Below are 288,358 nucleotides of genomic sequence, written 5' to 3'. Positions count from 1 at the left end.
ATAGGGAGTTAGGACTTCAACATCTTTTTGGAGGGCACCACTCAGTCCATAACACCTCATTAATTAACAAAGTAAGTAAAACCTCCAACATTTGTTCCTTTTATATTTTGGTTTTTTTGTTTTTGTTTTTTGCTGTACACGGGCCTCTCACTGTTGTGGCCTCTCCCATTGCGGAGCACAGGCTCCAGACGCACAGGGTCAGCGGCCATGGCTCACAGGCCCAGCCACTCCGCGGCATGTGGGATCTTCCCGGACCGGGGCACGAACCCGTGTCCCCTGTATCAGCAGGCGGACTCTCAACCACTGCGCCACCTGGGAAGTCCCAGTTCCTTTTATATTTTGTAAGAGTCATGGTTTCACCTTTAAAAAATTATATTTAAAAAAAATTAACATTTTACCAAAGAAACACACTGCTCCCATTATATATTTTCAACAGCTAAAATCTAAACTGTGGGGCCTTCTGAGGACAGGTTCAATGTCTTTCATTGTTTCATCCTCAGCATATAATATAATGTTAAGTACAACAGTGTATACTTGATAGAGGTTTGTTGGATTTAAATAAAAATACGGGTATTTTAGTTCATCTCTGTTTACTTTGTGACTGTGGGGAGGGGACATTTTCCCTCTTTCCCTTCTTAGTTCTTTTGACTGGCAATTAAAATAACGTAAGACAGATTAACAGGATAAAATAAAATGTATTACCTGTGCATGGGGAATACACATAAGTATAAAGAATTCCAAAGATAGCAAGGCAAGTTGAGGTATTATATTATTCTGGGCTCAGGAAAAGGAGGAAGGGGTCTGAGCCTTCAAAAGGAAGTAAGGTAATTCACAAGAAGATAAAAAGAGTCAATGTTTGGTAAACAAATGTTTCCTGGGCCTGAAACCCAGTCCTCCCAAATCCAAGTTTCCCTGCCAAGTTTATAATTAACCTCTCTATCCACAACTTTATTCCATTTCTTGTCCCACCCCTTTTTCCCTCAGGACTCAGGAGTATGAAAGAAAGAGGGGAACTGAAACCCAGCAGGACCCTGGCAGGGGGGAGGTGTGGCGGGGGCTGGATATAAAAGCCCCTTTGTGTCCCTGCCTCTTGTTTGTAGAAAAAGCTTTAGTCTCCTAGGCCTCCCTGAGTTCCAAAGAACAGACTCAAACAGTTGATCATTTAAGAAGGAGCAGAAATGGGAGCAAAGCAGAGGCAATCAAACCAAGAAGGAGAGAATTACTTAAGCAATAAGTCAAACTGCATTCATATGCAGTCCTTGAGAAAAATGGATAACAATGTCTGATACACAGTCTTAAGTTGTTTTTACAGAAACCAGAACCTCACCAGGTGAAAACTGCTGACCTCAAACACACAGACCTTAGGTTGGAGCCAGAAGATGGATGGTTGAGTTTCCTGAAACACCACCCTCTGCTACCTCACCACCAACCAACCAGAAAATCGTCCATGTGTTGGTCACACATCTTACAACCCTCTCCCCTAAAATAGTCTTTAAAAGCCCCTGCCTGAAAGCCATCAGGGAGTTTGCGTCTTCTGAGCACTAGGTGCCCATTCTCCTTGCTTGGTGCCCTGCAATAAATGCTGTACTTTCCTTCAACACAACCTAGTGTCAGTAGATTGGCTTTGCTGAACAGCAGGAGTGGGGACCTGAGTTCTGTTCATTAACAGGCCATTCAAAATGGGACGAAGAGAGGAATTTGATCAAAGGGGCCTTCCTAGGTTTCTCCCTATCTCTACCACACCTAGTCCATACTTTACCAAGTTATCTCTGGTGATAGCTCCTTCCTGGGACAGGTCTCCTATATTGAATTATTTGAGGCAATAAGGGGGAATTTCAATAGTTCTTGCTGAGAATTTGGGGCCTTGATTTTTCTCAGCTCAAAATAATATGCATGCTAAAGTGTCACAGCTTGGGGCAGTCATATGCTGAACCCCATTGTAAACAATCCATCCTACTCTATGAAGAATCCATTAACAATGTTTCTTTCTTTATAACAATTCAACTTAAGGAGAATGGGTTGTTCAGGCCATAAGGAGGTTGCTTTAGTGCTCCAGCTGTGAAATGGTAGGGCCTGGATCAAAGCAAAATGGAAGAGAAAGAGCAAAACTGGATAAAACATCAGAAGAAGAAAATTCAGAATTTGGTGATAAATGCTAGGAAAAGTGCAAGAAGAATCTAACATGGCACCAAAGTGTAGGAAAATTAAATCAAAAACAAAAACAAAAAACCTTATATCACTTTAATGTTCTGTGAGGTTAATCTTCTAATAATGAAGGAGGTGGGCATTTTGAGAGAGGCTGACTAAAGACTCATAACCTTTCAAAACCAGAGGTTCTTAGAGTCAAGCTTCTTCAATTTATGGAGTGTTAATTGATTTTTGAAAAGTTAGGTAGCCAGGTTATATATCCAGTAAGTGAGAAAACAGGGTATCTTGACTCTCAGTACAACGGTCTTTTTGCCAAACCATGCTTTCTCCCCAGGAACATATCTTTGAGTTTTGTGCTACTAACAGGATCTCCTTCACAGCAACCTCTCCCATCTACACCCAAATAATAAAGAGAACACCAGAAGCAATTAGTCCATACCCAGATAGTCATGCTGTGTGTGTTAAGAGCATATTTTTTCTGACTAGAATGGCTGTATCAGAGGTGGTGTCACTCACTGCCCTCCTTCTGCATTAGTCAAGCTTGCTTTCACCCATCATCTCTCTATTGGCCTGGGTCAATGGAAAGACCTGCGATTCTTAACATCTGAGATTGCAGTGGTCATTCTCTCCTTTTCCTCCCAGATCCATTTGCCACCCTCTTTCTGTTTTGCTGTGTGCCTCAAGCAGTGGACCCTTATAAAGTATATTTCCCAGGTTTCTTGTTTTCTGACTTCTAGCAGGTTTGGCCAAAGGAAGCATGAACAAGAGATCAAAGACTTCGAGGAGAAAGTTTGCAGTATTGGAGTGATTTTTTTTCCTATTTCCGTTTCCTATAACCACACTCCCAAACCCCACTGTCCCATACATATACCAGGTCTATATTTTCTGGCATTGCCCGTATCCCTTCTTGACTGTGGCCCCTAAGAAGTGGCCCTTTATCCATGGCTTTCCTTGCAAAGCTTTATTTCCAGTACAGATTTTACTTTACCAGTACATTACTCCCTCCTTTGTCTCTTCAGGTCTAAGGGTAGTAACCACTTCCTATTGTTGATTATCTTTGGTTGTCTCAATCTTACCTTTTGGTTCCTTGTCCCTGCCCACAACTCTATAAGCAGTTCTTTCATTAAAGCATTCAGCTGAACTATTTGAATGGAATTCTGTTCCACACTGGGGTGCTGACTGGTAGAGTGATTGTTCAACATTAGTCAACCCTGAATTTAGATATAACTTAAATATATATATACACATAATAATAAGCCACTTAAAACCAGCTATCTATGGAATAAAAGGTTAAAAGTCTAAGTCAATGTTTTCCAATGGATTTAATCACAAAATCCTGAGGTGTCCTTCTTAGTCCATTCATATATATATATATATATATATATATATATATATATTCTTTCCATGTTCACCACATTCTTTTTTGCTTTCTAAAATCTTCTTCATCTTTTGTATGACATTTTGATGAATCATAGTTCTGTCATTATTATAGAGAACCTCAGTGTACTAGGTTTAAGAATAGCATATGGGGTAATACAAAATTATATAATAAGCTGTGTCTTTCAGGAGCATACAATCACATACATCAGTTCACGTAAGTAGTCAGAGGGCCACCCAGACTTCCAATTTCTTGAGTAATAGTAGGTTTTTAGCAAACTACCTACATATCTACAATATGCATCTCTGGAAGTAATATTAGGTAAAAGCATCTATAAAATATTTAGACATGAAAAATCACTTTTCACAACTGATCCTTCTGATATATGAGCCCATGAGGTCTTTGGTCAGTTAATTAGAATATTAACAGACTTACTTCTGTTATATTCATTTATTTTTTCTTTTTTTTCCCCCAACGGAACAACATTAGTGTCCCAATTTTCAATGTGAATTTAATGCTAAAGTTAGAAAATAATATGCCTCATGGGGATTTTAACAGGAAGAAATAAATTAAATAACATAAGGGATCCAAAAACATTTTTGTCCAGACTTTTTCCACCCCATTTTTTTATACCTTCTCAGACAAGGGGTGGAGGACATTATCCCCCAACTGGAATAAGAAACCAGAATTTTCACCCTGAGTTTCTCCTTCACTGTACCAATGTACAAGAAATAATTTTCTGAGCTGGTATTTTCTGAGACAGATTAGAAATTCATTAAGATCTCTTTAGGCTTTTGGATTCTGTACTCTGCCTATAAACTGACATTTTTCTTTTTACCATCCCAGGAGGATAGCCTAAGGGATTCGTAGTTTCACAGGAAAGAACTGCCTGGGGACAAATCTGGGAGGGAGTTGACTGATAGGAAGGCTCCTTTAAATTCTTAGTACTCCAAATAACTATCCTCACTCCTTGAACAGTTACACCCTTCATTCAAAGAGCTATGGTGGCCACATGTCAAGATGAGAGAACAAGAAGGATCTATAGCTTTAGTGTCGTTGTGAAGACCTTCCTCAGACTAGTTCTGTTCCCTCTGACTTCTAATCATGATGAGGCAAGTCTCTTTCTGTCCTTTACCTAATGGAACTCTTTGACAAAATGCCCACAAGTGTCTTTAGACTCGTACCTGGACTTCTTTATAATCTCCAAGGGGGATTATGTCCTCATAAAATAAGTAATTCCTTAACCACCCTCTAAATTTTAGTCCCTCTAACATCTGATAAATTTTCTCTCGAAACAGCTACTTTTGTTGGGTTTTCAGCCATTACTTTGACTAAATTTAGTCATCTGGGAGCTTTCATTTTTATAGTGCTTCTGAAACTGAGCAGGACACTGTGGGGCTCTCCCAGATGCAAAAGCCTTTCTGTGTTCCCCATTTCCTGTTTGTAGGAAAAAGGCTTCAGCCTCCTAGACCTTCCCTGAGTTCCCAAGGGCAGATTCAAGCAGTTTCTAATTAAGAAAGTGAAGGAATTCCGAAACAAAGGTAAAGCACTCAAGAAACAGTAGTACACGGCTTCCCTGGTGGCGCAGTGGTTAAGAATCTGCCTGCCAAAGTAGGGGACGCAGGTTCGAGCCCTGGTCCAGGAAGATTCCACATGCCCCGTAGCAACTAAGCCTGTGCACCACAAGTACTGAGCCCACATGCCACAACTACTGAAGCCCATGTGCCTAGAGCCCATGCTCCACAAGAGAAGCCACTGCAATGAGAAGCCCGTGCACTGCAGCAAAGAGTAGCTCCTGCTCACCGCAACTAGAGAAAGCCCACGTGCAGCAAGGAAGACCCAACGCAACCAAAAATAGATAAATTAAAGAAATTAATTAAAAAGAAAAGAAAAGAAACAATAGTACAGTGATGGGGCAGGGTCCTGGTTGCTCCTCAAGAGATATACATAACAATATCTTTGAGTTCTTCTGCAGGACCTGAGGCCCCCCACCCAGGTGGAGGATGGTAACTTCAAGCTGAGCACAAGATTCCTAGAGCACCGCCCTTTTACCTCACCACCAACCAATCGGAAGAAAGTCACACGCCCTGCAGCCCTCACTCCAAATTTTGCCTATAAAAACTCTTCCCCAAAAGCCATTGGGGAGTTCAAAGGTTTTGAACATGAGCCACCCATTCTACTTTGTTGGCCCTGCAATAACCTTTTCCCTGCTCCAAACTCTGATTGTTCAGTTTGTTTGGTCTCACTGTGCATCAGGAACATGAACTTGTCTTGGACAACACTTCTAACTATTCCCTGCTGGCCATCTTTTCCACTGCTTTGGCTGCCATTGTAAGCAGATAGGTTAGGGGGTCCCCAGAGAAAGAGAACCAGGAATGGCTTTCTTGACATAAGAGAAGCCATTTTGGCCTAAGCCGTTTTGTGATCTAAGCCTGGCCACAATGCCTGCCCTTGAACAGGTCTCAGTAATTAATGATCTTAAGGGAAAAAAGGAATGCAAGAACAGAAAAGTGGCAGTCAAACAATAGAGCAGTGACAAAGCAGAATCTTACTTCCACCTTCAGGGTGGTTATAAAAATACATCTTTGATTCTGTAGGAACTAAGTTCCCCACCCAGGTGGAGGATGGAATGATGATGCTGACCCTCCTGATTTCAGTCAACTAAAGCTTGGACTCTGTCAACCTTTGACCCAATTCTATGCTGAATTCTCCTCTGCTCACACCCCTTCATGAATATGCATGTGCCCTTAGCTTAAAATTTCCCCAATTTTGCTGTTTGGAGATACAGTGCTTTGGGAAAGATTTGCATTGTTCTCCTTACTTGTTGCAAGTAATAAATCCTTCTTTCTCCTGTGCCTTGTCTTGGTTGTGTCTTTTGGCTCAGCAACCAGCAAGAGGTGAACTCAGGTTTCAGGTAACATCATCAGTAGTTTGTGTGTCAGGGGCCTCCTTTTTGATCTTGCAAAGATAGTCTTTGCCTTAGGGAATTCAAGAAATTCTAGCTCACAGCCTCTCAGGCCTGTTGGGTTAGGAAATCAGGGATGACTGTCTAGACTAGGGAGCAGGAAGGGGAATGACACACAGCCCTATCTTCACTGAAATCCTTATGAGATGATCAGGGCACAATTTACCATCACTTTTCCTAAGGGCATTCTGCCTCACTAGTTTCCCCATATCAAACACATCCCTAAAATACAATAGGGGTATGAGGAGAATCTGTGGCCTTCACAGAACAGTAGAAAATAGTGATGCCGAACACTCAGCCTCTGTGCACTGGTGTGGAATCAAATCTTGGACACAGAGTTTTGGGTGAAGTAGAAAAGGGGGACACAGCAGGCTCCTGCCCTCAAAGACTGTGTGTCTCAACCCAGGAGGATTTGAGGAGCAGTTTTACAGCAACATTACAGCAATGGTTCAAGGGTGGGGTTGCTGATAAGATCAGGGTGTGCACAGCCCCTCCCCCCCTCCTCCCCCTGCAACACTCCTCTAATCTGGTCTCAGGTAACCTTGATGAGCTTCTCTGGTTCCTTTCATGTCTTTCTCTGGTATGAAGAATGCTGCCATCTTAAAGAGCTTAAAGACATTGTTATGTGTATCCCTTGAGGTGGAACCAGTACCCCAGTACCAGTGCCCCAAAGCTGCACTCTTGTTTCCTGGTTGCCCCTCCCTTGTCTTTTGCATCCCTTCCCTTCCTGGCTTAGCAACTATTCTGAATCTGCCCTTTGGAACTCAGGGAAGGTCATGGATGCTGGAGTCGAGGAACAGGGGACAGAAAACCATCTGTGCCCAGGACCCACAGGGTCCTATTGAGTTTATAAGAAGCATCAGGAATTTTAACATTAACTTAAGTTTTCCTCATGAACCACAGAAAGGTTGGTTGTACACCTTGGCTATAGACTGCTAAAGAGAGCTTCTCTCTCTCTCTCTCTCTCTCTCTCTCTCTTCCTCTCTCCCTTCCTGCCTCCCCCTCACTCAATTTATCTCTTTACTTCCCTTCTTCTTCCTTCCTCCTCTTCTTCCCCTTTCTGCCTACTACTGATTTTCTTTCCCAAGCCCTTTCTTTGGGAAACTTCCAAAGTTTTGTCTTCTTTTTTGTCTTATAAACTCAAGCTCCTGCTCTTTCTTGGATGCTAATGAAGCTCACTTGAAAAAGAGATTTGCTCCTGTTACCATTTAAGCCACTACCCTAGATGGAATGATCTCTTCCTTCCAGCCATCAGGAGAGAGTGGTGAGGGATCCAACTGGGGTCTTCTCACTCCCAGTCTCATACCCACTAACATGCAGGTGTGGAGGTTTTCAACCGATCCTGTGACATACAACCTCCTTTATTACTGTTCTCCTACAACACGCACAAACATAGTGGAGACCAATATTCCACATTTTTCAAAAACAAACATAGGTCCTGCTAAGAGAATTAGAGCACTTCCTTGATGATAATGGCCTTTTCATTAAATTCACATTTAACTCGGTAACTCTTATGACTTTTATGACTTCCTGACTTTTATGATCACTCAAGTAAAAAGATTTTACTAAAGTAAAGCATAAAAGATATTTCACACATCTCAGATTATTACTAATAAGACATTAAAATTCATTTCTATTTACTATCACTTTGGTCACTAGATGATAGCTTTAGATTTTCTCTCACAAAAACCTTCAGCAAGATTTTTTAAGCTTTTTGTTGAAAAAATATATATATATAATTAGAAGTGTTTGTATTTTCCAGGACCTGAGTTTCCATCCAAATATTAACAGCTATTTTATATATGATTTAGAGTTTTGATTTCCTCTAACATCTCCCCATTACCCTGGAAAAGGATAATAACTTACTTGAGATGGAAAATTCACGAGTGTATTTATTTAATACACTCAGCTGTGCTAAAAAGGTAAGTTTTCAACAGCTCTCCTCAACACATGGTTATAGAATCTTAGCTCAGCCAAGAACGACTTTAGACCAAAAGTTTGTTTATAGTCTGTTTTCCACAGAATATCCTAAATTCAATTTTTCTAATAATCTTGGGAGTGCAGATCTGACACTCTGGCTGACCTTTACAGCTCCCAAACTTTATTGCAAGATCCTCTATCCTTATTCTTTTGTCTCTTTTATTTCCCTTTTCTATTTCTAGTTTCTCTCTTTTCCTAATTCTTCCCCAGTAGAAATGAGTCATGATTTGGTGGAACCAAAATTCTCTCAGCCATGGAAAAGTAAATCTTGGAATAAATGTTTCTGCTGAGTAGAGTTATGCAACTGCCATTCCAGTCCCAAGAATTCCTGTGCAGAGACAAGGGGGTAAGGATTTAGCAGAAGGATGAGAGAGGAGTTTTAACATTCGTTTTTATAAAGGGACCCAAGGGAGAAAGAACTAATAGAAAGAAACAAAAGGTTATTGTAGGCCATCTATTTCCTGCCCAATCACTTGGACTAGATTTAAGCTCTTTATGAAAAATTTCAAAGGACCAGAAGAGAGGTTGCTATTTATAGGAGACTCTGGGCAGAAATATTGCTGTTTCTGAAGGGGTGACACAGGGCAATGCAGAGTTAAAGAGAGGGTAGTTCTTCCTTGACTGCACAGAACTCAGCACATCTCCAGCCCTACAAGGATGGGCAGCTTTGGATGCATACCTGGACAGTACGCTTGGTGTGTACATTGATGTCTTTGTAATGTTCTCAATGTGTGCTTTGTCACCACCCACATTGGTGCTACATTTCTCCAGCTTCACAGAGGAGGCAGAACAGGATGGAAAGGATTTAATGAATGCCATCTGGTACTGCAGATGATTGGCAGGGGTGTGACTTCCTACAATGCATCCCTGTGGGTCCACAGAAATACCTGGGGGAGGTATATGGAATTTCTCCATGTGCAGTTGGAAATAAGACTAGAAACTTGGGTTATTAAGATTAATGTGATTTATTTCATGTTCATATATAAGTAAGGATTGGAGATAATTAGGTAATAATTACCTACTAACAAAGAGGGCTCCAAGTTGGCAGTGGTTACTCTATTTAGGATGTTTCAATGAGAAAATTATTTGGAGCTTTTAAAAACTTCTCATAAATGTATTTATCACCAGTTCCAATTTAAGTAGTTTACTGCAAAAAAATTAATTGACAAAACCTCAGGATTTTCGTTTTTGAACAAGCAATTGGAAAAAATTGTCATATTTTGAGTAACCACTGAAAAAGAAGGAAGTAAAGATGGAGACTTACTGTTGAGACAATTCTCTATTTGGAAAGGTCTGCTCAAGGGAAAAGAATTTCAGAAGGAAAGTGGAGCTCCAGAAGAATATGTTCTATTAGAAGAGCACTGCTTCAGATTGCCTATTTTGCAAACTAAAAAGAAAGCTTTAATTACTGACAACTTCATGATCAGAGACCTCCCTGGCAAGACATTTCTCAAAAGAGTTAAATACAGAAAGGAATAATGAATCTGATATTATCATTTGACAATGTTTAAACGCCAGAAAAAAACAAAAGGGAATTTTTTATATCCTGTTAAAAAGGGCATTACAGTGTTTGTAAATCTTTGCTGTTGTTACAGGGTATAATGTTAAAGAGCCCATTTTCGGGAAAGAGACTGCCTGCATTTAAATCTTATCTCCATCAGTTTCTAGTTGGGTATCCTTGGCTTCTTTATCTGTAAACCAGAGGTAGTAATAGCATCAACCCCACAAGTTTATCATGATGTTTAAATTAACTAATACTTGTAGAAATCATGAGATGTAGCCTGCATGAAACATCCAAACAAAAAATCATTTCTTTAAAGAAATTAACAATTAGGATTTTTTTAAGTAGATAAATATATTTTAGATTTTAAAAAGGGGGTTTTCTATTGCCAGCCCTAAAACATCATCTTTACTACAGTCTTTTCATATTATCTGATAAGAAAGGAAGGACCTAACAATCCCATTTTAATCAGACTTAAGCGCTTAACTCAGATACACGGAAAAGCCTGGGACATCCTTAAATGTTTCTGGCCCAATGAATAAAGTTTATAGCCAAGATATCTGCAGTATTTTGAATGATGTCATGTCTTAATGCACTTGCTCATTGGCCATCACTTGGGAACAGTAGCGTATGGCAGGCAAGAACTTGAAACCTTTACATGGCCATGGGTATGAGCCAGGAAAGGGGGAATTAAACAGAATCAGAAAAGCAGATGTTGGACCTAAGTCAGGAGTCAGTACAAGACCTCACAGAAAGATAGAATGACTCATAATTCTGTGCCTCCAAGAACAATGTCCAATGTGACTAACATGTCACTATGTTAAATTCCTGCTCCAGGACAGTCAAAAAGATGGTCTTAGACTTTCTAATGGACATTTCAATAAGTCGGATTGAGGTAAGGCAGAAAGATCCAGGAAGATAGAAAAAGGTCTATAAAGCTTCCTCCTTTAGATTTATATGTCTTTTGACTTTCTCCTGTGCCCTGGAATATAGCTGGTGCCAGGCAAATGAAGGAGAACCCCAGCTCTAAAATACTAGAGAGTTAGCTAGTTGGGTAGCACGCAAGAGTTATATAGAAAGATAGATAGAGGATTGATGGCTAGCTAGCTAGCTAGATATAAAATGATATATATCATTTAATATTCATAGAGGTTATCAATGAAAGCATTAAATTCAATGAAGAGTAACCTTACCTTACTAATTTTCCATATAATGGTCTCACAATATGGGGAAATACTCACCTATGATCTGCCTTCAGTCTTAAAAAAAAATGCTGAAGTTAATTGAGTGATCATGCCAATCACGATGCTTGGAGACATGTATGCGTTGCCCAAAAATTTGTGTGTATGCCACAAACCCACAGTTAAGTACTTTTATTATCACCATTGCATACATGGGGAAAACTGATTCTCAGGAAGAAAAAGTCAGTTCCTCCAAATCACAAAGTTCACACATGTGGGTTTATAACTTCACACCCAGGTCAGCCTGACTCCATCATAAGTGTTTTGGCTTTACCACGACACTGCCCTCAACTCAAGACCTGAATTTTTGCCGTGGTTGCCACCTAGCAGCTTTTGCAAGTCCCAATGCCCAGGCCATTCCTGGCACCAATTCAGAAAGAAGCTCTGGGTTGGGACCCAGGCATTCATACGTTTTTTAAATTCCCCAGGTGAGTCCAATGTGTAGCCAAGGTTAAGAGCAACACTCATGTGTGTATTCCACTCAAACAAAATTGCATAATTTTTAATTTTGTTCGTTCCATAAAATTGCCAAAGAGGATCTCACACAGTCTCCTATTTTCATACATGAAAATACATTTTACTGAAAATTTATGTCTAACCGTTCTCAAGATTCAGAAATGCTCCTAGAAGGACTTCAGCCAAATGTTTCCTACAACCATTGTTTCTTAGTTCATTATTTTTTATTTCATGGGTTAGAATATTTCAATACTAAGTAAATTTATAATTCTCTATAGCATGACGGTTAGGGATTGGGGATTTGGAGCTGGTGTGTATAGGTGTGAATCCTGGCTCCATCATTAATCTTGGGCAAATTACTTAATCTCTTTGTGCTCAGTTTTTATCATGTTTAAAATGGAATCAATAATAGTACTTAGGGCTTCCCTGGTGGCGCGGTGGTTGAGAATCTGCCTGCCGATGCAGGGGACACGGGTTCGTGCCCCGGTCCGGGAAGATCCCACGTGCCGCGGAGCGGCTGGGCCCGTGAGCCATGGCCGTTGAGCCTGCGCGTCCGGAGCCTGTGCTCCGCAACGGGAGAGGCCACAACAGTGAGAGGCCCGTGTACCACAAAAAATAATAATAATAATAATAATAATAGTACTTAACTGTGTCAGAATTAAGTTGTGTGGAAAGAAATCCCAGAATAATGCCTGTCACAGTAAAAAACTCAATACATTTTAGTTATTATCATTGTTATTTTGTATGTAAAAAGAGAATGTGTTTTCCTTGTCATGTACACATTAACTGATGAAATAAGGATCTAATTATCAATATATCTCATATCATATTAAAAAACACTCCCCAAATTTGAAATGTAATTTTCCTTATCAAAACTAGTCATGTCATGACCACTTTTAATTGCTAGAAAACTTGCTGCAAGCTTCTTTTACCTTTGCCATTGAACGTAAGCCTCAAAAACCTGGTATGGAAGAACAAAGAAAACCTACAGAAGAACAAAGGAAACCCAAAGTCAGTAGAAGGAAAGAAATCATAAATATCAGAGCAGAAATAAATGAAATAGAAACAAAGAAAACAATAGCAAAGATCAACAAAACTAAAAGCTGCTTCTTTGAGAAGACAAACAAAATTGATAAACCCTTAGCCAGACTCATGAAGAAAAAAAGGGAGAGGATGCAAATCAATAAAATTAGAAATGATAAAGGAGAAATCACAACTGACACCACAGAAATACAAAGGTTTATAAGAGGCTACTACAAACAGCTATATGCTAATAGAATGGACAACCACGAAGAAAAGGACAAATTCTTGGAAAGGTACAATTTTCCAAGACTGAACCAGGAAGAATAAGAAAATATAAACAGACCTATCATAAGTAATGAAATTGAAACTGTAATTAAAAATCTTCCAACAAACAGAAGTTCAGGACAGATAGCTTCACAGGTGAATTCTATCAAACATTTAGAAAAGAGTTAACACCCATCCTTCTCAAACTCTTCCCCAAAATTGCAGAGGGGGCTTCCCTGGTGGCGCAGTGGTTGAGAATCCGCCTGCCGATGCAGGGGACACGGGTTCGTGCCCCGGTCCGGGAAGATCCCACATGCCGCGGAGCGACTGGGCCCGTGAGCCATGGCCGCTGAGCCTGCGCGTCCGGAGCCTGTGCTCCGCAACGGGAGAGGCCACGACAGTGAGAGGCCCGCGTACCACAAAAAAAAAAAAAAAAAAAAAAATTGCAGAGGGAGGAACACTCCCAAATTCATTCTACGAGGCCACCATCACCCTGGTACCAAAGCCAGAAAAAGATATCACAAAAAAAGAAAATTATAAACCATTAGCACTGATGAACATAGATGCAAAATCCTGAACAAAATACTAGCAAACAGAATCCAACAACATATTAAAAGGATCATACACCACGATCAAGTGAGATTTATCCCAGGAATGCAAAGATTCTTCAATATACCTAAATCAATCAATGTGATACACCTATTAACAAATTAAGAAATTAAAATGGTTCTGATGAACCTCAGGGCAGGACAGCAGTAAAGATGCAGACATAGAGAATGGACTTGAGGACACGGGGAGGGGGAAGGGTAAGCTGGGACGAAGTGAGAGTAGCATCAACATATATACACTACCAAATGTAAAATAGATAGCTAGTGGGAAGCAGCCGCATAGCACAGGGAGATCAGCTCAGTGCTTTGTGACCACCTAGAGGGGTGGGATAGGGAGAGTGGGAGGGAGGCTCAAGAGGGTGGGGATATGGGGATATATGTATATGTATAGCTGATTCACTTTGTTATAAAGCAGAAACTAACACACCACTGTAAAGCAATTATACTCCAATAAAGATCTATTACGGCTTCCCTGGTGGCACAGTGGTTGAGAGTCCACCTGCCGATGCAGGGGATGCGGTTCATGCCCCGGTCCAGGAAGATCCCACATGCTGTGGAGCTGCTGGGCCCGTGAGCCGTGGCCGCTGAGCCTGGGCATCTGGAGCCTGTGCTCTGCAACGGGAGAGGCCACAACAGTGAGAGGCCTGCATACCACAAAAAAAAAAAAAAAAAAAAAAAAAAAAGATCTATTAAAAAAATAGAAAATAAAATAAAATAATATGACTGAAAAAAAAAAAAAAAAACTTGGTCTGTATCAATTCTTCTGACCTGAGATTATGACTGTCCACCTATTTTGTTGTCTTCACACAGCATTTCACACAATTCTGCTCCACTTCTGAGTAGACACTGTAGCAATAATTAAGGCAAGTTCCAGGTCTGGTGTAGCACATGGAGCTTAAGTCTGTTTCTACCTAAGTCATTTTTTCAGCTGCCTCCAACAAGGATCAGAATTCAGAGAGTGAACTTAGCAAGACTCCTTTCAGCTTGCTGATAAGAGGGACTTTGCTGGGAATACAGTGGTGAGGCTCCCAGCTTTCTGTAGTAGACACTCAACAAAACTTTCTTTCTCAGATGACACAGTAACATCTATATCATAATTTACAAGAGTTTTTAGTTTTATTGATTTTTTAAAATTGATCTTTATTGGAGTATAATTGCATCACGGTTCTGTGTTAGTTTCTTTTATTCACCAAAGCGAATCAGCCATATGCATACACATGTCCCCATATCCCCTCCCTCTTGAGCCTCCCTCCCATCCTCCCTATCCCACCCCTCTAGGTCATCACAAAGCACCGAGCTGGTCTCCCTGTGCTATGCTGCTGCTTCCCGCTAGCTAACTATTTTACATTCAGTAGTGTATATATATCAATGCTACTCCCACTTCACCCTAGTGCACTACTAAATAACGAAGAGATCACTGAAGAAATCAAAGAAAAAATTTAAAAATACATGGAAACAAATGACAAATAAAACACAATGACCTAAAACCTATTGGACGCAGCAAAAACAGTTCTAAGAAGGAAGTTTATAGCAATTCAATCTCACCTCAAGAAACAAGAAAAATCTTAAATAAACAATCAAACCCTACACTTAAAAACAACTAGAGAAAGAAGAACAAAGAAAACCCAAAATCAGAAGAAGGAAAGAAATCATAAAAATCAGAGCAGAAATAAATGATATAGAAACGAAAAAAACAATACCAAAGATCAACAAAACTAAAAGCTGCTTCTTTGAGAAGATAAACAAAATTGATATACCCTTAGCCAGACTCATCAAGAAAAAAAGGGAGGGGATGCAAATCAATAAAATTAGAAATGATAAAGGAGAAAACACACTGACACCACAGAAATACAAAGGGTTATAAGAAACTACTACAAACAACTATATGCCAGTAAAATGGACAACAAAAAAGAAATGGACAAATTCTTGGAAAGGTACAATTTTCCAAGACTGAACCAGGAAGAATTAGAAAATATAAGCAGACCTATCACAAGTAATGAAATTGAAACTGTAATTTAAAATCTTTCAACAAACAAAAGTCCAAGACCAGATGGCTTCACAGGCAAAGTCTATCAAACATTTAGAGAGGAGCTAACACTGATCCTTCTCAGAATCTTCCAAAAAATTGCAGAGGGAGAAACACTCCCAAATTTATTCTATGAATTCACCACAAGGGTTTTTAATTTAGTGATGAACACTGTAACATATATTTGGCAAGTAGACTCTCATTATTTTTCTGCTTTTCTTTTTCTCTATAGAGCTCAGCCTAAAATCTATAGAATTTTATTTAATGAATGACTGACTGTTTTCCATACATCTTATCTCTATGCTACAGTATATTTTGCTTAAGGCATTTATTTTCTTCCTTTCTCTATTTCTATCAAGAAATCTTATTCCATTTCACTGCTGAGAGGTATATCTTTTAAAGATGACTAAGAAGTTTAAAAGAGAATGTAGGGACTTCCCTGGTGGTCAAGTGGTTAAGACTTCATGCTTCTAATGCAAGGGCCGTGGGTTTGATCCTTGGTTGGGGAACTAAGATCCGACATGCTGTGCAGTGCAGGCAAAAAAATAAGTAAACAAAAGTAAAAATAAAAAGAGAATATAAATTGATTCTCACATATATAAATGATTGGTTGGCTTCATTTTGAAACTTGAGCTCTGTAATCAAAATTCCCTCAGCAAAAAAAAGGAATATTCACAGATGCTCTGGTCAAGTTCTCGAGGCCAAACATACATTCTTGAACAGAAGTGGGTGGATGCTGTGACGATGTGAGAGAGTGGCAGGGACATATACACACTACCAAAAGTAAATTAGATAGCTAGTGGGAAGCTGCCACATAGCACAGGGAGTTCACCTCTGTGCTTTGTGACCACCTAGAGGGGTGGGATAGGGAGGGTGGGAGGGAGGGTGACGCAAGAGGGAAGAGATATGGGAACATATGTATATGTATAACTGATTCACTTTGTTGTAAAGGAGAAACTAACACACTATTGTAAAACAGTTATCCTCAAATAAAGATGTTTTAAAAATTTAAAAATAAAATTAAAAAAAAAAAAGAAGTGGGTGGATGAACAAAGAAGTCCAGAGTCTATCTAAAAACAAACAAACAAACAATAGAGCATGATATCAATAGAGGCCATTTAATAGTCAAATGTGTTATATTCTCTCAAAGTTCAGATGGACCTAGTAGCTGAGCGTTATCTGATGAGGCAACCTCTTTCCAAAAGTCAAGGCCAAGACCAAGGTGGCCTGCTGAGAGCTATGGCCGAAACACGTTGATACCTTGTCAGTCTGGTCTCAGTTAGAGATCTGTCAAAGCAAGATAGGGAAAAAGCTCCCTATTACTGAGAATTCAGCCTTTTGGCATTGGAAATTTGGCACACGTCATACAACAGTACCAAGGAGTAAGTCGTACACATTTGGAAAACACATCAAGCATTAAATGGTGACTCTAAGTGCATTAACATGTCCTGGTAAGCTTAAACACTTCATGTAAGTTCCAAAATTGCTCACCTCATACATAGTGAGTAGCTTGACTAGCTTCCACATTTAGACAAGAGACTCTTTCCTACGTATATATGAGATGTCACCTCCATTGATGTATGTGCAGTGGCAGTTCTTGTAATTTTACATTCTAGTGCCTATTCTTTGGAAAGACATATTTGTATGATAGAACAATAGAAAAGTCTTAAAATCTTATTTTTCTAGTACTCACAGCCAAAATTCCTAATGGAATATATCAGACACTGATATATACTAAACCATAATCTATCGACAGTTTGTACTGCATGTAATAGGACCCAATACTTTTACATTTCAGGACAAGGATGGATACAGTGGCATTTAATACCAGGACAGAGCTGAGCTTTTACTACTAAGCTTATTATCTTACAATGAAAGAAACTTAGGCTTATGTCAGAGCTGGGGAAAGAAAAATCCCACAAACTCAATGGTCTTCAAACATTGTGAGTGGTGTGACCTGTTTAAAGGAACCACGAGGACCCCAGTTTCCAAATTTCTACATGGAATACTATCAAACCCCTTTCCCTCAGAGAATTGCTGTGAGGTTAAAATAACATATGTAAACATATTTTATAAAGTGTATAGAGATACATAACAGTACATTCTTATTTCTGGTTCTAGTAGTACAAATAGCTATCTGATATTTTCATGAATTTTTTTCTCTAGCTTCATTAAAAAAATTTAAAGCCATAACTATCTAAATATTATAATCATAATATTTTATAAAACTGCTTTTTGTGTAAAGTTTGCCTATTTTATAGATGTCAATTTGCCAGTTGATTTCTTACATGGTGTGCTCAGAATCAGATAGTCATAAGTTTTTCAGTCCTTCAATCCTAAGCATGAGCTAAGATTTCTAAAAAAAATTTCCTACTAAGAAAACATGGTTTCCACATGGAAATTTGATCTTAACAACCAGAACTTTATAACCTTCCTGCATCTTCTTTTGAAGGTACTATCATACCAAATTTAGCTGAGGAAGGAACTTGATAGAGAATGGGGACTAGTACCAAATTTCTCCTGTTTCTAATTCACCTCCTTTCCAAATCTCCTCGGGGCCTCTCAGATCCGTTGCTTCTTTCTTCTTTGGTTTTTAGTGTTTGTCATTCCATTACTTAAGGTTATCAATTAGCCCAGACAAAATTCTTCCTTCACAGCCCAATAAATGATAAATGGATAAGTAGTCTTTAATTATTAACAGAGGCTAATAAAACCATGTCAATTTTTCATCAGTGGTTTAAAATATTGAGAAGTCTCTTTCCAGAGATGCATGAGCCACATTTTCTCAATTCTTAGCATTATGTTGCTCTCGTTGTGCCAAATAGCCAACCAGGAAGTGAGGAATTACTAATGCTCTATGACTAGTGTTCTACCCAACTAAGTGAGCAGAGTGTGACAAGTTCTCTTCTGTGTCACTGACTTTACCTTATGCAAATCCAGGTTACTATCCTCGGTGTCCTCCCATGGATACATCGGGGAGGGATTCCTTCAAAACAACTCTAAAGACATCCCAATTTATAAATCCATTTATCCATTCCAATGGACAAATTTGAGAACTTGCCAAACAAAAATGGTTTCTACTCATAAATTTCACTGATTACTCAAGCTATAGGAAAAAAAAAGCAAACAGGTAAAGGTTTACAGCTTTCACTAATTGATTTTAATCTTATTCATTCATTCATGTATTCATTCATTCAATTTGGACAGCAGCTGCCATAAAGTGATTTGATTTTCACTTCTCACTCCATGGCACTTTATTATTATTGTCCTGTCAATATCTATCTGTGCATGTTTCTGCATTTTCCCTTCATCCTCCTTCCAAATATTATCCCCCATCCTTCATAAGCACCCACACTGACATAATTAAGGTATGGCCTTCAAAGGTGTTTTCTGTAAATTATTTTACCCATATGTATATCTGTGAAACTTAAGTAGTTTGCGGTTTATAATTTACATAAAACGATTGCTGTTTTTTTCTTAACATAGTATTTTTGAGGTCTATTTATATTATAATATACAGATTTATATCATGCCTTCTGACCACTGAACATTATTACAATTATACTGTAGTCATCCCACATTTCATTACCTATTACTCTGACGTGCTTGATGATTTAGGGAGAGTTAAGCTGTGACTACAATACAACAGATATATTGACTATGCTTGGCTTCCCAGGGGGGATTAGGAATTGGACAGCTGTTGATGAAAGCTAAGAGTACATTAACTATTCCTTTTTACCAGGGGAAGAAAGAGGAAGGCAAGCATCATCCATCAAGGCTGCTCCAGCTGAAATGGAGTTAGAGGACACAACATTTTCCCAGATTACCTATAGTTAATCTACTTCTCTGTAATTTATGTGAGCGCTGCCTGGCCTTGCCTAGGCCTTGCCCTACCCTATCTAGTCAGACCGAAAAGTTAACATTTAAGAGGACTAAAACCTTATTGACTTTATTCACTGAATATGTCTTCCTCAACCATCTCTCATTTTCCATTTTCCAACCTGTGTTGTATTCCATGCCCCATGTTTCCGACCTGGTCTTCTATCTACAGCTTCACACATGCGCTTTGAATCTGACACCTGATAAAGCTCTGGCAGGGCTCACATATCCTCCTTTTATCTATGATTTGCATTCACCCTTCAGACCATTGCATTAAGCTGTTCCAAGGAAACAACGCAGATGTCTCAAACTCAAGTTTAAAGGCCATCTCCAGCAATCAATATTTCAGTTGAGTTTGCTTCATTAGAAGGAATAGCAAAGTATGGATCAAATGAACCAAATTGATAGCAATCAGCTGTCAAGGCTTGGGAGATATGAATGGCGAGATGCCGCTCCTCTGGCAAAGAAAATCAATGGGTATCACATTACATTACAGATATCCGATTAGCCTACTCTAATTGGACTCGCAAATCCACAAGAGATTTATTATAATACCCCACATTTCACCTTTAGTGCCCACATTAGACAATTTGATTAATTGTCTTACATTTTCAGTAATCCTTAAAAAATTTCTGAAAATGAATTCATTTCAGTGTGGTTTTTCACCAAGGATTTTTTTTCAGCAATAAGGCTACCCCTGAAAATTGACATAGGATTCACGAATACAAAGAATGTTACATAAAGGGACATTCTCTAACCTTTACATGAGTTGGGGATGACAAACTTCTCTTACATAATGGACAGCAAACATTCTAGTTACCGAGTCACATATATGGTGATAACCCAGTGCAACATGATCAGGCTGTCAACTCAATGTTTTTATTCACTTTTCCTAGAAATTTCAAGCCAAATTTTAAGATTTGTAGACTGTGCAGTTTTTATTATTGGATAGATGCTATGCAATTTATTACTGTTATTAATTATCAAATCACAGTTATTGTGATAAAATACAATTATACACAAAGACATACAGATATTTTAAAGTACACACATGGAATATGCAGAAGAAAGGAAGATAATAAAAATGTATGGAATAAAAAGGGGAATTAGGAAAAGTTTTTACATGGCTATTGATATCCACCCATCTGTCACTGACTAAAACATCAATATTTTGTGGTTCAGAAAAATAACATAAAAATTTAAAGCATATTATATTCTTATCCTCTTGGTTTTTTCCTATTCATTTTAAGTAAGGATAAAGAACTAAATCTGAGTCCTCACTATTTCACTGCCTGGCTAAATCTGTGCTCTGATCTGCATATCTTTTTACCATACCCTCAGATTATAAATCAGGAAAGTGCCTCAGTCCTTAGAGGACAAAGCTAATTCCTTAGCAAACTCATCTAAATTGGGATGCAAGCTTATCTGTTCAGACCCATGTCCTCTCACTCCCCAGCATACGCCCTTCTCTACAAATGCACAGGTTACTTAGATTTCTGTAAGCAAGTCACATGCAGTTTTTTTTTTTTCTTGAACTTTTACTCAATCTTATTACCTCTGTCTACAATGTCCTTTCCCCCTTCTCTGCCTGGCAAAATCTTATCCATCAAAGCTTACTCCAAATGCTATCCCCTCTGTCTGACAGTCTTAGAAATTTCCCCACTTCCCCCTCCTACAAATAGAGTTAATCACCTTCCCTTTGTATGTACTTGTCAGTAGATAGGTAGTTAGGTAGTGTCATCACTATAAGAATTAGTGTCAGTAACTATATAGTCCCTTGTAACTACATCTACCTTCCCCCTATAGCAGAAGACTATGTAATGCACACTATACAATACTGTATAATAAATACAATAAATACTGAGCTTTGAATGGCTGTGATGAAAGAAAAGACTATGACAATCATATATCTTTTTTCCTAATAAGAAACAGGATACAAGTTTCCAAGTGGAGAAATTATGCGCCTTATCAAATTGTTGAGAAAATCTACTCATCACTTTTACCACCGTAGATACAGGAAATATCCAGGGGCTACAACTAACTGGTGCAATTATTAGTAATCCCTGAATCTTGCTCGAAATGTTTATCATAAGGCAATACAGGCCCAGCCAGTGCATATTTCAAAAAGTCCTAACTCCCCTCAATATGGGAGATACTGTTTTGAAAATTCTAGATACTCTACATCCTTTATCAAAACGCACGTGCCAAAATCCATGTCAAATTACAAACAGATTAATAAGTTGGGATTTGGTTATATTTGCTTTCTCAAAAACATTGGACACCTGGTTGGACATATGGGTCACAGTTATAGTAATATATGAAATCCATACTGAGAGAGCCTAAAATAATTCCTAATGCCAGAATTTACCCTATACCTCTGAGAACTGGTGACAGAATGTGTTCACTCCCTTAAATATGAGGGGGCCTCAAGGGCAATAGTGGATGAGCCAGCTGGGGCCTAGGAACTAGCATCCCAGGGAGAGTTTCATTTACCAGGAAGAAAGATGCTGCCCTCCTCTTCATCCTCCTCTGTGTGCTCCTCTCCTCTTCCTCCTTCTTAATAATCATATTCAGCTTATCACCTTTGCTGAAAGATATCAGCATAGCAACTCCTCTGGAAATAGTAATAGTGCTGACTACTACTGAGCTTTCCGAAAACTTCAGCCACTCTCTCATTCTGTGTGTGTGTGTGTGTGTGTGTGTGTGTGTGTGTGTGTACTACATTATATTAAATGCCTTTGATATCTGGGAAGTTGTACCTATGAGGAGAAAGAGAGCCACAGGGACGACTGGAAGCTCTTGGTATCATTTATCAAGAAACTATGGTACTGGGACATCAATCCTCTCGCAGTAGCTATAGAAGTGTAAAGGACTCGGTTTTAACAAGTTAGCGAGTTTGGAGAAAAATTGGTGCACTTTGTTCTCCTTGCCATTGTAGGTGTTCTAGCAGAGGGCAGAGCTGTGATCTGAATGAAGATATTTCTACTTAAAAATTCCAGTGCTGGAGTAAGCTTGACAGACATGAATATCCCTAGGTTCTAACTCAGATCCACACACTAAGACAGAAATATCTCCCAAATATAACATGTTAGTATGACAGCATTAGCTACCACTGCTTAACGAAGCACATGAAACTTGGCTTAAAACAACCACCATCTATTTAGCCACAATTCCCTAGTTCTGCAATTTAGGCTGAGCTTGGCTGGGCAATTCTTCCTGACTTGCCTGGGCCCCCTCTCTCATGCAGCAGCTATCATCTGGGAGCATGGCCTTGATATTGTCTAGGCTCTTCCACTTGTCTTTGCCCTCTGCTGGGAAAACTGGACTAACATTACTCTGGCTGAGGCAGTCTCTCATCTACGGCATGCTTGCCTGCTCTTGTCCACAGAGCAGAGGCAGGGTCCCAGGAAGTAGTAAGTGGAAGCATGAAAAGACTTCGTAAGACTTGGTCTCAGAACTGGCACACAGTTCTACCAAATCTTATAGCCCAATACAAGTCATACTGCCCACCCGCATTCAAGGGGAAGGGAAAAAGACTCCAGCTCTTGCTGAGAGATGCTGCAAAATTATATGCAAAGGGATGGGAATTCAGAAAAGGGTGAAGGATTGTGGACCTGTTTACAAAGTACCACTGTGTGTTGGAGAAGGTTCATTGATTCTTTTTTTTTTTTTTTTAAATTTTATTTTTTGTGGTATGTGGGTCTCTCACCGTGTGGCCTCTCCCGTTGCGGAGCACAGGCTCTGGACGTGCAGGCTCAGCGGCCATGGCTCATGGGCCTAGCCGCTCCGCGGCACGTGGGATCCTCCCGGACCGGGGCACGAACCCGCGTCCCCTGCATCGGCAGGCGGACTCTCAACCACTGCGCCACCAGGGAAACCCAGGTTCATTGATCCTTATCCTTGGGGAATCGCTGATATCCTGAAGATGTTTCATCTGATGTGTTACAGCTCATCCTTACTGAGCTAGTGCTGGTGTGATGAGTTCTTTTTAGTATCATCATGCCACACGTTGATGGAGGGCTGTGAACTCTGATATTGGCTATCAGCTTTTAACAAAGAAGGTTTAAGAAAAAATTTTCACCTGTTGCTTGCTACAGAGAGGACAAGCTTGATGCTACTCATGAGGGGTCAAAGAATGTACATAGATATTTACTGGGTCGTCAAACACAAATACTTGAACTTTGATGATAATGTAGCTTCAGTGGTTCCAGAAAGGAGATGACCTATGATGCTACATAAGCTGATCTGCTGAAACGTAGCAGAGATGTTGCTCGGCATTATAAACACTTCAGAACATAATCAGTGGCCACATACATTTACCTTCTTAACAGACTCTAGCAGAGATACCATCAAGATTCCCAGAATATCGAGGCAGGAGTACACCAAATGATCTGGAAAAGTGTCTGTACTAAAACCCTTGGGACACAGTGGGCTTAGATAGGGGTGCATGACACTGGAGATTTGTTCAAGAGTGTAATGACCGATGATATGGAGCACGCTTCTTAAGGCTTCTGAGGTCCAGGAGTTCCCTGGTGGCTAGTGGTTAGGATTCAGGGCTTTCACTGTCATGGCCTGGGTTCACTCCTTGGTTGGGGAACGGAGATCCCGCAAGCCGTGTGGCAAGGCCAAAAACAGGCACCTGAGCTCAAATGAGAAATTTTACCCAAACATACGCATATGCAAAACATGCAGTTGTGGAAATAACAAGATTAAAAATTAGATCATCGGCTGTGCAAAGCATGACCTGCAATATGAGGGAGATTCCTAAACCCGTGCCTATGGTATGTCCAGGACTATCAGGCTCTGCAGGACTTCTGATCCTGAATGTAATGTTCTTGTTGAGCTACGTGGGGAAGGACTATAAACTGGCCAAGAATGAATAGAAACACAGGCCAGCTTTCTGACTTAAAGAACAGAGGTTCTATTATGGAATGGTCATCTTCCATTTTCTTAGGGGATTTGAACTTGGGGTGCTGTAAAATATATTGATGCCTGGGGTCCCACCCCTAGAGATTCTGACTTAATTCATCTGGAGTGAGATACGGACGTGTAGAGTTTTTAAATTGCTTAGAAAATTCTAATATGGATTCATTCCTCACTTAAGTGGGGAAGAGGAGTTAGGGGAATTCCTGGACGGGTGAAGACAGAGATTTCCTTGAGCAGTACAAATGTTCCAGAGACGCTTGCTTCAATTTATAAGCTGTCGGCCATCCAGGGCGTAACAGGCTATAAAAGGATTGACACTACTTTCTGGCCCTCAAATCTGTCACAGTAGACTACTTCTTGAAGTGCCATTCGTGGTTATAGAGGCGATGTCCCTGTTGGGGCCATACTCTCTTGTCTGTCATGAACAGACACAGAAAGAAATAGCTTCAAGACCTCAGGCTTACATTGCTGAGAATAATCTGATTATAAAAGAATATTGGGGCAGGAATGCTGTCCAGGATTTGAATATTTGATATTTTGACCATAATTCAACAGTGTTTTGTGTGCTTTAATATACACCCAGAAATGTAATAAAGGGAAGGGGTTTCTGTTGATTTTTATGTTGCTGACACTGTATTTGTGGTATTTATGTCATCATGGGTTGCCTATAACAGTCTCTAGTAAGCTGCTTTGAAGTGTATGGCTGAGCATAATTTGATATGAAAAATAAAATAGGGATAGATTTGGAGCTCAGATTCTACATGACAAGAGGTTAAGAGGACCCAACCATGGGGATAGAAGAGGACCCAGAACTTCTTACCACATTCCCACTGTGGTCCCTAAGAGGGGACTTTTTCCAGTAATTCCACATTCTAGGGAAGAAATGTCAGCCTATTACTCACTCCTCTCCAAGGAAGTAACAACTGGCCGCCGTTAGCAGTGAGTTCTACAGAAGCAATGCTGACTGGCCTCAGCCCTTCTCTTGCTCGTGGCCTGCAGACCCCAAGTGTAGTGGAACTTGCTCTCTCAGTCCCCGTGCACGGGGAAGACAGCATGCACTTCCCTCAAGGAGTCAGCTCTGTCTCACCTTCTCTGTCTGGCCCTCCAAGAAGAGCAGGGGCAGCCCAGTTGGTGGGCTTGTTGTCTCAGAAGAGGAGGAGGCCCTGTTTTGGTCTCAGGTCACCCATTACACTCTACAATCCAACTTTTCCAGCAAGAAAACTGATACAGTAATTTGCCTCATTTCACTTCTTGGGTCAATTTTTCAATTTGGTACAACCAAGAAAGATGGGCAAGTGAACAGTCTGCATCAGGACCCACACAACTTTGTTAAAAGTAATTAAATGAAAGTAGCAAATAATATGATTCCAATGTACTCATCACTAAACGTTCAAGTGCCTGCACTACTGTGATCTTCTTTGAAAGATCCATACTTGTGTTTGTGTGTGTGTGGTGTGTGTGTGTGTGTGTGTGTGTGTGTGTGTGTGTGTGTAGAGAGAAACAGACAGAGACAGATGAAGAGAAAGGCAGGGAAGGAGAGCACTCTCAAAGCAGGTAATAAATATATAGCTTTATATATATATATTATATCCACATATATTAAATATTTACATATATACATATACCATATATATGTAAACTATATATGTTTATAATGTATGTAAATGCATATACATGTGTGTATGTATATTAAGCCAGATTATCAGTTAAGCTTATTAATTATTTAAATACAAGCTTCTTCGCTTTGGAAATTTTTTTTTTTTTTTTTTTGCGGTACATGGGCCTCTCACTGTTGTGGCCTCTCCCGTTGCGGAGCACAGGCTCCGGACGCGCAGGCGCAGCGGCCATGGCTCACGGGCCCAGCCGCTCCGCGGCATGTGGGACCTTCCCGGACCGGGGCACGAACCCGTGTCCTCTGCATCGGCAGGCGGACTCTCAACCACTGCGCCACCAGGGAAGCGCTGGAAATATTTTTTATAAACCCTAGGAATCCCTACGATTTATATCATTTTTCAAGAGCAAATGAATTTTAGTGAAAAAAGCAAGGAAAAAAACCCAACTCCACAATTTACTCACCATATAACCTGAATCATGTCACTTGGAATATTTTTTATTTGCCTAATCAATATAAAGAAATATTAACAAATGTCCCATCAAAAATCTATAGCAAAGCTTAAATGAATTAAGAAGAATTAAATCCTTACATAAAAATTCAAAAGACCATGCAATTGTTATTATGTTTACTTTCATTGAAAATAAGGGCTTAGAATAAAGACCAGACTCTTCTCCCCAGCTGTTCATGATTTTATCAACCATTGAGAAATTAGAATGCAACTTAATAAACTATCTAGAAAATTACAGGCTATTAACAAAAGTTATATTCTCACCAAAACTGTAGTAACATCTGCAAACGTTATTAACCCATTACTGGATAAATTACCTTACATGTGCTCACATTAGCACATGGAGACCCCGGGGAGGTTAGCAGTTCAGAACATAGGCTCTGCAGCCGGAGAACCTTCAAAGCCCTTCTTGCTTCTCTGGCTTGATTGATTTCCTTAACCTTCTGCGACTCAGTTTACTCATCTGTAAAATAAAATCTATCTCATAGGGTCATTTGAAGGATTAAATGTGGTGTAACTGCATATTAACTTAACGTAGAACTTAGCACACAGCACTCAGCTCTTATTATTAATAAAACAGTGTTCACTATTTTATTTTTTATTTATGCTCCTTTTTATTTATTCCAAAATGTATAAATATGCTTAAAAATCCTAATGTCTCCATCACTTTGCTGCAGTTTTCCTTGACAATTTCTGTCAAACCTAAGCTCAAGTCATAATCAGGCAATGAAAAACATATAATAGCTCAAAAAATATGACCAAAATGTAAAAAGAAAATATAAAACAACCATCCAACTCACCAAAATTCTCTTGCTCTTTATGTCACCAAGTAGCATAACTGACGTTTTTCACTAAATTGTCATCTTTAAACTTATACAAGTAAGTTCTTTTGGCAACTTAGAGACATAGCTCTTTTGGCAACTTACATAGCTCTTTTGGCATAAAAAATTGGCATAAACTAAGAGTACTTCACCTTAATTATAGGAACACTAAGTGTGGAGCACTCCAGATGGAAAGGTTTTAATCCACGTGCACGGTCCCCCCAAAAATAGTCTTGCACATATATGTAAAAAGTGTTTTTCAATCATATATGTAGATTCTCTTAAAGTTCACAATATTTAATCTCATTTGAATCCATTAGTGAATTACATAGCTCTTCTGGCAACTTAGAAACCATTCCTTAGATATTGCTGTGAATGGCCAAATCACAAGTCTATATATCAGTCCACTTGTATCTTTATTTTAATTATGTACATAGATGTATGATCCTTTTAATGCCAAATAAACATTTCTGAAAGTCCTCGGAGAAGATCCAAGCATCTATCTGCTCTAAAAATAATCACATTAGCACACTGATGAATATTAAAGGACTTCAGCCAACTTAACAGTATTATATGGCAGAGAGACAGACAGACAGATCCTATCAAGCCCCTAAGAAGAATATTGTTTTATCACAATTCATTGTGGATATACCTAATTCACTGTGCAGATTTTTCCAATACAATTCCACCCAACAAGATAATGTATATTATTGCAATAGAGCCAAGATCTACAACACTCTTACATAGTTTCCAAATTTATTCTTAGAAAGCTAGAACTAGCTTCAGGTACTTCATCACCATTTGCAAGGTTCAAAGCTTGGAAATAGGAAATGGTGGATGAGTTTATTAACCTTTTACCTTGCAACTCAGGTTCAGTGATAAATGACTAGAGGGCAGCCATGCTTGAAATCCACTATACCTTTGGGTTCAACTCAAATACTCTAATTGGAGTTACAAAAACAGGTCTAAATTAATAAAAATTTGAAAACCAAGTCAGATAAATGCAGTACTAGAATGCTGATTGTACCTGTAATAGTCTGCTAGGGCTGCCATAACAAAATACCACAGACTGGGTGGCTGAACCAACAGAAATTTATTTTCTCACTGTTCCGGAGGCTGTAAGTTCAACATCAAGGTGTTGGCACGTTTGGTTTCTCCCAGGAAAGAAAGGCCACCTTCTTACTCTGTCCTTACCTGGCCTTTCCTTTGTTCACAGGCATTCCTGGTGTCTCTTCCTCTTCTTATAGGGACACCAGTCCTATTGAATCAGGATCCTACCCTTATGACTTAATTTATCCTTCATTACCTCTTTAAAGCCTAATCTCCAAATATAGTCACACTGGGGTTTAGGGCTTCAACATACGAAATTTGGGGAAATACAATTCAGTCCATACCAGTACCTCTTCTGCAAAGTAAAATGTCAGCAAATTTATTAACAATTAGCTCATTTTATTTGCTCCCAAGTTCCAAGCTTCACAATATCAATGTTGATTTATAGTACTCAAGATGAAAGTCATAAACTCATGATGTGTTAAGAATAGCAACAGAGAGGAGTAAAAATATCAAACCAGAAAAGAAATTTCTAATTAGTCAACCAATATTTTTCTGATTATATAAAAGAACCATAGAGTTAAAACACGACAACAAAAAATACATTTTATCATTAATCCAATGTTCCAAGGTTATTAACATATGAATGTATAATTAGTTTTATGGAAGTAGCTATATCAAGGGAGATAAAAAATTGGCATAAACTAAGAGTACTTCACCTTAATTATAGGAACACTAAGTGTGGAGCACTCCAGATGGAAAGGCTTTAATCCACGTGCACGGTCCCACCCCAAAATAAAGTCTTGCACATATATGTACAAAGTGTTTTTCAATCATATATGTAGATTCTCTTAAAGTTCACAGTATTCAATCTCATTTGAATCCATTAGTGAATTAGTAGCAAGTTTTCACCTTTGTGATTTTTTTCAAACAAGTGATATCCAAAATACAACTAACAACAAGTGGCAGTTTATGAGCCTTATAGATATGCACAATAAAAATAAATAAATAAATGAAATGAAGATTTGGAAACATTGTAAACAATAAAACTATCTGGAGTTCAAAGGCAAGATAAAACATCACGGACTAGGATGCCCAGGGAAAGTATTTTGGAAATTGTGAGACTTGAGTAGGTTGTTGAGGGATGGATGGGAAGATTCATAACAATTTTATAAAAGAAAAGAAGATATTAGACATGAAGGCAGTGGTATAATAAAAGCATTCATCTAATTGATAAGGGGGCTACTTGTAAGACTAGGTAATTGGACCAAAGTTTGAAGAAGTAAAAAGGATCAGAGCCTTGCATACTCAGTTACAGAAGTCAAATTTTATCCTGAAGGAACGATATGTTGAAAGAATTTTAGTGGGAAAATATCCACAAGAAACATTTTCCTGAAGATCATGTATCCATCCCCTCTATTTTAAAGACCAATAGCTGAAGTTTCCCTCAAAAACTGCCCTTTCTGGACTCTTAGTCCACGACAAATGTGAAATTCATTTCATCCTCCAGGCTCTATGCATGGACATTGGTCCCAGGACTGATGTATTACAACCCCTTGGCCAGGGCTGAAGTCTTGAGACAGGCAAGGCCAGTATGACAGTTCAGGGAAATTTGTTGGAATGGTTGAAAAGAGAAAGTCTCATTCTGCTAGGTTTTCTGGGCTGTGAGGATATAAGCTGAGAGATGCTTGGAGTCACAAATAGAACCTTGAGAATGAAGACGACAGAGGAGAGAAGAACCAAGAGGTGGGAAGAAATAGTTTGCAGGTAACAGATTTTTTTGAGTGTCTTGATATATCTGCCTGAATACAATTTTGTCCCCGAGACATTCAATTATATCAGCTAATAAATTCCCTTTTTGGTTTAAGCCAGTTTTCAGAATGTTCCCTGGTTCTTGCAAACAAAAGAGGTCTTATTAACTCACTAATAGAATGAACATGTAGGGTTACGTCAAAAAAACAAGGTCTGTAACTATGGAAAAGGAACACCCTTGGTTACAAAGTGAGTGTTGCTCCAGTGATTTACCACTGAAAAAGGAAAACACGTCCCCAGTATGGCACTTTCCTCAGAGAGAATGATGGGTGGAGTCGGAAGACCATGGAATAGGGAATTAGTGTAACAGACAGAATTGGAAAGCAAAATAACTGACTCCATAAAACTACAGCTAAAGATGGGTCCTGAGCCATGATCCAGGGAAAGTGGTCTGCCATAAATTTATGGTGGAAGCATACAGTTTACTGTTAAGAATACAGCTTTTGAATGAAGCAAATATGAGTAGAGTCTAAATGAGACCAAAGAAACAAACATCTTCGAAAAATCTAAGTGCTTGGGAAGCAATGTAGATTTTGGCACACTTAAAAAAAAAAAGCATGAAATGTATAGTTCAGAGCATGAAAGTGGATGAAATGGCTTCATAGGAACTGATTAAACCTGTAAAACTAGTATTTTAAATCAAACATTTTTGCTATCTATTCTATAAACTAATGATGTAAGATTCACTCTAACTCAATTTTTAAAAGGAAACTTTAAATGATAAATTTAAATTGCAATATTATTTCCAAGAGAACTTTGGGGGGGGATAGTATTACCATCCACTTAAATAGATTTCTTGTAAGAATTTAATATATAACAGTTTAACAAATTATCTTCCATTGTACTGCTGAAAATGTGCTGTTTTGTCTAACACTAATAACGTAGTTAAGAATAACCCAGTTTGGCAAAGGAAAAATCTTAATGAGTTAGAAGGAAAGAGCTTACAAACCAAAAGAAGGACAAAATTGTAAATGCCACTGAGTCTGGAGATAATTTGGTCTAGTGTCAAAACTGGACTAAAAGTATTTATATATCTTAAACCTCTGGCTTAATTTAATTAAGACAAGAAAGAAAGGGAGACAAGGAGGGAGGAAGGGAGGGAAGAAAAGGGGAGACAGAGAGAGATGAACAAAGAGAGCAAGGGAGAGAAAGTAGGAAGGAAGGGAAGGGAAGGAAGGAAGGAAGGAAGGAGGAAGGAGGGAGGGAGGGAAGGAGATGGAGAGGAGGGAAGGAAAGGGAGGAAACTACAATCTTTGATTTAAAAAGCTAAAAAAACAAACATGTTTTTTCACTTGGAACGTCTCTGAATGAGGTGAATGAGCTAGGTTTAAAGGTCATTGCCTCTTTCAGGATGCTACTCTTCCATTAAGCATGGTAGAAAGATAATTGCTAAGTGAAGTTTCTCACTGACTTCCACAGAACCTGATTTCAAAGACCTCATAAAAGTATATAAAGGCATTAACAGAAATGGTCTCTAGAAACTTCTTTAAATAAGTGTAGCTCCCTTTAGAGCTCAACAAAATCCTAGCTTCATCCCTCAGTGATGACATAAATTAGAGGCACATTATCTCACTCATTCCCAAATTCCTATCTTACAAAGAACATTCATTTTTTGACACTCTTCTTTATTTGATGTTATCTAGCCCAACACTCATATTTTTCATGCGGAGAAATTGAGGCTTGAAGAGAGAGTGCATCATCTGACCAGCTCACAGAATCGGTGATTGACCTGGGCCGTGTCCACGTGACTTTTAACTATATACTCTTTCCATAGACAGTCACACTTCACACTCCAAATATCTGGCCAAATATTTAGTTTCCAGAAAGTGGATGGGGATTGCCAATAAAAGTATAAAAGCATAACTTTTATTCTCCTGTGAAGGTAAAGTAAATATACAGAGAAGTTGTCAAGATTCTGCAAACGTTTGAATCTAAATTCGCAGTTTGGCCGCATCTGTCTGATGAACTGGTGGGTTGTAGCCCCACCTTCCCGACTCCAGGTGTCTCTACATGAGTTTACATGCATAGGAATAATGCAGCTTGTCAGGAGTAAGGTTATTGTGGGGGGTTTTTCAGTTTGGTCTTTGTGTTCTGTTGTTTGTTTTTAACATTTGCCTTAGCTCTTGTTTTGCACCAGCCAAATGAGGCAATGAGTCAGGGATGAGAGGAACAAGATGATGAAAAGAGAGCCTTCTCTAGCCCAATCCCATGGATTCAGTTTTGAGCGCTAGGATAGATGACAGTCTTTTAAAAGAAATTGACAAAGCTTGGTCCAATTGAGACTCTATGAGACAGAATGAAAAGCAAGTGGAGCTACTTTGGATGAAGTCAACTGCAGAATTAGGTACAGCATTCCTTCCAGCTTTTGCAAGGGACATAACTTGACTTCAACAAAGTGATTATGTAAAAGAATGCACTTCTATATGTAACCTCAAAGTTTTTGTGCTGCAGAAGCTTCAAAAAACCTGAAACTTCCAAGAGAAGGACCATTCTTAGAGATAAAAGAAGTTCCAGTGACAGGGATGGGTCACATCTTCCACCCAAAATAGTTTCTAGACAGCAGAAAAGGAGGTCAGACTGAACGCATGAAGAGGACCCTATCTCATCACACTCTATGGTAGAAACCCCTCCAAAAAATGGACCAGGCTTTAAATGAAGACCCTACAAGAATGTAGATGGGAACAGCATAGCAGCAAAATGTGGATATTAGTGAGATTGTCCAAAGCTAGTGAGTCCCAGGCAAATTCTAATTAATTTTTATTAGCCTTTGGTTAACTAATTACAATCAAATGTGTAGTCACAGTTTCTATAGGAAGAGAAAATTAGTGATGGAATCAGGCATTTCACACAGAGATTTGAACAACTAAGAAGCAATTAGAATGTACTGGAAAACAAGCATTCCTTTTAGTAATAGGTTATACATTAATATACACAAACAGGTTATTTATCTATTGTCAGTAACTGGAAACCACAGTCCATGTTTGCTTAACATATCTTTGGTAGATAGTCATTTTACTTTCCTGACAGTATTGCATTTAGAAAAATTGTGGTTTGATTCAAAACTGCTGACACTGTCTCAACCATCAGACAATACATCTTCTAAAGATAGTCATATCACAGACCTAAATATAAATGCAGGCAAAAATAAAATGCCAACTCAGACATGTCTTAAGTTTTTTAGGATCTTTCTCATGTCTTTCAATATGTTTATCTTCAAAGTGAATCTCCTTTTCATATTTCAACCTTCATGGTTAAAGTTGAGTTTCCAAAAATATTGGGCTTGTGAAACAATTGATACTAAATGTGAATCATTTCTTGAGAAACTTGGTTTAAACCAGGAAATAACATTCTGGATTAAAATATAAATCTAAGTCCACATAGTTGACTCTCTCCTTCTCCCAAAGGCAATAGTCAGTCCAAGATTTTTCTTGTGTTGTCAAGTCTGGCCAGTAATGCAGATAAAGACATTAGTAATTAGCCTGGGGCCCTTTGAGCTTCAGAATTATTTTGCATGTACTCTAAAACTGACCCATACAAAAAGCTGGATTAGATCACTGGGGAAAAGGACTACAGGATATCCTTATGCCTCTTAACTATTAGAGCACTAGCCTCTAAATTCCCTTTCCTAATTTTAGTCCAGATGTCAAATATATAGTATATCTTATATTTAATTGATATGGTATTTCTATTAAAATTTGAGGTATTTTGGGTTAAAAGCATTAAAATACCTCCTATTAAGTAATAAATAATAGCTGACATTTTATTTTTACTTTCAGCAAAACTGTAAAGAAGGGTAACCAACATGGTCTAAGGACAGATAAATAGGTTATAGAGAAAGAACAAAAATATTCCTTGGAAACCAGGCCAGAGTAAGAGAAGAGGCTGTCATTTTTAATGGACTATGTGCCAGAAACTTATAAAGTACCATATATCTCTCTAAAAATTGTCTTGGAGAATTCGTTCCAACTAAATTGAAAAACCATCAGAAATTGTTCTATTTTCAGAAAACGGGCTAGAAATTTTGAAAAACATGCCTGAGAATAACTAGAAAATATGAAAAAAATATTTAAAAACATGTCTGAGTGTATCAAAGAGCTAGCAAGAGAAAGAGTTAAGATCAAGAGAAAAAGGTAAACTGGCACAATGAATCCAGATTTGGGGCTAATTCTCCCATAACAGCATCTGGCAATTCTAGCAGAGACAGTTGGGAAGCTGAGCAGAACTTTCAGCAGGTCACATGGCTGGGAAAGCAAGAACTGGATGTGAGGGCAGGCTCATGTGGGAGAAAGCCAGGTCAAACTCACAGATTTTGGATTGGGACACCAAAGGTCTACGCCTAGGAATAAGGTGTAAACATAAGACATAAACAGATCCTGGGAAGGACTGAAGACTGCTTTAAATGACTTCATTAATGAGATATGGAAGACCCTAGCTGCCTTTGGGAGAAGGAGACAATTAAATGAATGAGTTTTGTTCACTACTTCTGGGACTTAAATTATACATATGTCAGCCCTGTTCACTTCATTCCTATGTTTCTTTGGTTTCCTTCTGTACTTGCCATTCTTTGATCTCCCAGTATTTCATCTTATATATGTCTCTAACCTGCTGTTAATCCATCCTTAATTTCAGTTATTATATTTTTCAAATCTTGAAACTAATATCTTTAAATAGTTTTCAATCCTCTTTCAAACTTCCCAATCTCGTCATATATTTTTAAACACGTTAACATTGTTATTTGAATATCTTTGACTATCTTTGAATATCCACTATCTGGATATTCTATTCATTTGTTTATAGGGGTATTTTTTTTTGATTTTCAAATATTACAAACAAAAATTATGGAGATAATTTAAGGTATGGGGTAGGCAAAACCATTATCAAGCCAAAGATTTAATAACCACTATGAGCTACAAGCATGACAAGTGCAATGTAGATAGTTTATAGAGCAAGACCACTGAAAGCTAATGACAATAAAAATTTTAAAGTCAGACAGACAAAAAAGAAATGTATAACATTATTAACCTTGTATGAACCTAATAATATAATCCGTTATGAAGCAAAGAGTTTACAGGACTAAAAGAGCAGGAAATTTTAGCACACTTCTCTTATTCCCTCATAAATAAAGCTAATAGACATAAAAATCAGTGAGATGTAGAAGATTTGAATAACATGGTGAAACAGTCAGATCTAATGATCATTATTTTGCACCATAACTCACTGAAGCAGGTCCTATTATTTACACCTTTTTTATATAGATGAAAAAAAAAGAAGTGACCTCAAGAAGCTAATGCATTAGATTGCTCAGCTACCTATGAGTAATTAGTCCATGAATAAGCAGGGGAGCCAATAAGAAGCCTCTCTGAGTTTTGTTTGTCTGTTTGCTGTTGTTGTTTTCTTTTTTGCTGGAGCAATTGCTAAAGGTGCTGTCTTCCTCTGGAGTTAGAGGCTGTAGAGACACTTGAGCTAACGCACCTTGCAGCCATCTTCCCAGCCAGATGAAGAAAGCCTTCTGCACTAGGTAAGAATGAGGCCAATGAAGAAGGAAAAGCAGGGTCCAAAGAAGGCAAGAGAGGGGCCTAAAGTGAAGCTTTAAGTCCCTAAATTCAGCCATTATGTAGAAAGTCCTACCCTGGCTACATTTGTGACACCATCTTGCAAATATATAATAGGCATATTATTTCTCTAGTATACAGACAAAGCTTGATGTGCTTGCAGACTTGTGGCCTCCTTGAAATAAAAGTATTTCCTTCCTGGCATCAGGATTCTGTGGGTTGGAAATCAAACTCCAGGCAATAGAAAGAACTACTGCTATTAGAACAGTAAGCTAGCAGAATTATAGGACAAGGATAGATAAAATGGCTAGCTTTAATTTCTGAGGCCAATGCAAATTTCAGTAAAATAACTATGGTCCTTTTTATATAAATTCAGTATTACTTGACTTCATTTCTTTCCTCTCAATTTTTTTCTAAAAGATATTTATATATTTAACATCTGTTGGCATAGAGTTATAAAAAATATTTAACATTGTTTCCAATTAATTTATCATGTCAAAAAGGACTGAATTAATTAAACTGAATAGACATATTAATACAAATATTTTCAGTATGTTTAAATTGAAGAAGCACCTTCAATATTTTTTTAAAGCTGAAATCTATAGGAATGTAGTTGTAATTCACCCAGGCGCTTGCAACATCATTTGTTTGCAAAGCCATTGTTTCTCCTCCTTAAGTAAGTATAACTCTTTTTAAATTCAAAATTAACACTCTGTGAAATTATTTGTTTTGAGAATCAAAAGGCAGCCTTTGTCAGAGGCTTGGTTTCTGGAGAAATGAGAAGCAAGAGTTTTTTGACATTGACGCCTTTAATTTTCTAAAGTGCAACAGATGATTCTTTGGATATAACAGATGTGTGTTTACATGTAGCCTTCCTTTCTAAATCAAACTTCCAGAAGTATCTGTCTTCATGTGGAAAAAAACAAAACAAAACAAAACTAGATCAGTCTTTCCATAATTCTTCTGTGTAAGCACTATGATGAAACTTGCACGACAGGACATTTGTTTCAATAAAGATTTAGTTTAGGTGGTTGTTACTGTTGATGTTGTTTCTGTTATGGTTACTTGGAGCCTATCGCTCTAAATCATCATTACTATATCAAAGAGGTGATGCTCAGTGTCCTACATGATTTGTAAGAAGCCCTTGAAGGCAATAGGCAAGGTAGCAAAACACACAAGATCAAGTCTCTGAGAGACCTGCTTCTTCAGATATATCTATTTTCTCACCAAGTGCTGTCACGTTTCTTTTTCTTTTTGACGCCATTCACAATGCCCCTTTCATTTCTTCGCTCCCTGTCTGATTTTCCTGCCAACCTTATAGGTTGTCAGACCTCTTACCTTTCACTGTCATCACTGCCACTGCATCCTCCTTACTCTGCCTGCTTCTCTTCTTAACTTGATGCGGTTGTCCTGACTCCTGCAGTTGGATTCATCTTCCCTAAAGACTGTATTAATTGAGTAAACTTTTGCCACCACATGCTATATTCCTAAAAATATTAAATATAGCTCATTTACAAAGCCTGGCACAATGCTTTCAAAATTCTCCCCTTACCTCCTTATTTGAAGACTTCCTTTAAGACATGTCCGTTTGTCACCTCTAAAAGATACTTGTCCTTTTCCAGTGTTTTCTCCTTCCTTATTCTCTCCTCTGCCTCTTATCTGTTGTCCACATTTTACATATCCACTCATCTGTCAGAGTTTATAAAAGTACAAATTTTCTGCAAGGCACTTAATCTCACTTTCCAGTTCTTATTGCCCATAGCTTCCTCGTTACAGACATATTTATATTTTATAAATATTTGTGTAAATATCTCTTACTACATGGTAAGATTTTGAAAAACTTATTATAATTCCCATGGTGCCATCATGTGTTTTATAAATATATTGAATTTTTGAAAGAGGTAAAAATAGATGATCTTTTAATCTATGTATTAAATTGGTGGGGAAAAGTTTCCAAGCTAAATGTCACAATTTGAATCCCAGTTATCTTGAATATTTTGCTCTCAATAATTTCCAGAGTGTACATGTGTAATTTACCTTTTTAACTAAGACAAATATCTGGTGTTTTCTTCATGGAACAACCTACACCACCCATCCCATGGACAGTTTCTTTAACTGTGCACAGAAAAAAAGAGAATCAGAATAAATAGGTTTTGGTGGATATTCCAGACAGAATACTTTTGACAGTCATGGCCACATGTAATGTTTTTGGATATTTTATTACATTTATACATCCCTACTTCAGCTCTATAACTCAATAACTTGAGTTATATATATATAACTCAAGTTATATATAAGTATATATATATATATATATATATATATATATATATATATATATAACAAGTATATATGTATCTTTCACATCTTTTAATTCAGATATAAGTTACCAGATAATTTACAAGGGCCTAATAGTATTATCCAAATATTGTGAAATGGGAAAGGTAAATTTCACATTCAAAATACCACAGTTTAGACCCCAACTCAATTTTAGCTCCATTCACCTCTGTAACTTGGAATTTTAGGTTTCCACTTTTATAAGCTCCTTTAGTCTACCCATCACCGCAGAGCTGGCATCTGGCTGCAATAAACGAACATTGGTAATATTGACAAAAAATGGCTTTCAACATCTAATACTAAGGGCATGACAGAAAAGACCCTTTTTAAGTCATCATAAAGCTGTCTTAATCCTCTCAAACAAGGTAGGATATAAATGAAGTCATCTTTTTTCTTTCCTTAGGGAAGGCATATATGAAGCTCATTTTCTCACAATTTGGAAAGGAAATTTCTTCATTAGTTTTCCATGAAGGGCTTTATCTTTCTTTGCTTACAAAAACAGTTGGCAGTACATCTTTCTCTGTGGCATCCAAAATTTGAAATCCTTCCTGCTTCCTACAAACAGTAAAATATGACTTGATACCACCATAGCACAAAGATAAAAATACAAGCCATTGAGATGTCAGAGAATGTGAAACTCCCAGACAGGTGCTAACAGCCTCCAAGAGCCTCAGACTCAACTGACAAAGCCCTCCTTCCAACACCCACCAGCTTTCCCTCCAAAATTGATTATGATGGCTCCATGCAGTTCCAGCCCCGACAGTACTCAACCCCCCAAAGATGGATCCAGGCTAGAATGTAGACATTACCTCCCCTTTCCTCAATACAATGTAGAGAAAAATCTGTCTTCCCAATCATTTTCTCAAACCAGAAGAGGTGGAGAAAGACATGTGCCTTGGACTGAGGAAAGACTTCTTCTAAAGGACCTGGAGAGCAGCACTATGAAATGAAAACTTAAAAAAAAAAAATTAATATTGAGAAATTTTAATAAGGAAGCAAGTTGATACCTGAAACCCATCACCATCATTTAACCTTAGTTAAAGCATTTAATACCCTAGGATCCAACAGTCTAACAGGAATATATAACCATTTATTCTTTCAATAAATGTTTATTGAATGCATACAGTGCTTCAGGCAATATTCTGTGAATAAAGCAGAAGATAGTTCCCGCCAACGCAGAGCTCAGTACTTAGCAGGGAAGGGGCATATTAATACACCAGCCCCTCCATTTTCTGAACCTCCTCCCCTTATCTCAGATGTTGACATTTCTCCCTGCCAGACACCTGGGACCCATTACATACTTTTCCCTTTCTCTCATTCTGACTCCTCTCAGTTATCAACTTTTGCAAATCCTAGCTCTTAAAACTGCTGTCTGTGCAAACAAATGACACTTGGGGAATATGCTTCCATCCAGGTGAGACTGGTGCTGCCTGGAACTAAGTTTAAAGACTGAATACATAATCTATTTCTTTAATTACACATGCACAGTTTTAACTCGTGCTCTTGCCGAGGCAGGGTCACTTATAATGAGTTTCTTTTAACTTTCAGTATACCCCAGCCAATAGTTTTGCATTTTTCTTATTTCCTCCTTCTCAGTTTTAATTAAGGTCTCATTTGTTTTCTATGAACGCCTCCACATTCTTTCCATTTTCTTCTGATTATAGAAGTCTTCATTTCTCTGCCTTAGCAACCAAACCAGGTAAGACAAACAAAGGAATGATTTCCACATGGATCATGTTTGGGTCATGTTTGTTGCTTGTTGCCCAATCACACAGCTTTGGTAACTAAATCTAATGTCTCTTTCAGTTTTCCTGAACATTTAAAGCTAAAGAAAACAGACCCAACTCTAAAATGAGCTTGAGCTTGAAAGCCTATCACCTGCCAATTATCATTCTCATATTTCAAGAAGAATTCTACAGAAACACTTTACCGTTACGCAATCTAGTAAACTTTGAGCCAAAAGTCAACCAAATAGCCTTTTGGTCATTTATTATACCAGAATGAAGGAAAAAAGAGTGGGAACACTTCTCATTTTCCATTCCAAGGAGAATGGAAAATGTTATCAGAAGAACAATCATTATTTTCCTCAGTTGAGACCTATTTTAATGCATGCATTAACTGATTACAAAGTATGAAGAATATAGTCAATAGCCAAAAATATAATTCATTAAGGTAAAAAACAAGAAGGCCCCAAAATATTCAGAGGTATTAGAGATATAACTTTTACAAATTTAGAAGAAGTGTAATTCCGGAGAGCAGAATGTTGCTCATGAATTCTAAGCTTTAACTTCTTACATGTTTATATGCAAGAAAACGTCAAGAAGAGAAAGTGAAGATTTATGTACATTTCATTTTAGATATCACAAATTTTATCCATTTTTATGAGGTAGGCTTCATAAAGTTTATATTTTCATAACATTTAAAGCTCTCAATATAACTTTTCCTTGACTCATACAGAGATAATAAAATTATACTTAAAAATATCTCCTCCTCACCTCACTCCAGAAAACCATGGTGGTAAAAGAAAGGAAAGGATTTTACAAAATTTCCAGGATTGCGTCTAAAGTCAAAATGGAAGGGAAACAAAGCTACGTGTCAGTCAGCATTCTTCTAAAAAATCCTAATTATTAAAGTTTCTTATGCAAAGTCATTGATAAATGTGACTAACTTCCCAAACGAATGATTCCTAGGTCTTCTGTCATACTCAGATGTTAGAAGAAACTATACATGTTATGTGAGCCATGTCCAATGGTAATAATGACACATAGTTCCAAATTGGGACAAATTTAAAGAAATTTTTCTACAACTGTTATGTATGTATGGTTAATCTGTTCAATGTCTTACCAGCCCTCCCCTGACACTAGAAGCTCAGAATCTAGTCCTAAAAAATAGGACACACTTGGCTGCAAATAACAGAAAACTCAACTAATTCGTTCAAGCAATAAAATCATGAAATCATGACACATCAAAAGACTGAAGGTATACAGTCCTTTATGTAGTTCAGCAACTTAATGCTCTCCCCAAGAAGTCAGGCTTTGCTATCCTTCTGCTCCACCATCCTCATGCCATTGGCTTTTGGACCTGGTGGTACTTTTTTTAAAAAAATTATTTATTTTTGGCTGTGTTGGGTCTTCGTTGCTTCATGGGCTTTCTCTAGTTGCGGCGAGCAGGGGCTGCTCTTCATTGTGGTGTGCAAGCTTCTCCTTGCTGTGGCTTCTCTTGTTGCAGAGCACGGGCTCTAGGCGCATGGGCTTCAGTAGTTGTGGCTCGCGGGCTCTAGAGTCAGTAGTTGTGGCACATGGGCTTTAGTTGCTCTGCAGCATGTAGGCTCTTCCCAGACCAGGGGTCAAACCCGTGTCCCTGCATTGGCAGGCGGATTCTTAACCACTGCACCACCAAGGAAGTCCCCTGGTGGTACTTCTTACTGTTGAGTCACACTCAATTCTGCAGACAGATGGGAGACCCCGTGGAGTTGGCACCCATGCCGGTATATCCAACCCTGAGGGTGGGGAGGTGTCTGCCATTGCTGCCAGAGCCAGATCTGCCCACCCCATAGCCAGGACTTGGCCACCTTGTCAACAGAACAACCAGCCCTGTAGCTGCTGCTCCCTCCTCCAGCGGGGGATGGGTTTACCTAGCCATCCCCCCAATGGTTTACTTCTCCCTCATAGGAAGTCTGCTTAGGTCCAAGAAACTGTCCAGGGTCTCAGTCCTCTGAACAGATACTCACCATTAGAAGCTGTTTCAAGCTTATGGCACGTCTTATAAGCTCATGCTTCCAAGATCATGGTGACAGGGAAAGATGACATTGGAGAAATAAATACCAGCGTTTAAACACTTCTTCCTAGAAGTGTTCTAACATTTAATTCATCAAAGCAAATCCCATGGCTTTACCAAATTTCAAGGGAATATGTGCCTAAAAGAAATGGAGAACAGAAAAACCTCATGAACTCTAGCATTATCTAAGACATTTGATGGAAAATATTTTTAAATCACATTCTTGAAATATCTATGACTTCTTTTCCATCTGATGTTTTTAAGTTGAACCCATTGCATGCCATATTTGGATGTAAAACTGTGTGCTAATTTAATTCAGCACACACTTATAGAGTACTCTCTAAGGTCCAGACAGTGAAAAACCAAATGTAGATTTAGACCTTTATGAAGTCTTCTTTTCTCATTTTCCTAAATTCCACTCATCCTTCATTTCCCACGTACTTGAAGTATGTCATAGTACAATAATAAAGAGTACAGATTCTGAGATCGGAAAAGCCTAGTTATAAATCCTAGCACTACTTATTAAGTTACCAACGGAATCACCTTTCGAACATTTACATTCGCTGGGCCTTAAAGTCCTCCTCTATGCAGTGAGTATAATTACTAGCTCCCAGGACTGTTCTCAGGATCGAACAATAGAAAACAAAACTTCACTGATTAGAGTTACTAAATGTGTATTTTCTTCCAGATATTATATAAGGGTAATACTATAAGTATTAATGCCTGACAATTGTTAGCTGCGCTTTTCAATAAGATTATTTTGAATCATTTCCACTTTCTCAGCAGGCCTGCTGCTCTTGACTATGAACCACAACTGCTCTCTCCTTTTCTGTCAGCGTGTCATAAATCTGAAATCTGGGGAAAAACGAAAGGACTTCAAGAGATTTTGTTCCCACAAATTTTGTCATTCATAAATGAAGACATTGCTTTGGGTTTAAACTGAAGGTTGTAATAAATGTTTGTGTGTAAATGTACGGTGGGACTTCATCCACTCCACAATAGTATCAATATTCCTTTAGACACCTATTCATCAACCATCTTGTGCTGTTTCCAAATTTTCTCCAGTTTTATAACATCACATTTAAAGTCTAGATAAAGTTACTAACAGATGAGAACAATGTGTTGTTTATTAGGTCTTTCATCATCATAGAGTAGTACACAGATATTTGACAAAGGCTTTAGTCCATGTTCAAGTCAACGGTGGCCTTTTCAGGACTACTCTCTCAGAATGGCCTGCCTACAATTAAGCTGTGCTGGCTATGCAGAATCATTAAAATCGATATTTCATGAAGTTTAATAAAATAAGTGATATAGATTCCAGCTAATGTCTGGGCTCAACAGAAGAGAGTTCTGTGCCCCCAGAAATGGGAATAATGGATGTTATCTCCACACATACACCCCCAAGCTCAAGGACATGGCTGAACTGAACAGGACTGAAAATTTTTACAGTATTAAAAATATTCTACTCCATTTAGTGGAATATAATAACTTATACCTAATAGAAATCAGAATGTTTTATTGGTTAAGTTCACCAGGTAGTAATTAATTTGATTTAGGAAATCAGTACTCTTCTAGTATTTATATACAGGTTACCTAAAGCAGAAGGAATATATTTCTTAACCATATTCAAAGTAATCTCTTTATCAGTTAGGGATCTTTGGACACAAGCAGCAGAATACAATTCTGGTTCATTAGGCAAAGAGAAATGTATTGGATGCCTATTGAGTTTTGAGATAATCAAGGAGAATCTGAAGAACCAAGGTGAAGGGCAATGCAGTTTTGGGGACTGGAAAGCAGGAAGAAACTTCTCCAAGAAGAGTAAAATCACATCTCTTGGAAGAAATGGATCTCCAACTACTTCAGGCTCTTTGCTTCTTAGAGAGGAAGCAAAAGAATGACCTGACACTGGTCACCTGCACGTGCTGTGGTAAGGGAAAGGGAAACCATAGGTGTGTCCCAATAAACAGTGGTCATGAAGAGGTCAACTCTCAAGGGGAAAGGACCAAATGAACGTGAAGCAGCCAAAACCAGGTGATGTCTACCTCTTTGTTTTGATTTTTGTATAGCTATCAAAATAAAAGCATGAAGAAGAATTGCCATTCTAACACTATTGTTTGTACTACTTTTCAAATAATTTTGCTTTGAACTCTCTGGAGCTTCCACTATAGGTAAAATAATTGTATTTATTCTAATGTCTCTAGCTCACCTGTACTAAGTCTGTAAACCAAGCTGCTTCCAGATATTTTTCAGACGCTAAATGCACAGTGAATTATAATCCTATGTAATTTATCTGAATTTGAAATAAACTGTTTTCAGTCAAACTTCTCCTAAAAGCAGGACTAACTCCGTAATTCCAGAAACATTTAAACAATATAGTGAGGAGGATAAGAATTTAAAGATGTGAAGGAAAATGTGCAGGTTCATTTAAATAATTCAGGAATATTCTCAAGCATGCTTTAAACTAAATAGATTTCCTATCCAAACTCAACAAAAACCATTTATGAGTATTGGGCTGAACTCTAACAATATCATTGCTTCCACAAACAAATCCAATCCAACTTAGCAAAGGGGTAGGGGAAGGCTTCCCAGAAAAATTTTAAATAGGTCACCTTTTTTGTAATGATTGGAAAAATACTAAAAGAAATAATCTGCCATTTTCCATTAAACACTAGAGTTAGACCTAACCAAAATGTCTTTTATGAAGGACAAAACATTCAGATTCATGTGTCTCCTTATACTTCTCCAAGAAATTGGCAAATCTTCAGTTTAAACAGAAACAGCAGAAAACATCCAAAAGATGCAATATATGATTTTAACCATCTCCACTAACCACAGATATTTAACTATTCACACTCAAAGCAGTGTAACCAAAGGCATTATCCCATATTTATTTTACACCAAAGATGAACTGTTAGAGTGTGTCTGTTCGTAAATATTTTTATTAAACACACATACACACTTAATATTTGAGGAAGGTTAGCTTGTCTAGTAACTAAATGTAGTAAACCTAGCAGTGAAAATAACTTATATTATCTATTGGGTAGTTTGTTATATATTTACCTATCTTTGCAATCCAAGTATATCAAAAATTGTTTCATACTTCCTTGAAGATATAGGTTATGAATTATGAACAATTGTTATATTGGACTGTCACCCAATATAAAAATTGTGTTAACATGGTGCAATCTAGTGCATCACTTGCAATGACTTTTAATTCATTTCTCTCCAAATATCTGCATAGAGTTTATATAGCTACCTTACAATTCGTATAAATCACATTTCAGCCTTCATGTAAAATTAGTTATTGAATCTGTGACTATGTTTCAAAGTTTTCTTCTCTCTCTGGTACCTGAGATTATTACTCACCCCTCTCTTCCTTCGGGTTTCTCTCCCAGCTCTCTCTTAATCACTGGGACCCTCTTTGTTCCATCCTTTGTTCTCTTCTCACTTTGTGCAGATTCTATGATAGTTCTGTTTCCCTCAGAATGATGACTCTTAATCATTCCGATCGCCACACATAAAGAACAAACTGCCCATTAGATGTTTCCATTTAGGTGTCCCCCAAATAATCCAGTCAGAAACTCAATTCATCTTCTATACCTTCCCTTATTTTATTCCCACATTCAATTTGTCATGAAGTCCGTTCAATACTACCTTCCCAATGTCTTTTTATTTCCTCTCCCCTCACCTTCTTCACATGACCCCTCTTTTACCTAGGCATCATCATTTTTCACCTTGGATATTGCCTTTCCCTCATTAAAACCCCTCAGCAACTCCTCGAAGCCTTCAAAAATCATTTGTGTTACTACGGTTGACTCACAACCTTTCCATAAACTAGACACTGCTTGCATGTCTACCTTCAACTCTAGGCAGTCCACCCCACCTAACCCATCACACTTGCTGGTTCCCTAAAACGTAAGCTCTGTCTTGCCTCTGTGCCTTTGCTCATGCTGTCATCTCTTCAACTGGCTCACTCATCAAAAAAGCAGGTTTGCGTTAGGTATCATCCAATTATACGTCTGTCTTTTCTGACTAGAATTTTATGTCTTTGCTTTTATTTCTTTATCTACAGCACTTATCACAGCAACTGGTATGTGGTAAATATATATTTTTAATACTAAAAACTTCTACCTAAATGGGCAAACGATTTACTCTCTCCTTGGACAAATTGGGCAAATTATTTAATCTTGGCATCAGTTTCCTCACTGGTAAAATAAAGACATATAATGTCTACTTTATAGTGCGTATGGAAGGATGAATTTGAGTTAATATATATAAAGCATTTATAACTGTACTTGGTATTGTAATAAGTTCTAAATAATTATTAGATATTATCATCAGTACTAGTTATTATTATCATTCCTTTTCTAGTCCCTTTCAGCCACCTCTTCTGTAATTGTTCATGGAACATTTTAAGCATTGTTTTCCTGAAGCACCTCTGACATACTCATCTATGTGGCTTTCCTCTTTATAGCAACACTAAACACGCTTAGCTTTCAGCAGTTTTCGGAACATCTCCCTTTCCAGAATCAGTTACCATTCAACTTCCTTTCACTGTCAACACACCATTCATGTGAATAAACACTCTGGCACTATAGCATAGGTATTAGGAAAGCAGCTTCTACAACCAGACCGACAGCTTGGATTTAAATCCTGGCTCCTTCATTTGCAACTGGCTGCTGCAGGGAAAAGTATTTAGTTTCTCTCTGCCTCGATTTCCTTATCCATCAAATAAGGCTGAGAATAGTACTCACCTTGTAAGATGATTGTAAAATTAAGCCAATTAGTAGTTTTAGCATACTTAGAATATTAGATGGGAATAGTATGCACTTAATAAATGTCAGTAGGAAGACATCCATTCAGGTGGCACAGTCCACTCTATTAGGAAACATCAGTGCCTAAAGTACGTTTAGAATATGGTCACTTATACCGAACTAGGCTTTCAAAACCACAAGCAAAAATAGAATATATATTTTTTGTCAGAACTCAAGACCTGGAAAGGACCTTAAAAATAGTTCTTCCAGGGCATTCCTCGTGGCGCAGCGGTTGAGAGTCCGCCTGCCGATGCAGGGGACACGGGTTCGTGCCCCGGTCCGGGAAGATCCCACATGCCGCGGAGCGGCTGGGCCCGTGAGCCATGGCCGCTGAGCCTGCGCATCCGGAGCCTGTGCCCCGCAACGGGAGAGGCCACGATGGTGAGAGGCCCGCGTACCACAAAAAAAAAAAAAAGTACTTCCAAAGCCCTTGCTTGATAAATGAGGAAATATAGACCCTTATACATTGGGTGGTTTGTCTTCTTCAACTGGGCTAGTTCATAAGTTTCTGCGTCAACCTCCAATATCCAATATTTGGTTAGTGCTGTCCACAGAACACAGAACACAGTCGTGCACAAGGAGAGAGCAAGGACCATCATGATACACGGGAAAATGACCCAACTGTTATAACGCACAGGTAAATGCTGCCCTTCCACTGCACTGAACCAAAACAGCACAGAGAGAGAAAGGCAGAGTAGAAGGCAGTAGTGAAATGCATAGAGGCTGAAGCCCACTACCTGGGTTCAAATCCATGGTCTGCCACTTAGAAGCCATCTGACCATGGGCAACTAAGTACTTTGTGCCCCCATTTCTTCATATATAGAATAGGGGATATTAGAAGTGCTAAACCAATAGTTCATTCAAAGTTAAAATGAATTCATGTATACATACACAAAACTTAGAACAGCATTCTGTGGGTAGTAGCAACATATAAGTTTTATGGGTTACTGTTGCAAATACACAGCTACAAGAACATTGTTAACATTTATTTGTTGTTACTTCAAAGTCACCACTGTGTATCTTGTGCTAAAATTCAACATACTTCCTATCATTCTCCCAAATACCGTAGGCTACTGGGAACGAATGACTTTTTTCTTGTTGTTGTTTTACATAAATCTTATATTCGTGGTTTATTAAAATAAAGCTTAGTTTTTACCTAAGTAGTTCACTTGGCTGAAGATTCTGTAAGGCAGTAAGTCACTTTCCCAGGTGGTGGTACCAGAAGTAGAATTACCTCAAAGCCAGTGAAGCTTCCGTTTCAGAGCCCCTCAGTTTCACAGGCTCCTCCAAGACTGTAGGAGGGTCTAAGAATGTGTTCACCAAGTAAATACTTTAATGTTCAAAAGTTGTATATGTTTACATATTTTTTAAAAGAAGAGACCCCAAATTGCATAAGCATCACATTGCCCCAAACCTGGATTCACCCTTGGCTAGTACTGACATCACTGGCACATCTGTATGTAAGTGGGACCGAAATACTATCGCATGGCAGTAGGCCCTTCTACCCTGGACACCTGGGAAGATGTCCATGCTTTCATTTGAAGCCACAGCATTATTTGCAGGAAATGCCTGTCTCAAGACCTCAGACCAAGCCCCATGTTCCCTGACATAGTCACAAGCTTTGGGTTTTGTGCATTGTTTTCCTGCAACCCACAGATTTGGTGTATCATTTGGATACGTGCTATATGTCAAATGTATTGCAATTCTTTTATCCACCCTGCCACCAATAGCCTACAATAGCTGCTGTCTGATTACCTTATTTTCACAGTGACTTTGGAACCCTCAGGTATGTTCCTGTCCCTGGTAGGATTTTCACAAAGCAGTACTGACAACTAAAACCAAGAATTATGTTATACACAGCATGTACAGGCATACGCTCACAGATGCACAGAATTCACTGCATTTTCTATCACCTTCCTTTGAATTCTTTGTACTCTATAGAAAAACATTCATCTACACAAGATATTTCTATTGCTGCTTCTGACACTGACACCACAGTCTCTGAGCTGTAGAATGAAAGACACCTGCCACAAAACATTCTATGTATTTGCAAAGGAAAATAAGAATTCTTAGTCCACAAGCTGTTATGTATTAAATTGGAGCTACACCTGTTTTTCTCTTGCTTATACCAGGCTTTGGGGGAACTGAGAACCATATGGAAGCTGCCATTGCATTGTGAAGTATTATTCTCTTCAGGTTATTATTACTCAGATACTGTATATCACACACTGTTGAAACAATCTTGCATCTGCAAAATGTGCTCCAGGGAAACATCGGCAATTCCATTACTGTGAAAGGTATTAGAAGATTGTTTGTGGTGAGCTGCTGGCTCCTGTTCAGCTGGTTATGTACTCATTCTACAGGCCTCACAGAGAGTTTTTACTGCTGAATAAAAAACAAAGAATCTTGTCATAACATAGGAAACAGAAGACACGTAAGTTCCTTGAATGACAATTCCAATTCTGCCATCTCTTTAATGCTAGCCTATTGGCAATATTATGATATAGAAACGAGCCCTAAAACTTCACCTTGTCCTTATAGAGCAGTTCTTGATTGTGGACTTGAATGTTCCTTACGGTTTCTCCAAATAGCCACAAGCTAGACAATATATTATCCTCAACGTACCAAGAACTGTCTGTAAACCAATCATTCCCATGGGTCTGCTTAATCAAAAGAGCCAGTTAAAAAGTATTTTAAGGACTTAAGTTTTCCCTTATATTAATACACATATTTCAATAATTATCAGACTTTACTAATTCTTTGTAACAAAGGAAACCTTTAGATTTACAATGAGACTAATGAGATAGACTGGCATAACTGATTTTTTTTAACCTCTCTAAGCATCAGTTTACTTATCTGTAAAAGGGAAGTGATATGATTACTTTGTACATTTGATGTGAGTACATGTTATAATGCCCAGGTGACTAAAAATGCTGCCTTCCCCAAAATAGCTTACATTCATTGAGAATACACTACAATTACTACCACTATTCTATTACTTTGTATTATTTTTTATTACCTGTCCTAATCTGCCCCCTAGATTATGAACTCCTCGAACATTAGACTTTGTTTTCTCCTTGCAGAACTTCTTTTTGTTGTTATTGGGGGGGGGGGGTTTGTTTTGTTCTTTTGGTTTGTTTTTATTGAAGTATGGTTGATTTACAGTATCATGTATACCTGAGAATAACACAACACTGTAAATCAACTACACTTCAATTTTAAAAAAGGCATAGGGCTTCCCTGGTGGCGCAGTGGTTGAGAGTCCGCCTGCCAATGCAGGGGACACGGGTTCGTGCCCTGGTCCGGGAGGATCCCACATGCCGCGGAGCGGCTGGGCCCGTGAGCCATGGCCACTGAGCCTGCGCGTCCGGAGCCTGTGCTCCGCAACGGGAGAGGCCACAACAGTGAGAGGCCCGCGTACCACAGAAAAAAAATAAAATTAAATTTAAAAAAATTTTTAAAGGCATAACTGATCTTATCTAATCTTTCCTGTGTTGCCTCAGGTTGCCTTTTCCAGGTCCAAATATGGAAGCCTCATTGCTACTATATGTGTGCTCCATCATGGTAACCTCTGGGCATTGCTAGCGCTGAGTCTTTGCAAACTCATAAATATGCCTTTATGGAACTATGAAGATACACACTAAATTGAGGATGCACACTAAACAATTCTAAATTGTTTCTGAATCACAGTGGCTAGGAGGTCGGGGAGTCATTTGCATATTAAAACACATAACATAGTTAACTGTCTTTTAAACATTTACTGAGGTTTTTTTTCCCTCTCATTTGAAGAACGTTTTCAGGATAAAAAACAATGCCCAGGGTTTACCCAAATCAATTAGAGAATGGAGGTGAGGGGTAGGGGAAGGATTGATAATACTACTTTGCAGCCAGGCTGAAACTCTTTTATCAATGTTTGCGGCCAACACGTAACCTGGGAAGGCTACCAGTTTCTTTGCACAGTGTGATTTAATGAGATTTAGTAAGATTATAATACACTTTTATTTTGCCCCCCCCCCCGCAAAAACCCTGCTAGGCTTTTCAAAGAGCCATGCCTTGAATTTTACATGTTTATTATATGGTAACCAAGCATCGGTTCATGGCTGTGTTTATTTTGATAGAAAAATAGGATAAAATTAAAATGTGTATCGATTCTAGCACATGTTAACTATACACGCATTAGTAAATTCTACAGATCAATCAGCAAGGTTGCTTGCCCAAAACTTAATATCTGCTAATGCTCTTAAAGTGGCCCTGCCACAATTCTTCTAAATAATTTGGCCCTGTGGCTTAGACATTTCCCTCAGACCATGTCACTATGACCCCAAACATGGAAAATCTCATATTGATTTCCCCATCAAAAGAAGGAAAAGCTTTACTCTGTAAATGCTTAATTAGAGAAGCTCTAAGCTGGTCGAAGAAGGTCAGTTCTGTACATCAAACAGAGGCCTCCTTCCTCTGTCTGTCCTTTTCATTTAGAAAGTAAAGATGCATTAGGATATGCAAATATAGAGAGATATGCAGGTCATACTTTCTTTTCTTTACCTATGTCATGATGAATTAAAAATTAATTTTTTTAAGTGGTAAGAGTGAGCACTCTTTCACTTACTTTTGGCTTTACTCTGCTAGAAGCTTGACCTTATCACAAGCTATTTAATGATAATATTATTCATTTTTATCTGGGGTTTTTATACTAAAGAGGGGCCTTTGGTGGTTAGCTACTCACACTCACACCAGCCTTTGGAAGAAACCACCAATATGCTCTGTAATAGGTGACCTCACCTTTTTGATAACAACTGATTGGATGAGGGAGGGAAGGCTGACCACAAGCAGTTATTCATAGGCCATTAACTGGCCTATGACAAGGTGTGCCCAAGAGAGATGCATTGTACTAGATAGAAACAAGACACCCAGTCAGAATCTGAGAGGCACTTAGTAAAATCATGTGAACTCTTTCATTGTGTTTCTGACTCGTTAAACCTTCCTCCAATAGGCTGGCCTCCTGTGATTTTCCATACTACAAAGAAATTTGCTTACCCTGATATCCTGATCTACCTCTGTACTCTTGCATTTTTCATTGTGAATTAATAAATTGTCATGCAGCTAGGTAAGCAAGTCTACCTTCTGAGAGGTCAATCAAAGCTTCATGCACTAAAGGAAACTCAAGTTGCAGAGAATACAACACTTAACACCCATGGACCTCTAGAGCAGTTCTTCTTAAACTTTAAGTCTACACAGAAATCACCAGATGCTGCCGCTGTTACTCCTCCATAAACCATGCAAGACTCCAGACACCCTAGCTCTTCAAAGTGTAGTCTTCAGTCCGATAGCATCACATGGGAGCTTGTTAGAAATGCAGAATCTTGGGCCTTGCTTCACAATGACTGATCAGAATCTTTATTTTGACTTCAGTGATCTTATGTGCAGTAATAATTGAGAGGCAATTAATAAGGCCAGTAGTTGTCAAAAGACCAGCAGCTTTGGCATCATCTGGGAATTTATTAGAAATGCAAATTCTCACACTGCAGCCCAGAACTATTGAATCAAAGTCTCTGGGACAGGGACCCAGTAATCTGTGTTTTAACAAAGCTTTTAGATGATTCTGATGCAGGTGAAACTTTATAAATCACTGCTCTAGACCAGTAGCTCCCAAACTTTGCTGCACATCAGAATCGCCAGGAGAACTTTGAAAATTCCTGATATCCATATCACATCTTGCAAATTAAATCAGAATGCCTGGGAATGAGAGACAAATGTCAGTATCTCATAAAGATCACAGATAAGTCCAATGGATAATAAAGTTTCAGAACCAGTGCTTATACTGTAATAAATTCACCAAGAGAAATGGCAACTCTAGCGAGGTTTTCTATTTTAGATCCACATTGCCATCATCTAGTCGATGCCAAGATCCCATTCCCAGAGATGCTGATTCAACTGTCTGGAAATCAAGGATTCTTTTTTCCTTTTAATTTTTCAATTTTAATTTACAAAGAGAAAACCTCACTATTTGTCGTATACTCTTCCATGGGTATTCACAAATGCATACAATCACACTTCCACCACCAGAGTCATTAATACAGAACAGTTTCATCATCCCCAAAACTTCCTCTTACTGTCCTTTTCTGGTCAACCTCTTCCCCCAGTCTTCAGCACCTGCAATGACTGATTTTTTTGGTATGTTTCAGTTAGGGTAATTTCTGTTGGCTTAACCTCACGTTAATTGATTCCTTCTTCATCTGTGTTGAGTCTACTGATGAGCCAGTCAAAGACACTCTCCATCTCCGAGTGTCTCATAACTATCATTGCTGGGTTTTTTATCATCTCTCTGCTGTAAGTTTACGTAGAAACTTGCTTGCTGTTCAACTTTTCCATTAGAGCTTTTAATATGGCACACATTATGATTTTAGATTCTCTGTCAGATAGTTTCAGTATCTATGTCATACTTAACAATAGGTATGTTGATTGTTTTGTTTCTTGGCAATGATTTTTCTTCTTGCCCTTTTTATGCATCACAATTTTTTGTTAAAAATGGCCAGCTGTGAAAGATAATACAGGCTGAGGTAAATAGGTTTCATGCTTGGAAATGAGCTCTCCTTTCCTTACACTGGGTTTGATTTAATCAAGTCAGAGCTTAGTCTGGATTTAATGTTTGCTGTAGCTTTGGTTACCCTCCGTGACCCATGTTGCTTTAAATTTCTCTAGTGATAGGTTGAGGCTGGGAACTGATCTGCCAGAAGGTTTTTCAGTATCTTCTCCACCATCAACTTTGTCTTATTTTTACATTACACCTTAGAGTGGGTCTATCTTCATGTTCTTACAACACTTCCGGCAGTATTCCAGTCTTACTTGTTACTTGACCTTGTTGATCTGGTGGTGGAGGGGGTGTTCTATTTTCTTCTAGTTTATACTCAGCCTCAGGAAGCCACTGCATCCCTGGGTCTATGGGATGTGGACTTCCCAATGCTCCTGCTTCTCTCCCAGCTATTCTTGCCCCTTCTCCCAGTGATAGCATTTTTTTCCCGTTTTCCTCCCCTATCTGCAATGTGTTTTCACCAGTAACTTAAAACAAAGGCTCTTTTTCCATAAGAGATATAGGAGAAAAGAATCCAGGTATAATTTTGCACCATCATACAGTAGCTGTCACCCTCCACCTCCCCCAGACTTGCACCATCAGAAATGCTTTATCAGAATTCTCACCAGTCATTTTGGACCTATTGGGATCTATGGAGAAGAATATGCAAGAAGTGAGACCATCCCTTATATCTGGCTCTACAATGTTTTGCCAGCCTACACTCATCCTCCACCAATTTGTCATACCTTCTAGCTGAGTTCTCCTTCCTTATTCTTCCTTCTTTCTACATCTTCCCCAAGTAAGCAAATGCTCAGGTTCTGTATATCCCTACACAAGTCTCTTTTTATATTTTGGGCAGTAAGCTGGGTTCAAGAAAAGCCACAAATGTTTTCATCTCTTTTTGTTGTGAGTGTGTGTATGATACTCCTCCCAGCTCTCTAGTTTCCAACGCAGAAACCAGAAGTCTGGCAACTGGAATTTTAAAAGCATCCCAAGTCGTACATCCGAGGTTGAGGACTACTGCCTTTTAAGAATAATCTTTGAGGCCAGCTAGATTCTTCCAGTCAGAACATTCTACCTTGCCCTTTGCTGAGCATGCTGTATCACTCAAAATGGTTATAGGAGAATGCTTTTGAAGCCAAAAGCAGGTTAATTAATGGCACTAAGTTAATCTGCTTCCCCATTTTATGATCCAATACTCTCCATAAGGCTATTACCTTGATTTTATAACATCCTAGAGTTGTTGCCAAACTAAGTAGGTAGATTTCTAGCTTTAACAAAAAAGAAAGAAAGAAAAAAAAAACAAAGAAAAGGAAAGAGAAGAAGGAAAAGAAGGGGTAATAACTCCACAAATAAACTTACTTATGAATTTTTCAAACCAAAGCATGATCAGGCATGAAAAATCAGTGAACCTAAAGGGAAAAGAGAGACAGGAAAAGAGACACATACAGGAAATAATCAGCCTGGCACATGCTGCAATTGAAGAAGGAATACGTGACCTTTTCAAGTCAAAATATTTGAGGTAGAACTGGAAATGGCTAACTACATAAAATTATACATTGTAACCACGCTGAAAGACATGTTCAAAGCTAGTCAGCATTGTATTATTTGAGGAAAAAAGTCAGAGACCCAAAAGAATAAATGATCACTTAAAACATTCTTAAGCTGTTCTGCACTGTAACTTTCACAGAGAGAATTTCCAATGCTTGTTTTCCTTCTTTCTTTGAAAATGGAGATCTTTTGTTTTCCATAAAGATACTTTTGGAAAATTACTAAAATCTCCCTTATCTTTCTCCTTTTCAGGATTTATATTACTGTCTTATAGGTACTATGTCCTAGTATACTGATATTCTCCAGTTTCAGGAACTTCCCAGGTTCTCCAAGCTTCACATATCTACCTTGAACTCAGAAGAGACAATGCCTACAGGAGTCACTATCCCATAATGTAGGAGCGTCTAAAGTACTAAAGAAGAATTACAAAATGAAGGTCATTTGGCCCACTCTGACTTTTTAATTCACTTTGCCTCTACTCCTACTCCTCTTAATCCAACACAGAAACACACACACACACACACACACAAACACACAAACACACACACACACTCACAGACACAGCTATACCCACTTAATTACAGGTAGCTGACATATATCCCTGGAAACATTCAAAAGTGAAATATAACTTCTAATTTTACATCTAGCGCACTTGCTGACTCCTGTATACTATTCTATTTCACATTCGAGGTACACACCCAATTATGCATATCTATGCATATTCTGAAATATGTTTTCTTAGTTCCAATTTCAACAACCCCTGCTTTCACCTGGCCATCTAGTCATTTGCATGCTATTCTAAAATGTAAATTCAGTAACAGCTGCAAAATTTAATCTAGACTGGTTTAATACCAGGAGTCACTGATGTTGTAACAGCTCAAAATAGGCTCCCAAATTAAGAAAACATGCTTAAATTACATTTGTTAAAAACAATACTTTTACATTCACGTTTTAACTGATACCAATAATTGCCAGAGAATGTAAGAATCACTGAACCAAAAAAGGAGCATTACCAATTAGTGCTTTTGCAATCTGTAAGCAATTTAGAAACAGGTTTCCAAAATGTAGATAAGAACATGAAAAACACGCAAGAAACTACTAATGAATAAACCCTAAAGTGTGTAGATTACAGCTGGGGATTTACCACCATTATCTGATAACTCTAGGTCACCTAATCCACCGAAGACTGACTTTTCATGGGCAGATACATACATTTTACTTTTGTCGATTAAAATTTCATTAGGTTGTATTAAAGAGGATTTATTAGGCAAGAAAAAATGAAAATACATTTACTCAAAAGATGTGTATATGGACACACATAGTTAGTTCCCTTTCGTCTTGCAATCCAGTCAGTTGTGGCTGGTTGACTACATCCTGGAAATCAGAGTGCATCTAAAGGTTCCCAGGTCTCTGTAGAAGTATAGGTAAAAAGACAGTCCAATTTAATTTCTAGGTGGTAGATTCAGGTCAGTTCTAAGTTTTCTCAAAAACTCATGGGAGAGAGATTGTAATAATATTGGGCTTTAAAAAAAAGATAGTAAGAGTAGACAGAATAGTGTTCTATAACCCACTCACACTGGCTCCAGATAACCAACCGTGTACTTCTTCCCAACTCTGCATTGAAATCGCTGTGACAGGAATATGTAGAACATGAACATTGACGAATGCTACAAATGAAATTTGTTGTTTGTTTTTCCTCCCAGAGAGCTAGTTTACCAGTACTCAAGAATAGAAGTTTGCAGTCAAAATAATATGAATGTCATCAATAAAAATTGTACTATAAGAAGTGCTATGCAATTAGGTTAAATTATGGAAGAGCTTATACTATGAAAGATTTGCTCCTATTTGTGAGAAAGATATTCACTAGGTCTATTTAAGCTGATATCCAGAGACCAAAATTTATATTCTTATTTGCCCAATAAAACACAGTTCTCATGGATGAAAGTGTTATATCAAATAGCCACATTTACTAGTCAGCAGGTATGTAACTACAACGGCCTGAACGTTTGTGTCCCCCTAAAATTCATATGTTAAAATCCTAACCTCCAAAGATGATAGTATTAGGAGGAGGTGGAGCCTTTGGGAGACACTTAGGCCATGAGGATGGAGTCTTCATGAATGGGATTAGTGGTCTTATAAAAGAGACCCCACAGAGTCCCTGGCCCCCTCTACCATGTGAGGACACAGCGAGAAGGCACTGGCTATAAACCAAGAAGAGAGCCTTCACCAGAATGTGATCATTCTGATGCTGTTACCTTGGACTTAACAGCATCCAGAATTGGGAGTAATACATTTCTACTGTTTATAAGCTACCAGGTCTGTGGTATTTTGTTATAGCAGCCTGAATGAACTAATAATTTGGGATGAGAAACACAAAAATACCTAAAATGGTAGTAGAACTCAGTCCATTTTAGTTGTTCTCTTTTTTTCTACATAATGAAGCACACTTTCTCCTTTCAAAATAAATATACTGTTCTTTGGCTGGAAGTACTAAACTATAAACCAGAAGGCCAGAATGTCTGTGGTTCAGATGAGGAAGTCTGGAAAAGCAGCCTCAGTGAGCACTGTGTATTTTCCTTCCATGTGATGATAGAAATTTCATATTTATCCTCAGATTTTCACTTCCTAGGTCAATACAATCTTGCAACCTCTATGTTTCTTGATTCCTATCCCAAGTTGACCTCAAGATGACTAAAGAATTCTTGGTATTGGAAGTTACACATAAGGTTCAGAATGGGGAAATATTCTAGTAGCATTTGTAAGAGTTACCCTGTGTTCAATTTTTCCAATGTACCAGATGTAATACAGAAAATGAATCCAGACATTACAAAAACCTGCTAGAAAAATTCAAACTTAATCTTAGAGAGGTCCACAGGTGCTTTAACCAAGCAGCAGTCAAAATTAAAGTGCACTGCATATAAGAAATACCAGAGTTGCTTTTCAAGCCCTCCAGAAAAGTTGCAAATTCTTAGCATTTTTAATGCTGCAATTAATCAAGATTCAGTTGGATGATCTCAGTTCATTAAGACTGTATGGAAAATAGCAAAATTATTGGTAAAAACAAGGAATGCTTTTGGAAGTTCAAATTTTGCCCTTTAAATATAATTAGCAATGTTATTTATTAAATATCGTGACACAACGTTTCAAACCAAATCATTCAGAATATTATTTTACTTATTCTAAATCTTTGCCACACCTGAACATATTATATGAAAACAACACTCCTTAATAACATTTTTACTTATTAGGCACATGACATGTTTAAATAAATCATAAGATAATAAATTCAGTTTTTGCTTCCCAATGTCGAAATAGATACCTATCTTAGACAAAGTGCTAGAAATGAAGTGAATTTTTAACTTTATAAATGTATGTGAAATTTTGGGATTTCATAATTTTTGAGAAAACCTTACTATTTCAAATAAGTTACCAGACTAGAACATGCTAATATACAAAACTGGAGTAGGGGAAGATAAAGGAGGGCTCCATTTTAGCCTACAAAATTTAATATAGTGCATTTCCTACACTAGAAATTCCTGCTTGTTGATGCCAAAATTTGGAAAGGCGTCCACATAAAGTTCCTTTTAAAATTCAATGGCTATTACTTGTAGGCTAGCCTCCCGATTGGACCATTATGGATGCTGCACGTGCTTGGTCCCAGTAGACACCCCTGAGTCTAGGAATGACACAAGCTACAAGGATCCTACTATAAGTGTGGGTAAACAAGAGACAGCAAAATACATTCTGGGTTGATAGTGGGGAATGGAAGATCTATAGTTTTTTTTAAAAAAAAAAACACTATTAAGGTACTACTTCCTAGGGCTGGTATCTGGATAGCTTTACCCATACAAAGTCCCAGCATCTTCTTTTAGCTTTTTTACATTGATTCCTATGTTAGAAACAGTAAAAATTTATACTTTTGTAAAATATTTTTGGAGAGATGAAATCAGTGAAAATGATGGTGTAAGAACTCAGAATTCTCTCTTCCATTAAAGCAATGAGGAACTGGCAAAAATTTGTCAGAACTCTGGAAATTAACCAAAGGCTTGCAGCAATCTGAGGAGTATTTATTCAAGACATATGATTGAATATCAATAAAAAGAGCAAGCTTTTTGGCATTTTAACTTGCCCTCATCGCACCCTATGCTCCAGCTCTGTAGCAGCCTGAAAAACTCAGCTCACGATCAGAGTGAAAGCTAACAGTTAAGCAGCCAACAGACAGGGCAGAATGGGTTGGAACTCTTTCAAAATCTCATTCTCAGAGAACTGTAACTCCACAGAAGCCTCCATTTGCAAAAGCTATCTTTACTTGACCTGCCTCTGAGCTCACACAGTACAAAAGTATTTTCCCCAAGGGAGTTTACCAAAAACATTTAGAGGCCATTGTTTAACTTTCTGGCTATCTGAGGCAGTAAATAAAATTTGGGGCAAAATATAGCTACCCAAAAAGATTAAAAGAAAAATTTGGAGAATAAGATATTTACGAAGTGACTTGAGCACCCCTGGCCCTGCCACGACCATGCCCTGCCTGACTTCAGATACTCAGACTCCACCTTTACTTTCACCTATGTTGGTGGCCCCAAAAGATGGACATGTCTAAAATATCTTGAGGAGGACCTTCAAGATGGCAGAGGAGTAACACATAGAGATCACCTTCTGCCCCACAAATACATCAAAAATACATCTACATGTGTAAGAACTCCTACAGAACACCTAATGAATGCTGGCAGAAGACCTCAGACTTCCCCAAATCCGTGTGGCTGACAGGGTCTTGGTGTTCCGGCTGGGTGTTAGGCCTGAGCCTCTGAGGTGGGAGAGCCAAGTTCAGGACATTGGACCACCAGAGACCTCCCGGCCCCAAGTAATATCAATCAGCAAGAGCTCGCCCATAGATCTCCATCTCAATGCTAAGACCCAGCTCTACTCAATGAGCAGCAAGCTCCAGTGCTGGACACCCTGTGCCAAACAACTAGCAAGACAGGAACACAACAGCACTCATTAGCAGAGAGGCTGCCTAAAATCATAATAAGGTCACAGAAACCCCAAACACAACACTGGACGCGGTCCTGCCCACCAGAAAGACAAGATCCAGCCTCATCCACCAGAACACAGGCACCAGTCCCCTCCACCAGGAAGCCTACACAACCCACTGAACCAACCTTACCCACTGGGGGCAGACACCAAAAACAAGGAGAACTATGAACCTGCAAAAGGAGACCCCAAACACAGTAAGTTAAGCAAAATGAGAAGACAGAGAAATACGCAGCAGATGAAGAGCAAAGGAAAAATGCACCAGACCAAACAAATGAAGAGGAAATAGGAAGTCTACCTGAAAAAGATTTCAGAGTAATGATGATCCAAAATCTTGGAAAAAATCTTGATCCAAAATCTTTACTATTTTGGATCATAGTAAAGATGATCCAAAATCTTGAAAATAGAATGGAGAAAATACAAGAAATGTTTAACAATGACCTAGAAGAAACAAACAGCAAACAAACACTGATGTACAACACCATAAATGAAATAAAAAATGCTCTAGAAGGAATCAATAGCAGAATAACCGAGGCAGAAGAACGGATAAGTGACCTGGAAGATAAAATACTGGAAATAACTACCACAGAGAAGAATAAAGAAAAAAGAATGAAAAGAATTGAGGATAGTCTCAGAGACCTCTGGGGCAACATTAAACACACCAACATTTGAATTACAGGGGTATCAGAAGAAGAAGAGAAAAAGAAAGAGACTGAAAAAATATTTAAAGAGATTATAGTTGAAAACTTCCCTAATATGGGAAAGGAAATAGTCAATCAAGTCCAGGAAGTGAAGAGAGTCCCATACAGGATAAATCTAAGGAGAAACACGCCAAGACACATATTAATCAAACTATCAAAAATTAAAGCCAAAGAAAAAATATTAAAAGCAGAAAGCGAAAAGCAACAAATAACATAAAAGGGAATCCCCATAAGGTTAAGAGCTGATCTTTCAGCAGGAACTCTTCAAGCCAGAAGAGAGTGGCAGGACATATTTAAAGTGATGAAAGTGAAAAACCTACAACCGAGATTACTCTATGCAGCAAGGAGCTCATTCAGCTTCAATGGGGAAATTAAAACCTTTACAGACAAGCAAAAGCTAAGAGAACTCAGCACCACCAAACCAGCTCTACAACAAATGCTAAAGGAAATTTTCTAGGCAGGAAACAAAAGAGAAGGAAAATATATACAATCAGAAACCCCCCAAAATTAAGAAAATGGTAATAGGAATTTACATATCAATAATTACCTTAAATGTAAATGGATTAAATGCTCCAACCAAAAGACATAGACTGGCTGAATGGATACAAAAACAAGACCCATATAGATGCTGTCTACAAGAGACCCACTTCAGATGTAGGGACATACAGACTGAAAGTGAGGGGATGGAAAAAGATATTCCATGCAAATGGAAATCAGAAGAAAGTTGGAGTAGCAATTCTCACATCAGACAAAATAGACTTTAAAATAAGGACTATTATAAGAGACAAAGAAGGACACTACATAATGATCAAATGACCAATCAAAGAGAAGATATAACAATTGTAACTATTTATGCACCCAAAATAGGAGCACCTGAATACATAAGGCAAATGCTAACAGCCATAAAAGGGGAATTCGACAGTAACACAATCATAGTAGGGGACTTTTAACACTCCACTTTCACCAATGGACAGATCATCCAAAATGAATATAAATAAGGAAATACAAGCTTTAAATGACACATTACACAAGATGGACTTAACTGAAATTTACAGGACCTTCCATCCAAAAAAAAAAAAAAAACAGAATACACTTTCTTCTCAAGTGCTCATGGAATATTCTCCAGGATAGATCATATCTTGGGTCACAAATCAAGCCTTGGTAAATTTAAGAAAATTGAGATCATATCAAGTATCTTTTCTGACCACAATGCTGTGAGACTAGATATCAATTACAGGAAAAAAAAACTGTAAAAAATACAAACACATGGAAGCTAAACAATACTCTACTAAATAACCAAGAGATCATTGAAGAAATCAAAGAGGAAATCAAGAAATATCTAGAAACAAATGACAATGAAAACACAAGGGCCCAAAACCAATGGCAAACAGCACAGCAGTTCTAAGAGGGAAGTATATAGCAATACAATCGTACCTCAAGAAACAAGAAACATCTCAAATAAACAACCTAACCTTACACCAAAATCAATTAGAGAAAGAAGACCAAAAAAACCCCAAAGTTAGCTGAAAGAAAGAAATCAACATAATCAGATGAGAAATAAATGAAAAAGAAATGAAGGAAACAAGAGCAAAGATCAATAAAACTAAAACTTGGTTCTTTGAGAAGATAAACAAAATTGATAAACTGTTAGCCAGACTCATCAAGAAAAAAATGGGAGAAGACTCAAATCAACAGAATTAGAAATGAAAAAGAGAAGTAACAACTGACACTGCAGAAATACAAATGATCATGAGAGATTACTTCAAGAAACTATATGCCAATAAAATGGACAACTTAGAAGAAATGGACAAATTCTTATAAAAGCACAGCCATCCGAGACTGAACCAGGAAGAAATAGAAAATAAAAACAGACCAATCACAAGGACTGAAATTGAGACTGTGATTAAAAATATTCCAACAAACAAAAGCCCAGGACCAGATGGCTTCACAGGCGAATTCTACCAAACATTTAGAGAAGAGCTAACACCTATCCTCCAACTCTTCCAAAATATAGCAGAGGGAAGAACACTCCCAAACTCATTCTACGAGGCCACCATCACGCTGGTACCATAACCAGACAAAGATGTCACAAAAAAAGAAAAGTACAAGCCAATATCACTGATGAATATAGATGCAAAATTCCCAACAAAATACTAACAAACAGAATCCAACCGCACATTAAAATGTGCTGATCATGCTTGGTCATGCACCATGATCAAGCGGAGTTTATCCCAGGAATGTAAGGATTCTTCAATATACGCAAATCAATGTGATACACCATATTAACAAATTGATGAATAAAAACCATATGATCATCTCAATAGATGCAGAAAAAACATTCACAAAATTCAACACCGATTTATGATAAAAACACTCCAGAAAGTAGGCAGAGAGGGAACTTTCCTCAACATGATAAAGGCCATATATGACAAACTCACAGCCAACATCATTTTCAATGCTGAAAACCTCAAACAATTTCCTCTCAGATCAGAAACATGACAGGGTTGCCCACTCTCACCACTATTATTCAACATAGTTTTGGAAGTTTTAGCCACAGCAATCAGAGAAAGAGGAATAAAATGAATCCAAATCGGAAAAGAAGTAAAACTGTCACTGTTTGCAGATGACATGATACTATACGTAGAGAATCCTAAAGATGCTACCAGAAAACTACTAGAGCTAATCAATGAACTTGGTGAAGTAGCAGGATACAAAATTAATGCACAGAAATTGCTTGCATTCCTAAAAACTAATGATGGAAAATCTGAAAGAGAAATTAAGGAAACGCTCCCACTTACCATTGCAACAAAAAGAATAAAACACCTAGGAATAAACCTACCAAAGGAGACAAAAGACCTGTATGCCGAAAACTATAAGACACTGATGAAAGAAATTAAAGATGATACAAACAGATGGAGAGATAAACCATGTTCTTGGATTGGAAGAATCAACATTGTGAAAATGACTCTACTACCCAAAGCAATCTACAGATTCATTGCAATCCCTATCAAATTACCAATGGCATTTTTCACAGAACTAGAACAAAAAATTTCACAATTTGTATGGAAACACAAAAGACCCCGAATAGCCAAAGCAATTTTGAGAACAAAAAATGGACCTGGAGGAATCAGGCTCCCTGACTTCAGACTATACTACAAAGCTATAGTAATCAAGACAGGATGATACTGGCACAAAAACAGAAATATAGATCAATGGAACAGGATAGAAAGCCCAGAGATAAACCCACACACATATGGTCACCTTATCTTTGATAAAGGAGGGAAGGATATACAGGGGAGAAAAGACAACCTCTTCAATAAGTGGTGCTGGGAAAACTGGACAGCTACATGTAAAAGAATGAAATTAGAATATTCCCTCACACCATACATAAAAATAAACTCAGAATGTATTAATGACCTAAATGTAAGGCCAGACACTATAAAACTCTTAGAGGAAAATATAGGCAGAACACTCTATGACGTAAATCACAGCAAGATCCTTTTTGACCCATCTCCTAGAGAAATGGAAATAAAAACAAAAAAAAACAAATGGGACCTAATGAAACTTCAAAGCTTTTGCACAGCAAAGGGAAACATAAACAAGACGAAAAGACAACCCTCAGAATGGAGAAAGTATTTGCAAACGAAGCAACTGACAAAGGACTAATCTCCAAAATATACAAGCAGCTCATGCACTGCAATCAAAAGAACAAACAACCCAATCCAAAAATGGGCAGAAGACCTAAACAGACATTTCTCCAAAGAAGATATACAGATTGCCATCAAACACATGAAAGGATGCTCAACATCACTAATCATTAGAGAAATGCAAATCAAAACTACAATGAGGTATCACCTCACACCGGTCAGAATGGCCAGCATCAAAAAATCTAGAAACAATAAATGCTGGAGAGGGTGTGGAGAAAACGGGACCCTCTTGCACTGTTGGTGGGAATGATACAGCCTCTATGGAGAATAGTATGGAGGTTCCTTAAAAACCAAAAATAGAACTATCAAACGACCCAGCAATCCCACTACTGGGCATATACCCTGAGAAAACCATAATTCAAAAAGAGACATGTACCACAATGTTCATGGCAGCACTTTTTTTTTTTTTGGTACACGGGCCTCTCACTGTTGTGGCCTCTCCCGTTGCAGAGCACAGGCTCCGGATGCACAGGCTCAGCGGCCATGGCTCACGGGCCCAGCCGCTCCGCGGCACGTGGGATCTTCCCGGACCGGGACACGAACCCGTGTCCCCTGCATCGGCAGGCGGACTCTCAACCACTGCGCCACCAGGGAAGCCCATGGCAGCACTATTTACAATAGCCAGGACATGGAAGCAATCTACGTGTCCATTGACAGATGAATGGATAAAGAAGATGTGGCACATATATACAATGGAATATCACTCAGCCATAAAAAGAAACGAAACTGAGTCATTTGTATTGAGGTGGATGGACTTAGAGTCTGTCTAAGAGTGAAATAAGTCAGAAAGAGGAAGACAAATACCGTATGCTAACACATATATATATGGAATCTAAAAAAAAAATGGTTCTGAAGCATCTAGTGCCAGGACAGGAATAAAGGCGCAGATGTAGAGAATGGACTTGAGGACACGGGGAGGGTGAAGGGTAAGCTGGGACGAAGTGAGAGACTGGCACTGACATATATACACTACCAAATGTAAAACAGATAGCTAGTGGGAAGCAGCCGCATAGCACAGGGAGATCAGCTCGGTGCCTTGTGACCACCTAGAGGGGCGGGATAGGGAGGTGGGAGGGAGACGCAAGAGGGAGGAGATATGGGGATATATGTATATGTATAGCTGATTCACTTTGTTATACAGCAGAAACTAATACATCATTGTAAAGCAATTATATTCCAATAAAGATGTTAAAAAAAAAGAACCCCAAACAGTTATGGTTTAGTGACTGTAGGACACTGCCCAGTTTTGAATCTCTTAGCAAATTCATTTCAGCTCCTTTTGAACAACTTACAGTATAAATCTGCATTCCTTGCCTCCTCCTTTGAACCACTCTTGCCATCCTTTTGTTTCCCTCATTAACAAGTTGAGGAAAAATTTTGACACATGTTCATTCTAAAAAAAAAAAAAAATCTAATCTGGCAGATACATGTTCTCATTTCCTCAGAGCAAAATTGAGTCCTTGAGTACATTCCCGTGAACAACTTTCTTCTTTTTTCAGTGTTCTTTCAAGCTGTTTAGCCTGAAGAAAATTATAAGTGAAACCTAATCAATTCTATATGTTTTTGTACATACCTTAGTTTGAGGGTTTTGGTTTTTTTTTTTTTTTTTTTTTTTTGATGTTGCCTCCTGGTGGAAGCCACATTAGATTTGGGGGAGGAATTTGGCAAAAGAGATGCTATCTTTTGTTGTTGTTTTTGGCCACGCTGTGTGGCATGTAGGATCTTAGTTCCCCGACCAGGGATCGAACCCGTGCCCCCTCCGTTGGGAGTGTGGAGTCTTAACCGCTGGACCACCAGCGAAGTCCAAGATGCTTTTTATCATTCTATTAATCTTGTACATGATGTTGAATTTTCTTATTATTGGAGTTGTTAACTTTGATTACTTAATTAAAAGGGATCCTGCCAGGTTTGTTTGTTTGTTTTTTCTCACTATATGGTGGCTCTTTTATCCTTTATCACTAATAAGTATTTTGTGAGGAAATACTTTGAGATGTAAGTATTCTATTCCTCATCAAACTTTCACCCATAGTTTTCACATCCATTGATATTTCCTGGCTGAATTAATTATTACTAGGATTGCTGTTTGTTGCTTTTTCCTACTTCTGTTGTGTTTTTTTTTTTTCTACATTTGATATTATATGAAGGAAAACCTTTCCCTTCTTCTTTATTTATTTAGTATGGAGCCACGGATTCTTATTTTGTTCCATTGATTATAATCCATTATTATAAGTCTTGTCCCCAAATTGTCCTAAACTTGGTCAGCAGTAACCTTTTGAAGCTGACTCCTATGTCATTTTGACATAACCCCATCATTCTCTGAGAATTCCTTACTTCCTGGTACAAAATAATGTTGTTCCAGGTTCATTGTGTGCTTTCCCTTCTCCAGTCCCAGAAACAGCCATTTATTTCCTCAAGGAGTTCCAGTTTCTTTAATGAATAATATTTGATAGAAATCAACATCTGGGTGATAGCTATGCCCATTATTATTGGGGTGTTATTATTCTCAGAGCTGGGGAGCATGCCCTGTTTATACACATGCATTTATAACCATATTCATTTCCACATTGAAAACCATCACATCTACCATTTGAAGCCCAAGCCACAGTTTTATATAATGTTCTCATTTTCTATATTTGCATCTCTTGTCTCTGACGTGGTGTTACCACTGCCCTCCGTCCCCAACGCCTCTCCTCCCTCCCTCAGATTCTGACACCTCACACCGCGTCCCTGCAACCACCACTGCCCTCCTCTGCCGATGCTCTTCTTGCCCCGCTGCTCGACTCCAATATCCTGCACAGGCCGAGGCCACCAGCACCACAGGGCATCCTTCTCCCCCTACTCAGGCTCTACCATCCTGCTCTAATAAGTGGACACCCTCATCCAAAAGCCAAATCTATGCACTTATTATGTTAGTCCTGGTCCCCCAAGAAGCAGACACCAAGATCGGATTAATGTAGAAGGATTTTAGCCAAGGACACGTCTGTGTGAGAGAAAACAGGGAGGTAGCCAGACAGCTGTGGGAGAGCCCTCAGGGTGCAAACAAGTCTGACTCCAAGTGTAAAGAAAAAGTTGAGAAAGGTTGGACGGCAGTGTCTAAGGGCATTTTGGCAAGCTCCTCAAGGGGTCCTCCACCCAAAGCAGATTAGCAGAGGAGTCCTGTGTCTCCCAGGTATCCTTCTGCTTCAGTATCCATTTCTGCCATGCTCCATCATTGAGCACAAAGAGCCTGTCGGGAGTGTGGGATGAGCACAAAGTAAGGTATGGATTTCAGAGCCTAACAGCTGGGAGCCCTCAGCAATCATACGCCCTGTGGTTAGAGAAGCATGATCTACATTCTCTTGTAGAACATTTAGATCATTTTTCCCTTCAGAGCCGCAACAAAACAAACTCTTTCTTATCTATTGAGTTTGTCAATAAGAAGACATTCTTTACCAAACCATTAGGCCTTTATTTTTCCTTCACAACTCAGAAACAAAGACAGCAGCACATAGTCAAACCCTTTCAATATAAAGAAGATTTTTGCAAGTGTGTCCTTTAGGAATTTTCTGAAGAAGAGTTGTTATTGCATAAGTAGTTTTCAGTTACCAAATCACTGGACCTCGTGGCTGGTATTATGAGGCAATGCTGAACATACTGAATGAACATTTTTTTTGGCAAGTATATTCCTTAACGATGGTGCCAGGAGGCTGGCAAAGATGATGGGGAGTGTGGGAAGTCTGGTGGTTGGAGGGGTGGGTGGGGGGAAGTGGGGGCTGGGTGGGGGGACGCTCTGGGGTAGGAAAAATATACCATTTCAGAACTTTGATTTTTTTATTGAGCATGTTGTATTTTTCTTAATGTTGTATCAAACTTTCCCAAATAAACAAATACAAAGAGTAGGCAGAGTGTTTACATTTTGGAAAATGTAAGCTATAAAGGAGGGTGTCATAGCAGTAAAGAACAGTTTTATATTACACAGTTTTATTGAACAGTTATAGACATAACTGAGCCTCAGAACTACAACTTAGCATTTCCTGCACTCCTGAAAATTACTTTTGCATTTAATCCTCACATTTTAACAACAATTTGGGTGGAGGCCATATGTTCAAACTTCATAAGCTCAGATTAAATTTGGCATAATTCTGAAAAGCCCTGTTGTCCCCAAATACATAAAAATGTTATACAGGAAAGGTAGCAAGAAATTGTAGATAAAGATATAAAACTAGGCACCTAGAGCAAATAGATAAAGATATAAAATATTAGACACTTGTAATGATTTTTCTGATGAAAGTTTTAAAATCTAATTTTCACAAACATCCCTGAAATTTAGAATGTGCCTTAGAAAGTAGGAGAAATTCACAGGAGGAAAGAATTTGAGAAGAAAACCCAAGACCAAAGTACGACAAAGAAGAAAACTATTTTTAAAAAAATATTTACATTCAACATTTTATACAGATTTATGGAATGCCTACTGTGCAGTAGATATTGTCTTTACATGCTCAAAATGTTCAAATTGGAATTCTCCAGTCACATATATTTACTGAGCACTTAAAATTAGGCTAGTTCAAACTGAGGACATGTTTTAAGTGCAAAATACACACCAGATCTCTGAGACTTAGGATGAAAAAAATAAAAGTAAAATATCTCATTAGTAATTTTATACTGATTCTTTGTCAAATGATATTATTTGGATATATTTAATTAAATAAAATATTTTATTAACATTAATTTAACCCACTTCTTCATACTTTTCTAATGTGGATACTAGACCATTTTAATTTATGTAAATCCCATTATATTTCTATTGGAAAAAAATGTGATACCTAGTATTGTAGTACATATTCACGATGTTCACTACATAAATCTATCTTTCCATCCTTTGTGGTGCCTGGTAGGATGGTACTACCTCACACCCTTTGAAGTTAAGAGTGGCCAAGAGAGGTTTCCTTTGACTGAAAAATTATGAGGGGAAGAAAGTGTCACTTCCCAGAAGAGGTGTTAAGAGTCAGTATGTATTTCACTTCCCAGCTGCTGTTACTACAGAAACAGATGTTGTAAAGAGCCTTCCGTCTTCCTGGCTGCCCCACTGCAGGCATGTAGTGTGACACAGAAACTGTTAATGCTTTTTTAAGCCATTAAGTTTGGAGTTGTAGCATAACTTGGAGTCTAGTATTTCTCAATCTTCAGCATACATCAGAAACACCAGGAGGTTTTGTTAAAACACAGACCACATGTCTGACAAGTTCCCAGAGGATGCTGATGCTGCTGGTCTGGAGATGACATTTTTGAAAACCGCTGGCCTAGGCAATACTGACTGGTAGGTGTTATGAATAGAAAATTTAAAAAAAGAAGAAAAGAGTGCTATGAATCTTGGGGTTGACTAACAGTTTAAACAACCCCTATAGAATTGTTGATAATGATTCCAATATTATTGCTTATCAAAATATACTAATGAGATGAATGTCAGTACATCTATGTTATGAGAAATTAAGATTATGGATTAAACAGGTTTTTTAAAAAAATTACAATGTGCCTTTACTTACTTTATTCTATCTCAGATATTGTCTACATCATTACCAATGACATTTTCTACTTATCACTTTCCTTTGCCTACCCATTAGAAAATACAGGGGATAAGTTGTATTCCAGTCACACAATTTATAACTTGGCTTCTAAAAAGAAGTCTTGCTAGAACTTGAACAAAAAAATCTTAAAATTTGTATGGAGACACAAAAGACCCCTAATAGCCAAAGAAGTCTTGAGGGAAATAAACAGAGCTGGAGGAATCAGACTCCCTGATTTCGGACTATACTACAAACCTACAGTAATTAAGACAATATGGTACTGGCACAAAAACAGAAATATAGATCAATGGAACAGGATAGAAAGCCCAGAGATAAACCCATGCTCCTATGGTCAACTCATCCATGACAAAGGAGGCAAGGATATACAATGGAGAAAAGACAGTCTCTTCAATAAGTGGTGCTGGGAAAACTGGACAGCTACATGTAAAAGAATGAAATTAGAACACTCCCTAACACCATACACAAAAAATAAACTCAAAATGGATTTGAGACCTAAATGTAAAGCCAGACACTATAAAATTCTTAGAGGAAAACATAGGAAGAACACTCTTTGACATAAATCACAGCAAGATCTTTTTTGATCCACCTCCTAGAGTAATAGAAATAAAAACAAAAATAAACAAATGGGACCTAATGAAACTTCAAAGCTTTTGCACAGCAAAGAAGACCATAAACAAAACGAAAAGACAACTCTCAGAATGGGAGAAAATATTTGCAAACGAATCAACGGACAAAAGATTAATCTCCAAAATATATAAACAGCTCATGCAGCTCAATATTAAAGAAACAAACAACCCAATCCAAAAATGGGCAGAAGACCTAAATAGACATTTCTCCAAAGAAGACATACAGATGGCCAAGAGGTACATGAAAAGCTGCTCAACATTACTAATTATTAAAGAAATGGAAATCAAAACTACAATGAGGTATCACCTCACACCACTTAGAATGGGCATCATCAGAAAATCTATAAGCAACAAATGCTGGAGAGGGTGTGGAGAAAAGGGAACCCTCTTGCACTGTTGGTGGGAATGTAAATTGGTGCAGCCACTATAGAGAACAGTATGGAGGTTCCTTAAAAAACTAAAAATAGAGTTACCATATGACCCAGCAATCCCACTACTGGGCATATACCCAGAGAAAACCATAATTCAAAAAGACACATGCACCCCAATGTTTATTGCAGCACTATTTACAATAGTCAGGTCATGGAAGCAACCTAAATGCCCATCAACAGACAAATGGATAAAGAAGATGTGGCACATATATACAATGGAATATTACTCAGCCATAAAAAGCAATGAAATTGGGTCATTTGTAGAGACGTGGATGGATCTAGAGACTGTCATACAGAGTGAAGTAAGTCAGAAAGAGAAAAACAAATATCGATATTAACACATATATGTGGAACCTAGAAAAATGGTACAGATGAACCGGTTTGCAGGACAGAAATTGAGACACAGATGTAGAGAACAAATATATGGACACCAAGGCGGGAAAGCCGCGGGGGTGGTGGTGGTGGTGGTGGTGTGATGAATTGGGGGATTGGGATTGACATATATACACTGATGTGTATAAAATGGATGACTAATAAGAACCTTCTGTATAAAAAATTTTTTAAAAAGCACACACACAAAAAACTAATAAAATCCACATAAAGTATAGAGTTTAGTTTATAATAATATATCTATATTGGTTCATCTGCAATAGTAATATATTAACAATAGGGAAAACTGTGTGTGGTGTATATGGGAGCTCTTTACACTGTCTTTGAAACTTTTTAATGAATTAGAAACTACTGTAAAATAAACATTTTATTTAGATATAATAAAAATTTACAGCCACTTTTAAAATACCTGTTTTAATTGTCTTTTAATTGTGAGATAGCTGAGCCAAGATTCAGTCTTTCACTTTCTGAATTACCTCCTAGGAATTTTCCATGACGAGCTACATCAGAGGGCAACTGTGTCAAGCAAGGAAGGCTTGCCTTGGTTGATAGGATGTGAGCCTTCACTCTGGTGAAATACTCTGGTGTTCACAATGACACTGGTAGCTGTTTCAATTAGCCTTGAAAAGTCACTGAAATCCTGAGTTATTAGAAATTAGACTAAAATTAGTAAAATTACAACAGATAAAATTATGTTTGTTATTCTCACTCCTTCTGCAGAGCTGATCCCTTGAGCTTTGAATGGTCCTGGATTCAATTAAATCTGAATGAGAAGTTTACTGATTTCCACCTAGAGGAATGAGCTTCAGGCCATGCCTCTGGGAATAAATTAGATGATGGAACTGACTCTACTCAATGTCGTTATTAACTGATTTGTATAAACATATATGCAGCATGGAGGCCAGAAATGGAAATTATGTTATGTGGTTAAGATTATATCCATCCCTCTTAATCCCTAGTTGTTCTCATGTAACCAAATTCAAATTTCAATCTGATAACCTTGAAACGATGTTCCCACCGTCTTTTCTTTATTTTTCCCTCTGTCTTCTTCCTCTCTCTCTCTCTCTCTCTCCATCTCTTGAATTTTGGTCCATTTCCCCATATTCCTCCATGTCCTAGAAAGAAACCTGAGAAGGGGAGGTTTCTAGGGAAGTCTGGGTGCCCGCTGTTGAATGGGATGGGATGGGATGTGAAAATATAACCCTTCAGCCCAATGTGATACAAGACTAGCTCAATGAGAGCATTACCTCCCCTGTATATTCACACAGCTGTGGAGTCACTGAAATGACCTATAGACTCTATTGGGGAACATATTCAATTAGAACTCTTTATTAATGGGCCGAGGATGAACAAGGAAATGGGGAAATTACTGTGCAAATTGCTTAAATCCATCCTGTTCTCCTTCCCTTTGCCTTCATTGATTAGTCTCAGAATTTTTTCTCTCTTTTCTCATCCTCTTCCTGTAAAATCTATATCCTTTCCTTTGTGTTTTAATCTACATTTATTTTTCTTTCCATTCCCACGCATGCATGTGCGCGTGCTCACACACACATGCGCACGCACACACACGCACATGCACACACATCCCAGGCGTGCACCGATGTTTCCCTCCCTTACGGGTTCCTTTGTTATGTGAAACTATTCTCTATGTGTAATTTCTTGAAAAATATTGGTTTATATAGAGTTCTAAATTTCCTAGAATGAATAAATACATACCCTATTTAAGGTGAGCATTCAGTGTTTGACTAGAATTTAACAGGAATTATACAGAATAAATCCCCCAAAGATATTACTCATATCTAAAAGACAGACCAAAGATGTGTGCCAGTGGTTTCTGCATTTGACTTTACACATATCTGCCTTTTAGACCTGAATAATTATTTTGGGGGTCATCAATTATTTACTTTTCCAAAAGTATCATTTCCACATATCCATGCTATTGGGTTAGATGTAATGAAAGACACAGAAAATTATAACATGCAATTTCCACCCTCCAGGAGATTATAATCCATTTGTCATTATTATAATATAAAAAGAACAAAAATCTGCCAATCATAAATGTTAAGACATGTAGGTAGATTGAAAAAGTAAATCTTACAATGATGATCCTCATTGGCACATTTGCCTACCCCCATCCACTCACATATATATATTTTGTTTAATATATTAAAATATATATATTTTGTTTAATAAATATATATTTAATAAATATATAAATTATATAAATAAATATATAAATAAAAATATATAAATATATTTAATAAATATATATAATAAATATATTTTGTTTAATATTTCATATTAAACAAAATATATTGAGGAAATATTTTAAATATTTCCTAATGTCCATATATATTTCCCCTTTACTCTGAAACACCACATGCATCACCACTGTCTTTGACCCACTCTACTTTTAACCTGGAAGTAGCGATAAGGAGCAAGCCTCCTAATGTGTGCCTGGCTCTGTCTCTTGGGAAGCTCTGTGACCTTGAACACCTAATGTACAAACTCTATAGCACACTTTCCTTACCCAGTAAGTAATGTTAATAATAGAACTTATAGGGCTTCCCTGGTGGCGCAGTGGTTGAGAGCCCGCCTGTCGATGCTGGGGACACGGGTTCGTGCCCCGGTCTGGGAGGATCCCATGTGCCGCGGAGCGGCTGGGCCCGTGAGCCATGGCCGCTGAGCCTGCGCGTCCGGAGCCTGTGCTCCGCAGCGGGAGAGGCCACAACAGTGCGAGGCCCGCGTACCGAAAAATAATAATAATAATAATAATAATAATAGAACTTATAGCATTGTTGTGAGGGTTAAATAAATTGATAACAGTATTTGGATAACAGTGTTTGGCATACAGTAAGCATTTACTAAATGTTGGCCTTTCTTATTATTGATCCAGTAGTTTACTGCTTCCTTGGACTCAGGAACTAAACCACAGACAAGATGCACCATGCTCCTGAACCCAAATGAGGACTTAGGTCAGCAACAACCAGACCCGTATCACTATGCCCTGGTAAATGGGACATATAGACATTTGAAGGAGACAGAAATTGCTTTTCTAATCTAGGAGAGTCTGATAAGGCTTCGCAGCAACACAAAATTTGTTACTTTCTCACACAAACACATAGTTATATTTAAATTCTACTTACAATGCTTGCTTCAAAAATTCAAAATAGACTTGCTTTCATTCAGGATGAAATGACAGTGTGCTATATCTTTTTATGAAGATAACTCTGATATATGACCAAATTTCATAGCTTAAAATTTGGCTGAAATTTAATTTTGTCTTGTTCTTCATAACTCACTATAAACATTACATTTGGTTAACTCTTTGCTCTGAGAGCCTTATGGTGGCATTTAAATGGAACCTCAAACTCTGACCCAAGGAAAGGTGTCAAAGCAGATTAGAGATTTGAACTATAAGAATTCTTATCTCTTTAAGCAGAGCCATCATTGGCAGACCATGCATAAAAATATCATTCAATTTCTAAAGAATTTAAGAATTTTCAACATCTAAAATAAAGGAAAGCTGCATAAAGGAGAAAATGACCTTCTCCAAAGGAACAGCAATGGTTTGGCTTTGAGTGACAAGGATAATTTACATCAATTTACAAATTAAATAGCAGTATGATAAACATGAAACCAGTCAGTATTTGACGTGGGGATATTATTAAATAACTGTCATCTTGTAGTATGTTAAATTAATTTGTTTCGATTCATTAATTTTTAAATTAATCCATTCTATATGTTCTTTTGCAAAAAAAACTGCAATGATTTTCCTGCAGCTCAACATTGCCCTCCTATGGACTAAAAGCCATAATATAGTATTCTGGATATTGACAAAAGAAATAGGAAAATTATACTCCTATGGCACAGGTTGTTTTGTGTGTGTGTGTGTGTGTGTGTGTGTGTGTGTGTGTGTGGTACGCGGGCCTCTCACTGTTGCGGCCTCTCCCGTTGCGGAGCACAAGCTCCGGACGCGCAGGCGCAGCGGCCATGGCTCACGGGCCCAGCCGCTCCGCAGCACGTGGGGATCTTCCCGGACCGGGGCACGAACCTGCGTCCCCTGCATCGGCAGGCGGACTCTCAACCACTGCGCCACCAGGGAAGCCCTGGCACAAGTTTTTAAATAAGCAGTGAGCTCTCAGAATTCTGAATAGACGCATACACAAGCCTCCCTAACATGACATTATCATACTGGAACTTCTCCTCCCATGGATCAGTGCTGCCTTGAAGACATTTCCCAGGTTTAGACAACCCTGCAGTCTTGTGGGTGGGCAACAATTATCGAAAAATGAGCAACATCAGGATGAGTCAGTTAGTTATTTCACTGAGCCTGGCCAATACTTTGGAAAGGCTTTTGTAAAAATTTACAAAACCTGGTAGATTTCTGGGAGGTATGGTGAGTTTAAAAATAAGGGAAACTGCATTAATTAAGAGAAGAATTAAAAGTGCTTGTGAGTTTGATAGTCGAAGCTGCCAGACAGAAATAAGCCGGAATTCAGCTGGACCTCTGGACTGAGCTTGTGGAAGCGAAAGTCAAACGGCTGGGCAGGATAGAAATAGCTGTTGAGTCATAGGATGGGATCAAGCTGGACAAGGCAAAAAGAAAATGTGAGGAAGTTGGGAAGATGATTTTTTTTTTTTTTTTAGTAAAAGCCACTGGAGAATTTCACTGTCTTTTTTGAAATGACAATATTAAGAAAATGTTTTGTGTGGGCACAGATGATGGTCAAAAAGAGTAAGTGGCCCAACTGCAGTCACTTTCATACAATGTATATGCAAATAATATTCTTTAATCATTGTAAAATAATTACTAGTAAGTGGGGGGTATGTTGTTTTAACCTCTATGAGCCTCAATTTCCTCATTTGTAAAATAGTATTATTACTCCTATTTTGCAAGTTTGAGAATATAGATGAGAAATAACCTGAGCAAGGTACCGTACTTAGCAAATTTTTTGCTACAGACTGGAAGTTTTGTGAAAGGTAACTGATTAATAAACAGTAACCAGGGCTTTCCTAGTGGTGCAGTGGTTAAGAATCCACCTGCCAATGCAGGAGACACGGGTTCGAGCCCTGGTCCAGGAAGATCCCACATGCTGTGGAACAGTGAAGCCGGTGCACCACAACTACTGAGCCTGTGCTCTAGAGCCCACGAGCCACAACTACTGAGCCCATGTGCCTAGAGCCCGTGCTCCTCAGCAAGAGAAGGTACCGCAATGAGAAGCCCGTGCACCGCAATGAATAGTCCCCACTCACTGCAATTATAGAAAGCCAGCGCTCAGCAACGAAGACCCAATGCAGCCAAAAAAATAAATAGATAAACAGTAACCATAATTATCACCTTAGATTTTAGAATTTGTCATGCCCTTTCACGTGTATTTTTAAATTTCATTTTTTTCAATATAGTACAATTATTAGAGTCACTGCTCAGTGGTATGACTCCCCTAGAGTCTTCATACTAGAGAACAAAAAGACCAGTCTAGCTTAGGAAATTTTAAGAAACTCAATAAGAGCAAGTAACAAATTTATCATCTGAAGACCAACTCATAAGTACATAAAATTTCACTGAGGCTTTATTGTAAAAAACCGCAGCCAAGATTGAACATAATTTCAATTGCCTCACACTTGAGTCCCTCCCTTCTAAACACCATAAAAAAAATCTACATTCCAAACACGTGGTTGGAGCCATTTGTAAGAAAAGCTGGAGAAATGAGTCTAAGACCTTCATCTCTAGGCCAAAGTGTTTGTCCTCGAGAGCCTTTTCTGGAAATGGTATCTTTTTCCTGTGGGTTCTTGGTGTGCCAGGAAATGTAGCTCCAGCCACTCACTCTACATAGCCTTCCTTGGGCTCCTATCACCTTGGCCCCAAAGATACCACGTATGCCACCTGTGTCCTCTTCAACATCCAGCACGTTTGGGTAAGTCAAACACTAGCTGCAAGCAAAGATGGGGAAGGTAAAGATTCCAATTATTTAATTATATTTCAATCACAGAAAGAAGCCAAGCAAGTCTTCTGAGGCAGCAGAAAATGTTACCTACAGCACTCAAGAAATGGAGCTTTATAAAATAACTCTTATCTTGCCATTTTGATGTTATCTACTGTCTTCCCCCTCAAAGAACACCAATTTTGACAGTCACAGATGAGACCACCTTTGTAGAAGCCCAGGAGTCCAGCAGAGAAGTTCCAGCACACTAGTGCTGGAACTAGTGTGGCAAAAAAAGAGATTAGAGGGCTTCCCTGGTGGCGCAATGGTTGAGAGTCCGCCTGCCGATGAAGGGGACGCGGGTTCGAGCCCCGGTCCGGGAAGATCCCACGTGCCGCGGAGCGGCTGGGCCCGTGAGCCGTGGCCACTGAGCCTGCGCGTCCGGAGCCTGTGCTCCGCAACGGGAGAGGCCACAGCAGTGAGAGGCCCAAGTAACGCAAAAAAAAAAAAAAGAGAGAGAGAGATTAGATGCATTGAAGAGGCTAAGAGGAAGAGTTTCACTTTACCCATGAACCCTCCCCTAAGGTAGCACAGCTTAGTGCCAAGAGGGACCTTCTCAGAACATGACGCAACCCATGGAGGAAAGTGACAGTGTGTGAGTGAGTGTCCAGCTTCCCCAGTTGTGTAGGAGGCTACCTAAGAGAACCCCTTCTTTCTCCTCCCATCCAGAACACTGTGGAGTGCTGAACAACTGGGGGTCAGGCTGGGAGAACAGCAGTCAGGGCTCTCTGAGAACATCAAAGCAGATCCTACTACTACTTTGCAGACTCCTTCATAAAGCCCATCCGTGAGCCACTGGGATCGCCTTGAAGGCAGAACCCATCAACTAGCCCATGGGCACCTTCAATGCTCTGTGCACCTCATTCATAACAAGCCTACACCACAGATAAATTCAAAATGTTAGTGGGTCGTATTAACCATTGAAAAGGACACTATCCAATAGAACAGAAGGGGATGTAAGCCAAACCATGAAGTGATTTGAAATAATAAGAGTTCACTTTTATTTAATTCTAAGACACGGTTCTAAGTCCTTTCACAACGAATCAACACACTTAATCATTGCAGCAAACCCATAAACTATGAATGTATTATTTATCTACATTTTACAAGTTTGGAAACTGAGGCCCCCAAAGGATAGCTTTCTTACTCAAGATTACACATGTAGCGAGTGAGTGTACTCATATTAAAACCGAAGATGAAGCCAATATTCAAATCAAATTGTCTAGCTCCAGAGTCTAAGCTCTTACCACTCCATGATATTGCCTTTCTAAATCATTAAAATTATTCATGGATATTTTTTCTCTTAAAATACACCACAAATCAAAGATAACTTTGTACTGGTTGGGAGACCCAGTAAGATTTATTAAACATGTCTCCCTCTACAAGGTAAAGCTATGAGCCAATATAATTAGACTTGTACTTTATCAAGAAATGAGGCAATGAAAAATCATGTATTCTTCTGCTAGTGGAGAGGGGCTGGTGAAAAGTTGATTTTCTTTTGATGGTAGAGTTACTGTGAGAGCAACATGAAAGGCCTGATCCTGAGTTACAGACTGGAGTTGCTTTGCTATGGACGGCATTACATTGTCCCTGATTTAGATGTTGCTCAGAAACCCAAATCTACCCTGCTATCTCTCTGAGACATGAAAAGGTAACACTGTGTCCCTGAGCCATGGTAAGGAAAGGGGAACCCCTATCAGCAGCTATAGACGCCGACACTTGTCCCAAGGGAAAGAAGGCCTGCACCCTAAAACTAACCTATGCTATAATAAATTTATGACAATGAGAAGATCATAGTTAATGGTACTCTCTCCTTTGTTTATAACATCCACTTAAGTAGACCTCTTTTCCTTTAGAAAGTCCTTGATATAAAAGCAATTTATTTCGTTGATACATCTGTTTGGATCAATTTACATAAGCTGCTGGAAAACTGGTCTGGAAGGTATTCTGGAACAGCCCCTTAAAGAGAATCTCCTTAAAGAAATACTAGAGAATTTGAGCAGACTGGGGCATGTCAGGGGTCCGATTAGTTAAGTTTAGGACTGACTTTCCACAAGAAAAAATTCAAGTCAGTTATACCATACAGAAATGAGAGTAAAATGAGAATCAAGTTGGTCCCCCCATGAAATGAGTAAGCATTAGAAAACGGCAAAGTCTTGGAAGATATGACTTCTATGAAGGAACTCCAAACCTATCAGAAAATTAATTTTAATGTAAACTTGTTCCTTAAGACAATTACTGATGTCAGAAAGTTAATGAGGATTTATCAACGATAATCAAGAATTTTACTCAGGAAGAGTGCACATTGGCAGGGATGGAAACAAGGCAGTAAAGTACAAATACGAGCAAAATTCAGGTGCCTTTAGACACATCTATTTCAAAGATCAGCAAAGGACTGAATGTTAACGATGAAGGAGCATTGAAGGTAGCCGGATATCACAGGGTAGGTACTGCAAATTATAAAGAGGAGCACTGGAAGAAGTCACTTATCTCAGAAGAGGAAATGGACAATTTTACAGTGCTTCTAAGTATTACCATTCAGAAACAAGCAAAAAGAAAAAAAAAAAAAGCCAATTAGAAGGTTCGAGCCTCAGACACATTTACTGAACTAGAAATTCCCACTATATTCATAGGGCTAAACGCTTTGCCTCCAGAGACAAACTTGACATCATGGCCATGCAGATTCCTTCCATAGGTGTATTTGAAAATGTTAACAAAAACTTCCCACCTCCAAAAATAGATGGGACATGGGGATAAGAATAAGGAAAAAAACGATTGATCTTTATTATTTCCCTAAAGGAGGTGGAGATCATTTTAAGAGCTATCTGAGCTGGAGTTGGTTAAATTCTCAAGTTATGGCTTTGTGAGCTTTAAAGTTGCCTACTGTGTTATTCAAAACTAAGAATCCATTCTAAAGGAGGACAGGAGGCCATTTTTTTAAAGTACATCATCTGGTTATGAGGATATGATGGTTAAAGGGAAAGTCAGTGTCTTCAAAGGAAGCTGTGGAAAGATACATGGTACAGAGAGCCTGCCACCCACAAGGAAAACCTGGAGAAGAAAAAAAATGTCTGGTTATGTTAATTAAGTCTGGTCTTATACTAAGGTTTTCCAGCTTATTTGCCAGGCTGCTAAAATGGCAATGCGAACAACATGTAATTATTGCTTTGCCCAGTGAGAATTACAGACTTTTTGAAATGAAAGAAAAGCATCACAGAGATCACAAGCCTAAATCCTTTAGGTCACAAACCAAAATCCTTGCTGAGGTCAAGGACATGCGTGGGTGAGGGAGGCCCAGTGGGGACTGTGGCAATCAGGAACACATGCGCCCCTTGTAAAATGGCAGGACCACCACTTAGTTCTAGCTGGTTCTCCCATGTGAGGACCCAGGCTCTGCATTGCCAGGTCTTCTCATTTCTCAAAAGAAACAGGAAACACAGAGTTATATGTAAAATAACCTAGTGTGCTTTGGTTTTATTTTATTTATTTTTAATAGACAATTTTAGAGCAGTTTCAGGTTCATGCCAAAATTGAACAGAAAGCACTGAGACTTCCCATAGACCTCTTGCCCCCACACACGTATAGATTCAAAGGTCTGATCCCTAAGATCATGTTATTTCCAATGTGTCAAATGGCTTCTCAATTCCAAATGCCCATCAACAGTTTTTTTTAACTAATAAACTTCATTTTTTTTAGAGTAATTTTAGATTCACAGCAAAACTGAGCCAAAACTGAGTGGAAAGTACAGAGAGTCTCTGTCTACTCCCCATCCCCACGCACGCATAACCTCTTCCACGTCAACATCGCCCAGAAGAGCGGTACATCTGTTATCATTGATAAACCTGCATTAGCCCATCATTACACCCCAGAGCCCATAGTTTACATTAAGGTTCACTATGGTGTTGTACATTCTATCTGTTTAAACAAATGTATGACATATCATTACAGACACAGCGTATCTTCACTGCCCTGAAAACCCTCTGTGCTCAGCCTATTCATCCTTGCCTCCCCTCGACCCCTGGCAACCACCAATATTTTTACCGCCTCTATACATAGTTTTCCTTTTCCCACAATGTAATATAGTTAGAAGCATACAGTACGTGGCCTTTACAGATTGGCTTCTTTCACTAGTGATGTGCATTTAAGTTTCCTCAGTGTCTTTTCACGGCTTGACAGCTCATTTCTTCTTTAGCACTGAATAACATCCCTTTGTCTGGATGGAGCACAGTTTATTTATCAAGTCACCCACTGAAGGACATCTTGGTTACTTCTAAGTTTTGGCAGTTGTGAGTAAAGCAGCTATAAACGTCCATGTGCAGGTTTTTATGTGGATATACGTCTTCAACTCATTTGGTTAAATACCAAAGAACACAATTGCTGGATCACCTGCGAAGAGTGTGTTTAGTTTTGTAAGAAACCACCAAGCTGTGTTCCAAAGTGGCTGTACCATTTTGCATTCCCACCAGCAATGGGTGAGGGTCCCTATTGTTCTACCTCCTCGCTGGCATTTGGTGTTGTCAGTATTCCAGATTTTGGCCATTCTAATAGGTGTGTAGTGGTATCTGTTGTTATAAGGAGTTTTTAAATGTTCAAGACTCTTTGGCTAAAAGACCAAAAATGTTTATATTGCTTAAACCTCTGGCTTAATTTAATTAAGACAAGGAAGGAAGGAAGGGAGGGAGGGAGGGAAGGAGGGAAGGAGATGGAAGGAGGGAGAAAAGGAAGGAAGGGGAAAAGAAAAGAAGCAAAAAAGGAGGGTGAGGGCTATGTGAATCAAATAAACCACGTCTATGGGCTACCAGAGTTCTAATTCCATTCAACCTGTCAGAGATAAGGAGCTTGGCCAGGAAAAGGGAAGAGCTTGGTGAAGATCACGTACTTAGTTTCGGATACAGCAGTGATCATGTTAGGACGCGGGTTTCCTTTTTCCCACCTCAGTCCTTCCTGGCTTGTGCAGTCAAATATTTTCCCCAAATCACACTGAAATTCTTACCTTGGCAGCAGGCTTGCATGTGTGCTTCACTCTCCTTAGCAGCTTGGTTGAAAAGTCTCCAGATAAACTCCAGCTCCACAGCCAGCATTGCTCTGGTCCATCAAGTAAATCTTCTCTCAATCTGGGAGGCAAGTTGGAAAAGAAGGTTAAACACTGATGTTTTACCGAGGTTGTAAGAAAGAGTTGGAGTCAAAGCAACTGAAATCTTCACTCCATGCTGGGCCTAATGTTTTGGAATCTATGTCTTTTCTTTCTGTTAAACATTTTCAAAGTGTTAGTGCTGAGCTGACTATAAAAGCTTCTCCAGGAATAAGATTTAACAAAGATCTTAGGTTTTTTAAAGTACTCTTGCTTGTGCAGGAAACTTGGAGTCAAAGATTCCCTGCAAGAAGCAAAGTTCTAAGTAGTCAGAAGCATAAAGATGCTGCATAAAATGAAAAATTTAAAAGGTCAAAGGGACAGAAAGGTGAAAAAAATGAGAGGGAAAAATCATATGCCCAGAATAAATAAGAATTTAATGCTCTTAAGGAGTGATACTATTGTACTGAATTATAAATATGGCTCAAAAGGTATTTTTTTAGGAAAGAGATCCCTTAATACACCTTCAGTCATACACAGGAAAAAGAAGTTTTAAGGCAGTATTTGAAAAGTAATTACATAAAAATAAGTGGGAAAATGTCTACAATTTGTGGTTTTTTTCAATGTCATAGTCACCCAGTGCCACGTGGCTGCTTTTTCCTCTAAAACTGGCTCTTTCACAATATTTTGCTTGGTGGATTTCTAGAGATTCTCACACAGTCACAATTATTTTTAAGAATCACGACTACTATGAATCATAAGTGTTTATATTATTATTTTTTTTTATTTTTATTTTTTAAATAGATGTTTACTATCTAAATACATGAGAGAGTTGGGGAGGGCTCTGTTTTATAATACTAGAAAAAATGTGGTGACCCCGGGCAGCCCAGATCACTGTTTTTCTCTTAGGAGCTGATGTGGTTATTGTCATCAGCAGTCTCCTTCGAAACTGGAGAATTTGATAAGAGCAATTCAGAGCTATGCATAAATGAAAAATTCTTTCATGTGCTTTCAACCATCAGAATTTAATTAAACATCGTTCATATGTTTTGTATTTTTTAAATAAACTCTGCAGCATTGTCTGCTGTAATTGACAGCTTTAGTCAACAAGATCAACATTTTGAGCGGGGGAAGACAAATGTGTAGCATTTACTATTAAAACTGAGGAAGAGAGGAAAATAAATGTCAAAGTAATTTGGCTTTGAATTATTCTTCACTTGCAGTATAAGTACAGATACAAGTTTCCAATAATCAAATTCATTTTCAAAAATGTCATTACTATAGAAGAACGAATACATGAATATATTTCAAAATTCAGAATACCTTTTTTTTGTTTGTTTTTTAACCTCTTTATTGGAGTATAATTGCTTGACAATGGTGTGTTCGTTTCTGCTTTACAACAAAGTGAATCAGTTATACATATACATATGTTCCCATATCTCTTCCCTCTTGCGTCTCCCCAGGATACCTTTCATTGCATCTCTCTAGCAGAGTCTTTTCTTTCTTGCTTGCTTTCCTATTGAGGTGGCCCAAGGTCCACCTGTGTGGGAAGGACGGCACTTGCTAAAATAACTACAAACATGGGGCCCTCCCCTCAGCTGGCCCATCGTTGAGAAGCTTGTCCTCCCCAATCCCACAATTCCTTGGCTTCTATCATCAGCTCTAAACACATGGGGACTGTTTTATCCTATGCTCTAACAGTCTTCTTCGTGGTGGGGTGTTATGGGGGGGGGCAGATCTAACCCCCATGATGGTAAATAGCACCTTTATACTGAAGATTCCCACATCCACCTCTTTTGAGGAAAGCCCCTCTCCTGAACTTAGGCTTATACATCTAACTGCCTTAAAGGCACCTCAAATTCAACATCCAAATGAGCTCGTCATCTTTCCCTGAAAATAAACATCCTTTTGTTTTTTGATAGTAGTAGCTAGAACTCAACAATCCACCAAATTGCTCAAGACACAAATCTGGTTTCAACTCTCCTTTTTCTCCTCATATCCAATCAATTATGCATTATGTTTTATTCAACATTCCATGTGCCTATAATTTGCCAAATTTTCTTCATACTCACATTGAACGACACCATGATATGTTTCCTGGATCACTGCTACATCTTCTTACCTGGGATCTGCTACTCCAATTTTTTAAACCAATAATTCATTTCTGTAAGCAGACTGACCTTTAAAAAATGTAATGCTGACCATGCTCATTTGCTAAAACACTTCAATAGTTCCCCATGCTCTTAAGGTAAAGTCCAAAACCTACATGGCTTACATGGCCGATGTGACTGTCCCTACCATATACCTCCTGGATACAAGCCCATGGACAAATGTTTAAAGAAAACAGTGCAGTAGCTTTTTTCACTTACTATCACTGCCTCGGTTACCAATTTATTTCAACAAATAAACCTTGGTGAATTTTGATTGAACTATTACGTTGTTTTAATGAACTTATACTGTGTACATCTTAGCTGTACTCTGACAGGTCCAGAGGTTACTGCAACCGTACACGGCTTCACAGAGGCCCCAGTACAGTTCTTCCTTCAGCAACAGAGGCCCCAAGGAGAAAGTGATAGCACATGCTATTGCTAAACATCAGAAATTCTGCTTCCATTAGTATTTCTAATCTTCACCCCACCTCATGCTACCTCTCCTTCCTTCAGAAGTTGACAGAAGATAATTAGGATCACTCACTGACCCTCTATGTAAAACATACACACACACACACACAAAGTAAATTCCCCTGTGTCTTAGTCCATTTGGCTGCTATAACAAAATACTATTGACTGGGTGGCTTATAAGCAATAAAAAATTTATTTCTCACAGTTGTGAAGGCTGGGAAGTCCAAGATCAGGGTGCCAGCAGATTTGGCTTGCTTTCTGATGCAGGCACTTTCTAAAACAGCTTGTATCTCTTATCACAGACGATTAGCTTTTGAAAAACAGTTTCAAATTAAAACTAAATGAGACTGAAAAACAGATGGAAAGAGGTTTTGTAAAAAAAAAAAAAAATTGCTATATTGACTATCCAAAGAAAATACAATCTCTTCTTGATTCCTTTAATCCTGAGTGTCTAAAACCCCATGTATTTTGTTCTATAATGCATGGAGGTACAATTTTATTGGAATCCAAGGCATCTCCACAATCTTTTAAAATTCCTTTTTTCTAAAACATAGATTTCTTTTTTTTTTTTTAATCCAGGGGCCAGTAGTCTAGGGATGATGTGGTGTTCCAGCCAGGGAAAGTTGAGAAATTGAATATTTCCACTTTCTAGCTTTGATAGTGAAGGAAATGAGAAATTTGAATGGCTTTTAGGCAGCCTAAGTTCACATCTGCCCATAAACTGACATTCTGGATGACTTGATGATGAAACAAATAAGGCACCCAAACTTACTCTCTACAGATGAAATTCTTCTGCACAAATATGGAGTGTATTAGCCTTTTGTACTGCAGCTTTTCACAAGTTTTAACCCCTGCTTAAAAAAAAAAATTAAAAAGATGAACTATGTAAATTGTTTAAATAAAAATAAGCTAGAGTATTTACAGAGTGCTGTAAGTTATCCAGATGTTGGTCAGATGCTAGATATATCCAGACTTGACCCCAAATGTAACTTTGCTCTTTCTGTGGGTAAGCTCGAATTACTGCTCTCTATGCTTTATTTAACTTAGGCTTTAAGCTTGCAAGTAATGGTAGTCTGTGCTCGCAAATTGCATGAATGGGAGACCCCAGGGCTGTCTGCGTGGCACAGACTACAAGCATATGAGGCTGATAAATTTCTCCAGTGAGAAGCAGTGATGCACTAGGGCCATAATTAGAACTGGATTATAATGTGATAAAATGAGTAATGATTATCTTTCAAAAAGTAAATTCTTGATCAAAGTTCAGGACATTTGTGAATGCAAATCCCTCTACTTACGATCTTTTAAAGTTCATGTACAGATAAACAGATTGACAAATCAATGACCTATTCTAGAATTATTTTTCTTAGTAGTGAATTTGAGATTCTAAACTGATTTATAAGTTAGCATCCATACATTACCTTCAAGATGTCAAATTCCTCATTGTCTCAAGTTATATTACCTTCATTTTCTCTTTTAATGAATATAGATTCTGCTTGTACTCTTTGTTTATATAAACTTATTCACACAAAAATGTAAAGTGGAAGAGAAAAATAATTTTGAATTATGTCCAATTTTGACCATTACAGATAGGAAACAATTAGGAGTCCAAAAAGGACAATGAGGTTACATACATAAAACTTCTTACTGTGTTGTGTTCCTAAGTTCTAAAAATTATTTTTAATTTTTAAAAATAATTTAAATAATAATAATGATTTAATAAAAATTAAAAATAATAATTTTAATAATTATTATTTTTAACTGAAAGAAGCAGAAGGTATAAATACATCACAATCAATAACACTTTTCTAAAGAACTGGGTTTTGTCTCCAGTATAAGAAATAGTACAAGTACACAGCCTGGATTTTCATGGTAATACCAGATTCTAAGAGCATCTTCTAACTGCCCTCACACTAATAGACTATGGTTTGAGAACTGAAGCCATAGAACACTTTTACTTGAATGGAACTTCAGAAAGATACCAAATATACATTGTTTTGTTTTGCATCTGTGTGTTTCTTTAAAGCCTCAAATTCCCTCAAAATACCTTTCTTCCTACAGCCACATATCTATCTGTGAGCAAGGCTCTCAGCTTGACAGGTGATTAAGAGGGGGAATAGAGGTTTTGCCTAAGCTTAAAACACTCATTCATTTTAAGGATGCCATAGAGAAGAGTCTTCTAGAATGTGCTTACAATATATAGTTCTGCATTTAACTATATTTAAAAGACCCATAGCAAAGAAAACAGCTCACAGACAAGTACATAAATCTATTCCTTTATCTCTTGAGAGTTTAAAATGTACATTAACTTATCTGAGGCTTCAAGAAGTCCCACAATGGGAAAATCTGTTTGGCTTTGCTTAACATGGGGAGGTCTCACTTTTCCAAACACTGTAATATTTATTAATGGGGCACTGTATATTGAGGAAATTGCCAAGAATAATAAAGTTGAAATGGGAAAAATTATTTTCAAATTATGTAGAAGTATTCAAAGGTCAATATCTTACCATGATCACAATCATAAGGTACTTTACAGTTTACAAAACACTTTCATATATGCCATTTCATTTTATTCCTATAAATATCTTAGGAATTAGAAAGGGCAAGTGTTAATAACACTCCCTTTGAAGATGAAGTAACTGAAGTTTACAAAACTTAGTGAGGGGTCAAGTTCCTGTGAAGATGAAGTAAGCAGCTCCACCCTGTCTCTCCAACCACATACAACCAAAGCCCTTGGCAGAAGGCATGGAGGGGCCACACAGGAACTCTAAGTAAATGGTAGAAGGTGGCTTGGGAAGAAAAGCAGAACTCAAAGTACAAGCAATCAGTGGGAAGTTTCCTTGTTTCATTCTTTTTTGCATACATATCTCCTTGGCTTTGAGTCAGCACAGATCCGAGAATAGTGTACCAGGCATGGACAAAAAGAGTTCCAAGAGAAATTCACCTTCTTTTGTTCTTAGGATTAGGAAGTGCAGCCTCTAGAAGACAGAGAGAGTAGGGGTAAATTCCTAACCTTTTCTTCTTTCTTTCTCAGCTTTGCTGCCAGCAAGCCCCACTCCTGAAGCTGCAACCCTGTGGTGGTGGTGGCAGTGGCAGTTAGGTGAGTATCTGAAAAGAGGATAATCCTGCTCTCCAACCAGAGAAACGATGTGATCCAAAGGGCATAGAGAAACATCTCCATTTTTTCTCTCTATCCTCCTGCCACTTGCATCTAGAAGCAGAAGCAAGCTCAGGACATGCATGCAGGTTTAAAAAGACTAGCAGAGGATCAGCAAGGAGGAACCCGGGGAGCAAGACAGTTTGGGGAGACACTATAGGGAAGAAGAAGCTCAAGAAAAGGATTTCAAAACATTTTATATGAACTCTTTGGCTCACCCCTGAGCTGAGCGGTAGATATGACCCTAAACAGTATACCAATAAGCTCTGAGAACTGACGTATGAGGTAGACTGCACTCAGGCTTCAGACTGGCCTCCATGAAGCACACATGCAGGAGACAGCTGAATAATATCGGGAAGACTTTGAAAAGTATACTGACATTTGGACCACAGTCCACATAAGTCATGTCAGAAATTGCAGCCAGCCCCTGAGTCAATTGCTTACTAAAACAAAACAATCACAACAAGAAAGCCTTCTCCATAGGATCTAATCTAGACCAAGGACACTGTAACTTAATATTCAAAATATCCAGTCCCAAATTCTTCAATATATGAAAGAATCAGAAAGGTCTCACAAATTGCCAAAGGAAAGGAAATCAACAGACATCAACCTAATATGAATCAGATGTTGAATTATCAGACAAAGACTTTAAACACGCTATTAGGAAATGTTTAAAGCAGTAACAAAAAACATTCTTAAAACAAATGGAAAGATAAACATTTCATCAGATAAATAGAGGCTATAAACGAGAACCAAATGGAGATTTTAGAACTGGAAAACACAATCACCAAAATAAAACAAAATTTACTAGATGGGCTCAATAGCAGGATGAAGACAAGAGAAGAGTTAATGAACTTGGAGGTAGATTAGTAGAAATTATCCAATTTGAACATTAGAAGAAAAAAATTAAAAGAAAAAATGAACAGTCTTAAGAACCTGAAGAAAATATCAGAAGGTCTAACATTTGTGTTTTTGAAGTTTCAGAAGGAAAAGAGAAAGATTATTGTACAGAAAAAAATGTACTTGAAGAAATAATGCCTGAAAACTTTCCAACTTTGGGTAAAGACATAAGCTTTCAGATTCAAGTTCAGCAAACCCCTAAAAGGATAAACTCAAAGAATTCCACGCCCATACATATCATGATCAAATTGATGAAAATCAAAGAGAAAAAATCTTGAAAGCCATTAGAAAAAAATAAAGCATTACATGTAGGAGAATAACTATTCAAGTGATGGTAAGTTTGTCATCAGAAAGAAGGCAGTGAAGCAAAAACGATATTGCACTGTAAGAAAAGAACCGTCAACCTATAATTCTCTATCCAGTAAAAATAACTTTCATTCACAAATTAAGATGAAATAAAGACATTCTCAAATGAATAAAAACTAAGATAACTTATCACCAGAAAACCTAATATACAAGAAGTTCAGAAGGAAGTGTTTCAGGTGAAAGGGAAATGATACCAGAGAGAAACATGGGACTTTGGGAATAAAGGAAGAGCAACACAAATGGTAATTAAACATTGCATAAATAAACAGACTATTTTTCACTGAAGTTATTTTAAATGGTTCTTTAAATTTTTTACACGGTTGAAAGTAAAAATTATAACATTGGTGGATTGTTCAATGAACATAGAGTTAATAAATAATCACAACTAAAATATAAAGGACGATATGGTGGTAAGGTTTCTACATTTGACTAGAAATGGTAAAATATTAACTCTAAGTAGACTGTGAAAACTTAAGTATGCATATTGTAATACCACTGGAAAAGATACAAAAAGACATATTAAAAACATAATTGATAAATTTAAAAGTAATACTTAAAATATTCAAATAACCCAAAAGAAGGCAGAAGCAGTGGAATGAAAAATAGAGGGGAGGGGGAGCGAGAAGATGGCGGAAGAGTAAGACGCGGGGATCACCTTCCTCCTCACAGAGACGTCAGAAATACATCTACACGTGGAACTTCTCCTATAGAACACCCACTGAACGCTGGCAGAAGACCTCAGACCTCCCCAAAGGCAAGAAACTCCCCACGTACCTGGGTAGGGCAAAAGAAAAAAGAAACAACAGAGACAAAAGAACAGCGACGGGACCTGCACCGGTGGGAGGGAGCCGTGAAGGAGGAAGGGTTCCCACACACTAGGAGCCGCTTCGCGGGCGGAGACTGCGGGTGGCGGAGGGGGAAGCTTCGGGGCCGCGGAGGAGAGCACAGCAACAGGGTGCGGAGGGCAAAGCGGAGAGATTCCCGCAGAGGATCGGTGCCGACCAGCACTCACCAGCCCGAGAGGCTTGTCTGCTCCCCCGCCGGGGCGGGCGAGGCCGGGAGCTGAGGCTCGGGCTTCAGTTGGATCCCAGGGAAAGGCCTGGAGTTGGCGGCGTGAACACAGCCTGAAGGGGTTAGTGCGCCACAGCTGGCCGGGAGGGAGTTCGGTTGAAGTCTGGAGCTGCCGAAGAGGCAAGAGACCTTTTCTTCCCTCTTTGACTCCTGGTGCGCGAGGAGAGGGGTTTAAGCGCGCCGCTTAAAGGAGCTCCAGAAACGGGCGCGAGCCGCGGCTGTCGGCTCGGACAGTAGAGACGGGTGTGGGACGCTAGGGTTGCTGCTGCCGCCACCAAGAGGCCTGTGTGCGAGCACAGGTCACTCTCCACACCGCCCCTTCCGGAAGCCCGTGCAGCCCGCCACTGCCAGGGCCCCGTGACCCAGGGAGAGCTTCCCCAGGAAAACGCACCGTGCGCCTCGGGCCAGTGGAGCGTCACGCCGGCCTCTGACGTCGCAGGCTCGCCCCGCATCCGTGCCCCTCCCCCCCCCCCCCCCCCCGGCCTGTGCCAGAGCCCCCGAATCAGCTGCTCCATTAACCCTGTCCTGTCTGAGCAAAGGGCAGACGCCCTCGGACGACCTACACGCAGAGGCGGGGCCAAGTCCAAAGCTGAATGAACCCCAGGAGCTGTGCGAACAAAGAGGAGAGGGGGAGGTCTCTCCCAGCAGCCTCAAAAGCAGCGGATTAAAGCTCCACAGTCAACTTGAAGTGCCCTGCATCTGTGGAAAACCTGAATAGATAACGAATCATCCCAAGTTGAGGAGGTGGACTTTGGGAGCAAGATATACTATTATTTTCCCCTTTTTTCTTTTTGTGAGTGTGTGTGAGATTTTGTCTGTATAGCTTTGTTTTCACCATTTGTCCTAGGGTTAGACCAACCCGTTTTTTTTGTTTGTTTTTTCTTTAATAGAAATTTTTCTTCTTAATAATTATTTTTTATTTTAATAACTATATTTTATCCTACTTTATTCTGTCTTCTCCCTTTCTTCCTTTCTTCCCTCCTTTCTTTCCTACTTCCCTCCTTCCTTCCTTCCTTCCTCCCTTCCTTTCTTCCTTCCTTCCTTTCTTCCTTCCTCCCTTCCTTTCTTCCTCCCTCCCTTCTTTTCTTCCTTCCTTCCTTCCTTCCCTCCCTCCTTCCTTCCTTTCTTTCCTTTCTATTTTTTTCTCCCTTTTATTTTGAGCCATGTGGATTAAAGGCTCTTGGCACTCCAGTCAGGTGTCAAGGCTGTGTCTCTGAGGTGGAAGAACCAACCTCAGGACACTGGTCCACAAGAGACCTCCCAGCTCCATGTAATATCAAATGGCGAAAATCTCCCAGAGATCTCCATCTCAACATCAAGACCCAGCTTCACTCAAGGACCAGCAACGAACAGTGCTGGACACCCTATGCCCAACAAAGAGCAAGACCATATGATCATCTCAATAGATGCAGAGAAAGCTTTTGACAAAATTCAATACCCATTTATGATAAAAACCCTGCAGAAAGTAGGCATAGAGGGAACTTTCCTCAACATAATAAAGGCCATATATGACAAACCCACAGCCAGCATTGTTCTCAATGGTGAAAAACTGAAACCATTTCCACTAAGATCAGGAACAAGACAAGGTTGACCACTCTCACCACTCTTATTCAACCTAGTTTTGGAAGTTCTAGCCACAGCAATCAGAGAAAAAAAAAGAAATAAAAGGAATCCAAATAGGAAAAGAAGAAGTAAAGCTGTCACTGTTTGCAGATGACATGATACTATACATAGAGAATCCTAAGGATGCTACCAGAAAACTACTAGAGCTAATCAATGAATTTGGTAAAGTAGCAGGATACAAAATTAATGCACAGAAATCTCTGGCATTGTTATACACTAATGATGAAAAATCTGAGAGTGAAGTTAAGAAAACACTCCCATTTACCATTGCAACAAAAAGAATAAAATATCTAGGAATAAACCTACCTAAGGAGAGAAAAGACTTGTATGCAGAAAACTATAAGACACTGATGAAAGAAATTAAAGATGATACAAATAGGTGGAGAAATATACCATGTTCTTGGATTGGAAGAATCAACATTGTGAAAATGACTCTACTACCCAAAGCAATCTACCGATTCAATGCAATCCCTATCAAATTACCACTGGCATTTTTCACAGAACTAGAACAAAAAATTTCACAATTTGTATGGAAACACAAAAGACCCCGAATAGCCAAAGCAATCTTGAGAACGAAAAATGGAGCTGGAGGAATCAGGCTCCCTGACTTCAGACTATATTACAAGGCCACAGTAATCAAGACATTATGGTACTGGCACAAAAATAGAAATATAGATCAATGGAACAGGATAGAAAGCCCAGAGATAAACCCACACACATATGGTCACCTTATCTTTGATAAAGGAGGGAAGGATATACAGTGGAGAAAAGACAGCCTCTTCAATAAGTGGTGCTGGGAAAACTGGACAGCTACATGTAAAAGTATGAAATTAGAACACTCCCTAACACCACACACAAAAATAAACTCAAAATGGGTTAAAGACCTAAATGTAAGGCCAGACACTATCAAACTCTTAGAGGAAAACATAGGCAGAACACTATGACATAAATCACAGCAAGATCCTTTTTGACCCATCTCCTAGAGAAAAGGAAATAAAAACAAAAATAAACAAATGGGACCTAACGAAACTTACAAGATTTTGCACAGCAAAGGATACCATAAACAAGACCAAAAGACAACCCTCAGAATGGGAGGAAATATTTGCAAATGAAGCAACTGACAAAGGATTAATATCCAAAATTTATAAGCAACTCAGGCAGCTCAATAACAAACAACCCAATCCAAAAATGGTCAGAAGACCTAAATAGACTTTTCTCCAAAGAAGATATACAGATTGCCAACAAACACATGAAAGAATGCTCAACATCATTAATCATTAGAGAAATGCAAATCAAAACTACAATGAGATATCATCTCACACTGGTCAGATTGGCCATCATCAAAAACTCTAGAAACAATAAATGCCGGAGAGGGTGTGGAGAAAAGGGAACCCTCTTGCACTGCTGGTGGGAATGTAAATTGATACAGCCACTATGGAGAACAGTATGTAGGTTCCTTAAAAAACTACAAATAGAACTACCATACGACCCCGCAATCCCACTACTAGGCATATACCCTGAGAAAACCATAATTCAAAAAGAGTCATGTACCAGAATGTTCATTGCAGCTCTATTTACAATAGCCAGGACATGGAAGCAACCTAAGTGTCCATCAACAGATGAATGGATAAAGAAGATGTGGCACATATATACAATGGAATATTACTCAGCCATAAAAAGAAATGAAACTGAGTTATTTGTAATGAGGTGGATAGACCTGGAGTCTGTCATACAGAGTGAAGTAAGTCAGAAGGAGAAAAACAAATACCGTATGCTAACACATATATATGGAAACTAAGAAAAAAAACTGTCATGAAGAGATTAGTGGTAGGACGGGAATAAAACACAGACCTACTAGAGCATGGACTTGAGGATATGGGGAGGGGAAAGGGTAAGCTGTGACGAAGTGAGAGAGTGGCAGGGACATATACACACTACCAAATGTAAATTAGATAGCTAGTGGGAAGCTGCCGCATAGCACAGGGAGTTCACCTCTGTACTTTGTGACCACCTAGAGGGGTGGGATAGGGAGGGTGGGAGGGAGGGTGACGCAAAAGGGAAGAGATATGGGAACATATGTATATGTATAACTGATTCACTTTGTTGTAAAGGAGAAACTAACACACTATTGTAAAACAGTTATACTCAAATAAAGATGTTAAATAAATTTAAAAAAAAAAAATAGAGGGGACAAACCGAAAACAAAAAATAAAATGGCAGACCTAACTCTAAACATATAAATAATTAATTTAAAGATAAATGATTTAAACACGGCAATTAAAAGACACAGTTTTCAGATTAGGAAGAGGGTAACAAATATATATGGTCTATAAGAATTCCACTTTAAATATAAGAATTTGGGTAGATTAAAAAGGAAAACAATGGTAATATATAAACACTAGTCAGAGAAAAACTGGAATATATTATTATCAGACAGAATAAACCTCAGAGCCAAGAAAATTACCAGAAATAAAGAGGGATATTGCATAATGATAAAAGAGTCAATACATTAATAAGATATAACAATGCTAAATATATGTACCTAACAACAGAACTTCAAAATACTTAAAGCAAAAGTGAATAGACATGACAAGAGAAACATACCAATCTATCACTGTACTTGAGGATTTCAACACTCCTTTCACAGGAATCATAAAGATACAGAAGAACTGAACACCACCATCAAACAACTGGACCGATTGACATTTGTGGAACACATCATTCAACAGTAGCAGGATACTCATTCTTTTCATGTGCACGTAGAACATTCACCTTGATAGACTACATCATGAGTTATAGTACAAACCTTAACAAGTTTAAAAGAATAGTAATTACACAATCATGTACTCTGACCATAAACATCATACACTTACCATATGGCACAGCAATCCCACTCTTAACTATTTACTCTAAAGAGACATAAACTTATGGTTATACAAAACATGTACATGAGTGTCTATAAACATTTTATTCACAATCCCTTAAACTAGAAATAACTCAAATGTCCTTTGATAAGTCAATGGATTAAAAAGCTATAATTCTTCCATATCATGGATTACTATTGCAATTACTATTACTATTACTGTACTATTGTACACAATAAAAAGGAACACGCAATAGTATTGATGAATCCCAAAGACATTATGCTGAGTGAAAGAAGCCAGTGGCCAAAGGTAACATGCTGTATGAGTCCAATAATATGACAACCTAAAAAAGGCAAAACTATTTGGAAGAACAGATTAGCTGATGTCAGCAATTAGGAGTAGGGGAAGGTTTTAACTACAAAGGAGCAAAAAAAACCCATTGTTTTGCTGTGATGTTCTGTTCTATATCCTGATCGTGGTGGTTGGTACAAGAATTTACACCCATGTTAAATCTTACAGAGCTGTTCACCAAGAAAAAGAAAAGTTTTTAAAAAAACCCTTAAGTGAGTTGCCGGAGATTATGTGACATTATGATGGATCAGAAGAGAAGGCAGGTTAGACGCTTTTGCCCTGGGCCTTCAAATATTTATTGAAAGAAATGAGTTGATAAATGAAACAGCATCCTACTAGCATATGGCATAATAGTTATTTCATAATACAGTGGACCCTTGAACAACACGGGTGTGAACTGCATGGCTCCACTTACTGCTGAATTTTTTTTCAATATGTACTAGCGTAGTACGTGATCTGTGGTTGGTTGAATCCATGGATGCAGAAGAGGGGATACGGAGGGCTGACTATAAAGTCTTACTCGGATTTTCAGCTGCATGAGGGTTGGTACCCCTAATTCTTGTGTTGTTCAAGGGGTCAACTGTACATTAATTTTTTTAATTGGGATAATCATTTTTAATGTTTTAAATAACACTTCATACCTTTCAACAGTCCTTCCTGCTTCCACATTCTCTTCCATGTTTCTCTTCCTAAGGGTTCCAAGTATATTTCTTTATCCTTCAGCAATATGACTTGCTTTAGCAAAAGAATAATATGGAAGTGGTGATGGGCCAGTTCCTAGAGTCCTTCTATGTTTCCACTTGCCTTTCCCTCTATCATTGCCATGGGGGAAATATGCTGGGGTGAGACCACTGGGCCTGGAAGGGAAATGAGAGATTTACAGCAGAGAAAACCCCGTTAAGCTGAGCCCAGGCAACTCATAGATCCATGAAATTAAATTACTGTAATTGTAAGGCATTGTGCTATGGGAGTGGTTTGTTATGTAATCTTTTGTTTGGCAAAAGCTAACTGGCGTGTTTGTAAAGCACAAACTGACCTCTAGTCCTTGACAGGATCCCAGTCTCAGGGTAACAGCAATGAGAATCAAGATATCCAGGAAGGTGCTCAGACAGAAAGAACAAGACAAATCCAGTTCTAATAGATGAAGAGTATGATTTCTCCACAGGCTCAAAATAAAACTTGGTTAACAAATCTGACAGGAAAAAGTCAAAGCAAAACAGGCATCAGTGTTAACTCGTTACTTGACCTACTTGGGGCCCTTGAGCACATACAGGATTAGAACTGAGGTGAGGGCCAGCAAGACTGAATCTCTAGGTGAAGGTCTAATATATACAGATATAGAAAAAATAAAAAGGTGAGTAACTGGGCAGTGAAAAATGTCTTTGGGCAACATCAAGAGACCTCTGTAGGGCTTCCCTGGTGGCGCAGTGGTTGAGAATCTGCCTGCCGATGCAGGGGACACGGGTTCGTGCCCCGGTCCGGGAAGATCCCACGTGCCGCGGAGCGGCTGGGCCCGTGAGCCATGGCCGCTGAGCCTGCGCATCCGGAGCCTGTGCCCCGCAATGGGAGAGGCCACAACAGTGAGAGGCCCGCATATCACAAAAAAAAAAAAAAAAAGAGACCTCTGTAGAGTAACCTATTGCGTTTCTTCTTTCGTCTCGGCTATACAGAGAGAAATAATAAGTTTTGTGTGCAATTTCAATAAATATCTCACCACTTCCTCTAAGTGTTTTCTGACCTCTTGGATGTTCATTTTGATGGTATTAACATTATTCCTCTGGACTATCCCTAACTCATTTTAAGTGGATGTGAAAAATACTATGAACGTGAATGCATGATGCCTTAGCCTAAGAACTAGTGCTTTCAAAACTGTACATCATGATCATTATCAACAATGTACTCACTATACCAAGAACAATGGGGGATGCAACAGGAGGGCTGCTCCTGGCCTTTTAAATAAAGGGCCAATAACATGGATTTTTAAGAAATTCTAATTCACTCTACTGCAATGCTTGGGCAATCTTGACCCAGAGATGCAAATTTAAATAACTGCAGTTGTTCCTCTTAACTCTCTTACTCAACACTGCCAAACGTTCTAAAACAACATTCCTTTTAACAGCTGAAAGATATCGAAAGTTAAAGGAATAAAAAGTAGTTTATACCAAATGTTAAATAGCTAGTGGGAAGCAGCCGCATAGCACGCATAGCACAGGGAGATCAGCTCGGTGCTTTGTGACCACCTAGAGGGGTGGGATAGGGAGGGTGGGAGGGAGGCAGACGCAAGAGGGAAGAGATATGGGAACATATGCATATGTATAACTGATTCACTTTGTTATAAAGCAGCAACTAACACACCATTGTAAAAAAAAAAAGTAGTTTAATTTGGATATGCCTTGATACCTAGTGTTTTAATAGAAAAGAGCTAACAGGATTAATGCTTGTTTTGTTTGGAAGGACCTGGAATTTGGAAAAACATTCTTGTATCCCACAAATACTGGTCTCTGTCATCTGCTAACAATGATCATCCAAGTTTATTCATAGTATGATGTAGGATGCTCTTACATACAGTACAAATTATGCATAAACCCAACAATATAAGAAATATTAAATTGAAATGAATTCATCCTTATGCTTCTTAAAATTCCTTTCCAAACTTTTCTAAACATCTTATGGACATTTTAGTAGTTTCAGTATTCTAGCTTTGTTGAAGCTTGTTGAAGACTGACCTCACAAAATTGCATTTGGAAATTATGGGACTCCTATTATCAGAGATAATTAAACTGGAACAGAGCAAAAGTCTGATATTTTACATTCAAATAAAAAATTGCATTTACATACAGGTTGAGAGAAGCCTCATTTAAGAGCAAAACTCATTACTGCACATTAAAATCACTGAAGCACTTTTAAAAATAGCTACACTTGGGCCTTACTCCTAGAGATTCTGGTTTCTTTGGTCAGGGCTAGGACGTGAGTATCAGCAGCTTTTAAGTGCTCCCCCAGGTGATTTTAATGTGCAGCCTGGTTTGAAAACCACTATATCTGGTGTTTTCTTTTAAATCATTGTGGTATAACCCCCTATACAAGATGATAAAATCTTAGGCTTTACATCTAGAAATACAGTGACCAGACGAAAGGAGGCAATCAGAATCACTGCAGTAGCCAGGTTTCTAGGTGACACCCTGTCAAGTGTGATGTTGACAATGGAGAGAGAAGCAGAGAGCCACAGAGAACAGGATGATGAGATGGCTGTGGATCCTGAAATGTTTATCTTGGAGAGCAGATTTAGGAAAACCACAATCCACAAACCACATAGAAAGGGCACTCGAGTGACTTAGTCTGTGTTCCTTTAGAAAGCAGAACAAGAGCCAACAGGAAGAAGTTGCAAGGGCAGTTGATATCAGCTCAATATAAGGAAAAGCATTCTGCTAACAAGAGCTTTTCAACCACAGATGAGCAATCTGCAAACCCTCAAGCAGAGGTCTGGTGATCTGTCACGGACACGGGAAGGAAGCTGAACTATGCGACCTTTCTTTCCCACTGTACAAATAACCTGAGAGAACATCTTGCAGCTTCACGAAATTTCTCAAACTGCGCCTGCGCTTTTGGAGCTGAAGAAACAAGACTGAGGGAACTCGGGCTGTTGGCTGGAACCAAGGCTGTCTATAATCATGAGCTCTCTCTTCTTTGTGCGATTGCACCAAATCTTACTTGACCATCTTACCGCTGGTCAAGTCTCAAGGACATACTATACCCTCGGGAGAAATGGGTTATTTCTGTCTTTCAATATAAAGGACTAGGGAAGAGTCTGATATTTTAAGTGTGGAAAAGATAAAAGAATGAGGCATGGGGGTTGGGGGGAGAGAGGAAACAGTTGGGATTACTGCAGTTAAATATTTGAAAGAGGCACCCATGTTAAAAGGCATTAATTTTTTTCATATCATTTTCAAATGTACATGTATAAACTGTAAGTAGAAGTTACAAAAGACAGATTCTAGCACAGTTAAGAAAATGCCCTGCTGAATTGTGTCAGGATTCAATGACTTGATCATCACTGGATTGTAATACAAGGATGATAAATTCTATCTATTAATCTAAATCAAACCTTTAATGTCAGGCACAATGATAGGCATGTAAGAGACGCCTAAATAAACATTCACTAAATCAAGTTTTCAAGTACAGTCTGGATGACCATCAACCAGGGAAACTTGAAAGGGATTTGTTTAGGGTGAGAGCAGGACAGAGACTGGACTACCTAGCTTTTAAGACCACTCCAATCTTGAGATTCTATTGTTAGAGGATACAAATTAAATCACTAAACCCTAAAATAACTCTAGGTTTTCATTATTTTAAAACCATTACAGGGGCTTCCCTGGTGGCGCGGTGGTTGAGAGTCCGCCTGCGGATGCAGGGAACGCGGGTTCGTGCCCCGGTCCGGGAGGATCCCACATGCGGGCCCGCGAGCCATGGCCGCTGGGCCTGCGCGTCCGGAGCCTGTGCTTCGCAACGGGAGAGGCCACAACAGTGAGAGGCCCAAATATCACAAAAAAAAAAAAAAAAAAAAACACCATTACATACCAAAATCTATCTTCCTCAATTAAAATATGTATCTTTTTCTCAAACATGTGATTGGTATATTTGGTAAAAATAATCCATCTTGCAAGCCTGGAAACCTCAGTGGCTTAACATGTAAAACGTATTTCTTTCTCACACATATCTGTTGTGGGTCTGATACCCCTTAACAGAAACTCCCTTCCAAATAGTGACTCAGGATCCAGACATCTCAGTATATATCCTTCAGGGGTCGCTGTAATGGGCTCTTAAATATTTGGCCTTGGGAGCTATCCACATCATTTCTGGTCACAGGCCAGTGGCCAAAAAACAGTCACACGGCCCCACTTAACTATGAGTGGGTAGAAAATCTGGGCAGCACAGGGATGTTCAGGGAAAATTACATGTAACTGTTACAAATGTAAACCATCATTGAGGATTTACATTCTGGGCTACAAGCATCTGAGCTCTCCAATGAATCAGCGGCGTGGACAAGTACGCATTCTGCACAGCTCGTTCCGTCCTCATTTTAGACTTTAAAAAATAAGGAAACGTTGGCATAAATATTTGCAAGAATGTCTGCTGAAGGATGACACTGTTTGAAAAACAGTGAACACAACATGCTTCCCCCCCAAAATAGAATCTGAAATCTTAAAACCAAAACACAAACGCCCCAAATTAGGAGATGAAACCTTTCTAATCATTGGCAATTAGGTGGGGTTTATGTCCATTTGTCACATCCTCACTTTGGGCTATAATTAGATTGATTATAACCCCTCGATCTCATTGTTCTCTCCTATGTCTCTGTCACTTTACACACTTGAATTCACTGTCTGTTACTCTTTTAACATCTCAGATCTGCCAAATCCTTTACCAGTTTTAAACAGTTAAAGATATCTCCTCTCTATTTGTTTAAAAGCACTTTTTCCCTAGTCTGTTTTATTCAAAGTATTACTGACATGCAGTCAAGAAGTTTCCAAATTCTGTTTTTTTCTTTCTGACATCATCCACATTGCAGCTCTCCTAAACAATTCATTTTCTGAACAAATTCATTACAGGTCCATACTTTTGAAATTATAAAGTTTTAATTCCATTATTGATCACATTTCTGGCACCATACTGAATAGATGTTAAAATGCTGTTTGGTTACAATCAACAAGCCACACCCAATAAGCAGTGTAACCTGTAACTATGGTAACAACAGTAGTTCCAGTGAAAATACACCTCAAGGACACACTCTCCTTGGCATTTAGAAATCCACCGTTTTCACATGTTTCTACTTTAGAACTATTTCTTAAAGTGGGATGATAAAATATACAGTTTTTAGTCAGCATATGGATATAATGCTTTTGCATTTTACCAAAAACTGTTTTAAGATGTGTAAAAGCAAATTCATTCAATTCAAAATATTTATTTAAAGTCTAGTACACATATGGCCGCCAAGCAGTTTACTCATAAACTGACCATTCCCTGTCTCGGTGATTTCTCACAGGATATTGAGGATAACAGTGATATGGGTTTCTTTTTATAACATCTTAGTACATCACTCTATCCAACTTGGGGCCACCTACATATCCTTTTATTCAGGAACAGATTGTACAGTCTTTCTCAAGGCTTTACCTCACACAGCACAGCCAAAGAACACATAGATTTATTTTTATTTTTGGTCTGTTAAATTCAAAACTCCTATTTCCTCCAGGGATCATTTTGATTCAAATACAACAAAATCTCAGACAAAAAATGAACTCCCAATTACTCATTCACACATGAGTGCCTACAGTATGCCAGGCTATCTCTAAAACTGAAAAGACTGAATAAGGACCAGTCCCTTCCTTCAAGAAACATGGCTTTATTGAGGAAAATGAAAGGTAAATAAACAATCCAGCAGGTTAAGTGCTCAGGAAAGCAGGCCCAATTAGAGAGGAAGTATGGGCAATTATCCCTGTTTCCGTATCTATTGCTGTGTAATAAACTATGCAGAACTTAGTGACTCAAAACAACGTTAATCAGGGGCTTCCCTGGTGGCGCAGTGGTTGAGAGTCCGCCTGCCGATGCAGGGGATGCGGGTTCGTGCCCCGGTCCGGGAGGATCCCACGTGCCGCGGAGCGGCTGGGCCCGTGAGCCATGGCCGCTGAGCCTGCGCGTCCGGAGCCTGTGCTCCGCAACGGGAGAAGCCACAGCAGTGAGAGGCCCGCGAACCACGAAAAAAAAACAAAAATCAACGTAATCTTCCTCTCTCACAGCTCTGTGGGTTGACTGGGCTCAGCTGGGTGGTTCTCACTTGGGGACTCACGTGGTTGCAGGCAGAAGTCAACCATGGGGACAATAGTCATCTGAAGGTTCGACAGAGCTTGATGTCCAAACAATTTACTCACATGGTGCCAGATGACGTAGGAACTGAGCTTCCACTGTTGGCTGGACTGCTTTTATGTGGCATGGGCTTTTCACAGAATGGCACCTGGATTCCAGGAGCGCCTAGGAGTGAATGTCCTAAGAGATCAAAGCCACTGGGTCTCTACTGACTCAACTTGGAAGTTATGCAGAGTAACTTCTACTGCACTCCACTGGTTACAGAAGGCCCACCCAGGCTCAAGGTGAGAGGGAAGTGTGCAGAGGTTCGAATCCTGGGAGGCATGGGTCATGGAGGACCATCTCTGGAGACTTGCTATCACAGACACACCATTTAGATTTTGATCATATGTATATTTTTAAATTTCCTCTCCTCTTGGCTCACAGAGATCAAAAGGAAAGCCACCTTAGGACAATATGAAAATCAACGAAACTGCTCTAGACTTAGATGAGCAGCACCTGAATTCAGACAAGCAGCCAGGGTGCAAGGCAACTCAAAGGAGGGAAAGATGATCGAGAAGGATGAGGGGCAACATCTGAATACGTGCGAGCTAGAGTAATTTAGAACTGCTCTAGTACACCTCCCCCTTCAATAACTTCAGCAGGAACAAATCTCCTTAATCCTCAAAAAACCAAAACAGAGAACCTGTCTTCATTGCTGCACTTTACTAGCCCTGTGCTGATTATGAGACAAAAAGAATTGTGATTTACCTTTCCCTGCCACGGAGGAATTTTTAAAAATACATTTGTTCTTTATAATCAAACCCTTTGTAAGTTTTCTAAAGTCATGTAAGTTATTTTGTTTACCCAAAACCAATTACCGTATCAGTTGTAATTGAGTCTGACCATTTCTAAACTGATTTTATCATTGGCCTGTATTACCTAGTGAAAACAGATTAGCAGTTTCCAAAGTACATAAAGTATAGAAAACAAATAACTTCATCAATACTAACTGGGAATATGCTAGCCACCCCTTATTTCAGAATAAGGTATCCCAATTCCTCCTTTTAAAACACTGTGTTGCATCTACAAAAATAAAAAAAGGAATTCCTGAAAAAAAATCACCCAAATTCATATAATTTTTATTTATGTTAGCCTTTAAGAAAAATTTTGAAAGCATGAACCTTAAAAAATATTTAAGGCTCTTGCTTTTTGCTTAAAATTTAGACTCGATTAGTTATCTACACTGGCCACAAGGTGGGGCTCTGATGTCACAATTTGGTAAGATTTGTAAAACGTATATTTATGTAATCACAAATGAAAATAATAAAACAAAATTTAATAGAATAATCTCATTTTAAAAATATGCACATTTTCAATTAATCAATTATCTAATCATTTATGATCAGCAGAAGAAATTTATGCCTTAATTTGTCCATTTCTCACCTGGAAGTTAAGCTCTGTCAAATTTTAAAAGTCTCCTGAGTAGGTGCAGGATTTTATATCATTATGAGCTTTCCTTAGGACTTTTTCTGCCATTTCAGATTACATTCCTAAAGGAAAAGTAACTGAACTTAAATCAGTGTTAAGAAAAATGTCTTTTAAAATTATTTTATAATTAAGCAGAGAATTTCATTACTTATTACAAATATACATGAAATTTTTCTTTTCTCCTTCTACATCCCTGAATTCTCTTTTTGCAATCTAATAGTTACTTTGGGATGAGGATAATTTGAAAGGAACAATATTTTCCTTAAATTGTTGATAGCATGCATGTTGTTTTCCATTTCTTTTGTTAAAACCATTCTTTAAGTCAATTACTTGTTTATTTTATATTGTTAAATAGGCAGAAATTCTTTTCTAATTTTCAAAAGAGTTTAAGTAATCATATTTTTTTAAGTCAGCCATTTTTCAGTAAAGATAGAATAGCATGCTAAAATAATCAGTTACTTGATTTATCACAAAAAAAATTACAGTACCTCAAGAATCAGCAAAGAACCTACTTTTCCAAATTAATATTTTCTAATTTATTTCAATATATTAAGAATAAAACAAAAATATAATTTAAAGTTTATCTTTAAAATTTAAAAGAAACTGGAAGATTTGAAATTTATAAAGTCCACACATCCCTTGCATATATATCCATCTTTCCAATTTTCCAACTCTTTTTATTAGAATAATTTAGCAATATAGTACTCTGCATTTTTAAAGCATGTCTGTGTGTACAGTTTTCTTCTCTTTTCATTACTTATTTCTTAGTGTATTTCTCTTCAAATTTAATCCAAAATTCATTGCTTTCATTGAAGAGCTTTATACATTTCCCCCGTTTCTCCCCAGTTGCTTTTTCTTAATAAGGAGTTACACTAAAAGAAGTCTGTAGCTTGCTATTCTGAAAGACACAGATAAACGGTGCAGTTTGACCAAAGCTGCTTTCATCAAGTTTAAAGACTTTAATTTTCTGAAATAGTCAACATCTAGTCAAAGTGAGGTATTTACTGAGACTGACTCTCATCTGTGACAGAAAATTTTGTTTGGCTTTCCTGCAACTTGAAGAGATCTGTTTATAGACCACTCCATATTCCAAATGAATGACATGCCCCAAAAATGTCATACAAGATAGGCTTTAGGGCTTAGCAAGCAGGGAAATTAAGAAGTGCATATGACAGACAGGAAAATAGGAGTGAAGGAAAATATAAAGAGATTCTGTCATTAGGATGGACCACTCAAATTATATGTTAACTGTTTTCCATACGTTTATTCTGTAGAAGAGTACTTGATTCCTTAGGTAAGTTACCAATACAGGTAAATTATTCATGTTTTTCAAAAATAAAGCAGAGTGAAAAAAATTAATATACTGGACTACTACTAAAGTATCCACATTAAGGGAAGATATTCACATTGATTCCTATGCACATTAAGAATGAGAAAAATGCCACCATTAGCATTTAAAGCCCTTTGGTAATATATGTATACACACATTCACACACACACACTCACATACATGTACCCGCAGACACCAATAGTTACTATTGACATCAATACACTTCAATTTATTATAATTAAATTACATTCTCTTTTCTTTCTACTGTTTTTTTCTTTACAATTAATACACAGATGTATTTCCAAAAATGATATGATCTACCAATTGCACTTCTGAGAATATATCTGAAGGAAACGAAGTCATTATCCCCAAAAGCTGTTCACATTCCCATGTTCACTGGACCATTATTTACAACAGCCCAAGACGTGGAAACAACGTGTCTATCAAAGGATGAATGGGTAAAGAAAAAATGATATATATAAATATATACACACACACACTGGAATATTATTCAACCATGAAGTAGAAGGAAATAGTGCCATTTGTTAAAACATGGATGAGGCTTGAGGGCATTGTGCTAGGTGAAACAGAACAGAGAAAGACAAATACGAATACAAAGACAAATATGATCTCACATATATGTGGAATTTTTAAAAACTGAACTCACAGAGAATAGGTAAGTGATGGCCAGAGCTGAACATGTTTCAAGCTATAGCTTTCCCTATCCATCTAATCCTGCCTGATTTCCAGCTTTCAAATTTTTGATCTACTTAGGGAATTTGTCGCACTTTCGCTCATTAATTATGAATTGTTCTTTTGTTTGTTTGTTTGATGAAACCTCCCCGGGAACTTCAATCAACACCGATGTCCTCCCTCCTCCTTCCTGTTCATTTATAGCAATCATTGCTTGAAAAATGCACACATTTTCATTGTTCATGTTTTATATAGTTATTTCCTCATCTGATAGTCTTTGTTTATTAATTTAACTCTTTCTCCTACACAGATATAATCCTATTAGAGGCAGGGATCATTCTTACAATTCAGTTTTGTTTTCAAAAGACTGGGAGTTAGTGGAAAAAAACAGACCTTTGGGAGCCAGACAGATGTGTGTTTACAGACGACCTCTGCTTCTGCAATTTGCCCATTGTGTGGCCTTAGGAAAGTCATTTTATCTTCTCAAGATTTCGTTTTCTTCCATAACATGAGGATAATAAAACTTGCACTGTGAGATTGTTGTGACAATTATAGATAACCTACATAAAGTAGCTGGCCTACAGTAGGGACTCAATAAATGGCCCCAATTATTATAATACAGTGCCCAGCCCATGTTACGATCAGCACTTAGTAATACTTGATGAGTAATAAGATAAGGATGATAGTTGCTAGGATAACAGTAGGACTAGATTTAATCTTCAGGATAAATTGTTCTATTTAAAAGTATATTTCATATCATTTCATGAAGTCTGGAAAAAGAGGACAGGTAGCAAATGTGCTCAGCTGATTGCCTTGATCCAATTTCTGGCAACATAGCATGAGGTTAAAACAGCTACTATAAGTCACCACCTACTACTGGAAAGAAGTAGTATCTGGTTATGTCTTTCCTCTGAAGTGTACCACAAGGGACATTAAGCTGGCTTGCACTGGTAGAACTGTTTTTTATAACCAAAGTTTGTTCTAAATGGTTGGTATCCATGACACACCAGTACATATTTAGAATAGCATCCCTGAAGTATAGTAATATAATTCACAAATAATTACTAAAATATCTCTTCAATCAAGTTGATGGATAGTAAGAGTTTACTTTGGATATTAAGTGCCAATAAAGAACAAAAAGCGATAGAACCCAACTCCTTATTTCCTAAATCCATCTCCCAGTAATATAACATCGTATTCATCACCATACCTTCAGGGCTTGGACCAGTGCCTGGCCCACAGTAAGGACTTGAAAACCACCACTGAATAAATAAATATATATCAAATAAATATTTTTGTCTCTCTTTTCTCACTTGTAAAATAAGTTAGATCAAATCCCTAGTCAGTCTGAAATCGAAGATATTACAATTCAATTTGGAATTCAATAACTAGAATGTTTATTAAGTTCTGATATCAGTAAATGTACCAAGCAAAATTTAAAAATCACGGCCTATTGCATCCAGATATCCTTTCAGTATACTCCACCATATATTCTCTTCTAAAGATAAATCACCAATAATAAAGAGAACAGAAACTTATTTTAAATTATTTTATTTTTCATAATTTTCTAACACATGGTGTTAGAAAAATGAAATTTGGCACCATGACTTAAAACTTTTTTTTTCAAGTTTAACCTTTAAATTAAAAACAGTAGCTACAATAAGAATATTTAAACCTCACTCAGAGTAATGGTGAAAAATCAAGTCACAGATTTTTTTGTGTTGGGGAATTTTTTAAAGTGGGATAAAAGGAAAGTAATAAAAAGAGTAAGAAGGATAAAATGGAGACTATGCTGGAAAGACAAAAAATGTGAATCACCCTCCGGAAGAAAAGAATTAGGAGGAAGACAAAGGGCAAAAGGGAAGAACAAAGGCTCACCAACTTTATCTTCCTGATATAAAATTCAAGTACTTAAAAACGTAAAAAGAGTTTTTTTTTTAAAAAAAAATTATAAAGGGTTACTACTAATCTCAATGAAATTTTCTTTTTCCTCATTATTTTCTAGAATTAAAAAAAAACACCCTGTTTTGAGTTAAGGACACTTGCTGATTTTAAGTTGATACTTGATGTACTTTAAGAAATCGAAAGGCTCAAAAGCTTTCCTAAATCTAACATCTACTTAATATAATCTACCTTGGAAAATTCATCTGAAGGAATGTAAGGCTTGATTTCTACTGCAAATGTAAAAAAAAATCTGTCTAACAATCTAAACAGAAATGTTTTCCACTGGATATGTACCTCAGTTGTATTCTGTACTAAGTTTCTTGAGGAAAAACACTGTGTAATATTGTTCTTTGTTTTCCTTCAGTAACTACTGTAAAAGGTACCTGTATAGGTGGTCCAAAAAGCACTTACACAATTAGTTGCATAAAAATTCAGTTAGAACTCCAGTTTTTCAGCATTTCAAAAATTAAAATTTTTGAAATTTTCATTTATATCCATTTTGTCTACATGTTGATAAATAAAACTCTTCCCAGCCTTTTAATAAGAAAATATTATTAGTCTCATTTGTCACTTGTACATCTGTACCTGAATACTTTATCAACTGAAACACAAATTCAGAAAATTGTCATTATTCTCAGAGACAATAAGGCATAGAAATAAATATTTGCTTTTACATTTTTTTTCCTTTTTCTTCTTCTTCAATCTGTGTTTTAAGGCTCAGAGCAGATAATAAGAAATATCAATTTTTTATAAAAAGTTTTTCAAATGTTTGGCCCAAAGTGAAGTTGTTCTGCGAAAGTTATTTAAATATTCTTCTCATCATGTCAAGCACAACTTCAAAGACATGTTCATGCCAGGCATCCATTTCAAAAGAAAACTGAATTCAATGAAAAGTAAATAACTTAGGGATCTATAAATGACACAGCGATGTATCTCGTTCCATTTTTAACAGGAAGTCCTTCATGCAAATGCGTGAGTCTCCCTGGATGCATGAAACTCCAGCCTTTTCTTGGTGACTCAATAGAGCAATTGTACCTTAGAAATTTGCATCCACCTCCCTAAAAAAGATAGACCAATAAATGTATCAACTTGTTATGTTTCATTTTTAATGAGTGATAAAATTCAAATGATGATATCTAAGCAGAATTTTTTAAAAAATAAGGCAAACCCCTTTCATAATGATGTATTTCTTTTGAAAAATGTAAAAAAAAAAAGCCATAATTACCTGAAAATCTTCTCCCACATTATTGAGTGCAATGTTGATGGTAAATGTAGAAGCGTCATGATGAGGGCGAAGAGAGCGTTGTCTTTCAGGGGAGTATTTTACTACAAAATTCAATAGTGCAAACCCCTAAAAGAGCAAAGTAAATCAATGGATTTGCTTATCAATAACAATATAAAATAGCACATTTGTGTAAAAACTGGCAGGAGGTAGGCAGCAGGAATGAGAGGATAATTACCTTAGTATAATAGCCTGCAAAGACCTTCAGTGTAACAGGTGCAATAAATTCCCGGATAAAATGAAGCCATACATTCTCCAGACCAATTTGCTTCATGTGGATATCATCAGTTGGGACATTTTCATAACCACCAGATATACGGCTATCCTAGAAAGAGTATTCATGACATCATAAACTGTGGTCTGTGTGCAATTCACATTTACATTATCTTGGAATTTTTTTCAACCGCAAGATGATGATAGACAATAAAAATAACTGTTCAATTATGGTGTACCATTTGCTTTAATTGTGAAACTACCAAAATAACTTAGATAACATGGCTTTGCAAATGTATCAATGATGAAGCAAAGTATTATACAGTAAGACTGCTTTCCTACTTATTTAATAGATATGTGAGGTCTGATGAGAAAGTAAATAAAATTGATTGCCAAAGCCTTCCCGTGTCCCCTAAAAAATGAGGGTTTTTTTTACAGTGAACCTTCAGGCAGTCTTAGCTGGTGATGGGCATAGATTCTGTTTGTCTGCCACCTGGATTACATGTCACTGAAAATAACTTTCCCTGCCAAGTTCCTCCTTTATTTTGTGGCACTCAAAGTCCTTCCATGATTGCTTTTCATTATCCTACAACCTGCTGACTTCAAGTTCTTCCTCATACTTTGAACTTCTGTCTTCCTGATCAGCTAACTAGCTGGGGAATATATAATTGAGCAGAGGCAGTGATATTCTAGAATATTCCACTAAAATTCCTCAGTACTGTGAAGGACCTGGCATCTGTGGGTTCTCAGAGGAAAAGAAATACCTTGAACCACCTACAGTAATGCTTTCAGCCAAGTCTTTGACTCTGAATGTAAATGCAAAACTGAATTACACCAATGGCATTCAAACAGATCCCTCCTTCCTATGTTTACACACAAAAAAAATAGCTTTGGCAGTCAACCAGAGAAACTCTGTCTTGGTATTTTCACTACAGGTCACTGCAAAAATGCAGAGAATAAAAAGTGACCTTGGAGAAGAGCAGTATCACACAATAGGCATATATTACCTTACCATCCCCAGCCAGGAGACACTGACCCTTAAGGCCTACCCAGTGTAATCGGAGATGAAACTGAGGCCGGGATAGATTAAATGTTAAACAATTAGTACCAGAATTAGGCTAAAAACAAGAGTTCTCTTGACAGCCTTGGGCAGCCCTTCATTTAGGTCTAAGACTCAGAGATGTACGACAAAAAGGACAAACCTCCTCTACCTTCTCTAAATATCTACACTCCTCCTTGCCCCACATACACATTTTAGTTCTTTGTGTGAAATGACAACTTACATGATGTTTCCCCCCAGACCACTGGCCGTAATGCTCCATTTCTTCCACCAATTCATCGCAGGCTTTTTCAGAAAATATAGGAAACCAAAAAACATCTGGACAAGGCTATATATAAAACATGGTATCACCATTAAGAGAGTAATATTTTGTGTCTTTTTACTAAGAAATGGCATTTCAAAAGTACAGAATATTCAATATTTATCTCACTTACATGTCTTTTTAAGAAGTTTGCCGAACATTACTGATATTACTGTTACAAACTATACTAGTTTGGGTTTGTTTGTTTTTTTTAAACAATTTCTAAGACTTTTATTTTCATTTATTTGCTTATTTTGTTTGCATTCTAACATCTGTGCAATCAAGGCGCATCTTAGAGACCCAGTTGGCCAGGCAGCCATAGTGATGTAGTTGTTAATGCCACAGGGCATGTACACTTGGTCAGGCATTCATTCTGTCCTCACTTTGTGTGTTTGTATGTATCTGTGTGTGTGCACATGCACACATTTAGTTGGCACTGCACTTGTTGACTTGCCCTTTGAAACACCTTTTTAACTGATTTATACCACCACTCATTGAAATGAAATGCTATTATGTATACAGTGCTCTATAACATATAACATATATGCTTTAATAAGTCTAAAATAGCTCTTTCAAAATGCATAAAATTAAAAATTCTAAGTGACTAGAAAACATTACATCATAGTTTAATTGGCAGTATTTTTTTCCTTTCTCACAGTACACAAAATAACAGAGCATCTCAGAATTAAAGACATTTTAGACACTTTACATTCTCTGAAATAAGGTAGTAGCAATAGTTTGGAACACTAACCTCAAACAGAGTTCATTTTTTAAAAGACCTCTCTGAGAAGAGACGTTTGGAGCTCAATTTCTTTCAAAGATAAACTTTCATTGAAAGAGGCCTACACCAGTTTGGGAGTAGGCTAAAAAAATGGCATGATCTCAAAATTATTGTTAATTCTCATTTTTCTACATGCTTACAAACTGTATGACCCTTAAGGCTGTAAAATTGGTAATTAAGTAGTATGAATTTTACCTAAAGGATAAAGTTTCTCCACTTTCACAACATCTGCTGCTAAGGCAGTATTGCATTAATAATATTCCCTGCTGGAAAATATAGCAAAAATGCTCTACATATCATAGTAATTATTAATACAAACCTGTTCAACTATATTTTCAGTGAAAATCTTTGAATAATCTCGGTTTATATACTTTTCCTTCCAGTCCTACAAAAAATCAATTGCACAAATTAAAGCAAAAACCTTTTAATAAATACTTTAACAGAAAATATAAAGTACATGCACTTTAGAAATTGCTCAAGCAATTTATAAATGACTACATGTAGTAGACAAAGTAGGAATTTTCAGAAACCACAGTTTATGTTTTTTAAACTTTGCCTGATTCTATGTATGTTCACATCATTTTATGAAATGCAAAATTTTTCTTTACAGAGTTTTATAACTCAGGATTTTAAAATTTGAGTAATCTTGTAGTCACTATATTTGTATGCTATATTCTATGCATATACATAGGTGTAGGTAAATATGTGTGTTTTAAAAGTGAAGGATAAGGAACATAATCCTACCAACAAATATTAGTAAACCTTAATTACTAAAAAGTAGTAAAATTTGTAAAAATATTAATCAACTTGGCCTTACTTATAATTTTATAATGAATTACTCTAAAATAATTTTGATTTTTAAAAATGTATTTAAAATTTCTGCCTTCCGTTTTAGATGTGTATCAAAGAAGGATCATGCGGTTACTATTTCATATCTTTTAGTTACTGAAATTAAGGTATAAGACCATATATTGAAAAATAGCTCCTCTTCATACTAATTCATGAACCTGAATCTTCTCTTAGTCCAATCACTGACACATAAGCCACACACTAAGATATATCAATTTTTGTCAATATCAGCTAAGGAATCCTTTTCCTGGGTCAAGTGTTTTATTCAAACACCCAATATTTAAAGGGTATATATTAAAATATGAGTTAATATCCAAAACGATCTTTTTGAAAATATATTTAGACCATTTAACAAAATTCTTAATTTTCTCTCTGCAAAGTACAAATTAAGTGAGCAAACAGGAAAGAATTGAGATATGGGCTCAAAATAATTCCAATCAAAATACGTTTCAAAAATATTCGTCTGGAAATATATCTTTTGAGGCCACAATTCAGAAGGGCCCTGATAATTTATTTGCCATTCTTAGTTTTGCATATCTCTGCTTATATGTAACTCAGAAATTTTTGATATGGAAGAACAAAAGTTATCTTCAAATTCTTTAACAAATTTAATTTATACATAGTATATCATTATAAGGATCAAATTACTGTATTATCTCATTATTCCCTTTAATATTAATTGGTTCTCTGATTCCAAAACATGGGGGAAAATTAGCAGTAAATAATCATACATAACATTTCAGAATCTTTAAATATTTTTAAGTATTCTTTCCTGGCATCATTATAGATTTTTGGAAGTTAAAGAAACAAGCTCCTAAGATTTTACATTAAAGCATTAATATTAACTTTTCATTTTAGACTGCTTTTCAAATGTCATGGAACAAACTGACTTTACTAATTTCTTAGAAGTTCTGATAATGGGATAATCATTAAATATTTTGCTATGGGATACCCCTCATGAGGCATGTCAGTCAGGCTAATTTACCAAAAATAAAACAAAGCATGGAAAGAAAAGCAGTTCCTATTATTTCTGATATAGTCATTGCATACTCTCTAAAGATTTGAATTCTCACACAAATATCTACAGGATATAACTTGGGACATTTTTTTCAGGAAGCTAATTATTACCCCAAAAATCAAATAATTCTGTCTCTCAAAATACCAAGAGATTCAGTGCCAAAGTAAAATATGTAATTCTACCCTCACCATTTAAAAAAAGCCTCTTTTCAATTCTACTCCTGTGAAGGATGGAGATACGCAGCTAAAATGAAACAAAAGTATTTTTTAAATACACCAAAGAGTCAAAAGATATTCTTCTTCCTTCAACAAAGTTCCAGAGACCATTAAATTTACTATTCCCAAAAGTCAACTACTACAAAATAAAAGACAATTATCATCGGGTGGATTTGTAATTTAAAACTTTTACTATTGGGAAGGAGAAAAACATAAATAGTAGTATTACAGAGATTAGAGAGAGTATTTCCCTTGAATAATTGTGCCAACTTGACTAAAGAAAACTAACCCAGTAAGACAAAAAAGGAATTAATGCCTACATAATTCAAATCTTTCAGAAAAGAAAGAATTTTGGACTTCAAAAGGAAATCGTTTCCTCAACTTAAGACTTTATATGCTGAATCCACTTACTCTGCAATTTTCTCTAGCTATCTTTGGTGTACATTCACAAAATTGTTATAAAAAACAAACAAGGGCTTCCCTGGTGGCGCAGTGGTTGAGAATCCGCCTGCCGATGCAGGAGACACGGGTTCGTGCCCTGGTCCGGGAAGATCCCACATGCCGCGGAGCAACTAAGCCCGTGAGCCATGGCCGCTAGGCCTGTGCGTCCGGAGCCTGGGCTCCGCAACGGGAGAGGCCACAACAGTGAGAGGCCCGCATACCGCAAAAAAAAAAAAAAAAAAAAAGATAAAATAAAATCCATTTTCACAAACTAACTTTTTGAATTTTTTTCCTGAAAGTCAAAATGTAATATTGTCATACGTGAGCTACTCGTAAACATTTTCCTCTGAAATTGTGATTTAAAATTTGTTGGAGTTTTTTTATATATAAAACAGAGATATTGGGAGAAATCAAAGAAACTGATAATTCTCTTCCCCAAACCTCATATGTCTTTAAAAAGAAAGTTCTTAGTCAAGAAATATAATTAATTATGCCTTAAAAAATATAATTAAAAATACATTTTTAAAGCCTCTTACCATATTTTCATATTATTAACCTAATTGATTTACATCCATTTAGAGTTACAGAAAAATAAGTAATAAATGAAGCTGAGCATGAAATACATACCACAGGATTTTCAAAAATCTGCCAGAGGTCATTGTTATAATGGGAAATATTATAATTAGCAGTTGATAACAGTCTTCCAAATTCATGTCTATTAGAAATGTACATAAACACACCCTATATGCCAAAAAATAATAGTATTAATAATCTTGGAGGAAAGTACAAGAACATAAATTTAACCACAGGAAAAATATACAGAAGATATTAATTTCAACTTTTATTCTCATTCAGGAACATGCATTTTTATTTTTCATATAAAACATGCATGATTTTAAATAAATAGAATTTTCATTAATTATGAATTCAGACACCGCACAAAACTAATTGATAGCACTGACACTCAACTGAAAAAAAGAAGAATAACTGTTTTTGTCCCTTTCTCATTGGTCCTAAATGCAGACATCAAGGAAAAAGAATTCCTGTTTGAAAGCAGAAATATTTTTGAGACACCAAAGTGCAGTTAATTGTACCTCTTTCGGCTTCTTTCCCTTTCAAAGAAGACATCACACTTCTAAACAAGAATTCAAATGTCAACTTTATTTTGTCAGTCTATTTCATACTTTTATTGTCCTGATATTTAAAGACTGAACACAGAAATTACTCCTGCAGCTAACGAAAATCAGTCTCCTGTCCTTGCCCCATACCAAATAAATGTGGCAAACACCATTAAGGTAAGGTTGTTTCTTTTTGTACCTGTTTTAATAGTAAAAGAGTTAGTTAGTAATAAAACAAAAATGGTGAAGAGTACCCAAATCTCATTTTAATCAGGATGTACTTTATACTTACTCCTACTTCTTCTCTCCCTTAAAAAAACAGGGCTTCCCTGGTGGCGCAGTGGTTGAGAGTCCGCCTGCCGATGCAGAGGACACGGGTTTGTGCCCCGGTCTGGGAAGATCCCACATGCCGCCGAGCGGCTGCTCCCGTGAGCCATGGCCACTGAGCCTGCGTGTACAGAGCCTGTGCTCCGCAACGGAAGAGGCCATAACAGTGAGAGGCCCGCGTACCGCAAAAATAATAAATAAATAAATAAATAAATAAATAAAATAATAATAATAATAGTAAAAAAAAGGGCTTCCCTGGTGGCGCAGTAGTTGAGAGTCCGCCTGCCGATGCAGGGGACACGGGTTCGTGCCCCGGTCTGGGAAGATCCCACGTGCCGCGGAGCGGCTGGGCCCGTGAGCCATGGCCGCTGAGCCTGCGCGTCCGGAGCCTGTGCTCCGCAACGGAAGAGGCCACAACAGTGAGAGGCCCGCATACCGCAAAATAAAATAAAATAAAATAAAAATTTTAAAAAAAGGAAAAAAAAAACAAAAAAAAACTGGAAAAACTAGTTCAAGTGATTTGGATTTAACTTTCTCATTTATCAACCATAAAATCTAAATCAGCCCAAGGAACTAAGAAGTGAATATCACACAATGCATACCCCAACATGCAAAGCACACACATACGTATACAGATTTAGAACCAACGAATACCGACTGTTTATACCAAGCTAAAAGGAAAGAAGACTCTTAAACTTTACTTCTAGACAATATCTAGTATTTTAATTAAATAAACAAAATTAAATAAACCAAAACAAGTAAAAATAAATAAAAATAACACCTTTGGGGGCCTGAGCATTTGGAATGTTTCCGGAGTAGGGGAGTCTTTTTCCCTTTGTATAGTCTAAAATGAAGAGAAGGATTGGGTAAGTTGACCTGCACACCCACTCTCTCAGGTATTCTTAGGTAAGTAAAAATAGCAGCCTTTGATCAAAAGCTGACATTCCGTAATGTCCTTCACAGACAACATGCAGAACAAGCAAAGCTTACAGCGCACACAAAGAAACAACTCCAGCCTTTTTTTTTCTGTTGGTCAAACATAAATCCAAGCTCATTCCTTAGTAGAATTTTCATTAGATACAAAATTAAGACAAAGGAAAAAAATGTGTAAGAATGGCCATTGCAGGATGCGCTGTTGAGTCAAATTAGCCAAACATGAGCACAAATTACAATCACAAGTACTAAGTATAATCAATATAACAATGGACATAAGTTTATAGGAAAAACAAATATATTCAAACAATACATGCCTTATTAAACCAGAAAAAAAGTACTTGCCAACTTTCCTGATTTTTTCCAAAATCACATTTGCTTATATAAATTTGAATAAAATAACCCAACCATTTTAAAACAGAAAACCATATAAATGTTTTAAGACGTATTAACACATTTTGAAAAACAAACTATTTTCTACAATCGCTTAAGTTTTATTGAGAAAGTACATTTGTAGAATAGCAATGTATCATTAATTTTTCACATAGATTAAATGGACTACATGTTTCAATCCTTCTCCCAGATTAGTGGTAAGGAACCTACTTTTTGAGAGTATGGGGTTAATAATGATAGAGAAAATATGGATATTGATTTCAGGACAAAAGTGTGTTTTTCTTAAATGCGTAACTGATCATTTCGCCCAGGCTTCATAGTTAACTTTAATTAGGTCAGGTTTTAACTATAGAATTTCAAATGAAAGTAAAGGCAAATTCTTAAAAATGCAAAGCTGATTTGTAATAAATCTATGTTTACTACTGAAAATCTTACTGTTGCTTATGAGTTAACCTAAGCACCAAGCCTAACTTTTTTCAAGTTGTTTCTATAGGTAAATGTTCCACAGGTAAATTATTCTCCATAATTGCTTCCAGTATTTCAATACAGAACCAAAAAAATTGGCTAGTACTACAAATTAGAAAGAAAAAGGGCACCAAAACAAATGACACATCAACTGGGAAAGCAAGCCATCTTATAGAGACATTCAAGCAAGCCATCATTGTATACCCTACCATTTCTCTAGCATTTCGGCAAAGAGCCATATCAGGATCCAATTTATCACGAACAAAATAGTTCCTTTCATTCATCTCTGATCGGAGTGTCTTTCCTTTAATTAAGTACACGTTAGCCATGTATGGGACATTCCATATCCCTCTGAAAGTAAAGATAAGACGTTCCAAAATACCACAAATATGAAGTTTTATTTTTATGTTTTTAAAATAAATGCCTTCTATGGTTTTAAATTTTGCAGATATAAACTACCGAATCAAGTTACACACAAACGCAAACACATTTAATGATATCTGACACATATCTACACACACATATACATGAGATTACTTGGTAAACACTACATACTATGAGATAAATCACTATCTCCCTACATAAACTTCATTTTAAGGTTGATATGTTTGGCATTTTGGCTGTCATCCCTCACTCTGTTGATACAGCTAGAGTATAATATTCTGTTGCACATTTAAGATTAAGCAGTCTGATAGCAAAAAATAGCACATCCAGCCAGTGGCGTACTGCAGCCAGCTCACACTGGCTCCCCAGAGCATTTAGCTTCCCTTCTGACTTCACATTGGAAGCTTGAAATCAGCCGTGGTAGAACTATTCAGAACACAGAACTGGGCAAACACTACAAATCAGGGCATCCTCCAACCCAAAGAACTAGTTGTTAGACATTTACCAGCACATCACTGAATACAGCCTAAAATTCTCCTAAAATATAGCCTTTTGAAATTCATTAAGCTATCTCAATTGTCTGCAGAAAAAGGAAGATATAAAGAAACATAGCTAGAAGTACATGAGTGTTGGGAGACACTTTATTTTGTCCTTTATTCTTTCCCACACTCGTCTCCTTACTCTGAACATGACTCGTTTCATAAAAACAATATAATAGAGGTTCACCTGAAGGGATATACCTTCGCTTTTAGAGCACAGAAAGGGAAGATCCTGACCAAGGAAATGTAGTTAGATACTGAAAGCAATATACATAACATCATTTTGTCTTACTAGATGAGCCTCAAAGGAAATGGCCAATCAAAAATATACAGTGTGTCTGCTGAATTCAGAAATTAATCACTGGTATGGTAGAGTGTGCACTGTTTCAATTTTAAAGGAAAACACACACACACGTCACAAGATGTCATTCTTTCATGTAGCTTTTATACATAAGGAACATTCTTCTATTAACTAAATCAAAAACCTCTACTTTATTCTTTTCCTTACACTTTAGACAACAATTACAGGAGGTTGTACAGAAAAACACCAGTGCCTAAAACAACTTAAATGAAATATGAGTTCTCTATTTCTACTTCTGTGAAGGCTTATTCCTGCTATACCCACAGACAATATCAGGCATATGGTCTATCCTGATCATTCCAGAATCAATTAACGTACTTTGAAACAACAGAATATGATCTTAATAGTATTTTCTCAGTTATCATGCTTCTTAACTGCAGCTAACAAAAGCCTTTATCGTTTACATCATTCAAATTTACTATTACTGTTTTTACACCTATTATTATTTTCACAAGCAAAACATCTCTTTACCACTCAACTGTTCAACAAGAAGTGTGTGGGGTTTTTTTTCCTAAATTTTAACCCTTTTTAATTGAGCCGATGTATCTGAGAAATTAGGCAAAGCACTTAATGTCTCAGTCACTCTGTATGAAAAACAGGATACATTCTTCCTTAACATTACCTTAGCAAAAAAACTACTTCAAGTGTGATTAATTTTTAGTTTAAAAAATATCAATTGTTGTCTCTGAAATAAATATCAGTCATGCACATACTTTGTAGTAAGTATATTCTTTTCAAACTCTAGAAATGGAAATCATACTGGCAAAGCAATTTCTCTTTAAAGCAGAATATTAGCTATATTACACAGAAAGTTCTTGCAAAAGGAAATGTTGGAAGGTTTGATTGTTGGTGTTTTTGTTTGCTCATTTATAAATTTTATAAGCTATCAAACAACCTTCACCCTGGCCACTAAAGAAATTAGCTAAACTAAATTCCCTTTCCAAACTTTAAATATTCCTCTTCTAACAACCATAAGATGACTCACCCATGGTAATCATACATTGTCTTTTAGTATTTCCCACAACTGAGAGTTTGTGCCTTTGAAGATTTACAACTTTAATAACAATTTTTTAAATATTAGTTTTACAGTGGTATTGCAGGATCCCAAGTGGTCTCCAGGTCTTCAAATTTCCATTTAACATGAAGAGATAAAAAATGTTTGAAAATTCAATATAATATTAACAAGACCATATCTTTAGATAAAAGTATTTTACATTAAAAGATCAAATCAAGTAACTTACACTCTATTCCCTTGAACAATATCCACATAATCTTCAGATCGAGCGTAGTATCCATCAGGACTCAAGGCCCCCCAGAAGTTGGACCACAGCTTTCCATGACGAGTTACAAGAGGAGCAATGATCTTTCTAAAGAGAAGAGAGAAAAACAAATCCAGATAATTATTTATTTTTTAACTGCCACAGAATTATGTGTTTTGGGCTTAACATGACACAGAAAACAATAAAGTTCATTTAGCACACATGTAGTTAGTCCAAAAAACTAAATGTAAAATAAAATAGAAAGGAATTTCCTCCCCTCACGTTCTTTAAAAATAAGTACATTGCTGACTTTCAATGATGTTTTTTAAAAAAGACTAATGAGAAAGGAAAAGTAATTGAAAATGTGAATGAAAGTATAAAAACAACTTTTAAAAGTATCATACTTATATCCAAAAAGTATAACTACCTTAATTATTTAGTTATTTTAGTATTTCGAAAATTATACTAAATGAAATCAAATATTTTCATTGTTATTAGGCAGACATAACAGTCCCTGGTGCATTAAGGTATCCAATAAATATTTGCTGAATAAAAAAATGTATGAAGATGGGCTGAGATATTTGTAAGTAGGCCAGTTTTCCTAAAGTTAAGCCTTGAATTACTTTAAAGTATGTTTCCGTTTTTTTGTGTTTTTTTTTAATACTTTTAAAATGGGTTGTGCTAGCCCTGGCAACACTAAACATTTTTCTGGTCTTTTGACTATTTTAGAAAACAAAATAAAAGGTAACTGCTATACCGTGCTGTCTCACTATCTACCAGGAAAGCAGCCCCTTTAAGGAAAGTATATGTTACAGATTCAAAACATGCCAGATTTCTTTTAAGGAAATCTAATTTATAATGTATCAACATTTTCCAAATGAGGTAACAAAATCTGAAGTTCTGTTAGAAGTATTTTTAAAATGAAATAAATTGTAGTGGCGTCACACAATTTTGAAGAAAATCTCACACAACTCCTCCAAGAGGAAGGTTATAGACCAACTATTTCCACAAAAAAGCCTATTTCACAACCCTCCAATCTTGTGAAGACCAGGTGTGCCCTTTCTCTTACCTATGGAAAAGTGACACACAGTCTGTAAATACACCATGCAAAATAATGATTGTAGTTTATTTTTCCTGGTTCCTATTAGAATAAAATGTTAACTAGATACATTTACATTTTGTTTTGTTTAGAATACCTACAATATTGGAAATAAAAACATAAATTAGAATCTACATATTAGGTTAATCTAAGGAATGAATGATAATTCAATGTCGATAACTAACAAGATCAAATATTTAATAGAAAAAAATCTTGTAATTTATAATCTTAGCTGCCTGACAGAGCTGGGGAAAGAGACACTGAAAATCAAAACCCATCTCCCGTGTGCCTCAATGTTTTCAGTGTGGAATTAGAAGATTAATATACTGAGATGTTTTAGCTTTTGAAATAATAACTAAATTCTCAAATTGACAAATTATACAAACGATGGATTAGTGGAGTATAATAGACTTCTTACATATTTTATTCAGCAAAATGAAAACAGTAATTCTAACATTTCATTGCTAACCATTCTATTTGTTAAGAGAAATGTGTTAATATATGTGGACATACACAGAATAATACCTGGCACTTAATAAGCACTCACTAAAGGTGCGGTATTAGTGAGAGTATTAATAGTAGTAGCAATAGTAGTTGTAAATGAAGATTAATATCATTATAAGCCAGTACAGATGGTGCCTTTTACCCATTTCAATCCAGTTAAATGAAAACAGGTATTGCCTAGAGATAATTAGTTCAGTACTAAACAAAATCACAGATCAGGCTGTGGAATAATATGTACCTCTGAAATTTCTTTCATATTCTAAGAACTTCCAACTCTGTAATAACTTTTTAGGTCAGAAGTTTTATGAAATTCTACTTTAAAAATATCTGTGGAAAATAAGATAATTCTATTTTTAGATAGATCACAATTTCATCTAGCTTTAAATAGAAAAACAGGCCAAATATAATTGATAAACATCACATTTGTGACTGTAACCAATATTGAATATTTTGAAATTTTCATCAGGTTGTTTTCTATTTGACTTCTTTAAAAGAAAACTAATTACTTAGAATTGAAAGTTTATAAGGTATAGAAAATAATTTCTTGTGAGTTCCCTCAATTTCCTAAACACAGACAAGTAATTATAGCATATCCACGTAGATACAGAAAAACATTATAATTTTTAAAATAAATTGGGCTTCCCTGGTGGCGCAGTGGTTGAGAGTCCACCTGCCAATGCAGGGGACACGGGTTCGTGCCCCGGTCCGGGAAGATCCCACATGCTGCGGAGCGGCTGGGCCCGTGAGCCACAGCCGCTGAGCCTGCGCGTCTGGAGCCTGTGCTCCGCAATGAAAGAGGCCACAACAGTTGAGAGGCCCGCGTACCACAAAAAAAATAATAATAAAATAAATTGACATTGAATCATATATAGTACCTGTTTTGTTCAATCAAAATTTTTAAAGTCCTTGGATTTGTCAAAACAACATCTGCATCCACACTAAAGTAATAATCACAGTTTTCATCCTGACGGCAAAAATCCCTGTCATGGAAAAAGAAATAAAATATGCATTAAATAAAATAAATATTTGCTGGTTGAAAAATGTTAACATAAAGCTCATAAGCAAAATAAGGTTTCTCTAAAATACTTTTCTAATCAAAATAGTAAGACTATATCCAAAAGGATAAATATTATCTTAAATTTCAAAATGGTCAGTTGATTAACATAGATGTTCATGGGTAGAGTGAAACTAAAAATTTTAGGGCAAGTGAAATATATTTTCAAGCCACTAAATACTTCAAAATATAAAACATCCAGTCAGATGGGCAATTTATAATTCAGCATTTAATTCTCTCTAAAAAGGGAACATAATTTATACCAATGTATTTATCAACAAGTTTTTTTCACAAATCAAAATGTTTTCTGCACACAAACACACACACACACACACATTCACAGTGTAAAATCCTGTATATCCAACAACTCAGTTTTAATTGAATCTTGGAAATACAGGTATACAACTCTTTAGGTGTTAATACTTTTTAAACCTGATTTGCGTGGAATTTTTCTAAGATGGTCACTGCCCTGCTTCTTATCCAGGAACACGGATTGTGATGTATGCTTTCTCGGTAGAGTCTGCAGCATTATCATCAGGAACACGAAGGAATGGGCTACTTGTGATACATGATAGGCTTCCAAGTAGTATGGTTTCTGCATTTGGAGCTCTCCTCCCTCACTGCTGATTTGAGTTATCACTTTCTGCTACTGTCAGTGTTTACCTCCATGACACAATTGTTTCTAAGCAACTGTCAAGCAGGACACCAGACAGGAAAGTTTGTTAAAATTGTGCAAAAAAATTAGAGGAAATTTTTTAAAAATACTGTAACTATGCACAGTGACAGATGGTAACTAGATTTATTGTGGTGGTTATTTCACAATGTATACAAATATTGAAGCTGTGTTGTACACCTCAAACTAACATTATATGTCAATTATACCTCAATAAAAATGAAAATTAAATAACTTTTTTAAAGACAGCTCAAATTTTCTTGGAAAAAAAATTTAAAATTTATACCACATGATTTCAAGGTTAATATAAATTCCTAGTAATAAAGTGTAGCACTGATCTTAGAGCAACAAAACAGAATTGAGAGCTCACAATCACTCATAAATACTCAGTTATCTGATTTTTGACCAAGGCCAAGTCAATTAAGTAGGAAAAGAAAAGCCTTAAATTAAAAAGGAATGTTGAAACAACTGGAATTTCATTTGCAAAGAATAAAAGTTGACCCCTACTTCACTCCAAACACAAAACTGTATTCAAGATGAATTGCTGATTGAAACATCCTAAACAAAAATGCACGAATGATAAAGCTTATGAAAGAAAAATTCCAAAGAATGTCTGCATGACACTGGAATAAGAAAGATTTCTTAAATAGAAAATAAAGCACAAAGCATAAAAGAAAAAGATGAAATAGAATTTTATTAAAATTAAAATTTCTTCTCATTAAAAGGCAATATTTAAAAAGTAAAAAATCAAACCATAGAATGGAACAAATATTCACAAAACATTATAGAGATATAGAGTTTAGATAGATAGATAGATTTTGTATACAAAATATATAAAGAATTCCTACAGGGCTTCCCTGGTGGCGCAGTGGTTGAGAATCCGCCTGCCGATGCAGGAGACACGGGTTCGTGCCCTGGTCCGGGAAGATCCCACATGCCGCGGAGCAACTAAGCCCGTGAGCCATGGCCGCTAGGCCTGCGTGTCCGGAGCCTGTGCTCCGCAACAGGAGAGGCCACAACAGTGAGAGGCCCGCATACCGCAAAAAAAAAAAAAAAAAAAGAATTCCTACAAATACACAACTAACAAGATAACCCAATGTAAACAAAAATGCACAAAAGATTTAGATACCTAGCCACAGTAAGATACCTTTTCATACCCGGTAGGGTGGCTAAAATAAAAAAGATGGGCAATATCAAATGTTGACAAACGTGGAGAGCTGGAGATCTATTACCTTGCTGTTACAAGTGTAAAATGTACAACCATTTTGGACTATTTAGCTGTTTCTTATAAACATACATCTATCCTAACCCTATGACCTAGTTAGTCCACTCCTTGGTATTTTCCCAAAATATACTAAAGCATATGTACACACACACACACACACACACACACACACAAACACACATATTCACACTTCTAATAAAGAATCTTCATTAGCGGCCTTATTCATAATGGCCCCAAACTGGACATAGCCCAATGTCTACCACCAGGGGCGTGTGTAAACCACTTGCAGTATATTCATATGATAAAATACTAGTCAGCAATGAAAAGGAATGAGCTGCTGATAATTGTAATGACATGAGTGAATTAAAAAACACTGTGCTAAGGCAAAGCCAGATACAACAGAGCACATACAAAAATGTTTTAAATAGAGAAAGTAAGTTCTAAATGTGGACCCAATGTCCTCTCCAATGATGAAGTTATGGAACCATTAGTAATAACATCTGTTTGGTTTTTCTAGGGCCCGTTTTCCTGCCTGTCCCTTTACCCCCATAATAGGCACTGTCCATCATTTTGGGCCTGAAGCTTCCACAGCACAAGACAAGAACATCTCCTGTTGAGAGATCACTGAGTCTTACCTTTTCATTACCAGCTTTTAACCCACTGATGGGCATATTCAATTAACATTCACTGAATAAGTGATCGTTTTTGCTATTACCAGAATTTTATTAGTAATCTGTCTGATGTATTAAAGAGGCTAAACAAAGGACCTAAAATATTTCTTCTGTGGTTATTGTACAATTTAGATCAATAGGTAACTAGAATATCTGAAACACACATTTCTGCCACACAAAAGCTTCAGATAATGTATATTTAAATCACTGCTACATCAGTCACACTACTCATCTGTCTGGGGATTTAAATCTTGATGTGAAGTTCAGTTAATAGTTTGATTAAATATATTGACTCTTAGCCATTAAAAGAAAACGTAAATAACTTTCATGGCCCTTTAGACATAAATACACACAAACACAGATACAGTTCAAACGGCAGAGGTATGCTCATGTGTGGGCACAAACACAACAGACACACACGTACACACACAGTTGAGACATCCAAGTTTAGGACACTAATTTTGAAGAAAAGTTGGCTTTCTTTTTTAAGTTTCTTTAGTAGATACTGGTTGAATTTAAATTTGCTAAAACATACATTCCCATGTTTCTGGCTTCGGCTTGACTTAGATTTTCTTCTGGTCCTACTATTTTCATAGTAGTGATTTCATGTTTAGCTTTATCAAAAAACACCTTGATGTCCTTTTCATGATAAACTTCCTGTAACATATTTTAAAAATTGAAAATTAGTTTAAAAAAAGAAGAAAAGTAGTGAGAAAAAAGACAATAAGATGACTGAAGCATTCATATGTAGGGATGACTTCACATTTAAAATTTGTGAATTCCACCATTCACATATTCACTCACTACAGGCAAACTGATAACTATATTAAGCATATTATATTGAAATATCATCTAAATATCACATGAAGAATCTAAAATAGATACATATCAATTTTTTTTAAAAAAAGATACTTCAAAATTCTTTTAACATCTACTCCTAGTCCTTGCATTAATATTTAAATCCTGAGTGCTATAAAATATTTCTGACTTGAGGGGGGAAAATGGCTTGTGCCCTGAGACTCTTAAACATGTTTTGTAAAATATCCATAAAAAATATCTATTAAACCTAACAGATTAATCTGTTATAATCTTTTTTATAAAATAAATATTACAATATTATTTTAAGCAGAGAGAAAATTAATGGTCACATAAAAAGTTGTGTTTTTTACCAAAAGAAGGGAAAGTTAAAATTTTATTGATAAGAAAATATGATGAGAAAATAATCAACATGAAAAGTCATCAAATTAGTGTGATTCAACTGTGCTAAAATTTAGATAAGGTTATCTATCTCCATCATTAGAGCATTTCAGAGCTCTTTATGTATCAAGTCTCACTAAGTATTTCTGAAAGCTTTTCACAGCTTGTTAAAACTACTTATCATACAAAAGCTGCATAGAGTTAATTTTAAATAAAAGAAGACAAAAACTCCTGCTATCAAGAGGTTTTAGGTCCTATGAAAGGAGGAAAAATATAAATAAAAGAAACAATACACAAAAACAAAATACTTTAATGTAAGTACATGTATTACAATGCATTTTACAAAGCCAATGCTCAATACATTCACCCCTTTAAACTTATCTGAGGTGGTTTTCTGCAAATATAAAATAGTCTCTGGAAAACGCAAATGATTAGCTGATGTGTACATCAGGAAGAAAGAACAATCTTAAACAAAAAGTATTAGGACAAAAGAGAGAAAAGAGCATACTTCACAGCTATTGAGTTTTTATAGGTGATAATGAATGCCAACTGTTTTAACAGGGAAGAGACAAGCAAGATTGAAAAATATTGAGAAAAAATGTCTTTAAATTTAGACTATACGTAGGAGGTATTTGGGAGGTTCTGAATATTTTTGAAGGAAATGACAGTATCAAAATCTTTAGGGGAAGAGCATGCCATTGTGTAATTAATCAAAACAATACTGTATATGGAAGATATTTCAAGTTCTGATGTTGGGTATTATCATTAGCTGCAAACAATTTAATGATCAGTTCTATAAAAGAAAGTACCAAAACTAACCCAAAGGCAAAGGACTATAGGCCCTTTGACATCTCTTCATTATATATTAAGTTGAACATATAAAAATGGCTGATATTCAACCATTTTTGATCTACAAAAAATTGACAGTTTCATGTGTCTCATCCAAATAGTATGATACTAGTTTCTAAACTCTAAAATCCTCAGGTCCTAAATATACAGAGTAGTAATGACTTCAAAAATCCCCCACTGAATTTAACTCAAATTTTTAAATTTTTTTTAGACATGACTAAATAATAACAAATAGTTCCAAATAAGATCAAAATAGTTTTCCCATAAAATATTCATTTCTCAAATACTTACTTTGTTATGAATAAAGAGTTTAACTGCTTCTTTTGGGTAATCCAGTGTCAACAATATGTCCAGAAATCGAGATAGGAAAGGGGTTGGTTGCTCAATAAAAACACCTATTGTTACATTTGGGTGAACCTTTGTTTTGTGGCAAACATAAAAGCAAATTAGAATTAGCATGGTTTTACTTTAAATTCTATTCAAGTTTCAATCAATACAACATAAAACATACTAGAATATCAGTACAACTTAACCTTCTAAATCTGATTGCCCCATGACAATTCTCTAATACATTTTTGTGGACCCCACACCAAAGTGATTTTACTGAATCACATCTTGACATTATGATTTAGGTTGAAGAGGAAACTCACTATCGTATAACATAGGGATACTGTAATTAAGTCTACTGCCTGCTCTACTATTTAATGCTTCCTTTAAGAAAGTCCTAAAAGAAACTTCCTTCAGATCTAAATCTATTTGACAGCTTCATCTATGAAGCCAGAATGCTAATTGTGCTTCCATGTTTGTTTCCATGGTTTGGAAGTTTAGTGGTTAATTTGTAGCTCAAAGAAAACAATCACAGAGGACTTGAGACTTTATTTCTATCCTTGAACCTTTAATCTCATTTTATTGATAGTACTTTATTTTGCTTCATCATTATATTATATATAAGGAAAGCTACTTTCTTTCACTAATATATTTTTATCTTGTATCGATTTTTAACATTTTCTTAATTTCTGTTTGGGTATGTTTTAGAGAATAGTTTCTTTCATTCATTGTATGAACAATTCTGAAATATCCACTATTAGTCCGTCCTCATGATAAGAAACATTTTTAAAAAGGGGTGAAAATTCCTTGCTTGGAAAACTTACAAATGATTGAGGAAGACAGAAACATAAGTAAATGCCATGTAATAGTGTTATTACCAGAACCATATGAAAGATTTCTTTATAATGCCTTTTTTAATCAGTGTCTTAAAGCCTGACTTTAAAGATTATAGATTTTTAAATTACAAACTACATATAGATGGGTGAAGGAGGTCAAAAGGTAAAAAAAATAAATAAATACAGTACATTACTGGGCAAGAAAAAAATTTTTAATAAAGATTACAGATATTTTAAAGTACCATATATGTTAAGTGCTGAATTAGGTACCTCTCCCCCATCTTTTCACACATGATACCTCACATATTCCTGTTATCTGGATAACATTATTTGTTTGCACTGAAATACAAGTCATACACTGTTGTCCTCTTATCAATGCATTCAGTCACCGAAATATTTATTGCTAAATCAATAAACAAATACAAACAACTAAAGACAAAATATCCACTTTCTAGTTGTCAATTTAACAGGGAAAGTGAGTAAAAACTAGGTGACAATTCTCCCTTATCAAATGATGTGATGCATTTCATTTAAATTTTGTAATAACCTTAGAAGTTATTTATTATCCTAAATTTACACATGAGGAAAATGGGACTTAGAAGAGTTAAGCAACTCAGAACACATAAATTAGTAGGTAAAGAACTGGGCTTCAACATGCTACATCTCCATTGTCAATCTAAGCTCATTTTTATATACTAATGATAATAAGAGTACAACAGTTAGCTATTATCAAGGCTTAGCACCCCATATAATTTATACATATAAAATATCTTTATATATGCATCTATATAATTTCATTTAACCCTCCTACCAATCCTCTGAGATAGCCATTATCATTTTTACATATAGAGAAACTTGCCTACGGCCCACACCTAAGTATATGGTAGCCCTAGATCTTAACTACCCACATAATTTTAATTTTTATATCCCTGTTGTATAATTACTACACATATAAAACACATAAGAAATTTATTTTGCATAATAAAATGGTTTTCCTTTCTAACAGTCTATAAGACAAAAAAGCTTAGCTTAAGAATTAGGTGATTTTCACCTATACGCAAAAAATAAAGATAAAAAACTATAATATAAATATTTTTCAATCTTTACACCAGAAAGTTTATGTAAAAGGATACTAAACAGATAAAAAGCTTTAACTCTCCCTCCAGAAGACTTTGCAAAAAAGATCAGGATGAATTTTTAAACATCTTCATGAGGCAGCTTCAGTCAGAAAGTTTCTGGCTTTCTTTCCAGATAGGAAACATGCAGTCTGTTATTTGAGAGACTGGCCAAAAAGTCTTATTTTCAAGTAAAATAGGGTTATATTCAGAAGGTTCTAAAGGTGGACAAGTTACTCTTTATCCTCCTTTTCAGAACAGAACAGAAACTATTTAATTCAGGAGCCTGAGTGCTTTATAGTGAGAGTATTTTTGTATTTGCATGAGTACAGGAGTCACCAGAACTATATTAAGGTGAATTTTATTTCTGTCTATACTTATCTGGTAAGCTGTAGATACTCAATAAGCCTATGGTGAATGAAGGAAAGATTCAGCCTTAATGACAAAATCATCCCTAGAATTCAATTGTTCATACACATAATCATCTTCCAAGTTACAAGAGAAATTTTTTGGAAGAAAAATGTTACTACAGGACATCGTAAAACTGCTCTGGCTGATGAGAGAAGGATGCATAAAATGTTTAACAGACACGTAATAATTACTTCCAGTTGCTCATTTACTCTCAACGTATAAACGTTAAACTATAGCTATAATTCTCTATGAAACATGTATAAGTAGCACTGTGTCTGGCATATAATACGTACATCACATCCAGGCAAAATTGCACAGTGATCAAGATTATAGGATCTGGAGCCAGACTGGCTAAATTTAAATCCCACCCCCAACACATAAAAAACATCACATGCCTTAAGCAAGTTACTGAACGTATATATACCTCAGTTTTCTCATCTGTAAAACTCAGTCAACAGTACTACCTACTTAAGGGATTTGTGAAATTAATATAAGTTACTATCTATAAAATATTAAAACAGTCCTTAGTTATATAATATTATTTTAAAATCATCAAATTTGAAAATCAAGCACAGATAAAATTAGTCCATATAAATAAGGAAGCATTGTACCTCAACACTTTGACCAAGTTACCAGACTAAAATAAAACAAGAGCACCCAAACATAGCAAGCCAGTAAATATTAACAACCAAGCCCTCTTCACTGGGGTAAAATATTAACTGGTTTTGCTGGAAATACACAAATGCAGCAATTTTCGGAGTCATCATATTTTAGCTTTTCAAATCCATTATCTACCATATTATCGACACTATAAAATAATGTGCTTTTTTTCTTTTACAAATTATTATATTTCACGACAATGTACTTTTTTAAAATAAATCTTTATGAGAGTATAATTGCTACACAATACTGTGTTAGTTTCTGTTGCACAACAAAGTGAATCAGCCATATGCATACACATGTCCCCATATCCCCTCCCTCTTGAGCCTCCCTCCCATCCTCCCTCTCCCACCCCTCTAGGTGGTCACAAAGCACCAAGCTGATCTCCCTGTGCTATGCTGCTGCTTCCCACCAGCTAACTATTTTACATTCAGTAGTGCATATATGTCGATACTACTCTCACTTCGCCCCAGCTTCCCCCTACCCCCACTGTGTCCTCAAGTCCATTCTCTATGTCTACATCTTTATTCCTGCCCTGCCACTAGATTCATCAGTACCATTTTTTTTTAGATTCCATATATATGTGTTAGCATACGGTATTTGTTTTTCTCTTTTTCATTTACTTCACTCTGTATGACAGACTGTAGGTCCATCCACCTCACTACTTTTTATGACTACCTTTCACACAGAGTCAATTCCACTTACATCTACTGCAGACAGGTCAACTGTATCCACTTCACAAAGAGTGCAGCCATTGTCTTGTGTCCATGCATTAGGTACATAGTTTCCAAAATAATTCAGGAGAATCTAGCAAAAGAAGGAAAACTGTATTAACAAAGTAAACCTTGGACTTCCCTGGTGGTGCAGTGGTTAAGAATCTGCCCGCAGGGCTTCCCTGGTGGTGCAGTGGTTGAGAGTCCACCTGCCGATGCAGGGGACACGGGTTTGTGCCCCGGTCCGGGAGGATCCCACATGCCGTGGAGTGGCTGGTCCCCGTGAGCCATGGCCGCTGAGCCTGCGCGTCCAGAGCCTGTGCTCCACAACGGGAGAGGCCACCCCAGTGAGAGGCCCGCGTACCGTGAACAAAAAAAAAAAGAAAAGAAAAAAAAAAAAAAAAAGAATCTGCCCGCCAATGCAGGGGACAGGGGTTCGATCCCTAGTCCGGGAAGATCCCACATGCTGCAGAGCAACTAAGCCTGTGAGCCACAACTACTGAGCCTGCACACCTAGAGCCCGTGTTCCACAACCACAGCAAGAGAAGCCACCGCAATGAGAAGCCCGCGCAGCGCAACAAAGAGTAGCCCCCACTCACCGCAACTAGAGGAAGCCTGTGTGCAGCAATGAAGACCCAATGCAGCCATTAATTAATTAATTAATTAAAAGACCCCTCTCAAAAAAAAGAAAAAAGTAAGCCTCTCCCATCAACGTGCTTTCATTCTATAAACCTCTAACTTCAAAGCATGTTTTCTGCATTAGGATATCCCCTTAATAATTCTGCTAATACAGTGTACAGTGAAGGGGGCAGAGCCAGTGTGACCTCCTACCAGCCATCACCACACAAAACAAATATTGTATACACTTTATCACCAAAAGGCACTAAACTCTTCTGGGAAACTATGTTACCCACTATAACCCAGACTTCTGGGCAGTGATTCAAGGGCACCAACGTGAAGAAAAAGAAAGCCTGCAGATTAAAACAGATCTAGAACAAGTCCTAATTAGAGCCACCTCACAAATCATATCAATAATAAACTAAAGTGGGGGTAGAACAAGATAGCAAAGAAGGAAGGCCCTGGGCTCACCTCCTCCCAGAGATACACCAAAATGACAACTATAGATAGAGAACCATCTCTGAGAATGACCTGAAGAGTAGAAGAAAATACTTTCCACAACTGAAGATAAAAAGAAAAACCTACCATGAGACAGGTAGGAAGAGCAGAGATGCAGTCTAATCAGAACCCATGTACCCAGTGAAGGAACCCACAAGTGGGAGGGGTACCACAGCCCCAGAGGTCTTCCCCAAGGAGCGAAGGGCCCAAGCCCCACCTTGGGCCCCCCTTCCTGGGAGACCCGCACCAGAAAGATGAGCCCCCATAACATCTGGCTTTAAAATCATTGGGGTTTATGTGCAGGAGAGCAGAAGGGCCGTAGGAAACTGAGACTCTGCTCTTAAAGGGCACATGCACAGATTCACTCTTTCCAAGTCCCAGTGCAGAGGCAGCAGTTAGAAAAGTGCCTGGGTGATATAAGAAAGAAATTCATTTACTAATTTTAGGGCATGTGCCTGAGGGGCAGGGATCTCTTGCAACTTTCTCTGGGTATAAAGGGGCGGGCAGGTGCCAGGGTTTTTATTTGTTTTGTTTTTATTTGGCTCACTTTCTATCTAGCAACCTGGCAATAGCAGGTGACATCTCTGACTCTCTCCATCAAACTTAATAGTACCATTTGCCCCACCCCGGTTTGCCCATGGACCTGACACAGCCAGCATTCCTCCAAAGTGTCCCCCTACCTTGCCAGTCCCAACAAGCACCCTCATCCAGCACCACAGCCCCACTAAAGCAGCCCTTCACCCTGCCAGTCCCAGCAGGTGCCCTTGGTCAGCACCAATGTCTCCCCAAAGAGGGTCCCAACCCATTGGCCAACCCAGTACACCAGAGTGCCCACAACAGTTGTGGCCAGGCCTTACAGCCAGTTGTACTGGGGACCAGCCCCATACACTAGTGCACCCACAGCAACTGCAGCCCAGCCACAACAGGAAGATGCACACAGCCCACACAGAGGACATTCCTGGAGCACCTGGCTCCGGTGACCAGCAAGGACCACACCACTGGGCCCTACAGAACACCTTCTATACAAAGCCATTCTTTGAAGACCAGGAGATACAGCTGATCTACCTGATACATAGAAACAAACACAGAGCATTAGGCAAAGTGAGGAGACAAGGGAATATGTTCCAAGTGAAACAGCAAGACAAAAACCTCAGGAAAAACTAAACAAAATAGAGAAGAACTAGAAACTAGAGGGAACCACCAGCAGATTAGATGATGCAGAGGAAAGGATCAGCAATCTGGAGGACAGGCTAATGGAAATCACCCAATCAAAATAGCAAAAAAGAAAAAAGAGGGGCTTCCTTGGCGGCACAGTGGTTAAGAATCTGCCTGCTAATGCAGGGGACACGGGTTCGAGCCCTGGTCTGGGAGGATCCCACATGCTGCGGTGCAGCTAGGCCTATGAGCCACAGCTACTGAGCCTGTGCGTCTGGAGCCTGTGCTCCACAACAAGAGAGGCCGAGACAGTGAGAGGCCCGTGCACTGTGATGAAGAGTGGTCCCCACTTGCCACAACTAGAGAAAGCCCTTGCACAGAAATGAAGACCCAACACAGCCAAAAATAAATAAATAAATAAATAAAAAATTTTTTAAAAAAGAAAAAAGAATTTTAAAACATGAGGATAGTTTAAGGAACCTCTGGAATAACAATAAGCATTCTAACATTTGCATTCTAGGGGTCCCAGAAAGAGGAGAAAGAAAGGGACAGAAAACCTATCTGAAGAAACAATGGATGAAAATTCTCCTAAACTGGTGAAGGAAATACATTTAAGTCCATGAATCCCAGAGAATTCCTGAAAGGTGAACCCAAGGGGATCTTCACATATACACTATCATTAAAATGTCAGAAGTTAAAGATAAAGAGAGCATTAAGGGCAGCAAGAGAAAAACAACTTGACACATACAAGGTAAAACCATTGAGGTTATCAGCTGATTTTTCAGCAGAAAGCTTGCAGGCCAAAAGGTAGTGGCATGACATATTCATGACATATTCATGACCTAAATAGATATTTCACCAAAGAAGACACACAAATGGCCAACCAACACATGAAAAGATGCTCAACATAATTAATCACTCAGGGAAATGCAAATCAAAACCACACATGAGATAGCATCTCACATTTGTTAAAACGGCTATTATCCAAAAAAATAACAAGTGTTGGCGAGGATGTGGAAAAAGGGGAACCCCTCATGCAATGTTGATGGGAATGTAAATTGGTGCATCCACTATAGAAAATAGTATGGAGGTCCCTCAAAAAAAAATAAAAACAGAACTACCATATAATCCAGCAATTCCACTTCTGGGTTTTTTCCAAGTAAACAAAAACACTAACTCATAAAGATACATGCACCCCTATGTTCACAGCATTATTTACAATAGCCAGTATATGGAAGCAACCTAAATGTCCACCAATATATGAATGTATTAATATACAGAAATGGTGATACATATATAAAATGGAATATTACTCAGCCATAAAAAAGAATGAAATCTTGCCATTTGCAACAACATGGATGAACCTAGAGGGTTTTATTCAAAGTGAAATAAGTCAGACAGTGAAAGAAAAATGCCATATAATTTCACTTACATGTGTAATCTAAAAAACAAAACAAATGATCAAACATAACAAATAACAGTCTTAGATAGAGAAAGAACAGGTGGTTGCCAAAGGGGATGGGAGTGATGAGGTGAGAGAATTAGATGATGGAGATTAAGAGGTACAAACCTGCAGTTACAAAATAAATGAGCCATGAGCAAGAAATGAACAGTGTGGAGAATATAGTCCATAATAACGTAATATCTTTTACAGTGACAAATGATACTTAGATTTATTGTGGTGATCATTTTGTAATGTATAGAAATACCGAATTGCTATGTTGTGCACCAGGAACTAACATGGTGTTTTAGTCAATACTTCAAAAACAAACAAGTGAACAAACAATCTCACAGAAAAAGAGATCAGATTTGCAGTTCCCAGAGGCAGGAGGCAGAGCAGAAGAAACTAGATGGTGATCAAAAGGTACAAACTTCAGCTATAAAATAAATAAGTACTAAGGATGGAATGTACATGATAAATATAATTAACACTGCTGTAGGTTATACATGAAACTTTTTAAGAGAATAAATTCTAAGAGTTCTCGTCACAAGGAAAAATTGATTTTTCTTTTATTTTGTATCTATATGAGATGAGGGATGTTTACTAAATTTATTGTGGTAATCATTTCATGATATATGTAAGTCAAATCATTATGCTATACACCTTAAACTTATACTGTGCTGTACATCAATTGTAAGACTGGAAGGAAAAAAAATAAAGTACAATATTGCTTCCCCACCTACTCCTTTCAGATCTCTCAGAGCATCTCCTTTGTGATTTATCTCCCCTTCTCCTTAAGCATCTGTTGGCATTCATTTTATATGTAAAATCTGAGTCCTTGTGTATGTTTTGGGTTTAGGAGAAGGTGAGGGAAGATAGATGACAGAGAGAGGTAAACACACTGAGAGAGCTCTGAGCCCTCAAAAAAAAAATCTTGAATATACCTAGAGTATAAATATTTTAGGGAAAATTCTGCCAATCCTCTTTTAAAAATTACTACACATTCTACTGCAATTTTAATATCTGTAGTAGTAGGAACAGTTATAGTTTTAAATTTTTAAATTATTTGTCATAAACCATAATTATCTCACCTCAACACAATGAAGCTGAAGCGAACTAGCTTTGGCTGTAATTTTATATTACTGTTAAAAGGAAGCACCTAAAATCCTCTCTATGTTTATATAGTCATTAATTTTTCACTGAAAATGTGAAACGAACTCAAAAGAAAAAAATGTTTATACATTAAATATGATGGTCAAAAATGTACGGAAGTGCCAACTGACTTTTTCTAGCTTCCTAAGACCCTAAAAGAGATGTTACGGTATAGAATAGATGAGGAAATTTGTCCAGTACCATTTTATCCGATTCCTCTCAAATATCTGGTATTCCATCCAAATATTTCTATTGTACTAAAACTGAAGCAAATGCTATTGAAACAAGTACCGTATTAATTACAATGAGAAAACCTTTGTGTTTTACAGATATTGTAGACAGTTAAATTATTCTGTACAGCACAATCATAAGACGTGGAAAAGATAACTCGTTCACATCCCTACTGAACTACGTGATAATTCAGGAAATATAGTCAATACAAGGTACGAAATATGTAGCTATGACATTTCAAGAGTCAGTGTGGTTATCTGAATATGCCTCTACAACAACAAAAGAAATTTACTATTGTCAAACTACAGTGCAAACATTAATTTAATCATTCATGTTCTGTATAATATTATGGTTTTGCAGAAAATAAAAAGATTCATGAGAAAATGGATTCTCTATTAAGCATTATTTCTAACAGGAATTTTTTAAAAGGCTAGTGAGAAATTTTTTAAAGGCTAGTGTTTTATATACCCTAGGAAAGAATTTTTTTAAAACAAAGAAAAATATCCCCCACAGAGTTGGACATATCTAAAATTCCCATCTACATATAAACACTGGCACTTTCCTCATCTCAGAAATCTCATAAGAAATTAAATATTTATTTCATTAATTATTGATCAGTCTCAGGATCCCTGTGTGAATATGAAAATGATCAATATCTTTTTTAAAAGGTTAGAGCATATAAGGCATTACATTTAGTTTTCTCAGAATTAAAACTATATTATAACTTTTTTACTTTCTACTTTTCACCTAAATTTGATTTTCATAGATAATTAAGACTGGACACCTCCCTCTTTTAGATCTCCCACCACACAGGCAGAGGTTACCATCACCACCACTCTCCATTTACGTCTGTTTTCTTCATTAAAAATCTCAGACATTTATGCTGGCAGCTTTGGAAAGTACAGAAAACTGTTTATGTAGTTAGGCTGTTATGGGCAGTCCCCAGCTACTAGGTGGTAGTACTTTCTTGATCCTTCTTTCACAATACCAAAATGTTTCCAAGGGTGATGTCATGTCATTGGCAGAGAAACTTTTCCAACTGAATCTTTTCGTTTTTTCTTTTTTTTAAAATTTCCACTCATCCAATTATTCAAGGTCATAATTGACCCAAGCATTGAGGTTTATATGCACAAAATTAAGATCTCTATTTAGACTGTAAATCAAATTCGATTCAGAAATGATTTGTTTTCATGTGCAAACTAGGTGATGTGCTCTTCTTACGTTTAACTTGTTTGTATAAAAATACTAACAATAGAGGCGTGAACACAGCCTGAAGGGGTTAGTGCACCACTGGAGGGAGTCCCAGAAAAAGTCTGGACCTGCCAAAGAGGCAAGAGACTTTTTCTTGCCTCTTTGTTTCCTGGTCCGCGAGGAGAGGGGATTAAGAGCGCTGCTTATACGAGCTCCAGAGATGGGCATGAGCCGTGGCTAACAGCACGGACCCCAGAGAAGGGCATGAGACGCTAAGGCCGCTGCTGCCGCCACCAAGAGGCCTGTGTGCGAGCACAGGTCACTATCCACACCTCCCCTCCCGGGAGCCTGTGCAGCCCCCCACTGCCAGGGTCCCGTGATCCAGGGACAGCTTCCCTGGGAGAACGCACGGCGCGCCTCAGGCTGATGCAACGTCACACTGGCCTCTGCCGCCGCAGGCTCGCCCCGCATCCGTACCCCTCCCTCCCCCCGGTCTGAGTGAGCCAGAGCCCCCAAATCAGCGGCTCCTTTAACCCCTTCTGCTTGAAGAACAGACGCCCTCAGGCGACCTACACACAGAGACGGAGCCATATCCAAAGCTGAGCCCCAGGAGCTGTGCAAACAAAGAAGAGAAAGGGAAATCTCTCCCAGCAGCCTCAAAAGCAACTGATTAAATCTCCACAGTCAACTTGATGTGCCCTGCATCTGTGGAATACCTGAATAGACAACCAGTCATCCCAAATTGAGGAGGTGGACTTTGAGAGCAAGATATATTATTTTTTCCCCTTTTCGTGAGTGTGTATGTACATGCTTCTGTGTGAGATTTTGTCTGCATAGCTATGCTTTCACCATTTGTCCTAGGGTTCTGTCCGTCCATTTTTTTTTTTTTTTTTACTTAAAAACAATTTTTTTTCTTAATAATTATTTTCTATTTTAATAAATTTATTTTATTTTATCCTCTTTCTTTCTTTATATTTTTTCTCCCTTTTATTCTGAGCCGTGTGGATGAAAGGCTCTTGGTGCTCCAGCCAGGAGTCAGTGCTGTGCCTCTGAGGTGGGAGAGCCAATGTCACTTGGACCAGTGGACACTGGTCCACAAGAGACCTCCCAGCTCCACATAATATGAAACGGCGAAAATCTCCCAGAGACCTCCATCTCAACACCAAGACCCAGCTTCACTCAACGACCAGCAAACTACAGTGCTGGACACCCTATGCCAAACAACTAGCAAGACAGGAACACAACCCCACCCATTAGCAGAGAGGCTGCCTAAAATCATAATAAGGCCACAGACACCCCAAAACACACCACCAGACGTGGACCTGCCCACCAGAAAGGCAAGATCCAGCCTCATCCACCAGAACACAGGCGCTAGTCCCCTCCACCAGAAAGTCTACACAGCCGACTGAACCAACTTTAGCCACTGGGGACAGCCACCAAAAACAACAGGAATTACGAACCTGCAGCCTGCAAAAAGGAGACCCCAAACACAGTAAGATAAGCAAAATGAGAAGACAGAAAAACACACAGCAGATGAAGGAGCAAGAGAAAAACCCACCAGCCCTAACAAATGAAGAGGAAATAGGCAGTCTACCTGAAAAAGAATTCAGAATAATGATGGTAAAGACAATTCAAAATCTTAGAAATAGAGAAAATGCAAGAAACATTTAACAAGGACCTAGAAGAACTAAAGAGGAAACAAGCAACGATGACCAACACAATAAATGAAATTAAAAATACTCTAGAAGGGATCAATACCAGAATAACTGAGGCAGAAAAACGGAGAAGTGACCTGGAAGATAAAATAGTGGAAATAACTACTGCAGAGCAGAATAAAGAAAAAAGAATGAAAAGAACTGAGGACAGTCTCAGAGACCTCTGGGACAACATTAAACACACCAACATTCGAATTATATGGGTCCCAGAAGAAGAAGAGAAACCGAAAGGGACAGAGAAAATATTTGAAGAGATTATAGTTGAAAACTTCCCTAATATGGGAAAAGAAATAGTTAATCAAGTCCAGGAAGCACAGAGAGTCTCATACAGGATAAATCCAAGAAGAAACATGCCAAGACACATATTAATCAAACTATCAAAAATTAAATACAAAGAAAACATATTAAAAGCAGCAAGGGAAAAACAACATATAACACACAAGGGAATCCCAATAAGGTTAACAGCTGATCTTTCAGCAGAAATACTGCAAGCCAGAAGGGAGTGGCAGGACATATTTAAAGTGATGAAGGAGAAAAACCTACAACCAAGATTACTCTACCCAGCAAGGATCTCATTCAGATTTGATGGAGAAAATAAAAACTTTAGAGACAAGCAAAAGCTGAGAGAGTTCAGCACCACCAAACCAGCTTTACAACAAATGGTAAAGGAACTTCTCTAGGCAAGAAACACAAGAGAAGGAAAAGACCTACAATAACAAATCCAAAACAATTAAGAAAATGGGAATAGGAATATACATGTTGATAATTACCTTAAATGTGAATGGATTAAATGCTCCCACCAAGAGACACAGACTGGCTGAATGGATACAAAAAGAAGACCCATATAGATGTTGTCTACAGGAGACCCACTTCAGACCTAGGGACACATACAGACTGAAAGTGAGGGGATGGAAAAAGATATTCCATGCAAATGGAAATCAGAAGAAAGCTGGATTAGCAATTCTCATATCAGACAAAACAGACTTTAAAATATTACAAGAGACAAAGAAGGACACTACATAATGATCAAGGGATCGTTCCAAGAAGAAGATATAACAATTATCAACATTGATGCACCGAACACAGGAGCACCTCAATACATAAGGCAAACACTAACAGCCATAAAAGAGGAAATCGACAGTAACACATTCATAGTAGGGGACTTTAATACCCCACTTTCACCAATGGACAGATCATCCAAAATGAAAATAAATAAGGAAACACAAGCTTTAAATGATACGTTAAACAAGATGGACTTAATTGATATTTATAGGACATTCCATCCAAAAACAACAGAATACACATTTTTCTCAAGTGTCCATGGAACATTCTCCAGGATAGATCGTATCTTGGGTCACAAATCAAGCCTTGGAAAATTTAACAAAATTGAAATAGTATCAAGTATCTTTTCCGACCACAGCGCTATGAGACTAGAAATCAATTACAGGAAAAGATCTGTAAAAAATACAAACACATGGAGGCTAAACAATACAGTACTTAATAACCAAGTGATGACTGACGAAATCAAAGAGGAAATCAAAAAATACCTAGAAACAAATGACAATGGAGACAAGATGACCGAAAACCTATGGGATGCAGCAAAAGCAGTTCTAGGAGGGAAGTTTATAGCAATACACTCCTACCTTAAGAAACAGGAATCATCTCAAATGAACAACCTAACCTTGCACCTAAAGCAGTTAGAGAAAGAAGAACAAAAAAACCCCAAGGTTAGCAGAAGGAAAGAAATCATAAAGATCAGATCAGAAATAAATGAAAAAGAAATGAAGGAAACAATAGCAAAGATCAATAAAACTAAAAGCTGGCTCTTTGAGAAGATAAACAAAATTGATAAACCATTAGTCAGACTCATCAAGAAAAAAAGGGAGTGAAAAGAGAAAAAAAAAGAAAAAAAGAGAGAAGACTCAAATCAATAGAATTAGAAATGAAAAAGGAGAAGTAACAACTGACACTGCAGAAATACAAAGGATCATGAGAGGTTACTACAAGCAATTCTATGCCAATAAAATGGACAACCTGGAAGAAATGGACAAATTCTTAGAAATACACAACATTCCAAGACTGAACCAGGAAGAAATAGAAAATATGAACAGACCAATCACAAGCACTGAAATTGAGACTCTGATTAAAAATCTTCCAACAAACAAAAGCCCAGGACCAGATGACTTCACAGGCGAATTCTATCAAACATTTAGAGAAGCGCTAACACCTATCCTTCTCAAACTCTTCCAAAATAAAGCAGAGGGAGGAGCACTACCAAACTCATTCTACGAGGCCGCCATCACCCTGATACCAAAACCAGACAAAGATGTCACAAAGAAAGAAAACTACAGGCCAATATCTCTGATGAACATAGATGCAAAAATCCTCAACAAAATACTAGCAAACAGAATCCAACAGCACATTAAAAGGATCATACACCATGATCAAGTGGGGTTGATTCTAGGAATGCAAGGATTCTTCAATATATGCAAATCAATCAACATGATACACCAAATTAACAAATTGAAGGAGAAAAAGCATATGATGCAGAGAAAGCTTTCGACAAAATTCAATACCCATTTATGATAAAAACCGTGCAGAAAGTAGGCATAGAGGGAACTTTCCTCAACATAACAAAAGCCATATATGAAAAACCCACAGCCAACATCGTCCTCAATGGTGAAACACTGAAACCGTTTCCACTAAGTTCAGGAACAAGACAAGGTTGCCCACTCTCACCACTATTATTCAAAATAGTTTTGGAAGTTTTTGCCACAGCAATCAGAGAAGGAAAAGAAATAAAAGGAATCCAAATCGGAATAGAAGAAGTAAAGCTGTCACTGTTTGCAGATGACATGATACTATACATAGAAAATCCCAAAGATGCTACCAGCAAACTCCTAGAGCTAATCAATGAATTTGGTAAAGTAGCAGGATACAAAATTAATGCACAGAAATCTCTGGCATTCCTATACACTAATGATAAAAAATCTGAGAGTGAAATTAAGAAAACCCTCCCATTTACCATTGCAACAAAAAGAATAAAATATCTAGGAATAAACCTACCTAAGGAGACAAAAGACCTGTATGCAGAAAATTATAAGACACCAATGAAAGAAATTAAAGATGATACAAATAGGTGGAGAGATATACCATGTTCTTGGATTGGAGAATCAACATTGTGAAAATGACTCTACTACCCAAAGCAATCTACAGATTCAATGCAATTCCTATCAAACTACCACTGGCATTTTTCACAGAACTAGAACAAAAAATTTCACAATGTGTATGGAAACACAAAAGACCCCGAATAGTCAAAGCAATCTTGAGAAAGAAAAATGGACCTGGAGGAATCAGGCTCCCTGACTTCAGACTATACTACAAAGCTAAAGTAATCAAGACAGTATGGTACTGGCACAAAAACAGAAATATAGATCAATGGAACAGGACTGAAAGCCCAGAGATAAACCCATGCACATATGGTCACCTTATTTTTGATAAAGGAGGGAAGGATATACAGTGGAGAAAAGACAGCCTCTTCAATAAGTGGTGCTGGGAAAACTGGACAGCTACCTGTAAAAGTATGAAATTAGAACAATCCCTAACACCACACACAAAAATAAACTCAAAATGGGTTAAAGACTAGAACAATCCCTAATACCACACACAAAAATAAACTCAAAATGGGTTAAAGACCTAAATGTAAGGCCAGACACTATCAAACTCTTAGAGGAAAACATAGGCAGAACACTCTATGACATAAATCACAGCAAGATCCTTTTTGACCCATCTCCTAGAGAAATGGAAATAAAAACAAAAATAAACAAATGGGATCTAATGAAACTTAAAAGCTTTTGCACAGCAAAGGATACCATAAACAAGACCAAAAGACAACCCTCAGAATGGGAGGAAATATTTGCAAATGAAGCAACTGACAAAGGATTAATCTCCAAAATTTATAAGCAACTCATGCAGCTCAATAACAAAAAAACAAACAACCCAATCCAAACACGGGCAGAAGAACTAAATAGACATTTCTCCAAAGAAGATATACAGATAGCTAACAAACACATGAAAGAATGCTCAACATCATTAATCATTAGAGAAATGCAAATCAAAACTACAATGAGATATCATCTCACACCAGTCAGAATGGCCATCATCAAAAAATCTAGAAACAATAAATGCTGGAGAGGGTGTGGAGAAAAGGGAACCCTCTTGCACTGCTGGTGGGAATGTCAATTGATACAGCCACTATGGAGAACAGTATGGAGGTTCCTTAAAAAACTACAAGTAGAACTACCATATGACCCAGCAATCCCACTACTAGGCATATACCCTGAGAAAACCATAATTCAAAAAGAGTCATGTACCAAAATGTTCATTGCAGCTCTATTTACAATAGTCAGGACATGGAAGCAACCTAAGTGTCCATCAACAGATGAATGGATAAAGAAGATGTGGCACATATATACAATGGAATATTACTCAGCCATAAAAAGAAACGAAATTGAGTTATTTGTATGGAGGTGGATGGACCTAGAGTCTGTCATACAGAGTGAAGTAAGTCAGAAAGAGAAAAACAAATACCGTATGCTAACACATATATATGGAATCTAAGGAAAAAAAATGTCATGAAGAGATTAGTGGTAGGACAGGAATAAAACACAGACCTACTAGAGAATGGACTTGAGGATACGGGGAGGGGGAAGGGTAAGCTGTGACGAAGTGAGAGAGTGGCATGGACATATATACACTATCAAATGTAAAATCGATAGCTAGTGGGAAGCAGCCGCATAGCACAGGGAGATCAGTTCAGTGGTTTGTGACCACCTAGAGGGGTGGGATAGGGAGGGTGGGAGGGAGGTAGACGCAAGAGGAAAGAGATATGGGAACATATGTATATGTATAACTGATTCACTTTGTTATAATGCAGAAACTAACACACCATTGTAAAGCAATTATACTCCAATAAAGATGTTAAAAAAATACTAACAATCTCATAATGACTGATATTTAAAAGAAAAATTTAGGTATTCAAATATTCAAATCTTATGATGTGTTACTAATAGTAAATAAGTTTCAAGAATAAAAAGTGAAACTTCAAATCAGAAGTCATGGTTTCTATCTAAATACTGATTTATATTAGATTGTATGTAGACAAGTATGAGAATAATTATGTAGAATAAATTAAAAACATTTCAAATAAAATGTTAATTAAAAAGCACAAAATTGTTTATACACCATTATGAAAACAAATGAAAAATATGAATGCTCATATCTATATACCGCAAGGACATAAATACTGAACGCAATTATGAATGAAAAGAATATGAGAGGGTAGTGGGATTAGAAGTGATTTTTAAAACTGTTTATAATTTAAAAGTTGCTCTTTCTAATAGCATGAGATTTAGAGAAAGTAACTAAGAAATAAACTCACCTTCACATACTTTGGTCTATAAACACATTATAAGCAATTTATCATTACAGATTATGTATTTTTTTCAGACTATGTATACTTTTAAATGAAAAAAATGGCTTAAATAGTAACATTGGGATTAAGGTATGACTTACTGACATTATAATCATCTCTTAGTAAATAAAATAATAAGTTAAATTACAAAATATCATATAAAAATCCTTTCATCTTTTATGATGGTTAAATAAAAAGGGTATATCTAAAATGAGTAATCTGCTTTCTTTCCTCATTATCTTGAACACAGAGGAAAAAGTGGTATTATTTAACTTTAACATATTCCTAAAGTATTAGCATTAGTTGAATGCTTATTTATATAATCCTTTCTCAAATTTTATATTATACCAAACATAAGTTTTACAATAAAAAATTACTTCATTTTTATTGCCAGATAGAATCATAAAATCATGTCACAGAAAATATAATAGGATCATCATAGTGCTTGAAATGCCGGAAACAGTGATAGCCCAAACTGAAAATGTTTCTTGGAAGCCTTAAAATTTCTTAGTACACACAGGTCTTTCTAAATGACTGAGGACTAGAGCTCCTTTTCTTAAGAGAAGTCTTTCAATCGCTTTGTAAAACTCCTATCAGCATTATCCTAGAAATTTGGAAAAAATGGGTGAAAACAATGGAATCACTGAATATCAGCCCTCACTCACAGTAACTAAATTCTGGGACCAAGCACCCTCTTTAAAGACATTCAAATTTGATTAAAATATTACATTACCAAGGAGAAATAGCACACTATTTAGTTATAGATGTCCCGTTGTAAAAGTCCATTTATCTGCCTAGGGACAGTTACAGGAACCCACAGAAATTTTATGACTGTCTTGCCCTGCCAGAAGAAAATCTACCTCACCATTCCCAAGAATAATGCTAGGTCATTAGATTATTTATACACTCTGACATTCAATCACAATTTACTGAAAGGCTAATATATGCTACACATGTGGACCCTGGCAAAACAAAAAGTGAACAGGATAGATATGATTTCTGTAATTCCTAGGCTAAAGACCCGGTAAGAGATGAAAAAAAAAAAGGAAGTTCAGTTCCATCCCTGTCCAGCGTGTGGTATTATGTTCTGGGATGGACAAAGTTCCAGATATTATAAAGGCATTCAGGAGACTTAAGGAGTTAAAGCAAAGTTGACACCTAAAAGATGAACAGCACTTAGTAGATGGGTACAGCAAGTGGGAATTAGGTCAGAGGACTCCAGAATGAGTGAAATGCATGTACAGAAGACTTGCAGACAGAGGAAACACGAAACATTTACAAAGTTCAAATTAACTCAGTATGGAGGAGCTGAGGGAGAGAATTATTGAGAATGAGATATTCTGTATAGATATTACAGTATCAGGAGTGGAGGAGTAGATAGGATGGTAGACTTGGGACCCCTAAACCAGAAGCAAAATTTAAAAAAAAGAAAACCAAGTTGAGAATGTGGAACTTCATACCTAAATCTATAGAAGGCATAACACAGGTGAGTAATGTAACTGGGTTTCTGCTTCAGCAAAATAGTCTAGTTTCAGACTGCTAGTGGGTGATTGCTACTGGTGGGAGGTTGCAGGTGGCCTGAACTAAGGAGGTTGCTCTTGACTCTAAGCAAATTAGACAAACCACCATGCATGGGAATTAGAAAGGATGTCTCTTGGATTGGGAATGGGAGGTAAATACAGTCAAAACAAAACCCAGGTTCTGGTTAATCAAGTGGGTGGAAGAGGAGGCAGAGCTGAAGGTCCTGACCTCCAGGTCTTGTATGACGCACAGATAAATCCAACAACTGGGTATTCACACCCAGAGCTCAGGAAAGATAGACGCTACAGCAAGGATTTGAAAATAATCAGCGCTGCTGACTTGGGAATGGAGCAGATTACCTAAGAATGCGTGTAGCTGGGGAAAGGAAAGATGTCTCAGACAGACACCTGCAGAACACTTAACTAAAACAATTCAGGAAGAGGATCACCCAACCCCTGAAACCCCCTACACACCCCGAGTGTTAAATTTTTTAAATGTATATTAAAAAAAGAAAGAGAAAGAGAGAGACTTGAAAAGGCCAGAAAATTATTAGACGAACCAGCAGAGCATCATGGAAGCAAAGGGAAGTACTTCAAATTGGACCAAACGGGATGAACATCGTCAAATGTTATCTCTGGATGAGAGAGAAATGAGAGCTGATGAGTGTCTAATACTCAACAGGGAGGTCACAACAGACCTGGACAGGAGCCACTCCTGGGGGTGATGGGAAGAGGAATAGTGGTAGCAGTGAGTTGTCTCTACTTTAAAGAATACGGCTGTGCAAGGGAGGGAAAAAGACAGGCAGGCTGGGAGGCAAGGTAGATCGAAAAGGATGTGGCAGTTTGTGTTGGCTGGGTTTCTAGGATAAGAGAGGCTTGAGGGTCTTTAAAATGCTGATGAGAAGGAGAGACTTAGAGCTGGGAAAATTGCTACCATACAGAAAAAGGAGTCCACTGGGAAGGCTCTGTAGGAGGGCTGGATGGGATGAAAAGCAAGGTGGAAAGATTAACTAGAGAAGGGGAATCTACTTCCTCCATTTTTATGGTGGAAAAGCTGCCAGTGTGGGCTTTTCCTTGAATGTCTTCCCACGCAGATAGCTTTTACTGGAATTCAGGCTACTCTCTCCACTGAAACAGCAGACCCCATCGCCCCATCCTCTCTTCCCACAATGCAAATTTATTTGGTAATCTCTTTTCTAGGTATTTATGAGTAAGCCAGGCATCATCTTAGTATCTCAGAACATTGTTTTCAGCACTGTATTACTAAACATATATGTGTATGTTTGTGCGTATATATACATGTGTATATACGTGTATATATACTTATATATATACCAATTCCTGTTCTATTTTAATTAGATTCCGGCAATAAAATCTTATTACAAATTTTGCAGTCAGTAACATTGTCAGCAAGCTCAATTATACATGTTCCAAAAGCACATAAAATTTCATTAGACAAATTATATATTTGTCAACTATAATTGTTATAGAATAAGTGCAAGAGGAAGCATCCTGGGGGCTTCCCTGGTGGTGCAGTGGTTGAGGGTCCGCCTGCCAATGCAGGGGACACGGGTTTGAGCCCCGGTCCGGGAAGATCCCACATGCCGCGGAGCAACTAAGCCCGTGCGCCACAAGTACGGAGCCTGAGCTCTGGAGACTGCGAGCCGCAACTACTGAAGCCCACGCACCTAGAGCTCGTGCTCCGCAACAGGAGAAGCCACCGCAATGAGAAACCTGCGCACTGCAATGAAGAGTAGACCCTGCTCACTGCAACTAGAGGAAGCCCGCACGCAGCAACAAAGACCCAACACAGCCAAAAATAAATAAAATAAACAAATTTATTTTTTAAAAAAGAGGAAGCATTCTGGACCTACAGTTACACGCCAACGTTAAGAGAGCTATTAACCTTGACAACGGTGACTCAGGTGAAACAAATGATCTCTTATAAACCTCAACATTTCTTACTCAGAGAGGATACTCTGTATGAGGGAAATGTGGCTCACTCTCAAGTAAGCTATTACATTAAACATGAAACTGAAATGTGTTACAAATAGAATAGAAAGTTATCCATCTGCTGAGGAAAAATCATCGGTTTGATTAATCTAAATGAAAGCAGATAATATACTGTGTAAAAGATGAAACTAGTAAATTGTTGGCACCAAATAAAACCTCTTAAAGATATTTCTAAGTTTTTTTAAATTGAAGTGTAGTTGATTTACAATGTTGTACCAATCTCTGCTGAACAGCAAAGTGACTCAGTTATACACATATAGACATTTTTTTAAATATTCTTTTCCATTATGGTTTATCACAGGATATTGAATATAGGTTCCTGTACTATACCGTAGGATCTTGTTTACCAAGCCTCTTAAAGATATTAAAGAAGGAGGAGGAGGAGGAGTGGGAGGAAGAGGTGGGAGAGAAGGAAACAGGGGTAGGGGAAGAAGGAGGGAAGGAGGGGAGGGGGAGGAGAAGAAGTCATGCTATATATCGCTCCATAATCTATCTCCAAGAAATAAGGAAACAGGGCTTCCCTGGTGGCGCAGTGGTTGAGAATCCGCCTGCCGATGCAGGGGACACGGGTTCGTGCCCCGGTCTGGGAAGATCCCACATGCCGCGGAGCGGCTGGGCCCGTGAGCCATGGCCGCTGAGCCTGAGCGTCCGGAGCCTGTGCTCCACAACGGGAGAGGCCACAACAGTGAGGCCCGCATACCACAAAAAAAAAAAAAAAAAAAAAAAAAAAAAAAAAAAAAAAAGAAATAAGGAAACAGAGAGTGGTCACTGTGACTCACCTTGGTGGGTCCATTTCCATTAATTGCCACTGGTAATGTTTCATAAAACACATTCTTAGCTCTGGCTCTGCCATTTTCAAATTTCAGAACAACTTCATCTGGGTTAAAAAGACAGATTTTAGTAATTTAAAATGTGTGTGTATGTATTCATATATACATGTATATATATCTATCTATACATCTTATTTTTGTTATAAAATTTCTCATGCACGCTATTCCATGTGCTACACTTTTGGAAACTTTGCCTGCTCCAAGTCAGCAGATATCCAAAATGAAGGACAACACTGACACAGATACGGATTCTGAGGACCTGACTTTCTCCAACCTGGTGCTGGCAAACTGAGGTGGCTAAGACACCAAGGGGTCTTGGTGGAAGGAAAGCATCTTTGCAATACTGCCTCTGCCTTTTGAGAGTGACATAATCCCAGATGAATTAAATTATTGTCTCAATTTATTCATCCATAAAATGGGATTCTTGCCTGATTTTCTAGGTTATTATAAAGATAATAACAATATACATATGGCAAATAGAAACCTGCCAGGCATAAGCTAGGTTTCTACAACTGGCCATCACTGATAGTATTTCCAGTCCTTGAAAATCAGGCCTAATGTAAATCCCAGGAATATACAAGTCAGATGGGAGCAGAAACATTTTTTTGTTGTTTTCAAGTTCCTTTCCTCACATTTCCAGAGCACTCCAAACTAAATGTCTTCCATTCTAAGAATCTTTTTACTCATGAGCTGCCTTGAAGAACTGTATTGAACTGCAATGTATTTTTAATTGAAATTAATTGAATAATTAAATTGAATATTAAACTGTATTGAAGTGGAATGTATTTTTAATTTGTGAAGTATTAATGCATTAATGTATGTTTATTTTTAATGTATCAATTAATTAAATTTAATGTGTTAATGTATTTTTATCAAGATACGTGTCTATCAGGAAAATACATATAGGCATGCACACACGCACTCACACTCACTCCACAGTGTACATGCCTCGTTACCAGTTACCTTTCACCTAGGTTAAAATACTCTAATACTCCTGAGTAGCTCACAATGTAAAGAGCTGATACTGAAAACCGTGTAATAACAAAGTGTAATTAATTCAAAACTGTATCTACAGTCCCCAGATGGTGAGATACTAAAGTCTAAGTTACCTAAGGGCAGAAGCTTATCTCTTTGTACTATTCTTAGGAAATGATTTTAACTGAATGTATTTATATCAAGCTCAGCTTGAGTACAATGTTTTTTAAAAGCTGCAATACCTACACATCAATCTTAGTCATAGCCCCAAATGAATATAACAAAAGACAGACAGTTGAAAACACAGGTGTTCATTTGCACACATGAGCAACCCAGTATTTAGGAAGCATACCTACAGCTCCATTTAAGGTCTGGAAAATTTTGCATTTGTGATCCAGTGTGATGTTAAGAGCTTCCTAAAATTGAGAATAGAAAAAATATTAAAAATGACAATAAAACAGCAAACAACACTATCATGTTAATATAGTTTGTGTTTTTAGGGAATTTAAATATCTTATACATAAATTATTATAGCAACCTTCTTCAGAAAGACCCCTGTTATGTTAAGCTGTTGAGGTTGGGGATTATTATTATGCAGCATAACCTCCCTGACTGCTACAATAGGTTTATAATTAATCAACTTAATCATAAAGATTAATCTGCTTTACAAATCTTATTCTCAATGTAGTTTTTCAGCTACATTGCTCTGTCATAATAATACTCCTAAAATTGTCTTTGCACGCTGTTATGGATTGAATTTTTGTGTTCCCTCATAATTCATATGTTCAAGCCCTAACCCTCCCTCTGTCTCTGTCTCTGTCTCTCTCTCCACCATGTGGGGACACAGCAAGAAGGTGGCTGCCGTCTATAAGCCAGAAAGAGAGCTCTCACCAGAAACCAACCATTCAGGCACCCTGATCTCAGACTTCTAGCCTCCAGAACAGTGAGAAAATAAAGTTCTGTTATTTTAGCCACCCAGTCTATGGTATTTTGTTATGGTAAACCAAGCAGACTAAGACATATGCTAACCAGATAAAATCTTATGCTTAGAGAAAAAGTTAAACAGGATTTACACAACAAAAAATATTAAAGACCCAGCAGTGATATTTCAGAGGAAGCATCCTAAAGCCAAAACAATTAAATAAGACTCAGAGCACTTTCACTGTTGAATTACACTCAGAAAGACAAGCATCAAGCTGCATGGGCTATAGCACTCATGCCAGGAGTAGGTTTCTGCTCTTGGATGAGAAAACAAGTCCTCAGGCTGGCCGTACCAGGCACGTAGAGACAGTAAAAAAATGGAGAGAAGAAAAACAAACATTTAAAGAATATAGTTTCTTAAGAAGTATCTAATGAAAATATATAGATAACTGGAGTATTTATCTAAGAAAAAGCAGCAGCTCCAGTTACAAACTCACTGTAAAATGTACGTAAAAAAACACTTATGTTTCCTAATGACAGCACCTAGAAATACACAATTCAGTAAATTTTAGAACTGTACTGGTTATACATAGTAAACTTATGAAACATTAACTTACACTAGGTGAATATACTAAAAATATTATCAAATTAGAGAACTTTGTTTTCACTTTTCTCCAAAGTTTCATTTAAACCAGTCTCAAGAATATTGTCCTTAGGGTTTAATGGCAGGCTGCTATTGTCCCCAACATTCCTCCCCTTAATAAGAGAATTCAGATTTTTAGTAGGACTCATGTACTTGAAATAAAGAACAAAACTCCTTTGCATATTATGTGTGGCCAAATAAATATGTTCTGGTCAAAGAAAAGTATGAGAAAGTATTTTGTAAGACTTCTAGATAAGCTACTTAGAGAGCACGGACACAACTGAAATGGCCCTTTGTTTATTATTCTGCCTGTTAACTGCCCAGAATATGGATGCAATGGCTGGAGCACCAGTAGCCATTTCAACAAGGAAGTTACACTGAAAGTGAGAGCTATTACCTACCCTCTTCAATGGATCAATGTAAATTTTAGTATAAAATAACTGATCATCATCATTATCCTGGAGATTCCACTCTTGAACTATACGGTTGATATATGGAGCATAACCAATAAATCCTGCAATACAAAAGAGAAAGAATAGAGGATTCAGAATTCAAAGACCAAAACTCATGTCTATGTTAATTTTATAGACCATTCGCACAGACTTGTAAAGCTATTAGTCCTAATCCTTAATTTTGAATTTCACAGCTCACCATGACAGAAATATGAGTTATTGGGTAACCTTTGTTTCCATATATAAACTGCAAGAGAGGAAGTTTTTACTACCAATTGCAAAATCAAAGACTCTCTTTGAATAAACATATTCCCCAAATTAATTGACACACGAGGGAGAACTAATGTTTTACAAGGCTTGTAAGGGAAAAAAGAGTTACTAGGAAAAAGTGAGAATTAGACAGAAGAATTTTCTTTCTGACCTTCTAAAATGCTGTTCCTAGATCCTTTGTAAAGGATTCACTGTTTCTGAAAAAAAGGGAAAAAAAAAACTCTACTACAGTGGTTTTAATGTTAGTATGCAATCAAAGGAATGTTGGATCTGTCACTGATTGTAAACATCCCAAAGAAGTTTTATATCTAGGACATCTGGGGAATTTTTCCTTCACTGCTCTCGTCAGTAGTGTGTTTGCTAAACCATTTTCTGGCTGGGCTTTGTATGTCATGGTCTGGAGAAAGGAAGTCCAAAGTTGGATTGTTCACCTTGGCCTTAGAGCATAAACATTAAATATGCCAACAACAGCTGTCTGTAAAAGACACAGAAAACAGGATCATTCTTCCCGTGTTTGAGTCTTCCCCTGAATTTCAGAAATGCAGCCAAACTGCTATGCTTCATTGATATGCAGTACTTTTTAAAAAGGACCAATTTTACTCCTGTAAATTGAAAGGAAACCTAGTTTGTTACCCTCAAGATTAAAAGGTCCTCGTAGGAATAAAAGAATTAAAAGAAATAGGTCCAGGAATATTACCGTTAACTAGAGAAAACAAGACAAAATGAAAACATGACTAAATCAATCACTGGTGGCTCATTTTTTTGTGTCACTTTTGCCAAATAAAAAAATCCCAAAACACTGAAAAAGATGTATTTTTTAATTCTTATAACCAATTTCTGTGATAAAAAACATATTCAAGAAGCAACACATGATATTTTCCAATGGTTTATACTACTGTTTTTCAAAAATTATGTTTCCTTATCCATTTCATAAATCCCAAGTGTCCTAAAAAGGGAAAAAGAATTACATCTATTTTCATAGTATGTGATATATATTATATGATTTACATTTTCCTATTACTTACATTTTCCTATTAAACTGTCATATTATTTCAAAAGAATTAAGTTTCTAATATTGCACAATCTTCCTCATAAGGAAACATGTTTACTCTCCATGATAAAGATTTTTTTTTTAACTAAATGAGGTACCCACAAACGAAACTCATGTCTCTTAAATAACTCTCAATATATCATTCATAAACCTTACACAAACTTTTATTGAACATACTTAGATTTTCTAGCATTTCTTTAATTATTTTGACTACAGAAGGCATAAGGATGACATTTTGATGTCCTTGTATGATCACTTTCCCACATATAAACACCTTCTCCTTAATTAAACTTGCTCACAAAGGCATTCACTAGTTTTTTGCTGTTTCTACAGTATTGTGCATCTGTTTGAAATTCAGATTCTGGAGTAGATTTAATCATTATCTAAATACATTGGCATATGATATATTTCACTCTACATGTTTAGAAAAACTAATAAATACAAGGTAAAATTTATCTCAGAGTTCCATAGCTAAGCGGCTCTTAAACTACCTAGGGCTTGGGATAAGTTAAAAGGTTAGCCAGGTGTCACTGAGGGGTTAAAGTTGGAGATGGAAGCTGTACTCATTCCCAATTCAATTGCTCAGACAGAGAAGTCAAGAGTGGCAAGCCATCTCTACTGTAAATCTAAGAGGAAGGACTGCTAAAATACTGAGGACAAAGTGACCAATATGAGAAACCCTGGGTTCTGTCTTGAATATTGAAGTAAAATCCAAAGGTGGTAGATAAATTAGGAGAAAAATAAAATGGTCAAGAGATTCCCCCAAACCATGAACTTTTTAAAAACATATGGAGACGAAGAGAAAAAGTGAGCTGAAACTAGGCAGTACACACTGGGATTTGAGGTTTCAAAAATGTAGTACTTATATGGGTTGCCAAAGTTCCAAGGCACCATATGGAAATGGGTTGCTAAAGTAAAATGCAGGTGAGTACAGCTATAATTGTGGCATCTCAGAGAAAGGGAATTACTCGCTGAAAGTTTCATTGACAGAGGTAACTGATCAAAGTCTAGGATCCAGACATAATGCTATCTCAAGCAGCACTTATTTGAACTGACCTGAATACAATCAGTTATTATATATAAATTACCCCAAAATCTGTTTTCCCAGTGTGGCTTGCAATTTCCACCCAACTTGTTTCTTTGACGTGTCCCCTATCCTACAGCCATGTCTTCTGGTCATATGTTTATATTATTCACAATCTAAGGAAAACACTTTGGAGTTATAATAAGGTCCAAAGTCAAATTTTATTTTATTTTTTTGAAGGAAAGAGGGAAATGCAATAATTTGTTCCTTTAATCTAAGGTGGCATAGCTAAATGCAGTACTTAAAGTACACCTAGACACTCAATGTTGAATCTTTTTTTGACTAGGGATTTCAAGATAAATCATTTACTCCAATATATTTAAAATATAGATAAAATTAAGTAATGCCTATTTTTTAAAGCTACATGAGTGTAGCTTGCACTTTTTCCTAAGTAAGGGAATTTACTATAAACCCATTATCCTAGAGCCAGAAAATTCTTAATGAAATTAGAGTCAGAAGACCTGGATCCCTGTTGTTTTTCCTTTAATAACTAAATGTCTCTAAGAAAAGTCACTTAAATCGGGGAAACATGGGTTTTCTCACTTAAAATGCAGAAATAAAATTTACACTGCCTAGTGTCGTTAGGAAGCATCATATAATAGATGAAAAAATGCTTTGTCAACTAGAAAATGCACTGTGGATTTTAATAATTTTCCCATAGGAACAGAAGATAATGGTTATTTCAAACCTCATGTCTACAGTTACATATTTTTAAAAAGGTTGTTTCATCAATATTTATAATTTACTATGACTTGCATTACGCTTTTCTTCCAGCACCTTACCCACCTCCCGAATTCAGGTAGCGTTTCCCAATGGGCACAATGGGATACTTGTCTGCTAGTCTTTTATCCGGCCACAGAATTCCATCTGCTGCAAAGACCACTTTGTGGTTTGACTTTTGGAACTTTTTTAGAACTTCTTCTGGACCACCAGCAAATATAACATTAAAGCTGTTTGATGAAGGAAAGAAGAAGTTTTAAAATACAGTTGTCAGAATTTAGACGTATAAACCAAGAAACAGTCTCTAACAAAAGTCAGAATTTAGAATCCAACACAGGATTAATACCAACTACTTACAGAGTAAACCAAACAAGCTTCCCTCAACTTAGATTATATGGATTGTATTAAATTATTAGTGTTTACATTACATTGGCAAATGAAATCCAAATAAAAGACAGCTTTTTTAGCATTAATATTTTTCAATAATCACTTACTCTCCAAAATCAAAATTCTAAAAGTGTTGAAATGTTAAAAATCAGTAATTTGCTGTAAAACATAATATAAACACAATCATTGACAGAAGCTGCCATTGTAACTGCCTAATGTTTCTATATAATTTGTACCCATCCATTATAATTTCTGAAGATTTCTTTATCTTTGATAAAATGTGTTTACCTACTAAATGTCATCAATATAAATTTATATTTGAATCACTATTTAGCCTGAAATCCGAAAATAAAAATATATAGACAAGTGCATCTTTTTAAAGCTCAATACACTTGAAAAAATATGTAAAAAATGAAATTTATAGTTTCATTGATTTTTCTGGAGACTTTTTTTTTTTTTTTTGCGGTACGCGGGCCTCTCACTGTTGTGGCCTCTCCCGCTGCGGAGCACAGGCTCCGGACGCGCAGGCGCAGCGGCCATGGCTCACGGGCCCAGCCGCTCCGCGGCACGTGAGATCCTCCCGGACCGGGGCACGAACCCGCGTCCCCTGCATCGGCAGGCGGACTCAAAAAAGAGGATTAAAATGTTGCTAATGTGCAACTAAATTTAGTAATTCTGCCTAGCCAATTTTTTTAAAAAATAGTAAACGTAAAGTTGGAGTCAGAGAGATAGACTATTTTTTTCATTTTAAATTGTTCTAGAGAATTTAAATTTCATCATTGCTTTTTATTTCAGTTACAAAAAATAACTTCAAAATTAAAACATATATTGATATATGTGTACACAGATACACTTTTTGGCATATAGTTTTTTCTTTCTTCTAGGATCAATGGGCAGGAAAATTTTAATACTATTAATAACATAATCATAAAATGACTCAGTGCATACAATTTGAAGTCCGCCAGTTGGGTTTCTAATTCCAGCTCTGTCACTTGCTGAGTAACCACAGACAAGTTAGTAATTTAAACTCTTTATGTTTCAGTTTCTTTAAGTATAAAATGAGGGAGAAAGTAGTACCTACCTCATCAAGTTATTGTTAAAAATAAAAAATTAAGAACAATACTTGACACATTATAATCTCTCAAAAAAGTTAACAAAATTAACATTATTGTTACTATAGGAAAGGGACTGAGGAAACAAGAGGTAAGAGAAAAACTCACTTTTAAGTTTCCACCACTCTGTAGTTTTAAACAACTTTATTTTTAGCCAAATACACATACGTTTTAAGATAACTTTTATATCAGAATAAATTTGTTCTGACTAAAACCTCAAGCCAACTCTTCCCTCCCTGCTTATTTACAAAACTGAATTAATCTGACTTCACAAAATGATATTTACATAAATACAACAAGTTTCTTTTTTTCTTATAAGTACAACTGATTTCATCAGTATGATCACTTTAGATTTTTGTCTCCTAGGATAATCCTATCTCTTCTAACAGGGATATTATATTTTCCTCAAGACTACTAGTCAGCGATATAATTTTTTTTAATATTGAAGATTAGGAAATAAGACCAGTTTTACGTGTAAGTGAGCCATGAGCGGTGAGGCAAGTAAAGCAAACCCTCCGAGGCAGAGACTGCCTGGCAAGTTGCAGAGGAACACCAACCAGCACGTTGTCTGGAGAGATGGATGAAAACAGTTCATTATGTCAGAGAATCATATGATTGGAGACTTGGACCAAATTGATTCAGATATTTTGTAGGCAGCATCATGTATTCAAAGCTATAAGTGCACAGTTGGCAAAGTGACTGTTCTGTCTTTGTAATCCCAGCGAAGGATATAGTATCTCCACGGTATAGCTCAAACTATTAGCAGATGTCAGTAGCTTGAGAAGGAGGAGTGTTAGCAACTTGTGCTCTTATAATTTAGTATTTTATAAGCAGGCATTACCTTTGTAAACAAAAAGCAATTCCTGTAAAGTAAAATGTAAAAGGCAAAAATTATCTTCATGTAATTCAAATGAGGATTTGACTTTGAATAAAAATTGAAGGTTGCTGAAATGTTCCCCTTTTCTTCTAGTAGCATTGTTGTTTCTGTGTTTAAGTACTTCAGGAAAGTTCTTTGAAGCGATTTAACTTTTCAAAGAGCAAGAAAGGTTTTCTACTTAAAATTATTTTAGCCACAACAACCCAAAAGCTCAAACTTTCTAAAAAATGCACAACAGTCATAAAAATAATTCTCATAGTCATTCGGCCCATTTAAATATGAAGAATAAAATAAAATTTTAACTGTGGTAAATATTCCTGGGTCCTGCAAAAACCATAAGGTGGAAACCTCACGTGGTCATATGGAGTCTTCTAGCAGACAGGTCAGTGTTCTATCTCTAACAGGTCACTGAAACTTTTACAAGTGTTTGTCCTTCTGTGCTCCCTGTTTCTGTGGCACCAGCAACCCAAGCTGAAAATCTTTCATTCAGCTTTCCCTCCTCCCTTTCTAAGGCTTCTCTTATCAAATCTTTTTCCAGATCTCATTGATTCCATCTACTTAATCGATTTAGAATTTAAAGCCTCTCTACTCCCACTAGAAGTCACTGGACTAGAATAATTCAAACACCCTACAAGCCTCCACATCACCCACCTTCCTCCCCACTTCTAACAAGGACTGTCTGACAAACTCTCCTGAAAACTATTCTGTACCAGTCCCCTGATTGAATCGGTGGTTCTCCAGTATGGTCTAAAGCAGGACTCTGCAAATATTTACTATCTAGCCTTTCACAGAAAATACCTTAGGCTTTGAGGGCAATATGGTCTCCGCTGAATGACTCAACTCTGCCATTGTGGTACAAAGCAGCCATAGGCAATATGCAAATTGAGCATAGCTGCGCTCCAATAAAACTATTCACAAAAAAGAGCCTGGGCCAGTCCGTAGTTTACCAAACCCTGGCCTGTAAAATAAAATCTAAATGAATCAGCCTCACATTAATAACATTCCATTAAATAACCTGTTCTGATGTCACACTGAATTATTTGATCTGTCCTCCATAGCTTTAATCATGATGTTTCGTTTGCTTAGCACGTCTCTTTCCAATCACGTCCAAACCACTCACCCTCAAGGCCCATTTCAAAGGTCACCTCCTCTACAAACCTCTACTTGAGCAGCATAAATGTAAAAAGATCTTTTCCTTCCTCTTAACCTCCACAGCTCTTTTCCTCTCCTTTTTCACAGAATGTTTTATCTTCTACTCTTCATGCTGGGATTGCCTGTTTATACTAGACTGCATGGTCTTCCTTCAGATCCACGACTTTATTCGTCTGTATATTCCCCCTACTGGGGAGCCAGAGAAGAAAGCAACAGAAGTGTTCCTTCAGCTTATTTATTTGTTTCTCCCCACTGATATAAACTTAAGCCAAAAGTTATAATCACGCAAACTATTAGCAGCTAGTGTTTAAAAGCTTAAAAGCTAATGAAACTGAAGCAAGCAAGTAGCAACACACCTGACAATTCTGTCTTGATTTTTTTATACATCTTTATTGGGGTATAATTGCTTTTCAGTGGTGTGTTAGTTTCTGCTTTATAACAAAGTGAATCAGCTATACATATACATACATCCTCATATTCCCTCCCTCTTGTGTCTCCCTCCCACCCTCCCTATCCCACCCCTCTAGGTGGTCACAGAGCACCGAGCTGATCTCCCTGTGCTATGCGGCTGCTTCCCACTAGCTATCTATTTTACATTTGGTAGTGTGTATATGTCCATGCCACTCTCTCACTCTGTCCCAGCTTACCCTTCCCCTCCCCATGTCCTCAAGTCCATTCTCTACATCTGCATCTTTATTGCTGTCCTGCCCCTAGGTTCTTCAGAACATTTTGTTTTTTTTTTTTTAGATTCCATATATATGTGCTAGCATACGGTATTTGTTTTCCTTTTTCTGACTTACTGCCCTCTGTATGACAGACTCTAGGTCCTTCATGTCTTCACCTTAAACACATATCTATATTTTCATAGCTAATTAATGCCACAAAGCAATATTATGGAACCACTCCCCCACACACACACCTAAAGGAAAAAGCAGTTGGAAATGTCCACCCAACTGAACTTGCAGAATAGATTACAATGAAATCACAATGGAAATGATTAAATTTTGAAGGAAGGGGAAGGTATTAGTTCGGATAAAGTGGGTTCTATTTTAAAAACTATTACTTGGGGGAGTTTTCCTCCAAATGGTATATAATTTCATTTTCTGAATATAGACTTTTTACTGAGGCTGGGTAGAGGTAGGAGTCAAATGAGGACACTGGCTAGGTGGAGGGTCATTTTCTCCAGACAGTTTCCTGAGAGTAGCCTTGTGCTGGAGTAACACTAGCAGAGAGAATGTGGCAAAGACCTCCAACTGCCCAAGCTGCTAGGTATCTGTCATTATCACTTGGTGTTTCTGGATCAGTCTCTTTATTGTAAAATAAATGGTGAAACGAAAATCTCCCTCTAATTTTAAATGATAGTTAAACTGATCTCTGCAACACTAGAACTTTCAAATCTGATAACTATCTGGTGCACAATAAACATTCACTGAATCAATGAAGAAATCAAGAAGCTTTTTTTTTAATCCCCAGCATTTATTATGATGGAGCTACAGCATGCCAGATACAACGTATACAAACCTATGGATAGAAAAATGTATCCAGAGGGCAAAATTTCTGTCCCAGTCACCTCCCTGATCCAGCTAGCACCATTTATACAATAACAGATGCTTAATATATGTTTACTCAAAAAAAACAAGATTCAAGGAGTAGATAATCGGGTTTGGGGGAAAAATTATACACACACACACACACACACACACACACACACACACACAGTAGACAAATTAGTACCATTTATCTAGATATATATAAACAACCAATGCTTCTTTTGTATACAATCTGCTTCTTCCTTATTTCAACATACCCACTAATATACTCAGTGAACACCGATAAGAACATTTGAACAATTTGAAAAAATGTCACTCATTTCCTACATAATTCTTAATCATACTTCACGCTACCATGGAGGAGCCTGAAGGCACTGCATATATCTAAGTGTCAGCTAAAGAGTTCAACCTTTCCTTCAAAAAAAAGGGAAAAAATTAAAAAGCAGTGTAGAAACCGAAAACTCTGATGTGTCCTGGCTTTCCTTCATACTAATATAATGAAATGTTGTCCATCACTAATGACTAGCTTCTTTGTGTCTGCATACTTAAGCTGTCCTCACTGCCAAAAAGAAATCCATCAAATAAATCTGCCATAGTTAGTTAAAATTTTAGCCATCATTCTTAAAAAGCTTTGCTTTTAGAAAATTTTCACTCTGCCTTCTGTATAAACTTATGTAAGACAATACAAAATGTAGGCATATTGGGAATGTAACCTAAATTATGAGGCATAAAATGTTTATTTCATAGAATAAAATAAGATAGGATCTGGTCCCCTGTAGAATTAATACATATAAATTATACTTCTTAATAACAACAAAATCATAAAAATATTTTCACAATTAGCAAAAGGATCAAATAAAACATAATCTTTCACAATTTTCTAAAGGTAAATGATTCTAAAGAGATTATGCCAACATCCAAGTTTTTTTTGAAGACACACATTTTTCTTCTAAATTAGATTGGTTCAGTTTTGTTTGCAGAATTAGTATAATATGAGAATTCCTTGAGGGTGGGATCTGTGTCGATCTCTTTTTCTATAGTGTTAAGTTCAATACCTCGGTCAAAGCTTCTGCTCAAGACATGTATTCTGAATGCAAAGTGAAAAATATGCTCACTGATGTCACTTCTAATATTTAATTCGAAGTTAAAAGGAACAAACATTGGTTGACATGGGAAAGATCAAAAGAAGCAGCAGGAGCATTTTCATTGTTTCTAATCAAAAATCAATTTTTAACATAATTTCTATGTTTGAGATTTAGAAAATGTGGATGCTTTCCTGCCTTAAAGTCACTTTATTTCTCCAAATGAATGAAGAAAAAATCTTAAAAAATAGTCTCAAAACATCCACCATATTTCTGCCTCTTGCAAGATGTTTCTCCGTCTTTTAATGCCAATATACTGTTAGCTAGTATTTATTGATTCCTTGCTGTTTACCCTGACAATATGTAAATCAGGTACAGCTCTAAGCTTCACTGTCTGAAGCATAAAAATAATTACAATTCAACATGAAAAGTGAACAAAAGCTAGCAATATACAATCAAAATGAGATGAGGCATATACACTAACAGCAAAGATTTCTGTAACTAAGACTATCCCTCAATTTTCAACCAGTGTTTGCTGGATCAATCTCCCAGAACAGAGCCACCTAGAAAACTACTATAATATCAGCTTTACTTTATATTCATTTTAATTCAATATCAACTTCATTTTTATATTGTGACATTGACTACCATTCTAGTTTTTTTTTAATTCAGTCTACCTTACTGCTATCATTAGTTAGCAAGAGCCTATAAATTGCAAAGTCAATTCCCTTATCTTACCTCAAAGTCATAGAGCTAGTCATCTTTAAACAAATACTTTAATGAACTGGGGAGTTGCTATACTTTAATGAACTGGGGAGTTGATATATAGCAAAATCCTTGGGAAGGTATTTTCAGAGAGGAAATACTCCTTTTGGTGAGGCCAAGAACCACCACCAAATACGTCTTTCAATTATTTCATATATTGGGAGTCTCTCAAAACAAAGCACATCTGTATTCTGTTTAATGGTGTTACATTCAGTGCTGCCAAAAAAATATAAATTTCTGCTCCATCCAAATTCAAACTCAAATAATTACACCAACTGTATTCTAAAGAATCTTCTTTAGCCTAAAAGAAAATGAATAAAACAAATGACCAAAGCTTTTATTATTTATCTGATACTCAAAAGTACTCTACAACATACTTACTTCAAGATCTGGACTCTGCTGGTTTATGTTTTACTGTACCTAGCACAGAACAAGTTTGTGGGAATATTCAGTATGTATCAAATTTACTCACAATAACTTAAACACCTTTTGTTACATATTGGCCTACATATTATCCTTAAAGAAAAAAAAACTGATATTATGTAATAATAATTAGGTCTGACCATATGTCTTCAATGTGACTAGACTAAAAGAAATACATGTTTTACTAGGTAATTCTAAAAGAAATGCAAAGTACCTTATTATAAATTCAAAATGTTCAGCTACCTTGACCAAGGTGAATTATAAAATCATTATAATTTTAATCCATAGGGAATCTGAGCTATCATGTTACAATATTTGTCCCCAAAATCTTTATAAGACTATTTCAAAAGAATTCATCATGCTTTGTCCATTAAAGTCATTAAATCCATTATATTGACTGGTGGTTGTTCTAATCAAAGGGAGATTGTCAGCTTTACAAACTTTTTTAATTGCAATGAAACACACATGCACGCGCACGTGCGTGTGCACACACACTGCAGTATGAAATAACTTGAAAAAAAGTCTGTGGTACTTTCTCATATGGAGAGCTTCAGTTTTCATTCTGTTTTAAGTAGAACCCAAACCCTTGCAAAATATTTATTTTTATCTGAAATAAACATGATAAATCTTAACTTAGAGTATATTTATAAACACCCAGTCTCTAATTTTAAACATTCATCCAAAAGTCAGTTTAGAATACAAATTCCCATGGAAACAATGTTATAAGATTGCTTCCAAATTAATTCACAAAAGCCTACCTAAATGAGCAAAAGCAATCACTGTTGGTTATTGGAAATGTTCTAAAATTGAATAGTGAAGATAACTGCATGACCCTGTAAATTTAATAAAAATTACTGAATTTTTCACTTAAAATAAGTGTGTCACAGTATATAAATTCTACCTCAACAAAGCTGTTTTTTTAAAAAAAATACTATTTAAACTATTAAGTACATAAATCTTGGTATTTTTTTCCATATAGTAGTAACCCATGCTTCCATAAAACTAATTAGTACAGTTAAACTGTCCTTTAAAAAGTCATATAAGAAGTAGGAATCTGTTTGATTTATTAAAATTATAATAAATTCTGAACTGTAGCCTTAACCAGAGGTAAGCTTAATTAAGAGATTAGCAATACTGTTGCAAAATGGTTTTCCTATTTCATATAATTTACAGTCTAATTCATTTCTCCCAGACCTTGGATTACCCACAATTTCTACTGTATTGATCACTTGTACAGAGTACTTTTTTAAAAGGGTGTTGTTTAAAAAAAAAAAAAGAAGAGAAAGGAGCTCTAAAGTGGCACCAGTTGTCCATCCTTCTTTATCTTGGTTACTTATTCATTACCCCTAGGTTTCTCCAGGAGGACAGATATGGCAGATGCAGATGACAGAGAAAATGTTAATGCTTCTTCCTAGACAAGGGCTTGGCTGAGTTGGGCCTGCATGTTTTCGGTTAGCTGGCTGTTCTCACAGAGGGAGCTGTCAAGAAATTTAATCTTTGGTTCACTGATAAATCTCAAGTACTAACAGTGTCTGGCACACACTGGACCTTCCATTAAAATTTTACTGTTGTCTTTTCTGTTACACTGGATCTTAAACTATCATCTAAATAAACAAATGCAACCTCAAGCAGTCTTCAGATATCTCAGTGTCCCTTTTCTTATTAGAAACAAATTGGCCCCTTATTAAACCAGTTTCTTCTAAGCCTAAATCTTAGATGGGGGATAGCGGGGAGGGGCAGTCTGATAGGAGAGTAAAGGGAGAGGAAAATGAGTTCTTCCTAAAATGCAGAAAGAGGTTTGGGAATCCAAAACTATTACTGGCTCATATGTGGTAACTTCTCCAAGGAGAATCTGCCTCAAAGTCAAAGTCAAAACATAGGTGTGGCAAGTTCAAGCTGACCAAAACGGTTGTTTAAAATCCACGGTAATTTTAACCCAAACATACTCAATATTTAATCTAAACTGTTTATTATCAACTTCCTGCTCTTTTTTCTAAGGGTAAAAAAATATATAATAATAGATTCTGTAGAAAAATTCTCAGTACACAAGCTAACACCATCTATACCACATCTCATGTTGCAAGAATAAATAACTATAAGCAGAACTTTATTTTTTCCCAGGAGACAGTAGAGAAATTCTAAAGATGCAAGTATATGGACCCTTTCAAAACCTGTAAGTGTTGATGGCACCAGGACTTCAGTATGTCCATTTCATTTCAAAATTTCTGCCTTTATTTAACATTTGCATAAAAGCACTGTTCTTACTTTCATCTGTAATAATCTGTGCTTTTGGATTTTCAAATTGAGGGAGAGATATAAAATAACTTTCCTAAGTTAAAGAGGAAAATGCAAAGGGATTTAAAATGATGACCAATGACCAAAAAATAAAAATAAAAAGGAATGTAGGGGGACTTCCCTGGCGGTCTAGTGGTTAAGACTCCACGCTTCCAATGCAGGGGACGTGGGTTCAATCCCTCGTCAGGGAAATAAGATCCCACACTCTGCATGGCCATAAAATAAAGTTAAAAAATAAAAAAAGAATGTAGAGAAAAATGGAAGAAAGAAGGTGGCAACAAATAATGGCTCATGACAACTTGACATTATTAAAAACATGTGAGAAGAAGATGGAAACACAGCGAACACGCCAAAGTTAGTAGACAAAAAGATATTTACAGATGAGAAAGGTTTTTCTTTATTATTAAACATAGGCTTTTTTATTTCTCACTTATAACTTACATGATGTATTTTCTCCCAGACAACCAGAATCCATTGAGGTGCCCTCTCAATAGAAAAATTCAATATGATCTTTATTCCATCTCAAGTGAGGATTGAAACATGAATTTCACAAAAATTTTAGCTCATGCCCCATTTTCCCACTGGTGTTTACGGTAACTCATCAAATTTGATCATATTACATAACTAGGTCAGACCATGGTTTTATAATTGTGAATAAAATCTACTTTTGAAAACAATGATCTCATGTGAATAAAATAATTTAATATATAATCTACAAAAATGAATTTTAACTCTTTTAAAATAATTTAATACAGACTTGGAAAGCCACAGGTTCTTTCTCTTACCATTCAGTAAACAAGACAACCAGATCCTCTTGACTGGCATAATGTTCCATGACTTCTTTCATCAATCTCACTTTTTGGCCCCCTCCAATAGTATTAATGCCATCACCACCTCTCCACTCCTTTCCTTGACCAAGGACCTATAAATGAAATCAACATTTCATCCCTGAGCAAAACTCAGATTATGATAGTATTATAAAAACTGGAAGTCACCAGCAACTTGTATAGTATAACACAGTATCACTCTTCAAATGTTACACTAAATCATGATGCTAAACAGAAAAAAATTTGATGCCTAAGTTAGGTCATAATTCTGCAATACTATTTACCCTGTAGAATGCCATTCCTACTTTTACCATTTCAAAAGTCGAGTCTAATCCAAGGAAGCTGCGGGCTGGTGGGGGAAGCCCCAGAAAATATTTCTCACATCTTATTTCTCTTTATTCAGACTGAAATGAAAAAGAAAATGAAGAAATTTTCCGTAACACATTTCAATCTGGCTGGAAATCTGTCTGGAACGTTGGGAGCCCTGGAAGCTCAGTGATTCCTGGCTGGGGCCCTTAAGCGATTTTCCTGCTGAAACCAAATGGGTTGTCCAGGGAAACACAGAGGGCATCAAGTCAAACATCACCTTCTTTACCTTAAAAATCTTAAGCTTAGATTACCCTCAAAAGTTTAATAATTTATCAATACAAGAAATCGCCTAAGCACAATTAATTACTCAGAGCTAACCCTGCAGCCATTCTCGGCTCTGTTTGCTTAGCCTCAGCAGCTGCCTCCTGAATCATATGCCTGCTGACTCACCTGGCTGTGAGGGAGCAGGAAGCAGGTCTATGCCCCCTTCCACCACACACACACACGCCTTATATCTTAGTTTCACCAAAACAAAGTCTGAAGTTCCCAAAATAAGGATCTACTATTCAGGGGGAATGAAATTAAGAATAAATACAAAAGAAAACGATCAAATTAATTTAGAAAATAAATATTATTAGTTCCAAATTTACTTAACATTGAGCCAAATACAAGAGCTCGTGGGGTTCCCAGACTCAAATCTCTAGTGAGCACTTCATCACTACTTTTGTGTGTGTGTGTGTGTGTGTGTGTGTGTGTGGTACGCGGGCCTCTCACTGCTGTGGCCTCTCGCGTTGCGGAGCACAGGCTCCAGATGCGCAGGCTCAGCAGCCATGGTTCACGGGCCCAGCCGCTCCACGGCACGTGGGATCTTCCCGGACCGGGGCACGAACCCGCGTCCCCCCTGCATCAGCAGGCGGATTCTCAACCACTGCGCCACCAGGGAAGCCCTTCATCACTACTTATACTGAAGGGATAAATGTTAACTCAAACTGTGGCAGGCAACTGGATTCAAATGGGGGCTAGTCTAATAGAATTATTTGTTTTTGCCCTAAGTGACCTCCTCTGGCCCTAAGATTTGTTACACTTCTGTTCTACAACCCTTCTGGACTTCTCCAATATTGCAGTCATACCGGGCCTAAGTGCATCTGAGCGCCTACTCTGTGCAGCACTGTGTTAAGCTCTAGTCTCTGTTTTCTTTCCACAGCATCCGTGTGTCAAACTTTGGTATGCATCAGAATCACGTGGAGGGTTCGTTAAAACACAGACTGCTGGCCCCTTCTCCCAGAGTATGCGATTCAGTAAGTGAGGTTGTGCCTAAGAATCCTCATTCCTATTTTCCAGACGATGCTGATACCGGTGGTCTGGGTCCACATTTTGAGAACCACTGCATTTCACAATGGAAAGACAGCAGGAGGATCAAAAACTCCAGAGTCAGTCAAATGGGGCTGGGGTCCAACATTTGACGCCTTACAGGTGCATACCCTGGAGCAAGTTTTCCTCACTAATAAGTAAAGTAATACCTACCTTACATGGTTTATACAACGAAACAACAGCATACCATATATGAAGGTGCTAACACAGTGCCTCACATGTAAAAAATATTCCACACTCTCTCCTTGAGATGCCCCTCATTGGATTTCAGCATTATTTTACCCTGATTTTTCTTTCATATTGCCCCCATCAATGCATACTACAATACTTCCCTTCTAACACACTTCTCTAACATATTTCTCATTTATCCTACATTAAACATCTGCATCTCTTTTCTAGCAAAGTTAGCCTCTTTAATAGTTATTCTATATTAACATCTGTACCTAGTCTTCCAGTGGCTAGGTAGCAAATATTACTTTTGTGCATTACATTCTGAAATAGCTCAGTTTTTCCCTCGGCAAAAAAGCAATTTTTCTCTCCCTTTTTTTTTTTTTTTGTTTTACTATTTTGTTTTGTAAATGTACTAAGTTTATTTGTTTTCCTACCTGGGATATTTCCCTATTCTCCTCTGCATGTGGAAAAGACCTGGAAGACACAGCCTAATTTCTATTCGAAAATAAATAAGTTTTTTTGATTGTTTTTTTTTTAAAGGCAGGCCTTTCACAGCTCACTTTACTAGTCCTACCAAATACCCCAGGTTTCCTCTGATCATTTATTAATGAGCTATTTCCTTGGAGATAAGTCTTCTAAAACCCTTTTATACTTTTACAATGTTATTAAACTCCTCTGAAACAAACAAATAAAAAAACAGGAAAAGCACCTCTCAATACTGGAACAGAAAAGGTATCTCCTTCACAGTAATGTTTCCAATTCTCAGGGTAGACAAACCCATTACAGAAAAAAAATTCTTCAAAGTAAGTGAAAAAAATTACTGTCAGGGCTTCCCTGGTGGCGCAGTGGTTGAGAGTCCGCCTGCCGATACAGGGGACGCGGGTTCGTGCCCCGGTCCGGGAGGATCCCACATGCCGCGGAGCGGCTGGGCCCGTGAGCCATGGCCGCTGAGCCTGCGCGTCCGGAGCCTGTGCTCCGCAACGGAGAGGCCACAACAATGAGGCCCACAAAAAAAAAAATTACTGTCAAATCTTAGTTATGTTGTAACTGTACATGACCCCCCCAAAAGAAATATAAGTATAAATATATTTTTCTGTTGTTTTATAGAACATGTTTACACAAAGCATTAGCAAATATTAAGAAATTATTGTCTGAGTGGCAGAGTATTAATAAGGCCAAAACGTATCTTTAAAACAATCAAGTATAGGTAAACTGACACCATTATGTAAGCCAATTTCATCATCCTTCTGGGGATTGCAGATCATGTGGCTGTTGTTGTTATGAAAAATGTACTTCAGGCACATATTCTAACATCTCCATGAATTAAAAGATATACCATACCTTCACAGTATAATTGAAGTATTTGGCTGACAGCATAAATCGATGGAATCCATCACTTTCTTTGGTTGCTACAGTTATGACTAATAATTTATCTGCAAAGACAGAGGGAATAACATAAGACAGTTTACCAAGAGGCTAACTCCTCACACTTTACAGATCACTGCAGTGATTAGAGACCTCATTAAACCTATGGGAATGTTCTGGTTTGTTCATCTACATGAGGCTAAACAAAGAGCTGTTGAAAAACTAGGCAATTAAAATGGTTATATTACTGCCAAACGACAGACTGCCAAATAATGAATTATTTTAATGGTAAAAAAGTGCATTTATTTTTAAGGTAAAGCATGCCCTCAACAGAGGATTTCAACACTAAGAGAAACACTTCCATAAAATGAACAAAGTTTTTATCTGTAAAGACAAACTCTCCTAAATGTTATCTAATCAACAAGGTTCACTGTCACCTATAAATCATCACTGATTTATTACACACATCAGGGAGTCCAGAGGCACATTATATTCCTCAAAGCACATGTACAAAAAGAAGAGATCCAATCATGAGACTGATCCTAATTTTTTAAAATAAATTATGATGAACTGGGAACAAATATTTAGAAAGAGAATCTTAATTTTTTCCTCCTATCAATGAATTTTTGTATATGGGAAGTCTATAAAATACACATTTACACCACCTTCAGTGCTTTGTTTTTTTCTTTAAAGAATAAAAGGAACTAAAATCAGCACTGCCCTGGTAAATACAGCTTTGAGTCACCATTTTATAATGAATTATTATTTTCAATCTAACAAAACACCTCTTCTTAGCAGAAGTAGATAGATTTAAGGAGTCATTTCAAAATACCTATAGAAGCTATTAAGGAAAATGCTTATCAGGAAAAGACATGTTGGAAAAATGCATAAAAGAAACAAGTGCATCAGAAAACACCAAAGGTTAGCAGCCAGGGCATTTTTTTTTTTAACCTTAGGATATAGGAGGACCAAAGGACTAAGAAAACAAAATTAACATCTTTTTAACATTCTAGGCACTGAGTTATATCATTTGACTCTCACTTGATTGTTATCAATAAGAAAAAAGTCAGACAGTGTTAAGTATCCCTTAAACAGTAGACAATCATTGAAAATGAAATATATAGCATTAATGTATTATAGGAATCAATTAAAAACAATTTTATATGATCCAAGGTAATCATCAAATTTTGAAAATACTTTAAACAAAGTATACATAAGTGTAAGACACATAAAGAAATTCAAACAAGTCAACCAAAAAAAAGGAAAACATTTTCATGAAAATAAATATTAACATTCTTAGATATTTTTCTAGAAATACGTACTTCTCACATAACTTTCACCATTATGAGAAATAGATATTTAAGGGAAAATAAAAGTCATTTTCATTAAAGCTGTCAGGGCTGAAGCAAATAAATTTTAAGAGTACTTTTTCAATTAACTATTCTTTAAAAAACAAAATGTCATCTGTAAAGTTTCAAACAGGGATTAACAATTCTGAAAACTTGACCTATTTATCATTTACAATACATTTTGAAATAGGTAATACAAGATTTTATTTCATAAGAGTAAAAGGAATACTTTTTAAGTCTCTTTTCTGCATAATAAAATGACTAAAGATAGCTTTCTTTCTTAACTTTTTCTGCACAAAAAAAGTTTATAGATTTTGCCTGGATGGATTTTTATACTTATAATTTCTAGTACAAAATTAACAGCAAGGATTTCATCATCCTTAATAGGAAAAGTAATGGGAATATATGTATACATATAGCTGATTCACTTTGTTATACAGCACAAACTAACACACCATTGTAAAGCAATTACACTCCAATAAAGATGTTAAAAAAAAAAAAAAAAAAAAGTAATGTTGGCCAGACCCTTGGGCAGACAGAAATGTTACGGAATCTAATGACTCAGAAGGCAAAACTAAAAATATGTAGTCTGACTGTGTCTGGCAAGCCTATGCCAAATAAGGACTCCTGTTGCTTCAGTACTGTTGCTAATTACAAAAAAGCAAAACCAAGTGATACGTAATTCTGTCAAAGGCAGGCCTGTTCAATAACATTACGTAGAGACTTCTGTTTCTTCCTACCTGCTACTCACTATCCTGACTGTGATGAGAAATAAATCTTACTCAACTGGGGGAAGTAAAAGAAGAAAGTGCTGACGTGCACCACTCACGAGTTCTTGCCAACCAGTTCAACAGTCCAACTTGTTCACCATCTACGACGTATGCGTGTCAAAAAATTTACCCTACATTTGACACATACTTTAGATTCCACTAAAATTTACACCACAAATTTATCAGAAATATAGGGACAGAAGACAACTGATCTACAGAATCAATGGCAAAAGAGAAAAAAGGAAAGGGAAACTATTATAGTATATCACTAGAATTAAGAGACAATTCAACCAAACATACATCATGGCCTTTATTTGGGTCCTGATCTGAAAAGTCAACTGTAAAAGGGTATTTATGAGAAAATCAGGAAAATCTGAACACTAACTTGTATTTGTCAATATTACAGAATTACTGTTAATTTTTAGCACGCTAATGGCATTGTTATTTTTTAAAGAGTTCTTATAATTTAGAGACAAATAATAAAGTATTTACTCAATGAAAGGAAGTAGTGTTTGTGACTTGTTTTAAAATTATTAGGGGTAGATGGGAGACAATGGAGGAGGAAGATACAGAGTAAATAAGACTGCCCACATATGATGACTATTAAAAGTGGGTTCCATTTATATATGTTTGGAAATCCCTACAATTAAAAAAAGAGAGAGTTCAACTCTATGCACAATCCCTAATCTGCCAATCAGAAAAATATTCAATATAAAACTCTTTTCAACAATCTGAATCATCTAAGTAAAAGGAAAAACAGAATAGACAGCAGAAATTTTCTAACCAGACAATATTATAATTTAAACAACTATAATTAGTACCTTACCCACAACAACCAAAAGGATCAAGTGAGATGACTTAAGAAATGGGCTTGAAGAATGGGTACCCATCAACCACCACCAAAACCAGCTTAAGATGGTGTCAAAGAAAAGATACATGGAAGCCCAACTGTGACCAAACATAAACTCTAGAGCCACTGCCTGACTCTGTTAGAAAACAGTTAATACAGTTTGCATGAGCAAGAAACATGTAAATCATCTATAGAGTGTGGTCTATTACAACAACCATTTATCAAATGAAAATCACATCATAACAACAACAACAAAAAAAACCTTCTGTAATCATATTTACAAAGTCCCTCAAAATACCTAGCACCATAGTAAGGATTAATAAATATTTGTTAAGTGGCTTAATATTTCGTCCCCTATGAAAATTTAGATGAATAACAGAATTTCTCCAAAAATCTAAATCTTTTTTATTTAGAAAGGCAAAAAAACCAAAAAACACCCCGCTATGTTCTTTCTTACTAATGAACTTACAGTTCTGGGGAGGAAAAATGGCATTGTTAGTTAGTCTTTTTTTTTTCCAAAGAGTTGTGGATACAATACCAGAATTCATCAATTTTTAGAGCTGATCTCATTTTTCTTTCCAAAAACAAATCATGGCTTTAAAACAGGAAGTTTTTTGGCTAATATAGCCTATCTCCAAAATGCTAAAAAAAATAAAATAAATTTTAAAAAAAGGAGGGGGCAGCCCACAAATCCAGCTGAAATTGTCTTAATAACAGGCATCACATTCAGTAACTCAGCACCAGCCCAGCTGCCTTTGATCTCACTCAGAGGGATAATTCTCCTACTTCCCAAGAAACTTTTCCTACACCCAGTCTTAATTTTAAATTTGCAAAAATCAAGAAAAATAATTCTACCACAGAAGGAGCTCTGAGTATACACTTTACTCTGCAATAACTCATTTTATGAAAGACATGTCCTTCATCTGTAAGGATCAGTGGTGCTCAACTTTCTATTCAAGGACCACATTTTCCTAGGAATGGTTAGCATAGGGGCCAGCAAACTTTCACTGTAAAAGGCCACATAGTAAATATTTTAGGCTTTGTGGTCTACACACAATTCTCCTTTTTTCTTTCTTCTTTAAAACTTTTTTTAAATTAAAAAAAAATAATCCTTAGTTTTCTGGCTGGCTGTACAAAAACAGCCATGGGCCAGATGTGGCCTACAGGTCATAGTTTGCCACTGTGGCCATAGGGACCTGACAACAAAACTACTTGGGTTCCGATCTCAGACCTACCATTTATTACTTGTTTGAAATTGGTCAGTTACTTAAACTCTGTGTCTCATCTGTTTCTCATCTATGTGTGTAATAATAGCATCTGATAGGCTTGCTGTGAGAATTAATGAGTTAATATATGTAAAGTGGATGATACACTTAAGTCCATACATATGTCTAATGACAGTATCTTATTATTTCCACTCAATACATAAATGTGTAAGGGAGTTGATGTGCAAATCTCGGCAAGTTATGCAACTCAATCTTTTTCTCTACCAGAGATATTCATTCAAGAACCAAATATCTCCTCCAACTCTCAAGATTTTATGATGCTAGTCCAATACTGTCCCCTAACCCAAGGTTTCTGTTACCCACAGGGTCAATCATGGTCTGAAAGTATTAAATGGAAAATTCCAAAAATAAATAACTTATAAGTTGTTTAAACTGCACACCATTCTGAGTAGCATGGTAAAATCACTTGCCATCCCGTTCTGCACTGCCTGGGATGTGAACCATCCCTCTGTCCACGGTATCCTGTCCACTAGTCATTTAGCACCCACATCAGTTATCAGATCCACCATCACAGTATCACACTGCTTGTGTCCAAGTCACCCCTATTTTACTTAACAATGGCCCCAAAGCACAAGAGTAGTGATGCTGGTAATTCAAATAAGCCAAAGAAAGCTGTAAAGTGCTTCCTTTAAATGAAAAAGTGAATGTTCTTGATTTAATAAGGAAAAGGAAAGCATATGCTGAGGTTGCTAAGATCTACGCTAGGAACAAATGTATCTGTGAAACTGTGAAGAAAGAAAAAGAAATTCATGCTAGATTTGCTGTCTTGCCTCAAACTGAAAGTCATGGCCACAGTGCATGGTAAGTGCTTAATTAAGATTAAAAGGCATTAACTTCATCCAATAAGGTATTTTGAGAGAGACCACATTCACATAACTGTCATTACAGTATATTGTTGTAACTGTCTATTTTATTATTAGTTATTGTTGTTAATTTCTTACCGTGCCTGATCTATAAATTAAACTTTATCATAGATATGTATGTATAGGAAAAAACAGAGTATATATAGGATTCGGTACTATCCACAGTTTCAGGCATCCACTGGGGGTCTTGGAATTTATCTGCCGCAGATAAGGGGTGGAGGCAACTGTAATGGGGGAAAAAAACCTATGTAAACAGAGTTCAATTTAAACTGTGCACTAAAATAATTTAGCAAGTAACTACAGATACACCGTCTCAAATCTTTTCATTTCTCTCCATCTCCAAGCAAGCTAACTCAAATCACGATCATCACTAGCCCAGGTTTCCACAGTAGCCTCCTAAATCCCACTAAACCCACTCCAATCATATCTCTACAAAGCAGACTTAATCTTTTCAAAAAAAATTAGATATCTAATCATGTCACCCCATTGCAAAACATCCTTAAATGACTTTCCATTGCTCTTAGCACTGTGGCCAAGCTACTCTACCTTAATGTGGTCCTTGACTACCTCTATCCTCTCTAATCTCACCCACTATCTCTCTGCTCTTTGCTCTCTCCACTCCAACTGCACAGTTTTTCTTTTTCTTTTTTTTTTTCAGTTCTCCAACAATGCCTGCTCCCTCCCACCCTGAGGAGAAGAGCCTATGCAAAACCTTTATCTAATGTCACCTCTGATCTCTTGAGGCAGCCACTGCCTGTTCAATTATACATTTTCACTGCATTCTCTACCTCTCTTTTGGAGCACTTATGACAAACTGTAATTACATATTAATTTTCATGATTATTATTCAAGATTAAAGTCTCTTTCTCTGACTAGACTGTAAATTCCAGAAAGGCAGGATGGTTTTTGCTCAGCACTACACCTCCAGGACCTATCAAAGTGTTTAGCATATAGTAGATTAATAAATATTTGTTGAATGAGTGGATTCAGGAAGAAGGGATGTTATATTTTATCTGTGTGGGTGTATAAAATAATTTGTTCCCAACAAAATCCTTATGTAGTTTGCATTATTACATCCAACTCACAGATGAAGAAAATAAGGTTAAATAGGTTAACTTTGCCAAAGTCACCCAACAAGTTACTAGCAAAGCTGGAAGTGGAACTTTGGGTGTTCCTCAAAGTCCATTTCTCTCCAGTGTTTCATGTGGCCTCACCTGGTAAGAGGTCAAGAGGCTAGAATCTGTTTAAAATTAAATTAAAATCTGTTTAAATGTACAGAAAAGAGATAACATAGCAAGCCTAAGACTTCAATCTTAGTTTGCAGGATTGATGCTCAGCTGGCATCCGGAAAGCTGGATTTGGAGAGGATTCCCACCATTCCCAGATAAGAACAGCTCATTGTATCTGAACTGTACAAATAAGCTATTTATGCTGAACACCAGCTTTCCTTCTAGGAGTTCGGAATTCTGGTACAGGGGTTGCCTCTATGACTAGCCCCGAGTAAAGACCTTAGGCACTGAGTCTCTGATGAGCTTTCCCAACAAATAACATTTCACATGTGTTGTCACAACTAGTTGCTGGAGGAATTAAGCAGCTAATCCTCCGTGACTCCACTGGAAAATGACTCTTGGAAGCTGGGTCTGGTTCCCCTGGACTTTGCCTATGGGCCTTTTCCCTTTGCTGACTCTGCTTGGTATTCTTTCAATGTAAAAGGTCAAAGCTATCAATATGCCGATATGCTGAATCATCAGAGTCCTCCTCCTGAATTGCTGGACCTGGAAATTGTCTTGGGGATAGCTGACCCATTATGCTTCTAGCTACAGGCAGCATTTCTTCATCTGAAAGAGACACTATGGGCCTAATTGATTATGTCTGACACATAGCTGAGTTTTACATTCTGGGCTCAGGGGCCCGGCTAGAGACATACCGCAAAGACTCCAAATAGACTCCATAAAGGAAATATTTGGTAGATAAGACAATCCTACCCTGCTCCTCCACTGATTGAGAAGCATTTCATTTTAACATAACATTACTCAAATACAAACTCAAAAATGAGCCAATGTGTGAATTGCTGGCCAAAACAAACAAATAAACAAAAACACAATCTTAACGAAAGAGGTGACGATCCCACTGTAACCTGTGCAGTTCATGTACAAAAAATTATCGGGGGCTTCCCTGGTGGCGCAATGGTTGAGAGTCCGCCTGCCGATGCAGGGGATGCGGGTTCGTGCCCCGGTCCGGGAGGATCCCGCGTGCCGCGGAGCGGCTGGGCCCGTGAGCCATGGCCGCTGAGCCTGCGCCTCCGGAGCCTGTGCTCTGCAACGGGAGAAGCCACAACAGTGAAAGGCCCGCGTACCGCAAAAAAAAAAAAAAAAATTATCGGACGTTTGGCCTTCTACATTAAGGAGAATTTTGACAAACATGGAGTTTGACCAGCATGGCTAGAGGTCTGGCAATCATTTCACATATCGAATAATTAAGGAAGTGAGAATTTTTCTACCTGAAAAAAAAGACTCACCACCTCTCTACCTCACCATATTTGAAGAGAAAAAGAGAAAAATGGATTTCCTCTATTTTATTTTCAAAGAGATAATTGGCTAGGGGAAGAATTAATGGAGAGGAGGCAAATTTTCTATCAATACTGTCTTACTCTGTTCAGGCTACTATAACAAACTACCACAGACATGGTAGCTTATAAACAGCAGAAATGTATTCCTCCCCGTTCTGGAGGCCGGATGCCCAAGATCACAGCACCAGAATGAACACGGTCTGGTGCAGGCTCTTTTCTGGGCTCAAAGCCAGCACCTTCTCCCTGTGTCCTCACACGGTGGAAGGGGACAGGGACTCTGTGGGGTCTCTTTTATAAGAACACTGATCCCAGGGCTTCCCTGGTGGCGCAGTGGTTGAGAGTCCACCTGCCGATGCAGGGGACACGGGTTCGAGCCCTGGTCCGGGAAGATCCCACGTGCCGCGGAGCGGCTGGGCCCGTGAGCCGTGACCGCTGCGCCTGCGCGTCCGGAGCCTGTGCTCCGCAACGGGAGAGGCCACAACAGTGAGAGGTCTGCGTACCGCAAAAAAAAAAAAAAAAAAAAAAAACCCAAAAAAGAACACTGATCCCATTCATGAAGGCTCCACCCTCATGACCTAAGTGTCTCCTATAGGCTCCACTTCATCGTCTTCAGATGTTAGGATTTCAACATATGAATTTTAGGGAGACACAAACATTCAGACCATTATAGTTACGAACGTGTTGACTAAAAAATATGGCTATTTTATGAAACACTTTCATCCATGGGAACTGTTATAGTGGGCAAATAAGAATAAGCTTTGGACTTTGGATATTAGCTTAAGTAGACCTTCTAATGAATATCCTTCTCACAAATGGGATCGAATATTTCATAGTATAAGTGGCTTCATAATTTTATCGTGGTGAAAGGGGATGGGGTATCTTCGGAACCTCTTTTATAAGAGCACTAACCCAATTCATGATGACTCTACCTCATGACTTAAGGATCTGCCAAAGACCCCACCTGCTAATATCATCACCTTTGTGGGTTAGGATTTCAATACACGAATTTTGGGCGGCCACAAACATTCAGGTCATAGCAAATACAAAGTACAGTTAAAAGCACCCAGAATGAATGGACTGTCTTGGAAAAGCAGCATTTCCTATCTTTACAAGTATTAATATAAATAGCACAGGGCCATTTTCCAGAATTTATGACTTGGAGAGCACAACTGATCCCTTCAAAAGTTATGAGATGCATACTTTGAATGTAATTTTAATGTCAAAGGAAAAAGGATCTGCCCTCTTCACAGCCAGAGCTGACTCCAATCTGTTGAATTCCAAGGGTTCAAAGGTTGCAGCAGGACTTCCCTGGTGGTGCAGTGGTTAAAAATCCACCTGCCAATAGAGGGGACACAGGTTCCAGCCCTGGTCAGGGAAGATCCCACATGCTGCAGAGCAACTAAGCCCGTGCGCCACAACTACTGAGCCTGCGCTCTAGAACCCGTGAGCCACAGCTACTGAGCCTGCGTGCCGCGACTACTGAAGCCCGCGCACCTAGATAGAGCCCGTGCTCCGCAACAAGAGAAGCCACCGCAGTGAGAAGCCTGTGCACCACAACGAAGAGTAGCCCCCGCTCGCGGCAACTAAAGAAAGCCCCCGTGCAACGAAGACCCAGTGCAGCCAAAAAATAAATTAATTAATTTTTTAAAAAAAGATTGCAGCCGCCTCCAAAATAGAAAGATGTACCAGTAATGAGAACCTCCTTTCAGTGGGATGATATAACCCATCAGCTATCCGAATGCTTTAGCAGAAAATATGACCCGCCTGCCAGAAATCTGGTCCCAAGGTTGTACAGTTTGTTCAAAGAAATTATTGTGTTTGATTTACAATCTGATCTACTGCTCTTTAATCCACGTTTTGCATAGGCACTAAAAGCATTTCCCAGACTCATTAGCAAAAGGCATCAATAATAAAGTTAATTACCAGAACAAAACAGCAGGGGCTGAGATCATATACTCTTGCTAGTTCACCTACAAATGGAAAAAAAAAAAAAAAAAAAACACACACACAAAAAAACAGTTGTCCTAGGGCAGAGAACATCCTGAGATGCACTTGTGGTCCATGTGAGACAAAGCTGCAAGGGTGAGGTGCCTGAGCCAAGGTGACGTTCATTTCTCGATAACAGAAAACAAGAGTCTTTTTTAAAGAAGCCTACTTAACCTAAAGGAATGAAAATAAATCAGTGTGGGATGCAAAATTAAAAGCAGACCTGACAAAGTGTGGAGGGGCTGAAAGGAAACAAATGACAAGTCGTAACTGTAGTTCATCATCTTCAAGTCCACGGAAATATTTGCTTCTCCCACTCCACATTGCCATGAACACAGTATAATTATATATATTTTAAGAGGGCATTTTCCTTGTACCCAGGAAGCATAAAATGAGTACAGTTAATCTGAGCAGCAGCCCATCCTCACCTGCCTTGAGAGTTTTATGGCATCTTTGCTGGCAGTTCAGAATCCTCCCCCACAACTTGCTAGTTCCCCACAATGTCCGACAAGTTGAAGTTGCCATATAAAAGATTACCATAAAACCAAATCAGCACGTTAGATATTTCAGGGACATAAAATTAAATGTAGACGATGTGACATCTACAACTATAAATACCTTCTCCTATGGAATTACTACAAGACTCCAAAATAAAGCTTCATTATTCACTTTGTGTTATAAAAGTCATACACTATCATCTTTATATGAGAAGTGTCTTATTTTTTTGGAGTATATCCCAGAAAATAAAAGAAATATTCTGGTATTCACTATGCCAAGTTAGAGATTAAAACAATATATTTGTATATACACATGACTGCTTTTTTCCTTCTCCAGCCACTTTTTGTAATTTAATTTTTGGACTGGGTGATACAGTAGGAAGTGATATTCTTTCCCAACCCTTTCTCCCAGACATATAGCTGACTTTCCCTCAACAGATACCAATGATATTGTTCTTATGGATGCTTCAAGAGATGTCAATTCATACAATGCCAAACACTTTATGATCTATATCCCATTTTGCTTTTTTCTTTTTTTCAATTTATTTACACTTAAAAAAAAACAGTTCACCAATTTCTTCAACCCCTCAAAACTCCCCAACTTTTGGCAATCACGAATCTGTTCTGTGTCCATGAACATATATATATGTGTGTACATATATATGTGTGTATATATATATGTACGTATATATATATATATATATATATATATATATAGTGTATAAATGTATATTTGTTTTAAGATTTCACATGTGAGAGCAAACAGTATTTGTCCTTCTCCGTCTAACTTATTTCATTTAGCACAATGCCCTCAGATCCATCTGTGCTGTCACAAATGGGAGGATGTCATTCTTTTCTATGGCTGAGTAATAATATTTCATTGTACATATGTACCACAATTTCTTTATCCGTTCGTCTATCAATGGAAACTTAGGCTGCTTCAATATCTTGGCTATGGTAAATACTGCTGTGATGAAAATGACGGTACACGTAACTTTCTGAATTAGTGTTTTCATTTTCTTCATATAAATAACCAGAAGTGGAATTGCTGGATCATATGATAGTTCTAGTTTTAATTTTTTGAAGAACCTCTGTAATGTTTTCCATGGTGGCTGAACCAAATTTACATTCCCACCAACACTGCACAAGGGAACCTTTTCTCTTATTAGAGTCTTTATTTTAAAGTCTACATTGTCTGATATAAGTATAGCTACTCCAGCTTTCTGTTGGTTTCCATTTACATGGAATATCTTTTTCTATCCCTTCACTTTCAGCCTGTGTGTTTCCTTACATCTAAATGAGCCTCTTGTAGGCAGCACATAGATGAGCCTTGGCCTTTTTTATTCATTCAGGCACTTTATGTCTTTGGATTGGAGAATTTAATCCATTTAAAGTAATTATTGATAGGCATGTGCTTATTGCCATTTTGTTAATTGTTTTCTGGCTATTTTTGTAGTTAAATTTTTTTTGTATCTTTTAAAAAAAATTTACATATCTTTGAGATATTTTCAAATGGAATCCATCAGCACAGTATTCCATTACATGGATGAACCATAATTTACTTACCACCATGCTAGTGGCAGATATTAAATTATTTGCAATCTAATACTGTACTAAAAAACAAATCTGCAATTGATAATGATGTACATAAGTACTTTCTTACATGTAACATTGTATCTGTAGAATAAATTCAAAATAGAATTTCTGAGTCAAAAATTTCCTCCCATTCACTATCATCATTTGACTTTGTTTTGACATACGATTTCTGCCAGGCAAAATTTCTTTTCCTACAATATTGTTTTTATCAGCCATTAACTCTTACATTCCTAGGTTTGTGTTATACTTTAGAAGGTCTTTCCACATGTTATAATTATAAAATAATTCTTCCATATTTTCTTCCAGTTTTTTAAATACTTTTTTCATATTTATTTCTTTTATCATGTGGCTGAAGTAGAATAAATGAAATGCTGAACCTGTTGAGGCTTTCTCTCATATTATTCCAAACAAGGAAGTCCTTGGGTTCCCTTCTGAATTTTATAGATAGATAGATAGATAGGTAGGTAGGTAGATGACAGATAGATAGATTTTTCTTTTTTAGATAGCTCTCTCATTTTATTTTATTTCATTTCATTTCATTTCATTTCATTTCAGTCTGCTCAGCATGCGGGATCTTAGTTCCCCGACCAGGGATCAAACCTGTGCTCCCTGCAGTGGAAGCGTGCAGTCCTAATCACTGGACAACCAGGAAATTCCCTCCATTCTGAATTATTAAAACCAATGTCAAACTAACACATTAATGTTTTAAAGAGAAATAGTAATTATTTCAACTACGATTGCAAGGTGACCTATGATTTTTTTAAAGACAGAAAAAGAAACCAAAAAATGTCTCAAAATATACTAATGCTGAGAACACTAAAAGTAAGAGGAACATAATACTGTCCCATAATTTGTTTTTTTTTTGTAAGTAAAACTGGCTTTATAACACTATTTTGATTGGATACAAAGCCCCACATAAAAGGTTCTCTACGTGCTTCCATCTGCCACACTGACAAAAACTCCCCTAAAATGGAATCATCTCTGACCCAATCAGCTCCCTGCTGTGCCTGATATCCCTCCCTTCTTATTTCTTCTTTCAGTTTTGAATAGTGACTTTCTTGAATTCTGAACCAGGTCGTATGTTAAAAGACATACACGGATGATTCTCACTGACAAGTCATTGTTGAACAAGTCTCCGGCTGATCAACCTCAGGACCTTGAGATAGCCAACCTCCCAGAATGGCCTCAGTCACGTCAGTCACGGTTCATCAGAACCCCTGCACCACACTTCCAGAGCTAGGTTAATTCCATAGGGTGGGGATGGTGTGGTGTGGGTAAGCGTGCACCTCAACGTGGGGCTCAGAACTCCCGAAGGACAGCAGAAGATGAAATCTACCCAATTGACCTTTCACCCTATCTCAAGTAAGACAATATAAAGCCCTGAAAGTGTTAACTTTTCTAAGTTCAGTGCCCATTATAATGTGTATGATAGGTCAGTTTTAACAGGAAGCCAAAGATCTTTCTGAACATGTGTTTATATTCTCCTGGTGCCTGAAGTACAGTTTAATTCAAATTTGAAATTAGGGGGAAAAAATTCAAAAAGATTGGTATCATACAGCAAACACAATTATATGATTAAAATAAGTCCTTATAAAAGAGCCAGTCATTTTAAGTGTTTGATTTCAATCCATTATCATTCAGGCAATAAAGAGATAGAAAGCTGTATACTGGTACATTACCTGTGTTCAAGTAGAAATATTTAATTTGATATGTAACACATAGTTGACACTTATTTGCTGACTTTAATGGTTTCTGTGATAACTGCCCCACCCTCACCGCAGGCCTCTAAACACCACCCCTGAGGCCATTTAACCTCCATCCCAGAGTTCACACCAACCTCTTCTCAGTCCTCAGGTTCTTCCATGCCAAGCTCTTCTGCAGAGACAGGCTCCTTTCCTTAATAACTGGGTTGTCTGTCCTTCACTTTTCCCATCAGTGATCAGATACCTATCATGACATATTATTTCAATAGATGACTAGAATCTGGTTTGGCACCTTCTTCCTCAATTTTAGCTCCTGTCAGAATATTCCAGTCTCAGAGCTGGCACCCCGGACGCTTACCAGGAAAGGTCATATGTGCTGCCTCAGACTTTGCACGGCTTACCATTCTCAAGGTTTGCCCAGCGCTAATGCTCACAACTTCCAAGTTCTCTGCCAACCTTCTACTGTCTGAAATTTACTCCACACGAAGAAAATCTGAATCACGGACGTAAGCATTCACTGAGAGAGTTCCATTCCCCTGACTGTCCTTTATCCTGTAGACATGTTTCCTGGTTTCTTTTTCAGAGAAAAGTTTTTGTTTACTCGTTCTTGGAACATTCTACCTCTGGCCCTCCTACACCCATTTTAGTTTCCTCCCATCTCTGGGGATTGCTGAACTTTGAAGATTCAACTGGTTCCTTAATTCAGACACTCCCAGTTGGTCCATCATGCTGATGTCCTTGTCCAGCAGTTCTCAAACATCAGCTTGCATCAGAAATACACAAAGCCATATTAACACATGCATTTATGGACCACACCCCCAGAATTTTTTATTTGTTATGTCTTAGCAGAGGCTCAGAAATAATTTCTGTGCACCAGGCGTCAGCACCAGGAGATGCTGATCATGCTGAACAAGGATCACATTCTAAGAACTACATCCTAGGTAGGCCAGTGAATATACACACTTCAGTATCTCTAATTCTAGAGAACAGTCCAATGAAGAGGTTAAACAATGAAGAAAGAAATCAAAGTTGGGGGGGTAGTGCCATAGAAGAAAAAAAATTCAGGGGGGCCTCAAAGATGGGATAAGACTTAGCTAGTCAGAAATGAGGAGGAAATAATAGTGTTTTCCAGAATGACAGGAAACGGTTAATTGCAAATCATAATTTAGGAGTGAGAGAGACCAGCTGGCAGCCCAGATGTGGCAGGCCGTGGAGACCAAGGCCAAGGGCACCGAGCTCTGAAGGGACAGGAATGCCACAGAAGGGTCTGGGCAGAGAATGAACATGGTTAAGGTGGCATAATTTCATTCACTCCTTCAAAAAATATTTATTGTGGGCCTATTATGTGCCGGACACTGTTCGAGAGTTTGGGGATTCCAGAGAGGACACAAGAGACGAAAAATAAATCTTTGCCGTCATGGAGTTTACACTCTAATGCAGGGGGACAAAAACCAAAACAAAAAGCAACTTCATCTCACTTACATGGCTAAAGAGAAAGGAGGAAGGGGCATAGGGAGTCTGAACTGTTGGCATCTGGGATAGCATAATCAAGCTTCACGGAGAGGGTGATGTGACGTGAAGGAAGTGAGTTAGCTCTGCAGGTATCTGAGGGGATGCTTTCCCGTAAGTGGAAAGAACAAATACAAAGCATCTGAATGAGCCAGTTTCAGGACTCATACGTGCTTGGGGGAGAGAGGGGAGTACACTACAGGCACCAGAATGCAGAGGAGACTAAGAAAGGGAGATAATGAGATGCGTCCAGAAATCAGAGTGACTAGATTGTGCAGGGCCTAGGAGGTCACTGCAAAGATTTTGGCTTCTACTCCAAATGCAACGGGAAGCTCTTGGAGGGTCTTGAGTCAAAGGATGACATAATAGTTGTTCAAATACTAATACTGTTATAACTACCACTGCTGCTGCTGCTGATACTAATACTAATTGTAGTGTCTACCATGTAGATACTCCTAACTCCTTTAATCCATACACTACAGCTATTCCAATTTTATATTTAAATATGTTGCCCAAGGTTAAACACACCATAAATGTCAGGACCTAGATGAGAACCGAGACAGCCTTGCTCCAGAGTCTGTGCCCATAACTGCAATACAATACTGCATTCCAAAATCCGACTGAACTTTAAATCTAATAAAATCTGAATAAAGTTTATTCATTCTAGTTGCTATGACTGAAAGAGGTCAAGGGTAAAATTAGGAAGCCTGACTGGGAGAAAACTTACCACAATAATCTAGGCCATGGCACTTCCCTGGTGGCACAGTGGTTGAGACTCTGCACATCCAATGCCAGGGGGCCAGGTCCCATCCCTGCTCGTGGAGCTGGATCCCGCACGCCTGCCACAACTGAGAGTTCACATGCCACAACTAAGAGGCCCACATGCCGCAAATAAGGAGCCCAATTGCTCCAACTGGGACCTGGCACAACCAAAGAAGTAATCTAGGCCACGGGGACATGCTCCAAGGAGTAGCAGTAAAGAAGGTAAAAAGTGATCAGTCTGGATATGTTTTGATAGATTAAACAAGACTGACTGACATTAAATGTGGGATTTGAAAGAAAGGTATGAAGGACTCCAGATTTATTTAAGAAGACTAACCTTAAAAAATTAGTCTGCTGCATGGGTAAAACGGTTAAGAAAGTGTTTAAATCAAAGGCGATTACTGGGACCTTCAAGATGATACAAAAGCTAAATGCCACACTCCCTGTCCTGAAAGGGATACAGTCCTTATAACTTCTCTTTTGTTACTTGTTTGCTCCTGGAGCAGTTATGGACCCCAACTATCGACAACCTAAACATAAATGAAGTAGTTTATTTTATTACATAAAATAGGATCATGGGGCTTCCCTGGTGGCGCAGTGGTTGAGAGTCCACCTGCCGATGCAGGGGACATGGGTTCGTGCCCTGGTCCGGGAAGATCCCATGTGCCGCGGAGCGGCTGGGCCGGTGAGCCATGGCCGCTGCGCCTGCGCGTCCAGAGCCTGTGCTCCGCAACGGGAGAGGCCACAACAGTGAGAAGCCCGCGTACCGCAAAAAAAAAAAAAAAAAAAATAGGATCATGGCTGAGCTCACCCTAAAATGTAAAGCTTTTCTGTACTTCACAACAGTTATTTAGATTTTCACTAGTTTTAGGCAGAAACCAAAATGCGGAGGTTTTCTCTCGTTTTTTTTAATCTCCTTTTGTAGAATAAGCAAGGCATACTTGCCCATTCCTGTGTAAATGCCATCCCTTTGAGTCATTAGTAAGAAATGTGTTAGATGAGATTAGAACATGTGCGTAGGGATTAAACATGTACGTCGAAAAGCAACTGGGGAAAGAAATATCAGCTGCTGGCAAAGAGCAACCTTAGAGGAAGGTCACTGTGAAAGCGCTGGTGCCTCCCTCTTGCCCCATCTCCTGAACAATCACAGGCAATTAATACCTCACCCACTGGTTCCTCAAAAAGAAGAACAAAACCACAGCAAGTCATGAAGTAGTCATAAACAACATACATGTTTAAAGCAGATGTTTATCAAACAGCTCCCTTTTGAATGCAATCTCACCTCAGCAGTATCAATCCAGCTGGGGGGAGATGTTCCTGTCTACTGGGTCAGGGTGTATCCGAATGAGTCAGCAGCTCATTCAGGGACCCTGTGTTATCAGGGACAAAGATCCCCTAGTTGGAAAGCTTGGCCAGTGTCACATGGGGCCAGTTGCTTCAAAGACTCCTCAAAAGTCCAAGCTCTCAAGAAGCCTCTACACACCGGAATCAAAGACATTCCCACTGCTGAAGGGGTCCTAGCATGACTCATCGGAGAGCTGCTCTGATGAACACAGATAAGCATTCAGTATTTCTTAGCATAGGGGTACCTCTCCAACATTTCTCACCCCCTCTTAATTCCAAAATTTCTCAAAGTAGAAGAAAACTCACAATAATGTCATTAACTGGTATACTGTTAAATATTCATATGCCTCAAAGAAGCTGGATTAAATGACACTGTGTATTTTTTCAGAAATAAACAATATAGCTTAAAACAAGAACAGAGAAGATTTCTCAAATTCACAAATTACTCTCTGTTTGCATTTTGAGTCATTGAGAATTCCACTTATTTAAGCTGTGGAGTTTCTATCTTTTTTTTTTTTTAACATCTTTATTGGAGTATAGTCACAATGGTGTGTTAGTTTCTGCTGTATAACAAAGTGAATCAGCTATACGTATACATATATCCCCATATCTCCTCCCTCTTGCGTCTCCCTCCCTCCCACCCTCACTATCCCACCCCTCTAGGTGGTCACAAAGCACAGAGCTGATCTCCCTGTGCTATGTGGCTGCTTCCCACTAGCTATTTGGTAGTGTATATATGTCCATGCCACTCTCTCACTTAGTCACAGCTTTCCCTTCCCCACCCCGTGTCCTCAAGTCCATGCTCTAGTAGGTCTGTGTCTTTATTACCATCTTACCCCTAGGTTCTTCATGACATTCTTTTTTTTTTTCTTAGATTCCATATACATGTGTTAGCATACGGTATTTGTTTTTCTCTTTCTGACTTACTTCACTCTGTATGACAGACTCTAGGTCCATCCACCTCACTACAAATAACTCAATTTCATTTCTTTTTATGGCTGAGTAATATTCCATTGTATATATGTACCACATCTTCTTTATCCATTCATTTGACCCACCTCCTAGAGAAATGTAAATAAAAACAAAAATAAACAAATGGGACCTAATGAAACTTAAAAGCTTTTGCACAGCAAAGGAAACCATAAATAAGACAAAAAGACAAGCCTCAGAATGGGAGAAAATAGTTGCAAATGAAGCAACTGACAAAGGATTAATATCCAAAATTTACAAGCAGCTCATGCAGCTCAATATCAAAAAAACAAAAAACCCAATCCAAAAATGGGCAGAAGACCTAAATAGACATTTCTCCAAAGAAGATATACAGATTGCCAACAAACACATGAAAGAATACTCAACATCATTAATCATTAGAGAAATGCAAATCAAAACTACAATGAGATATCACCTCACACCGGTCAGAATGGCCATCATCAAAAACTCTAGAAACAATAAATGCTGGAGAGGGTGTGGAGAAAAGGGAACCCTCTTGCACTGCTGGTGGGAATGTACATTGATACAGCCACTCTGGAGAACAGTATGGAGGTTCCTTTAAAAACTACAAACAGAACTACCATGCGACCCAGCAATCCCACTACTGGGCATATACCCTGAGAAAACCATAATTCAAAAAGAGTCATGTACCAAAATGTTCACTGCAGCTCTATTTACAATAGCCAGGACATGGAAGCAACCTAAGTGTCCTCCCTTTGCCTATTCATTTTCAGTCTCTTTTTCCTGTGTTTCTTCCTCCATCTGCTTCTGAAAACTGAGAGTGGCACATATCAGAATCTCTAGGGACCTTGTTTCCTACTACAGGGTAGCTGCATTTTTATGCAAAGGATAATCAGTGAAAATCTTCCAAAACCCAAACCTCTCATCTCACGAGATTAATCTTCCCACCGAACTAAAAGGAAAGCCGAGGGAGAGGGGAGGACTTTCCGGTCTCATGTATCTCCCAGTGTCTGTCTTTAAACATAATTTAGGCATAGAAAAATAACAACACTAAATTCACAATAAAGCTTTTTGATTAACAAATTGCATCAAAGTATAAGAGAAGGGCATGGTCAACACATTCTGCTCTCCTGCCAAATCAAACGCACCGATGCCTTGGTACAAACCACAGCTGACTCGGGGGTGCACTGCAGCAGTACTAAGCCTATAGTCATGAAGCTACATTTCCCCCCACACTATTTGTTCCCATCTTACTTGCTTTGGTTACGTGACAATTTCTGTAAACTTAAAATTCTGCTTCTAGCTGCTCTGTAATTTGTCAGCAGTTTACCATTTTGCAGAGTGCTGGTTTCCAAACTCACAGCTCAGTGAATCACAGCAGCTGTTTTGGCCTTCCTCCTAGAGTTTAACATTCGGACTTCCCTTGCAAAGTTTCTCTTGTGGTGGCCTGTTTCTCAGCACTCACACTCTACTGAATAAACACCTCGGTACCAACATCAGAGGCACAAAAAAAGACTATAAATTTAATAATGATGATTATTAAGATAACTGTAAAATAGTCACCAAAATCCTTCACAAGGAAGTTTTAATCCACGTAAACAAGAAGAATATAAAGAATGGCTGGTAGAGTTATTCCTAATTGATGCAGGCTTCGGCAAATTTAAACTTTTTTTTTTTTTTCCTTTTGGTCGTGCCGCGCAGCTTGCAGGGATCTTAGTTCCCTGACCAGGGATCGAACCCATGCCCGCTGCAGTGGAAGTGAGTAGTCTTAACCACTGGACCACCAGGGAATTCCCAAATTTAAACTTTTAACATGTAAAGTGTTAACTCCTCTGTTCCTCTCATGTTCCCCATCCAACAATCTATCTGCAAGTTCTACCAGCGGGAGAGAATCCAGCCTCACATACCCACCTTCTCTGTGACCAGCCTCTGTGACTGGGCACCATCATCTCCTCCCTGGACAATGAAATGGCCTCCTAAGGGATCTCCCCTCATTCACCCACGCCCACTTCAATCTCCTCTGCATGGCCACCAACCAAGACAACACGTCTGCAATTCTGTCCCTTGAGGGCCGCAGCGTACAGCTGTGCCGTTGCACTGCACCCAGCCGCCCAACAGAGAAGCCAAAGGGGAGAGGGGGCTGAAACCCAGCCCCACTCTATTCACAGGTGGTAACTTATTCTAATTCACACAGATCTTGTGTCTTTTTGACTCAAAATAGTTCAACAGTTTCCTTCTTGTTCTCCATAAAATCCAAACTCCGCACCATAGTCCCCAAGTCCCTAAGCAATCTGGTCCTGTCATTCTGATCTCTTCTTGGAGCACCAGCCCCTTCCTGTCCCACTGCAGGCATGTGGGAAAATGTTCTGTTCCAGGGACACATCGAGCACATTCTACTCTCAAGGCATTTGCCCTTGTGATCCTGCTGCCTGTAAGTCTCGCTCTTCTCCTAGCAAAATCCCCTCCCATCAGGTCTGCCGTGCTCAAATGTAACCAGTACGAAAAGTTTTCCCTGAAAGCAGCACCTAAAATGGCATTTCTGACCTCAGCATTCTTGCCCCTAATCTCATTTTACTTTTCTTCTTAGTACTTGAATCCACTAGATACGTCTATTTATTGTCCCTTCTCGTTCCACCAAGATGTACACTCCGTTGATATGAATATGCGGCTCACAGAAGAAATAGCAGTGACTAAAAGAGTGAATGAAAGCTTCTAGTCTGGCAAGTAAAGAAATAAGTCACCATAAATTTAAGAAATTTAAAAAGGAGGATAAAGACAAGCAAAACTTATTTTTCCCTAAAAATTAGAAGAGATTCTTTAAAAAGTAATGCTGCTGAGAATTTCATACTGCAAACCTGGTACCCTGTTAGGGGAGATGCCAATCCATACAACCTTCTGGAAAGTGACTCAAGGATGTGGAACAAGAGATATAAAGAGTTCATATCCTTTGATTTCAGTGTCTTGTTTCTTGGACCTATCCTGTAAAAACAGAAACCAAAACTCATTTTTGAGAACATCCCTACAATATTATTTCTGTTAGCACAAAATTGCAAACTTGAAATTGTTACATATTGAATATTGTTATATATCTAATAACAGGAAAGTGGTTATAAAAATTATGGTATAATCTCATGACAGTTATCAAAATGTTACTTAAAATTCATGACTTGAATATTATTCAAAGCCATGGGAAAATACTTACAATATAGTGTTTTGTGAATAACATAGAATAAAAAATTATCTCTTTATGTTTGTCAATATGTGTGTGTATCCTGATTTTATAAAGAAAACATATGAGTATATATGAACAGGAAAAAAATACTATCACAATATTTTACATTGTTTACTAATGACAGTGAGATCAAGAACAAATTTAATCTCCTTAAATGTCTTCATTTTCAGTTATAAGCACTTATTTTCATTGTAACCAAAACTACAAATGTTTAAGTGAAGTTATACCATTTTCATGAAGTTCGTTATATCCTAGTTCTTAGGGATTCCTACTGGTGCTTCACCATTTCTTACAAAAGATCTGGCATTTCTTACTAAAGCTTTCAGAATGATTTATAGATAAAAACATTATGAGAGGGGCTTCCCTGGTGGCGCAGTGGTTGAGAATCCGCCTGCCGATGCAGGGGACGTGGGTTTGTGCCCCGGTCCGGGAGGATCCCACGTGCCGCGGAGTGGCTGGGCCCGTGGGCCATGGCCGCTGGGCCTGCGCGTCTGGAGCCTGTGCTCCGCAACGGGAGAGGCCACAACAGTGAGGCCTGCACAGCGGGATGAAGAGTGGCCGCCGCTCGCCGCAACTAGAGAAAGCCCTCACACAGAAACGAAGACCCAACACAGCCAAAAATAAAATAAATAAATAAATTTATTTTTTAAAAAAACATTATGAGAAAAGGTTAAACTGACTGCATACTGGGCACATGTTAAGAGTATTGGGCACATGTCATCAAAATAAATCCAGATTCACCAAAGGTTTATTTTGATTTTCATCAAAATGAAAGCGAAAATTTTGGAGGTGTTTCATTTAAACACACACACACACACACACAAAACCAAAAAGCTAAAATTCCCATGGCAGCATATTAAACCTATATAGGTAATTATTAACCAAATCCACCCATTTCCAAACTAGTTCTGTCTGCTTATTCATTTTAACATTGAAGTGTATGTATTTATCACCTGGAATATCACAAACAATAAGCAAAAGAAATGTAATTTAAAAATAAATAAATGTGTAGTTGGGAAGAACCTAGAAAAGTCAAATAAAATGAAATACATTTGCATGTCCCAACTCTAAGAAATTTTAAGGAAAACCAACATTCAAAGTCTAATGCAAGATAATCTTCTGTAGATTTGCTCAGCAGAAGTTTCGGCCACAAGCTTATTTATAGTTTCTGCTATGAGCAGAGAAACTACAAAGGTAAAAAAAGTGTTACCTGAAAACCAAGCTTTCAAATAAAAATCACTAAAAATAAATGTATAATTATGAAGTGTAGTTATGGTGATCCACAAAGGTTTTGAGTTTTGTTTTGTTCTGTACTTTTGCTTCCATGAATACTTAAGAAGTGGAGTCAAATAAAATCCTTCCTTCCTAAATGAGCCAGAATTTTTCCATTGTCTCTTGACCTTCTCAAATTCCAGAAGCCTTGAGTAAGCCCCAGTCATTTCATCTCAGGAAAGTCGCTTTAGCCAGCTAAGTACTTACAGAAATTAATAGGGTGTTGTATAAGATGAAAGGACTAGAAAATAAAATTTAAAAATAGCTGAAAGTCAAACAAACACTACAAAATGGTAATTAGAGATAAGCTGCACTACATAAGTTATGATCCACTGGCCTAAAAATAAATGGAGGGCAAGGGGAGGTAAATTCCTCTATTTTATGGTTTTATTTCATTTTTCCATGACTGTCTTCAGTAATCGCTGAAATTTGGTAAAGTATTCAATAATCTTCAAACTTTATAACAGAGTCCGTGTTAACAAGCAGAGCACGCGTCTCACATAATGCTGAGCCCATACTTGCTTTCCTACTGTCAAAAAGACTTATAAATGTCTAAAATTATTGAATGATTTATCAAGCTGCAAGGAGAACAATTACTGAAGAAAGTCATGGGAAAAATAAATACGAAAGCTACATTTCCCCAACCCCTTTGGAGCTAAGCTTTTCGATGAAAATCATGCCCCTCCTTTTCAGATGCATTCCTATGAAATTAGGAAGACGGGTGGTCTTCCCACCACTGCTGGCCGATTCCACTGGTAAATACGGTCAGGAAGGCACCTCAGTGTTCCTGTCTTCCACTTTGTGGAGGGAGGGATGGAGGGCAGGAGGGAGACACACAGATATGCAGCAGAGGTAGTGGCTGAATTCTGCTTTCTAGAGTCCAGTCAACCAGCTTGCACTGCAGAAGTCAAAGGAGAAAGCTTCCTGATCCCGGGATTACATTTACAGCAGCATACCCGTGTGGCAGTAGTTCTAATGGAGGCCTCCTGATTCCCCCCCCAGTTGGGACTGAGGTGGTAACCTCCGAGCCTGGTTAGCTCTCTCTGCTGTTCTAGGAATCAATGCCGAAAGCCTCCTCTTCCAGCTTTTCCAACAATTGCATAAACCCATAATTACTTTTGTTAAATAATCCCCTTCTGCTCAAGATATCTAGAATGGTCTCTCTTTCCTGAATGGAATGGACAAACACAGGTGCCCACTCGCCTTGTTAGCTGTGACTGGGGTGACACGGGTTATCTGACTACCCCTCTGTAGGGCCTACAGGCAAAGAAACCTCCGGAGGCTTGGAGGTCTGAGGCACAGCAATTCACCGACTTGGTACCAACAATAAGAGATACTGTCTCTGTCCTCTTGCAGTTTAAAATCCAGCAGAGAATATGAAGTTAATTCGCATGAAAAGTCTGAAAATAACATATTAAATCCCTAATTAAGTAACAGATTATAAGCTAGCAAATAATGTTGCAGGAGTCCAGCATGGAGGGAAGAACAAAGAACTAGGAGATCCCTTGCATACACCACTTAATACCTCCAGATGCAGTTTCTTGCTTTGGAGAAGCAGAAACAGGATTGAGGGAAAGATCATCTTTAAGAAAGTTTAAAGATCATCTTTAAGAAAGTGTCCAGTTCTCATAAGATGATTTTTGGAGAATAATGTGGAAGAGTGTCAAAGAAAACAGCTTCATGAATGGGCAAAACAGAGGACTTAAAAATGTTAAGTAGGGGGGACCTCCCCGGCGGTCCAGTGGTTAAGACTCCACGCTTCCACTGGAGGGAGCACGGGTTCGATCCCTGGTTGGGGAACTAAGATCCTGCATGCCACGTGGCGAGACCAAAAAATTTTAAAAAAATTTTTTTAAATGGTAAGTAGGGTTTTGACAGTAGGAAGAAACTGGAAAAACAGATATCACTAAAAAAAGATTAAATTGTGGTATCTTGGCTGGATAAGGAGTCCAGTATGCATTATCAAGTGAAAATTGGGAAACAGTGATAAATACACTTGAAAATAGGGAAGGCACAGACAGTTTCTAAACAGGGCAGTGAAATTGGAAATGTACCATCAGACAAGAGCAGAGTTTCTCAATCTTAGCTCTACTGACATTTGGGACCAAATAATTCTTGTGCTGTGCATTGTCAGATGTTTTAGCAGCATCCCTGGTCTCTACCCACAGGATGCCAGGAGCACCCACCACTCACGACAATCAAAAATGTCTCCAGACGTTACCAAACATGCCACGGAGGGCAAAAAACCACTCTCAGTTAAAAGCCACTAGACTCGAGAGAGATTAGTATGGAAAGATAAGGCAAGATAATTTAACAATTTAAGAAGCAAGTATAACTGTCTTATTCTGTGATGCGTGCCCAGACCAGGACTTGTAACACACAATAAACAGTGAAGAGGTGGGGCGGTGCGGGGAGAGTATGGTGCACAGGAGTACACAAGTACCACCTACAGGCGGAACCCTAGCCAGCATCGGTCAGCTGTGGCTGCCACGTGGGAAGGCAAATCCAGGGTCTCCAGGCCTCCTCCCCACCCCACCCCACCCCATCCCAAGAGAAATAAATTCCAGACTCTTCAGTAAATTTTCCTAATTTTAAAAAGACAGGACTTAGTTCAAGCTTTCTGAAAAACAATAAGCAGGCTGAATTTGACCCTCAAGCTGCCAGAGATCAGTAGCCCAGACTAAGGTGATGACAGCTTGAAGGGGTGTTTAGGAGAAACTGATGGATCTTGATCAAATAAACTAACTGTTAAAAGTCAGTTTTGAGAACAGGGGGCAAAAGTGAACTTGAATAAGTATTAGATGATATGAAGGAATTACTACTGACTGTGATAACAGTCTTAAGATTATGTTTAAAAAAGACAGGCCTTATCTGTTTGTGGTATTAATTATATATATATATATATATATATATATACACACACATATATATATGCTTTCCACTATAGATGAAACAAAAAACAGGAAGAGAGAAAAAATAATGGGTAAAACTCAACATATCTGAATATTAAGAGTAAATAAGAGGAATGAGGAAAAGTGACTTCAAAATTTTGAATTCAAATAAGCAATCAAAGAACATCACCAAAGAGACTGCACCACTAAACTTATTTCCTTTGGGTTCCCCTGGAAAAAGTTGTCTTTATATCTTAACTTGTTAAAACTTATTTTCTAGAATTCATTGACAGCCCACACTTTCCTCTCCATTATCAATCAGAACACAAGAATGAATTCCATACATTATATGCTCCACTTTAGAATAATGCTAACTGGAATTATACTCTTTAAAATTATACTCTAACTGATAAATTTAGTTAGTAGCACTTATTGAGCAATTTCTGTTTGCAGACTCTGTGCTAAGCCTTTTACTGGCATTACCATATTTAATCCTCAAGTCAAACCCAGGAGGCAATTACTGTTATGAAGAAACTATGATTCAAAGAGGTTAACTAACTTGTTCCCAGGACAATCAGCAAATAAGCGCGGCAGAGATGGGATTTAAATTTAAATGCAGGCTGTCTGATTCCATTATCCCATCTCCTTAGCATTATCCTATACTATCTTCCATGGGACATCTTTCATAATTAGCACCCAAGCAGTTTACGAACATCTGGCCTTAAAATAAATCATATATCACAGTAAGCCAGGCAAGCTCACACATACCTTTAATTCACACTGAGAGGCATCTAGCCCCCCTCCTGTATGGTGAACCCTCTCTGCTATATCTAGACAGCAAGCATCCCCCTCTTTACTGCCTTTGCAGTTGCCCTAATGTTTCAAGAGCAAAGTAGCATCTTGCTCAAATTCTTAATAATATATTCAGGATGAAAGTAGGAACAATATAGCTTTCCAGATAATTCAAAGCACAATGGACTTGCACCTTACTTTATCAGAAACACCAAGAAATGTGATGCGACCTCTTCCACCATGGAACACATCCGTGGTTGGCATCATAGAGTCATAGTGTCTAGGTTTCTGAACCTCCGCTGATTACCCCAGCAACCGGCTAATTCCCCATAACCAAACGAAAAGCAAATCCAGCACTGCATACTGTCTCGGTGTGCATGTCCCACCAGGATCCATGCACCCGGGCCTGCAGCCTGGGAGCCACTGCATGGCAAGAATGGCTGGGATGGACGGTTTTTTATGGTTAAAACAAAATACTACACTATCAGCACAAACCAGGGAAATAAATTCCTCATATGAAACTATTCAAACCAAATTTCTGCTTAGGGAGTGTCCAGTTTTACATAAGCAAACTTCCCCTCTGCCAGCATTTGAGGCAGTGGCTAAGTATTTCTGAATTAATTGCCTGAACCCATTTGAATCACATATTGTATAATTTTCTAACAGGCCTGCAAGCAATTTCAGCTCCTCTCCTCCACTCCACCTCTACCTCCCATCACCTCTTCACACTGAGTAAGACTCATTTTTCAAAAGAATCTCCTACAATTCAGATATGCTTTAAATTCATTCAAATGTGGACTGTTCTGACACTTATTAAGAAAAAGTCATACCTTACATCAACGAAGAATCTAAATCCAGTTTCAGAAAAGGAGATAGAACTGTCAAACGTGGACATTTCTTAAGTTTACGTGTACGATTTAAAATAAGCTCCTTAGTTTATCTCTTACCTCAACCTAAAAAAATCCCACTCAGCCATAAACTGTAACCCGCTGTAACTGCAACCCGTGTTGCTGCTGTCACTCGTGTAACAGAGCCATTCAGCGACTTGCTATGGAGAAGAGGAGCTCGACTATTTAGGATTATATACCCCATGAAAAAAACCCATGCTTACACTTGAGGGACGTAAACGTATCAACTATTTTATAGTAATACAAAAGTAATTACTTTAATGAAACAGATTTTTCTTCAACCTTACCAACGCTACAGGAGAAACATCTGCTAATGTTTACTTGCTTATTCAATAAATCACAGTTAATCTCCAAAAACAACACCCAGACTAAATGGTTCTGTGATTTCTTGGTAATCTTATACTTGAAAAAGTTAACAACTGCATGTTTTCAAAATTAAGCCACCCTCTTTCCCATCCAATTGTTTTCTTTGAACTGATTCCTTCAATTTACATAAAATCCATCTGCAGCAGTAGGAAAAAAAGTCTGGAGAGAAAAGCACCGCCACCGCTTCCAAGGCCTGGGTCTAAGACTATACCATTTACTAGATATGTTTCACTCCAGGGGTGCAAACACATGCAGAATAAATGTTACTGTGACAATGAACGAAAAATATATCCAAGAAAAGTCCAGATCAAAAGGCACTCCAAATTTCGACTCCACTCTCAAGCCTTAACAGTTATCTCTGCGGGTAGCAAACACGATGCATACACACACACAATGCACACAAAAACTTTTCTCCCATGAGGTGATTTTCTTTTTATTTACCATGTTTCTAGTTTACTAAATGCAATCATATTTTTAAAATATTTAATGACTCTAAAAAGTAGATCTAGGTGATTTGATAAGTGTTTCAGAACAATCTGGAGGAGGGCTTCCAATTTTTAAACACCACATTTCATTAAAAAAATTCTTTAACTTCGAAAGAGTTATCAGCGTCATTTTTGTTAACCAACAGGACTTAAACAGTCAGGGTGGAAACAGAGGAATATATAGTTATTTTTAAAAACAGCTTACAATATTTAAATGTACTGAAGAGTATATGATTCCTCTCAGGAGATGGAAAATAGTTTCATATAAACACCAGATTGTTTTCTCCTCTCACATTAAAACACTTGAAATATTTTTAAATGTAAATTTAATTATTCTTGGCCCTATTTTCTTACCTCTAAATCAAAAGTTAATTAGGAAAAAAAAAATCAAAGCCTAAGTCCAGCTCCAGATAGAATAACTAGAATATTAAAATACAAAACAACTTTGTATCTATGCTTTCTTTGGCCTAACAAAAACATCATAGTAAATTTCCTTGAGACATGGTTTCTGATTCCTGCAGCACTTTGTCTCCACTACACATCCTGACATTTAGAATTCAAGAAACATCAGATAACAGAGCTAGAGAGATCATAAATTACAAAGAAGTCGTGAGAGGCAGGGTAATTGACTCAAGGTTAGTGAGTGGAAGGGTTAGAACTTAGATGTAGGTTTCCCGATGCCCAGATGTCTATCTCCTTCCCCACAGGCCAGGCTTCATCATAACTGCTCTTTTGATTTGTTCAGTTTTATATATGCATTCTTTTCTATGTAAGAATCTTAGAATTTCAATGTGGAACAGGAACTGAGCCTAACACATTTTTGGTTTGTCATGTTTTTTCTCTTTTTCCTCCACATAAGGCAACTTGGAACAGACTAGCCATTCAATAAATACTCAAAGAATTAAATTTTGAAATATTAATTGTGACACTTCAGAATAGTACACAGTAGGAATTGTTCTTAGCATGCATTTGTATCTAAGAAGTTACAATACTGCTAATTACCTCTAGAAAAAGTGTATTCTGGGAGAATTTGTAAAGTTATTTAAATAAGTGTAGATTTATTGAACAGTGTAGATTCATATAAGCCAATGTAAATTACTACTCAAAACCAAGAAAAAAGCACTATCAAAAGAGTTGTGAGTAAAAATGCATTAAAAACTTACCCACTGAAGAAAATAAATGACTAGGGTTGGGCTGATAGGTCCCTACGAAACTATAAAAATATCTCGTCCACCGATGTCTAGAGAAAACACTATGGTGTTCTCCTCTACTATATACACACACAATACTTCTGACACCCATGTGTGGGTTTTTTCCCACACAGACCCTTTCTCCCACATCAGCTGGGTGTCCTGCAATTCAGTTCAATTTAACCAGAATTACCACAGACCAGACAGGTGAAGGGCTCAGTCCCACAAGGCTGCCCCCACTTCAGATGCCCATTGCAAGCAGTGGGTCCCCAGGCTACCCACAACTTCTGTGGCTACAAATCAGAAGTTCCCAAGACCCCCGCCTTCTCAGGTTCAATAATTTTCTAGAGTGGCTCACGGAACCAAGGAAAACAGCTGACTTACTAGTGCCAATTTATTACAAAAATATTTTAAAGGATACAAATGAACAGCAAGATGAAGAGATACATAGGTCAAGGTCTAGAAGGGTCCCCAAGGCAGGAGTTTCTGTCCCCTCTGGAGTTGGGGTGTACTACCTTCCTGGCTAGTAGACGCATTCCAAGATTCAGCAGCTCTCCAAAACCTGAACTTTAGGGATCTCTGTAGAGGCTTCATCACATAGGCATGGTCGATTATTAACTTAGTTTCAAATTCCCTCCATGGAATATGGTGGGTAGGGCTGAAAGCTCCAAGTGTCTAATCACGGCTTGGTCTTTCTAGTGACCAGACTCCATCCAAGAGCCCACCAGCTGTCTCATTAGAACAAAAGATGCTCCTATCACCTAGGAAATTCCAAGGGGTAGAGGACCTCTGTGTCAGGAACAAGGCTCAAAGGCCAAATATTAGCAGGAATGGGGCGAGGGGGGTGGCTGTTGAGACCAAAATAAACATATTTATTATTATTTCACAACGTAGTAACACTTATCTGCCTATGAACTTCACGGACTCCAACGCTGGAGAAGAAAGAGCTGTCTGTGTAAAAGAAGCTGGTGAGGAGAAGTAGGACGGAAGAGAGGAGAAAGAAAAGCTGAGCACGGACACAGAACCTATGAATCCCGGAGGATGTGGCAGGTAGGCAGGTCTTTAAGTAAAGTCACAGTAGAGTAAGAACTCTGAGTCTCTAATTTGTAAGTCTGCTCATTGCTTTGCTTTGGTGGTTTTCCAGTTTGGGGTTTTGTTTTGTTTTGCCCTTGGTTACCCAGTAAAGTCACTGTTTAAAAAATTCCACCCCTGTTTAAACTAAACTAAGAAGAAAAGGAGAATTGTCCCTCTCTAGACGTGGCAGACAGGAATTCCAGAGGCTCTGGATGACCAAGGCACTCTGGTCACAGTTGTGGTGCCAGCTGGAGGCCAGGAGAGAGGTCTGCAAGGTTAGCGCAGGGGAGCAAGGGGCCCTCGGAAGACAAGGGGCCTCAGAGCTGGCTTGGGCATGACTGGAAAATCCCATCAGAGAGCTGGTTTGCCCTCTGCATGATGGCCCTGTAAGACTTCCCTAGGCGATTGAGTTAGGGAGGTCATTTTAATCTGCCTACAAACTGTTAGCCAGTTTCCTCCAAAAAAAAAAAAAAAAAAAATTTTAATTCTATATTTGCTTTTTTGTTGTTGCTGGTTTTTGGTATGCTGAAACAGCTGCTCATGTTCAGTATACTGCTAGACCCAGGAAGAAAAGGATCAAATATTTAAAGAACCAGTTTTGAGAATGAATTTTAAAAATCTAAAAGTAACTGGCTCCCTTCCTAGCCAGGTGTGTAGCACCTAAAAGTAATTAGCACCCTAAGGCCCAATAAAAGTTGTGGCTTCAAACCAGTAAAACAGACTAGTCAATGAAAGAGCCTTGCTGATGGGACACTGGCTCTGTGTTGGGGCTCTGTGGTCACTGGAACTGAGATGCAGAGTTTCTGGGGCTTTTCCTGGACAGTGTCCCAGAATCAGGAACTCAAGGCTCCCAGGACTCCAAGTCCTTCTTCCACTTGCTGCTGTGCCTGCAGACAGTGAAGCTGTGTGACATGATGCATATTCAATGTCTCCTCAGTACCTCTGAATGTCTGGGTCTGACTAGGGCTGGTGATGAGAGCGATAAAAATTACATGGGCTTGCAAGTTCCTTCCTGCCACTAGAATCTTTACCATATGATGTCCACAGCACTAGAAGAACAGAACCACAGCATTGTGATCAGAGGAAAATCCCCTCTCTCTTTCTCTTTGGAAGAAATGTTGAAACAGATTAGCAGTAACTAGAAAAATAAATAGAATTCCTTTTAAACATTTTAGTATGTAACCCTGAAGTAAATGAGCAGATGATCAGTTAATGTAATAACACCAGGATGTCTTATACATCCAAAATAATAAAAGCAATGTTAAAATCAATATAACAAATGAAATTGAATTATAACCCTAGCCCATTTTGGAAACTCAACCATGTTTTTTAGAAGCACTTTCCCTGACCATTTAGCACCCTCATTTTAGCTGTATGTGTTCTCAAAAACTCTTTTTGTATTAAAAGATTCACAGAATATATTAATAGCAATAAGCATGTTCTTTCAATTGTATGAAATTAAAGTGTTTTTTTCCATTTCTAATGAAGATTTTCATTATAAAGCAAAGATAGTCTACTCACTATTCAAAGTTTTCTCCCTAACTAGACAAAATACAATTCCAACACTATAGTATAAACTAAACTTTAAACCAAATTTTTTATAGAAGAATATAAACAGTAAACAAAATATATGTCCCCACTAGCAAATTAAGCATTTTCTCATATAATCACATCTTTTTTTAAGAAATAAATTTAAGGGGGGAGATATACCCACATTTCAATTGGAATAAAAATGATTGTTATTTTCCCATAACTGCTACAGCATGCTACTAATACAATCAAGGCCTGAAAAATACTTATGAATCAATCTAGTAACTAAGTACGTAAATGCACTAACCTGAATTAGTTTATTTTTTTAATAAAGAGATTTATATTTAAAAACTAAATCAAAATCATTAACAGAAGTTGACGTGCCTCTTTTAGCACACAAAAGAAAATATGTAATGGAAATCTTGCCTCTGGGTATAAAAATAACATATCTTCACTCTTTAAATTTTGTTTTAAATAAAGTTATCCTGAATGGGAAACATTAAAACGTATTTAAAGCTTCCGTATTTTTAAATTATAAACAGTATTTTTTGACGGAGCATTCTTGTGACACAGTTAATAGCATAGTGATAAATTCAGTAGCACCATTACCAAACAAAGGTTGCAACATAATAGGCCATAAGATAGTAAGTAGCAAATCAAGTGTACCTCAATTTAAAAAAGATAGTAGCATAAGGACAAGTCATAATGCACTGTTTATAATTCTACTACTCTGGATAACTATTTGGCTAATTAAAATCTCAATAGTCTTGAAAATTAGTTGTTATTGAAGTTTAGTGAGGCAAACATATCACAGCAAACGCAAAGGGGTAAAATGTAAAAGAAAAATATCTGTCATTTTAAAAGCACCAATTTCTCAGTTTAGCCTAAGTTTTACAGCAAAGGTTGAAGAAGAGTAAAAATAGCCATTGATAAATGTGCTAATCATTCCCTCCCAGGAATCAAGCCACAAATTCACAGTCAAGTTTCTAGACCAAATTTCTAGAACACACACAAGCTCTGAAAAAGAAATATGCATCTCCTTTCCAATCGGCCACCAGGGTGTTTTATTCTTTTTTTTTTTTTGTAACATCTTTATTGGAGTATAACTGCTTTACAATGGTGTGTTAGTTTCTGCTTTACAACAAAGTGAATCAGTTATACATATACATATGTCCCCATATCTCCTCCCTCTTGCGTCTCCCTCCCTCCCACCCTCCCTATCTCACCCCTCTAGGTGGTCACAAAGCCCCGAGCTGATCTCCCTCCCTGTGCTATGCGGCTGCTTCCCACTAGCTATCTATTTTACGTTTGGTAGTGTATATAAATCCATTTTTTATCCTAACCACACTATTTACACCAAAGTACATGTCTAGTTAGCATCAAGCACCAGGTTTAAAAAGATGTAACAGAGAAGCTCTATGATTGAGTTCAAAATGCCAGAGGAATCACTGGCAAAGGCTAAAATGAAAAACAGCTCTCTCAAGTGCCCAGAGCCAGCTGCTACTGTCCAGAATGTGGCTCCTTCCAAGAGAGCAGCAGATCTGCAGGAGACATGGCTTAAGAGCGAATATCATCTCCGAAGGCAAAAGTCGGCAAAGGGTTTCTGTACAGGGCCAGAGGGCAAATAATTTAGACTTTGCAGGACATATAGCCTCTGTGACAACTAACGACTCTGCCTTGTAGCACCAAAGCAGCCACAGATGATATGTTAACGAACGAATGTGGTTGTGAGCCAATAAAACTTTATGGACCCTGAATAATGGATTTCATATAACTTTCATATGTCACAAGACATATATATATATATGTGTGTGTGTATATATATATATTTATATTTATATTTTTCAATCATTTAAAAATCATCATTAGCTCACTGGCTGTACAAAAACAGGTAGCTGTTTATAGTCTGCCGGATTTGGCCCACGGGCTGTAGTCTGTCATCCCTGGCCAGGGGCCCAGCTTTCCTTCAGCCTCTGCCTATCCCTTTCCCCTCCATTTATATAAACCTACAAAATTAGTGCTGTTTAGCAAAGCAGCCCTTTTGCTTCTTTAGATCTCTGATGCCCAGTCTCTATTTCTTTCCCATCGGTACCGAAAGTCCAAAAGAATAAAGGGGTCAGGGAAGACACAGAGCATGGCCTGAAGAAAGGGCACAAGTCCTTCTTGTGTTGCTTTCAGCTATCTGATCTTCAAGTAACAAACCATCTAAATGTCCGTTTCACCATCTATGAAAAAAGGATCATGGTATCCAACCACGTGAAAGTATTTCTGAAGGTATGATTTTATATTGAGAAAGGTAGATGGAACAGAAAATATAACTTCTGGAGAAGAACTGCCAACAACTGGACTTCCCTGGTGGCACAGTGGTTGAGAATCTGCCTGCCAATGCAGGGGACACAGGTTCGATCCCTAGTCCAGGAAGATCCCACACGCCGTGGAGCAACTAAGGCCGTGCACCACAACTACTGAGCCTGCGCTCTAGAGCCCGCTAGCCGCAACTACTGAGACCACACGCCGCAACTACTAAAGCCCATGCGCCTGGAGCCCGTGCTGTGCAACAAGAGAAGCCACCACAGTGAGAAGCCCGTGCACCGCAGGGAACAGTAACCCCCGCTCACCACGACAAGAGAAAGTCCACACGCAGAAACGAAGATCCAACCCAGCCAAGGAAAATTTTTTTTTAAAAAGAGTTGCCAACAACTTGTTCAGAAACAAAGCCTTGCCTGATGTTTCATGTCTAAGTTCCTTGATCATGGTAGTGCATGGGTCCCCGGGTAGAGAAAGGAAAACTCAGTGAACTTAGTTAAAACCCTAGGAAAAGGAGCAGCTAGCAATCTCATTGACTGCACGCCACTCTTCATAATTCTCCGAGGTGGCCAGAAACTCAACAAACATAAACTGCGAATCTTCTTTGTGCTAAAAGAACAGGGAAGGTACTGTGAGGGGCACAAAAATGAATAAGACTCAGTCCTTTACTCCAAAAAATTTATAACTTATTAAACATAAACATCTATCATACAAAGCAGATATGATCGTATAAACCAACTGCATTAAGAAGTTAGAAAGAGAGCCAAACAAAAGGTAGGATGGAGAAGAATTTTTTAGGAGCTAGATATAAACAAAGAATATAATTTCAAGGAGAAGAGACAGAGGTAGAAATTTGTGAGACCTGTACATGTGTATCTAGGACGGCAGGATACGTGGATTCTCAATTCCACTAGACATTACTAAGTTGTTCTCCAAAGGTGTTGTGCTTCCTGAGACTTCCCGCCCTCACAACAGCTGGTACGATCAGAGTTTATTTTCTAAATGCTTTAGTCAATGTGATGGGTAGAAAAGGGTATCTCAATTTATTTTTCATTTCTGGTCATCACATTCTCTAGAATTGTTTTGTATGTCTATTTTTACATGAATGAAAGGCAGAGACTGGTCGTTCTGTGTGGCTGGAGCCCAGGACACAGAAAGTACACAAAGGACAAGCCTCCCTCTCTTCTTCTAGAGGTTTTTCCAGGACCTTGGTTTTTTTCCTCTCCACCCCGTAAATTGTCAGTTTGCATCAGCAGATAGGGACAGACCTTTCCTTTCCTCCTGAATGTGCCAGGGTAAATTAAAGAGTTTATAAGTGAACATGGTTGAAAAATACTGGTCTTGACAGAAACATCTGAAACCATTTCCTCCATTTTTGTGCAAAACTTGGTTTCTGCCCAATTTAGATCATGGAATAGGCAAGGTACCTTAGAAAACACACCAAATGTTGATCCAGGTCTGGAGACCTAGTTACAAATTCTTGGCAGGAATACACCTTCTCTCACTGAGAAGGAAAAAAGTGTAGGAAACATAAATCAGGATATGAACTTGATTTGTTGATGCTTGTTAGGAGGATTTTGCCTCGAAAGCTCCGATGAAGATAAAAGTTTAAAGCAAAATTCCTATAAATGCTTCTAGGAGAAAATGATTTTTTTTTTTTTTTTTTTTTTTTTTTTGCGGTACGCGGGCCTCTCACCGCTGCGGCCTCTCGCGTTGCGGAGCACAGGCCCCGGACGCGCAGGCTCAGCGGCCATGGCTCACGGGCCCAGCCGCTCCGCGGCATGTGGGATCTTCCCAGACCGGGGCACGAACCCGCGTTCCCTGCATCAGCAGGCGGACTCTCAACCACTGCGCCACCTGGGAAGCCCAAAATGATTGTTTTTAACCAAATTCTTATTTAGAGTCTTTCCATGCTGAGAATAAAGTGGCAACCGAAAAGGAATGAATGCAGTACACAGTAGAACTCTCAGTAAAGAGAACAAAAAGCAGTGTTCTCAACTCTGGTTAACGCACAGCATCAAGGCTAGGAAAAACTATATTCCAAAAATTGATTAATGTAATGTGATTCAAACAATACATTCCCTACTACAGTGGAAAAATGGAAAAATCACTATAAATGTTTGTTTCCAAAAAAGTGTCGCCATTATCATTCCAGTACACTATAATGCCACATTGCCTCAAATACACATAGATTTGTCTAATCCAGTGATTTACAACCCTGGGCAATTTTGTCCCTCAGGAGACATGTGGCCATTTTTCATTTTGAGACATATTTCATTTTCACTCCTGGAGGAGGGTGTTCCTGGCATCTAGTGGGGAGAGGCCCAAGGATGCTGCTAAACATCGTACAATGCACTGGATAGTCTCCCACAATAAATAATTATCTAGCTCAAAATGTAAACAGAGCCACAAAACCCTGGTCTAATCTATTTCTTCATGGCTAGCTGGGACATGGTGACAAAAATAGCAGGTTAGAGATGATAAGCACTCTTCTTAAAGACCTCCTATTAAGTAAGCTAGACAACTTAGAGTTCTAAAGTTTGCTTGTTATTTACATAGATAAGAAAAGTTTCCAAGTTAGCAATTTTCAGTTGTAATAGTTTAGAGAGAAAATGGAAGATAATCCATGATTCTCCCCATGTTATCAAGCACTGCACCATCTAGATTTATGAGCTTATCACATCTACCTATACACAGTTCATAATCAAACTGGCTACTCCTGGCTCCATCTATGACAAATCAATATTTTTCTGCATTTAGATGATATCTGAATTCCCCATATGCCCACCCACCAAAATCAGTCCTCAGTTGTCAGCAGTGGGTTTTACGTGGTCATTTTCTGAGAAAAGCATTCATATCTGAAATTCCCTTCTCTGATGTTACAGTCCATTGAAACTTAAAAGTCAGATTAGGAAAGAAAGATAATTTTGAATGTAAACCTAAACGCAGCCACAAAGAGATGTCTTCTATAAAAAGTAAGGGGTGTTGATAATGAAGTGAAATAAAATATACAAAGGCTGAAGAGGTCCCTCTAAAAGTGGCAAAGTCCTTAGAGGTTATTTTATTTCCCAGTAAGTTTCCTTGGGTGTTTCAACAAAGGAAGTCATTTTTCTGTGAATTTTTTTTTATGTCTCCTTTTCCAGGTTTGCTGAAGGCATTTTTGTCTATTTTCTAGATGTTACAGTAAAAGATAATTTTAAAATAATGAAAAAAATTCAGTTCAAATTTAAAGAAACCACAAAGGGTTGAGAAACTCATTTTGAAGTCATCACATATATCTGAGAGAAAGAAAAGTATCCTGTAACTGACAAAAATCTATCCAAATGCTGAAGTTTCTCAAACTAACAAAGCAAGTACTGTTTGGCAGGAATGTAGAAAGATGGGCAACTTAGTCCACTGAAGTTTTCTGAAACACTTACAGATGAAAACAAAAGTATTGCTTACATGGATTGACTGGGTTCTACACCAAATGTCAACTTCTGAATGTAAACCCAAAATAGAAATTTCTGTCCTTGTGCTTAAGTAAAGTTGAAGCAGAAAAGTGCCCTATTTACTCCCTGCCAAAAAAAAATGACAGAATGATTTTAATTTTTAAACAAAAGTGGTACAGCAGAAGGACATTTAAATGCAAGATCTAATTTCAGAGAGCACAGAGTTACAGCACAAAAGTGAAACACTCCAAGGACATCTCATGTGCAGAAAATGGCAGCAAAGTATGTTTCCACAAACATGTGGTGAGGCTCCCTTTAATCTTGCTAAACGTAAAAAAGTTTTATTTTACATGAACTTGACTATTTGCTGCAGTTCCAGCTTCTGAAAACAAGGAAGGGCACCAGGCTTACGAAAAGGGTGGCTAAGCGGAAAAGCTGTGGACAGCTTCCCCTTCATAATCCCCAAAGAGGAAAGCTACCTCCTGGAGGTATTGGGTAGCCAAGCAGCCTTAATGAAAACAACCACGGTTTTGAGCGTTGTTTCTGGCAGGAGGTAGGTGTTACCAGCTGCTTCCTGGGGCGCTGGAAGGAATGTGTCACCATCAATCAGAAAGTACATTAGCCCTGTGTTTAGGTCACAGAGGGAGTACTGCTTCGTCCAAAACGGATAAATCAAGCCAACTCCAGCAAAGGAGGAGAAAGCAAAGTTGCAGGAAAGGTGTTGGTGCCCACCGACCTGCAAGACCAAAAGGAAACCCCAACTCGTGCTGAAGAAAACTTCGTGCGCTCTCGAGTTACGGAGAACTCCGAGAGCCCACGAGGGCGGATGCTCCCACACTCCCCCGGGAATCAGCACAGGCCGAGCGCAGTTCTGGGGAAGACCTGGGCGGTCCTGAGGAGGATGGACAGCCCACCCCCACTCACCTCGGTGGTCCTGGGAAAGAACAGGCTCCCACCAAATCACCTCTGCGGACCGGCCTGGGAGGGAACGGGCGGCCCCCTCCACCAACTCACCCGGCCGACCCCACGCGAAGGACCGGTGGATGAATGAACTGCCCATCCGGCCGAGACTCGCGGGACAGGGCGGCCCGCGGGAGTGCTCACCTGTGGGGATGCTGAAGGACTTCCCCGCGTCTGCACCCAGGCAGGGGTCCCAGGGCTGGAGGACGAGCGCCAGCAGCAGCAGCAGCCGCGGCCGCACCGCGCACCGCCCCATCTTCGGCCCGTCGAGGGCCCGAGCGGGCTCCGGCGCCCCTGCCGCCCTGCAGCGGCCCACTTCTCGCGAGAGTGGGGACCCCTGATCCGCCCCCGGCCGACGAAGGCGGGCTGAGGAGGCCGGCTCGAGTGGGCGCAGGGTACCTGCGGCCGGCTGCTCAAGCGGCGTGGAGAGGGGCGGGAATCAGGTGGTCTGGAAGGTGCAGAGCGGCGGGCGCCCGCGGCGTCGCGGGCGACTTATAGGCTCCCCGAGGGGGAGGCGACGGGGCGGGCCGCGCCCCGGCTATTGGCCGCCGGCTGACCCGCCGCGCTGCTGCGTGCACCGTGCGGTTGCCTGCACTCGCCTCCCTGCGCGCCTGTCCCAGCCCCACGTCTGGGATTGTTTGCTCAACTCCGACCTATTTAAGGAGCCGTCTGCCGCTACGTGTGGAGGCTCACGCAGGGCTTCTGGCTGGAACCCGGAAGAGTACAGTTAAGTTTGGGAGTGGGCCCGAGACAGGGGGAGGAGACGCTGGGAGTCTGGCCGACGGGCGGCGCTCCCCTCTCCCTCCTCTCGGCTTCCCCAGCGCCCTGAGTTTCCCGGTAGCCTCTAAGGGTGCCAATCTGCCCTTCTCTACATTTAGATGCTACCCCCAGAGCAGAAGCGACGTCAAATCCACAGCAATCCTGGTTGAATGGGACCTCGCCCGACAATGAACGATGGAGGTGTAGACACACCCCGCACCCCCGTTAACTCAGAGGAAAGTTTCTAAACCCTGTAAAAGGAAAGCCCTGTTTTTAGTTTACTCTGTAAACCGAAAGTTTTTATTGTCCATTGAACATTTCTTCCTCCTCTGCCTGTGCCCAGTAATGGCTTGTAAATCCTGCAGAATCGGAGTCCAGCATGTGTAACCCGGGGCTGTGCCTTACAAGATCTTCCTTCAGTCCACATGGAAAATTACTCCCAGAGATGCTGTCAGAGCGAGCGATCTCTCAGCTCCCTGGCGCATCCTCCCCTGCTTCCAGTTTTGACTCGTGTCTGAGTCAAACTTTTAATGTATTACTTCTCAGCACATTTTAGCTAGCCCAGTGTTTAATCTGTTGGGATGAGCAGGGGCAAAAGCCCAAATTAAGGCAAAAGCCCGACAATCTGCCTCGTATATTTCACGACACGAGCTATCCTATGGGAGGAAAAAATTATATTGTTAGTATGGCAATATTCTGTAAGGTTCTATCTCTATCTTCCTAAAATGCAGGGGGGGAGGGGAGGGGAGCTGATTTGAGCCAATACCCTTTCCAACTCTCAGCCTTTGAAGTTAAAACAGAAAATTATTGGAAAAGACGTTCCATTATGATCACATTTTGTCTGAAATTAGCATGAAGTCTGGATGAGTACTAAATGGTCGCGTTAAAAACAGGTGGAAAACCTCTAAAGAAATGTGGCCTGTGTGTGACGTTTTAGAAAAAGAATAATTTTCTGTGCCCAGCCCTAAGCCAGTTGTCATGGTGTGTGTAAGGTTTAGTCTCATTATTTTAGGAGGGATATTGGAGAAAGTTCAGAGAAGAGCACAAATAAGTAAAGAAATGGAAAGTATGACACGTGAGAATGAAATGAGGATTGTTTAGCCTGAAGAAGAAAAGGCTAAGGGATGGATTCCTTAATAACATCCTTTTGTGTCTGGCCAGTGCCGCTCCATAAAACTAGTCAGAAAACAAACAGCATCAGTCCTCTAAATCTGAGGACTCTGCTGGGATTGGCTGGTCTTTTGGCCAAATCTCAGTCTCCAGAATTCCAAATCTGTCTGCTGTGCCTGAATCCTGCCAAAGTCCTTGAACTTGACTTCTCACTTCCCTGGTTGTCCAGTATCTTCAAGAACTTGCATGGTGGGCTTCCCTGGTGGCGCAGTGGTTGAGAGTCCGTCTGCCGATGCAGGGGACACGGGTTCATGCCCCGGTCTGGGAAGATCCCACGTGCCGCGGAGCGGCTGGGCCCGTGAGCCATGGCCGCTGAGCCTGCGCGTCCGGAGCCTATGCTCCGCAACGGGAGAGGCCACAACAGTGAGAGGCCCACATACAGCAAAAAAAAAAAAAAAAAAAAAAGAACTTGCATGGTTAGAACCTAGCTTTCTGCCCTTCCAATCCCCCTCTAGCCCACATGCATACTTACAGCCTCTCCACATCACAAGGGTGTGTGTGTTTCAACTGCAAAGTCCACCAATAATTGCAGGTTACTATGACATTCCTCCTTCTCTCCTGAGAGTCACAAGGTCAGGACTATAAGACTTGTATAAAGCTAAGTGATTGGATTTGTCGTGCAACAGAAACTAACACGCTACTGTGAAGTAATTATACTCCAATAAAGATGTATTAAAAAATAGTTAAGTGTTTCTTTGGGCATTTCAAAATAGCCAGCCATGCCTGAAGGAGCCCCAATTCTGAAACCAAATCCATCCTTCCTTCTTATATTTCCAGCTGTCTACTGAACATTTCTACTTGGACATTCCACTGGCACAAACTCCAAATGTCTTTAACTCATGAAATCCAGGTCCCACTCATGGCTTCCCCATCTCTGTTAATGATACTGCTGCTCTTTAGCTCACAGAGCCTCAGACATTTTGTACTTCTCTCCTCCCACCACCTCCCTCCCCACAACACAGAGCTAGACTCCAAATCCTGTCATTTTTTCCCCTCACATTGCCTCTCCTCTATTCCTTCCCATTCTCACTGCCACCTCACTAATGCACTCCTAACTGTGCTGTTTGAACTGTTTCCTAACGGATCACCCTCCGTGTACACCCTCCCTGCCCCCTCGTACCACAGCTAGATTCATCATACTCAAATATCCTTTCAATTACTTTATCCCCAAACTCAAAGATTTCAGAAGAAATTTGGAAGCAAACCAAATCTCTTAACCTAGAATTCAAATTCCTTCACTTCACCTCTCCCTATAGCCGATCTGGTTTGCTTTATTACCTCGCAAAGCAGACCAAAGACTGTAATTTTTATTCTCTAGAGTTTGGGAAGTAATCACTATCTTCCTTTTCGTTCTTACAGAGGCCAAGCCAGAGCCAAGTTTCAAGGACCAGCAGTTTGTTGGGAGTTTCAAGAAAAAGGGGTAGTTGAGGGTGAAGTGACACAGGAAAGGGAATTAGCCAATAATGGGTACATTATTAAGTCTACCACAGTAGGTAACCACAAGCCCACAGAATTGATGTAAAGTACACCCCACAGAAATATCCTAGCCAAGGGGCAGGAGAATAGGAATATATATATGCCAACACTCATCAGTCATGGATTAAGGGCTGGGGGCACTCATTCATTCTCAGACATTCCCAGCCTGCTATGCTCACAGGCATAGTAGCACATCTTAGCCATGAGAAGTGAGGTTGGCATGCTCAGAAATGGTAAGGAGATTTGAGGAGAAATGAGAAAAGCAGTAACAGCATCTGCTTAGCCACCATGCCTTTGTTCATGTTATCGCTCTATTTTAAAAGCTCTTCTAAAATAGATATCTAATAAGGACCCACTGTAGAGCACAGGAAACTCTACTCAATACTCTGTAATGACCTATATGGGAAAAAAATCTAAAAAGGAGTAGATATCTGTATATGTATAACTGATTCACTTTGCTGTGCAGCACAAACTAACACAACATTGTAAAGCAACTATACTCCAATAAAAATTAATTAACAAAAAGAATTAAAGGTAACTGTTCTCAAGGAAAAAAAACAAAAACAAAAAAAACTCTTCTCCAAATCTCTCCTCTTCCTTTCATTGGGCCAGCTTCTGTCAGGCTCAGGTGCCACCTCCTACAGGAAGCCCAACTTGAGTGCCTCATCCTATCTCAGGATGGGTTAAGTATCCCTGCTCCATGCTTTCTAACTGTTTAAACAAAACTGTCTCATTTTTGACAGTCTTTTACTAGACAGTTTGTTTATCAAGGGCAGGATCCAATTTTTCTTCATTGTTATATTCCGTACTGACACATAATAGTATGTATTCATTCATTCAGTTGTTCATTCAAAATGCACCCACTATGTGCCTACTAATGTCTAGGCACTGTTCTAGATGCTGGTAAGACAGATATATCAGTGAAAAAAACAAAGTCCCTCCCTTATGTAGCTTTTACTCTTGTGTAAAGAAAGAGATAATAAACACACGATGGTGATAAGTTGTAGAGAGAAAATAAATTGGGAAAGCTAACTAAGAAGGAGAGGGTATGCTGAAATTTTGAAGTGGGCTGTCCTGAGAAGCCGTCACTGAGAAGATGATCCTTGAGCAAAGACCTGAAAGTGGTGAGGGAGAGAGGTAGTCATGCTCTATGGGGGAACTGTGTCCAGGAAGAAAAACAGGAAGTGCGAAGACCCTGGGGCCAGAACATGTCTGAAGTGTCGGAAAGGGCCATGAGGGCATTGAGCATGAGTTCAGTGACTGTACGATTAGTAGGATATGAAGCCTGGGTGGTAACAAGCAAGGGATGGGAAAGGTAAACAGATAATCAGACAGTGTGATAGTGTAGAGCCTGATACCAACTTTGACCTGAGGACATTATGCTAAGTGAAAGAAGCCAGCCCCAGAAGGGACAAATACTGCATGATTCCACTTATATCTGAAATAATCAAATTCATAGAAGCAAAGAATAGAATGGTGGTTGCCAGGGGCTAGGGGGAGGGGGGAAGCAGAGCTACTAACCAACAGGGGTGAAATTTCAGTTTCTCAGAATGAATACGTTCCAAAGATCTGCTGCACAGCATTGTCTCTGTAGATGACACTATTGTACACTTAAAACATCTCTTAAGAGGGTAGATTTCATGTTTAGTGTTCTTACTGCAATTGGAAAAAGAGCACCATTTGGATGGTTGCAAGCAGAGCAGTGACATGATTCAATGTAGGTTTTGAAAAGGATCGCAGATGCTGAGTGAGACTAAACTAAGGGAGATGGGTGGCAAAATGAACCGCAAAGTCTGGAGACCAATTTGGAGCCTAAGGCAGTGGTCCAGGAGATGATGGTGGTTTCAGCTTGGTTGGTAACAGTAAAAGCAAGTCAGGTTCGAAATAGATTTTTGATTGTAGAGCCAACAAAACTGAATGGTTTGAGTGTGGGTGTAAGAGGGGAAAAAAAGGAGTCAAGATATTTATTCAATGAATATTTGTTGAATGAATGAAAGGTAAAGAAAGCCTTGAAAACACATATAATAGCCCTGGGGGTGGAGAAGGAGGGAGGGGTTAAATGCAGTAGATGAGAAGGAAAAACAACCAGACAGCCAAGAGCTGAAACTCGGAGAAGCCAGACCCAATAGGGGGTGGAGGAGGAGAGAAGTCAGCAAAGGAGACTGATAAAGTCAGACAAACAGGAAAACATCTACAGAAGAGAGACTTGGGAAATGGGGAGAGGAAGCCTGAGAAAAGGTCATTGATTTTTAGCACTGGGGACATGAGTTTAATATCAAACTTTAGATGGGAGCAGAAAGGACAGTGAATGTAAGGTCCAAACTGGAGATGAGGGCGTGGAGGACACCGTGAAACAGAGCTTTCATTCTATGACTCTTCAAGTAAATCAGACCTCTCCTGCCCATGTCATGGGGCCACCTTTCTAATTGTAGGGTGAGGAAGTTGCCACCAGTCTGAAGGTACCCTCTATTATATGAGAGTCTTGTGGCCCCAGCTGTTTTCTTTTAAAATTCTTTAAATTGCAACTTGAAGAGAGCAGTTTCCAAAGTGACTTTTTCAAGAGTTGGAAATCCAAGCAAAACCAGTATGAGAAAAGAAAGTGAACTGCTTAACAGATGGTAAGCAAAATAGATTTCTTCAGCCAGCAAAAACAATTATTTATCACAGGGGAAATGTGCCTCGGTTATCTTCTGAAGGTTTTTACTCCTCCCTCTGGTTTCAAGAAGGCTTTATTTATGAATCCTCGTTCTCATTCAGCACCTCTAGCCAAAGCACCATTTTTTTAAACCTCCTTATATGTTTTAGTCATCTGAACATGATTATATAGAATCTTCCCTTGGCAGATATGAATTGTGAAACCCTTGTAACTAGCAGAATGATGTCAGATGTAAAACTATACGCAGCCAGATTCAAAGTTAGAAGAGCAGGCCAGGATAGTGAAGAGAGCCAGAGAGTATGCAAGTGTTCCAAAGATGATCCTAGCAGATGTTTTCTGACTAGTCACACTGATTAAGACAGAGCTATCTAGGCCATGAGTCACCCTACAAGGTCAGCTGCAGAAGTTTGTGGCTTCTGCATTCAGTCTTCCAAACATATTTTACCAAGGTTTTAACCTATGACGTGTTTATTGACATAGGTAACTGCAGAATAACATTAAGTATGATTAACAGAATTGCATAGCATAGTGTCAAAAATTTCTTGTTCAGCTGTAGTTTCTCATGTTTTTTTATGGCTCTCTGCTCTTATGGTCCCTCATTCTCCTGCTTCTCGGGACCATTGAACTCCTTTCTCTGGGATCAACTCTGTCCAGAGGCAGATTTGCCATGAAGCTAGTAAAGTTTAAGTGTCAGTGTCCCTCACTCACAAAGGCCTCTGTGAGTATTGGGAGTGGCTGGGGGTTGTACAGTATCCTGGGTTGGGAAGGAAGCCAGTGTGTTATCAGGAACAATTACTAAGAAAGCATTTCTCAGAAACTATCCAAGGAGATCTTAGGAAAAAAAGACTTAAGCCCAAGGATCCCATAAATTTTTTTTTTTTTTTTTTTTTTGTGGTACGCGGGCCTCTCACTGCCGTGGCCTCTCCCGTTGCGGAGCACAGGCTCCGGACGCGCAGGCCCAGCGGCCACGGCTCACGGGCCCAGCCGCCCCGCGGCACGTGGGATCTTCCCGGACCGGGGCACGAACCCGCGTCCCCTGCATCGGCAGGCGGACTCTCAACCACTGCGCCACCAGGGAAGCCCTCCCATAAATTTTTAAGTGGTTAGATTTTCTTTCCTTATCCTAAATAAGTACTCACTTCTTTACCTTATTTTATATTTGTAACTCTATTGTCTTTTTTTTTCTTAACCATCCCTAAAATGATATAAACCTTAGGCCTCGTTAAACTTTGATTCGCTCCTTGTCCTATCCCTAGAATCTAGACCCAATCCTTTCCATAAGTATTGCGAATATAAGGAGTCTACAATCAACACTTTCTGGGCTCAGCACCGAGATGGGTCTTCCTTAGTCAACTAGGATCCTACACTCTGCCCAGTTTCCTATAATGAAATTGTTACCTTATTCCTCTGTGACTGAGCTCTTCCTTACACACCTGTTCTTTTTTAAAAATTTTATTTATTTGGGGCTGTGTTTGGTCTTCGTTGTGGTGCTCGGGCTTCTCATTGCAGTGGCTTCTCTTGTTGCAGAGCACGAGCTCTAGGCGCATGGGTTTCAGTAGTTGTGGCACACAGCCTCAGTAGTTGTGGCGCACAGGCTCAGTTGCTCCACGGGATGTGGGATCCTGCCCGACCAGGGCTCAACCAGCGTCCCCTGCATTGGCAAGCGGATTCTTAACCACTGCGCCACCAGGGAAGTCCCCCTTACACACCTTAGCTCAAGCATCTTAGTCCTTATCTTGGATCACTGTCTGATAGCCTACTTCATCTCAGATCAAGATCTTTCCTTGTCATCGCGTAACTCTCCAGAGAACAGAGTTCTGTAACTGCCTCCCACCTCTGAACCTCCTCCAGACCTCCTGCTGGTACTACCTTACCACCTGCTCTTGGATGCTTCCTTATGTCCCCTGCCCCATTACTGGCTGGTCTGCTTATTCTGGTCATCTCTGTCCTGGCAGAGCTGATTTTGATAGAATTGAACTTAACATATGTTGATTACAAGTGTCTGATTTAACAGAATACTATGAGTTAAATAACTGAATTTTAATGTCACTTGGTGAGATCTCCAAGAATGCTTATTTGAAGTGCAGCAGAGCCTAACCAAGAAAATATACAGATCCATCACACAATAAAACAGATGTAAGTAACTCTAATATTAGATGTCATAAAAAGAACAGAGAGGATAAAATAATAGAAAATCATAAAGGTTATCATAAATGGATATGTCATATATGTCATAAAAGGGCTAGTACTATTTTTAATCCATCATTCCTAAAATCTGGAAAATGAATTTTGTGACATACACTAAGGAAATATTTTGGCAATGGAACTGAAGGAGAATTTACTGTAAAGGGTGTAGCAATAGGGAAGAGCATGCCGTGCCCACTCTGATTGCAACACCCAGGATTATAACTATTGTCTTCTTTAGAGCATTTTCCATTACAGGCTTCCAAAAGGGATGGTTTGCTTCAGATATAATTTTCTGTACCACAGACACAGATCATAATTCACAGAGCACCCTCATACTTTTTGAAGCCAGCCATAATGATCACGTAGCCCATTTGCTGACTGCGTATGAGCCTCTTCATATCGTATGTGAAATGTTCAGTGAACTCCCTGCAGGGAGCCATTTGGTGACTGCCTTCTAATTTATATTTTACTTCAATCACAGTGTTTTTCTCAATTGCTGCTCTAGTGTTACTTTTTTCCCCAATGGTTAATGTGATTCTTAAAAATCACAGTTTAAAGATAACTAATTCCAATTGTAGCCCAAAGTGAAAACACTATTTAGGTGCAAGGGATTATGGGTATTTTTTTTGTTTTAGGTATAGACTATAAAAGGCAAATAATCATTTAGAGAACAAGTTTTTAAACAAGAATTGGGTTTTTTTCCTTAAAAATCTCTCAAAATGAGAAATATTATCGAATCAATGGATTTTTAAACAAGAATTGATTTCTTTTCTTAAAAATTGAAAAATCTCTCAAATTGAGAAATATTAGCATTCGATTACTCTAATATTTCCTTTTGAATTCTACAGTTTTTCAGTAATTATGATTTATTGTATGAACAAATTAATGTTAAAACAAATTAATGTTACAACTAGCATCCACACAGAAAAATTGCTCCAAATCCATCACAAAGGCAAAAATCCCTTTTTCTCCTTATTCCATCCACGATTTCCTTAAAGTAGGTTCACAGTTGTTCAGCTATTCATGCATGTGTAAATCATTGTGCTAAATAGTAAACTAAATCATATTATGCATTTCTGTAGTCTATAATATACCTAAATTAAAATTTATTAAAGAAAAAATATTAACCATCTTTTCTTGATATTACATTATTTTGTATATCTTAATGTACCAGATAAAACAATAATTTGAAATATCCTCTAAAGATAATATATTTTTGTCATATATTGTTTGTAAGGATAAGGTATATTGATTTTGGTATATAGTTGAATAATAGAAGTATGAAATATTATGTGCTTTCAAGTCTCTTTTTTTTTTTGGCCATGTCAGTCCTCAGTATCAGTCTTTTGGGGAAGTATTGATATAATGTAGACCAAGGAAATAATTAATTTTGATACGTCAGTTACCAAAAAAATAAGTTACCAAAAATGCCATTTTTATTGCAAAAAATAAAGCAATGAAAGTTATTAGGGTTTTAATGTAGTCTTTACTTTTGATCAATAGGGCATGTCACTTAAATTTCATATGCCTTCATTTCTTTCTCTGTCACAAAATTGATTTTAATTTTTAAGGTATACTCTAAAGATAATTCAGCAATGCTGATATGGCATTATGTTTATCTCAAATCTTTGACTCAGGACAACATGAGTTCCAATCCTAGTTCTACCACTTAGTACCTGTGAAAACTTGACTGGGTTTCTTAATCTCTTGAACTGGCTGAAATTAAAGAAAATTTACTATTGCATATCCAAAGGTGTCCAGAAGTAGGGAGGTCCCCAGGCAGTGTGTTAAGTCTCTGGTCCTATTTTTTTCTGATGTTCTTGACATGCCCAACTCTGGTTCTTGGGCTGGTAGTAACATGCGTGCAGGGGTTCTGGGCATTACATTTACAGGAAGATATCCAGAAAAAGGAAAGAAGCTGCTTTTTTCATGTCCAGAAGCTGCACCCTCCCCAAAAAAAACATATCAGAAGACTTCCCCTGATGTTATTGGTGAGAATTAGGACACATGGTCATCTTTAAACCAATCACGGTGGGGGGAAAAGATTGTTTAGCTAGTGGGGATATTTCCCTAGAGCTGTGGATAGGGTTGGCTTTCTGTGAGTCACATGAAGAGAGTTTGTTTTGGAAACTTAAACAAAGTTAGGTTCCATTAGGAAGAATGTGTAAATGTTGACAGCTGACATATCTCATTATCTATTTGTTGACTGGCTACCAAGGAAGTTGAGTATTCAGTACTCATCACACTCACACACACGCACACACACACGCACACACACACTTCTCCTCCAAACCTTCCAAAGTATGTCATGATTTTAGTTAGATTAATATCTAAGGTTTGCATGATTATGGCCGTGTAAATAATATTCACTGTTAAGCTAGATAATTTACTTTGGTTTTGTTTCCTTTTTTTATACTCTCTCTGCTTTTCCTGGAATTAATAACAACATTTTTAAAAAATTTAACTATCTTGTTTTCAGTGTGGTATTTTATATCATTTTCAGCAGATCTGGGTCCCTGTGTCCATGCCTCTCTGTTCCATATTCTGCAGAGAATAAATCTCCATGCTCCTGGAGGGTAGGGAAGGGGGAATTCACCAGAGGGATGGGTTTCCGGCCATGCTGGTTAGGATAGGGCATCTACATAGACCTTCCTATACATACCTTAAACCAATCCTTTTGCTTGTAGCTCTACCACTTAAATTTACATTCCAAGGAGTTTGATAGTTCCCAATTATGAGCCTTTCACTAGCAAGAACTGTTTTGTTTCTTGTTGAAATCTGTGTTCTGCAGGCAATCAAGTTTCAGCTTCCTCCTCCCTGCTAAGAGAGTTAACATGGATTTATCTGCTTTACATCTGCCCGTAATTTACTGACATCATCCACTCCCATTCTATTTCTATCACCTTTTGGGTTTACCCATTTGGATTTTATTCCTTCACTTACATTTTAGTGGAATTTCTGGGGAAAGTAGACATAAAGGCATGTGTTTAATCTGCTATGTTTAACCAGGTTTCTGTTTCTTAGCTACAGTAAGTCTCAACTCCCCCATCAGTAAAATGAGAATATTCATAGTACCTACCTCATGGTGTGGTTGATGGATTAAAGGGGCAAAGCATGAAAAATTTTAGTATATTTCCTAACACATAGAAAGCAGCAACTTAATATTTATTATTATTAAGGTTATATCAGAAATATACATACATTTACATACAGTAAATAATGCATAGGAAAATATATTTCCCTCTGCCTCACCCAGCAAATAATTATCTCTCTGTGTTGGTTATAAATAATTATAGTTCTGTAATCATTTCCTAAAGGAAAATTATTGATTTTAGTAAAAAATTTGTGAGAGGGGGCAGATGATGAGACTAGAAAATGGATCTATAAATATTTCTAATATTTCTAATTCTGAAACTTTCATTTATCAAAAACTGAGAGACTACCCTAATCTTGCCCGATAGAAAGTATCATCACTAAAGGATACATAAAGTCCAAGTGATCAACATATTATTAAAGGTATATTCTTAGAAAACTGTATCATCAAGATGAATGCAGTCACTAAAGAATGAATTTATTGGTGCCTGGACATTCCATTGAAAAAGGGAAGCAGTTAATCATTTTATTACTACAGGGTTTCCCTGATCCCAGCAGCTGCAAGTCCTGCCTCCCTCTCTGCCCTGCCTGGTATTTCATCTGCATTCCTTCATCACCCCTGTTATCTCAAAGTTCACATACTTCCTCACACATGGGTTGTGTTCTCCTTTGGGGCAGAGCCGGGCCTGATTCATGTTTGTATTTCTCACAGTCCTGGCATAAAGCCTTGAAAACTGCTGGCGTGCCATAAATATCTGATGAATGAATGAGTACATTTATTATTTTCTCCCTTTCTATCACATGCAGAAATCTAATTCATTGGCCCCCTTTTCTAACCCAGGTTTCACTAGTTGATATATTTGTATTTTACTTACTATACTCGGAATAGTAAAACAGGACATTGACTTTTCATACATAATTTTAACCACCTCAGATCCAAAGACTATCATAGTTGCACTTCCCTGTTCTTAATTGCTCTTTTCTTTTGCATCATTATATATGAATCTCCACTTCTCCACATCTTTTTGGTCAGATGCTAGGAAGCTGATATTAACCCTGTCAACATGTATCATTTTGGGAAGAGCGATACATGTACTTTTTCAGTCCTGTGAGGGGTGTTGGGTTGAACCATACTTTTTTTTTTTCCTGCCATAATCTAAACTTTTATTATAAATGAAAAACAGTGTTAGTTTGAAGTCTTACATTTTAACTTATTGTGAAACTTATCAGAATTTATCACAAAACTGGCATTTAAAAAATATTTAAAGGGCTTCCCTGGTGGCGCAGTGGTTGAGAGTCCGCCTGCCGATGCAGGGGACGCGGGTTCGTGCCCTGGTCCGGGAAGATCCCACGTGCCGCGGAGCGGCTGGGCCCGTGAGCCATGGCCGCTGAGCCTGCGCGTCCGGAGCCTGTGCTCCGCAACGGGAGAGGCCACGACAGTGAGAGGCCCGCGTACCGCAAAAAGAAAAAAAAAAAAAAAAAAAAAAAAAATATATATATATATATATATATATTTAAAAACAAGTGTGATAATTTATCAGGTTTGAAATAATATGTCAGTAAGAATCAAAAATGTTTTCTGTAGGAGTACCTCTCTCATTGGAATCCAAGTGAATGGAAAAACAAGAGGCCGCTTATAGGCAAGTTTACAAAACTATACCTGGTTGATAAAAACTTTTTCTGATTTTAATAATATATATGCCAGTACTTTATAAAGTCTACTAATCTTGACTGGGCTTTATTAATAACACGATGTCATGATGATTTCCTCAGAAGACATTCATTTTCATATCAACTGTTTACTATAAAATATTTGTTGTTTTTCCAGTGTATAGAATTATGGAATTTTTTAAGGACAAAAGTTGCATGTGTTTTGAGGGGCTAAATATGTAAAGTTTAATTTGGGGCCATGGGGATTTATTTAAACATATGCTTGTTTTCTTATTGTATAGATAAGTAGGTCTTGGTGTGCCCCTAGCAATCATTACACATATAATAATATAATTCATTGCAATCATGGGGCTAGAAATTTCAAAAAATGAGTACAGTGTATTGGGTGAAATTTGAAAGAATAGAAGTATTTGAAGAAAGAATTTTTGAATTAGCAATCTTTCTTGTATTTTTAAAATATTTCTCATGTGCCTGTCTCCAAGCCTGAGGAGCAGGACTTGCTATGTGTCTTAGTGCAGAGAAGACCCTTATCAGTACATGACGGCAGCCAGAGATATGCTGAAGAAAGCATTTTAAAATCTGGTTATTCACAGAAATGGAATCATACTGTGGATTCTTTGTGTCTGGCTTCTTTCACTCAACGTAATATTTTTGAGATTCATTCATATGGCTGCCTGAATCAATTGCTCCTTCTTTTGTGTTGCTGGGAATAGAAATCAGAACAGTAGTTGTTGCTGGGGTAGGAGGGGGATTGACTGGAAAGCAAGATGAGAGAATATTCTGTGGCTATGGAAACGTTCTATATCTTAACTAGTGTACTGTTCACATAGGTTATATATTTGATACCGTGTTAAGATTTGTGCATTTCATATATCTATGTAATTATACTTCAATACAACTTAAACTTGATCCAAAGGAATGAGGTGATCTGGAGAGAAATGTTTTAAGGAGGTTTTTATAGATAGTCTGTGCTTGTTTTATCTGTCAATAGAAACGTATTTGTGGTTCCAACTAAACTTCCCTGCTTTATTATTGCTTTCCCTTGAAGAAATAAAATGTGCTAACAGTATTTTAAATCAACAGAGGTAGTTCAAAAGGTCTGGATGAAAACATCTTTTATGAAAACCATTTTGATGCTTTATTAAATGCCAAATATATTAATTCATTTGTGAAGTTTTGAGCATTGTGGACATCCTGAGTGATGGGGCTAGAGTGTGTTGAACTCAACAGAAGTATTCCCAGTCCTCCTGGAACCTCCAAGCTATCAAAGGTGGAAAGAGGAATTACAAGCGTGATAAGTGTCACGAAAGGGGGAAGCACAAAGTGCTTGGAATTGGGTGAGTGTGGGAGGCTAATGTAGCCAGGGAAGACTTTGATGAGAAAATGTTTAAACAAGGACCTGAAGGGTGAGCGGATTTCACTAGATGAAGGAGGAGCTGGGGAGAGGGTGTTCTGGGAATCTGAGGATCACAGGCAGGACAGCAAATATAAATTGCTGACTAGTAATGAGCAAGGGGTGTGGGAGAAGAAATGGACTAGAGAAGGAGAATGGAGTGGGGGTGGGCGGGGCGGAGGGTTCATACTGGCAGAGGAGACAAGATAGAGCATTGAAGCCTACGGTGAAGATTTGGGCTTTGGCCCTTGGTCACCATCAAGAATATCCAAGTTGATATTGTGCTTTTCTCGTCAGTTGTTACTGAGACTTTCATTTGTCCATCTATGAAAGATATCTATGTGGCTTTTTGATGCATCATTTGAAGAAGGGTTTTTGGTCCCATGACAGCGTGAAGAGGTTGTCATTGACATGAGACATAGGTTTTACATTTCCCTGAATCATCACAAGGCTCTGCTGATACAATTTGACATTATCGTTGGTGTCACTAATCTCCTGTGCCGTTGAGCAATAAAACATGTAGCCTCTCCTAGAGGGATGTAGCTGACTGTAAAAAATAGGATGATTCTATTGATATAATAATGAATAAGGTCAACTTTTGTGCCTCGAGGTCTTCTGCTTCTCCACTGAGTTCTCACTGCAAATTGCCTTCTCTCACCTCCTAGCCCCCTTTCTCGTGACAGGCCCAGAGTTATACCAAGGCCTTCCATCTGCTTTGCAGCCTCTAACTCCGAACCAACTTCCCCCATGAAAACATTTTTCAGCATTCTGAAATATGAATTAAGTTGATATAGCATTTTAAATATACTTTCATAGAATTGCTTGAGAAATAGATATGTCATCTTGGGTTGTAACAAAAACAAAGTAGAGCCCACCACGTATTTTTAAAGTTATGTCAGTGCAATTCTGTTTTAGGGAACTTTGCGTGCTAGTTCCAGGAAAAGATTTTTGATCAAGTGTGAATTTTCAACCTTACAAATAGTGTAACTCTTGCCCTACCCTTTTAAACTACAAACTAAATTTGAAATAATCACATTGCTTTTAATCTACGGTAGGACATGCAAAAAGAAGATGGATAGTGACTTTTCTAAAAGAAAAAAAAACCCATTGATTTTCCATGCAGCTTAATAAGATTTACCTAAAATGTCTAACTCCAAGATGTTGTCATTATCTTTCTTATAACAACCATTTCCTCATTTTTCATTCTTCACATGAGCTAAGCACGTATAAAAGAACAAAATTCAATAACAACAAAAAAATTGTTTTTCCATAGGAAGTTTCAGGAATTCAAAAATTTATTTTTAATCATTTGCCAACATAAGACTACATGCTCCCAGGGAGTTTTCTCTCCCATTCCCATAATAGTTTGTAGAGTTCTTTACTTCTTTCCTCAAGATTCAATGCACAATTGCAATCTCAAAAGAATCCTTTGTCTTCTACGTAATAGAAAAAGTAGAAGCCATCAGTGTGAAGGTTTTTGAACTACCTTTCTCCCTATTCCCATTGCTCCGATGAAAGATGTACGTTCATTCATTGACATCACTGACCCTCCCAGGTGGGTCCCTCCACCAGTGCTCTGGGATGAATCACTTCAACTCACTCACATACTGGACCTTATCAATGGCCTTCTCTCCTATACCCGTAACACCTCTCTCTGCACTTTTCCTAAAGCACTTGTATACACTAAAGATTCCATTATAATAAAAGCAAAAGACCCACTTTTTTGGCTCTACATAACCATCCATCCAATTTCTGGACCAGAGACTCTCAAACTTTTTGATTTTAGGAACACCTTACACCCTTAAAAATTATTAAAGGTCTTGAAGGACTGAATGTTTGTTTGTCCCCCCCAAAATTTATTTGTCCATATGCCCAAAGGCTTAATCCCTAACGTGATAGCATTTGGAGGTAGAGCCTTTGGTAGGTAATTAGGTTTAGATGAAGTCATGTGGATGGAACCTCCGTGATTTTAAAAAGACCTATCTTATCCTCTGCCATGTGAAGATACAGCAAAAAGATATTCATCTGCAAACCAGGAAGAGGGTGCTAACCAAACGTGGGTTCTCTTGACACCTTGATCTTGGACTTCTCAGCCTTCAAAACTAAGAGAAATAAATATTTGCTATTTAAGCCACCCAGTCCAAGATATTTTGTTATAGTGGCTCAAATTGCCTAAGACGACTCCCAAAGACCTTTTGGTTATGTAGGTTATAGTCACTGATATTTACCAATTCAAAATTAAAACAAACTTTTTAATAATATTTATTTATTCATTTTAAAGTACAAGTGAAAAAGCTACTATACATAACATAAATAACATATTTTTATGAAAAAAATATATTTTCCATAACACTTTAGTAGGAATAACGGTACATTTCTTTAATATGTGGCTTAATAGAAAACAGCTAGAGTCTCATAGCTTCTTCTACATTCAATGTGTTGTAATGTTTTTGCTTTTTGGTTGAAGTATATGGAGAATATCTAGTCTCACACAAATATGTAGTCTAAAAAGACAGGATTATTGTAACTGACTTTTCATATTCTTCCTTGATGTCACATGAACATTTGAAAAGTAGCAGTTTCTGAAAGATTAGTTGCAAAGTGAAATCTCAAACCATGTCAGTGAACGTTTGGCGCCCTGTTGCATTAAAATCCGTTGGTCTATTTTGCACTTTGAAAGGATCTTTGACCCACATATGATGTTATAACATTGTGCACTGGAAATTTGAAATACATTGGGTGTTTGAGTTATGCAGCTGTTCCCAATACACGATGGAAAATTCACTGCACACTCATTAGAAAATAAGGGTGAAAAAAGTCAAACTTTAATATTATTATGAAAATAGTTTTGACTGTTTCTAGACTGTATGGTCTAGTGGTTAAGAGGGCAGGATCTCACGTCAGACTCCTGGATATGACTATCAGCTCTGCTACCCTGGGAAAAATCTGTACATCCATTTATTATGGGGATAATAAAAATACCTTCATCACTAGGACTGATGTTATATTGAAGTAATATAATACATGTAACATACTGGCACACTGTAAGTAACCAAGAATGATAATTCTTTTCACATTTCTTTTAGTTCCTAATTTTCTCCTGTACTTTCAATTTCTATTCTTGTTCTTTACTTTTACCTTATCTCCTCTTCAGATCTCTGACATTCGTGGTATATGTGACCTTAGGTCAAGCCTGAAGAAAATTCTCAGAAATTAAAATCTTCAGCTAAATCCAAATAGGAGGGCCAGGAGGCAGGATAATGCATGCTTTTTAGGAAATGATAACGTTTCTAGAACTTGGGAGGCAAAGAAAATGAGTCCTTAAATTCCAAGGATCCAAAAGTTTCACAGAGGAAGGAAACAACTTATTAAGGATATTTCCTTATTAAGGAAAGGATATAACATATTAAGAGGAGTCTCTAACAATTCCTAGGGCCTCCTCGGGCATCTCTGTAATAGGAAGCAGAGTTTCTCTTTCAGGTTCCTTGCACTGATGAAACACTTGGGAAAAGCATTATATCAGCCTGAGGAGAATGGTTGCATTTGGCTCCTGGGCCGTTAAAAAAGAAAAAAAAAGGCTGACCAGCTCTTTGTCAGAAGTCTGACTCAAACTGGGTTCAAGTTTCCTGTTCTGGCTGCTATTGCTGTGTAACAGATTACCCTCAAATTTGGCAGTGCATTTTAAAACAGCCATTTTATTAATCTCAAAGATTCTCCTGTAGAGAATTCAGACAGGGCACAGTGTAAACAGCTTGACTCTGCTTCTCCATGTCTGGACCTCAGCTGGAAATATTTGAAGGTGGGGAGAAACCCTACAGAGCTGGGATCAGCTGAGGGCTCATTCACTCTCATTGTTGGTCTCAGCACCTACACGTGGTGTTTCCACGGATCTGAGGTTAACTCACAACATGGCAGCCTCAAGGTAGTCAGACTTGACACAGGGACTCAATATGAGTATTCCAGAAAACAAGTTAGAAACTGCAATGCCTTTTAGGACACAGCGTCATAAGTCACATAGTATCACTCTCACCATCCTGGATTGGTTGAAACAGTCTATCACAAGACTGCCTGTATCCAAGGGGAGAGGACATAGACCCCACCACTCACTAGGACTAGTGTCAAAGAATTTTGTGACAATGTTTTAAAACTGCTTGAGTTCCAGGCAAGGAAGCTATTCTTTGGAGTTTAAGGTAAAGAATGTCTAACCCTGTGAGCTTGGACCCAGGGCAGAAGAATGAACAGGAGCGGCTTCAGAGCCCAGTGAGTGAGAGGTAGACTTGGACAGCTTGGAACTTGGCTGGATTGGGCTTGAGAAGAATCAAGGGTTCTTTGGATGCAGAGCTGGGTGTGAGGAGTTTGAATGAGAAAGCTTGGTGAGGTAAATGGGAAAATAGCGTAGAAATAAAATAAACGTCACTCATAATCCACTCATCACCTAGAAGTGACCAGAGTTTACATTCTGATGTGTTTCTTTCAGTGTTATGTCTGCATGTATGTGAGTGAGAATGTTTATGAGTTGTGTGAGTCTGTGTGTGCATACACGTGTGTGTACGTATAATGTGTTGTATTTTTATTATTATTATTATTATTATTGTGTGTGTGTGTGCTAGGCGGGCCTCTCACTGTTGTGGCCTCTCCCGTCGCGGAGCACAGGCTCCGGACGCGCAGGCCCAGCGGCCATGGCTCACAGGCCCAGCCGCTCCGCGGCACGTGGGATCTTCCCAGACCGGGGCACGAACCCGTGTCCCCTGCATTGGCAGGCGGATTCTCAACCACTGCGCCACCAGGGAAGCCCAATGTGTTGTATTTTTAAGCAAAAAACTTCTTTTTTTTCTTATGGCCAATGAATATGTCCAAAAAAGTAGTGTCTCATTCAAAGTAGCCATCATGGCCAGAGACGCAATTATTCTAATGATGCTGTTCTCATTCACACCCTTTTAAATTCCTCTTTTAAAACTATCTTCACAGACACTATCATATTATTTTACCTATATTCAATGGCATTTATTCAACATTCATTAGTCTCTGCTTCTTGTTCGTCACTCGTGTAGGCAGTGAGGATATAGTGATAAGCATGACATACAAAACTCCTGCCTTCTCAGTAATTATTATAAACAAAAAATAATATTTCTGATGGTGTTGGGTGCCAACAAGGAGAGAGTGAATTTGGGGGACTTAGAAATATTTTAGATAGGGGACTAGGGCGTGCCTTTCTGAGGAGGTGAACTGTGAAGACAAGGAAAAAGCAAACTTAAGATCTGGGAAGAATGATCCAGAGCCCGGAGAGGAAACACAGTTTGCTTTTTGACATGTGGATAAATGGAAAGCTACTGCAGCGTTTTCAGAAGGTAGTAACTTAATTTGGATAATCTTTTGAGAGTAGATTTGAGATAAGTAGGTGAATGTCGTCAGTGAGTCTTTGGAGTCATAGAGTTTATGTACAGACTGAGTTTTGTAGTTCGGGAAGTCATCTCCAAGGGATGATTTTCAAAACTGTGTTAGCAACAGAGACCATAGAAGGCTCCCCACACGAGCCTTGCCCTCACTGAGTCCATACAGAGTAAATATATCATTAACAATGGATGTATATATCTGTTGTTGTTGTTTTTTTGTGGTACGCGGGCCTCTCACTGTTGCGGCCTTTCCCGCTGCGGAGCGCAGGCTCCGGACGCGCAGGCTCAGCGGCCATGGCTCACGGGCCCAGCCGCTCCGCGGCACGTGGGATCTTCCCGGACCGGGGCACGAACCCGCGTCCCCTGCATCGGCAGGCGGACTCTCAACCACTGCGCCACCAGGGGGAAGCCCTATATCTGTTGTTATATACATTGTGTATATACAGTGGAAGTATATACCATTGTAAATGAGATATATGAATATATATAATGAGGGCAGATATGTTTAATAAAGAATTTAGTGTAAAGGACTGAACATGTAAATTATACGTAGCTAGATAATATGGTTACTTATATTACTTTTTAAATTTTTTTCTATTTGGGAGGATTTAAATATACTGTTTGATTTTTTTTTATTCTTCATGAAAACTGTAATAGTATACTTGACTCCAGAGCTTGTCCAAATGATCACATGTTCAAACTTAGAGGAGCCAGATGTAACGCAGTTTCCTTGAACTCTAAAAACAGAAATGATTCTGGTTCATCAGGGAAACTTAACCTAGCTAATCTATTTAAGTATATAGAGACATGGCATCCAGACACATTGTTTCCATCTCACTGACTTCACCAGTCAGACTTTGGGATCTTCCCGTAAGTTTGTCTGTGACTCATCCTTGGTTCAGATGACTTAATGCTTCCAGCTAACCAAGGGAAGGGAACACGATCATTTAACAAATCCATGATCCCCAGTTAGGATGCCAGGAGCCTCTGAAGAAACTAACCTTGTGGCTTTGGCACTTTTCATCTTTTCTTTTTCTCTTAAAACAATCCAGCTTACAGTTGGCCTACTAACTGGCATTTCTTTCATCCCTTGTGGGTATTTCTGGACAAGTTTGCTTTGATATCTCATAACAGACTACACAAGAGCCTGGCTAAGTTTCCTCATATATATACAGCAAAACAAGCCCTTCTTTTCTTGTACTTAGTAAAAATGCTGATGTGTGAAAAAGTCCAATTTTACACACATACATTGTCTCACTGAAATTCTCACAATAACAGTTATCAAGTTAGGCATTATTATTATTATTTTTTTTTTTTTTTTGCAGTACGCGGGCCTCTCACTGTCGTGGCCTCTCCCGTTGCGTAGCACAGGCTCCGGACGCGCATGCGCAGCGGCCATGGTTCACTGGCCCAGCTGCTCCGCGGCACGTGGGATCTTCCCGGACCGGGGCACGAACCCGCGTCCCCTGCATCGGCAGGCGGACTCTCAACCACTGCGCCACCAGGGAAGCCCCCATATGGTTTTAATTTTACAGATACAGAAGTGGTGAAGCACAAGAGCTTCATTTCAAGCCTAGTGTCACTTAGTTAGCAAGGGCGGCTGCTGAACATGGAGCAAAGTCTGGGCCCCGCAAAGTCTAGTACATTCTTTCTGATACATCACGTGTCTCTGCAGAAAACACCCAATACTTACCTGATACAAGCTTCCCCACCCCTACCTGAATATTAGACATTGAATACAATTTAAACTTTCTTGTTTTCTTATCATGTATTTGTTATCTATAGCTGCGATTTGTGTGGTTAACGGACAATTCTAGACAATGAAATTTTCAAGTTGGCAGAGATAATAGCCTTTCTTTCTCTTCAACAGACCCCGGTGACTGAAGGTGACTCTGTGGTTTATGTTGAAACTGACACTGAAAGCAGCAGTTAGCTGATAAATTTACCCAAATCCCTAGTTCAACACTGACAGGCTATATACCCTGAAGCTTACATTTCCACATGAATTTTAAAAGCGGGATGACACCTAAAGAAAGGTTTCTAATAGCTCTGCACACGCACACGCGCACACACACACACACTGGTCAACCCCTCGGAACATTTTCTTGGTTTAGTACCTTTTTTGCGTGGCTCAGATAAAAGATTAGCAACATCTGAAAGTAGGTTGATTTAGTTGGTTGGTTGGAAGGAGGAAAGATTGAGGGTGGTGGGGGAGTGACAGGAGTAACTTGCTTATGTATTAAGTTGGGTGGGGAATCCAGCAAAGAAACTGAGCCAGTTGTTATAAAACGTGGGACTACTGGGTAAAGGGGTGAATAAAAAAGACTTTTTGGCTGTTTTACCGGGCATTAGCAACGAGATCTCTCTTTGCTTTCTCAACCTCTTTAAAGATCCTTTACATACAGAGAAAGTCTACATGGCTCTTTTGTGGTTTTTGGAGTAGCATTTGTTTTGTTGGTAGGAGTGCCAGATTTCACAAGTGAAAATACAGAAAGCCCAGTTAAATGTGAGTTTCGCGTAAGCACTGAATAATTTGTGTGTGTGCAAGTCTCAAATATTGCATGGGATAATCTTTTACTAAAAATTGATATTTGCAATTCAAATTTAACTGAGCATCCTGTCTTTTGTCTAGCAACCCTATTAGTTTGGCTAAGACATGGATACAAATAGGAAGGTTTCTTTTATGGGCTTATATACAAATTGGAAGGAAGTTTCCTGGAGGCTTGCAGGCTGTAACAACTGTTTCCAGGCTTGGCTGCACACATTAGAGTCACCCAAGGAACTTCAGGTTCTGGTCCAGTTCTTTCAGATTCAGCCAGGGTACAGAATTTTTCAAAGCATCCCAGGTGACACTGGAATAGCAAGAAGCTGGTGACTGACATCCAGTGATTCTCATCCTGTACTATACAAAACAGAAGTCTAAGGGAAATTTTGAAAGCACTCGTGCCTGGATCCTACCCCAGAGCAATTAAATCAGTGTCTGGGGGGCGGGGCAGGCCCCCTACAGTGCAATTAAGGAAAAGTAAATCTCAGTGTTCCTTCAGCATTAGGAAGCCCTAAATTATAGCCTAAAATATGACATCCTAGAGACAGCCAGCTATAGAAAACTTTTTAAAGTTTATTTTTAATTTTCTAAATTATGAAAAAATTATAATAAAAACTTATTATAATAAATCTAAGAAATAAAATAGCATCTAAAATAAAGATGAACTTCCCCAATTCTACTTCCCAGAGGTATCCACTATTAAAAGCTTGATCTGTTTTGCCAGCCTTCAGGAAGGAGGAATCAATGAGAGGCAAGTGATATGTGTCATTTATCTTTTAAAGAAGTTGCCAGACTTCACATTTAATGGACCAGAATTTTGCCATGTCACCATGTCAAGGAAATATTATGTGTATTCAAGGCTTCACTGTGAATCAGTGAAATTAGAAGCTAAAATATAAGGGAAGAAGGTGAGAGGAGACTTGAGGGGACAGAACCACCTCTACCGCAGTAATTCTCCACTCCTGACGCTCCAAGCGATGGCAGTGGCGCTGGAGAACACTCTTGGCCATTCCCCTTCCCCTCATTTACTTGCCTCAGGGAACAAAGATGACTTACCCAGCTAGTGAGTTCAAAAGAAGGAACGGGACATAAGCAGTTCCTTGTTTTTGCCTCTCTCTGGGGAGGCAGCCTGACATTCCCAGCTCTCCTACAGGGTAAGTTTTATAGGTGCAAGTTTCCACTAAGGACCCCTCCTGTCTTCCAGCTCTGCCTGAGACAGGAAAGGTAACTGATTCTATACCACTCTGTAAACCTACTGTTGCCAGAGAACCCCCCAATATCCTTAAAACAGCCTTTACGAGGATAAAAATAATTTGTGCTTCCCTCCCTTGTCTACCTCGCAATTAATTTCATTCAGAAGATAAATCTTTCAAAACACCAGCAATATAAATACAGTTTCCCTTTAAAAGTTACAGAGCTATCAGTGAAGGAAATGGCATAAACTCTTCCTGATTTCCACATCCAGGCAAGTCCTGTGGCCTTATCTCAAGCATGTGCCATGAACATGTTGTAAACAGATATGCACAAAGCCCTATAGAATGGGGAGAGATACACAAACACAGAAAACAGAGAGAAAAATAGAAATGGCCTAACTAGGAGAAAAAATGGTAGCAAAGCAACTTAAGGGGATAAAATAAGACACTGAGCATTGCCAGAAATAATCCTCGTTGCTGACTCTTACCCCATCTACCAGATCCCTGAATAAAATATTCCCATATCCTCAGCCACGTCATACGTTCCATGTCATCTGATGGGCCAGCAGGCAGACCAGGACACATCCAGGCAAGAGTTGTGTTCAACTGTCCATTTGTCTGTACTTCCATTTCCCTATGCAGGGTAGTGCTATGATTGTCTTTGCACAACTGATACTCCATTTTGAACCAGCAATTATATTTCTTCAAAGCAGGAAAACCTATCAAACAATGAATAAACTTTTACCAAAAAATCTAAATACATATTTTAATAAGGAAATTGAACTCAGATGTGAGTGGTGACTATAAAAGGTATCAATTGTATCAGCGGATAAATGGATAAATAAATAAAGTAACCCTCTATGTTACCCATGACATAAACATTTTAAATGCTTTTGTTGTTTTTGTAACATTGTAATTTAGTTTCTCCTGTGTAGTTAGAAGACCTCTGTGAAATTAGTATGGTGTATTGAAGTAGACTGTAGACTGTATAACATGTGCTTAAAAATGAGTTAGAAGATTAGAAAAATTTTAAACTGGGTTTTACCTTTTTTATTGGTTAAAATTCTGGTGTTAAGAAAAATGTTGCATTAAAATGTTTTAAATCGCTGCTAAATTCTTGGTCTGGTGGAAGGAAATTGGAATAAAGAATGGAAATCTGGGAATTCCCTGGCGGTCCAGTGGTTAGGCCTCGGCACTTTCACGGTGGCGGCACAGGTTCAATCCCTGGTTGGGGAACTAAATCCGGCAAGCCTCGTGGCGCAGCAAAAAAAAAGAATGGACATCCATTTTTACTTCTGGTTCTACTACTAATTCCTGTTATAACTTTGGACACATGACCAGGGCCTCTCTCAATTTCTTCGTTTATATATTAGAATGTAGAGCAGATAGACCTTAATGCCCTTCTAACTCTAAAGTCCTTTGATTCTATTCATTAAAAGTTATAGATTAGTATCAATATATTCCTGACTGAAAAAAATGAGCAGAACGTACTAAAGAAATCCATGAGCTGGTGCTGCCCCCTATAGTAGACTGACAGGTGTAGGGCGTGCTGTAAAACTAGACAAATATTTTGTCATTCTAATTGTGTCTCTCTGGCACCCTCTATGTGCCTATTGCTGCAAAATCAAGAGTTTTTAAAACTGTCTAATTTCTAACTGTTTTTATGTGTTATAAGGAGAAAAATTTAAAAATAAATTGTATTTAATGACTGTTAGCTAAGACAATTTGAACATTCTTTTTAAAAACTGTTCAAGGAAAAGAATGTTCCTGTAATTTCGCCAAATAAATTTATCTAAGTCTGATTTACAGAAGAGCTGGCACCACTTTATTTTTAAGTATAATATTTTTATTAGACCGAGTTAAAAAGTTTTTTTCATTGAAATATAGTTTATTTACAATGTGTTACTTTCAGGTGTACAGTAAAGTGATTCGGTTACATATATTTATAAATGTGCGTGTTTTAGATTCTTTTCCATTAGAGCTGGCACCATTTTAAATGAATCACTCTTTACTGAACAACAGCATTAGAAACATTAAACATATTTAGTGCTGCTGGAGGAGCAGGGTGGCAGTTCGGACTCTCCAGAGAAACAGGTAATGTTGATGTCATTTTTGCACTCTCTCTCTACGCTGACAGCACAGGAGGGCATATGTGGATGTGACACCCTCACACTGCCTTGCTGAGGCTGGCAGGGGTCAAAGGTTGCAGCACCCCCAGGCTCCCTGGCTCGGACCAGTGAACATGAGTTGTGGCATCGTTCTCCCACTCCCTTGCTAAAGCCTGCAGTCATGCACACGAAGGCACCCTCCTGCTGCATCACTGAAGCTGTCTGGCAGGCAGTCAAGGCATTTTCCTACTGCCTCTCTGGCAGTGTGATCTGACTCCAAAAGTAAAGGCAACAAAACAAAAGTAACTAAGTGGCACGACATCGAACTAAAAAGCTTCTGCACAGCAAAGGACACCATCAACAAAATGAAAAGACAACCTACTGCATGAGAGAAAATATTTGCAAATCATATATCCAATAAGCAGTGAATACCCGAAATATACAAAGAACTCATAAAACTCAATCGCAAAAGACCAACAATATAATTTAAAAATGGGCTGAGAATATGAACAGATAATGTTCTAACGAAGACATGCAGATGGGCAACAGGCACATGAAAAGATGTTCAACATCACTAATCACCAGGAAAATGTGAATCAAAACCACAATGAGATATCACCTCACACCCGTCAGAATGGCCATCATCAAAAAGACAAGAAATAACAAGTGTTGGCAAGGATGTGGAGGAAAGGGATCCTTTTGCGCACTATTGGCGGGAATGTAAATTGGTACAGCCACTACGGAAAATGTTGTGGAAGTTCCTCAGAAGAGTAAAAATAGAACTGCCATACAATCCAGCAATTCTACTTCTGGGTATTTACCCGATGAAAACAAAAACACTAATTCAAACAGATACATGTATCCTCATGTTCACTACAGCATTATTTACAATAGCCAAGATATGGAAACAACCTGTCTACTAAAAGATGAATGGATAAAGAAATTGTGGTATATCTGTATATACATGTATCTCTCTCTCTCATTGAGAGATACATGTATATACATGGAATGGATACACATACAATGGAATACTACTCAGCCATAAATAGAAAGAAATCTTGCCATTTGTGAAAATATGGATGGACCTAGGAAGTTATGCTACAGGAAACAGATAAATACTGAATGATTTCCTTTATATGTGGAATCTAAAAACCAAAACAAAAATCATAGGTACAGAGAACAGAATGGTGTATGCCAGAGGGGAAGGGGGTTGAGGAGTGAGCCAAATGGGTGAAAGGGAGTCAAGATGTACACACTTCCACTTACGGAATAAGTCAGTCATGGGGATGGAACGTGCACCATCATGACTATAATCAGTAACATTGCAGAGCATACTTGAAAGGTGCCAAAAAAGCTGATTTTGTATGGTGACAGATGGGAACTAGAGGCACACCTCATTGTATTTCACTTCTCTTTATTGTGCTTGCAGGTACTACGTTTTTTTACACATTGAAGGTTTATGGCAACCTTGTGTAGAGCAAGTCCATCAGTGCCATTTTTTCCAAAAGCATTTGCTCGCTTCATGTCTCTGTGTCACATTTTGGTGATTCTTGCAATTTTTCACACTTTTTCAACATTATTATATTTTGTACGGTGATCTGTGATCAGTGATCTTTGATGTTACTACAACTTGCTAAAGGCTCAAATGACAGCATTTTTTAGCAGTAAACTTTTTTTTTTTTTTTTTTTGTGGTATGCGGGCCTCTCACCGCTGTGGCCTCTCCCGCTGTGGAGCACAGGCTCCGGACGCGCAGGCTCAGCGGCCATGGCTCACGGGCTTAGTTGCTCCGCGGCATGTGGGATCCTCCCGGACCGGGGCACGAACCCGTGACCCCTGCATCGGCAGGCGGATTCTCAACCACTGCGCCACCAGGGAAGCCCCAGCAGTAAACTATTTTTAAATTAAGGTCTGTACTGTTTTCTTTTAGACATAATGCTATTTTACACTTAACAGACTACAGTATAGTATTCACATAACTTTTACATGGACTGGGAAACAGAAAATAAATTGTGTGAAACACTTTATCGCAATATTTGCTTTACTGTGGTGGTCTGGAACCGAGCCCGCAATATCCCAAGGTATGCCTGTAGATTTATTGTGGTGATCATTTCACAGTATACAATTATCAAATCATTGTGTTGTACAACTGAAACCAATATAATGTTATATGCCAATTTTACATCAATAAATTTTAGATAACAAATGTTCATTGAGCATCTTAAATGTACAACTGTCTTGAGCTCTATGTTTACTGTAATAAACCATCAATCCCCGCTTTGTTTGATGAAAATACACTAAATTGACCATTTCAGTTACATTCACCATGTATTCAGTTTGCCAACACACTGTAAAATGCATCCTACTCATCTCCAGCCGTGCCAGGAAGTTTACCTGAGCTTATGACACAACCAGCCAGCCTGACTGTCTGATTAAATGGGACAGAAATATATCACCCAACACTTTAGATTGTGCTAGTGACATGGCCTCTATTGAATATGCCAACATCCCATTGAGCACATGTCCACCCTGGTCCTCAAAGACATGTATTTTGTTTAAAAATCTGTCTCATCCACTAGCCTGTGAGCCCCTGAGAGTAGTAATTATGTACTTTTCACATTTGTGCTTCCCTCTGCTTCAGAAATAGCTCAGTATCTGAATTTAGAAGATGCTCAATAAAGTAATGATTGATAGAGTGAAATAGTGGAGAGGATGTTAAAACTTTTTACAGGCTACTATAACAAATATTGCAAAAATATATCCACTGACTTTATTGTTATTCACTAGGCAGAGGTGAATGCCTACCGTGTGCTATTACTAACCATGCTACGTATAATCATGTAGCATAGTATGCTGTCTCACTCTGACTACACTTGGAATGTATCATTCTGTTTTTCTCTTTTCTGGGTTTTACAATTTAGGAAGCTAGAGGCAAATGGGAAATGTATTCTGCAATGGTAGACCAACTTATGGGAATAGATCCATTTTAAATATTAGCTGTCACCAGCCAAAAAGCTGAATTTGGTATTTGTTGATTAAAATCCAGACCAATGGGTTTCCCACGCTTGCATCTTTCAGTATAAATGACATTAAACCTTGACTACTGGGGGGAAAAAGGACTGAAAAGTAGCCAGCAGTCCCATCAGAGGCAGGATGACATTCCCCAGAATCACTGCTTATTCTAGAGTTGAGCTTAATTTAACATCTAGCTGTTTGGAAAATTCAGCTAGTAAATTAGTCTAGTAACCAGATTTATTTATAAAATTTCTGGGAAATCTGTCATTAATAAAAAAAAAATGTTTGAAATGTACCCTTCACCAACAGTTACAAATTCTAGCAGCTTTTCTGCATGATATACTGGCATTGAAATCATACTTAAAATTTAAATGTGTCTTAAATAAGTGAATCACAAATAAGCACTTATAAATAACTTGGTTATATCAGAAAGCTAGTTACTCCTACAAAGTCTAAAGTCTTATATTGTCCAAGTCAGCTATGGGTGAGATGCAAGGTGTGATTTATCCTGAGGCAAATTGTTCTCCAGCTGTGAACCTGTGAAACCAAACAAGTTGTGTGCTTCCAAAATACAATGGTGGGGCAGGCATAGGATAGACATCTCCATTCCAAAAGGGTAAAACAGGAAAGAATAAAGGAGGACAGTTCCCAGGTATGTCCAAGACCGAAAAGGACAAACAACGTTAAACCTTAAGGCTCAAGGATCTGCCTTCTAGACCCACTGGGATGGCAATATCACACCAGGGCTCAGCAGGAAGGCCTGTAGCGACTCTCTGCCTGGGCTCCATGGCTCTCTGGGTCTGGGGTCCTTGGCCCATGAGTCTCCCAGGTGGCCCCATCCTCTGAAATTTAGGTAAAGGCAGCCATGCCCCACCAGACCTGTGCCAATGGAGACAGGGTCGTATGGTCATCACCAAAGTTTGCTGCCTGTGCCCTTTGGAAGGGCAACCACTGAGGCCCATGCTACACTGGGGGTCTACCTCTGAGAGCTTCATTTGGGGTGTTGGAGGAGTGTGGCAAAGACTACAGAGATCAGAGCCCTGCATTTGAGATGGCACCATACAGCTGGCACAAAGGTCTCACAGGTGCTGGTGGTCCCTTCTTTGAACGACTCTGCTCCCCAGGCCCTTGCACTCAGGGCCTGTGATGGGAGTGGCAGCTCTGTTGATCTCTGAATCCCCTTTGGGGGTCATTCTTCATTGTCTTGGAGAATAGTGCCTGGCTTCTGATCAGATGGCTGATCCATACTAATCTCCTTATCAGTCACTTGACCATGCTTTAGTGTTCTCATTTTTTGCAATATGGATAGGCTGAGAATTTTCCTAATCTTAAGTTCTGCTTCCTAGTCTTGAGGGAAAAAAATGGAGCTGGAAGAATCAGACTCCCTGACTTCAGACTATACTACAAAGCTACAGTAATCAAGACAATATGGTACTGGCACAAAAACAGGAATATAGATCTATGGAACAGGATAGAAAGCCCAGAGATAAACCCACGCACCTATGGTCAACTAATCTATGACAAAGGAAGCAAGGATATACAATGGAGAAAAGACAGTCTCTTCAATAAATGGTGCTGGGAGAACTGGACAGCTACATGTAAAAGAATAAAATTAGAACACTCTCTAACACCATATACAAAAATAAACTCAAAATGGACTAGACACCTTAATGTAAGACTGGAGACTATAAAACTCTTAGAGGGGGCTTCCCTGGTGGCGCAGTGGTTGAGAATCCGCCTGCCGATGCAGGAGACACGGGTTCGTGCCCTGGTCCGGGAAGATCCCACATGCCGCGGAGCAACTAAGCCCGTGAACCATGGCCACTAGGCCTGCGCGTCCGGAGCCTGTGCTCCGCAACGGGAGAGGCCACAACAGTGAGAGGCTCACATACCACAAAAAAAAAAAAAAAAAAAAAAAAACTCTTAGAGGAAAACATAGGACGAACACTCTTTGACATAAATCACAGCAAGATCCTTTTTGATCCACCTCCTAGAGTAATAGAAATAAAAACAAAAATAAATAAATGGGACCTAATGAAACTTAAAACCGTTTGCAAAGCAAAGGAAACTACAAACAAGACAAAAACACAACCCTCAGAATGGGAGAAAATATTTGCCAACGAATCAACAAAGGATTAATCACCAAAATATATAAACAGCTCATGCAGTTCAATATTAAAAAAACAAACAACCCAATCAAAAAATAGGCAAAAGAACTAAATAGACATACAGATGGCCAAGAAGCACATGAAAAGCTGCTCAACATCACTAACTATTAGAGAAATGCAAATCAAAACTACAATGAGGTATCACCTCACACCAGTTAGAATGGGCATCATCAGAAAATCTACAAACAACAAAATCTACAAACACAACAAAGAGAGGTTGTGGAGAAAAGGGAACCCTCTTGCACTGTTGGTGGGAATGTAAATTGATACAGCCACTATGGAGAACAGTACGGAGGTTCCTTAAAAAACTAAAAATAGAGTTATCATATGACCCAGCAATCCCACTACTGGGCATATACCCAGAGAAAACCATAATTCAAAAAGACACATGCACCCCAATGTTCATTGCATTAGTATTTACAATAGCCAGGTTATTGGAGCAACCTAAATGTCCATCAACAGACGAATGGATAAAGAAGAAGTGGTACATATATACAATGGAATATTATTCAGCCATAAAAAGGAACGACATTGGGTCATTTGTAGAGACGTGGATGGATCTAGAGACTGTGATACAGAGTGAAATAAGTCAGAAAGAGGAAAACAAATATCGTATATTAATGCATATATGTAGAACCTAGAAAAATGGTACAGATAAACCAGTTTGCAGGGCAGAAATAGAGACACAGATGTAGAGAACAAACGTATGGACACCAAGGGGGGAAAGTGGCGGGGGTGGTGGTGGTGAGATGAACTCGGAGATTGTGATTGACATATATACACTAATATGTATAAAATGGATGACTAATAAGAACCTGCTGTATAAAAAAATAAATAAAATAAAATTATAAATAAATAAATAAATTCTGCTTCCTTGTTGCTTAACAATCCCATCTTTATGTACATTCTCTCAGGTTGAATTTTACTGTAAGCAGTCAGGAGGAGCCAAGCTGCACTTCAACACTTTGCTTAGAAATTGTTTCAGCTAGGTATCCCATTTTACCACTTGCAAGTTCTACCTTCCACAAAACACTAGAACATGGACACAATTCTGCCAGAGTTCTTGGCCACTTTACGATAAGGATCACTTCTCCTACAGTTTTCAATAACATGTTCCTCATTTCCATCCTGGTCTTTATTGTCCGTATTTCTACCAATATCCTGTTCATGTTTAATTAGGTATTTTCTAAGAAGATTGAGGTTTTCTCTAGTTTGCCTCTTTTCTTCCTAAGCTCTCATCAGAATTATCTTTAAAATTCTGTTCATGGCAATCTAGGCTTTTACCAGTATGCACCTTAAAACTTCCAGCCTCTATTCCTCACCCAGTGCCAAAGCCAGTGTCACATTTTTACATATTTGTTATGCAGCATCCCCATTTCTCGATACCAATTTCTGTCAGTCTGTTTGGGCTGCTATAACAAAAATACTGCAGACTGAGTGGCTTAAACAACAAACATTTAACTCTGGAGGGTGGGAATTCCAAGATTAAGGCTGGCAGATTATAAGGGCACTAATCCCATTCATGAAGGCTCCACCTACATGACCTATGACCTCCCAAAGGCTCCACTCCAAATACCGTCACACGGGTAATTCATAAACTTGGGGGGGGATACAAACATCCAGTCTATTGCAAAGCCTCAATCACAAGTCAGAAATAAAATAGTGTTTTACTATAAACTATATTATATTTATTTAGAAGCCAAAAACAATATGATGAAACATGAAAACACACACATTTCAGAGAATGGCTTGTTTTGTTAATCAATCTGATTAGTTTTACACCATGAAATATTGTTAAGAAACATAAAAATTATAATATAAACTGTAGTATAAAAATATAAGAAACATAGTATTATTTTCAAAGAAAAATTGTAAGAGACATGTTAATACCACAACTTTAAACAGAAATTTAAAATGTCATGCTAGAAATAATTTTTTCTTATTATTATGCATCAGGTCTTAGAATGTAGGGATGCAGGCAAGTAAAAATGAAAAGTTTATATAGTAAACTTCCTGAATATTATTGTCTGATTTGCTATATCAAATGTCAGACATAATTATAAGAAATAATATCTGTCCATTTAAGACTACAATTGCCTTAGATATAAGGTAATTATTATTTTAGAAACAAGCAGATTTTACATTTTTTTAGAAAGCTAGTAGTAGCATATAAAAATGAACATTAAAAGAAACTGGGTAAAACAACATTTACCATGAAAAGATGAACATAATTTTAAAATGAGGCACCTTTCTTTCACTTCAGTAGGAACTGTGGGTGAAGGCCTTCATCTCATACCAAACACTCACTCTTGCTTCTTTTAATAAAGAGCAGTGGAAGAATACATTCCATTCTATGTACTGGCTGTGTTGAAAGAACACAGTTCATCAAGGTCCAGATAGGAAGCTAAAGTGTAGTAGAGGCAAGTTGATTTATTAGAGTGTATTCACTAATACACTGTGATTTTAACTAGTTAATACAAATAAGTGTAATTTATACTTTTACTATGTTGATCCAAATAATCTTTGCTGATAAGCTATAGATCCCAGAGAAGCAGCACGTTTGCTGTGTTTTATCATTTTCTTTGCATAGATACAGATTTATCATTTAAATAAAAAACAGCAAAACAATATTAAGCAGTGTCTGCATTTGTAATTTTTGCTTTTACAAAGTGCAACACAGAATGTCACATTTCAAAATTTAAAAACAAAACTCCAACTCTTGCAATTTGAACAGCACAGTTCAAATCAGGGATCTTCTTGTAAGAAAAAAAAAAATCATCTCCTCTGTGTCGTATCAAACGAGACACAGGTTCAATAGGCAATCCTAGAGATTCAACCAAAACTATTTTACATGTAAGACATCTATAACCAAGAGAGGTTAAATGTATTAAATACAAGCCTCTCATAAGGGCACTGATGTCTCTAAATTGCTCAGAGATCTAGATTTGTTATTGGCCCTGGTAGTCTGACCCTATCTTCATACAGAGGCAGCTCCTGATTGTGTATGCTAGTAAATGAGGCATGGAAAATATAACCTTATGATATGAAAAACATGTTTTATTTTGTAATAAAATAAAAATTTCCATTGAAACTTTTATGAAGTTTGCAAAATAAGGTTCTGATACATTTGCACAAGTAAAATTTTCCTTGTGCAATAAAACATAGTATTTCTCTCTGCCTTCCATTTTGTTTTTAACAATGAAGAGTATCATTCTTTTCACCTAGAATCAAATTTGTCTTCAATAACTGGACATGTTGATGGAGAGGAGAGGGTCAGAGTTAGAAGCTATATTACTCTATCTCAACAAAGATTGCTCTAAAAAGCCCATCATTTTACTATCAATTAATGTGAAAGCTTTGGGATCCATTTTCCCTCATCTCATTTTAAAGTGTTTTCAAGTTCACTATATATATGTTTACTTGATTAATGGGTCATAACTTTTTCAGGTAAACTCCTAGTCTACCAAGTAGACGGGTAGACAGATACTCAATTGAAACACATGTTTAGATGTGTTCTTGCACTTACACTCTCAGCCTACCTTTCAAAGCTAATGCCCAATAATAATAATCTGCAAGAGCAGATACATATATTTGTGAATAATTGAGGGCTGACTGTAAGCCCAACCAACTTTTCTAAGTTTTTTTCATTAATCAGAATGGCTGATTTGCGGTATCCATCAATTATGAGTGGATGAACGTTGTGGTGGAGAGCTTTCAAAATACATGAAGTCCTGAAATTGGAAAAAGAATTATATGTATAGATAAATATCAAATTAGATAGAGAAATAATTATATAAATAAAGAACGTAAATAGATAATTAGGTGCAATGCACAAAATGTTATTCTTCATAATTTATCAGGTGATCTCATTCCAGTTAAGAATGAATCAAGCTAATAAAATCTTCATGAAGAGAACCTAATATGAAGAACAGCAATTGCAAATCTGAAACTGTGGGTAGTCAATAAGTTTTCTGTCTGGGGTACCGATTAACTAAATTTTCATTGTTGAAAGGAGGAAAAACTTGATAATCAATATTAAAAATGTTAAATATACCAATTGCAATGTGTTAATTAGGTTTTTAAGGTAAATGCCATCAATTTTATTTCTATGCTTTACTTACGAATATAAGCCACTAATCAGACAGGAATACAGCAAGGAAATTGTACCTAATAAATCTAGGATGGTACAACACCAAGGAGTATATTGACAAAGAGGTAATAGATGAAGGGAAAGAACATCAGCTTTAGAGTTATTTTATTTCACTAAGAAATCAAAGAACAGGCATCTTTAAGTAGTGGGAACGATAAGTAACATGAAATGATGACAATGACACCCACTGGATGCCTAGCATCTTTCAAGCACTCTCCTGGCCCCTTTACTCATATGATAGCTAATACTCATAACCCTGAAATATATATATATATATATATATATATATATATATATATATATATATATATATTTCCATTTTACAAATAAGGAAACTGAGGCTTGCAAGTGTTAAACACTCTGCAAGACACTTTGCAAGACATATAACTAGTAAGTGGCAGAGACAGCTTCAAATCTTATTGCCTTTCTACTGAACTACACTGCTTCTCATCAGAACGAATAATTCTCTCAGGATAACTCAGAAGCAAAAGGCTTACAATGAGGAAGCAAGCTCCAAAAATCATGGCTTTCATTGTCACATCCAGGTCTAATGGGAAGTGAATTTCAAAGTGGTCAGCATCGCTCATTGCTGATAACACACCATTCCACTTCCGAGTAATACTACCGATACTGGATACACCATCAAGGGATATGACCTAGAAAGACAAGAATGCGACTTTATGATTGAAAGGTGTTAAACTACATGCTTTATTCTCCTGTTTATAAGCAGTTTACACTGAGGTAGTATAAGTATGGTGCAGGAAATGAATAGAGTTATAATTTCAAATAGGGAATTATGGCCAAGAAGGGCTAAGTGCCTTGCAACTGGTTGACAACCAAGCTGGGGGGTATCTTACAATTCTCAGGCCAGTGTTCTTTCTTCACCCTCAAATGAGTTATTAGGGAAGCCTGTCAAAGGAGGTATGATTTAAACTGACTTCGAAATTCTTTTTCATACAGCAAAGGGTGGGGATTGGGAGGGAGTCTTTCCCAGTCAAGGGAAACATGTTAGCAAAAGCAAGGTGGTATGGTTCTTTTCACTTCACAAAATCCATATGATCACTCAGGCTTTTGTGGGCCCTGTCTTCTTAAAGTATGTCAGAATCCCAAAGGGCTTCAGCTTCTAGAAGGCACTTGCCAGGAGGATAATACCCAAACACTACATTTTGGTGATTAAAATGATCCACACACCCCGCCCTCGAAATCTGGCTTATCTACATTTTCTGTCTGTCTATAATGGCCTTTTAATAAATAAGTAATGGTTGATGATATGGTTATGTAAAATGAGAACTAAGGAAAGTTTATTGGCTGTCATAGAAAATATCTGAATGAGCAATTCTGGATTATCAATTTTGTTGAATTGCGAGGCACTTAGAAAGAACTCTTTAAGAAGTCCAGGAATCTCCTTTGTCACCACTGTTAAGAGTAATAAGCTATCGTTTTGTGGCCATTGAGATGAAGGCAAAACAGAAGGATTTTCCTTCTTCCAGAAAATGTTATAATCCCCTATAAGATTTATCCTTGTTTATCAGTGTCATCTTGTTTCTTGAGGATGCAGACCGACTTCTATCCTGCAAATAAGCAATTTGCACAACCTCAGGGGTGCTCTATTGGTTCTGTGATATGTGGGGCCTTTTCATTACTCAGGACCTATATTCTGTTCCTGGAAATCTTTGGTAAAAATGGTTAGTGAAATACAGCCAAGAATAAAATAGATGGATTAGGTTAGGCTATTTACTCTCAGGTTTAATGTTTTAAATGGTTTCTTCTTACCTTTATCAAACACTGAAATCATGCAAAAGAAGCTCACATTGTGGAAAACATTAAGCAATCCCCTAATGATAATTTGAAAATTTTTCAATGTCAACTGGTTAGTTAACTCCTTCCTCACATTACTTGATTCATTCACACACAAAAATATCATCTAAAAGCACAGCATTCTGAGGGCCGTTAGTAGATGTAGAAAAAAATAGTAGAAACATTGATTTTTATACTTGTTTACCTCAAAAACAGAATCCGAACCACAGCCATAGGTGGAGCATGGCCCCAGCACCCCCATCACATCTTCTTTCTTCTCATTTTGGATGCTGTACACCGCCCTGCACAGGTTCCAGTGTTCGGCGACAAAGCCAATGGTGACGCCGGGAGGACACTGCACCTCCAGCTGCGAATGAAGCAGTGACAGAGGCGAAGGTGCTACATGAATAGGTACACACATACACAGATACACACGACCTAGGCATGTTCCTAACTCATTCAAGAACTAGGGAAACTGTCACTGGGAAAGAGTCTTCCATTGTCCCCAGGCTATTTCTTAGGGTTGTATTTCAGTGAACAGCCTTGAGAGATGAAGTCGTGTTCCCTTTGGGACTAAATTACTGCTCGTTATAAAATGGTCAGTTCTCCAAGCTCCATGTCCCTCAGCTGCATATGTGGCATCTACCTGGGGTCCTCTGAGTCATCCCTGCAGAGCTTGGGGATGAGGGTACCCACGCACACGTGCTGGAGCTCATGCTGCTGACTGTGCTGCAATAAAGTTCTTTGACCATGACCTAGGGGTCTCATGTCTTCTGGCACAATCCATGAAAAAGTAACATGCTAGCTTCTTAGACTGACACCTCAGACATGACCATTGTAATAGGAAATAAAAGAGAAAAGAGGCATTCTGAAAATTGTAGGTCGTGAAGACAACAGAATGTGTGTATAAGTATAGGATGAAGTGGAGAGTCACCTCAAATATAAGACTGTTATTACACAAAGACGATAATGACAAAAGAGTAGGCTATCTGGCAATTGATAATATTCACTGAGCACTAAACTATTTGTCAGGCACTAAGCTAACACAGTTGACATTTATTTACTATATGATCCTCAAAATAACCATCCTATGAGATAGGTACTAATAATATCTCCATTTTATAGGTGAATAAATCAAGGCACAGAGGCTGTAAGTAAATTCTATTGAAAATGCTGGTACTTAACATATAATTAAAATCCCAGTAATCCTAGGAGGTATTTTTTTCTGCCCAGGTAATGTATTAAGAACACTGAGGCTAAAACAGGTTAAGGAAAATGCCCACTTTTAAGTAGGTGGCATATCTGAAATTCAAATTCTCTTGGATCTCTAAAACTTTTCTTTTCCCTGTAGCAAACAATTTTCCTAGGGCAGCACAGATTATAGAAGAGCAGCCAAACTGTAACTTGGCACATCTGCTTTCTAGTTCCAGCATCTACCAAGTGTAACACCATCCTCAGGCACTTATTCTTTTTTAGCCACCCTTTCTTTATCTGTAACAAGGTGTAGATTATGATGGGTAGAATAAAAAGTATCTGAAGTTTCTTCCGATTCTATTTAAGAGCATGTCTACATTTAGTGTGACCTTATTTGGGGATATGTAGGAACATTTAGACAAATGTGTGTTCTAGGTAACAGGTTAATTTCTAATTCAGTAGACACGACTGATCGAATTGTGATCACTGACTAAATAACCCACATTTGTGCTTGACCCCGCCCCCAACTAGCACCCGAAGACATGAACCCACATGAAAAATGTCTTTGTGGTTTTTCCATAGGTAAGACAATTTGGCATTTGGCTTCCCCCGCCCCCTACTATCTTCTTCCATTCTGCCTGTGCCATGAAAGTCCCCTCCTGTGAAGCTTTGGAAGGAGCGCAGCCGTGCAGAGAAGAGTTGGATCAGGAAGGAACAACAGATGAGACTTCTGTCCTCTCACCTCTTGCCTGGTGGAGGGACAACAGAAGCAGCAGCAGGTGCATCTGAAAGGTCTCTGCATTGTCATGATTTCCCGGCCCATACAGCCAGTGACCCGGAGCACAAAGGGCCTCAGTGTCCGGTAAGCATTCCGGGTGTAGTCGTCTGTGTCTTCGGTCACAAAGTAAACCATCTGGCCCAGGTTGTTTTTAATATCATACGTATTATGAGTTTCGAAACCTGTTATCACTAAACATGAGAGAGCCGTCTTATTTTAGAAGCAGTTAAAATGGGCCTCAAGAAGTCGATTTGTACTACTTCACAGGGGCCTAAAGCAAAAGAGCTTTTTAAAGAATTTCAGGTGAAAAATATGCAATTATTAGGATGCCATTGTAATTCACATGCCCTATAAGTATATAAGTAATTTTGAAATTTTAAAACATTTCTTTTAAGAAGTTCAGTGTAAAATGATTTTTAAAACTTTTCCACATAGAAGCAAAGATTGGAAACAATATTCCTGGAGTACTTGAATTAAGAAAACTTTAATTATAAAAACATTTAAAGGAAATTATACACCAGACCATGAATTAATCAGCTTATGAAATATGCTGAGAGGATTAGGGTCATTACTAATTGCAAATAAGGAAACCAATCACAATCAAGAAAAGTCAAAGGCTCTATGTGGAGGTAAAATGAATGAAATGAGGGTGTAGATCTGATACAGTGAGGGGAACTGAGATCAGGCACTGTGTTTACCGTGATTTTTTCTTACTTCCACAGCATTGGACTTAGAACTCAGCAGACCGAGACTCTATTTCCAGCTCTGCCATTGATTAGCTGACTAGGGTGCCCTTGACTAGCTCATCTAGTCTTTTTGCTCCTTCTTTTCCTTGTCTATGAAAAGTGAATATGGAGGAGTTGAGATGGGTAAAGGATAGAGGGTTCGACCAAGTAAAAATGTTAAGTCCTTTTGAAATCTAAGAGCTCATGTATGATGTGTAAACAGATAAAATTATACAAAGTCAAGTCCCTTTATTACTTTCTTGAAGATAGGGTAATAGAGGATAGTCTTTTCTCTTTGAACCACTAAAAAATGATCAATATAAATAAGGAACTAGATATTGGATAATGCAAATTTTCACCTGATTCAAATATTGCTGGACACTACAAAATTATACATACTTTCCAGGGGTTCAAAATGCTGAAGAACATGTATGTTGTCCAACTGTTGGGATAGAACAAAGCAATTAGGAGAGAGAGAAATAACAGAATCAAATCAAACCAGTATTAAAAAAAAACTGATGAGACAGAAATTAAATGTATCAATTGATACAAAAATATCTTTCTGAAACTGAATGGAATCAAAAACATTTTTATCAAGCAAAATCAGCCCATCTGCACCTGATCAGATGATTATTAGCAGAGCTGTCCAGATAGAACACTTTCCTCCAGGTCCACTGTAAAATATTGAAACAATTCTCTAAAATATCAGAAAATCATCTTCCTGCTTCAGTAACAGCACCTAGAAGAAGCTATGTTGCCTAGTTCAGTTCCTACTCATTGGTCTCTCCGATATGTCACCCACAGACTGGAGGTGTCAGGAAGTTCGGGTCAGTGTAACATGGACCAGCCACAGAGAAGCCAATTTTCTCAGTGGCTTAGGGAGAGTGAATGAGGCAGGGTGGACCTTGCACAGGAATGTCCCATCCCATATTACTTCACAGTACCTCTGAAAGAGGTTAACACACTGCCTTCCATTCACTTGGGCTGCTGATGCCAGGGTCTTCCCTAAGTGCAGACTTTAATAGGGGAAGATCCATGAGAGCTGGAAGCACGTGAATAGGATTAGGGCAAAGGAGAGGAAACATTCTCCAAGGATGGAATCCCTTGAAAAGGGAGGTTGGTAATACCATTAGACCAACCTCTACCTTAACTTTACTTAGGAATCACTATAAAGATAAACACTTTGGCCCATCATCTGTTATACTTGAGAACATCCTAGCAGAAAAGAAACCCCTTTAAAGACAGACTACTCATTTCTATATAATTTTAGATAATTTAGATCATTAGATCATTCCTGATGCCCGAGCCCAGAACATTGCCTGAAATGCCATATTTTACCAAATGTTTGTTGAATACATTAATTAATGAACACTGCATTACTGTGGTAATAAATAAAATTTAAAATAATGTAACCTGACATAAACGTTTTGTGGCGTGATCCATTACAGGAGGGTATAGAGTAGATACAATCTTTCTTTCATTAAAAAATTTTTCTTTTATGAAAACACAATCAGGTGAGAGGGCCTAAACATGTCTTACAAAATTATCAAAAGTGGCCACTAGGGTGGTTTACAGTCCCTTTGAAAAACTCTAGGGACTCTTAAACATCTATAACTAAAAAGTAAAAATATTCACTGCTTGGTAAGAGCTTCTACTGCTGAGCAAAATATTCTAAAGAAGTGCCTGTTACTGTGAAAGAAGTTTACCCAATAAGATACTACGGTTGGGCTTCCCTGGTGGCGCAGTGGTTGAGAATCCGCCTGCCAATGCAGGAGACACGGGTTCGTGCCCTGGTCCGGGAAGATCCCACATTCCGCGGAGCAACTAATCCCGTGAGCCATGGCCGCTGAGCCTGTGCGTCCGGAGCCTGCGCTCCGCAACGGGAGAGGCCACAACAGTGAGAGGCCCGCATACCGCAAAAAAAAAAAAAAAAAAAAAAAAAAAAAAAGATACTACGGTTGTTAAGAAGCAGTTCTAACAAAGTGTGGAGTCACTGGCCAAGTCAATATTCTAGAAATAATGTAAACCTGCTACTCTGGATGTTAAAGTGTCAGGACAGTCCTGATGATGTTTCATGTAATTTGCACGCAAGATGGCAAAAAGACTATGAGAGGGACTTCCCTGGCGGTCCAGTGGTTAAGACTCCACACTTCCACTGCAGGGGGCATGGGTTCAATCCCTGGGCGGGGAACTAAGGTACAGACAAAAATAAAAAATAAAAGCCTAGGATGAAGAAAATGCTTGGATGCCTGGCTCTGTGTCTTCCACCTACATACAAAGTGTTTCAACTAAAAACATCCACACAGCTATTATCCACTGGGTGGGTCCCATGTGCCAAAAATATTAGGCACGTTACAAACTTTATCTCATTAAAAATTCTCCTGACAACCCAATAGGGTAGGTATCACTAGCACTATTTTATAGATGATGAAATTCAAGCACCAAGAGGTTAGAAAAGTTACTCAAGGTAGTAGAGTGAGGAGAGAGTAGAGCTAGAATTAAAAGCCAGGTTTGTCTGGCTCTAAACCTGTTTTATTTGTTTCTTTTTCAATTTTTTTTTTCACTAAAAACATTGCTGAAAGGGAAAATAGAATTCATAAAATATGCCCATTTAACTTCACTGAAAGTAACAGAAGAAATTAAGAAAATGTTTTTTTAATATTTAAATGAACAATATTAAAGCTATACATTTTTAAAAAGAAATGACTCCAGATATTGGATTTCTAAGGAAATTTTCTATATTTATCATCAAGTAAAAAAATAAACTTTCTAGGGCTTCCCTGGTGGCGCAGTGGTTGGGAGTCCACCTGCTGATGCAGGGGATGTGGGTTCGTGCCCCGGTCCGGGAGGATCCCACGTGCCGCGGAGCGGCTGGGCCCGTGAGCCATGGCCACTGGGCCTGTGCGTCTGGAGCCTGTGCTCCGCAACGGGAGAGGCCATAACAGTGAGAGGCCCACAAAAAAAAAACAAAAAATAAAAAAATTAAAAAAAAATAAATAAATAAACTTTCTAAACTTGGTTAACTTATAAGCATTTTATAAGCTTCCAAAATAATGTAGGGGTTACTCTAGCACTGTACCTGAATGACTGGCTTTGTTAATATTTTGCCAAACAACAGGTTAATAAAGTTTTTGGCTTATGTAAAATCCAAATTTTCCTGATCCAACTAACTGTATTACTTTCAAAGATCAACACTATAACTTTGTAACAATGGTTTTCAATGCACAGGATTAACAGTCAGTATATAAAACTGAAAAGAGAAACATGTCAACTCCAAGGAACATTTGGTTGACTAAGGTGGGGAGACATATATTGAATTGGCAAGTCCCTTGCTTATAATGTATCAATATTTCAACACTTGCTTTTTCTAAAAGTGAAACATGATTTAGTAGTTTCTAGGGGATTTGCAGTACTAGGTTTATCTTATTTTCATTAAGCAACATTTTTTTTTTTTTTTTTTTTTTTTTTTTTTTTGCGGTACGCGGGCCTCTCACTGCTGTGGCCTCTCCCGTTGCGGAGCACAGACTCTGGACGCGCAGGCTCAGCGGCCATGGCTCACGGGCCCAGCCGCTCGGCAGCACGTGGGATCTTCCCGGACCGGGGCACGAACCCGCATTCCCTGCATCGGCAGGCGGACTCTCAACCACTGCGCCACCAGGGAAGCCCTAAGCAACATTTTTATTTCTGACATGGGTTTTTAAACAATACCATTTGGCGGTACACAAACCTGTGGGCATGTTGCCCCAGTTTCTGAAATGGGTGGCCCGGTCCTAGAATGTCCATATAGATAAAAATTAGGGAGTCCCTGTGTTGTGGAAAGGGGTTCTCTGGAACTTGACCTGAAACAGTATCCTTGGAGGTCCCCTATTTTTATTTACCTTGTATGCTTTGGGAGGTGACAGGACTGGCTGATGAAAACTATGGGTGGTGAGAAATAGCAATGGCCTGAGGCACTGAGTGATTTACTCACTGTCTACCGTTCTGTTCTGTTCTTTGTAATGTAGCTTTTCTTGACATTCAGCCTTTACTTCTAAGCAAATGACACTCCAATTAACATCTTTGATAATTTTTCTTCTATTCCTAGTTTTTAAACTGCCTTTTTTTTTTTTTTTTTTTTTTTTTTGGTGGTACGTGGGCCTCTCACTGCCGTGGCCTCTCCCCTTGCGGAGCACAGGCTCCAGACGCGCAGGCGCAGCGGCCACGGCTCACGGCCCAGCCGCTCCACGGCACGTGGGATCCTCCCGGACCGGGGCACGAACCCTCGTCCCCTGCATTGGCAGGCGGATTCTCAACCACAGCGCCACCAGGGAAGCCCTTTAAACTGCCTTTGATAGGACATCCTGAATGTCTTAAAATTCAGTATACAACCTTCACAAAAACCATATCATCACACCAAAAAAATCCCTATCTTCTTTGTTCCCCATTCACATTTCTGAAATTAGCACTACCACTCCTATAGTCTCACAAACATCTGTCATCACTGACCCATCACCTTTATCCACTCTATCCAGTCTCTTCTTGCTGGATCCCCAGTCATACTTTGTAAGAAAATAATTTGGATTTGTGTGGAGTACCTGGGCTAAATATTCCAGACCTGGAGGACAGTTTGGCATAACAGTTGGCATCGGCATCCATACTATTGCAGGAGAATGTTGTGGTGCAGGGTATCTTCCGGGCTGGTACTGGATAGGATAGCTACCACCAGTTTGCATGTACAAGGGGAAGGTGGAGGGCTGATGTGGACTGTAGTATCCCACAGGCAAGCCTCCTGGGTGGCCTGCAGGAGGACGGACAGCTGATCCAGGGGGCCCTGCGTTCAAAAACAAATGAAAGTGTTATACATTATAAACACTACAATATATTGGAAATTCGCATGACTTTTTACATGGAGATGATATGGATCACACAACCTCCACTTAAAAATAACAAGGTGTTCCATTTTACAAGTGTGTAGCATGTACCAAAACGTACTAAGGGGATTTACACATTAACTCATTTAATCCTCTTAAGCCTTATGAGCCAATTATTCCCATTTCAGAGGTAGAGAAGTAAGGTTGAAATATCAAGTTAACATGTTAGCCTCTAGGCATTAGCTTCCTTCTTTGGAGATAATAATATACCTACTTCATTAGGTTATAGTAGGATTAGCGCAAGGCCTAGCATATAATTAGCATGGTTAACTTTTTGTTACTATGTTTACTGTTATTATTGTTTAAGGTCATAAAGACAGTAAGGTCTACTTAACTTCAAAGGGGTTCCTTTAATGACTGCTATCTAACTCCAGAACAGTTTCAACACCTTTCCCCAAAAATCCCATACCCATTAGCAGTCATTCCCCATCTTTTCCCCCAGTCCCTGGAAACCGCTATCTCTATAGATTTGCCTAATCCAGACATTTCATATAAATAAAATCATGTGACATAGCCTTTGTATCTGGTTTCTTTTGCTTGGCAGGTTTTCAAGGTTCATCCTTGAACTTTGCATTAGTACTTCATTAATAAAAACTAGTGAAATTAACAATACTCATGTCAGACAAAATATACTTTAAGACAAAAACTGTTACTAGAGGTAAAGGACATTTTATTATAATAACAGAAGTGTCAATCCATCAAGAAGACATACAATTACATACACCTAAAAACAGAGCTTCAAAATACATGAAGCAAAAACTGACACACTAAAAAGTGAAATAGGCAATCCAACGAATGATAATTGGAGGCTGCAATACCCCACTCACAATAAGGGATAGAACACCTAAGCAGAATATCAAAAAGGAGATAGAAGCATGAACAACACTATAAATGAAACAATACATAAAAGGCATGTATAGAACACTCTACCCAACAACAAAAGACTAAACATTTTTCTCAAATGCACATAGAAACTTCTCCAGGATAGACCTACTGGTTGGCCATAAAACAAGTCTCAACAAATTTAATATACCTGAAATCATACAGAGTGTATTCTATTACAATGGAATAAAACCAGAAATCAATAATAATATAAGAAATTTTGGAAATCACAAATAGGAGGAAATAAAACGATACACTCAAACAAAACAACAAAGGGGTAAAAAGAAATCATGAGAGAAATGAGAAAATACTTTGAGATGAATGAAACAAAAGCACAATACACCAAAGCTTATGGGATGCAGCTAAAACAATGCTTAGGGGGAAACTGACAGCTGTAAACACTTACACTAAAAAAGAAATATCTCGAAACCCAACTTTCCACCTTAGAAATAAACCAAACCCAAAGCAAGCAGGAGGAAATAATAAACACTGAAGTAGAAGTGAAATGAAACAGGAAAAACAATAGACAAAAATCAGCAAAACCAAAAGTAGGTTCTTTTAAAAGATCAACAAAATTGAGAAACCTTAAGCCAGACTAACCAAGAAAAAAAAAAAAAAAGGCTTCAATTGTTAAACACAGGGGTGAAAATGGGGACATTACTAAACTCTTACAGAAATCAAAATGCATCATAAGGAAATATTATGAACAGTTGTATGCAAAAGCAGGGTCCTGTGCGTGGTCCCTGCACACAGCACCACCAAGCGGGTGGGAAGACCACCTAAGCTACGCCTCCTGCCCAACCCACTGATCCATCCCTGCCCTCACCCCATGTAAGGAACCAGCTCAGCCCCTGCCTCGGGGAGCGAGCAAGGCCACCTGCTTCTTGTTCTTGCTCTCTCTGCTGTAGCAGGAATCCCAATAAAGCCCTGTTTGAACTTCTCATCTGGCCTCTTAACAATTTCTGCTGATTAAATTGTACAAGGACCTGGGTCTGTAACATATTCACTGGTAGCCGCATAGTATGTGAAGGGATTAGAGAGGAGGGGCAACTAACCTAGTCAGAGGAGATACCCTGTGATGTAAGTGCTGACACATTAGACCCAGCCAGCACCTTGGTGATGAGCGAAGGTTTTGTTTTTTTTTTTTTTTTAACATCTTTATTGGAGTATAACTGTTTTACAATAGTGTGTTAGTTTCTCCTTTACAACAAAGTGAATCAGTTATACGTATACATATGTTCCCATAACTCTTCCCTCTTGTGTCACCCTCCCTCCCACCCTCCCTATCCCACCCCTCTAAGTGGTCACAAAGCACAGAGGTGAACTCCCTGTGCTATGAGCAAAGGTTTTAGATACAGCAGGTACAACATGAGCAGCTGCACAGGGGAAGCTCAGTACCGCAGGAGTAAAGGCCACGCATATACAGAGATCTAGCAAACAAAACAGGAAGGAAGGTGGGGAGGAAGTGACGATTATGAAAGACCTATGCTCTGTGCAAAGAACCTGAACTCTATGCAAATAAAATGTAAAGTGGAGTGACCAGTTTTACATTTAGAACCTTTATGAACGAGAAGGTTAGATTAGGAAGGAGGTGCCTGCAGGAGTCTAGATGTGAGGTAAGGAAGTTTCATTGTGATTTAAAGAGTAGAAAGTGGAGAAATAACAATCTACATTTAAGAGACATTGTGTTGGTAATCGACTGGATATGAGGAAAGACTCTCAAGTTTCTGACGTGGGTCCCTGCAGGCCTCCAGTGCAGAGAAAGAACAGAGGGCATGTGTTCAGGAGCAAGATGCCCAAGATGCACTGAGGAATCACTGAGTTTGAGATCCTGGGTCACCCAGGGCAAGTGGTCTACAGGCAGGTGGAAATGCAAGTTTAGAGCAGAGGAGACTGATGTGGGTAGGGGCTCAGGGATTCATAAGTGGTTAAAGGCAAATGAAACCATATGGGGTATTCCCAGTATAACTCAGGAGAGTGTAAAAGGACAGGTGAATGGAAGAGGTGAGACAGAGGACAGGGCAGGGAAGGGCTGGACAGGGGAGTGGCCCAAGGACCTCTGGGGGATACTGGTTTTCAAGGGTGGGGGATACAGAGCTCTTGACAGAGACCAGGAGTCAGGAGAGACTAACGGAAAAATAATGGTAACTAGAAACAATGTTAAATTAGAGCTAAGTGAGAAAAAAAGTGCTAATGTCTTTAGAAAAAATGGAGGACATTTCATGTTTCAGTTTGTTGTGAAGAATAGACTTTAATTCCTTTAAGAGTTGTGTTTAAGAGTATCCAAATTGGATTAGAAATCGGATATCCCCCTTCTGTTTTTTCTTAGAACTATTATTAAAAAGCATACAATGGGCTTCCCTGGTGGCGCAGTGGTTGAGAATCCACCTGCCGATGCAGGGGACGCGGGTTCGTGCCCCAGTCCGGGAAGATCCCACGTGCTGTGGAGCGGCTGGGCCCGTGAGCCATGGCCACTGAGCCTGCGCGTCCGGAGCCTGTGCTCCGCAATGGGAGAGGCCACAGCGGTGAGAGGCCCGCGTACAGCAAAAAAAAAAAAAAAAAAAAAAAAGTAAAAAGCATACAATGCACCTAAAAAGTCACATAAACTATCTCAAAAATACTACTTGTTATATCATTTCAATGAGTTGACGATTAATTCTTCTGGTATGAACCATGTGATTTTAAGATAAAAGTATGTCATGGAACAAAATTTGAGGATCAATAAATTAGAAAGGAAATTACGATTTAGATTATGGTGCTACTCAGTTTAGAGACTATACTTCTAAAAAAAAACTGTACACAAATGTATGTAACCAAATGATTTTTGTTATAAGTATGTATTATTCAGAGATGTTAAGAGAAGTGAAGAAAAAACCATAATCTAATTACGTGTGGGAAATGGTGTATGTTTTATACTCTCTTTTAAGCTTTAAAATGCCATTAAGGGTTCTGATAGTTCTGCAGGAAAACACAACAAAACATGTTTAACTTACTGTGTAACTATAGTATCCCACACTTATTTAAATAAAGAACTCTGTTATGGAGTATTTTCCTACCAATGCTAGTGTGAGAAATACTGCTTTATGGGATTTGTATTTTCTTAGTTATTTTGAATATTACCATCCTTTTTTATTTCGAAAAAGTATGTCATTTTCCTCTTTAAATAGACTACATATAACAAAGGCTTCTTTATTAACTATGCTTTTAAACGTATTTGGCCCAAAATTATTTTCAATGGTAACAAATATCCAGTAATGTAATGCAAATGTAATTATATAATTGAATTTAAAGAAATTCATTAAAGCTAAAATTTCAAGCATAGTATTCAAGTTCCTTAATGTGAATCAAGGGCACACAATCTGCATCAGTATAAATAAGTATATATAGTTCAGCCACTAGATGGTGATCACAGTGAATTTTTGTTGCTGATTTTCATAACTGAAAATTCATTAGTTGGGCTATTTTTTTGATACAGAAAGGAAGAGACAGACACTGTCCCAGACGAGCAGAACATGATTTATAACCAATGTTTACTTCTTAGAAACAGTGGAGTTTCTGTTCTACCGGAACCTAGGTTCTTGGATATAGAGTGATTGGTGAATCTAAGACAGATTATGTAGATAATGTTGATAGCCACTGAAGTAAAACATAGAGAAATGTAAATATAGTGATATTACAATGTAGGGCTGTCAAAAACTTGGATTCAGCAGGGGTTAAGCCATAATGAGGGGTTATACTGGATCAGATTCACACAACATGCATACACATGAGGGAAAGGGGAAAAGGGAGCCCTGTTTTCAGAAAACACTGCAGGGGCAAAGGCTACCTGAGCTCCATGAATCATATGTCTGGAGCCAAGACAACATCCTGGCCATCATCCTGTGGATACTGGGGTTTCTTGTGCTCTTTCACAGCCTAACTCACTGGTTTCTGCCTCTAAACAAACACTTAAATATATATTTAAAGAAATATCACTATACTTTATCATTTTCTAAATCACTAAAATGTATTTGAATATAATCCTGATTAAAACTATTTCCGTAGTCAAAAGTAAGAGGTTTTTTTGTTTGTTTTTTTTTTTTTTTTAGATGTTTTAGGGCTTTAATGTCCTTCACACGGTCAACAAACAAAACACTGACAATGGATGAACAATAGGGGAAAAGACTGTTCAGCGAAGATCTTCCTGAACTCGCGGCATCACTGGTCAAACACCATAAAGAGAACCGTCCCATGAACAGTAAGGGGGTTTAACAGAGATTTTTAGTTTAACAGCATAACTGAAAAACAAAGAACCGACTACCCACTGAGAGGAAAGTAAAAGTGAATCAGGGAGCTTCCAAATCTTGTGAAGCAGCTTAAAAAGGGATAGGGGAGAGGGAAGGGGAGGCACACAACTGTTGAGAACGTAACACTCTAATGCACAAGGTCAAGGGTCCTAACATTCTCAAAGTCTCAACATATACCAACAAAAACCGTATTATTAGAAATATAAAGGCACAGAGATATAAATGCATAGAGATGTAAACTATTTGGCATTAAAAACAGACCTTGCTATATAAACATATAGTATGTCACTTTTATCTCTTTATGAGAATAACAGTATAAAGAAAGATCTCCAGTTTGCCTTTTAGTCTGGAACATCACAACAGAGTCAGTGGTGACCTGAATTAACAGCTGCAGAATCCAGAAGACCCCACTGCTGTCATCTTGCAAAGGATCAAAATTCAGCACCTAGAGGGCTCCACCCACCCTCCATGCTGTGTGTCTTGTGTGTCTCTAAAAATAATAACCTGCAATTTACATATAATTAAACCCACAGGCATCTTTGAATATGAGATCTAGGCAGAAAAAGTAGCAGCAAAGACGACAGTAGCTAGAATTGGGTAGAAAAGCAAGAGAAGATTTTTTAAAAGCTTCCACTTCAAGTCAGGGTTAAGGTTAAGTTTCAACAGCTTGGCTTAGCTGTGGATGTTTTGCTGTTCTCTGGAAAAAGAAGAAAATCTATCATAAGCATGTTCATTTGAGAAAAATACTGTGTTTGTTTAGTTTTTTTAGCCATGACCAAGTGAAAAAGAGTATTTTTAATTTTAAAGAACTTACATATTGCCCCAATACTTAGGAGTATCTCTTTTCCTGAGTCCCTGAGTACAGTATGAGTTGTGTATTCAGACTTACAAAAATATTTGCCGAACTACAAGCTCCTGAATCAGAACTCAAAGACATTCACTTCCATTTTTCTGCACTTCTCCTGCCATTTGTCCCAACCAGACCTTCCTGACCCTGAGCTTTTGGATATATAGTTCTTTCTGCAAGGTATGGCCCTTTTCCCCCTTTCCTTCGATTGAGAAATTCCTCACGTGCCAGTAAAACTTGATTTCCTCAGTTAGTGCTTCCCTCAAATCCCCAGGAGAGGCAGTTACTGCCCTCTGTGATCTTCACAGGACAACGTTCTCTTCACATTCAAGCAAAGAGAATGCCATCAGTGCTTGCACAACTTCCTTCCTAAGACAGAAATATAATTCTAATTGACATCTAGTAAACTACTCGGCACGCTGTAGGCATCCAGTATTTATTTACTGAATCATTCCATTAATTAATTAGTTAATTTTAAAAGCAATCTTAACTATGAGTATGGTTTTCCGGAGAGGGGGAAGATTCTTTCTGAATATTTAACCTACCTGGTACAAAATGGGAATTGTACTCAGGAGGGGCATCAGGCCTTGGATCAGGTGATTTTATTTGATTCTCCATTTCATCTGTAGGTTGTTCAGGGCCTGTGGGGACTATGTTTTGGGGGAGAGAAAGGGGACCTGATTTACAATGGGAATGATAATATGATTACAGAAGATATTCATTTTTTAAATTTTGGTATGCATCAATGAATATAACCAACATGATATACACTCATTTTTTATAAAAAAACAATTCATTATGTATATTAGACATCAACCTATTAATATATTTGATGAATTTTTAGCCTGAATATGGACTTAAAAATAAAACTAAGCAATTATATTGTTATGATCAAAGCAACAAGCTTTCATGCTAGTGTTCAGCTAGCTGACCTGATGCTCATTCCTACCTACATAAACTCCTTGCACAGTAGCAAAACTTCTTTCTCCTATTATATAATAGGGAGAGTACAGTCATTTATAGAGTGCATCTGATTTATTACCGAACCTTTTTGGAAAATGGCTGTGTTTAAATAAATCCAAAGCACAACACGATAAATACTTAATAAATTTAAGACATAACACAATGAATACTTAATACTTTAAACAGCAGTAATGCTACACACAACTCAGCTGGAGGTGGTTCAGTCTTCATCTCCAGTGAGTCACATTTTTACCATATTCTGCCTAAAAGCAACCTAGATCATTGTAATTGCTGCAAGGGAGGTACTGAAGTCAATTTCATTATGTTATAGCTTGTCCTCTTGTTGAAATTAGAGAAATTACTCACTAGAAGGGAGTCCTGAATCTCTTAACTGGTTGACTTTTATCTCATAAGAAACACAAATCCCACAGATGTGGTGTTTCTCTCCTTGTATCATCTCCTACATTGCTTGAAAAAGCAGGGCTACTTTTGAGCCTTCTTCTGTAAAGGCAAGCTACCATCACAGGCTTTTTATTACTATTACCTCTCTTTGCAGCTTTACTCTCCTACCTGTATTATTCCTTTACCTAACTTTCCCCCACATACTTTAGAGATTTTTGCAGTACCTATATGCCAGTATAAAACCCTTTTAATCCTTTTCTGTCAAAGGTAAAGAGGAATGTTCATATATATAAATGAACAAATGAGTATGTGTATATATATATATATATTCTTCAAATATTAAACAAGTGATTTCAAAATGAAATAAACTCCAATTTTTTAAGGAAAGGAATCACACAGTTCACATTTGAAAATAAAGCATATTAAAATTTATTCACAAAAACTTACCTGACATTTGAAGAATTCTAATTAATCCTGAAACAAAACACATTTTATACATTTAAAAATATATTTATATAGTTAGTATTATTATTTAGTGACATATGTAACAAGTCCTATGATTCTTTTAGTCCCCAGTTACCTTTCTTTCATTCCTTCATTAATTCAACAAATATTTCCTGAGCATCTATTATATTTCCTGAGCATCTATTATGTACCAGGGACTATTATAGATGTTGAAAATACAGCAGTAAACCAGATGGACACTCTGCTGGAGATTACATTCTAGTGGAGTGAAACATATCAAGAAATATTTAAGATTAAATTTACATAGTACAGTTATGAAGAAAACAAAGTTAAAGATTAAGAAAAACATGGATGAGGAGCTCAAGGAGGGTCAGGGAAAGGCTCTCTCAGGAGGTGACCTTTCACCTACCTGAACTATGACAGAAAGCACTACACTAAAAATGCAGGAAGAGAGTTCCCAAAAGACAAGAAAGTAAGTGCAAAGGCCTTGAGATGGCAATGAGCTTGGGCAATGAGCAAAGGAAAGAGGTCAGGTGTGACTGGAACACAGGGAAAGAGAGAACCGAGGTCAGAGATGGAGACAGAGGTCTGATCACACCTGAAACTCAAGGCAAAATGTTTGGAATCTGTTGTAATTGCAGTTGGGGGTCTTTGGAAGACTTTAATCAGTGGAGTGATCACATCTGATTTAAACTTTACCTTGAGGGGTGGGAGTAGAAGCTGTGGGGGAGGGATGGCAGCAGTAATCCAGTGGGAGCTGACGCTGGCTTAGACTGGGGAGGTGACATGAGAGAGGGTCAGATGCCGTCAGATGCTTAACAAGATTTGGAAGCAGAACCCACAGGAGTTGCTGATGGACTAAGTAAAGTGAGGAGTCGAGGATGAGTCTCACTTTTTAAACTGGGTACCCGAGCTGATGGTGATGCCATTAGCTGAACTAGAGAGGAAGATGGCGGGAAAATGTTGGGACTGGGGAGGGCAGGAATCAAAAGTTTAAATCGGGACATGTTATGTTTAAGAACAGTCAAGAGAAGACATGTTAAACATTTAAATAAAAACATGTATATGTGAACATTATGAGAATAACTCAGAGAAGTAATCTAGAAGTTGGGATGATATTTGAAACAAGGGGTGGAGGCTGGGGAGAGAGTTCATTGATTTCATTAATTCAATCAAGGGGAAAAGATAATTAGAGAAAGGAATTTCAGTATTTCAGGTTTCTGAGTTCTGGGCGATGACAAATAACAAGGAGAAAACATCAGCAAAAGCTATAATATACTGAATGCTTATCAAATGTCAGGAAAAGGCAGAGCACTTTTCATATATTATTTCTAATTTGCACAGCAAAGAAACCATAAACAAAGTGAAAAGACGACCCACAGAATGGGAGAAAATATTTGCAAATGATACGACCAATAAGGGATAAACCTCCAAAATTTACAAGCAGCTCATGCAGCTCAATATCAAAAAAACAAATAACCCAGTCAAAAAATGGGCAAAGGATCTAAGTAGACATTTATCCAAAGAAGACATGCAGATGGCCAAGAGGCACATGAAAAGATGCTTAACATCACTAATTATTAGAGAAATGCAAATCAAAACTACAATGAGATATCACCTCACACCAGTCAGAATGGCCATCATCAAAAAGTCTACAAACAATAAATGCTGAAGAGGGTGTGGAGAAAAGGGAACCCTCCTGCCCTGTCGGTAGGAATGTAAATTGGTGTAGCCACTATGGAGAACAGTATGGAGGTTCCTTAAAAAACTAAAAACAGAGCTACCATATGACTACCATATGATCTAGCAATCTCACTCCTGGGCATATATCTGGAGAAAAACATGGTTCGAAAGGATACATGCACCCCAATGTTCACTGCATCACTGTTTACAATAGCTAAGACATGGAAGCAATCTAAATGTCCATTGACAGATGAATGGATAAAGAAGATATGGTACATATATACAATGGAATATTATTCAACTATTTAAAAAAATGAAATAATGTCATTTGCAGCAACATGGATGGACCTGGAGATTATCATACTAAGTGAAGTAGGTCAGACAGAGAAAGACAAATATGATATTGCTTATATGTGAAATCTGAAAAAAAGTGATACAAATGAACTTATTTACAAAACAGAAACTGACTCACAGACATAGAGAATGAACTTATGGCTAGCAGGGGGGGATGGGTGGGGGAAGAGATAGATTGCAAGTTTGGGACTGACACGTACACACTGCTATATTTAAAATAGATAACCAACAAGGACCTACTGTATAGCACAGAGACCTCTGCTTAATACTCTGTAATAACCTAAATGAGAAAAGAATTTGAAAAAGAATAGACACATATATATGTATAACTGAATCACTCTGCTGTACACCTGAAACTAACACAACATTGTTAATCAACTATACTCCAACATAAAATAAAAATTAAAAACAAACCAAAAAAATATATAAACAGGGACTTCCCTGGTAGTGCAGTGCTTAAGAAACCACCTGTCAATGCAGGGGACATGGGTTCGAGCCCTGGTCCGGGAAGATCCCACAGCCACGGGGCAAGTGGGCCCGTGTGCCACAACTACTGAGACTGTGCTCTGGAGCCCACAAGCCACAACTGCTGAGCCTGTGCTCCTAGAGCCCTGCTCGGCAACAAGAGAAGCTACCGCGATGAGAAGTCCACGCACCGCAAGGAAGAGTAGCCCCCACTTGCCACAACTAGAGAAAGCCTGCGCACAGCAACAAAGACCCAACGCAGCCAAAAATAAATAAATAAATAAACTGAAAAAAAGTAAATAAACAAAACAATGTAATAGTGAAAAAACAAACGAAAACATCTAATACGTAAATGGCCAATGCTGCTAAACTCAAGTACTTCTAAATTCCCAGTCCATGTTCTTTCCAATGAGTCATCCTGCTTATCAGAGTACAGAATGTGGTCATTTGTGTTGCTCCAGTAGGGTAGAAATCACCAATACAGGGTAGGTATGCCAAAGAAGCACTAGAACACTATATGAGTAAGTAGTCAATACAGACTGAGTTGACCCAACAAATGTCACCATGGCATAAGCCAGTATGTAGATTCTAGCCTCCTGCCAAGCCTGCATCGGTCTTGGACCATTTCCTCTCCCTCTCTGGAGCTGGAGTTAGTTGTACAATGTCCTATGTGTTTTAAAAGTAAAAACAGTTTCCTGGAGCACACCACAAATCCAAACCCAACTGCAGGCCAACCAAGAGTTCCAGGAACTGGTCCTATCCCTTTTTTTTTTTTTTTTGTGGTACGCGGGCCTCTTACTGTCGTGGCCTCTCCCGTTGCGGAGCACAGGCTCCGGACGCGCAGGCTCAGCGGCCGGCTCACGGGCCCAGCCGCTCCGCAGCACGTGGGATCTTCCCGGACCGGGGCACGAACCCGTGTCCCCTGCATCGGCAGGCGGATTCTCAACCACTGTGCCACCAGGGAAGCCCGGTCCTATCCCTTTAATGATGGTAATATCTGGTGTTTAGGAAAATGTCCTTACCTTTCTAGAACCTTAAATTCTGGACATTCCTAGGAATGTACCCTCAAGTGACTGCATGTGTACACACAGGTTATATACGAGAATGTTCTTGACACACTGTTCATACTAAAAAAAACTAAAAACATTTCCAGTGTCCATCAATGGTACACTGGATAAATATATTCTGGTATATTTATATGATATAATAGTATACTGTAGTGAAAACAAAGTACAGCCATACCCATCAACAGAGATCAATCTCGAAATTACAACACTGTACAAAAAAAAAAGCAGTCATAGGAGAACACATATGAGTCCATTTCAGAATATTCAAAAGCAGGAAATGAGACAAAACACTTTTTTTCTGGTACATGTATGGGGAAAACTTTAAAGAATAAAATTAGGGAATTAATAACACAAAATTTAGGAAAATGGTTACCTGTGGAAAAGAAGTGATGTGGGTAAAGTGCTTAGCTCTGGCCCTCAAGGGGCTTAAGTTCCTGCTAATGTTCTAGTTCTAACAGGGTGGTGAAACAGGGGTGATGGCTTGTTACTAGTTTACATCTGCATATTTATATGTATGACATTGTTTCACAATAAAAAAGAATCATCTGACAGTTATATGTTTAGTGTAACCTTCTAACTAAACATCTGTTGTTCCTTTCTATATCAAGCCTGGGGATTGCAAACTGTCAAATAACTGTGATGGAAAGTAATTAGAGCAGATTATTAAGTGCCTTAGTAAAAACAGGCCAAATTATCAATCTATCCATCCATCCATCCATCCATCCATCCATCCATATATCCATCCAACTATCTAGAGTGGCAAATGCTACAGCATAGTGCAAAAGTGGCAAATGTTAACAACTGCTGAAGCTAAGTGAAGACGGAGATTTGAATATTTTCATTACAAAAAAAAAAACTTGAAGGAAAACAAATACATAATTCTGGGCCCCAAAAGTGCAATAATACCTCTGGGGTCCAGGTCTTCAAATCTGTACTTTTAACACAGTCCCAGGTGATCCTTTTGATCAGGCATGTTTGGACTGATATAGTGTAAAGAAAAATAACAGTTCTCAACCATGCCAGGCAGAAATTAGCATTCAAATGTGATTCAAGCGATTGAAAAACACCTTGAAAAAATACACCAGTTTTGAAAAAATTTTAAATCTATAAGAATGTTTTTTAAAGTAACTAATATCAATGAATTTAAAGTAAAATACACCCACACATTGCCTAACAAGCTGCAGGTCTCATGGAATTTGTTTAGTCCTCCCTCCTTTGAGCCACTGGTTTCTTTTTTTTTTCACCACTCTAAATTCTCTCCCAATTCTTAAAAATTTTACAATATAGTTTTATCAACAAATGTTATATAAGGCAGGATAATGTCCAGTTGGTACAGTCGTGAATGTTCTAACTTAATCTTCCCTTAACATTCAGTGGATTGTTTCAGATTTCTCAGCAAGGCCAGAAAGTGCCATACGTTGAAGAAAGACTGACTTTTGGCTTTCTATCAAAGGGAAATCAGAAAACTGAGCTGTGTCTCCGTAATAGGTTAGCATCACATGGTCTAGAGAACTCAATTGCAGAGGCCTTCGCATTTTCAAGGCTTAGGCTACATACAGGGGAATCTAAGCCAGCTGAAGTGTAATTAAGAGGGAAAGGAGACATGGGTGAGATAGCATGAGGTTGGGGAAGCTGTGGTTTGCAGCTGTGCAAGGCAGCCCTGGTATCTTAAACAGCATCCCACAGCAAGAGAGCATTTACCCGGGTACCATTTGTTGCAACAAATATTGCAGCTGTGTAAGGCAGCCCTGGTATCTTAAACAGCATCCCACAGCAAGAGAGCATTTACCCGGGTACCATTTGTTGCAACAAACATTGCAGCTGTGTTACATGCTCATGCTTCAATTTCACCTTTGTAAATCGTGACACACTAGCAAAGTTCAATAAAACCGCAAGTCCTTGAACCATACCACTGCTATTCAATCACAAAACTGAAAATGATGATCAGCTCTTTGCAGTTGAGTATTTACTAGAATCTGTCCTGGTCTCTTGGCAAGAGAGACTCTGGGCACATGAGAATCTTGCTGTTCTTTAGGCACAAGGCTTGGAAACCTGCATATGAGATCTCAAACCTTGGGCTCTGCCTGTTTCCAGTGCCTTCAGCTGTGAGAGGAGAGAAAAGAAAGCAAGAGGTCCCTGTCCATATAATTCCTTCAGCTCCTTAGCAGGGGCAGGAAATACAGCTAGTTCTTGCAAAGTCCCAGTCCATCTACCACAGTCCCCTACTTGGGTATTCAAATGTAGTATTAGAAAAAATGCTGCCAGTCATTTAACATGTATTACTGAGCATCTTTTTGCTGGGTTCCAAGCTGACACCAAGAGATGGGCTGGGACCCGGGACCCTCCTCTCCTCGAGCAACATAACACAAAGAAACTATAAGGGACTGAAAATAACTGCACGCATGCACAGTGGGGCAATGATGAGCAATAAGATACAAAAAGGCCACAAACCAACTGCCATTTCTGAGGTGCCGAGAGTAGAAGCAGAGTGCTGTGCGTGGTCCCTGCACACAGCATCACCAAGCGGGTGGGAAGACCACCTAAGCTACGCCTCCTGCCCAACCCACTGATCCGTCCCTGCCCTCACCCCATGTAAGGAACCAGCTCAGCCCCTGCCTCGGGGAGTGAGCGAGGCCACCAGCTGCTTGTTCTCGCCCCACCCCCCACTGCTGCAGCACGAGCCCCAGGAAAGCCCTGCCTGAATTTCTTGTCTGGCCTCTTATCAATTTCTATTGATTAAAGAGTCCAAGGACTTGGATCGGTAACAATTCTAGCAGATATGATTTTATGAACATTGTAAGGAGTTTCAAACTGGAAAACCTAGGAAAAAGAAAATGGAGACACTGCTGGAGGGCTTTCCATATTTGTAGCAAAGTGAAAGACAAATAAGTAAAGCATAGCTTAAGTGTCTGCTTATATTTTTAAGATGAATGGATTTATTTAGTAATAGACTTTAAAATGAGCAGAAAATTTATATTAAAGATATCATCTCTTTGCCGCTTATTTCAAATATACTGTGAAACTAATAAATACATTTGTTTAAATGTAAGGTACCAATGACTATGCCCTAACTTATTCAAACTATTCCATTTTTACTGTTTACACCTTTTTGGTATTAGGAACAATGTTATATAATTTCCATTTACACAAATATTTGCACATACCTCTGCCATCCTCTTATGATAAAACAATTTAAGAAGGATTCATGTTCTACAGGTGGATGTTTCTTATAATTTAGGGAACATTTTGCTATTTTCTTTCTAGCAAGACTTCTTCAGTTTAAACCTAAATCATATCTGAGTGACCATCTCAATATTAAATATTATCTTCCTTTAAACTTTTCCCATATGCTAAGGAAAATTTCCCTTTGTATTACCATGCCATTAAACATAATTCTTAATTCCTTAAATATTAAGAATAATAATGTGCTTTTTGAAAGAGAAAGTTTAACTGATATGGTGACTTAATAGATTTTAAAGAATCACTAACGCAAAAGTATTACAGAATAGTAGATACTCAGGAACTTTTACTTATATTCAAAAGGATTGTTGATTCTTCCTTTTATAAGTGACACTTTAAATACCTATTGCTAATTCAAACATATAAAACTTGTATTCATGTCTTCAAATGAAGCAAGATAAAGACAAATGGAAATTTAATGACTGCCTAGGGAAACAGCCCCCCAAATTGGAGGTTTAAAAGCAACAGATACATTGTGTTTCTAATTTAGCTTGCCTGCGGATTCTGGATTGAATATTATAATAGCTCCGTAACTACTTTTTTGAAAGACAGAAATTCTAAAATAACACACGTTTAGGGGTAGGCTCCTTGAAATCACTACTGAAGAACAAACTAGTTCAAATCAGATTTGACAGGGGTATCCAGAAATATGGCCTCCAATCCCACCCAAATCTTATGCATTTAGGGTTTAACTAGATTTTTGCAGTAAATTCACTACAGGTATTACGTATTCTTTTGCTCACTTTTCTTTTCACATTTCTTAGCTTTATATTGATGGATGAAAAAGACTGGACGTCCAAAAACTGATTATTATTTTTGTGGCCAATATATCAAATCAGACCTCCCATCATTATTGATGATCCTTTTCTATCTTTAACTTGTATTCAACAAAAATACTTTAAAACATCTTCATAGGCAGTTTACAAATATTAACTTCATAGAAAGCTTTATAGAAGAGATACTATATAATAGAGGTGGAAACTGAGGCACGGAGAAGTTATTAAAAGGCTCTTCTTCAAGGCTGTACAGTTAGCAAGAAGTTCTGGCAGCATTGACTGGTGATCCAGTTTCCCTGTGCCTTCCTTTTACCCAGTGCAGCTGCCTACCTTTTGGCCAACCCAGAACTCTTCAATATTTGCCTCTGAGGTAGGGGAGAGTTGAAAATAGAAAAAAATACAGTTGACCCTGAACAACGGGGGTTAAGGGTGCTGACCCTCAGCAGTCTAAAATCCACCTATAACTTTTCAGTTGGTCCTCTCATCCCTGGTTCACATCCGCGGATTCAACTAACTTCAGATCATGTGATACTACAGTTCCTATTTAGTAAAAAATATCTGCGTATAAGTGGATCCTCGCTGTTCAAACCTGTGTTGTTCAAGGGTCAACTGTATGTACAATTTAATGAGCTACTTTTTGTCTCTGTAAGGCACAGCAAGCAGTTCTGGTGATAGACTTGGTAAAATCAAAAAGCAAAAACAACTAGTTCAAATATGCTACTCTTTGAATATGAAATTTATTTTATAATTGGGTGGGTCTAGTTTTTGAAATGGTTTTACAGTAATGGTGATACATTTATATTAATCTCTCTACTGTGGCTCAGCAAAAGTTTTGTGGATTATAGACTAATTCATATGTGACATTACCATGGATAATAAAAACGTTCGCTGTAAATTTTAAACTGAATCAGTTTATGTATTTTAGCAAGTGTAATGAGGTAGGTTAAAAATTCACTTCACAAAAAATTCTGCAGCAAGATTTTTTATGATACAAACAGAGCTCAGGAAGATGTTTTTCATGGGTTTCCCCAACCCTTGTCCCTGAGAAACTGGCCCAAAAGGAGATCATGTTTATGAAAGGGAGGGCTGGGGTCTCTGCCATCCTATTATGGCCCAACAAAACCACTGGGGCAGAAAGAAAACCCCTTTCTGGCTTGGAGGGGGTGCCATGCGGTGGAGAGAGGTGGAGAAGAGGAAGGAGGGCAAGCCTCCTCATAAAGAAACTTCAAGAGTAGGGAGAGAGAGAGAATTAGCAGCAGGTACAATAAAAAGTAAATGGTCTTGAAGTAAGAGCCTTAACAAGGATTAAGTTTTATGGAACCCCCAACTAGAAGGTAAGTTTCCTAAAGACAGATTTTTATTTTTTTACTCCTGTACTCCTAGTACATAGAACAGTGCCTGCACATGGTAGGTATCCAAAAACTACTGTTTAAATGAAGCTTTTTGCTGTGTAAAATCTTATGCTACACCCTTTAAGAAAATCTACACTAAAAGCTTGAATTATTCTTCCACATCTCTGGGTATATTTTTGTTTTCTCTGAATACAATTCCCTACAGACTCTGAATCATCATGGACTACAGGATTTATGCACTTTACACATCAGGTTCTCTGTGTAAATTTCCTTTATTTAAAAGCTTTTTGACTGTTAGTTGATTCACATGGAGATAGTTGCCATGAATTTGTATATTTTTGTCACTTTTGCGTTGTCTATAGTATTACATTATTGTGCTCATAATTGCAGATGTAATTCTCTTGACCACATACTATCTCTACAACCTCATATGTAGAGATTACTATGTTAAAATTATTTATATTTACTAAATATGTAAATATCACACACACATATGACATATAATACTGTTTATATATTATATACTTTTATGTATACATATAATTATATAATACATAATACTAAACCACAGGGCTGGAAAGCATAGGTAAACCGGTCATATTTCTAACTTCTCAAGCAGATAACTGTTGTTACACTTCAATTTAAAACTACCTTGGATGAGGCTAAATAAAAGATTTCTTTTTTAATAAATTTATTTTTAAATTTATTTTTGGCTGTGTTAGGTCTTTGTTGCTGTGCACAGGCTTTCTCTAGTTGGCGGCAAGCCAGGGCTGCTCTTCGTTGTGGTGCACGGACTTCTCATTGCGGTGGCTTCTCGTTGCGGATTACAGGCTCTAGACGCACGGGTTTCAGTAGTTGTGGTGCACAGGATTCAGTAGTAGTGGTTCACAGGCTCAGTAGCTGTGGCTCGCAGGCTCTAGAGCACAGACTCAGTAGTTGTGGTGCACGGGCTTAGTTGCTCCGCGGCATGTGGGATCTTGCCAGACCAGGGATCGAACCCGTGTCCCCTACACTGGCGGGCGGATTCTTAACCACTGAGCCACCAGGGAAGTCCCGAAAATGGGATTATTTTCAGTGAAAATTTAAAATATTTTTTTAGAAAAGATTTAAAGTATTTTTAAAAGGAGCAGTTAGTTATAAAGAGCTGAGGAGTTACCTACTGATTAATTAATGAATTAATTCTTCAAATGAACTGATATAATATACATAAAGCACTCAGTATCATTGGATTTCAGTTTTAGATATCAATTGTTAATTATCTATGAGGTTCCAGGAACTTTGTATATGTTGATTGAGGTGGATATTACAATTTTCATTGCACAGGTAAGGAAACAGAAGCCCACAGAGTTTAAATAATCTGTTCAAGGTCACAGTTCTATAAACTGGGGAAAGAGTGGTTCAAAACACCATCATCAGAGGCCAGGTTAGTATTCTAAATGCCACTGAAAATTACCTTCTGCACCTGCTGCCCTCTCCAGCTCTCCCCACTACTATTACTGTACTCTACTCTCTAGAATGAAAATAGACTTTTCTACTGAACTCCCTTTCAAGTTTCCTTTTGTAAGATTTTTGAAATATATGTATAATTGGGTGAGAAATTATCCATGAACTAGGAGGAAAAAAATTCATAAGAGGTCACATGTTCCAGTTCTGAGTCAGATTCAGTAAATCTACACAACTGAATGCAATTAATGTAGAAAAAAATGATTCGGCATCTGAAGGTCCTGAAAATTAAACAGTAGCAAGAGCATGGGAGAAGAAGTCCAGAATGGGAAATACTATCAAACCAGAATCAGTTTCCTAATTTTTCTCTGGTATCTCTAGCATGATATTATTTCAAGGCAGCCTGACACACAGTAGCAAGTGCCAGATGCAGAGAGATCAGGAGAAGCCCTCTGGTCCTGGCTTAAGCAGAGGGAAAGGGGAACCCCTGCAGCTCAGAAAGAGTTGCAGAATTCCCCAATATTTTCTCATTTTCTCCACTCCCTCATGTTGGGGAAGGAAATACAGTTTTTAAGTAAAGGAATTAAATATTTTTTCTACTGTGCATATTTAATTATTCAAGTACCAAAACATATATTTATGTACCTATTATAAAGAACTAAGAAAATGATTCCAAAAATCAGGAACATGATCAAATTTGCAGATGTTTTACTTCTTTTCTATTGAGAAAACTTCTTTGAAAACTTTTATAAGTACATAAATGTCCAACATTAAAACAATTCAAACACAACTGAGACAATAAATTTAAAATACAAATTAACACCTTCTGTAGCCAAATCTAAAAGGGTTATTTCGTATAGATTTTTTAATTGGATCAAGTTGCCAAAGATCTTTTTTAATACATAAATTTTTTTAGATTATGACATTAACTCAGGTGTCTTTTAAAAATTTTCTGTTGCTGTACTATTCAAGGGTACTTAGCATAGCAGAAATTTGCAAAAGGATGATTAATAGGATATGCAATGTTCCTACGAGGATTTTCCAAATATTAGCTCATCATTTGATGTTACCACTTCCAAAATGAGTGTAGATATGTCTTTAACACTCCACTCATACCAAGAATATTTAAGAAAGTCAATTTGCTACATATATTACTAAATAATATGGTTCAGCTTGTTCTCATGAGAGTAAAAATTATGAAATTTTCATCACATTGACACTGAAGAAAAACTATGCATATGTTTCATAGAGCTTCAGTCACACACACAGAACATATCCAGACAAGTACACGTTAAGTATATCTGTAAAAAAGTTTGAACAAATTGATTTCCAAATCTCCTTCCTGCACAAAAATCCTACAGCTCAGCAATCAAATATGATGATTCTCAAGGAGGCAGGTAGTTGTATAAAAGAAATCTAGAACTATTCCAAATAGGACTTAGAGCACATCAGACCAGGTGAAGCTAATGCTGCTAGTTCACTCTGAGAACCACTAGTCTAGATAACTTCTTTCACAAAGTTTATGAGGTTTGAAACCATTTTCCAAGCAATTCTGACATACCCCTTACCCCCCCAACACACGCCCAACTTCGGATAACATCCATTCCTCACTCAAAAGAAAGCCATCTTCTAAAAGAATCACATCTTTTTCTTTTTTGCATCTTTACTGGAGAATAATTGCTTTACAATGTTGTGTTAATTTCTTCTGTGTAACAAAGTGAATCAGCTATACATATACATATATCCCCATATCCCCTCCCTCTTGAGCTTCCCTCCCAACCCTCCCTATCCCACACCCCTCTAGGTCGTCACAAAGCATGGAGTTGATCTTCCTGTGCTATGCAGCAGCTTCCCACTAGCTAGCTATCAATTTTACATTTGGTAGTGTATATATGTCAGTGTTGCTCTCTCACTTCGTCCCAGCTTCCCCTCCCTTGCTGTGTCCTCAAGTCTGTTCTCTACATCTGCGTCTTTATTCCTGCCCTGCCACTAGGTCCATCAGTACCATTTTTATAGATTCCATATATATGCGTTAGCCTACGGTATTTGTTTTTCTCCTTGTGACTTATAAAAGAAGCTTATCTTAATAAATTCAATTAAACCTTCAATTTACTAATATAATACCTACCTAAATTTTTTCCTCAAATCTCATTTGTAAACCAAGGTAAATTTCCTCTAAAGTTCAAGAGAAATCCAAAATATGTTGTAAGATTTTTGTTTTAAGTGATACATTCTCATTCTTGTGGGAGTACAGAATGAAACAGTAGTAACTGTGAACTACATAAATATCTAGCACATAAATATCTAACACATATAAGAAAACACATTATAGTGAAACCTTATAAAATCATATTCCTTTAAAAATATGGTCACAATAATTTTTTAAAAATAATTAAAATGCTTACAATAATCTGCATAATTATAATATGGAAAGTATTGTTTTTAAAAGTATTTAAAATCTAGAGAATATGCTAAAGTATAAATAATATTTCCTTTTCAAATTTTCTATAAGAAATGTATAATAGATTTTATAATCTGAAATGAAAAAAATAATAGAACTGACAATCTAGACTCTTATAGTGAATTTAACTAAAAAGACCTGAGGTCTATAAAACATGAAAACTTTACACACCGTTCCAAGCACAATTCTCTTTACAGACTTGAAGCCAAAATCTTGGCTCCTGTGGTGTATGTACTGTGTTAGTTTCATGGGTTTCCTAGTCACCAGGGAACTAGATAGTTGAGTGGGCTCAGTATGAATGGATTAAAGTCTGATGTTTGTGAAGGATTCTGTCATTCCTGTTCCACACCTTGGCAACTTACTAGGTTGCTGTTACATGGGCTGGAATTAAGAAACTATCCTACCCAAAAAGCAGTTACAGAGGCCTGCACTAACAAGATAAATTTAGGTCTGTTACTTTGGAATAAAACATGCAGTAGAAGTAACCCAGAGACACATGGAATCTTTCATTAGAACAATACATGGAATATATATTTAATTATATATTTGCATGAAATTAATTCTACAAGAAACTTGAGAGAAACGGTGACTAATTTTCACTATGAACAAATGAAAATGTTGGCAAAATCTAATCAATTTATATTGTTTTTATAATTTATACAAACATTTTTCTCATTTTACTCACACTATGGTTCCTTCCAAACAAAAGGTCTACGGTAGGACATTCCCTTCTTTTTAGCAGGAGGTTGGTTATTCAGCTCTATTTAAAAACAAAAGAATTAGACTAAATGGGAGCAAACTGACAGTCACAGTTGACAGATAACTTTTATTAAACTTATTAGCTTAATTTTTAAAAATAGAATATCAGGTCTCTCCATTTTAGCTTTCAGAGGAGCCATGGTTTTGTTACCTGGAGTACAAAAAATTCCAGAAGAATAATATAATCATGATGTTTATAGAATACATTTTAGGAAACATTACCATGACAATCATGATATCTAAAAGATTGCCAGATAATGCCTTATCGTGTCATTTTCTGGCTAGTCTTCTAGTATTAAAAACTTAACAAAACAGGATGTCAGGTGACCTACAATTAAGTCATTTTGATAAGACACCTTACATGCATAAAAACAGCCATTTTAAAATGTGTTATGTGCAAAAGTACATATATTTATATCACAAAAAGGATCCTTCCTACCTAGATCTCCATTTCCCTTCTCAAAAGGCAGCCACAAATACTAGATTTTTTGTGTCTTTCAAGAGGTTTTCTAAGCAAACACAAACTAATATATATGCCTTTTAATACAAACGGTAGTTTCCTATATACTGTTTTGTATCTTGTTTTTTCATTTATTAAAATTCTTTGATGTTGATTACATTTCGGTTCATATAACCTTATTATTTTCAAAGGCTGCACCACATTTCAACTGGCTGCTTGATGAAAATTTAAATTGTTCCCAAATGTATGCCATTACAAACAATGCTGAAATAAATTTACATATTTTATGCACCAGTGTATTGAATCCCTAGAAGCAGAATTGCTGGATAAAAGTTTTGAACATTTTTATTTTGACATATATTGTCACACTCTTCGCCAAGAATCTGAATCAACTCACATACCAGACAAAAATGTGTTACATTCCTAACACTATGTTTTATCAAAATTTTGTCATTGTCAGTCTGAAAGGTGAAAACATTTCAGTTTTATTTTCCATATCTTGAGCAGCTTTTACTGTTTGCTTACAAGTCATTTGCAGCTCCATTTCTGTGAACTGCCTGTTTGTCATGTGCCCATTTTTCTGTTTGCTAGGTTTTTTTTTAAAGTTTCTTTTCAAGCTGCTCAACATCACTAATTATTAGAGAAATACAAATCAAAACTACAATGAGCTATCACCTCACACCAGTTAGAATGGGCATCATCAGAAAATCTACAAACAACAAATGCTGGAGAGAGGGTGTGGAGAAAAGGGAACCCTCTTGCACTGTTGGTGGGAATGTAAATTGATACAGCCACTATGGAGAACAGTAAGGAGGTTCCTTAAAAAACTAAAAATAGAATTACCATATGACCCAGCAATCCCACTACTGGGCATATACCCAGAGAAAGCCATAATTCAAAAAGACACATGCACCCCAATGTTCATTGCAGCACTATTTACAATAACCGGGTCATGGAAGCAACCTAAATGCCCATCAACAGACGAATGGATAAAGAAGATGTGGTACATATATACAATGGAATATTACTCAGGCATAAAAAGGAACAAAACTGGGTCATTTGTAGAGACGTGGCTGGATCTACAGACTGTCATACAGAGTGAAGTAAGTCAGAAAGAGAAAAACAAAATCGTATATTAACGCATATATGTGGAACCTAGAAAAATGGTACAGATGAACCAGTTTGCAGGGCAGAAACTGAGACACAGATGTAGGGAACAAACGTATGGATACCAAGGGGGGGAAAGTGGCAGGGGTGTGGGGATGCTGGTGGGATGAATTGGGTGATTGGGATTGACATGTATACACTAATATGTATAAAATGGATAACTAATAAGAACCTGCTGTATAAAAAATAATTTCATTTTATGTTAAGAATTTTTTCCTCAAATTTGTCATGAATGTTTACATTTTTGCCATGCATTCTTTTTGATTTTTTTGTACTCTAATTTTTGCCTGTTTTACTGATTTTGAAAATGTGATAATACTCAGTAGTATTGATAATGTGATGAGAGAAATATACTCTTACAAACTTTTTTAAGTACAGCATCTCTCTCATCCTGAAGAACGAGTACTATAAAAGTGATTTTAGGACAATGTTACTGATAAAAACTACTGTATTTTCTGTTTATGAAAAAGTTAACAGGCTGTGAAATCCCTCAAGCAAAACTTCAATTGTGTGCCTACAGGAAACATCATAGCAATCAATACTAAGGAAGTAGATAAAGGAAGGGATTTTCAAAGATAGAAGCTGAAAGAGAACATTCAAAGAGAAAGTAAATGAAGTGAAGAATATGAAAAGCTCTGTGAAAGAAAATATATTTCTTCTACACTGAATGATAACTAATATATCCAGAAAGGAATTATATACCTAAATTACTAATTACAATCTCAAGATCTTTACTATTTATTATTTTATTTTTCCTATTATAAAAACATCACTTTTTATTTACAAATATGCATATATTTACAGAACAAAACATGAATATACATAATAATATATGCATACCTCAGAGCTATTGCATGTTCAGTTCCAGACCACAATAAAGTAAATACACATATATACATATAAATATATGTATATATACACACCCATATACATAAACATTTATACATACTGTGGTTCAACTTGTTTTATGTTTCTGTTTGTTTTCGTTTCAATTTATAATATACTTCGAACATACTTCCACTTTAGAACATCTAGAACTATCAAATGTTTTAAACTATTATTATTCCACTGTAGATGTACAATTAATTATGTAACCAAATTCCAATCAATGGTTACGAAACTATTCCCAAGTTTTCTATTACAAACAATCCTACTGTGACCATCTTTGACACAGATTTTTATTTGCACACTTGGGAGCACGATGAATTCCAATAAGTGAATGAATATTAAAATTTTTAAGTTATCACCATATAAAAGTTTTACCAATACATTTCCACTCAGAGTTTGTTAAGAGTATATTTCTCTCACCACACTATCAACAACACTGAGCATTATCACATTTTCAATATCAGTAAAACAGGCAAAAATGGTCTTTAAAAACAAACAAAAAAATTCGGTTAGGATTCTGTTTAATTTATATGTTCTTTTAGAGAAATGATACCTTTGTCCAGAAGAATGTTATGCATTTCATTGTATTTCTATCTATACATTCTCATATATAGTATATTTTCATCTATGTCCCTAGAGCTTTACGTCTTTTTAAAAATACGTTTTTCAAGTTATTTCATGCCAAACGGAATGGTTTATTTTGTTCTATTTTCCAGTTTATATATATAACATCTATTGATAACTGTAAATTGCAGTTAGATGCCATTAGACACTTCACTAAATTCTCTTATTTTTTCTATGAGATTTTCAGTTGTTTTCTGTTGATACTCAAGGTACACGACTGTATTATGTGTAAAAAGTGATAATGTTGTGTCTTCTAATCAGAATGTTAACGTGTCCTCCTGCCTACCTCACTGGCCTATACAACTCAACAACGTCATAGAGTATGATGATGAGCATTCTTGGCTTTTCCAAATTTCCTGGAAGTGATGCTAGTGTTCCAAGATTTACCGTGATAGCGAGACAGACAGATGGAGGGAATCCTACTCGTAATGTAGTAACACCCAATATAAAATATTAAAGCTTTACTCTTTTACGTAGGTGGGAAATCGACCTTAGTGCATAATATCTTCATCTCTGTACTAGTTTGGGTAGATAACACACTAAATACGCAACAAAATTGTTGGTCCTAAGACCAGAAAACAAATGAAAGAAAATTCTAAGTCTTGAAATATAAGTGTTTTATTTTATAGAAACAAACCAACTGTACGCCGAAATAAATTACCACCGACCCCCAAGTCTGCCTGAACGCTAAAGCGAGAGTTGGGTTCTCTCCTGTAACCCCCGTCTCTCTGCCAGCAAAGCACGTCAAGAAGTGTCTGCAAACCCTTTTACCTGCGAGTCGGCCAGGCCCGGGTCCGCAAAGCTGCGCTGAGCGAGCGCCCGCCAGAGACGCCAGCCGAGCCGCATCCGGGGCAGGAGACGCGGGAAAGGGGCGCAACGCGGCCAAGCAGCGCAGCCCGCTCTCCGGGGCGCGCTTCTCCGCGGCCGTAACGCTCTCCCCAACACAGCCTCCGTCCCGGGTCCACGACCGCCGACTTCAGATCCACGGGGCCCCGACCCCTCACCCAGCGCCGGAGGCGGCTCGCTGCCAGCCAGGCCCACGCGTCCACCTGGCAGACATGCGCCGAGCTCCCCGAAACTTCGGAAACCACCTGGGGATGCGGCGCGGGGCGCGGCGGGCCGGGGGGCAGCCAGCCCAGGACACCGCGTGCCCCCGCGTCCGCCGGCCTCGGGCCTCCCCTCGAGGCGCCCGCAACCCGGCTCTCCGCCCTCCAGGCCCCACTCACCTCCCTGCCCGCCGTCCGCTCGGCACCCGCGACGCCAGGCCTGGGGTCTGAGTTTATCCTGGGAGGAAAGAGAAAGGGGCGGGGCAGGGAAATGAAGAAGGAAGAGGAGGATTTTGAAATGAAAAACCACACAGAGCCCCGCGGGCGAGGGGAAGGAGGGTCGGGGGCGTGGCCCTCCCCTCCCCGGGGCGCCGTCTCCCCGCCCCGCCCCGCCCCGCCCCGCCCCCGCGCTGGGTGTTCCGCCGCCGCGAGCCGTTCCCCGTCGAGGCGCGGGCAGCCGCTGAAGCAGGCTTTCCAGTAAAAATGCACAGGAGACAGGAAAAGAGGGAAAACTAGTTGTCATTGCTCACTTGTGAAGTGAAGAAAAAGATAAGAGCAAGTCGACGGTTGCCTCTAATCCTAAAGGCACTTTCTAGAGCCTGTGAGGCAGGGCTTCGTGGCAGAGATTAAAGAGCCCAGAAAGGAAAAGAAGAAACCAGCCTTTCGTAAGAGCCCTGTTAATTTGCCTCTTTCCCACCCCCCAGACCCTTGGCTTGGAGAATTGGCCTTGGCGATGCAATGCGGGCTGGAAACACTCAGGCTCGGGGCCCAGGCATTTGTTTTCCTTTCCACTGGATTGGAGGAGGCCAGTTTGCTGTTGGAGGGAGGGAGGGAGGAAGGGGTGCCAGAAAAGAGGAGTCGGGGAGCTGGGTCGCCTGTGTTTTCTGAGAGAAAAATGGCATTTGTTAATTACTGTTGTTAGGCACAAGTATTGGTTTCAAACTAATGAAGTTTAGATCTATGGTCCATGGGAAGGAACACAACCCACTGACAGGAACTGAGGGAATCTAGATATCTCTGACCTTATAAAGAATCAGAACTGGACAGAAGTAAATTAGATTAAGTTCTGAAGAGTACTTGGCAGTGCCCCACTATGGGAGAAGTTTGGATAGGGGAAGGCATATGGGAGTGGAGTTCTGGAATTTTCCATTTTCCCCTTATGAATGCTATCTGCTACTGTGTGTGTGAAATAGATTTTAAAAATTCATATTGCATTTCTCAGTAGTAATTGCGTGGGACATTACCCAAATACTGAAATAATGTTATATTGAAAGCATAAAACGAAGTAGTGCTGAAACTACAGCTAAATATGATTACTATTTATTAGCTTTGTTTTAAATTCATGAGAGTGATTCAGAGATTGAGTTTATGAATGCAAACATCGAAAATGATCACATGAATGTTCCCCAGTAATTCAGGAGCAAAACATGGCTTGTGAAACACATTGCTTTGGGGAGGGATAAAGAAACGATTGAAAGTATTTCATATGCCCCAAATCCCAAGTTTTGAGGGGAAGAGTAATGATCAAACCTACATCTTTATGAAATTCCTGATCTGGTGATGTTCCAACTCAAATCCTTCAGGGGATGAAAAATTTACTGTTTTTTGTACTAATCCTACTTTATTTGTCCTTATGCTCCTACATCTCTTAGTATTATTTTCTTTTTATTGGTTTTTCCTACATGACCACAGTCTTCTTAGAGTTAATATTGTACCTCTTCACGTGAAATTAGGAAGTTTGCAAAGCACTTTTTGGTACCTCAATCCTATATGTCATTGCTATCATGTTTTACATACACACAAATTATAGACTACATAATTAAATGTTATGTTTTGCTAAAGCAATCAGTTGTCTTTATAGCTATTAGGAGATGAAAAAATAGTTTTTATATTTACCCACAAATACACGGTTATCTGCTCTTCCTTTTTTCTTGTAGTTAAAGAGTTTTATCTATTGTCACATCCCTTCAGGCTGGGGAATTTCCTTTAGCATTTCTTGTAGTGCAGAACAGCTAGAGATAAATTCTGTCAGCACTGTTTAATCTGAAAGTATTTTTTTGTATGCATTTAAAAATGATATCTTCACTGGGTATAGAATTCTGAGTGGACAGATATTTCTTTTCTTCCCCAACAGTTTTGAGTTACATTTTTATCTGATGGGATTCAGATTTTTGGCTTTAAGGTAAAGTTTTTAACTTTGGTTTTCTACAATTAGGCTGTGATGTGTGGTTTTCTTTGTATTTATCCTCCCTGGAAGTCTTTGAGCATCATAGATAGATGATAGGTTGATATTTTCACCATTGGGGAAACTTCCAACCATTATTTCTTTAACTTACCTCCCTACACCATTCTCTATTCTTTCCTTCTGTAAATTCGATTAAATGTATCTTAGACCATTTAATGTTGCCTCACAGGTCAGCAAGACTTGTTTACTTTTTTCCAATACAGGAAGTCCCCTACATACGAATGAGTTCCATTCCGAGAGCGTGTTCGTAAGTCCAACAAAGTTAGCTTAGGTACCCACTAGCACAATCAGCTATATAGTACTGTAATAGGTTTATAATACTTTTCACACAAATAATACGTAAAAAACAAACACAAAAAATAAAGAAAACATTTTTAATCTTACAGTACAGTACCTTGAAAAGTACAGTAGTACAGTACAACAGCTGGCATCCAGGGGCTGGCATCGAGTGAACAGGCAGGAAGAGTTACTGGCTGGAGGACGGGGAGGAGGTGGGAGATGGTAGAGCTGAAGGATCCTCAGCAATAGGAGACGGAGGGCAAGATGCAATTTCACTCACACCTGACGGTGATGGCACAGGTTCTGGTTCCTCACTGGATTCAATTCTATCTACCCTCTTGAAAAAACGATCCAGTGATGTCTGGGTAGTAGCTCTTTTCTTCTCATATAGATAACAGAGACTGCATTCTGAACAGCTGCTGCAACCTTCGTGAACCATTCTACGTTCAGGTCCTGTGCCTTGAAAACTAACAGCGCCTCCTCAAGTAAAGAAAATCCTCTTGCCATTTCCTGGGTCGTGAATCTCTTCAGTTCTTCAGTTACTTCTTCTTCCTCTTGTCTCTCTTCATCCTTTCTCTGGGCCACCAATTCCATCAGGTCTTCATTAGTAAGCTCCTTGTGTTGCAAAGCAAGCAGTTCAATGAAGTTGTCCTCTTGCAGATCTATCTTCTTGCGGAGGGTCACTAAGTTGCTGAAGACCTCTTTGGACTCCTCATCCACCTTCTCAAATCCATGAAAATCATGAACAAACTGCAGGCAAATGTTCTTCCAAATCCCATTCATGGTAATGGATGTAACCTCACACCAAGCAAAGTCAATGTTTCTTATGGCCTTGTAGATGTTATAGTCCTTCCAAAATTGTTGCAATGCTGTTCCTGATTCATCACTTACCTTTACTGCCTGACAAAAAGTGTGACATAAATAATATTTCTTGAAAGTCGCTATAACTCCCTGGTCCATAGGTTGGATGAGCGACATAGTATTCGGTGGCGATGCACTACTTTGACATTGGGATGAAAGTCATCCATGAATGGGAGGTGGCCCAGAGCATTGTTGAGCAGCAAAAGAATGTTGAATGGGATCTCCTTCTCCAAGCAATATTTCTCTACCTCTGGGATAAAGTGGTAGAAAAACCCATCCTGGAAAATGGCCTGTGTAACCCAGGCTTTGGGGTTACTCTTCTATACAGCAGGAAGAGAGCCTGTGGCTATGTGTTCAAGGGCTCTTGGGTTCTCTGAATGATAAACTAAGAGAGGCTTCAGCTTCATATTACCAGAAGCATTGCCACCAAACAACAGAGTTAGCCTGTCCTTTGCTGCTTTGTAGCCTGGCATCAACTTTTCCTTCTTACTGATGTAACTTCGGTCTGGCCTCCTCTTCCAGTACAGTCCTGTCTCATCCACGTTAAAAACCTGCTCGGATAAATACGCACCTTCATCAATAATTTCTCAAAGCGTTTCAGGAAATTCCCAGGCAGCTACTGTAACTGCACTTGCTGCCTCTCCACTTACTTTTACATTGTGAAGGTTGGCTCTAGCCTTGAACCAGTGAAACCATCCATGGCTGGCATTAAAAGATGCACCCTCTGATTCTTCACCATGTTTCTTCTTCAAGTCTTCATAAAGGCTTTTAGCTTTCTCTTGAATCAGCATTAAGCTGAGCGGGACTCGATGCTGATGCTGATCCTGTATCCACACACTGAGAAGTTTCTCCATCTCCTCCATCACTTTTTCACACTTCTTCAATATTATTGTGGATATCATCAACACAGCAGATTTCACATGTTCCATGATCTTGTCCTTGTTCTTCAGAATCATGCCAATGGTTGAACAATTCATGTTATAAGAATGAGCAACGTCTACCATCTTTTTGCCTCGCTCCACTCTCTCAATTATTTTCACTTTTGTTTCCATTGCTATTGCTTGGCGCTTCTTAGCAGTACCAGCTACATCACTGCTGCTTTTACACTTGCTTCCGGACATCCTGGGCTTGAAATAAACTTAATGTACTGCTGTACTCTATACAGTACTGTATAGTAAAGTACACAAAAGCACAACCACTTGTAGAGGATGCAAGCACGTGACAATGTATGCCAGACATGTGAACTAATTTACGTGATTGGATGTATGAATTCACGTTCGCATCTTTGGAAGTTTGCAACTTGAAGGTTCTTATGTAGGGGACTTACTGTATTTTTCTCTTTAAATTAAGTAATTACCATGGATCTCACTTCAAAATTTACTGGCCTTATTTCAATCTGCTGTTAAGTGCATTAAAGGTATTACACTTTTCAGTTCTACTATTTCTTAGTTCTTTTTCATAGTCTCCATGTCTCTGTTGAGATTCCACATCTATCTATTCACTGTGACCATCATTTTCTTTAAATTATTGAACATATTTATAATACCTATTTTATTACTCTATTCCAATATTTGTTTCACCTTGGAACTGTTTCTATAGGCTGCTTTTTTTTTTTTTTTAACGAGTCACAATTTCCTGATTCTTAGGATGTTTATTACTTTTTTCTGTACAGGACATTGTGGATAGTATAGTATAGAAATTCTAAATTCTGTCTTCTTCCTCTGAAAGAGAATTAATTATTTTCTGGTACGCAGTTGAAGGCTGATTATCTTTAACTTCTGGAGACTTTGGTTTATTCTTTGTTCAGGCCTGTCTATCATATGCCTGGTTTCACCAAGCCCTCTATCCTTGGCAGTACTCAGATTCCAAACTCTATTTCCTTGCAGTGCACAGCAATGGGAATCTCTGTCCAGTCCTTTCAACTGCTACTTTCTGTTGACATCACTGTAGTCTCTCCAACACATGTATAGTTCAATGGTCAGTCAAGGACTTCAGGGCTCTTTATAGGCAGGTATTAATATTCCTTACCCTATTTTCTGAGATACCCTCAATGTACACCCACTCTGGCAGCCTGAAATCTCTTCACTGACATCACAAGTGAATAAGACAGATGATTTTGTTTGAGTTCTACCTGCCCTGAACCTGAAGAATTGGGAATGCCCACAGGGGAAAGGCTGTGTAAACATGGATCTCACTCAGTTATTATAATTCATTTTTTAACTGGTCAAATCCCTAAAGTTTCTGTCTGCCTTTTACTGCTCTTCAGTGTCTTCAAATAGTTGTTTATATATTTTTTTCCAGAGTTTACTATTGTTATCTATGGGAGAGTTATTCCAATACAGGCTAACTTGGCATTATTGGAAGTCTAACTCTCGTAAACTCATGACATTTTAAAGGAGTTCATTGCTAAATAAGTCAAACTGTTAGAAAGCTCTTTTTTATTAAACAAAATATATATCTACAAGATATCCTTTGTTGTTTCTTGATTCTATATTCCAAAAGAGAATCTATTTCTTACTAATTCAATAACCCTATAAGTTTATGTAAGTAGCTATCCACTTTTCCTTATATATTTTCTTCCTAAGTGTAAACACCCTTCTTTCCTTTTGGTATTTCTGTGTGTCATGATTGCAGATTTCTTACATTGAGATTACCTTCTTTAGAATTATTAACTGCCTTCTAATATTTGGTCTGATATTTATATAATACAATGAAATATCAATATGGCTCTGCTAATGAGGCCCAATTCCAGTAGCTTTATTGGCATATTAATCACTTATAGTATATTTGTGATAATTCAACCCCAACATTAATTACCCTGGAGTCCGTTTTTTCATTGTATGCTAGGGAAATTACTATAATTACTAGTATTTGGCAGATGACCTTTTATTTCCTGACCTCAGTTCCTTAGTCCAGTAGGATCTATATTTAAGGTATAAGGGAAATGGAACCCACAGAATTTTAACAGAGGAACACACAAAGATAATAAGAAATGAGAGCAGGTTAAAGGTGGGGGGTGGAGGAAGATGAGCATAGTTGGGAGAGAGGCTCTTTCCCGCAACTGAAGTAATGGCTTGAGGGTTTGCCAGCAAACAGTATAAGGTGAATTATACACAGTTTTCCATGCTAATCTTCCCTGTTGCCCTCAAAATCTTTGGAGTCAAAGTACTGTATGGCTTCCACAATGTTCATACATTTTGATATAGACCAAGATGATAAACTTTCCTTCCAGTTAATCAATGTGAGGAGAATATTTGGACAGTGGGAAATAATTCTGTTTCTGTGCAGCTTTAGATATAAACAGGATGCTAGCAATAATATATTTCAGGGTGAAGTTCCTCATTGTCATATTTCGCCTTATGACTGGACCTGACACAAATGTTATTATGTTTTGAACTAACTGATCTGGTACATTGTCTCAGAATAATCAGTAAAAACAAAAATCACTTCAAGGTATAAAACCCATAATAGAAGTTTACAAAGCTCAAGGCCTCATTATCCATTGTTTTAGCCCCTGTAACCCCCCTATTTTACGGGTGAGAAAAACTAAGGACCAAGTTTGGAGGTTTGCCTAGGACCTCCAAGCAATAAAAACATCGTTATTCCTTGACAACTTGATGTTCCTAATTTTCCTAAATTAATAATATCTATTTCTACTCCAGGTAAATTTTTATTGTGATTGATTTATGCAGTGCATCGTTTAATATTGCAGTTGATGAAGCTAGCCAATACCTTTTTGCCTTCACTTGCAAAGAAAACCAATTCACCTGGACAGTAATGCCTCAGGATTATACTGAGAGTCCTTGTTACTTCTTGCAAATCCTGAAAACGGATCTGTATGATGTGAAGTCCCTAGAGTTTCTGCTTGTTGCAATATGTCGATGATTTGCTTCGTTGCTCTCCATCTCAAGCATTCTCACAGGAAGACAGCAACCATTTGCTAAAGCTTTTAGTCCTAAAGGGACATAAGGTTGCCAAAAAATAATTGCCATTTGCCCAAACCCAGGTTTTATATTTAGGATGTCTGATATCAGAACAAGGGTTATACCTAGATCTAGGTAGACCTCGTGGTGTTTTAAGTTTCCCCAGCCCAAAACGAAGTGCCAACTGTGAGTTTTTCTCAAGCTATTTGGATATTACCAAAATTGGATTCCAAGTTTCTCTCGTGGCCAATTCTCTGTATTCTTTACTAAAAAATAACAACCCAGACCCAATTTTATGGGAAGAAACAGACAACATAGCCTTCAAGGCCTTAAAGGAGAATTTAATTAACCCACCTGCCCTTGGGCATCACAATGATCAAATTCCCTTTTCCTTCTTTGTATATGAAAAGGAAGGGAATTCCCTTGGGGTACTCACCTAAAAACATAGGGACCACCATTAATCCACAGGGTCTTATAGCCAGCAACTGGACACTGTGGCATAGGGATGCCCTTCTTGCCTTAGAGTCATTACTGCCACTGTTCTTTTGGTTAAGACCACCAAGAAAATTGCTATGGGGATCCTCTTTAATCATTTTTGTACCTTATGCACTATAAGCACTCCTGAATTCTCATCATACTCAACATTTCTCAGTCAGCTGCCTTACCTCCTATGAAGTCCTGTTGTTAACTGCTCCTCACTTAACTCTTTCATGCTGTAGTAACCTTAACCCTGCTACTCTTTTCCCCTCCATCACTGGCAATATCCTTCACAACTGCTTAACTTTGATGGGCCACCTCCTGACTCCTCACGATGATCTGCAGGGAATCCCTTTGGGTAATGCCAACTTCTCATGAATCACTGATGGTTCTTAATTAAAAGGTGACAATGGAAAGTATTGTGCTGTCTATGATATTACAACTCCTGTTGATGTTGTTGAGGAAGCATCTTTACCTATGGTAACTTCAGCCCAACAGGCTGAATTATACACTCTTACAGGGGCTTGTACTTTAGCCAAGGACAAAACTGCCAACACTTATACTGATAGGAGATATGTTGTCGGAGTAGCTCATCATTTGGGGGTGTTGTGGAAGCAACGTGGCTTCAATGCTTCCAAGAGAAATAAAATTTAAAATGGACCCTATGTTCAGAAATGTTTGGATGCAATTCTTTTAGCCATTACTTCAGCTATTATTAAGATTATGGGCATTGTAAACTTGACTCTCTAGAAGATATGGGAAACCATCTTGCTGATATTTCTGCAAGGAATTCTGCCCTTATTGGGACCAACAGAAGCCAAACCTCTACCATGGTACAATTACAGAAAATATTGATGATTGATTTTCTGTCATTCTGGAGATTGGTCTCTAGTAGTGACCTATTAGATTATTTATCCCAACATTTGTATCAGTGACATGAATGTAGACATAAAGGAACAGGATTATCAAATTTCACATGACAAAATCGACACAAAAACTAACATGATAGGTTAACAGAATACAGATTCAAATTAACCATAATAGGCTACCTCTGATTTTAGTCATAATGCTGAGAAGCTAAATGGGCTTAATAAATGTTGAACTAAAACAAATAGACTGCTAGATATTTCTCCAACAAAGATGGGTTTATTTGGGATCACCAGAGAATTGCAGTTTGGGATCTGTTACCATGGTGAGCCATGTGCAATTTCCCACACAAGGGAAGGGAAAACTTTTACAGAGGGAAAAAGGAAGTTTGGAGGGCTATAGTAAACCTTTGGCTTTTCACAGGCTGAGTCCTTGCCAGGAAAGAAAAGGTTTTAGATTGAGTGGTATGCATGTTAATATTGTGACTAAAGACCTAAGACTTGACCATTATTCTTAAATGTGGATAAACAATTAATTAACTTACTAACAGAGTCTCTTTTCATACGTTGTATGCAAAGTGAATTATTTGCTGATTTAAAATTTGGGGACTGAATCAGCTACTGGTATTTAATATATTCAGGAATGTGAATTTGTGGGGTAAGTTGCAGAACTTTTTTTTTTTTGCGGTACGCGGGCCTCTCACTGTTGTGGCCTCTCCCGTTGCGGAGCACAGGCTCCGGACGCGCAGGCCCAGCCGCTCCGCGGCATGTGGGATCCTCCCGGACCGGGGCACGAACCCGCGTCCCCTGCATCGGCAGGCGGACCCCCAACCACTGCGCCACCAGGGAAGCCCAGAGCTTTTATTTTTGATAAGACTTTTTTTTTTTGAGCAGTTTTAGGTTTAAGAGGGAGATACAGAGATTTCCCATATGCCCTGTGCCTCCTCAGATGCATAGCCTCCCCCATTATCAACATCACCTAGAATGGTAAATTTTTTTTACCAAGAAGGATGAATCTATATTGACACATCATAATCATCCAAAGTCCATAGTTTACTTTAGGGTTCATTCCTGGTATTATACATTCTGTGGGTTTGGACAAATATATAATGACATACATTCATCTTTATAGTATCATACAGACTTATTTTCATTGTTCTAAAAATCCTCTGTGCCTCTGCCTATTTACCTCTCCCCACCCTCCTACTCCTTCCCTCAGCAACCACTAATCTTTTTTACTCTTTCTGCAGTTTTGCCTTTTTAGGAATGCCATATATTTGTGTGCAAGAATATGTTTAGTTTTTTAAGTGTAGTGTAAGCCCTGAGAGTTGGCTTTTCTCTTTGTAATATAAGTGCCTGTATTAAGCTCTGATTAAGAGGCATCCACTTCAAAGAGGCTATCTGGAATAAACAAATTGCCAGCCACAAGACTAGTATTATTTTTAATAGCAAAACATTATAAAGGTCTGAGTATTCATGAATAGAGAGATGTAGAAATAAAGTGTGGTATAATATATCCACAAAATAGAAAGGACATTATAAAAATGTACTGACTTAGAAACTGCCTACTATAAATAGAGAAAAAAAACAGCAAGTTACAGAATGGTCTTATAAAAAAGATGAAGCAAATAAACACCCCTTCTCCCTAAGAAAACAAAAACAGGAACAAAAAACTCCTAAATTACACATATGTATACTTGTTTGTATAAACATAGAGAAAATTTTGGAAGGATATGATTAACTACTGGGGGATAGGATTGGAGAGAGGAAGAAACTTAATCCTTGTATACTTTTGTATCGTTTAAATTTATTTTAACGAGCATTTGTTGCTTTTTATTACATGTAATAATATTTTTTTAAATGCTGGTACAGAGGTTAAGGAAAGCAAGCATTACAATTACTTTTTAGTAAACAGTTGTTATTTGCAAAATGAGCTCCACTTAGCAAGAACACTCTAGGCACAGATGAACAAAACATTCCTTTTTCTGTATGAGTTCAGCCAGGGAATGAGGTAGCATGAATCCTCCATGCGGAAAACCGGAGTCATCCAAGCCCTCCTGCCTGGCCTTTGAAGTCCAGAGGGGAACTGGCATATTTCTCTGCATCTTATGGCTGAAATACAACTTTCTGGCTCCCATTTCAGTGAACTTTGAACTTCCTCATAATTCACACTCCTCATTTATAATCTATAACTTCCATGTGAGAGGTAAAATTTTCTGTTTTACTGCCTAGTCTGAACTAGTTATAGAATGACTCCACTTTAAACCCAAGGTCTCATTTACACCTTGAAGCCCTAGCCTTTAAAAGGGACAGACACTGGCAGAGAGAGACAGAGAAGCCTAGGAAAGCATCCAGGATGGTGTGGAGTCTGGGGCGCCAGTCACTGTTCTCCCCCTCGGGCTCGTTTTGTAAGGGTTGTATCAGGAGTGTGGAAGTCCTCTGTCTGCCTAGTACCTAACAGTTGACAAGGCATCCCAGGTTTGCAAAGCTCTTCTGCCACGATATCTCCGCTGTCTCCCACAACAAGCCTGGGGGACTAGAAGAGTTATATCAACCGCAGTTTACTGATGAGGAAACCAAGACTTAGAGACACTAAAGCAATGACCCTCAAGTCACTCAGTAATTTGGTCACAAAGCTCAGGACAGAATTATGTCTCTTTATTCTGCTGTCTCCTTCAGTCAGAGCTTCATTTTTATCTCTTTCACTGCTTCTGTTTCCAACGTAGATTTTGTTTGATAAAAAGAGGTCTGCTGCTTTAAAAA

At 38.1% G+C, this 288,358-nt stretch overlaps 2 protein-coding genes across 9 annotated transcripts; both read right to left on the bottom strand.

Moving 5' to 3' along the window:
* Positions 1–106,979: 106,979 nt before the first annotated feature.
* Positions 106,980–208,172, bottom strand: PLOD2 (procollagen-lysine,2-oxoglutarate 5-dioxygenase 2). 3 transcript variants are annotated; one of them, XM_059063587.2, is made up of 20 exons: positions 207,080–208,172; positions 168,439–168,530; positions 165,205–165,341; positions 154,843–155,006; positions 151,601–151,713; positions 149,988–150,051; positions 148,610–148,707; positions 130,816–130,917; positions 127,053–127,178; positions 125,251–125,372; positions 121,968–122,072; positions 119,472–119,597; positions 117,156–117,297; positions 115,937–115,999; positions 114,338–114,451; positions 111,507–111,572; positions 110,329–110,433; positions 109,011–109,157; positions 108,776–108,901; positions 106,980–108,608 (listed from the first exon to the last, which is right to left on the bottom strand). In XM_059063587.2, exons 1-20 carry the CDS (start codon positions 207,189–207,191, stop codon positions 108,453–108,455), a joined length of 2,280 nt encoding a protein of 759 aa, XP_058919570.1. In that variant the 5' UTR covers positions 207,192–208,172; the 3' UTR covers positions 106,980–108,452. The 3 variants fall into 3 exon arrangements, with proteins under 3 accessions (XP_058919570.1, XP_066889709.1, XP_058919571.1); XM_067033608.1 differs by lacking the exon at positions 207,080–208,172 and adding an exon at positions 182,066–182,183; XM_059063588.2 differs by lacking the exon at positions 115,937–115,999.
* Positions 208,173–239,409: 31,237 nt separating this feature from the next.
* Positions 239,410–277,667, bottom strand: LOC131757092 (phospholipid scramblase 4-like). Of its 6 annotated transcripts, XM_067033609.1 has the most exons (11): positions 277,475–277,632; positions 277,125–277,182; positions 272,686–272,760; positions 259,142–259,168; positions 257,875–257,979; positions 250,979–251,214; positions 246,804–246,846; positions 245,644–245,870; positions 243,913–244,074; positions 242,408–242,566; positions 239,418–241,491 (listed from the first exon to the last, which is right to left on the bottom strand). In XM_067033609.1, the coding sequence occupies exons 4-11, from the start codon at positions 259,146–259,148 to the stop codon at positions 241,438–241,440; spliced, it is 993 nt and encodes a 330-aa protein (XP_066889710.1). In that variant the 5' UTR covers positions 259,149–259,168; positions 272,686–272,760; positions 277,125–277,182; positions 277,475–277,632; the 3' UTR covers positions 239,418–241,437. The 6 variants fall into 6 exon arrangements, with proteins under 6 accessions (XP_066889714.1, XP_066889710.1, XP_066889711.1 ...); XM_067033610.1 differs by lacking the exon at positions 272,686–272,760 and having other exon boundaries at positions 239,422–241,491; positions 277,475–277,667; XM_059064289.2 differs by lacking the exons at positions 272,686–272,760; positions 277,475–277,632 and having other exon boundaries at positions 239,422–241,491; positions 277,125–277,301.
* Positions 277,668–288,358: the final 10,691 nt, after the last annotated feature.

This window comes from Kogia breviceps, chromosome 5 (genome assembly GCF_026419965.1).
Source record: "Kogia breviceps isolate mKogBre1 chromosome 5, mKogBre1 haplotype 1, whole genome shotgun sequence".
Classification (NCBI taxonomy): Eukaryota; Metazoa; Chordata; class Mammalia; order Artiodactyla; family Physeteridae; genus Kogia; species Kogia breviceps.
The sequence above is the reverse complement of the archived record's forward strand: the minus strand, read 5'-3'. Positions and strand labels throughout refer to the sequence as shown.

Bases quoted from the DNA above. Each gene is read 5' to 3' on its own strand.
- PLOD2 (XM_059063587.2), bottom strand. From the start codon at position 207,191: ATGGGGCGGTGCGCGGTGCGGCCGCGGCTGCTGCTGCTGCTGGCGCTC. The intron at 150,052-151,600 runs GTAGGTAATAGC...TCTCAATTTTAG, and splicing joins ACATTGATCCATTGAAGAGG to GAAGCTCTTAACATCACACT. The intron at 111,573-114,337 runs GTATGTATTTCA...GATTTTTTGTAG, and splicing joins AGATTTTTGAAAATCCTGTG to GACTGGAAGGAAAAGTATAT.
- LOC131757092 (XM_067033610.1), bottom strand. The intron at 244,075-245,643 runs GTGAGAGGACAG...CTTCATTCGCAG, and splicing joins GTCCCTCCACCAGGCAAGAG to CTGGAGGTGCAGTGTCCTCC. The intron at 242,567-243,912 runs GTAAACAAGTAT...TTGTCTTTCTAG, and splicing joins GTTCGGATTCTGTTTTTGAG to GTCATATCCCTTGATGGTGT.